General features: G+C 32.4%; 2 protein-coding genes across 9 annotated transcripts; both read right to left on the bottom strand.

Moving 5' to 3' along the window:
• Positions 1-8,833: 8,833 nt before the first annotated feature.
• LOC125049584 (homeobox protein Hox-B5b-like) lies at positions 8,834-10,222 on the bottom strand. The gene is made up of 2 exons (XM_047648961.1): positions 9,340-10,222; positions 8,834-9,228 (listed from the first exon to the last, which is right to left on the bottom strand). The coding sequence occupies exons 1-2, from the start codon at positions 10,220-10,222 to the stop codon at positions 8,834-8,836; spliced, it is 1,278 nt and encodes a 425-aa protein (XP_047504917.1).
• Positions 10,223-76,540: 66,318 nt separating this feature from the next.
• Positions 76,541-227,706, bottom strand: LOC125049434 (homeotic protein antennapedia). Of its 8 annotated transcripts, none has more exons than XM_047648726.1 (5): positions 227,217-227,706; positions 166,220-166,264; positions 129,494-129,666; positions 90,287-91,138; positions 76,541-78,718 (listed from the first exon to the last, which is right to left on the bottom strand). In XM_047648726.1, the coding sequence occupies exons 4-5, from the start codon at positions 90,945-90,947 to the stop codon at positions 78,468-78,470; spliced, it is 912 nt and encodes a 303-aa protein (XP_047504682.1). In that variant the 5' UTR covers positions 90,948-91,138; positions 129,494-129,666; positions 166,220-166,264; positions 227,217-227,706; the 3' UTR covers positions 76,541-78,467. The 8 variants fall into 8 exon arrangements, with proteins under 8 accessions (XP_047504682.1, XP_047504681.1, XP_047504680.1 ...); XM_047648725.1 differs by lacking the exon at positions 227,217-227,706 and adding an exon at positions 185,837-186,125; XM_047648724.1 differs by lacking the exon at positions 129,494-129,666.
• Positions 227,707-280,432: the final 52,726 nt, after the last annotated feature.

Below are 280,432 nucleotides of genomic sequence, written 5' to 3'. Positions count from 1 at the left end.
TATGTTATAATATGTCATCAACAGCATGATGTAATGGTTGCAGGACGTTACAAACATTTGTCCAAAAAAATCGTTGTAAGTAATTTAAAAATAATGGAGAGTTTATTGCCGGTTTTTCTCGTCCAACTAGTAAATAAATAATAAGTCTTATTTTCTCTAAAATTTACAATGGATTATTTGTTTCACTATTTATGAGTTAGTAGTACTGGAAACTGACTTAAATTAGGTAAATGTTGTTCATAGCGTTTATAATTGTTACTATCATCAATCCCCTCCTCCATTTCCTTCCAATGTTATCTGTTTTTGCTTTCATCCGCCAGATCCGTACCGTGGCCTGCACATGCTTCTTTTACCAAACTGGGTCGCCGTGTCATTCGAGGGGTCCATCATTGGTCTCTGAGCCTGCCAAATATTTTTTTATATACTACTTAACATTTTTATTTATGTATTAAAATACACAACATACTCGTACCTACCTATACTATTTTCTACAATGTAAGTTACAATCTATTTTGGTCTAAAATATGTGACAATTATGGTGAACAAAATATTTAAAAAAAAAACCCTTTAGCTGAAGTTATTACATTTAAAACATTTTGTATTATATTTACAGTAATTCATGTTATCTATACCTACGGAAGTACTTTTATTATTTATTTTACTTTAGCTTAGTGACTACTGAATATTTCGTCATGATCGTAGAACAATGTCGGATTTGAAAAAAAAAACAAAATCCACTTTTTATCATATTTGGATACTACATGGACTAAATGGTACCTATAGGCTATAATATAATATAAATATATAACGGCTATTTAGCACACAAAAGGGCTTGTTTTGAAACAAGCCCTTTTGTGCTTGTATGCCAATTTTCATAATAACAGAATATGAATTAAAATAGTTATGACAAAAACTAACATGATTATATTATTTTGAAATGGCTGCCCTGTAAAGTTTACTATTTGTCAGATTCGTCACTGTTCTACGAGTATGACGATTTATCTAACATATTTATGGTTAGTAACAGAATATAATATATTCACTGTAGAAGTCTGCCTGTGGACAGATGGCGGTGGTGCGCTCCCAGCCGTACAGTTATTATCTAATATATAAAATTCTCGTGTCGCGGTGTTTGTAGTTAAACTCCTCCGAAACGGCTTGACCGATTCTCATGAAATTTTGTGTGCCCAATGTGAATACCCAATATGGGTATGTTTGAAAATCAGACAACATCTATTTTTCATCCCCTTAAATGTTAAGGGTAGTCCACTCCAAATTTTTTTTTTAATTCTTAGATAATTTTTAATTTATTTTTTTTTATGATTCAGCATTAAAAAAATATACATACAACCCCTAATTTTCACCCCTCTACGATTAACCCCTATTTTTTATTATAAATGATACACATGGCAAAACGACGTTTGCCAGGTCAGCTAGTTATACATATTATATTATTTTAGGATGTAATTGTCTTAGCTGTAAATATTTCAATGCGGGGTTGACAAAAATAATAAATAGTAAAATTTCTTACCTCTAACCTTTAAAAATGTGTGCCAAATAGTTTGTAAGTATTGTAATAAAAGTTGAACAGAAATAATTATAGAAAGAGCTGGGATACCGAAGGCTGCGGTGCGTCGCTCAAACAACGCTAACTTACATTTAGCTGTCAGTCAAAAACAATTTGGAATTTCGCGAGGGTCGAAGGATATAGACTTGGCTGATATGTATATAGAGCTGTTTGTAAATGTTTTTAATACATCTGTCAAAATTGTATGATTACGTTTTAGTATGTATACGCGAAGGGTGTCTTCTATAGTAATGTTCGTCTCAGCAAACCTGTAAGGTTTATATAAATGTACTAAAAAAATAAAGCAGTGGCTTTACAATCTTTTTTTTTAGGTCTGGATCTCAAATTTGTGTCAATCTAAAATTTGTCAATTAATGTTAATCTAATAGGCAAGTAGGTGATCAGCCTCCAGTACCTGACACACGCAGTCAAGTTTTTGGGTTTATGGTAAGCCGATTTTTCCTTCATGGTTAGATCAAAAGTTAATTGCACACATAGAAAGAAAGACCATTGGTGCCCGGGATTGAACCTACGACTTCAGGGATGAGAGTCACACGCTGAAGCCACTAGACCAACACTGCTATAAAAGCAATAAAACATATAGGATATAATCCAGATAAATTTTAAGTAAAGTGTTTTGCATGTTTTCCGACTTATATACTTAATACTATTACACAAATGACTACAAGTTTTATCTCTTATCGGATTATTCAATAGTTTCTTTGAAATTATTATTTCTATAAGGTATTACTTATGCTTTGAATTTATATCCACAGTGTAACAGCTCTATATAACTGCCACCGGTCGATCGCATTTTAGCATCGGCCCCGTTACAGCGCAATCTATCATTTCCTCCATCTCCGCGCCGGGTTAAACACGTAAGTGACACTGACGCCAACGCCAAATAATGTTGACCCCTCTCATATCCTCCGCTCAAAGAGAATTGCACTAAAACAACTTACTACTTAATATCTTCGGGGATCCGATTATATTGGTAGTTCTAGGTCACTTCAGATTTTCTCATGCGTCATGTAAGGTTATGTTCAGGTGACTGACACATGTTTTGATGTTTTTCAAGTTTGACAGTAGACTTGATGTAAAAAATATATTTAAGAGAAGTAAGTACTTCTAATATAAAGGACACCTGGAGGGTATCGCTTTTTAGCGATAATACCGTCTTGTATTATCTACATATATATTTTTCATCAATAGAATATGCAAATTAATGAAAAATAATGGTTTAAACACTCATCGATGTGATGTGTGTGTGTCGATCGATTATTAATATTATAAATAACTGTGTATCTGCTTTCACTACTGCACCGATTTTAATTAAATTTTTTATAGTTATAATTTTTTTTTACCTATTATCACGTATAAATGTGTTGAAATAGAGGATGATGTGTATGGAAGTTCACTATCGTTATCCTTAATAAATTATTTAAAAAAAATATAAATAAGCGACTCCAAAATGCACTAAAAAGTAAAAAACAATATTTTCTATTTGTATTGGTTCACCTCATAGTATGAAATGTAAGCCGTGTTAATTAGTTTAGTTATATAAAAGGTGCCTACGTATTTGGAAGTCTAGTCTTCATTCGTTAGACAATCCTGGTTCTTCCGAATTGTCACAGAGAAATTGAATATGAGAGGTCCAAGATTGGCAGCATAATAAACGTTGATTATTACCATCACACCAAGAACTTTCATACATCAAAAAAACCTATTTAAACATACAAAAATTTCGATAAGCAATCACCCTCATCTCAGTAGCATTGATCTGCTTTCGAGCGATGCCAGTGAGGCGTTGTTGATAAATGATCCAGGACAATGCGCCCTGCAGATTCTTTTGTTGATCCCCGCTTTTTGTATGGACACTGTAAACGTCCGAAATGGACGGCCAACGGTTTGCACAATTTTCGTAAAACGTTTGTGTTAGGAGCGTACAACATATTTGGTTGTCAATTTGACATGTATTTTTGGTGTTTAAACAGAAATCTATAGGTTTATGCGGCTGTAAACTTAGGCTTAAGTAACGTATATCATTTCAAAATTTTTGACATCGAAGTTACCATTGTACAGTGACGATATAACGTTGTGATTCTTTAGAACATATTTTACTTAGATTTTGTAGCATGCTGTTTGAAGTCCCGTACCTCTCAGACGCATCTCTGCGCTTGTTTTGTATCCGTTTGTGGATTTAGATTAGCCTTCTATCACCTATCCAGTATTAGTACAAAATCCAGTATTAGACGACATAATCAATAAAAACGCTTCGGAGATATTATACACACATCAGTACACGGTTAATGGGGGCTTTATGAAATTCTATATAGGAAAGTAGGTTAGCTTCCGTTGCCAATTCGAAATAAGTAGTTGAATATTTAATCATTAGGCAATTCAGAGGTGATGTACAGATACATTATTCGTTGGTAAGTTACCTATATCAAATAACTTACAATAAAGTTATACCTAGTTGTAACCGTAAAACGGACGGATTATTAAACATAAAAACACTTACCTATAGCCGTCAGTGTTGGCCTAGTGGCTTCTGCGTGCGACTCTCATCCCTGAGGTGAGGGGGTATAGGTTCGAACCCGAGCTGTGTAGTGTGTACTAATGGAGTTTCTGTCCATTTGCGCAGTTAACACTCGGAGATTAGGAACATATCGTGTGGGAACCAACATGCTTTAGGCCCAAACTGTCGATGCAGTGTGTCAGGCAAAGAACTACATACATTTGCCTGACACACTGCATCGACAAAACAATAAAGAAATGATAAAATTAATGCATATGCAAATGCAATGCATAAAGAAATCTGGGACCAAGACCAAGGGCTGTAGCACCACTGGTTTTCCTTGCAATTGTCGGAGTCGTTTATTATATTTTTATAGTTACTTAAGCCTGGTATATTTAAATGGCTTCACCATACATTATTTACTAATCGATCATCAAATGTCGTAGCTAATTCCCCGTTGTGTTATTATTATCATCGAAATACTATAAATGATATAGTATAATGATAGATTTATTTTAATTAACAGTACTCGTGACCCCAGAGCTGCTTTCAGCTTACAGCAAGCTAGCAAATGCTGGCAGCATTTAAGGTACACTGCTACCGGGCCCAAACCTTTTAAATTCATTATAGTTTTCTATTAATCAATAAATGTTAATTTAGATCTTCCGTCCTTTAAATTTAATTCGTCTTAAGACCACTAGCTTAAGTATATAACTAAAATAAAAAACACAACGCGTTGGGAAATTATTTATTGAATATTGGTAATACAGCTTAAGCAGTAGAAACGTTATACATAAAAATACCTAATAATAGATCAATAATGGAGTTGACTAAATTAAATAAAAAATATTTTGCAGGCCCCAAATCTAAATAATATTCATAAAAATCACTTTTCAAAAGGATTCTATATCTTTATACAAACATTTAATTGACTTAAATGAATCGGCTTCTCAATCAAGTCCCTTTGAACATTTATCAACGAACACTTACGAATTCATACATCAAATAAAACGAGAGATAATTTCATATAATTAAAACATTCTCGACCGTTTGAATTCACCTTATCGTAATGAGAATACAATTTATGGTACGCGATAAGTCATCTCTTTGATCGAACGTCTGGTGCAAGCTGCATATAATGAGGTACTTTTAAAGTATTTTTACATCTACCTTTAGGGTTACATGAGTTTTTCAAACAACTCGATAACCACCAGTCGTTACTACGAATAGTACATTATAAAGAAAACAGACGCCAGTCTCGGAGATTTTAGAAAAGAGTATATTAAAACAAAATGCTTGAACAAAATCACTTGATAATTAAGTACGTAATTACATTTTTTTTAAATATAAAAAACAACAAGTAAATTCATAACAAGGCATAAATACTTTCTATGAATTAAAATTAAATCAATCGCGTGAGTCAGAGCTGATGTGCGATTGAATAGAGACTAATTAATGATAACGTCAAGCCGTTATTAAACATGTATTATCCAAAGAATTTCTTAATCGATATTTGAGCACCAAAGGGATATGGCGTAGTTTGTAACTGCATTCCTTGATCATAGGTTTGATTTCTGGCAAAACCCCGGTCATTTTAGACAATTGAAATAAAGAAAATTCCGACAAAGCCAAATCTTCGTAGAGACCTTAGGTTTACCACAAGGAATAAAGTGTCAAAAGTCCCCATCAGTCCCATGTGAGCTTAGGGACTTATTCGGGGTCCAAGGTCAAAATTTTAGGTTTTTTGGATTTTTCTCGAAAATGGTAAGTTTTATCGAAAAGTACCTCAGAGCAAAGTTGTAGATCTTAAAATTCTCTATAAAAATGGTTTCTATGATTTTTTCTCTAAGACCCACTATTTCCCAGATATTGCGCTTGTAAGAATCACGTTCTACATAATATGCACACATTTCCTCACCACCTGTGAGGTAGTGTACTCGGCGCGTTTTTTTTTAACGTGGTATCCCCGGTAGGCCTATTCCACGAACCTTTCTGACATTATTTTCAGGAACAATAATTATTTAATAGTATGAAGATGAACTGTTCGATAGGTATGTGATATCCTTTGATTTAGTAACCCAGTCTATGATTTAACGGACTATACGTACACTGTATTAGTAAAAAATACATAGCATAAGTAATTCATATTAGGAGTTAACATTATTTTCTTTAATTATATTATTAAGGTACCTACCTCTCTCATTCAATTTAATAATTATAACCTGTGGGAAAAAAGACAAAAGATAGATATAAAAATAATTTCATAGAAACATTAAAATAATTTACAGTAGAAAAAACAACATTTTAGTGTAGTGTAGTTAGATCAATTGTAAAATGAAGATTTTCATTCAAAAATAAAATTTATGTGTTATACCTAGTATATTAAACAACACGTGGATGGACTACTTAAAGGTAATTATGACATATTATGTTAGTATTAATTGCTCAAATATATTTAAAAACTCACCAACTATTTATTAATTAAGAAAACATTACATTTAATACAAAATCAAAATATTGTACCGAACAAAATTCGATGTAAACACAAGCAGCCATCTTTGTTAAATGTCGCCCGCACATGCGCATAGCCCACCCTTAAATTTGGGGATGTTCGCTCCATCTCATTTACTCCATTGTAATACTGGCATTGCTGTCTCTTTCTTTCGGGTCTATTGTATTTTGCAAGTTAATTCAATGATAACTCTCTATATCGGTTCTATAGTGAGAAGTTAGTTGCGAAAATATTTTACTAACTTCAAGTTAATTTTACGTTCACTGAACGATTAAAACATTTTTGTATAATTCTAAAACAGTCTAATAGCATCTTTATACTCCTTTTATAGAAAACCAATTAACACTTTATCCATTTATTTCTCTTACAAATACAAAGTCACTTCAAAAAGTATGTTATTTAATACTTTATAGTGCAATTTGGAATATTTTAGTTAAACAATATTTTCAGTTTATTTATTATTATTCTGACATCTAAATATTCTTTATACGAAGCTTAAACGGCTGAACAGATTTAGATGGTCAGTGACGTGTAGTGCATTGGTAGTGTCGTGCTATCGGTTGAAGAGCAACGGAAAATCGTAAATAAATGAATTTAACGCTCATCAAAAGTCATCCTTTTAAATACCCTGCTCAGTTTCCAACAATAAATAAGAACTAAATATACATACGAAATGGGGACAAATATGTCCAAAATGAAAATATTTTTTTGTTAAATTTGTTAGTAACTTTGAATTGTTTCAATTTATACTTCAAGAAATATTTTATACTTAGTTAAAATGTAAATCATGTCTTTGAACCTATTTATATCTGTATATATATTGCAAAAATTGGTTCTCTAAATAATAATAGCTAAAGACGCACAAATTTCTCCAAACATATCTATAACAAGTAACAATCAACAGGATTACTAAGCAAAATTTTCGTTGACGGGTAAAGCCTTTAAGTAGTCAAAACATGTCAAATTAAACATTTAGTCCCTTGAGAGTAATCCTATTTCGAACACCTCAAAGGGTTAAGTAATCCAGTAAGTCAAAACAAGTTAAAAAAAATCGCACGGTCCCTAGAGTAATACGGGTATAGCAGGTACGTACCGGCCTACGTTTTGTTTCAAATTTAAGCTTATTGTTAAGCATCTGCAGTGTGGAAGGTAGCTTCAATGGTATGATTTTGTGAGATAATAAAAAGTACTAACCCTAAGGCTCGTATAGGGGTCGAGTTTAAATGATTTTTTCTTCTTTCTTTATCTGTTATATTATTTAAATTCTTGTGCTTATCAAAATCGATACACGTTGATGACAAGGATATTAGTCAGACATTTTTTTTACATAATACATGCATTAAATTTTCGTTTAACCTGAACATTTTAAATTATCACTTGAAACATTTTTAATGTATAATGTGAAGAATAAGACGCGTAACAAGTAGTCTTTGAACATTTAGAACCTGGGTTCGATATCTGGTGAAACGATAATTCGTTTGGGTTGGTTGATAATAAACTATGCTCAATTAATTAGATTACATAGAAATGAGGTTCTACGATGCATCGTTAGAAGGCTATGGCACTCATAATAAATAAAAATCATATATGTATAAGTTATGTATGGCAAAGTTATGTGACTGGTTAAATATTTAATATTTAATCCGCATTTATCATTAATGATTTTATTTAATGAAGATAGAAATAAAACGAATAAAACATTGGAATCACTCCTCTTTATTTATAGCGACCATGGATATTGACTAGAGAAGTATACATCTATTTATAATTTATTTTCATATAAATAATCAACCTTAAATATACACCATTATGTTTCTTGATTATAGGAACTATCTTTGTAATTACTAAAATCATACTTAAAATAGTTACCGTACTATATACAACATATCTTACCTAATCTATATTTTATATTTTTTGTGTTTTATTATACATTAATTATTCGTTTTATATACATAATTAAAAACTAAAGGAATGAAGATTTGAATTAATAATATTAAACTAAAATAATGTAATACAAAATTACTATATAATTAATAGCACTGTGAATCGTCGGTTATAGCATATTTTATCTATCGAGTCAATTTAAATGAATTCTACAACTATTTTAGGCTTTCAGGTAGGTAGTACATGAATAAAGACTTTTTTAAACTGATAAGAACCCTTCATGTTAACGCTTATGAACCTAAAAAAATAATTAAAGGATTTGTCTATTTGTTAAAATGTTAATAAATTCGTATCACATTTTTGGAATCATACCGCCATATGAAGGTAAACAATGCTGTGGTACGTTAGCATGATTTAAAGTGCCGTTATAATTAGGAAACTCTGGAATCCCAGGCATTGATCTATTATCCATGTAGTCTGCCAAGTTTGGAAGCTTTGTGGCACCGACCTCATCCACGCTATACGGGTCAGGGGAGTTTGTAAGCTTACCATCTTTCTTCGCTTTCATTCTGCGGTTTTGGAACCAGATCTTGATCTGCCGCTCCGTAAGGCCTAGGGCATGTGATACTTCTATCCTTCGACGCCTTGAAAGATACTTGTTAAAGTGGAATTCCTTTTCTAATTCTAGTGTTTGAAACCTTGTGTATGTTTGTCTTGTACGCTTTGATCCTTCCTTTTTCTCGTCATCTGAAAATAAATATTATAAATAAGAGTTTCTTATACAGAAAATAAGGGTATGTTGAGCTTATATACTCGTAGATTAAAAATATATTTAATGCAACAAAAGGTAATACGTACTGCCACTACTCTTCATCCACGGATAATACCCTTGCGTTTCGGGTATAGTCGCCATTTTGTTCTCAATATAATCCTCATTGTTGCCGCCTGCGTCGACCCTCGTCATCTCCTGACAGCTCTCTATGGTATTCGCCGATGACTTTACACCTTTACAGTCGGCGATCGGCCTTCCCACTTCGTTGCTCCTGGCTTTAGGTTCATCAACATTGTTTTTATATGCACCGTGAAATTGCGGCAAATTGTGATCGTTTTCAATCTTGGTTTCAGTTTTTTCCCAATTCTCCACATCAGTAGAATGATACATCATTTTTTGTATCGTCTCTTGCGCATATGTGTCACTGAACTTATTAAGATATGCGTTTGACTTTGATTTTGTAAGCAAAGCTCTTAGGTTCGGAGAATCGTCGTCTTCTGATTTGATTGCGCTTGACACGCTATGCGGGGATCCATAACTTGTGTCGGGCAAACTACATTGACTGGGAGAGTTAACAGGCTTTACGGCTAGTCTTGCGTCTAGACCTGCATTATTTACTGGAGCACTGTTACCTTGATACTCGTAGTTTTCATACTGTTGTGAATAGTAACTCATTTCCCTCCACTTATTTATCATTTCAATATTCGCGTGACTATTGCCGTTTGCGTAGTTCATGGAATAATTTTGCCAATTTGCAGGTTCGGATTTTATACAGTTCTGATCGTTGGGTCCGTATTTAGCTACGTTCTGTCCACTATATTCACTGTTTTGGTTGTACGCGTTTTGGTAGTTGTAAAAATGAGGTGATATCGGGTACTGATGACCATAGTTGTAAGATTTAGCACTTTGAGAGTTCACTTCACTATTCCACATTTCATTCGCTCTGTTAGTAGTCGCAACTGATGACATCTTTTCACTAAAACAACGTTATACAAAACTATTTAAGACATGGACACTATCACTGAATTTGGTTTACTTTGCGTAGGTGCACTGTCCACTAGGTTGACTGCGAAGCGAATGCAATAAGTGCATCGCGCAAACACGACCCTAACAACTGTAATACTTTTATGTGACCTAAAAAAAGTTTGGGGAACTCTTAACAATAGCGTCACCATTGTCCCTCTGCGAAGTTGTAAAACCAGATGTTGTGTCCCTTTCATTTCTTATCTAACAAGGTCGATATAATGAGTTAGACAGAGTGAGAAATATGAGGAATATTAGGGGGAATTGTTCGCAAATATTCTGTAAATCTTTGAAATGCCAATATTTCCAATACTTTAGCGTTTGTGTGCGTGCATCAGTACGGGAAAATCATTGATTGAGAGTTGGTTGTGTGTGTGTGAGAGGGTGGTATAGATTGATTTTATTCTATTATTGGTTTAGTGTAAAGCCGCGTATGTGTGTCACTGTGTTGCAGGCATGATTGCAATATACAGCCTGATCACATAATTAACACTGTAGAATTAAACTGTTTTTCTTGAATACAATGTTTGTTTAAAAATATATAATAATATTAAGATTTGTAGCTATAGCTAGAAACTCTGAAAAATATATTATCTATGGTAAACCATAGATAATATATTATATATGGTTTACCATAGATATGATAGGTATATGATAGGTTCGGTGAATTATACTGATTGATTGAATTATTTTTCTAACAAAAAAATTTCTTTTGCTTTGTGAAAGTTTTATCGACACTAAAACATTATGTTAAGTGATAATAAAACTATAGAGTAACAATTTTGAGATTTTGTTGTCATTTTGTTTCTTAAATTAAACAGCCTGTATATATTTGCACATAACTCATGTCGAACAGTTCAATCGGGGGCCGCGACAATAGCACAGCATGCGCTGCGCGTGCGACACTACGACGGGAATGTAATTAATTATAGCCTTAAATAAATATAATTTTGATTTTCTTTAGCTTTTTATTAGCATTCTAGGTTTATTACAGACTGAGGCATTTGTTAAGTTTTTCGTCTTTTTTATACATTCTTAATTTGAATTTGTTTAAAACTTTTGTTTTATTATTTCGGCATTATTATTTCTGAATTCCAGGGTAATAAATTTTGTTAAATTTTTATATAAATATTATACGTGCCAAGAATAATGTAAAATTAAGATGAAGCATACCTATACTTAATAATTTATACCGTCCTAAGGAACAAAATTTTAGTGTTAGAATGTGTACCAATGTAAAGGCTATAGAAAGGATAAAACTTTTGACTTTAAATACAGTTAATTAAACTTAAACTGAAAACCTATTAAAAAATATGTATTATCAACCTATGTTCTTACTTCATTAACTTAAGTTAATTATTTAAGGTCAAATATGAGTTCATCTTAAATATAATAGGAAGCTATAATCACAATTGTTACTATGCGTAAATTTGTATGTGTTGTAATGTACTTTATGTAATTATTTCAATTGAAAAAGCTTGCCATTGAAAAATTATAAAAAACTAGAAGAAAATTGATTTTAAAGTGTGAGGGGAGCAACTATGCATAAACAGACCCAGGTTTTTAACCTGTGAGTTTGGGCCGAAATTCGTCAATTAAATATGGTTAGGTATTTTATATTATACAATTATTCTACCATTCGAAACTACTGGTGAAACTGTGGAACATAAATTGGTTTTAAACTGCGTATATATTTTGTATAATTATACAGAACGTAAATAAATAATACTCTAATACACTAGTTACACATTACCAAAACTTGCCTTATCATGCCACGTATGCGCTATTGAAAGCCCAATCGCAACACGACATATGGATTCTTTGTTGAATCCAACATCTGTTATACACGTCACACACCCACCAATGTATATAAATCACGTGTCTAGTTTACACACCTAGTGTATAATTCTAACTTTTAAAATGCTCTTAAACTATTCGTATAAATTAAATTGATAATAAATAATATTAATTGTAATTCAATAGGTGTTAACATGTCATTTGTCATATATATTTTTAATAATTTTAAATTGGTCTCCATGTCTATATTGAGTTCAACTACCAGCCACCGAGCAACTTCTAAACATCCAATTCCTGCTAACTCGAAGATCGTTGTCCTACCTTTTCTTTGGTCAACTAACACACATATTTCCAGTAAGGCCTGTTTAAGATGAAAGTGATGAACGCAATATGTATTCGAATGTTTAGTTTTCGTTTCATGATTTTGAAATCGCTTATGTCGGTTCCATTATGATATTTAGATTTATATATACTTTGGTTTAAATACAAAAATATTCTTTTTTTAATTTGTTTTTTGTTATAAACTTATAGACCAGTGCCGATAATTTTTGAAACCAAAAAAAATTACAGTAGGATGAAACCCATTAGAAAAGCAGGGGAATATGATCAAAATGAAAGGAAAAATAAATTACGGTCGATCTGAGGTCGGGAAGGGGTAGGGGGGGAGCTTTAAGGGTAAAAAACGGTTTATCTCGATTTCCGGCAAAACTAAAAGTCCTATCGAAGAAAACTAAATAGCAAAGTTGTAGGTCATAAAAAGATCTACAACTTTTGTATTCACACATTTTTCACATAACCTCAAAATTTATGTGAAAAATTCAAAAAACCAACTTTTTGGTTTTTTATTTCTATCTTTTACAAAAAATTATTTTTTTAAACGAAATTTGGTGAAAACTTACCTTATTATGTCCCAAATATACTGTAATTTATTTGATTAAAAATATTTATTTTTTCACCTTATTTACTGCATATGATTTTTTGCATTTTCTGAGAAGATTTACTATGGTAATATATATATATTTTTTTACCATAGGAAAGTAGAGATTTCAACGCACTGAAAGCACACCAACTTTTTTAAAAAAGCTGAAATTTTGACGTCAGAATTTTCGATTGAAAATTAGGGTGTTTTTTCGATATTAATTCAAAATAAGGTGAAAAAATAAATATTTTTAATCAAATAAATTACAGTATATTTGGGACATAATAAGGTAAGTTTTGACCAAATTTCGTTTAAAAAAAAATTTTTTTGTAAAAGATAGAAATAAAAAACCAAAAAGTTGGTTTTTTGAATTTTTCACATAAATTTTGAGTTTATGTGAAAAATGTGTGAATACAAAAGTTGTAGATCTTTTTATGACCTACAACTTTGCCACTTAGTTTTCTTCGATAGGACTTTTAGTTTTGCCGGAAATCGAGATAAACCGTTTTTTCCCCTTAAACCTCCCCCCCCTACCCCTTCCCGACCTCAGATCGACCGTAATTTATTTTTCCTTTCATTTTGATCATATTCCCCTGCTTTTCTAATGGGTTTCATCCTACTGTGATTTTTTTCACTTTTTATTTATTTTGAAGGCTATCTGCACTGGTCTATTAAGCCTTGAGAATATAAAGTTATTTAATTATAAATGTGTATTGCCCTTCAGACACCAAGGTCCAATATAATCTATCGTTGGTTTTTACTTCTCGTAATACATCGTGTTAATAGAGTTTATTTTTGATGATATATGATATAAATTTAAGTTTATTTGACTTTGTAAAAAGCATATTAAAGATATAAATCAAACCTTCAAAATATTTTCAATAATGGATGTATTAAATTAAGCAAACAAAATTGTTTTTTAAAATCAAACAAATTGAAATAATTGTTCAACCAAACATCCCAACCGCGAACCAAAAATTGCATGTCTGGCCTATTCACGTAACCGAATCGTAATGACACACGATCATTATAAACCAAATAAAATGAAGTAGTAAATTTAAATCATGCATTTAAAAACATATTTTTAATATAATGGTTTCGATTAGAATTGACTTGACTTCAATTGTACAAATATATGCTATCGTTCTTTAGTATATATTTGTACAAGTCTATATATACATATATAATATGTATATATAATGGTCAATCTGGATCATGTTGCGTGCTTTGAATAAGATGTAGATACATATTATATTTTCTCATTATGTAACTAAAGAAATGCTTTGCTATTTGTGCTCTTACTTGAAGACTATGCTAAATCTTTTCAGTGCTTAGTGATTTGCTCCAGCTCTGGTAATGTGGAATAGATCAGACAATTACTATATCTGTTTTACTGGTAATATATCTTAGTATTAGTCTTAGCTCCTTTATTAGATTATCCTTAAATTATACTAGAAAGTAGCTTTTTGAAAATAAAGTCGGAGACAGTGTAACTTGTTAAAAAATGCGAATAAGGCCACAGTTTTATTTCAATTTCACACCGAATTCCAGACTCAATTCTATAGAAACCATTAATTTTAAAAGATTATAACACTGCGCATATTAGCCATACAAATCTACACCGTAACACTATGTAATACGTCCTGAAATTCAGTGCGTTTAAGGCGATCCAGAAATGAATTTGTTAGCTCTTATACAGTAGAAAATAAAATTGATTTCGCCAAAGACTAGTCAATGTAAACCTATGGTAGTGACAATATGAACCATTAATCTTGCGAAATCAATCGTTGGCTTATTCCGAATATTGTATAGCGATATTTACTTTCGTATTTTTAAAAAGGAAAAAACATCTGTCTGAGTTTTTGGACAAAGAAATTCTAAGGATTGAGATAAAATAGGTAAAATGGTAAAGTAGCTTAGTTTTATTGCATCTCAAAGGGCCGATATTTTAAAACAGAAGGCGGCATGTTTTAATGAACAAACAGAGTTATCGGTTTTATTGCCGGTGTAAAACAAGGCCAGTAATTCTATTGATTACACGCCGCTCTACCTGAGTTTGCGAATTTTATGATTACTTATTGTTATTAAAAATAACAATTTTCGTTAGTAGATGATGCGAACATGTGTTTTTATTTCAATATTTTCAATAAAATTGTTATAATAATGAAGTTTTAACTAAACGTCTACGTTCTTTGTGAGAATGAATACTTGCTGTTTGAGCGTGAAGAGGCATGTCTAACCTCGACATTAAAAGATAGATTAGAAATCTGAGACCAAGAATTGTATTATATATATTTTTAGATTCTATTGATATACAGTAGTACACGTATTAAATTTTATTATTACGTAAAAAGGTGCATGTTACTATATCAAAGCGGCAAAACGGCATTAATCTGAGTTCGGGATTTGAAACAAATAACTCTTTCGTTTAGTATTATAGACAGCAATAGCTTAAGTAGCTTTCGAATTTGATGTTTTTTAACTAACATATGGTAATTTTATATCCTGTAAGTATATGTTTTACGAAATTAATACTTTTTCTTATGTTTTATAATATGTATGACTACGACTAGTCTATGTAAAAGTTCGCGTACTGTGAACAGACACCTAACGGGTACCGGCAAATATGTCGTATTAAAGAGAAAGTTTCATTGGCGAAAGCTTTTTGCACTTTTTGCGACGACAATATACATTGTTTAAGAAATAAAAAAGCAGACAATTTTAAAACAATAAACTATACAAATTGAAAACAATGTCGGCAAGTTTACAAGGAAATAAATATTTTGTTAAAAAATAAGACTTTTTATCTCTGTTTATGGAAGCATAATGGTAGTAATCATGAACAATTTGTTTCTCTTCATGGTTTTTTCGTAACGTTTAGACACGCGTCTATATGTAGATACTATGGGACAACATATCTACGCATGTCGCACGGTTTCTATTTTCAAATTACGGTCCGTTACTACAAATAAAATGTAAGTAGAGTAAATAAAGTCGATTTGTAGAATACGGCTCGTACCAATTACTATTAAAACATATGTCGGAGATAGGATTGTAACAAATAAATGTGTTTTGTTGGTGGGCATGGTATGTTTATTTGCTTAAAAAACCACACGAGCAATACCCGAAGGCCCTTTTGGTATTTAATTCTTCATACATCTTAATACTATACCAGAAATATATACAAAAATTTATAAGTAAATAATGGTTTGTCAAAACATACAAAACATAATTTTAGCCATACCAAATGCAAGTAGGAAAGGTACCCAAAAAAAAGATTTTGTATCAAAACCATATCTCTTGATTAATTCTAATCTATTATTTCTACTCTTCGTGTTCTCTATGTAATTTTTCGAGTCAAATAAAACACTGGTCTGACGATTTATCGATTAACCGCTGAAGTCCCTGTGTGTCGTGTTAATGATACTTTTGTACGTGTCTTCAGCCTCCGTTATGGTATAATTGATCTCGATTTTGGTAAATAAACACCGCGAGCGCCGGTCAACTGTGCACATAATCTCCTGCCACATTAGAACGCCGCTTTCATAAGGATCATCGTACACTAAATCGTTCTTAATGATTCGAGTCTTAAACAAGAAAAAAGGACACGTTTAGGCTCCTGGTTAATGCTTAATATTAGAGTGGATACGCCATGAACTACAAAAGGTTTGGTATGTTCAAAATAATGAAACTCCATTTTACTTCATTAATCGTAAATCATAAAAAGAGCAGTATTGCCATAGTGGCTTCAGCGTGCGATTCTCAGCCCCGAGGTCGAAGGCGCGATTCCCGGCTATGCTTTTATTTAAATGGAATCTCGCTGTTGGCTTTAAGTCGTCCTTGTTTTTTTTTTTTTTGTTTTTGTAGCTGCTAGTTTAGTGTCAAATTTTGCTGTCATGTTTTGTATTGTCTTACTTTGTATTGTATTTTTTATTAGTGAAACTTTTTTCGAGGATATGTCCAATATGTCTATTTATTTTATGTTTACATTTATTTTTATTTTTTCTATATAGTGATGTATCTGTTTAGTTTCCAATAAATAAATAAATAAATAAGGGTCTTTACAGCGCAATGTTTTTGTTGTATGAATATAATTTCTTGGTATAAAAATGAAACTTTTCAGGTGGGGCATACAATATTTCGGTTGCCAATAACACGTTTGCTTCACAAGTAGACAAAGTTTTATCTACATGTTACGCAATAGATGTCGGCAATCATCCCATACCCTGGTCATGTCGGACGTCCGTTCTACATGTATACTATAATAATTTTAGTATAGAGAGCACTATTGACTATAATAATTTTAGTATAGAGAGCACTATTGACTATTGTCTACACACATGGTGCACTAGGCTCTGTCTCAAACGTAGTCGCATCAGAATATTTGGAGGACTTTATTGTGAAAAAACCGGTGATATTTACAACCCTTGACGTTTTATAAATCAACTTCTAAATTCTCACCATATTAACCAATTCTAACCGCAGTGTAAGATGATCTTTACATGCCCCTCAATGCACAATCATTAATCAGAACTTCGATCGTGGACTTCTTACAATAGGGCATACTCTGAGTCGCGTACAATCCATTAGAATAATAATAATTACTTTTTTCCTAATATGAGAATTTTAACATCCGGTAGAAAAATTTAATAAAATTTTAAGATGCTCTAGCACGAAATGAATGTTTAATTTCTATAAAAAATACCTATTTGACATAACTCAGCTTAAAAGAGTTCCTATTTTACTAGACTAGATTAAATGTAAGTAAATTGTATAATAATATATATATAATAATTGTATTCTTTTGAGTTTTTGTTACATATATGGTATTATGAACGTAGAGGGGTAATGTATAAAGTTTTTAAAAGACGTTCTTTTCCTTTTCAGACATGTATTAAAGTCAGTTTAATTGATGCATTTCTTAAGTACTGGTTAAATTATTTACTAAGGTTAATATAGCATAGGTAAGATTGAAATTGTTCCATTTTATATTTGAAATAAACGTCACACAGCGAAAGCATGTAGGCGTGTGAATTGCTATGATTTACAGATTTTTGTTTCGAAAAGAACACCTGTGATACAAGCTTTTTGTGTTAATCAATTTTAAGTGTGTGAACACCTACTTGTATAATATATCAATCGTTTCGCAACATCAAATATTGTTCTAAATACTAAAATACTAAGACAATTCACGATTAATAAATCACATTAGCTGAAGTAAGACGGGGTGCGTGATTCTAAACAAAACACTCCGCGTTTGCTCCAAGAAAAACACAGAGCGACTGATTTACGAGACAATATTATTCAAGAAATGTAGCCAGAAATAAAATTAATAGTTGAAATATAAAATTAACACACATTTCGCATACTTAACATCGTATAAATCATGGAATAGATTCTCTCTATTATGTTTTAGTATTTAAATTGAGTGAGGTTCAAAGGAAATGAAAATATCTGTTGATGTACATTATTCGGTCTCTATAACATATCTAGGATTTATGGTTTAAAATGGGCAATCTAAATTTGAAAGAGGAAGTGAATAAGCTCACTAAGAGCTTTCCTACTGGTATAAAAATTATTGAATTAATGAAGGAATTTTTTTGGCTTAAAATAATGAACTAATCGCTTATCATCAAAAAATCTTAGACAATGCAGATATGTATTTTCCATAATTGTGAAAAGGAAGTTTCAAAAGTTTTGAATATTCAGTAATTGACAGCCCGTCTTTCTTCAGTGTGTTACAATCCTGAACTTCTTTATATAGCACGCAGGGGTTCCGATAACTTAGAGAAGCTTGTGGTGACCGGTAGAGTGGAAGGCACGAGATCCAGAGCCCCCCCCCCCCCCTTCCCCAGGGATCCCCTACTCACTGGACCGAAAAAGTTAAGCTCTTCACAAGCTTTAGTATTATACAGGCGCTAAAGGGGAAGATGGGGCAGTGGAGGAAGCAACACTATCACGACTATAATGAGGAACGCGACTAAAGAAGAAGAATTATTAGTAGTAATTTAATTTAAAATATTATTAATTAAATAATTACAAGAAATATTTACAGTACGTAGAAATATGTCAAAATGAAATCACTGTTTTTCTCAGCTGTCCATACTTAACATTTTCCATGGAAACTCTGAATAAGATTGATAGAATCGTCGTATTTTTTCCCGATGCCACAACGTTATCATATCACTGGCATTTCATGTATTTAGGACATGGAAGGCATAGAGCGGCCATATATGTATTAAAATAGTTGCGGAATGGGTGCAGATATAATTCTTGGGCTGTAGCCTGGCTCGTTGACATTACGGCGTCTTAGAGAGAGTTATTGATAAGTAGGGAAAAAGTAGGTTGTATTTCTCGATTTGTTTAATTTACTTTACTTACATGAACATCTGTCCGACTTAATCACGCCCAAAAGTATAGTCATAAGTAATAAATTTAGACGTAAGTTGAAGATCGGTAACCAAATTTAGACCAATTATCCAGTTATCTAATTTAAACTTAGAAGTCTCCACATTTTTCTATGTTCGATATCTATATCAAAGGCCTTGGGGGATGCAGAAAACCTTGACGAGTCAATGAAAATGATATCGCGAGACATAGGAATACACTTAATGTATCTCTATTCGCGATATCACATGTTAATCAATCATCTTTTATGTGGTGACAGTTCTTCGATACTTTTCGTAATTACTTTTGCAAATATAGGATTTCAGTGTTACTTAACATCGCAGGATTATGTATATTCCATTTACCTACACTTTGTTGTTATAGGAAACGTCGCAAATGTCTGCACCTGCCGAAATAGGACGAGGCTCAGCGCTTGTATTATTGAGCTCACGCTTAGTTGTGTGAACAGTGAATCTAATTTATATATAAGTATTTTTGTAAAGGAAACAAACAGTCTGATTCCTTGACTTGCAGAACCAGGCGTTGAATTTGCACTCAAAGATGTTTCATTTATATTAATGTACAATGTATTAGTTTAATGAGAAGAAGTGAACAAAACACACATCCGTGTTAATCATTTTTTAGAAATAAATAGTGAATGTAAAGTCTTCTTCTTCTGTTACCACTTTATTGCTAAAGGTTGGCTGTTAACAACTTGAATTGCCGGGTATCTTGCGCTAGTCTTAAAAGCTCCTCAGCGGATGTGATGCTGGTCCACTCTTCTACCAAATTTAAAGTTTTGAGGTGAATATTGCAGATATTTTATTTTATTGTTCTATATAAGTTAGTAAAAATACACGTTACTATGTTTATTTTTAACCTCTTTTCGTAAACGACCCATACCTTAGAACAACTTATAATTTTTAATGATAAGTGTAAAAAATTTGTATCCTAAATGTTTATTAAATTATAAAATGTTTGTTTATTCAAAGTAAACAATACTGTGCATACCTCATGTCTCGAAAACAAAACCGAACCGCTAATTTCCATTCAAACAGAAATTTCGGTGCCTAGGTATCACCCGTCAATACTCAGCCGAGTACATTCAGAGCACAACGTTGACTAACGACCTGCCAATCAGACCCTCACTTAATTGGAAATCCGTGTTGGTGAAAACCACCCCCGTTTGCCTTTTGTTACTAAAAAATTAACTGAAGGGATTAAGGTGTTATTTGTATTTAAAATTCATATTAATGTATTTGTTTATATTTTATCTAATATACAGAAAAGTGATACCCTAATTAACCTAAGTACTAAACTGATGCCCAAGGTACAATAAACGAAAAAGAGGAAGATAGGTGGATAGACCAAATTTTATAAACAGCAGATGGTACATGGCAGAGAGTGGCACAGCGCAGATAGGAATCACGGGATATGGAGGAGGCCTTTGCCAAAATAGGGCACACAGATACCTAAAAAGAATGAGTCCGAAATGTACATAAATGTAAATAAATCTAAAATAAAAGGCTGTTATTATTTTTATATCTTAAATAGTATTTACAATTAGAAAGTTGCGTTTTTGTCATAGCTCGGAATAAATACCCTGCTACCTAATTACTCTATCTGGTAATCCAGGCATCGCATACCTCGTAAACAATTCATAGTTTTTATAGGTATGTAAATCTGAACCAAGGGATGATCCATTCCCACTATGGGAGTTGGAGCTACAATAACAACTTTAAATCAATTATCCTTCTCTTTTAATCTATTCCGTTAAAAGACACAATCGTCACTAATGATTAAATAGATAATCAGCATTAGCCTATGCCTATGTACACTCCGAAAAAAATGCCGTGAATTTAATGCAAGACATCCTTGGTTATTCTGTAACCTCTAAAGAGATCTGGAACTTCCTTAAAACTTTAATGAAAATAAGTCCGCTTATGAGGCAGTATGTAAACGGGTTATATATTTTGTAAATGCCGACATGTTGGCGTAAAAGTGCAGGCGTCAAGTGTATGGTAATTTTGCCGACACGAATTCCTGTCAAACTCGCTCACTGTTAATGTCTTTGGGATGTATCTTAGTGGAGATATGACGATGGTTTTATTTATGTATATTATTTGTTGTAAATTGTATCTAGTCTAACTTAGGACTAATGAGAAATTTAAAATTAATCTAGTTTACTAAAAATGATGTCTAACTTAAGAAAGTGTCGAATACCAATTCTTACAGTCTCTATTAAAGGAAAGACACTTTGTTCTTGTGTACTATTTTCTTCTACTTACCACTGTTTAGCACTTAAGACTAATATGCACTCACACTTTCATTTCAATTCACTGATTTGAATGGTTTTGTCGTTTTCAATCTCCTCACTGGGCCCGTTCACTAGCTTTTATTAACATATTTCAGGATTCTCATAATCTATTTTATAAGCATTCTTCGAGTGTAGATTGTAGACGAATATTTGGACTGCAAATAAATATAAGATTTCTTTTTGAATACAGGCATAGATATCTATGTGCCAAAAGTATGGCTATATTTATAAATAAAGAAGAATAGCTGTTTTGGGCTTGTACAGGTAAGATTAATTGACAATATACTTTTCTTTTCCTTGCCATTCAAATTTGCTTATTTTAAAACATGAATCTATATACTCGCACTAGGTAATAGATACATATCTCTCTCTTCAGTCGGTATCTGATGTCTGAGCGTCGTGGTCAGTAAGGAAACGTCTGGAGTGGTTGATTGGTCCATCTGGTTGGTGAACGGCCATCTTTTGCCTTCTGTATTACCAACCATGATCAGTTTCTTCAAGTTCTCATCGCCTCTGCGCATTGTATAACTAATGCATATACGAAAGCACGATAGCTAGGATTTATTTGATATATAAATCCAAGGAAGTAAACTTTATTAAGCTTGTCCACATAAATCTATCGGGTTCACATCTCGCCTTCCTTGTTTGGGGATATTAAAAAATTGTTCCGGCCACCGTGTCTAATCTCCCACAGCCGGTGTGTGGAGAATAGAGAATATTTGTGAAAACATTTTAATATGTGCCGATTAGATAATGGTTTAGGAAAACGAAGTTAAGTTACCTAATTAAACTTCAGCCGCCATTTTTTACAGGCTGGGTACACTCAAAACTCAAAATATCTTTATTCATGTAGGTAAACAAGTACACTTATGAATTGTCAGAATTGGTCTAAGATCCCGATATACAACGACCTTCACCGAGATGCTTATTTAATGAAACGTATTTTGTATTAAATTTAATATGTCAATAAATATAATCTATATATATCGGTTGCCAAGCAAATTTCAGTCCAGAGTATGTTTAATTAATAAAAAAAAAAATTTTCTAAACATTTCACCAGTATGATTATTAGATAAATTCTATACCAATCGAAAGTATGAAGCCCATAGAATATGCAAACGTTAGGTTGTTTTTAATCAATTAATTATTTATGTGTATATTTTTTATGTGACACTAAAGTATATTTACATCTTTAGTAAAAAAGAAGGTTATAGTGATACATATATAATACTACCCTGATTAAAAATATTGATTGAAAAAATTTTTAAAAATTTACTACATGCAAATTATAAAAAAAAAATTTTTTTTTAAATATTAATTAAACATACTCTAGACTGAAATTTGCTAGGCAACCCATATGGATTATATTTATTGACATATTAAATTAAATATAAAATACGTTTCATTAAATAAGCATCTCGGTGAAGGTCGTTGTATATCGGGATCTTATACTAAATTAAGTTAAATTAAGAAAGATTTAAAATGGCGTATAACGTACCTAGATAAGAAGTGCCGGCGATATTCAGAGATATTCAAAACTATATTTGTTTCATGTTAATTGAATGCCTTCATCTATACAAATGTTAAATGTATCTTCCCCCTTGCTGTAATTCAAACTCATTTCCTCTTTAAAATATAGTATGTAATAATAGATAATAATAAAAAAAATATTGGTTGTTTGTAAAGTAGGTTTACGATCGAGATGTTTACGTGATAACGTCTTATTGGTGATATAAGTTTTTGGGAAGTAAGGAATTAATGAAGATAACAATTTTTTCAAATTTTAAATTACATCTATCGTTTTATTCACACTTTTGATGATAAATTTCGGGTGTAAAATGACAAGTTTACTTATTCGACTATGATATACATTTTTCTTCATACATTCACGGAATGACTGGCAGCGCTCGAGATGAGACGGGAGATCGGTCCGTCTCTCTCTCGTTATACCTGCGATCGCGCTCGTGAGGTTTTGGTGTGACACAAGTTTCTGAACATGTCACCCGACTAAAACGATTTTAAAGACGTTATCACGTCAAAAATATTAAATATAAAATTAAAACAAATTTAAAAGGCTTGGTCCCTGTGACAGTGTAAACCTTTAACACTGGCAGCAATAATAATGTATATAATGTATCTTTCTTTACTCAGTTTTTACGTTCGTCATAAGTGCAAAAACTACATAAGGTTAAAAAAAATACGGTTAAATTACAATGAATAAAAGCGAATACTTATTTGTTCAGTATTAATTTTTTTAATGGCAGCTAATCGTTTTTGTATCTAAGCGTGTACAAAAAAAAACGAAACTTTTTAGTAAATTGCTCAAGCCCAAAAAAATATTTAAAAACGCAGCATAATTAACATTAAAACTACGTCTTTTAATAGATATAATTAAGTTGATATAAAGTAGAGGAGAGAAGAGAAGGAAGAGAGTAATAACTGGAAAACATATTTTAACTTCATATTAAAATGTATGCTATCCCTTTATGTAGGTGCCCATACACATCTAACGCCATCTGACAACTGCACAATGATTTAGAAACTTTGCGTAAAATATTCATAACAGCGCCATCTCTGCGTGGCAAGTTGAACTAATATCATCCCTTATTTCCTAAGGGTTGCGAAATAAAAACTGCAATACAGCGCCACTGGCGAATAAATCACTTTGCACGGAAAATTTAGAATACTGAACTTTTTTTTATAGTACCTTCATATACTTCTGTATCATTTATACCCTCAAGACGTAAACATTAACACACACATTTCATTGGAATTCTTATGGTAAAAAATCTTGTTTGAAAAGCTATGTAAAGGTTTCTAAGTAAGAGCTGGTTATTTAGTTAAATTTAATTTTCCTATGTGTAACTATTAGAAATCAGACTAATAAGTATTAAAGTAGCCATTAATCAAGAACAATCTCATAATAATCTCATAAGTACCCATACTATTTTCATTGCCAATCTTAATCAATTCAGTTGACGCTTTTTTTATAGGATCAACGAGGGCAAGGGCAAACGAGCCTACGGGACGCCCAAAAAGGGCAGTCATCGCAGCCTATGGACACCCATTTTAGTGTGTGCGTTGCCGGCCTATGAGGGAGGAGCAAGCTCTTTTTTTGAACAATTGGAGGTCATATCTCCCAAAGAAGATCCCCACCAGGTGATCGTGGAGGACTTCGAGCCATCAAGGTAGTGTGGATGAAATTTTGAGTTAAAACCGCTACCGTAAAATATCAATTGAAATTGCTTTGCGAGATTTCTCGAAGTCGCCGTTGCTATCAATATAAAAGTACCACAACCAGTACCAAAAATAAACACTACCAGCAAATTGGTGAAAATATATTATAATAATTATATATAGGTAGGTAAAGGTCAGTCACTGTTACGACTGTTCAATCAAGCGTTTTTAACAAGCAGCAAGTAAATACAAATAAAAATACATACAGGTTTTAATGTATAAAAGGAATTTTAGGGTTTGTTTAAAAAAAAATATAGAATGAAAATGATTAAACCCATCTCCAAAAAAAACCAACCAACTGGCTATTTTTTGGTCTTAGTCGTGCTTTACTCACCATGATTTATAGCGCACATGGAAAAAGTTCATTATCATACATCCCATTATCAAACACACGTCCTCATGGTAGAAAGTCTCGCTCCCAGCCACTAAGTAAACCCTGCTTAGAAGAATATATATTATGTAATAGTAATATTAAAGACAATATTGTATAATGGTTGTTCCGAACAGCGATATCGCATTATTAGCTTCACATACAATTCGGCTTCAATAACGTTTCGCGTCTTGAATTTTAATCTGTGTGATGTAAGAAAGTTTTTGTTCAAGAAAATGGCAAGAAGAGTGAAGTTTTAGAGTTTTAATAGCTTGTAATGTACGAGATTTACGGCTGTAACGAGCCATCGTTAACAGAAACACGTTCGTCCTTGCCAATTGTTTGAAAACTTGGAATCATCATAAGAACATTCGATAATGTGTTTACGTCAATAAAATATTATAAATTATATTTATTTCCTAATTCCTAGGAATACTTTGTCCTATTTTATAGTAATACTAGCTGATCCGGCAAACGTCGTTTTGCTATGTATATCATTTATAATAAAAAATACGGGTTGATCATAGAGAGGTGAAAATTAGAGGTTGTATGTATTTTTTAATGCTGGTTCATAAAAATACCTATACATTAAAAAAATAATAATTTAGGGGTGGACTACCCTTAACATTTAGGGGGATGAAAAATAGATGTTGTCCGATTCTCAGACATACCCAATATGCACACAAAATTTCATGAAAATCGGTCAAGCCGTTTCGGAGGAGTTTAACTACAAACACCGCGACACGAGAATTTTATATATTAGATTAATAGGACACAGTTGTATCGTTATACCATATACTTTTGGCTCGTAACGTCTTTTATATAACCACACCAACTAAATACCGATTATTAAAACTGAAACTGAATAAGTATGTCTATATAAATATGTAAGGAGAATAAGTCTAACAAGATATAAGGAAATATGAATGTTCATATAAGAATAATCAATAAATATAAATTCCAAGAGAAGTATTTAAGGAATATATAATGAAGATATAGGTGTGAGAAATTAAAAGCTCAAGAGGCCGGTACACCACAAATCGCTTAGTGCTTTCCCTCCCGTCCTAATGGCAGGCCAATTAAAAGTTTCCTCTTGCTCCCTAGACAGGGATTGTTCAAGCTGTAAAACTGAACATCTGAGTATCCGAACATAATGTATTTGAGGTTGGCGATTAGCATTTTGATGTCGCGCCAACGAATCGCCAATCAGTGTAACATATTGAGTCTAGTTGGAACGATTTAAATCATTTTTATTAAACGTTTATTCTTTTATTCGAACCGTTGATACAGTGAAAAAACAAGTATTTTTTAAAATTTTGCCATACAATTTTATAGAAGACTTTTTATCACTTAACTATTCGTTTACTCTTTATAACTACTCAGTATTTGGAAGTAACGGCTTGCCAATGGATAAAAATGAATAAAGTAGATATTTAGTGATTCAGAGAACGCTGATGACAAAATTAAATTAATACTTGAAACCATGAACAAATTATTAAAAAACTAACCTTTCTTAATATTCTCGTTACAGCATAAATAGTCATCAGTAGGTAGTTGGTAGTTTGTCCGAGAATGCGCCCTTATGCCAAAGTTAAAGGATTTTTAAAGGATATGTTTAATTTTTACCTATCAGGGTAACCTATTTAATTATGATATATGAATAAATGACTGAATATAGTATATGATAGGCAAAGATTAAATAATGGTATAAACTAATTTGAAAAAAAAACTTATATTTATTGGTAAACTAGAAATATTACATAGACGTCAAATGGATGGCATACTCGTATAAGATTCAAAGTTCCATATGGTTAGTTGGAAAGTTTCCCATTCTTTTTAAATATATGTCTAACCAGACAGTACGAGCTTTTATTGCAACTATAATGGATGTTTTAGCCATTTTATAGCTCGACTCCAAGGTGACCTTGGAAAATTAAAATTTTGAGTCATTACAATAGTATAAAAAAAAAAGTTCAACAGAACATAAACTTCAGCGTACTTCGTACATCTCCTTCGTTGTTATATCAACAGTTAATCAACTATTCTTCATTGCGTAACCTGAAACATGGCTTGAAGAGTAGCGTCGAGCTCAGTGAAAAATTATTTTTATTCATATGTTTGTTTCATATGCGGCTGGCACTTGCTGATTGTCCTTGCATTGACATTTAACGCCTAAGCCAGGCAGGCTCCACGTGAAAAGTCTGAAAAGTTTTTTTTTCATATAAAGTATGTTATGAATTACTTAAGAAATCACGGTCTCGTATTGTCTATTTTTTCGTTGATAGAGTCGTGTTAATGAATAATATAATACTGCAATAGTATTTTGTACGTGTAAACAAAAACTATCATAATTAAAAACCTTTTTAAATTAGCTTGATTGCTTTCGCACTACGAACTTCCTTAATCAAATGTTCATATTTTTTTAAATCACTAATTTGCGTGTATCCATATATAGCGGTGAAACTTGACACTAATGACTTTTTGGTAACGACCATTGGCTACCACTAATGGTGTGTGGTTCCACCCACTGTTTCAAATCATTTCGGTAATTTTCCTTCACGGTTGCTTTTGGGTGTATATCAGTTATGAAATGAGGAAATAAATATATATTTAAAATGCGTTCCGATGAAGGTTTTTGTTCTACTTATGATTATTCACATGCAACACATGAAAAAACAAATCAGATTCCAAGAGTGGTGGTGGATTCAGTCTTGGGGTAAACCAAATATGTATCTAAGACACATTGTATATAGTCTACATGTATGATGGATACATTACTTCTATATATTGGTTATTTGATATAATTTGTTTGACTTAATATGTACATATATTTTATTTCTAATACTATGTAAGTAAGTTTGGAAATAAATTAAAGCCACGAAAGTGTTTTTGACCATATTTGACGATGTGTGCAGTGACATTTTATAAATAGCCAGTGAAACTTAGTCAACAAGAAGTAGAAAAAGCTCAAAAGAGATATTAGCGCCCAGTTGGAATACAAATGCTTTGCAGCTAGACAAATACTTTCCATTATAAACTAAATTAAAAATTATCTACGTTTTAATCGAAAGCCTTCAAACACCCAATGCTACTGAGCATGGGCATTTGCTCAAAAGTCATTTCAATTGGTCACGCATGCGCAACGATTAGTCACCGTCAACCGTTCAGCTACCTTTCTAATGTACAGTTGTGTAGACAAAAGGATATAACTACTACTACGTGGTTTTTCAAGTACGAGAGACCTGGAATAAAGGAATATCGAAATAGCTCTTCAACGCATGTTTCTAATTTGATGAATCGAATGATGTTTGGGTGTAATTTAGGTTGTTATGTTAGGTTTTATTTCGTAGTTTAATGCCAAGTTGGATATGCGTATCATATATGTATGTAATATGAAAATTATGTCAATCAATATCTTAAATGCAGAGAAGACATAGAAAATAAGATCAAAGAAGCATAAGTGATGACGTAAGAGTGAAAAAAGTAGAAAAACGAAAAATGTTATTAAAATGAAGAATGTTAAAATTTTCAAGTTATACGCACTTGCAATAGAGTTTTACTATTAATTTAAAAAAAAATGATTTATCTACAAATACCTATAACTTTTTATCGTGCTCTTGCTACTAACATGTCTGCTTGAAGTATGTAATCCTTTTAAGCTCTCATTTATTTCAATTTTCCTCTTAAACTTTCGAAAATTTGTTATGAATTTTCATCAAGCCTTTATAATGTAGATCAGAGATTTCATTCGCCAGTCATTTGTTTATTCGTGAGTCTAAGCTTAAATCGTTTTCTCTCCGCTGTGAAGCGGTATTTTATTTCTCAAAGAGTAAACATTGTGTAATGTCAAACGTCACACGTTTTACACAGTACTAGATTACAGTAATAGTAAACTTGATATTTATTGTACTTTTCGGCCAAATATAGTATTTTTTCATATGTATATGACCGAGAAATTTGCAAGTCTAGGACCTCAATCCTCGGGAACTTGTGAACTAAATGACTAGACTTAATATACCTAGTCCTTTGATATGTATACAAGTTTCTGTATTTGTTAATTTGTAGGGACAAGTTCCAATCATATTGCATTGAGAGAACCAAATAGTCTCGACAAGTTGGTAATCGTATGGAGGAATCGATCCTCCAGACTGGAGAAGTCGAGGTCGATCTCCTACCCGTTGGTCTGACCAAATAAAAACCCATAATTATGGGACTCCCATAATGCACTAAGACTGGCAGAAGATAGAGTGGCGTGGAAGCAGCAAGTCGACGTATCGCTTAGGGCTTTTCAAGACAGGCACTAATGAAGATTACGTTGAAGAAGAATCAAGTTGCAGTGGTGTAGCGATAACGTTGTAGAATTGTAAGATCATCTTACGCTGCCACAAAGCTTTATTGAGAAAAAAACGTTTCTAAGTTAGTCATAATATGTCATTAAATGCTTCTATTATAAAAATATACTTCCTTTAAGAACGATTTAGGTGAATACGCTCAATACATATTAAAACCGTTGCTAAAACCATACCCATGTTTTATATTCTTTGCCATTATACATCAACGTTTTACCCACGGCTTGATGAGAAGATGATGACAGTAATTTGCGACGCACCAAGACGCTTGCCTCGGCTTTTTTCAGGACAGGTATGATGACGAAATTATGTGTAATTTATCGTATAAGTGCAAACATATTACATTAAAATTTCAACTTAGATAATGTTAGGTACATTTTGTTCCTGGAAAATAGCGCACAGTTGTGTATGGTTTTCATATCACATACGTTTTTCTGTATTAAAATTAGCTTAGCTGAAAACATTTAAAATAATGGTGTTTTGAAGTGAAACTTCTTTAGGCGCATGAGGGTAACATTTTTCAGGAACGTCACGAAGATGTGCAGCGTTTTTGTCGAAGACAAGGGAGAGAGCCATTGAGACCGATAGGGAGAAAGTGAGAACGGTAAATTACCTTATAGAAATTCTATTTTTTAAATGAAAATTTCGTAAAGAGAATTTATGAAATATTAGTACCAACTTATTTTATATTTTATGAAGAATAATTTATTGAAATCTCAAATGACGAATTGTAAATTAAAATGCCACGTGTTTTTATAATCGAAGAAATAAATTTACACTTCTAACATGAGTAGGTACGCACGCACTTTTTTTTTTTAATTATTATCATCGTGCAGTGTAGTGTCTATTTCTTAGGTGTCTTACAAATACTAGTTAAATGTTATGTATTGGAAAAACAAGTATAAACAAGCTTTATAACATAGGTTTAAACTTTCTGTAGCAGAAAGTAGAAAGTATACGCTAATAATGCTCTTTGACACAACTATTCAGTTTTATATAAATAAAAACTGTTGTATAAACAATACAAAAGGAAAATTCCACATTAAAATAGATGTAAACTAAAGGTTGTGGATATATTTGGGCTGATATTTTTTTAATGACAGCTTTATTTCATTTTAAACGTACGCCTAGCGTACCGCGGTTTCATCCACTGTTTATTTTGCCTTTATTCTGATTCCGACACGCCGATTTCGTGGTTTTATAGTATATTACATTTACCATAATGACCATCAGAAGGCACCCGGATGTCACACGAAAATGTCGCTTATGATTGGAAACTTAAGGCTTATTTTTGAATAGTTTTCAAGCATTAACGATATTTTAATTGAGTCGATCCTGACGTAGAGTAATGATTGGACGTAACATCGATTTATTTTGAATTCTCGTTTCTGATTGGCGGTCGTGATAAGTTTGTGACTATCAGTTAATGTTGTTATAATAGCGGCATTCAGTTTTCCTCTGCTTTTCGAAAAAAAAATTTTCGTTGACCATAAATTACTGTCTGCAATCGTAATGCATGTACATACAAACGAATAAATGCTTCAACTTTGCATTTCGTTTTAAATTATATTAAAAATAAACATGATTACAACAACGAACGGTTCTTTTACATATTTTGATACTTGTTCTTATAGACATGAATAGAGGAAGAAATACTATACCATTCGCATGTACCCCTATATATTCGATGAATTTCAGCTACCGTAGTAGTTTTTTGGATCTTCACTGTCTCTCTCAAAGACTTAAAGTCTTGGATTAAGCAACCTTCAGGGACGCATGGACCCTTAATGAGTGCCTCTTTGACAAATTGCACCCAGCCCGCCCTCTATCGGTGATCAACGAACTATCAAGCGTAACCTCGGTTCTTACACTGTAATCAATGTTGGGCAAATTCCTGCACTTCTTATACAATTTGAGAGTTACATATAAATTATATATGAATATAGACGTAAATTTTGCTACGATTTGTAGTAGTCGTGTCAGGTTTTGAGCTATAGATACTGGTTTACACCAGTGAGATAAATTTCAATAGCCCTAGGTTCGATTACCAGTGAAACTTTTCGGGTTGGTAAGCATAAAAGACAGTTTAAACACAAATGAACTTTAAATGCAACTGTCGTAGAAATGTGTTGGCCCAATTCCTCATAGGTACTACGAATTAAAAGATACGTTTTTTACTTGCCTATATTTCTATTATTTAAAATCATATCCTTAAACCTACCAAAATTATATGTTGCTATTATTTAAAAATTTACTTCATGCCATAAACCTACCACGATTCATTTGAATTTCGAATCAACTCACGAAAAACTCTACGAATGTCTTAATTGAATCGTAAACTTGACGATCAAAATAATAATCTAAGTTAAATTGCAAGCATCCGTCGTAGGTGAGAGCTCGCGAAAATCTTAATTAACAGATAGGAGAAAGTCATTTATTACCGTCATGATAAGGGGCTCCAGGTAAGCGTTGATGGAGGAATGATGATTGATTGATGGAGATCATTAAAGATTCGGTAGCTCAGATTTGTTTCTTAATAAAAACGTAATTAATCTTTAAGGCTTTAATTTTCGCTAATCGGCGATGCATTTTATCATACCACCACCGCTAAGTGCTTTTAAATGGATGTTCTTGGATGCGCGAAGAAACAAGTATCGTTTCGTTTCGATCACCTATTGGGCAGATTCTTTTTTTAAACATCCAAGAGACTCATCTGATGTTAAGTGTACTGCCCATGGACAATCTCCATCTCAATACCTCAATGGAGGGAAACCAAATGACCGCAAACTGCACGTCATTCGATGTATTGCCATGTATTTCGATGCTGGCTATAAGAGTGTCTTCGAAAAGAGTAGCGACAAAGGGTGTTTTAACTGGAAAATTACGTATATACATAATTACTCATTCTATTAGATATCAATTCACAATAATGTGTTTTGTTATAAACGTCGTATTTATGTAAGAAAATAAGCGAATACAAGACAGGATAAGTTATGATGAACTTATTAATATCTACAAGGATCATTATAATTTCGTCGTTAGTTAAGTTTTCAAACACTTTTTTATATACTATTAACTAAGAGTTATTTTTAGATTTTTATATGATAAAACATGAAAAATTACAAACAAAACATTATGCTGAAAGCAACTTACCCCACGTCTATAATTAAACATCAATACCGTTACAAAAAGTAAATAAACAGGGTACGTATGGAGGGGGGTGGGGGGGTTTCGACTATGACTAATGTGCCGCGATCCGTCAGTGTCACTCGCGGCAAGGGGGCGCCACTCTGCCAGGGCCGGAGTCGTCTCATTTGGGAACAGATACGAATCTATATGTAAATTTATGTTTCGTTATAACATTCTTTCTGGATTCCCAGTACAGTTCTACATGACAGTTTAATTGCATATTAACAAGAATTTTAAATAGCGTTTCTTTTACAAGCGATACTTTATTTAATAAGTTTACAATATTTATATAAAAACAATGATTTGTTAGCTGGTGGTTATTTTTCAAGCTCTTTTTGAAGATTCTCCTATAGACTTATAATCATTACAAGTTTTACGTACTATCCATCTAAAGGCAACTAAAAACTAAAACCATACTATGTACTTATAATTGAATAGTGAGTCAATTCTGTTTTGGGTATTGATTTCGATTTCCAAGCTATCAATCATATTTCGGATGAACACATAAAGCTAATTAAATGAATCCTTCGTGCCTACAAAGACCAGGATTTAAAGTTGCAGCAAATACCTGCCCCATACCCAGTCGGACTTACACACTCAATAGCAGCTAAATCATAGATTTTTTTTATAGAACGGGGGGCAAACGGGCAGGAGACTCACCTGATGTTAAGTGATACCGCCGCCCATGGACACTCTCAATGCCAGAGGGCTCGCGAGTGCGTTGCCGGCCTTTTAAGAATTGGTAAAATTGAAAAAGAATTGATTTATTTCTAATATTGTCCTTAGGTATTATAATAACTTCGAAATTATATCTAAATATTAGGTATCCTAAGACTCGTGATACCTCTCTGTGTGGTCTGTATATTTTCTGGGTCTTTTGAAATTGGTTTTGGCGCAGTACCGCGACATATCGCCCCTCTCTGGGGAAACCGGGCACAATTAGAAAAAACTCCCAATATTATCTTTGCTACAGAGAATTGGTCATGTTCCTTTTAATTAAATTTTTTATAAGAATATTTTTCACGTAACTTAGCGAGCGTTTTAATATTACTTTTCAGCTTTTAAATCAGAAGCGCTCCTATACTATATTACTTAACAACACTTTATATTAATGTCCACTTCTGAAACCAATTTTCTTAGTAAAATGCTGAAAATTTTATGACACATAAACTACAAACATAACTAGAAAGATGTATTTATTTCTTTAAAAAACAATGTTTTACCATATTTTACCTACTCTAGGTAAATTATTATTATATTTCACTAGTTTAAGCTGTAGACCACGAATTTATAATAACCTTCTGTGATAGTCTAATAAACTATAGGTGCCAATGCCACTATCACTACAAAGTTATTTTAAACTATATATTATTATTTTTTATATTTATTAGCGAATTAAAAAAGGTTTAACTTAAAATAATTACTTTTGATCATTTAAGATAATACGTTAATTGAATAAACATACGGACAATGAGAAAGATAATTAAATTAATTAGTAACAAAATAGAAATACAGTAAGTTTTAATTCAATACGCACTCACTTTAAAGCAAAACAAAAACCAACCATAAATAGTAAAACTTATGGTTCATTTTCCATTGCAGATACATTTTCAGAACTTCACAAAATCGTTTTAAAATACATACAACCAATTTCAAACTTAATACTATAATAATAAGGCTTAAATTTACACGCACCTTTCATTCATAGATGTTTTCGGAATCTGTTTCGAAAATGTTACGGGAAAATGGGGCCAATGTTTGTGGGCGCAAGAAACAAATTTCTGAAAAATCGCTGAGAGTCGACGTACCCCACTTCGTCCCTTAGATAAATGACATAACATTTGTCCAAATGATGGCGCGGGCGGCGGAGAGAATGAATTTAAATTATCATTCAGTTCAACTAACCTGCGACCAAAACTAAGTTTGTCATAATGTATAAAAATTCTAATAGGTTTCAAACACGTAAACGCCGTTTAATGTGACGTGGACTTCAGTAGGCCTCTAAGTTCTAAGACAATTATGGCTTAGATCACAATTAATATCCTTTGTTGGTCATATATTTTACACTATACTAAGCCATAGCAGAATAGTCTGCTAATTATTTCAAAGAAGATAATATGTATAAAAGTGTATGCAATATGCATATTATGTACACTTTTATGCCTACTCATAACATAATGAGCCCTTGTCAAGGGCCTAAATATTTTATTTCACATAATATATGTGTCTAACTATACAATCTTTTACGTCTAAATAAAATTCACGATGCAAGCTTGCGCTGACTTTCTCACTTAATCTGAGGCGATTCTGCTATAAACAGCAATCAAAGAGTATATTGAGTTTTACTAGCGTAAACAAAAGACAATCGGGCTTTATTTGTATCCTTTTTAACCTGCGTTTCTAGAATACAAAACAAACAACTCTAACCTTGAAAATGATTAATACAAAATCTCATTAAACATTACCTATATCAAAGATACTGATAAATGAGCAGAAAGACAGAGAAACACGTTCGCCAGTCCTCACAAAACAATACCGTGTGTGGTGAAAAAAAAAAACAATAGTTGATGAAGATGTACCCATTGTGAATAACGAGCCAGTAATATTTCACTGCTTTGTGCCTTCAGAGCCCGATTAATTCTAGATATCTCTATACGAATGTGATGAAACCTTTTTGATAATGTGTTAATGTGGCCTACGTGTTTTGATAGTAAATATTATAATACCATATATATACTTGATTAATCACGAGCCCTCATACAATTACGTCTGGATTGGTGTGGAAAAAAAATGTTATACCTAGAAAAATCAACTTGGGTTTTTTTTATATTTAGGTACGTACAAAAATAATAATACGACGTTATCGTTAGACGTTTTTGGAAATCACAAGACATACGGGTTATATGCCTTAACATGAGGTAGCAACTAGGCCTCAGAAGTCTGTATAATATTTATGATTTAATAACCATCTAAAACAAAAGACGACACGATGGCGAATTTCGCGAGGTTGCGATTGGTGGAACGGATGTCGCGTGTTTGTTATTGGACTAGAGACGTTATCAACTATACACAATCTATTAAAACTTTTGTTTTAGATTCTAAGCCCGAGACTTCAATCCCACCGCTTGCAAATAAATAAAGATGACAACACAATTTACATATTCACCTACTTACAGGACGGCATTATGCAAATAGACTAAATTGAATTACCGGAGTTAAATGTCGTATAAGATAAAAACGACAGAGCAATCTACAAGCCAATGAGATTAACATATTCAGGATCCTATTGAATATTTATATTGCTTCGGTTCTCGAGTGTTGGTACTCACTCAGCCGTGTATGCGTAACGAGCCGACGAATAAAACAAAACCTTCAACATTTCTTAATAATGACCGTAAATAAACAACTAAATTATATAAATTTAATTCACGGTGGTAAAAGCCTATTTGAAATAGTGTAAAATTTCAAAAATTATGCATTAGGGTAGACGTTTAATAATTTTATAATTAAATTTTTAATCATGTTTTAATTTAGTTTAAGTATTTGTTTTAATTAATAAAAATAAAATTGTGCGTTTAGTTTATTCCTGATCCGCTTTTTATCAGCTTCATTTGTGCCTTTATAGACTGAAGTTTTAAGTATATTTAATAGAATTTTATACAGTTAACACGTTGTTTTATTCAATCCAAAGACTTGCCATAGTAATTTTCAAGGTATTTTTTAAACTAATACCTAGTTATATAGGCTTCTCTTACAAAGTAGTAATATCAAATTATACTTGATTTAAAATTATCATAACTAAAGTGTTCTTTTATACATAGATGTGTATTAAATGTAATTAAAACAATCAATTCACGCCGAGATCAAACACATTCATGAATAAATGAAAGCTTACAGGATGTTTGAGCGGGATTAAAATTCAAATATTCTGACAAGTCAATCTACGCCGTTCCCGGGCGGTCTTTGGACGCCCCTGCGCGGTTTCCCTGATAGTATATGGAAAATACTATGCAATCATTTTAAATCTAATGTGCTGAGAAATAATTTTTAGTGTTCATAAATGTATTTAAATAATTTTCATAGTTATGTTAAGCAACCTTATCTCTTATATACTTTGAAGATTATATGCCAAGGTATTAAATCTACATAGTCATAGTTGTATTAACGGTGAAGTCATTGTGGAAGTTGCAAGTATTTAAACAATTATTCATTTTACGTAAAACACTTATAATATGAAATTGGTATTGGCTTATGGTATCTACTATTTTGTTTAAATCCCAGAATCTTAGATCAACACAAACAATTTTGTCTGTTAATGTATCTATTTATTAATTTATAGTATTTGTCATGTAGTTTATCTACTCTATAAGTAATCAAAAATTTGTTTTTGTCTCTTTTTACTTATACTAGAAACAAAGCATGTCAATGCATTTGCATACGTTTTCGACGCGATCCGCTCTAGTTGGCTTCTTTGACCGGGCGTTGATATATAGCCCAATATTGTTCACTGTAATTAAAAATATGGTTAAAATATAAGTTAGAATTTTGACTATTTCATATACTTATATTTTTACTCATAATCTGTCATAAGCAACCCTTTTTTTTAAAGCACATACTAAAGGCAGTTGTAAAGTTCGTTTTCAACAATAACTATAACTAATATTTAACCCCTAATGTAAACGAAATAATAATAGTTCAATCAACGATGCAAATAAAAACTAATTAAGGCCACAGCTTTATCAAAAATTAAAACGTCAAAATCAAACACAAAAGACGCCATATTTGGTCGGCTGACACGGAATGGAACACGCACCGCTAACAGAAAATAAGGGACACAGAAAGACAGGAAGGGCCCGTGCGAGTGAGAGGTCAATAAAAAGAGCTCAGAAGCGAAAGGGAAGGAGATAGTGACGCGATGATTGAGCGAGCCACAAGAAAAATGATCACCCGTCAAGCGGCGACTGAGAGAAACTACCCCTAGCGATGGAGACAAGGACGGATATGGGATTTAATAACGCGTGCGAGAGGGATGGGTCATACCAAAATAGGGGTGACGTGCAGTGATGGATTATGCTTTTCTCTCTAAAGAAGGGAGGGGCTCACAGGTCGTTATGGAAAAAGCTGAGGGAAGTGGGGTCTCGACATGTGTCGGAGACGGAGACTAAAACCAATGGGCTCCTTAATTGATTTCTGCAAGAAAGCCTAGACGAAGTTCTAGACTTTATTTGTTCAGATACATTAAACACCAACACAAATTATTGTGTAATTACTCTCCTGGTAATTTATTTAAGTGTTCTTAAATATATTTGTATATTATGCGTTCAAAATATATTAACTATTGTTTCCTCTTTTGTTTGTGTACGTTCGGAAATATATATTAACTATATAACTAATATAACTTATTGTAAAAAACAATTTCTTACATTATTTTAGTTTTTTTAATTATTAGATAATTTCTTTCTGTTTTATTGTTTTTATTAAACTAGAATTTAAACGGTATTATTAAATACATATTATTATGTATCTTAATACTTGTATATTTTATCTAATGGTTTTGGATATTTTTAACTAAAAATGTTGTCTGGAGTTTCCATAAAACCAGACTGGCGTCATCTCTATATAATTTAAATATTTTGGTGAAATGTTGTAAACAGATAATTTACACGTCATTGTACATATAAACCCAGGGTTTGATATGAAATTTTGGACTCGAAGACATGTCCAAGCGTCTACCCACATTAAAAGGGTCGAGTGCCACTCACAACCCCCTTTGTCCAGCTGAACCGTTATTGTTTTATGCCTTTGTTGTGTGAAATAAATCCTTAATTATTCATAGAATTGTTTTGCTTGACAATATTTTCACAATAGGCCCGGTTTTGCGAGGGTAATCGGTTTGATTAATAAATTGTCAAGTTGAATCCACTGTTAGAATATAAATTGTTACCGCAGATATTTCATCCCATTATAAGGGAGAGGTTCTCATTGTTTTACGAAATGTCATCTCTCATTGTGTCACCTGATTGTATAAGGGTTCTGATTATAATTCGTTATAATATGTATTAATTTTGACAGTGCTAAGATAACTTACAACACAGTGCTAAGGTTATTAAATATAAATCTCTTGTATAGTGAAAAATAGTAGTAGTAAATTGTATTGGTTTAAATAGAGATTTAAATTATGATACAAATAAAGCATCCTTGAGAATTATCTATTTATATGTAATTAAACGAAAGTACATACGTCAGTAAGACACTTTGTTTTATACTATAATATAAGGTTTTCAAAATTGTAATAATTTATTAGAACAAGAAACTTTAATTTGAGATATGAATATTTATTATCTAGGCGTAATAAATATTATTTCTCTAAAATAGACTTTAATGTTTCTATAATGTAAATAAATAATAAATTACGAAATTATTCCCTGTAGCTAATTCTCACTGTGTTTAATAATTATTATTATTACTTATTATTTATTATCAGACAAAAACTTCATATACATAGATCACTAAACAAAGCAACAGTTATTTATTATTTTAAATAATTTTCTTCTATTGAAAAAAATGTTGGTTTGTGTGAGACTGATTCCTGTTAAAGGTACATGTTACAGGTCATCAAGACTATACTTCTATTTATCAGTACATTGTTTAAGCCGTAAAATAATCAGTTTTTTCCAACTATGATTTCTTACATAAAATATAAAATTCCACACACTTTGTTGTACCAGTGACATTTAACACACAGTTCATTTACATATTCAACAAAACAATTTCTTAAACCACAAGTTAAATAACCACAATTATTATACCTATAACTCGTCACAAATTGTTCGCCGTATTTCAGTTGCGTTTATAAATTAATTTAGACAAGAAGAAGATGTAAAAACTTCAAAACAGCAATTACATTTTATAGCCAACCATTATATTAATCATCGCTTTAATTAATTTAGCATTTGGACAAATAGCTGTTCATTCTTTTTGTTTGATTGATATTGTATAAAAGTTTCACTGGAGGATTTAACATCTGGTCACTTGTTATGTTTATGAACGTCATCCATGACTTGGAATGTGTGACAATGTATGAATACTTATATCATAAAAAGGCCGTTGATTAATTCGAAGAATTTAATTTGTTTTAAGATATTATATCCACTAAATGAGGACGTATAGTTAACTTACGTAGTTTAAAAGTTAAAGCGAATTATAAAGGTCGTACTATAACTATATAAAGACATACATATATATGATATATACATATATATGATAGAAGGTATTTTAATCGACTTAAAAAAGTTTTTACGGAATTGATGTTGGAATGTTTTGCTATCTTATTCTATATTATTTGCACTAATTAGAATACTTTCGCGTTCAATAATGCATAAAAATATAGTATGTTGCCTAAAATCAATAAAACTTTAGTTTACTGTGACATCTTTACCTATAAATATTATATTTATACCAAACCTAACCGACGGTTATGTAAAACCAGTGTGACCTATTATTTAACAAGAATTGAAAAGAAGTGACGAAGAATTTTAACTAGTTTACAGACCACCTCAGTTCAAGTCATGACATAATTGATTTAACAGACATTGTTCGAGCGTCCAACCTAATTAACGATGCAAGAGAGCGAATTGTGCTACCTAATTATAACTAAATGAGCAAAGACAATACACTATTTATGTTCAACGATTTATCACACAAAGAACTAGCGTTTCAGTTAGTATGGACACAACGACCACAGAAATTTGGTTTAGAAAAACCATAGCTTATTATTTTCCATGCACGTACAAGACACGTTCCCTTCTTGTATAACAAAAGATATTATGTAAAAATTACAAAGACAAAACGTTTAACTAACGAGTTCTTTTTTGGAAAGCACGCTTTGAAATTCATAACGAATCTAATTATCTGGTATTTGTGACATTGACAATGTTTTTATGTATGTAAATTGTCATTAAATTTATAATTAGCTAGTCGCGATAGCGCTTTATCGATGTTGACAACGAAATCCATTATACATGATGCGATTATTCTGATGGATTCCACGCGAGGCATCAACTCCCCCGAAATCGAACAAAAGAACTGGGATTTCGCCTCCGAGGCTAATGCTCACCCCACATCGAGAAAGGAGATGTAAAGAAAAATGCGTATTTATAGCAAATACTCGCGTACTCAAACAGACCTACATTGTGTACGAGTCAAATAAATGAGTCTCATTTTTCGTGCTGTCAAAAAAATCTGAATGGAAAAGAAAACGCGGAGTAAAAAACGGCAGGCTGCGGGGTTTATTTCGTTCTTAATGCAATACTGATTTCGGATGTTTCAGATTAATTGCATCTTACCTGAGCTGGCGGCAGAAGGGTGACGACTGAAAGAGTTCTCGCGACGCTGATCGATCGCTGAGCGCAGATTGAAAGGAGAGACGTGAAAGGTAATTATTCATTTGGCGACTAGAATAGAACACTTTTGTACCTTTATCTCGCCTCTTTTTTCTCCAGTTTTGCACGAAATTTGCAAGTAAATGGATGATGTGACACGGTGATTTGTTTTGTTTGACACGTTGGAGTTCTCACGCATTAGAATTTAGTATTTGCATATAATAATCATTTTCTGCGTTTGATTTTATACAATTTTTATTTTTACTCACTATGGAGTGCATTAGCATCTTTGTTTTGACAATAACAAAAGAAAAAGTGAAACGCAAGGCCAGTCAGGAGCGTAACAAAAAATTTGCAAACAATTTTAAATTTGGAACCCGGAAGATTGCACAAAGGCGCAAAACAAAGCCCGGGTGCACATGTGATCCTGACCTGGTTTTGCGAAATCCTATCAAAGGCGTCTAGACAATAACAGGAGCCTTCTGCACAATAGTCTTTATGATTTATATGACGTTTCTTTGACATTTTATGAAGCACGCCTCATTTGAATACACTTGCTTTGCACATTGCATTATAATTTTTTCATTTGCGCAAACTGTCGTAACATTTCAATGTACATTTGGTTACCATATTAAGTTTCTGATACAAGTAAAATATTTATAAACAAGGATTTATTTAACATTACAATGTAAGTATTAACATCACAACGCTTCTTAGCTTCCAACATAACAGGTAAATAATGAAGTAAGTTTATTTCAGTCTTACATCGAGTTAAAACAAAAATACGAAATAATCATAATAAAGCTATGTTCCGTGTAAAATAACAACTAGGCGTGGAATGGGGAATTATGGTCTTTAACATAAACGTTCGTGGATGTTGAGATCAAGATGGCGTATAAACAAAAATGCCATTCAACGAAATTATCTAAAACATTGAGAATACCTGAAAAATTACTATTGAATTTACAATACATTATACAATGAATTGATGATCTTTTCATAAAAGATACACCTATGTACCTACCTTAGTAATAAATTTGATGACACAATAAAAAATGACAATTTAAAATGCATCTAGGTCCTACATGTTTCGTCCTTGTGTGTTATCATATACCTACAATAAAAATAAAACTACACAAAGCCGGCTCAGAAACACGTAGGTATTCACTAACGAATAACTCCATATTTCAAAGGATTTGCATAATACGTTTAAATTACTTAATTCTAGAAAATAACGAAATAGCACAGTCCTTAACGACGTGTATTATGTTTAGTTTAAGTAAACAGTACTGTTGAGTGCTGAATCACGATTCTGATAATGGACTTCGGAATATCGTGGTCTATAACCTGTTATTTTAGATAAAATTCCTTCTAAAAGAAAATATGACCATAAATCTTTGACCGATACGCTTTTTAAATTATAAAATGTTGTCTTATTCCAAATGTATAATTTATGTGAATATACTTCATTATTAAAATGAGCTTATGACTTGTTGCTGTAATTGGAAAACGTAAAACCAGAACGCGTCAAGCTAAGTAGCAAATTGGCCAAAGTAGCTTATTAACTTTTTTCATACGCATGACATAATTTCGTAATTACCTTTGAACGATCATAATGATCGGAACATCTCAATACAAGTAACGAGTTGGTCATTAATTCGGGGATATATCTCAAGATAACTTCATTCTGGTAGCCGGCTGCTTTGTATGCCTTACTCAATGCGTACGTCATTACGCACTTACAAGGGATTTTTACACGTAGCTATTGGATTTTTAACTTTATGTCAATAGCCTTAGGGAGATTATGGATCATAATTTAAGTGTGTGAACGCACCTCTCTTGCTTTTATCTTATTGGTCAACCATTACTCCTAAATTTAAACTCTTCATTATAATGCCGCAGCGAGAAAAGTCATGATAAGGTGCGCGTGGATAAAATACAGGTAATGAATTTTGATAAAGGTGAGGTGTTTCCTTGTGGATAGATAATATGGTAAAACGAGAAACTTGTTTTGATGGAAACACCAATAATGAACGCGGTGACAGGGACATTGATGGAGCGTATTGATAATCGTATAATTTATGGACGGCGTTATATAAAAATAAACACAGCAATGATTGAGTGTAGTACGGGCAAAGATTATGTTTATATGATGGTATGAGTGTTTGGGGATACTTAATTATTAGGTTTAATGAAGCAGTATATACTAAAGAGGTAATATGTGATTGAATTGTCAGCAGTGACGACGGCTACTGAAGGAGACAGCAGAACTAGAGAGGAGCGCTCTAGGACGAAACCTAGAGTTAGAAGACTAGGAATAAATAGGAGAAGATATGCCCATCTCCTACGTAGTGTATACTGCAGCGGAGGTTTTGAGCATAACAGTTTTACCGTTGAGGCCTTGGTACGACCATGCGAGAGTGCCGGAGCTACTCTAACGCGGCCTGTAGGAACTATCCGAGATGGTTTTAGTGAATGGAGAGATTCTTGTGTGGGTAGAGTCCCACATACGCCTGCGTCTTTCGGGGGCAGGGGATCTCCAAATACATGCGATATTAATATTTTTGTAACAGCCTGTTTTGTTACATAGAGACTAGGTAAGGATTTTATAGGTGTGGTTCAAAGTTTAAAAGAGTATACCTACTCGTGCAGCATACATGTATAGGAAAAGCACATATATAAGTCGAGATAGTCGCTGTTATATAACAGCGGATTAGTATAGTGACTAGTATATTATATATATGTAAAAATTTTGATTAATATGAAAGCACTTGAAAATGGATAACACGCGTTCTGAGATCGACGAAGATTGGAACCTGCGACAAATATATTTAATTTTAAGTAATTAATTAAGTTTTTGTAGCATGCATTTTTATTTTGTCAAATATAAATTACTCAAGTTCACGACATACCTTTAAATTACCTATACGTACTTATAAAAATTCCAAGAATTTTAGTAATTTTCGCCATGGTATTACATGAAATTTCCTCGAAGCCGCTTGCATGAAGATAGTAATTTTAAAGTTCATCATTTTACAACGTAACATCTCGTGTACGATACAATTTAACCCATGTTCGTGTATAGGAAATTGCGAGATCTATTCAACTATGAATTACTTTATACACTTTATACAAAAATTTTTTTTATAAAGTATGCACTTGTAAGGCAAATGTTGACATTGTTTAAAGTACTACGGAAAATAATGTTAATAAAATTGATAAATACAGATTAAATTATTTGAGCTGAATAATTTGCCACTTCAACCATTGAAAATTGAAATTGTATCAGATGGACGAGCTATGTGTGACAGAGAACAAAGTAAGCGCTTACAAATATGTTTTCTACAGTACATTTCATTATAATTTCTCAAGCCATATAGTTAAATAATAAATTGTACTTATTTAATCCACGATAAACAAAAAAATCAGTGACAAAAGTGAAATAGAAATCTTTTAATTTGCTTTTATACTAATACTACACCCTTGCGTTTTAATACATGTAGGTATATGTTATGTATTACGTATGTAAACCATAGATAGCTTAAATGTTTGTTAATTATCTCACTATATAGATGTTGGCTACTTCAAGCAAGTAATTATCTTTCGAAATATAAAAGTACCAGAGTAATCTAATGACATATGTTTTGCGTTTGATTCCATGGCCTTAAGTATATTGACACTATTATATTACTCGTTGCGTAGTAAATCGAATGTTAATCGATACCTTTAGCGAAAATCGATTAGGAACAATCGATATTCACTCCCGAGAGGAGGACGGGGTGGTTGTCTCTGCAGCGGGCGTTGACTAATCGAGGCGCGTCCGCGCGGAATAAGACTGATTGCACTCTGCTATGTGGCCCTCCTACCTACACAAACCGACATTATTTAAGAAATCAGCCTGCTCGAGCGGTAACAAAGAGATTTTGCCGCCTACAAACAATATTTCCTTGTAACTTTTACTGTAGAACTATAGTTGGTCGAGGTATGGGTAGATCGAACTAATACGTTATTGTTAAAATGTTACGATAATTCTACGAAAATTATGGTACGAAGGTTCTTATTCGACTGAATGATAAAAAAATCACAGTACATATATGTACATTATAACTTGACTAACGAATATAAAATATTGGCATAAAGATATATTTAATAAATTCTATACATTAAACATTGAAATAAATAAATACATACCTATATTTATGTACATACATATGATATAGGTACAATACAATATGAAAGTTCTAATGAGTCAAGTTCTACACTTTATTTGCTATTTAGTTTAATAACAAAATACAGAAAGAAATTGACATTTCACGATTATACTCTAACATATAATTTGTGATAAGCGAAAGGAATACTAAAGACCCCAAACTACCCCATTAATTCACACACGCGATGTTTAAGTCGTATAAAACGAATTAGTATCGATAAAAACATAATAATTGTAACAATAATAAATTATAATGAGCCAATTAATCAATTTCAATGCCAGAAACGTCATTAATATCAATCAGGTAATCATGTTATTAATAAGAGGCTAGTACTGATAATTAATTTTTACTTTGGAACATGTTCCAAAGTAAAAATTAATTATCGCATGCGATGTCCACCCATTTCGCACTTACATCTGTAGCACGTAGCAAAATTATTGAGCGAAACGGTAAATTATGGTCACGATAACAAGAACTATGTTGTGGATAATCATTCTTATAAAAACTTTTAATATAAATCGTTGTTATATTATTGTATGTATATCGAGCGGATCTTATCATATCTTCTTTATATGTGAACGTACACTCAAAGTGCTTACGGTATAATATAATGTTTTTCTAAGTCTATCTTTGAAAGGTTCACTGATTTAATTCAAAAGCACTAAAGTGAAACTACTTTTAAATAATTTTAAAATAAATATTCAATGTCCAATATCACTAGTGTAAATTTTAAAATCAATAAACATAACATAACGTTATCTTACTATTAAATTCTTATAGTAGATACCTACGTATACGAAATTGTTAAATTATTAACTTCATGTACATGTATTAATATTTGAGTAAAATAATGCCTACAAAATTATATACTCTAATCTCACACACACCATTACAAGCCACACAACACAATAAGGCCTTTAATATAATTTGATCGCATTTAATGATAATAACAGTAACCATTTTAGACGTCTAATTATATTATGTGAAGTGAGTTTTATGATAGCCCTCTAATTAAACTCTGCCTTATAAAATTTATTAATTCTCACTAAGGCTAAAAGCTTCTACGTTGACATTCTTGGCCGATCAAGACAAAGAAGATTGTTGGATACTTTTAATTGCAAACTTAATCTTTCTTAAGAAAAGGAAAAGATAAATTAGTCCATGCCAAGTTTTTAAAGTAACTTTTATTTTGTATTTACGCGCTTTATAAAATATTGCTATTTGCTACCATGCAGGCAATATACAATGCGATATATTTTTATATCAATATTTCCGACTTAATTTGGTAAAACACCTATAATATATAAACAACACTATTCTGATGGTAAAACTTATCCCCAAAATAACAGACAAAGCAATATTTATCACAATTAAATATAGGTGTGGTTTATTCAAATATAGAGTTTAATATTCTATTATTTATTATTCAATTTCAAATTTAGATTAGATTAGTGTCAATATTTCAATTCCTTTTATGAAGGTGACTGAAAGCTGATATGAGAAGTCTTTAACTTAATTTTAAACTTACAAAGTTCGGAACTTTTATTTTTAATTAATACAAATTAAACTTAACTATTTTTTACGTTTATAGTGACTAGCTTAGTGGGCATATGAAACAATTAATTAACTATTACACGGCGAATGCGTGGTATGTGGACAGCGGAGTGGCGAATAGGATCGATGGTGACAAATCGGTGTCGACACAAGGGTATGCAATGTAATAGCATAGCGGAAATAGCTAGCGGTTAGTACGGTATGTAAAGCGTGCATGTATTGTTCCATATTGAATTCGTATGGGATTGCTTTGTTTATTTGATGATTACGGCAAATACCATAGTGTAGTACTGTAAATTGTAACATGTTTTTTTTAATTCAATTCAAGGCATGGCCATCTAGTTTTTAGAATATATAAATTGAATCAAATTCCTAATTAAAAAGTCACGTATAAAATTAAGAGGTATATACATTGAATAAATAATATAGCTAATAAAGAATCGTTGGAAATTAAACAGAATTTTGATTTCATATCCGATCCATTGATGTACGAATCGCTCGAGAGCGATCGGCGCTGGATATATTGCGCTCTCATCAGTTTTATGTTCTGACACTTACAGTTAATGCTTTTAGAAATACACGGCATTAATTTGTAAGGCAGCTTAGTACGAGTGCCTGTTGACACAAACATTACTGATTTTGCTTGCGAACAAATGTCGATGTTATTTTAAATGTCCTTTTTTGACGATGAAATTTTATTCAAATAAGTTTAAACAACACCTAAATTTAAACGAGTTTGAAGAATTCGTAATTGAATCCATACATTGGACCGATTATTTCTCCAATTTAAACACATACCTACGTTTATTTAGGTAAACCGAAGAAGATACTGCAAATTTTTAAAATATTTTTTGGGGCTTACCTACACTTCGTAGTCGATATCGACTATTATAAAACGTAACTAAAGGTAGCCGTGCTCATTACAATAATTATTTTTTTTTATATAGAGAAAGCACCGTAACTATGCTAACAAATAACTACAGTAATATCCTCTTCGGAAGTCCGTAAAAAATGCGCCATACGTATAGCTATTTTAAAAAACGGTTAAATTCGACACACAAGTGTTAATCTATTTATAGATACTGATTAATGATATGTGAGTGAAGAGGGGACGTTTTGGCGATGTGATAGATGATCCATCGAATATTAGATATTATAGAAAAGCTTTGTTCTTCGGTGAAAGCTTTAGGGTCAACAGTCAGAGCGGTTCATAATGACGTCATTGTATATCGGTAATGAAGGTCGGTGAACGTAGAAAAAATATGATATACTGTTAATGCAAGCCCTGCTTACACGCACGACTTATAGCCTTGAAGTCAGGCGTCGAATTCACGGCGTCGTACTAATGCATCATTCTATGTGCGTTACACTTTCAGGCATGGTGAAGAAAAACAGCGGTAAGGGAGCGGCATCTTCTAGCCTTAAAAATCATCGGCGCGCATGTAAAAAGAAAACAGATAAAGATTATTTCCTTACAGAAAATCCCAAGGGTTTTAATTTTATTTTATTGTTACGTAAAAGGTTGTACTCTTACGCATTGGATACTTTGCCTAAATCTAAAACATAAAAGAGTGAATTCTGAATACCGAAACATCATTAGTAAGTTTTTGTTAAAACAACTTTAGTTTTAAATATAAAGAAAGTAACTTGAAGTACTTTGGGACAATTCTCGAATTCAAGGCACCTTCCGAAGCGACTTTCTTTGTTACAGGTATTGCGAATAATTGTAGCGCAGCCCTTTCTAAAGAAAGTGTTTACTGATTTACAACCACCTCAAAATCCGCAAACGTAACAACAAATAGATTTTTTTATGCAAATCGAAAGTGTGAAGGTGTAACGAAACACGCAAGAATGCGAAAGTGCAAGACAATGGCTCCGTGACAATTGACCACCTGCGGACAGCCTATTTGAATATTCGCAATTCAAAAAAACACTGTGCAAGTTTCGTTTTCACTTCACCTAACTCAGTATTCAATTGAATTTAGAACGCACTAGTCCACGAATGTAAGATAAGTTAAATTATAGGACATATCAAGTGACGAAAGATATTGATAGTCGATGGAATAAATAAGATTAAACCGGTCCCTATGTAACAACTAAAGATGTCAACGAGGTACGTATATATTTTTAAAGATTTGTGGTCAGGTAGAGTCACGTAAGAAGTTTTATTTATAAGGTGGTGTTAGTAATAATGTGGAATGTTGCGCCGGTTGAGTGGACGCGAGGAGGGATTCCTTATAGGGTGTTTTTATTTATAAAGCTTAATCAGTTTTTATTTCGATAGATTTGTTTGTTAGTCGTAGTAGGTATGCATCTCTATTTTCTATCCGCGATGGAAGGCTGGTGACCTGTTACCATAGGACTTTCATAGGCACCAGCCTCTCACGAAAGCCAATACCTGTAACAAGCGATATTGTGAAAAAGGCCAATAAGCATTCTCATTATTTTTTATTAAACTACAGTCAGCTTCTTGTAAAAGATTTCAATATTTATTTCGAATAGGTACTTTATTTACAAATATTAACAAAAAATAAATGTTATGAGATGGCTATGTTATTTAGCTTTGGAATCAAATAGTAAAAGTTATATTTATTGATTGGAAAACATAGTCAATACTCAAAAAATAATTTAAAAAAAAGTGTGTGTGTACAAAGTACACATGTCAGAAGTGAAACTTCAGTGGCAAACTAATCTTGAAGTGTTGTTCATATTTATACAAATCTTAAAGTTTAGATTTCCGATACTTAGAGGGACGGAAAAAGGAAGATATGTGAGGAATTTAATGAATTTAATTGTCATTAAAATATTAAGTGTCGAATAATGAATAATAAATAATGTGACGGTAAATTTTTTTCCAACGCCGATAAAGAAGTTTGATTTCAAAAAGGAACATGGCGCGTAACCGAAAAACGTGACGCGTAACGAAAAAATGTTACACTAAATTTTTTTCCAACCCCGATAAAGAAGTGTCACTTCAAAAAATTTAACTAAAAAAAAATTGTCGTAATAATTTTTTTTACGTTTTCTAATGACTGGTTATTAAAAACATCCTATATAATGGAGAGTATGATATCAAGGTTAGACTTAGCGGAACACTCCACATGTGGTCAACTTAAAGTGAAATGCCATTACACGATCCCCATACGAGTGATAGAGAGGCACATATCTGCTTAGCCGCCATGTTGTATTATGGATGCCTATCATATTTTGGACCCGCTTCGGACCAGATTATTCTTTTTTCTTTTACGCCTCCGACTCGAAACCGGTCTGGACCACCATTTATTCTAGATTAAAGAGGTTGTTGTCTTCATTTAAACCCCTTAATTTATAATCACATATCTGCCATTTTTCGATCAGATTTGTTTACTTTTGGCGTTAATATTTTGTTCATAATGATTAGGTAATTAAATTTAATTTTCGTTGGTGTCGACTTGAATTGGCGCCGGCCATTATCGTGATACGTTCTATTTTTAAAAATTAATAGCAATAATAAAAATTTAATGTCTTGACAATTATGTTAAGCACATTTTAATTTATTAAACTTGTTCTTGGTCCTACTTAGCGGCTTACGGTAAACTGTATGTGCAATTTTAAATCCGCTTTTTACGGTATATTTTTAATTTGGAATGAATTAATCAATGTCACGATTTTTTTGCGATGTAAGCAAGATAAATATTATCAAGCACCTTCAAAAATAAGATATTATTCATATTAAATATAAACTTTGAATACTTTTTTAATATTAAAGAAATTGGATAGTCGTGCTCCTTGCGTTTTATTTGGACCCGCTAATCATTTGATTAATAATAAAACTAGATTTGGTTTCTACAAAAAAAAATTCTCTGGTATTTCTATTTTTTCCCAAGAAGTATTAAAAATGTCATTACTTAAAGATGACTCAAACATAACTATCAATCTTTTAGCTACGCAATACGCAAACCACTCTTTGACTATATTTCTACGTCACGAACAAATTAATCGTAAATTTCAAAAACAAAAGCGAAAATTGCTAAGTGCAAACTCCCGTGTCCGAAAAAAATGACATAACGCTCTAGCAAGCCGAAAGGACGCTACGGAAAAGCTCTACCGGTGAAAAAATTTTGATTTATCGCATGAAAAATGTGGAAACGCGGAAAGGGCACGGTGAAAACGCGGCTTTCCCACTAGACGTATTTATTAATCCTTTCGCACGATAGATTCTCTCTTTTATTTTTCATTTGAGCCATTTAATTAATGTGCGTTGCTATTAAACCAATAAATTTAAACTAACATTAAGAATCTTTTGCTAAACGATTGTTTATATGATAACACAATTTAATTTAAATTTAAATAGCACGGTAATATAGTCTATGCTTTATAATAAATTAAAAGAAGTATAACAACTTAATATGTCTACCCAAACAGCAAGTAGATTTATCAACATACTAATTAGTTTTACTTAAAACTTCCTACACAGCCTTATAATTTAATAAAGTTGTTATTCGAAAAGCTCCAAATTTTTTAACATTCGCACATATTACATATCTACTTTGCGATCGGCGTAATATATACATGCCCGGTGGCTATTACCAGTATGTAATTATGATACCATTCAATAATAAGCTGTTGCAATTTTAATAGAGTGCTAAGAATTGTGTCGATCTGATAGCAACGGATTTATTGAGAAAGGTCTTTTTGATTCCTTCTGTTGAGGGAGGCGTATGTTAAAATTAATTGTCCCGAAAAGTAATTGTCCTATACATTTTAATTAATGAAATCTAACATACTTTTCTTTCGCAATACCATACATAGCAATGACGCTACTGAACTTTTTAGGTCTGAGTCTCAGATTTCTCTATCTGTTCCGTTATCATTTCTAATAGGCAAGTACCTATTAACTTTCTTTGCCTGACGCACACCGTTGAGTTTTTGGGTGTAAGGAAGCCGGCATCAGTTTCCTTACCATATTTTCCTTCACCGTCCGAGATAGTGTTAGATGCGCGGATAGAAAGTCCATTGGTGCACAGCCGGGGCTCGAACCCTCGACCTCAGAGATGAGAGTCGTACGTTGCAACCACTAGGTCAACACTGCTATTTTCTTCGCAATAAAGGTAAAAATACATGTTTACAAAATATATTTTTAACTTGTTTTCTACTACTTTAAATTGTTAGAAGGGAATAGATAGAAAAATGACATATTACCCTTTTAACAGAAATTTTCTTAGTTAATAACATAAAATTAATATTATTAAAATATATTTAATCTTTAGAAACAACGGCAGAATTTACTTAAGTCACTTATATCGAAAAATAAAATCACCTTAAAGAAATTCTCTCCTAAACTAATGAGTATCTTAAGCACCGCATTTGCTAAGTATATAAAGCTCGAGTGACGAGGTTTGTTAAACTCAAGTTTCAAGTTTACCCGTGTATGTCGCCTGACAGATACTGGAACGGATCTAAGCCGGAAATTAAAACTAATAATTCAAAAAGTTTCCGCGCGACTGAGCGCCCAGCCAGATTTATGTTTTAACCAGTCGCGTGGGCTTCCTACGGTAACATCGCAATGATTAAGGCAAAATACCAAGTAATTAATATTGCAAAATATGGTTTTATGCGTGTAACTTTTAGTCGTACAACTGTTTGCTTTCTTCATATATTCTTTTCTTTGCCGTATTGTTTATATAACAGTATGGTCTTAATATTAAAAAAGTCCTATTTTCATCAGTGATCAAATAATATTTTAATATGACACATCACACAGTAAGTACGCTTTGTAATTCAAAGTTTATATTGTGTCCACACCGCTATACGCATTTTATATAAATAATAAACAAACCATTCTAACTTAAGATTAACTTATAAAAATAGTACTATAAAGTAGTAAACCTATACTTCTGTTAATGAATGATATATCAAAAGAACATATACCTAGAAGAGACAACATTCAACTGTCCATGTACTTCCATTCCCTCTTTTTAACTCGTAAAAAGAAATAAAACTCCTTCAACATTCAGACACAGATAGAGAGTAGCGTACCGTCGATTTGACATTAGGTGCATAACGATTGCAATACGTCGAGCGTCTGAAAGCATCAATCGAAGGCCCATTGGCGCACTGCACATGCATCAATGCGCTACTGAACAATTGCTTGAAATTTAACTCTGAAATTCGACGCGAGATAACCATTATTTTCCATTACACTGCAGCGTCACTACCGTATTCTTTATTCAAAATAGTTCTAAAGAAGCAATGGATAAATTCAAAGAGATTAATTCCAACTGAATACAGAAAAGTTTTCGAGTTAGATATTTGTATGTAAGGTCAACGATGTGCAGTTTCTACCTTTCTCTGATCATTTATTCTAGACTACACTACGTCCCGGGGCACAGATTCCAGGTTTTTAAAGATTTTTAAAGTGTCTTTTAAAATAAAAGTCTTATGTTTCTGTGTTAGATTCATATGTTAGAAGAATTTGTTGTATTGTGTAATTCCAAGAAATAATTTTAAACATTATTTACTTTTATATCTTAGTTTTATGCCAAAATTACAAATACTCTACATAATTACTCATCTGTAAATTGTCTTTATACGATTTCATATACATATATTTAAAATTATCATATATCTTTATCGCGAGCGAAAGGACACTCATAAATTTATTGAATCATTCCTCGTTATCAAAAACTAACTGATGATTGCAATATACATTATATACATATATCTTTTTCATTCAACCTCTTACTAAGGTTATTTTCCTAATTCTACTCAGACAAAGCCTAGCTAAGAAGGTAGAGAAGCTGTTTATTATTTAGAATGTGTAGCGATAGGGCGTCGCAAGTCGATGCTCGCGCCAAGTGGAAATCTTTTGGGATTACGGGGCCGTCATCTTGATTACGTTTTGGTACAATGGGTACAGTATTTTTAGTTATACTAGAAAAAAGGTTTTATATGTGTATAGAATCATTGTTTTTGCGCTTAATATTCATGCCGTTCCTTTCAAATGGATGTTTATGAAAAAAAAATTATAATATTATTTGTGTTTAAGTAAAGTTACCTATATTTTTTTTTTATACAAACAGGGGGCGATTGGGCAGAAGGCTCCCCTGATATTAAGTGATACCGCCGCCCATAGACACTCTTAATGCCTCTTGCAAGTGCCGGCCTTTTAGTAATTGGTACTTTTTTTTTAAGGACCCTAATTCGAATTGATTTGGAAGTACTACAATGCTGGTTCTGACTGCTTTAAAAACGCTCAGTTGTGGAACGACGGACGTCGAGGTGATACGGGATTTTCGTATTCTGCCACGACGTCCGACGATGAAACTCAATTTCTTACATACCCCTATACTATTCATAACTGACACATGCATAACGTGATAAAGACGCTCACTTTTAACGCAAAATAATGTTTAAAGAACTTTATTTCTTATTACAAAAAAGTGTATTTTATTTACATGAGAAACTTAATATGTATATATAAACAAGATACATGTCGCCATCAGCCGTCCCAATTTTAGTCTAGGTACTAGGCTCATACTAATATGTATCTTTAATGCTCTTTTGAATTGATTAAACGCGCTAATATGAATTTTAAACGGTAAGTGATTAAATAATTGCATCATTTTTATTAGACTTCTTCAAATAATACTCAAGTCGAAACCATGCTGCCATACGGTAGAGTAAAAAAGGGTGCGTGTACCTACTTATGTACGCGTGTAAGAAGTTATACTTCTTTGGCTTTCTTTATTTTTTTTAATATAATTAATTAACATTTAACGTAAACAATTTAATAATATTTAATATATTATTCAATTATTAATTAATATTAATAACAATTATTATTATTATTAATTATTTTATTATATTATTAATTCAATTTAATAATTTGGTATGTTTCATAGCTTTTTAACTAAGTAACAATAGGTCTTTGTGAAAAAACATTGCTAAATTTCTTTGAAAAAATAATTAAAACTCCTTTATTTGTTTAAAAGGTAAATGTCATTATGGTCATTTAAAATTCTTTGCTAACTTCACGCATATTCTATTTCTTTTTACTTGTAGGTTGTCTTATTCCCATCTCGCTCGCGCACGCTATAATCACACTGACAACTTGTGTCACGGTGCGCGCGCAATCGTAAAATTTCACTCTGATCAATTTTTCATAACGCGCCTAAAGAAGTATAACTTTTTTACTATAAACTTGTTTTAATATAAAATTAATACCCACTATATCTCCACCGCAATCCTCAAGCGTATCACGGTATGATGTACGAGAAGGCGACGCCTAGCGAAACCTAAAGCGGCGTAAAGCCTCCATCACATCAAATGAATACTAAATCACGGGTGTCCATTTGAATTTCAATATCAAACCGATTCTGGTCACCTAACGCTGATCATATAAATTTTTATACCCACACAAAAAGTTTTATATAAAATGCAAGTAATAAAAATCGTTCAAGGCTTTTATATAATAACTCGCTTTCGATATATTTCGCACAATTGTCTAATTGCACTATTAGACATTTGTTACGATTCTTCGATTCGCTTCTTTTTAGTTATGCTTTACTTGAGAAATATAGAATCGATCTAAATGTAAGTACCACTTTCTTTGCAAATAAACGATTTATTTATTTATCTTTATTTAGAAAAGATTGTTTCGTGTAGCAAAGGAATTATTAAGTAGGAAAAGCTCATATAATTAATGTATAGCAGAGAAGTTATATTGAGAGAAGTTATAAGTGAGATTGTTTCATGGGCCCATATTATATAGAAAGTTATTAACTCGTAACAATATTAACACATATTTCATCGTATTTTTGCAATCATTATAGTATTGCGTACTTAGCTTTAGGATAGTTTAATTCAGAATAAAATAATATGAAAATTTTGTTACGCTTTTAAACCATTTAAAAGCATATAGGGTAGACCGAGGCGAATCGGATCACAGGGCGAATCGGATCAAAATAAGAAATGTGTTGATAATTCAAATATCACATTCACATAGAACGCACTCAACCGGCGTTTTGTGTCTGTCCCTTTACTGAGCACCTCCCGACATAAGCAGTATTTCGATCGCGCTTGTAGATCAGTGGCAATGCCGCTCGTCAGCCACTCGGTTTTTTGTGTGTGTCGCAATTTGGCGCTCATCTAAGGTTACGTACTTACGATTTCTTTGTGTCATATGACGGATTTGTCTTAAAATTTAACTACATTGGTTTATATTGTTAAGCAAGGTGTTAATATTGAAGAACCAATTCGTTTTTAAGTATAATCTTAGAGGTTAACGTCTAAAATATTTATTTCAAAGGTCTTAATTACGGGGCTAATCGGATCATATCCTTAGGGGCGAATTGGATGATACTTTTAAACTGATTTATTACATGTTTGAGGTTATTGATTCATATTTATTTCATGACCACCGGAGAATGGTGTCAAGAAAAAATGAAAGAGGCTGTAAATTAAGTCCAGAACAAAGAGTTGACCTTGCGTAAAGCTGCTAAGAGTTTTTCAGTACCGTTCACGAGCTAACAGAAAAAAGGACCATAATATATATGTGAATTATGTGCCAATAATTAAAATTGATCTTATTATTATATATTTTTACTGATTCCAAAGTTATTTAACACTATACCTTAAAATTTTGTTATATTTTGTGCACGATCCGATTCACCCCGTATGTTGGGGCGAATCGGATATTTTCCTTTTTTTAGTTTTTAATAGCTAATTAAGAGATTATATGTATGATTTAAGTTTTCAAATATTTATTTCATAGGTAATTGTTACTTCTTACGATTTTATCAATAAAAATAGCATTATATAGCACTTTAGTATGATTTACTCAACCTCAAAGAAAAAGTGATCCGATTCGCCTCGGTCTACTATACCTATGTATTACTAATGTTCCGTGAAAATTATTTAGAAATAGAAACACAATTCAGAATATTTTTTTAATACCTACAATATCATAATGTATAGTCTACGGTATTAAAATAAGATAAAGCTAGAAATGGACTTAATGGGCTATACCAAAATTGGGAAATACATACCCCGACCACATTTATCACCGCCAAAAAACTTGGAGCAAAATCGGCAAATATTTTTTCTAGGCGATTAGCGGTAACTCCGAATACCTATAGCTTGACGTGTGGTGTGCGTTGGAAAATAGTCTGTATTTTGTATACGTTAAAGGTTTAATTAACACGGGTTGAGTAATAAGGTTGATTCCTAAGAAGTTCACCGTGAGAACCACCACGCTGACCCCTCCAATGCTTAGACAAATGAGTCTAAGGAAAGTGCTTCCCGCGTAATGTTTTTGCGTTTTCCGAACCTTTATTTCAAACTGCCAAAGGGCTAATAATAATGGGCTTTAAGTGTATACGTATTTTATAAATAACTAGCTGGCCTGGCGAACATCGTACCGCCTAACAGTCGATTTTTTATTTGTTTACTTATTCAGCTATTCGGGACACCGGTCTAGATAGTAAGATAAAAAAAAAAGAAAATTGATAAGATAACAAATACATTATGTTAAAAAATAAAAATTTACTTTCCCGGAACCCCTCCACTAACACTTGAACTTTATGCTATGGTATTAAAGTTCAAATTGACTTTTAAGTTAATACTTTTTAAGTTAATACAAAATATTCGTAATAATTTACGAATATTTTGTATGGGAATATAGAAAAGTGTTGTTTTTAGACTTTTTCCTCTCAATTTTTTTAATTTTTCTCTCCGTAAGAACCATCCTCGTACTTCAAGGAATATTATAAAAAAGAATTGGCCAAATCGGTCAAGCCGTTTTCATGTTATGTTGTGACAACGGAAAACGCGTTTCATTTTTATATATATAGATGAGAATAATATTATAAAAATAACGTTTCCAACAAATCCGTAATCATCATATGTTCGCCTACCTTATATTTTATTGGAACTTAAACAAAAATTAAGTAAACATACTTCCTGTACGTGCATTAATATTCCACTAACCTGACCACTCTTATATGAGAGCATTATTTATTAATATCAATACTTTTAGCACTATATAAACCTTACCATAACTTGGGGAGATTGGGGTGTAAGGGAGCATCCTAACAATTTTTCTCATAAACCGAACATGACAGATCGTACAGTGATTGATTGGCCACAGATCTGGCAAGGGGGGCGAATTATAATGCGAAGGGTGTTTTGTGACGATACCTAAACATGTAGATTCTTCTACGTGCCTTTCAAAATCTATCGAGTATAAAATTAGCTTTTGGATAGCGCGTTCGATATTCAATTGTTATTCGTTGTCTAATTAATAGTATCTGTCTAGTAGATAGTCAATGAATGTTGCAATTTCTTTACCATGTGGCATTATGTGTTTTATTGTAAAAGAAAATAATAAATTGTACAAAAATATAATACAATGTATTGAAATTAATTTCATTATTTCACATGCAAAGTGGTTATTGTAGTGGGATATGAGGCAGTTCCCATAAATTTTTAAATATACAACAATAAGACACATAATTCAAAAGAAATGCTAAAGATTAGATGAAGCCCTATTTAAAATGCATTAAAAATATAAACAAATTACATTTTTAGCTCTCAGCCTCCCCTGAGTAGAAAATCTTTTTTTCGCCAGAGGGCGAACTACCCTTGAAAAATATCAAAAGTATTAAAGAAGGAGACAGTTCGGCCGCATTTGTAACTGTCGTGGGCTGTGTGATGAAAAATTAGTTCAGTCCTTGTGACAAAGGCGCGCTAAGCTCACTTATGCCCCTACTCCCTTTAACCCACACGATATAATCAGTTAAAAAGGGACACATATAGTTGCGTTTTCAATAGCAAATGATACACACAGGGATGACCGTAGGAACGAACAGCAAGTTTTTGACAGCGGCCATTTATTGTGTATTGAATATCAATATACCTAATTTCCGAGTCGATCTTTGTTCCATAGGCGTTGTGGCCCAACTTGGGCACACAGATTACGAAGCAATAGCAAATATTTGTGGTGATTGATAGGGGCTGACGTTTCGTATCTTTTACTGTTTTTATTTGATGGATTGTTTGTATAAGTGTGCGATAGATTACATATCTAAAAATGTTATTAAGTCCCCAATATAAGTAAATATTTAGACAGTAGAAACACTGACGAGTTATGTAAGTTCTATTGTAGGAATCAGATATTTGGGAATTAAAGTTTTTAACAAATTCTAATTAACAAGCCGGTAGAATGCCGGTGGCCACAGTATGCCGCGGGCAAAGCCGGGATTACCTACACTGTAATAGCGACACCATTCCGTTAAACGTTCTCTACTTCGCATAATCAATTGTCTTGTGGACTAGACATTTAGAACTTTATTATACTTATTCCATATTTGCAATCTTACATACTTTTAATACATATATCTTGTACCTATATATAGAGTCAGTTGAAAAAAGCTGGAGGAGGCCTTTCTTTACTCGTAAAGGGGTTCCGATCGACGATACTGAAGATGGCTAGGATATAGGATACAAAATAAAAATAATGAATAAAATGTAAAAAATCTTAGCTTTATATTATAATTTTTTTGGTCATGATTGGAAATTATAAGGGCTTTATTAATATTATTACATACACACTTTTAATAACGGAAGACATAGTAATAATAACAACAATTAAAAATGGATGAATAGAAAATTAATACAAATTTTAGCACTTTGATGTTGGAAGATTTTCCTCGCTGTAATATGATTCTTGTTCATTGAGTGAGGAAAGCACCAGCTCTGGGGTCACCGGTACTATCTACCACGAGCCAACTTAAATCATTAATTAGCGCCTGTGCTTTTGAACCACACGGCCCCCGTTTCTACTCCAAAGGGAACAAAATAAATAAGAATAATCTTTTTGTTAAGTAACATAAATACTACATTACTATATGGATATTGTTACAAGAAAATACAGTTTTTTTAAACTTGTTTTTATTTAATTAATAGTAAGTCATTTAGCTAGAGACACTATATAGTAAGTTCACCCTGCTTTCTTCAAATTATATTCATTTTTCATCTGTTACTTTATAGTTGAAAAACACTCTTTTCATTCAAAACGGTACATATTTGTACTGGGAACCATTCATATAAAAATTAGCGTTTATAAAATAACCCTTCAGTATGAACCGGTCATTTTCACCTCGGCTATTACAAAATCGCAGTACGTAGCAATCTGACCATAGCCTGAAGCCGCAGGCAAATGACAAGGAATTAGTCCTTAATGGTGCGACCATTTCAGCTAACTGCTGAGGTGGTCTTACCTACCCATACATTATTGATTGTATTCAACCCTTTTGTCTTACTTTATTTATGATGAGACGATGAGTACGGTCAACGGGTTTATAAAGGTATATCAGACACTTTCACATTTTTAAGATAGTTAAGTTAATCTTAATCTATGGCACAATTTGTTCCCATGGTTATATGAATTAACATTACCGCGGTGACACAAGTTTACCTTAGACCACATTTAATAATGGGGCCGTATAGTTAAATACTTAAATCGTCTTACGTAGATGACTATCGTTCCATGTAGAACAAGCTATAAGCTGTTTAGGAAACTATTCGACTTAGCTTCCTTCAAGAAAAGAGCGTACTAATTCATAAAAGGAGCGAAAACCAACTTTTCTTCTGGCAGCGTGTGTCCATAGGAGGCAGTATCACTTAATATCAAGTGAGCCTCCAGTATGTTTTGCCCTCTTCTATAATAAATATTTTATCAGGAACATTGAGTTAATGTGTAATAGGTAGGTATACCCTTTTTGAGCAGAGTTGGCCGAATGGCTCCAGCGTACGACTTTTATCCCTGAGGTCGTAGGTTCGACCCGGCTGTGCACCAATGTCTTTCTATGTGCACATTTAACATTCGCTCGAACGGTGAAGAAAAATATCGTGGGTGAACCGGCTTGCTTTGACCCAACAAGTCGACGGCGTGTGTCAGGCACAGGAAGCTGATCACCTACTTTCCTATTAGATTGACAAATGATCTTAAAATAGATATAGAAATCTGAGGCCCAGAACTGAAAAGGATGTAGTGCCACTGATTTATTTTTATTTTATTGTATTATCGGAATAGTGACGTTATAATTTACTTGTATATTAATTATTCAATCCAAACGCATATTAATATAGTTTAAATCCTATAACCTTAACCTTTTTATTTGGCAACTGAGTCACATCGAACAATAAAAATACACATTGTGAGAATTCATATAATTAATACAAGAAACTAAACATCAAGGTTGTACCTGAATAATCTTATTTATCTGTGTCAGATGTCGGCTTTTTTACTAAGATGGATCTGTCACAGATTATCTCAAGCCATTTGTCATTGCTTTGCTGGGAGACCAATGTGACAGCTCAACCCTTTTTAACCAATGAACGTTATACATATCTACTTTAAGCATTAGGTAACGTTTTTGCCGACAGTGGTTTAATTAGAGACATGTTATTCTTAACTTGAATTTTAGTTAATTCATACAATCGAAAGAAAGGAGGTAAATTAATCTTAGAAGCATAAGGTATTAAAACAAAACATCAAATATCTACAGTGATTGCGTCATTAATATTCATTATATTTAATTATAAAGCAATATATTACCCTAATAAAGAAACAATAAAGTAATCTCAGGTATACATCGGTTGTAGTAATCAATAAGTCGGCTTTTAACATCTTAACATCTCAATTTCTCGTTTTCGATACAACAATATTTCCCGAAGGATATTTATTTTAAACAAGGCGTTGATAAAGTAATTTTCTTTTAACCTTAACCATGTCTTTATGGAATGGTCATTACTTAGCAATGGTACACAGCCCGCTCTGAGCAATGACTCCGTATTAATCAAAATGACATTATTCTGTCCCTTTCTGAATAAAGCGATCTCCTTTTCTAACAAGTCACGGATATGTGCAACACTCAAATAATATAACGCAATGGACGGTAAAGTAAATAATCTACAATAACCTCTATTCGGGTAACATTAGGCCCAATATCGCGTGAAACGTATTCGCATTTACACTCTTTAATGTGGATTTAAGGCTTTGGATCTTACTTTCCTAAGATAAAATTCGCTTTTTTCCTATCTTTTATCACGAAATGTTTTTTCGCTTAACAGAGTGATCTTACGAAGATGTTTCTACGTTTGTCCATTACTTGTATATTTTATTATGATCATTCATTTTTGTGAAACAGAATAACTCCAAAGACATCTAGTTTGATACTATGTACTTACAATATTATAATCATTTGCGTGTTGTTCCCACGAGAATGTAAGTGCGTGCTCTTTTTTCACCATGAGTGCTGATAGGGGCCAAATCTTGGTTTTTTAATTTAATTTAGTAACAATTTTTTTTATTATTCATTACTCAAAGATGTCATGTAGAACATGGTATAATAGTTGCAGCTCCTTACAAACATTTTGTATAACAAAACCTTGGTGATTAAAAAGAGTAGCGGAGAGATTATTGCCAGTTCTTCTCGTCCGTACTACGCCCTTGAGTTGAGAACTGGCAGTGAATGTAAAATTAGAAGCATTAAAGATGTATTTCTTTATTGACGTTCATTAGAGTACATTGTGTTACCCCAATAATAAATAATTTTTAATTTGAGTTTAAGGAATTAAATCATAGCTTATTTTTAATCTTATTTTTTACGAGAAAATTTAATGCTTAAAAAGTTGATTTAAATAAAGAATACTTTGTAATTCTTTGGGTAGTCATGTTTGTGTGTTTATATCAGCCACTAAAAATGTCAATAAGCAATACATAGTTAGAAGCCTTTCTACAAATAAATACACATAAAACTGCACTCCCAGATAATATGTGTAATCATATTGTGGGGATCATAAACGTGCTCCTTAAAGTGTATGTCTTCAAATGAAATTCCACGAAGCAGTTGTTGACATAACGCAGCGTAGTGTGTGAGCTGTCAAGGAATCTTCATCGCTGAAAGGTCGTGATGACACCGAGGGGGATGTAGGGAAAACAAACACATTCAAATTAATCTTGATCCTGAAATATTAATAAATGTTGTTAGATGTATCATGTAATTGAGTCATATGATTAAAATTTAAGATGGTCGGTTTTGCTCAAGGATTTATTCATTCCATCATTGGTGAAAGAAGTCTTAAAATCGGACCACTAGTTTTTGAGTTTACAACAATACAAAAATATGTAAAATTTTTCTCTTCATAATATTAGTATAGATTAAGAATAACTAAATGTTAATATTTGAATAGTAATAGTATTAATAACTTATCAGTTTAGTGATTGTTTTTGTAGACATTACAAGAATAACTCGGAATAGTATGGGCACTGACGTGTTCTTTTCTTTGTTTATTAAAATATTACTTATACATTTTGCGTATATATACAATACTTTCAAGAAATGTTGGATATTAAATAATTACAAATTACACTTTTTTACGTTTATAGAGTTAGTACTTCATATATCCATCTCTATATAATATGAATAATCAATAACAGTTAAAGAGCTACGCAGACTTAATATATAAACTTAAAATTGTAAAGAACATGACAAAATTATCTCCTGGGTAAATGATAAAAATATAAGCAAATGTAGAGTTATACAAATATACAAGGTTATTGTCGAAGTCAGGTCTGGTTCTGACGTGGATTTTTCTTGTTTCTGTTTACATAAGTAATAAGTTTATTCACTTAAAACCTACGCGTATTATAACTTGAGACGATGTATCATCATCAAATAACTACCGGTCGTATATCATGCTTAACTGGTGGTTAAGTGTCAGACAAGTGGACGTTGTTTGGATCAATCAATATTATCAAAATGTGAACATGAATATCATTTGCATACAATGGTCTTGAGCTATTCGTCAGTGTGACTGACACATTCTTCGAATGGTAAAATCTTTTATTATAACTCCTTGGAAGCATGTGTATGTTATTTAATGAAATATAATATTAGAGGCTATAAAGGGCGATGGAAATACGAGATCAAAAGAATTGCTGGCTGAAACAAGAGCCAAATAGCGCAAGACAGACGCGCAGTTTTGGAGGCCTTTATATAATATTTTCTTGGCAAAGAAGATTAGAACTAAGAACTAGAATTTGTATAATAATAACTAGCTGCCCCCGCGAACTTCGTTTCTCCTTTATACCTATTTAGTATATTGTTTTACTTAGCCTACCTTTTTAGTATATATACCAACATGGAACATTTTGCTATGCTACCCCAGAGACTATTCGGTTTTTTTTAATAAAAACTTTTTCTGTGAATTTTTCTCTATATAAACCGCCGAGTTCAAGTCATAAGATTTTAATTAACAAATAAAAGTTAAGGGTTATATGTATTTTTGTATGCTGTATCATATAAAAATAAAAACAAAATTTTTATTTAAAAAATAAAAATTTAGGGGTGGACCGGACCACTCTTAACATTAAGGGGTTTGAAAGAGATAGTAGCCGATTCTCAGAATTACTGAATATGCAAAAAAAATCATAAAAATCGGTCGAGCCGTTTCGGAGGAGTACCTATGGGAACGAACATTCTGACACGAGAATTTTATATATTAGATAATTTACATAGGTTACGATTAATTACTTTAATTTCATTACGATATAAGTAGGTACCTACACAAATAGTTCGTCTTAAGATTAACAAAACAGTGAAAAACAAGAAATTAAAGGTTTTTTTTATTTAACTATTAACTCGGCCAACTAAATCTAGATTTAATTTTTTTCAGTCTTGCTTTAACGCGATCTCAATTTATGTATTGTGAACTAGAAAACTGTATCAGCTCCCAGAGGAGGTCTTTTTTTATTTACTTGGTCCAAAACTTCAATGTTAGTTCTAAACCTAGGGTCCGACCTTAGCTTTTGCTTTATATACATAGAATGTGGCAGTTTAGTAGTCGTTATAGGCATTTTAAATTATAGGCATTGTTGTACTGTTGTATTTGCACCATAATCCCACGGGAGAGCAGGCGTGGTTATATAGGATAGGAACCAAGCATCTAACTGCATTTAATTAATAACACAAGATCAACAAACGACTCTTGAGTGTTGTGGTATTTTGGTAATAAGTGATCGTTGATACAGGGTGTTTACCGTTTTACAATGAGACAATATATACTACTACACTGACATGAGAAAGATAAACCCAAAATATGTTATGTACCTTACCAATATCACTTCATATTTTCTTTAAATATATTTCTTACGTATTTTATTCTTCTGCTGCTCTTCTATTACTGGATGTCTATTACCGCGAACTGTGTCTGGCATGGTGTTAGATGCGGAAACTTCTCTGCAGTCGAAGTACTGCCGTGCCAGCCATGCTCTTTGTTCCTGGGTAAAATATTATATTAGACTAGCTGACCCGGCAAACGTTTGTTTTACCATGTATGTTTATAGAAAAAAACAATTTAGTTCAATAAAATATGTACCTATCTTAAATAAAATATCTATCTGAAAATAAGGGATTGTATGTATATTGTCTAAAAAATAAAAAAAATAATTTTGGGGTGGACACTTACTGATGGGTTTAAAAGATAGATCGTAGCCGATTCTCAGAATTACTGAATATGCATATAAAATTTGGTAAAAATCGGTCAAGCCGTTCCGGAGGAGTATGGTAACTAACATTGTGACACGAGAATGTTATATCTAAGATTAGGAAATCAATTGCACTTTCAATCAGTAATAAATGGAACCTGAAGTTTATGTACAATATGCTTTGTTTCAGGTACATCATCATCAAATATTAAACACCATATACAAGGGTTGTATCAAGTACATTACGTTCGGGAAGACGCCATTGTTGTCATATCAGTAGATAAACTACAACATTAATCAATTGGTCATGACAATAGCGCCGCACACCTAAGGCTTAGGAACCACCCAGATTAACATGACCCTTTACGTATGAGTGCTTCGCCCTTGTACTTAAATAATGAAGGAGACGCGGAAGGTCAAATTGTACTGGACACGGTACTCTGTGAATTCATCTGCATAATAAGCCCAAACAACACTTACAAGGCGGATAACGGTTATTGTGACGATTCGATTCTACCCACGTTTATTGGGTGTAGAGATAGTAAACATTTTTTTTTTCTGTAGATTGTCTCTCTGAGTATACAATTTCCTAATATCATTATAACAATAATACTAATAAAGCCACTTTAATTCCATTCTCATAAGAATTACATACGAAATGGGTGTTAGTTTTGTTATTATACACTTAGTCTACGTTAGTTATTGTTATATATCCGTTTCTTTGTGTTCTGCAGTATGGGTAAAGGCCTCTTACGGAATTTTCCATTTGTATCTATTCTGAGCTTTTTCCATCTATTTCTCCCCAGAAACCTTAACTAAGTACATCGTCAACCCATAGATTTTGTGTTCTTCCCACGTTTCTTCGTTTATCTGTACATCTTGCAATATGATAATATCTAATAGAATTATCATACTAAATTGGATTTAAAAAAAGGAACTTTAATGTTTACGAGTACTTATTAGGAACGAAACCTTTATAATAACGCTAATAAGGTGTTTTAAATGGATAGGATATGTTGTTAATATTGGTAACTTATATATCTATATCGTAAAGATTTAATAAATGTGATAGCTCTCTATAGTTTTAGAAGATTAAATGCGAATTTACTCAATCATTTACATATTTAATTTGACGTCTCAAGTCTTTTAATCAACGAGAGGCTTATTTAACTTAAAGTTCTATGTTCCAGCTTCCATCGCCTCTGAAATGATGCTTCGTTGCTAGGTCTGTTTTGGGCGGTCACGTTTTTTTTGCCTTGAGGATTCCAGACGAGGGCTTGCTTGGGAAGGTGACTTGGATCCATCCGAAGCGTATGAACACCCATTTCCACTATAGGTGTTTTATAGGCAAGAATATATCAACTAATATTGTCTTTTATTGACATAACTTTCACACATTTGATAATAAAACAATTCTTTTACCGGATTGAAGTTATGAATTCACAAATATTATTCATAATGATTTACAGCGTGCGTGGTCACGGTGACTGAAGACAAAAGGTGTTGAATGTCAAAAAGTATCACAGCTGTAGAAAAAGTTGTACATATTATCTGTATTTGTTTCCCCGGAGTTGGTATCGACTAAAAGATGGAGGGTTTTGGCAGAAATGGCTCACTGTCCTCTATTTTTATTATGAAAAATAATTGTAAATACATAACTTCAATCCGGTAAAAAAATTGTTTTATTATCGTATATCAACTAAGTTTACGAATTATTTAGCTAACTAGTACATTTTATAAAGTTTTATTAATTAAAGTAAACCCCACACTAGTATGAAACATACAGCCTTGAATTAGTCAAAATCCCCGTAGATGAATAAAATTAAATTCCACGTCATATCAGAGCGACGCTTAATCACAACCCCGAGCCAAATAATTTCATTAGCCAAGGAAATCCTTACATCGCCTCCGTATATTAATCATACATTGGGCCCTTTGTTTTTGATGTCTACTGAATGCTGTGGGGTGATTTATATGACATCTACATACATATAGTGAACATAGCTTCAATTGAACAAGTTTGCTTAGAAATATTACCTGTACAATTATAGCAAAAATTACTAGAATCCAGACTTAACAGCAGATGGACTTTGTACTTCCAAGATATGCCTGTTTTTCTTTACAGCCCTGCGATTCTGTAACTCACTTTTCGAACTCACAAAACTGCTAAACAATAAACTACAAGCTCCCACCTTTTCAGAATGCCAAATCATAAAATGACTGCTTCACGACTGATTTGAGAGCGACCGCCGATGCGAAAACCGCTGTGTGAGTTCGAAAAGTGAGTTACAGAATCGCAGGGCAGTACGATAAAAAGGTATTGGAACACAGGCGGTGAATGAACGCGTGACCTCTGAGTTAGAAATCGCGCTACTATACAACAGATCATTCATTCTTGATAATGAAATATACTATCTATTAAATAAACGATAAACCCGATATATCAATGGACTAGTTTTACACAATAAAGACGAATTTTTAATATTTTTATAAATAAGAAATAGATTCATATCATAGGAATCTTGACTGTGACACAACATACACGGTTTTAGATTGATGGATATAATATATTATTAATATAAATAGCCGAGATGCCTCCGCTGAAATACATTTAAAAATAATTGATAGATTGGCAGAGCTAGTATGTGCAAGACAGACGGCAGACGGTTGCATTAATTTTATCGCGGCTCGTTTGATATTTGGAACCGAGAGAGTCATATAAATTGTATATTAAATTAATAGCTATATGTAATTTATTTATATTTAAATTTAATTAAGATACTCAATATATAACTGTGTTCTATCGTCGGATTAATAATTCAATATATTTGTATGTAATATAATCAACATTTTATTTTATTAGCGTTCACGTGTTGTATAATTTTTACTTTGACATTGACAGTTATATTTAGACAATTCATGGATAAAGAGGAAAGGATATATAGGTGCAAGAGAAGTATTATTAAGTATATGGAATAATTAAGGATAAATAAGCAAACACTGGAGTAACCGAAACGCCCCTAAATATATTAATTAATCAACTATATTTATGTGTAAGTTTAATTTATTGTGATAACGGTAATGCTAATTAGATAACACAATAAATTAAATTATTGACATTTGACAGAGCTTTAGAATGTACAATAAATCATAATAATACAATAGTAAAGGTGAAATGTCCCAAACCCTTTATAGAATTATATAGAAGCTTCTTTCATTAATGAATGTTTAACAATTGAAAGCCTAACCTTTAAGAGGAGTAAATGTGGTCATTTACCACCACACCAGGTTTCCTAAATCTATCTACTCCTTTGAAAAAAGGCGCATTTCCTCAACCTGAAAAAAACCCAAAGATGGGTGTGTATTTTCTCTATATTTTTTTTCCTAAGACCTCGGTCTGTGAGTTCTCATTGCATTGTTTTTTTATTGATTTTATGCCCGGCCGGAATGTAAAAGTAAATCGAAATTTAAAAGGTTTTGTCTGTGGAAATTTGAAATTCGAACACAATTCATAGTTACGTCGCGCCTAAATACGTGTGTTGTTATACATTTTAGAATGATTAGCACAGACCACATAAAACAAAAATAAACCTCTTCAAATATGTACTAGATACCTAGATGTATATAAGCTGTATCTTGGGGATTATCTATATTGGATTGACCCCATGCTGCTCTCAGCGTGCTTCCACGTTGCGAACTTAGACATTTTTCCTTAATTTATTTTATACCTACGTTATCTTTTAAAATTGAATTAAGAACGATAACTATACACATCGAATAAATCTTTCCTATTTATTTGTCTTTTATTTATGATGCCTCTAACTATAATTACTATTAATTCGTTTTACTTGACACGAGTTAAGATTATAAAGGAAATTTCAAATGTGGATAATGTTATATTGTATTTAGACTTTAGATTATGGTGATGAAACTAGTGTTACATGTAATTTTATGTTTTTTAGTTATTATACGCACTTCTTGTAAATTTCCTTCAGTAGGTTGCTTTTCCATGCTAGGGTTGTCTGGAAGAAATTGCTTGTTAGCGATAAAGCATTCCTTTGCCTGATAACTTATGTAACCTGTTTTTATATGTATGTTACAGGTAACGAAGTATAAATAAATAAATGTTAGATTGTACAATTGTTAATGAACAATTGTAAAAATAAATCAGCTGTTAAAGCCTACACTTACTTACCGCCTTCATCGACGCAGAGTTAGGTTCGATTCCTGCAAAATTTGTATGCTTGATACTTAAGTAGTAACTATGAAACGACTCTGAAACCATAATATCCACCATAGTTTTACAGGGAATGTCTATATTTGACTATAGGAATACACCAGTTCAAAAAAAAAGCATTTTAATACTCTTTTAGAATGTAGATAGATTATAGATGGACATAGAAATGTAGGCAGCTTAGAGACGGTAGACGGGCGGAGGCTGCATGCGGAATGAGATCCGGACCGGATATTAAACGGAACAACTTCGACAGCCGCCGTGGCCTGATAAACCGGATATATTGTGTATCCCTGAAGATTCTTTTTTAAACTATACGAGTGGTATAACATTTTCATTGTATATAACTTCACACGAATGTACACAAAAGGTCCAGGAGTGGCAGAAGAACAGACTGAATGACTTTTGAGAAACATATTTTATTTTCAGGGAACTTTTTTGTATAAATTGCGACGTTAATAAAATACCTATTTGGATATAGTGAAAGAGTGAAGTCTTCTGGCAGACGCAATAATAAGTACTATATATATATTAGTATTATGCTTAATGGAGGGTCTAATCAACGAATTATGTGTAATAATTTTATGAAAAATACTAAATATTCCCGTAATCTCTTTATAGTAATAATATGATTAGTGATAATATTGGATGCTACTTACCTATAATTTTTGAAGGTAGATTAAGAGTCTCGCTTGTGATACATTTATTCTAGTTCCAGTCTTTCACCCTGCCCATGGCGCATTGTATGGCTACTGTACTAAAGCGACCGTTATTTTCCTCGAATGTGCCTCGTGGATTAGTTCACTCATTGCGAGTCTTTTCCCTTGCAGGTTGATCTGCACTATTTTTATCGTTTTTACCGTTGGCTGGCCCTTAGCAATAAGCAACTCTGCTTCTGGCCAGAGTCACCTCTTCTACCCTATGTATTAATATATTTTTTAAATTATTGTTATATGTTAGGCACCCAATTTTGAGTTTATAAGGTAAAATAGGTACTCTATTCAGGTAATATAAACTTCTGCTCTAACTAAACTAACTAATTATTTAATAGCTAATCTAAAGGATTATTTCGTTATATACATCATTTTGTTAACAACAAACTAAAAACTTCTATAAATGACGTAAAAGTATTTTTCTACGAATGATTGCAAGCCACTATTATTATCATCGCAATCGTGTTTTAACTCCTTGCAACTACCTTTTAAGCGCTGAGTTCCAGGCGCTGTCCATATAGACATACCTACGTTGAATCTACAAAAACACTGCACAGACCACTATAAGCGTAAATCATTCCCAAAAGACATGCAAACTTCTTAGAAGTTTCCGGATTTAAGGACATAATAAATACTTCTTTTGAATCAAAGCTAAATTTATTTAATTATACTGGTAACTATGAACACTTATGAACGTCAATATTAAATAAGAAAGATCTCATCCCAAATTAAGGGCGTAGAGCGGGTGAGTAAAACTGGCAAAAAACCGTCCACCACTCTTTAATCGGCCAGTTTTGGTTTACAAGGAAATTGTTTCTTCTGTGTTAAGCTTGTTCATCTATGGATTAACTTATTATATAGAACTCATATTTAAGTACCTATTTATTTATAAGGAATCAGATAGCATATCGCAACAATGTACGCCTTTATAATTAATATCAACGCGTTAGAAGTTAAATTTGTATCTCATACAAAGCAGCCAAGTAATTTAACCGTAACCAGGTGACGATGTAACAATGCGGTACGTCGGTTCTATTCCCGTCGGTACTATTTTTAGATATCCGACGGCTTAAGTGCTCCGATTCGTGTCAATAAACAAAGTGTAGAGACTTAATAATATCTTTATAGAGAACGTTTGTAATATCACAATTTGTTCTTGTGTAGATGTTGGCTTTTGTTCTCACCATCTATACTAAAGTTTATTTCAATCAATTAAACTCATTTAAAATTAAGTAGTAATTGAACAGTAACGTGTATGATAAAATTCATTAATAAAAGTAAATGGGTTTAATATATCTGTGTACATTTATCGTGGATTTCGAAGGAAAGAAAGAAAAAACTTTATTATATAGGTATAAAAAAAGGCTGTTTAGGTAAAAAGAAAGTGTACTAGCCCCTACAGTATTTCGTATGTTGTGGACAGCTAGTCTCTTCCTTTTGACATTTTTTTGACAACTAAAAAACTAGAGAATCGATTTTGATTAAATTTGAATAGGATAGCATAATTCAAAACAAGCTATACGTTATTTTTAAATGCTAAAACATAGTAACAAGTAGTAGTAGTTTGCCTTCGCTATTATTATAAGGTACAGATCAGTTTGAAATTTTCAAACCATAGACAAAACAAAACACTGTCCATAACGAAAGTAAATGCCGTACTTAAACGCATAAGCATAGACTTTCCTATCAATATAAAACACAAATGAGAAATTGCAAAACTCATTTATAAGCAGTAAATATGTACGTAATTTTACTAAAGCCAACTTCATATCTTACCATCATTTTTGTATCATTATGTCATTCCTCAAGTATAATGATAATGATATAATTTTCGCTTTAAACGCCCATATAAACGCACCTATCATTAAGATGTCATTAATCGAAGCATATTATCTCACCTGATGACATTATAATTGCAATAACTATATTCATATTAATCATATACCTATACATTTATAGCTAAATTAGGTTAAATTTTACCGAGAGGTATGTATTTTGACGCATTACAGTTTTGAAGTTAATGATTTAGTTATCATAATTAAACAGATATTTATACCTACAACTAATCGAGAAGAGAAATTAATAAATAAGCTTTTTAAGTTCAAAAATAAAGTGGCAAAAAGGTATTTTTTTTATAAAGCGAACGGCAGGAGGCTTATCTGATGTTAAGTGACACCGCCGCCCATGGACGCTTTCAAAGCTAGAGGGCTCGCAAGTGCGTTGCCGGCATAAATATATATATTATTTTCAGTACAACTAGACCTAGTAAAGTGGTATATTAAAGTAAAACTTATAGAATAATATATTAAATATAAATTATATTTCATCACATCGTAATTTCAATAATAAATAAAATATAATTTTGATAATTCGATCTTTTTATTCCAATTTTAAAGTTGACTTTCATGGTTAAGGCTATAGCGTATAATTTAGGTCCTGGATGCGATTTCCGGCGAAATAATAACAGTTTGGCAAGAGACAAAATTATTAATTGCGGAATTGTGTCTACCTAACGCACAGGTTACTAGGGTACTAAAAGATATAAACAGTTTATTATAATGGTAATATAACAATCAGATTCCTATAGTTATAATGTGGAATATAAAATATTTAATTTCCGTAAGTAGTGTATTTCTCTCTGCAGAACATAGGTGTCTTTATTATATCGAATTCATACTTTCTTAAACTTCTGACGTAACATCTGCTGTTACTAGAGGAAGCTGACAAAAGGAGATAGAGATATTACTTACCATATAAGGAAAAGAGATGATCACACGCCGCTGAATGACATCTTCAAATGCATCCGCTGCTGTGTATCCCGTAGTAATAAGTTATGTCGATAAAATACAATCGATAAAAGTATTTTCGATTGTTCTAAGCATCATGGGTATTATTTAATTACAAATGAACGAATTTGGTTCAAAGTTAGAAATGATTTAAGAACCTACTGATTTTTGGTACCTTAACTTTCCCAATGTTGAAGAGTAAATTTAACAGAGGTCCTTTCAACTCTTACGACATGGAGCATTCTCTCACCAAGGAGATTACGTATTCTTTAGTTTTGCCATAAATTAATGCATTTATGCGTACATTAAAAATACGTAAAATTAAATATGTCTATACGAATGTTATTTGATTTAAACCCACTGTGTGAATTTAGGTAAGAACATAACGTCTAGATAACTTCTTTATTCAGTAAAAATTTCGCCTGTCAGATATTTATCATAGGATTTATTCAGAATAATGTTTATTTTAAATAACCTATATTTAATAAAATATTTGTAGTGTCCGATACCTGTGGCGCCTACCGTACGATATAATAAATGATTGGGCTGCGTCCGAGTGGTTGTCATTTGGGTGTGGTAGAGGCGGAGCGCAGAACACCCCGCCCACAACAAAATGGCTGACTTACGCGCCAATTTTGAATTTCGAAAGCGTTGGGTTGTATTCTCTTGGGTCATAGATTAACATTTATTTTTAAACGACGCTACGAATACCACATTCTAATTTCAAATAAAATTAATCGCAACGCTGCTTATTTAAAAGAAAATTAAAAAAATTTGAATGTGTATTTAAAAATGCTAGAATAAATATCCATTTCGATTGTTTTTATAAATATAAAACTTTCATAAACCAATTATTACTTATACAAAACATTGCAATATTACAATATCAAAATAATTGAAACCCCATTTAAACAATGGACAATTCAACTCTCACACCGAAATGATAAATGTCTCAATAATGCATCATAAATTAAGATCATACAAAGGATCGCCGGCTTAACAAACTATAAACAAATCGTTATTGCGATTTAAAGATCCATTAAAAACCTATAAATTTTATTTTACAATTAAAAGTGAACCTTATTTCCATTGAGTAAAGTTCTTTTTTTTTACAAAGTTTAATCAACTCTTCTGAACTATGTCGTTGCAGTGAGTGAGTTCCCGTCCTTATCTCATACGCGAGGGTAAGCTTAAGCGCGAGAGAGAGGTAAAATGTTTACAAGGTGTTGCTTACAGGAGCGTTGATTTAAGCATTGGTTTAGTTTATTGCAGTCAATAAAATTGAATGTTATGAGGCAAGGACGCTCAAAAGATTTATGTCTTTATTATGAGACATATTGTAAGTTTAAGGACATCTTCATATCAATTTAAATGTATTTTGATGGTAAATTAAATCATATTTTTACTAGAGATATTTTTGTATAAGAATTCACAAGAATGTGAATCACTTTAAAACCTGTCGCATGACAATGATGGACAAACGATAAAACTTGAAAGAACTTATTAAAGAAGTCATTAAAAATTAACTGTGGAGAGTGGCGCCATCTAGTGGCCATAGTACGTAGACATGTACACTGAAAGTTGATAATGTTTTTAATAGAATCGTTTTATCTCTTAAAATTTCTAGTTTAATTTTTTTACTAAATATTTTTATTCTGTATTCTAGTTTACAAAACAATGCATTTAAAGTTCAAACATGAATATAAGGTCTTTATGAAGTAATAGCGATATGGCCATGAACCTAATATGAATGAAGTGCAATGGCACGAGGGGCGTCATAAATAACACTTGGCTATCATTGTGACACATTGAGATGACTGACTGACCAATTTAATTTGAACTTTGACCCCAATGGTAGTGCGATCTATTTTAGATAAATCTATACGCAACCATACTATTAAAAATATAATACGGCTAAAATAGCTATTTACTGACATTATGTTAAGTATATAAATGTAACAAAATATTCTATGAAAGGACGTAGGTAATGTGTAATTTAAGTTAAACATATGCAAGATTTGGAAACAAAGACATCATAAAACCAAAATTATCTTAGTAAGCATAAAGCTGTCTTTGTCACTCTGTATGGAAGTAAATGAGATAAAACATTGTCTTATGAAAGAATCTTAAAGAGGTTTTTTAAACATCTAAAGAAAAAATTCCTAAAACTTATTTGTGAACACATAAGTAACGTCAAGCTATAGGAAACAAAAGCACTATCAAAACAAAATTCTCTAGCAAGCAAGTTGCTGTCTTCGTCACTCTGTAAGTAAATAAATGAGATAAAACACTGTCTTATGAAATACAATTTAAGAGGTTAAAATTCAAAGAGAAAAATTTCCTAAGAGTTGTTAACACACATAGTATTTAAAGTAATGCCTGTTCCGGCATTGCACGACTGAGGATTTTTTTAAAATATTTTGCTATATATATATATATATATATATATATATATAGCCTCATTACTCAGGGACTTTGTTAATATCTCTAATGGTGATTTTTTTTAACCGGCTCAGTACTTTTTCAGTACATACAAACAAAAAATACAAATCTTTTCCGTCTATTATCTAGATAAATATAAGTATAAAACATACTGTAATAGATTATGCATCCATCAATTCAGCGTAAAAATAGGTATGATTTTCGTTTCTACCTTAATACGAATAAATAAAAATAGTTATCGCATCGAAATCCCGCTACATTTTTCTAACTCAAGGTAATTTTTTCATACAGTTTCGTATCACATTAGGGCCGAAATAATAGCCACAATTTCGAACTTGTCAAAAACACATTATGATGAATATGCATTGGTTATTAAATAGTGATTAGGCCACACCTAGAAACAGAAAAGTATACGACCAATCGAGACCCACGCAAAATCATTAAATTGTCATTAGTGGTTGGATATATGACTTATGTATATCTGTTTAATGATTATGTTCAATATTAGATTATATTTGTTTATTGTATTTTATACGTAACCATAGAATAGTAGTAAATTTACGAACGTTCACAATACCACTCGTTATTGCTACGAGTCGTATTTTATGTATAAAGCAAATTTGACAGGCATTTTTTTTTTAATTTAGCTCACATACAAAGCTACGGTTCGTAGCGATAACGGCTGGTGTAGAAGAGAAAGAAGAAGGAGTCGTTAGAAGTCATATAAAATTCTATACACATTCCACATACCTATAAGTTTTTTCTTAAAACAACTGATTAGCTCAGTAACATTTTCCTTTAATGCAAAGAAAAATCGTAAAATTGTATGAACAATAAAAATCTGCATTACAATCATTATGCTTTATTAATTTCATGTATTTATATATTTATGACAATATCGTCTCGCCTAACCTTATTAAATTACTAATTATAGTTATATTTCATAAATTTCGAATCGATAGGACAAAGGTAAATAAAATTGCGCATACGCAGGTTTCTACGTTTACGTTACAGACTGCGTAGAACTAGTTGTGAGAACTTATTTTTAATAACCTAATTAATTTGATTATAAAATTTTACAAACCAATCGTGAACATCACATCTGGCAAGGGATTAAAAAAAAACAGAATTTTAGATATAATTGTCTTAGCTTTTATATAGTACATAGAATTTGACTGGCCAAATTAAATGTGATAGAATTTACTTAAACCAAAAACATAAGCTTAATAAAAACAACATTGAGCAAATCATCCAAATTTCATATCAAGGCGTGATTCTTTTGACACCTGTCAAAATACGTTTACGTATCGTTCTGACACTTGACAGATGACAGTCACATCTCGACAGTTAAAATCCCAGCCAGACTCCTTAAAAACATACCCAAAGTGTAAGCAAACCTAGTTAAGCGAATCAATAAATAAATATCGTGTTTAATATCGACAATATACAGTTATTTTACATTTACTTAACACAGCACAAATTAAATGTATACGGATCACTGAGACTGTACTTTTGCTAAAACCTATGAAAAATAAACATATTACCGAAATCACACTATAGTAGTGAAACTAATGTTTATAAGTAAATATTATGTACGATACTTCATTACGTATATCGGTTTTAGGCAATGATTTTATAAAAATACCATTTATCATGTCTCCAAGACTTGTATAGGAAAGGGCGACGCATCTACTATTTATAATGAACAACCAAGTTTATTCCCTAACTTTGGTATACTGTGTACACTGTACATTCCAAGCCTACTTTTCGTATAGAATGAGAAAAATAAGTTAAGTTTAAGAAATTGAAGGTAACTATCCACTTTTTAATCCTCCGGTGAATTTCTCTGTGTTCGCATTAACATTCAATAAATTACAAACATGAGTCGTACTTTACAATTAAGTATATAAATTTCCTATTAGATTTATTATTATCAGTAATCATTACGTATATGTGTCGTCAAAATCGTATACATTGCACGTGTAACTGGCCTTCCCTCAACGAAGTTAAAAATCAAAATCAGAGAAGATTCACAATAAACTCGTCAGACAAAACGAGAACTAATATCATATATTCACACTAAAACAATTGTACATAATCGTAAATTCTAAATTATAGTTTTTATATGTACAAAATAGCGTTTCGATAGCTTAATTAGAAATAAAACATCAAATATATTAAATAATAACAATATAGATACTAATTGCCGTCTTATCAATGGTTAATTATAAGAGGTCCTTACGGTTTTGTGTTTTGATAACATTAAAATAAAGATTTTCGTTGAATTATTTTAAAATGATTCACTTACGTCAAATAAAACTTCGTAAAGTTAAAATCTTATTCGATTTTTAAAAATAAATTCGTAGAGAGCGTGTAAGTGAAGCATTTTAAAATAAATATCCCGATTAAGAAGAAATAAACTCATCAGAGTTTAATAAATTTCCAACTACATAAATAATGAAATCACATAAAGTCGCAGTTCGTACACACTGCGTTTTTGGTAATTATTGGTATTGAGATTGTTCTATAAATTAATTTATACTTAACAATTGTAAAAATCTCTTCATCACACTATCATTACTCTTTATGTCAAGTCACTAAGTTACGTATTAGTATTGTAATATTATGAAAAGTCCAACATACAATTTATACAAATTAAACTGTTCTAGTAACTCCTTAACGATCGCTTCCGTGCACAATTTTTGTATGAAAATAAATGAACACTGACAGCCGTTCGAATTTGGAACGGACTCACTGATCGCGCGATGGAGGCTTACTGGGGGGAGGTGGGTGGACTCATGTTGTCCGGTTCGTCTCCCGAGCCAGGCTCTCCTTTGGTCTTATTCTCTTTCTTCCACTTCATGCGCCGGTTCTGGAACCAGATCTTGATCTGCCTCTCGGTGAGACAGAGGGCGTGGGCGATCTCGATCCGTCGTCTCCTCGTCAGGTACCGGTTGAAATGGAACTCCTTTTCCAGCTCGAGGGTCTGGTATCGCGTGTACGTCTGCCGTCCCCGCTTCCGTTCTGAAATTGGACGATAAAAAATGTTAATTTCGTAAAGAAACAAGGCAGTTAATCATCTGGCCCGAGGCAGATTAAAAACTGCATAGGTATTCCTGATAAATGGTGGTTATTTGTAAACAGCGAACACTCAGCCGGAGTTAATTGAAAATTGTTTTGAGCTTATCAATTTGTTAATTGTTTTTGCTTGTTCGATACTTCTCCGAAACAAACTTGCGCAACATATCCAATAAGATTGCTTTGTCCATTACAAATTTTGTATTAATAAAATATTTTTACAAAATAACTGAAATATTATGTATTATCTGTAAGTAACGTTATAAGTTATTTCTAATAATTGTCTGTTCAAAAAGACACTGCCTGGTCGATAAGTAAGTTTCATAAACCAGAAATAAAATTTTAATTAAAATTGAAAACAAAATTCTACCTAACACGCTCAGTTTGATTGTTTTCATTGCAGAAACACGCAAAACAGGTTGCATTACAACATCGGCACGCGAACTTCGAGGAATTTGTAAATTCTAACATGGAAACGTATAAAATGACGCAAATGTAATAGGCGTAGTTAAAAAATCATATTTACAAGAGTTTATCAACTGGTAATATAAAACAGGGTAATTAATTAGCAGTGTTGGCCTAGTGGCTTCAGCATGTGACTCTCATCCCTGAAGTCGTAAGTTCAATCCCCGGCTGTGCACCAATGGACTTTCTGTCTATGTGCGCATTTAACATTCGCTCGAACGGTGTAGGAAAACATCTTGATGAAACCGGCTTGATTTAGACCCAAAATGTCGACGGCCTGTGTCAGGCGCAGGATGCTGATCACCTACTTTACTTTACTTTACTTGCCTATTTAATTGACAACAGATAGAGAAATCTCAGACGCAGACCTGAAAGGTTGTAGCGCCACTGATATTATTATATTCACTTTGAAAAACGATTATGTAAAGCAAAATTATGCCACAAAGCGACATGAAAGAAATGATAAGGACAAGTATAGAGTCATTCTCGAAAGCGAATCAAACTAAGATCCAATTTAAAGAATATCGACCTCTTCATATACAAATCAAAGACACGTCCCAATGTCACGTCTTTTAAATAACGCATTTTAAAATGTTCTTAGATCATACTTTATATGGTTATTAAGTTAACTGCATCGCTCACAAGTAGGTGAAATACGCGATTTACCTGTATCCTCAAACTTACGGGCAATAACCAGTACGTCATACGAAATCTTGTATCCCATTATAACTTGTTACAATATGCATAAAATTACTTCAACATATCCACGGGATTTTCATTAAACGAGCAGAAGAATGTAAGAGAATGCAGTCGGGTTCAAAATTATCGGCCACTTGTTGCACAGGAAATTGATAACAGCCTCATCGCTGCCGGATTTTGGGACGCATTCAAGAATGTAAATATCGATAGGATAGCTCCACATGTCTACGTTCGGCCTGATTACGGAATTCGCAAATTAATTTTGGGGTCATCCAATAATTTACGTCCTACTGATGGGCTTCGAGTATATCCATAGATAGTGATAATTTTTTTAAAGCACTTTAATGTTAATTACATTACTGATAATACAATTGTGATCTGTTTTCATAGTTTAAAAGAGAGTATCCGTACTCAAACTAATACAGTGTAATTCATTATTATACATTTGGAAGTGTTAAGGAATTTGTCTAAAGTAACCACTCTATCTAATTTTCTGTGTTTACTTTGTGATGAAAAGAGAGCAGAAAATAAATGTAAGTTAATAATTTATGGCTCAGTCAACGTAATTGAGAAGTGTCAATGACATAAAAATGTTTATTAATAGCTCCTGTTAAACATAAGTGCGAAACAGAATAAGCAAAAACTGTTTTAAGTAGCGACGCTCTTCAAGTGCTATGCTGTATAAAATACGTCTTTTTGTTCTTGTTAATTTCAACTTAAAAGGGGTTTTAGCACAACCACAAAAACAAAATTGTCCTACACATATTTATGTACGAATTTCTTTGATTTTTATTTATTGTATATAATTCTTTGCCTGACATAGCGTGTTTCGTCACCAATAACAATTGCAAATTTACATTTTTAAATTGCATATTTGTATTTTTAATTGTATATTTTTAAAACGTTTATTGTCGTTAATTTTTATTGAATGATTTCTTTTCTCTTTATAATCTTAATGTTTTATTTAAATCATGTGCACACTTGTCGTTGCATCAATACACATGCATGTATTGTGTTTTTTTATTTGTATTCTCTGTAAGTGTCTCTGTATGTGTAAAATAAATTATTCTTGGACAAATAAAGAAATCAATTGCTGCACAGCCTTTTCTAACACACGTCTTTAGAACATACGCGCACATAGGTCTAGAAGATAGCACTACCAAAGTACACAGCGATGTACAAAAGTATTAACGCAAAATCGTGAGCAGCTATATAAATAAGTACGGATAGACGATCTTACGAGCACAGAATCGTACGTGAAAGCTCATGAAATCCCTCTCCCTTAGGGCTTTATGTTACAGTGGCCTCATCGCACTCACATGCATAAAACATGACTCCAACGTCAGATTTAAACCGATAGTAAGTATTAACCGCACGTCGAATATGAAAACTTAATTATGAAGTTGCGGTGCGTGCAGCACTTCTGTACCTACCTACCTAGGTAGGTACACTTTCTTTGCACCCTCAGTGGTAGGATACAATTTTTTCGTAAGCGAACGATGGAGCTTTAACTTTTAATATACATAATATATACATATATTGATTACAATTAATACACGTAATGTTACCAATTTTATTAGTTTATTGCCAGTTCTTCTCTTCCGTTCTACGCCCTTGATTTGAGAACTGGCAGTAAATGTAAAATTAGAAGCATTTCATGTATATTTATTTTTTGACGTTCATAAGTATACATTTTGTTATCTATATGAATAAATGATTTTGAATTTGAATTTAAATTGCAGTAATAGTTGGTACCTAGTCATCAATTAAGGTTCAGTGTGCACCATCGGGTATTAAAGAATTCAATTCATATCAAAACGAACGAAAAATATCGACATGTTCTCGTTTTTATTTTCATAAAATATTTTTTTAATCCTATTTGTAAGTTAAATATTGTATATATACATGAAAAGAAATCAATATTCTGTTCATTTTTGTTTAGTAGCATAGTTTTTTTGAATTTAAAGGTATGAAGATATTATTACAACTAACGCTTTTTATATGATTTGGTAAAAATATTTTACAAATCGCGTTCAAACATCGCCTCTGTACCGGAAACGCATCTAGGGTTGTTGCATGTGACGCCGGGCGCCCATAAATCATTTAGACCCTCTATTTTCATATAATCGTGGACAAACGTAATGTGATGAAATCGATACAGTAACAGTAAGATTCGGAACATTCCTTTTTCAAATTTAACGCTGTTCATTTCTGTGTTAGTTAAGCAGGAATTTTTAAAATACCTATGATAAATAACATCGAACTGTATTAATTAGAATATTGTATTAATTTTTCAAGAGTAGTGTTGGCCTAGTGGCTTCAGCGTGCGACTCTCATCCCTGCGATTTTAGGTTCGATTCCGAGCTGTGCACCAAAGAACTTTCTGTCTATGTGCGCATTTAACATTCACTCGATCGGTGAAGAAAAACATCGTGAGGAAATCGGGCTTGCCTTAAACCCAAAAAGTCGACGGCGTGTGGCAGGCATAGGAGACTGATCACCTACTTGCCTATTAGATTGACAAATTATGATGAAACAGATACAGAAATCTGAGTGCCAGGCCTAAAAAGGTTGTAGCGCCACTGATTTATTTATTAAAATTAGAAGCTCATGCTTTTAGGTACACGAATACGACAGCTTGTTTCTATTCAAACATACTTTTAAAGCTTTATAAGTACCTACACTTGATTTAAACGGTGCCAAAACAAAATTTTTGATATTGTTAAGAAAATATTCTATATATCTTTATTTTTAACGACTCCTTTATTTTTACACAAAAATTTCCTATGATAACGTAAATAGCAGTTTCGTTACTTATCGCTTATGAATACCTATATCCAGGCAGAAGCTTATCGACATATGAATATCATTAATATTTATTGCAGAACGCTCATAACCTCTATACAACATAGAGGTGCAACTTATCCGTATGAAGTGTTGAATTACTGACCGGATTTTACCCGGACCGCATTTGTACTGATTACTCAAAAGGATTTGTTGTTTATGGTTCCATTTGATAGTTAAAAAGAGATTTTTACCATCAGGAAAATTAAGAAATCTGAACATATTAGTGAACACCTCTGGGAAATACTAATTTTTATTTTCGTTTTTAATTAATATTTATTATGGATTAAATTAAAATTCAGATATATATACGAATACTTACAGAAACCTTACGAATTTCTAGTTAGCGTTTACACTATCATTCGTTTTATGTAAACGAAATTTATATTTATTACATTTAATTAATCGTGTATAAATTCGCGTAACATACATAAATCACTTGCGATCCTTCTTATTAATTGTCGTTGATAAATATAGCGATCTCGGCTCACTGATTAAATCCACCATTCATAATATTTAAGTCGCTAAAAATAAACAAACGCGCATCGAATGTGTAATCCTAAATACCAAATTCATCAAGGGATGACAAGTGAAAAGAGCTTTTAATTTAATTCGTTGCGGTATCGCGCCCGAGAAATACGAAAAAAATATAGCAACAGCTTGAAGCGGTATCGACAATCCATAATTCATGTCCTACAATATGAAAATATATTTCGAGCCCAACGCAAACGAGTAAGTCCGACTTTTATGACATTTCATTTACGCCCTTATCCTGTGGGTGATATAGCTTCAATTGTTTCAACATTATAACGAGTTATTACATTTTAAATCGATTCCACCACTCACTGTATTGCAACATCATACATGATATCAAACGGTTATTCAGATTAATGCAATTTCTCTTAAACGCTTACACGTCGTAAATAAAATTGCTGGTTTCCAGCGAACTCGTTGGCGAAGGTTAAACCTGCTTAATAATTTTAATTGATACAGCATCGTGCAAAAAGGATTTAACTTGAAGACTTCATTGCTTACACGAATGTAATTAAGTTGCTTTAAATTTAAATGATGCAATTTTAACGGTATGTACTTAAATACCTCTTTTATGGAGCGTATTGATAATGGGACCGAATTTAAACTTTTGTTGCAAACATTTCTCTGTAAACTTCAGAGTTTTTCTTGAATATTTAACGTTTCATTTTTGAATCCAGTTTTCTATATGAAATTTAAGTTTATATGAAAACTATGTTTGAATTTCGTAATAACATTCCCTACGGAAACACGAATCTTGATTACGAGGAAATGAAACAATTGATCGATACGGGTAAAAAAACAAAAAAATGTGGGAGTCTTTCAAGCTAGGACATTAATCATCCGTGCGCTGGGCGGGCCGTAGACATAATCTGCGTTCGCAGTTCACTATGTACGAACCTGCCTAATGACTTTTGTTATATAACCGCTATTGTTGTGTGGACTGCTAGTTTTTCGTTGGAAAATGCTATTTTCTCTGAAATGTTCCGTTGGAAAATCTTTTGAAAACTATTTGTTTATATAATAGAAGTAGTGTTTTAAATCTAAATATAAAGTAATATATTTATTATTGACAATAGTCTGTACTGCTACCGTCAATGCCGCTTTTGAAATACCAAAAATATTTCTCAGGAAACACACCAGATAATGTTTCCATTAAAATATATGTTGACGTTGAAAATGGTAAATCATACAAAAACATTTGGTCCGAGCTCGGAAAGAATTTATATCGCGAATACAAAGCCATCAGTCAGTGTTGTGTCGACGCTGATTCCCGTCGTGTTTTGCATTCGAAATGGAATGTTATTCACCGAAAATTTCGTTTTGCTGTTCGCTAAAAATTACGCCGGCCGGATTGAGCGAAATTCCGCCCGCAAAAAAGGTGTCAAATGAAATATTCAAATATATTTTAATATAATTCATGCGGCGGGTTTCATTTCTCTCCCTCGTAATGGAATGCTAAATTTTCGGCTGAACAAAAAATATATATTAATGCGCGTACCTAATAGCTTATACAAACTCGTTTGTTGGGTATTGTTGCTCACAATGGATGTCATAACTCCGCGTCGCTAGCACGGCCGGTGACGTCTTTGTTGCCGGAGCTTTGTTCTACACCCGGCTCCGCCTGTCGACGGGATTTCCTACCCAGGGCCTTCGACCTCCGACTCACTCCAACCCAGCGATCGATACAAACTCGAATTCAATTACGTCCCTCCCGTTTCATGATCAACTTTTCTATCACGTAAATTGAATACGGTTATTAACTAATCACATGTCAGCCCATAAAAATACAGCAATAGCTTTCGAAAGGGCGATCCCCAGTCTAATTACAGTTTGTTAGAACCATTAAGATAATTTGCAGCGGGCAAAACACGAATGAATATTTGAGAAGGCGATAGAATGTGAGTAATCGCTTTGAATCACGAAGCGAAAAGTTATGAAAGGTGCTGGCGAGGGTGATTTTTCAACGTCCGTCACGAACGCGAAAATCTTAATGAAAAAGAAAGTGTTCAATCGTAACGCGTAACAAAGAAACGAAATAATCTCAAGAGGGCGCGATGTGTGGGTAAAACTTCATCTATGTGTATGGAACGCATTAGGGCTCCAAGATGAGCTTCGCCGCGGGACAGCGCGTCCCCTGGGGTCTCCCCCAAAGCGAGAGGGGCGGACTTCGCTCCAGAGAATATTTGACACGGGTCTGGCAGATAGACAGGCCGGTCATGTGTGATCTAGGCAGGAAACGAGGGGTTTTTTCCGTTCCTCCGATATCGCTACGCAAGTATATATGATTTATGTGCTGTCAACTCACACATGTGTACACACCATATGATGCCGCTTTTTTATTAGCTAATGACACGTAATATCCTAATTATAGGACTATAGCGATAGAATATATCGACCGCAATTACTAAATTGTTTCGAGGTTCAGTTGTAGCAATATCCTTATTGGATAGAAGACGTAATCATAATTTAATATGGGTTATTACGTTTCTGTTTCAATTTGAAATGGTTCACGGAGCTAAATGGAATTTTAATACCATATAATAAGTTCGGCTTCATCGGCTTAGCAGCGGTCAAAGTTTGATTGGCGTTCTATCTCGACGTTTAATTAATGTAGGGTAGAGCTTACCTCACTTAGCGCAAGAGCGAGAGAGCGATATAAGAAGAAAAAGGAAGGAGGTAGTTTTAATAATGCTGCCAACGCTGTCAACAAAATTTCCTTTAAACAGCTTTAAATCTTTCAAGACACATATTACACATACATTTTAATACCATAATATTTAGGTATAATAATATTTAAGAATCAAGACATTTCTATACATTGGTTACTCAATAGAAATTTTACATTTTATTGTTTAATTATCTCTTTGAATTAACATCAGTATTTATTAGCAAACTAATTTAAGGTCCGTTTATTTGAATATCGATATAATAGAAGATAAAAGACCTATTTTCTTGGGAAATGTCGAAAGTATGGCAATAAAAAGTGACACGCACATTCACGCAATATTGTCAATATGTATATATTATACTTGTGTGGGTTAACCTTCGTCGGACGTAAATAATAATGGGATTGGCTGAGGGCTCAGATAAAGGTTTATAATTATGGGCTGTGATGGTTTTTTAATAAGCTTCAGATGATTTCATTTTTCTTGTTCCTCTTTTAGATTACAAAAAAAACTATATCTAATGTTTTATTTTACTTTTTAATATATACATATATCCGAATTGCTAAAAGCAGATTTACAATATTTAATTTAATCTTAAATCTATGGAATAAAACTTATTTTTTTTGAGAAAATTATCGACAAATCACTATAGTCACAAAATATTAAAAAAGTACTTCAGCGCCATCTTCTGTATCAACGCAGTACTACGTTCAACTTCATTGTAAAGTCCAGCTGAGGTCAGAGTATTATTAAAAATTATACGTTAAATTCATGCACGTGGATAATTAGTAAAAATAGAACATTAAAATAAACGGTGCTATTTCGAGAAATGTCTAAAATAATATTTTGTGTTCGAATAGCAATTTATCTGTTTCAAAACCGGATCTACTAAATAAAACCAGAAATGTATTTTTACTTCGAAAAAAATGCTACGCAAATATGCACGTGTAGACAGGGGAACGACGGAATACAGGGGATATATTTTCGTAGTACAAAGTAAATAAACATTCAGAATTATTTTAAAAAGCCTCTAATCACTTCATTTCTAAAAGTTCAGAAAGTATAATATTTATCACAACAGAAATATTTAAACTACCAAAAAACTCAATGAGCGATTTCACAAAAAAAAACATTTAAATTTGGAACCTAACCACTTTTAATGTAAAACTTTTTAGAGGAATTTTTAAAAATCGAATTCCTTAACGTTAAGTACGTTCATTCATGACGTGGTACAGTGAAAAGAGAAAATGAACCCTCGAAAAGAATCCCAACTTCAATCTGAGGGCACATTTATCGTCATTGTTGGTCTCGACAGTCGAGGATCTATCAAAGGTAAGTTCTTACAATGGAGTTTATCGGAAAGGAGGAAAACTGGCGCCGCAGTTACGCCATTGTACCAAGCAACGTTATGTAAGGTATAGATACCGTAGGTAGAAAAATATTCGAAAATTAGTCTAACACCAGAGTTTAATATCTAACGGGACGTAATTAATACGATTCGTAAATTTTCCTATTATCATAAAATGTGTTCCACACAAATAGGTATTATAAATTAGTTAAAAGGTTTAGGGTAGTTTGTTACATACATAATAATTTTTTGGGTTAGATCGTCTTGTACATTTAGTACATAATAGTATATTTTTATTGAATATTTATTTATTTTATTGAACATTTATTTTAACTCTAACAAAGAGTGACCGGCATTTATTTGTAATTGTTCATCGTTTACCAAACGATTCTAGCTTTCGGCAGCAGAAAGCGGAGGGCAAAACAAATTCTTCTATTCAATCATCGACCGGGCACAAAAGCCCGAGGCCTGATAACCGAACAATGAAATGTAACAAGTCGGCATTGTGCTGACAGGGGGTGATTTCCATTATATTTCCATTTCCACCTCAATTCTATGGCGGCCTACCTTGTGCTAGGAATAGAAAATTGTTCAAGTGGATTTTCCGGTCTATACGACTTCAGATGCCACCTAAGAGTGATTTATATAATTCAAATGACGTAGCCAATTATAGTTCGCTATTGAAGTACTATTTTATGAGATTAACAGCGTAAAAAAATATATATGCCAAGTTAATATCGTACGATTATATATTGGTAAGTATTGTGTTAATTGAATTTTAAATTTAAATAACATTGAACTAATCTAATAGATTCCATTATTAATATATATAATATACGTAATGTGTATATACGATATATACTCTATTGTATGAGGGAATTCTAAGAGGAAAGAGTTATTAAATACGCCTGATAAGTGCAAATAAGGACCACGCATGGAAACGTAAAGATAATGCAAATAATCTCAATACGAACTTGTCCTGAACGATATGATATTCTCAAGCAATAAATCACTCAGATTCCGTCATAATTGGTCAAACGATACTCAAATATAGTATAACACATACTCGTTACGTTGGTGCTGCATTCCAGTATTATTAACAATTTAACATCTATTTATAAAACGCTTTGGTTGGTGGGACTTTTTCTTAAAAAATGGAATAGTTTCAAGAGCTTCAAAGCGTTCTAAATGTGCTGTCAAGAGGTTGAGAATGGTATATGTCATGCGCTAAATACATTGTCAGTATGTAGAATGTTATCTTTTTATGAAGTAAGGTACCTAGTGTTTAAGTGGTCACTGTAAAGTACTACTACTACTTACTTAGCTTATATAAAATATCATCTTATAGTGACGAAACAAATATCATTATTTTGCCTAAGGTATGTATTTATGAAGCATTTAGAGCAGTGTTGGCCTAGTGGGTTCCGCGTGCGACTCTCATCCCAGCAGTCGTAGGTACGATCCCCGGCTGTGCTCCCGACTTTCTTTCTATATGCGCATTCGCTCAAATGGTGAAGGAAAACATCGTGAGGAAACCAGGCTTGCCTTAGACCCAAAAAGTCGACGGCGTGTGTCTGGCAGAGGAGGCTGATCACCTATACTTGTCTATAAGATTGGCAAACGATCATGAAATAGATACAGAAATCTGAGGCCCTAAAAAGATCAATGATTTTATGTTTTTTTTTATTTATTTACGAACGCTGTGATTACTAGTATGTTACACACCTCTTCAATATAATGTAGATGTTAAATTTGACTGACAAATGAATTACTAGAACAAAAATTACTAATTCCGATATTAAAACATTAATAACCTTGAAAAGCTGTGAAAATATTACCTATTGTTATGGATTCATTCATGATCTACGCAATTTGTATCAATAAATCACATTATCAAAGAACATTGTAAAACATAATTAATGTTGACAAACAAATTAGATATCTGCTGGCACGTAGTACAAAGGCAAAGTTAAAATCCATCTCTGCCTCATCAAACGCTCGAAATTAATTAACTTCGACAAACTTGGAGCTAGCTTCTAAGAGTATAAATTGGCAAGTTCTGCCAATGGATTCGGGTTTGGCCAGAGAAGGGTTATGACATGGGGTCGTGAGGATGTTTTGCAAATTTATATATTATTTAGTTAGCTTATGGCACTTCATGTTACTTTAATTCAGACGAATATTAAACTTACTAGTAATTTGCGTATATAATGTATCGTATTTGAACTATCTTAATAAATTCAATCATCAAAAAAATTTAAACTCAGTAGTGGGTATTTATGGTATTTATAGTAAGTATTATTATTATACATTAAAGCGTCGTTAGTAAGTTATAGTACCTATGTACTATGTACCCAGTACCCACTGCTTAAAATCCTGTCGACTTACATGAATATATACTGTTCTTTGATTGAAAATATAATAAAAATTAAATAACATACCATTTATACACTCAACATAACACTTGTTTTAACACTTTAATTTACATTTGAAGGTTAAACTCCGCGCGAATTTAAGACGCATAGTTACTATTACTGGTAAGCAATATCGAAGCTTACTTGACGATTGTAGGGTGAAAACTAAACTTTGCAATACATTTTAAAATGAGATGCAATGTGATTACAATAAAGGCCCTAAATCAAGCAACCAAGTCATAAATTAGTTCTCAGACAAATTCAGAAACAGTAGGAGTCGGTAGCGCAACTTGAGGGCGTATTGTTCGGCATTGGTGTCAGCAAAACAGAAGGTGAACGCTTTTGTGTCGGAAGTTGTAAATTTTATGAAAAGTGAAATTCCTTTTGAACGCCTGTTAAGCCCATAAATAATCCCTGCACAGAAGGAATTTCATTGTTTCTGGCACTCATTGTTTCATCAATGCGTACGAGTTGCGAAGATGTTTTTGTTAGGCAAACGTTTACTTTCAATAGATTATTTAATGTGACCAAAGGTGAAACTTACCGAATTGACTTCTCATCCAGGGATATAGCGGACTAGGTAGCGACGCGTTGGTGTTTGGAGGTGCTTGCTGAGGGGGCGCCTGTTGCCCGTGCATGGACTGCTGATGCATAGGTGGCATCTGTGTCTGATGCTGCATGTCATCCACTGGATACATGAGGTGCTGCTGGTGTGGCGGTACCCCATGCTGCACCATATGCTGCTGTGGATGCATGTGGTGGGGCATCTGCTGCGCCTGCTCCAGGGGCGGACTCCCTGGGACTCCGCCCGCCGTCGCCGCCGCCGCTTGTAGCTTACACGACGTGTAAACGGCTGGAGCCGGTGGTTGATGGCCGTTCGGTCCATATCCATCCGTTTTAGGGCCCATGTGACCCATTTGGGATGGACTATCAGGCCGGTAGCCATTCTGTTCCATCTGCTGGTAATACCCCAATCTATCGTAGGGTGGAAACCTAGGATAGGGCATTCCAGGTGCTGTCTGTGCAGAATAATGGTGCTGTGCAGGTCTGAGCTGTGGGTCGCACCCTTCCAACTCGTGTCCTTGCTGCGGGACAGCTCCATAGTGCGCGTGGGCTTGTTGGTGGTCATGGCCACCTCCGTTCCTCATGTCCGGCATGTAGGCGTTGGAGAAATATGTCATGCTGTCGCAATTGTTGGCGCTCATCGCGGGCCCGCAGCCCGCGCGGCTCGCGTCCGTATCTTCCGTCGCAGGTTCTCGGCCACTGAGGCCGACACTATCACTTTATCAGTCACACACACACTTCGGATTCCATTCACTACACAGCAATGCTCGAATCCACAAAGGCTTCACAAGGTGCGAACGGACGGTGTCTCCTCATCAGATGCTCGTCGAATCTGGAAAGAAAGTTTAATAAACTTAGTTAATCTATTATTAAATTCTTTTTCCTGGTGTCAATCAGCGTCCTGTCAATCGATTAAATATTATGATTGGCGTGCTCCCGGGAGTCGTGCAAATCATCACATTACGCCTTGGATCTGGCAATGTTAAGACTAACACGTGTCCTGAGATTAGAACACACATGACGTTAATAAACCGCATATCTTTTGAGTAAACGCCTATTAGCGACAACCTGTCTATACAGGACCCTCTGTTCTCTGCAGATATAGCATTCTCAAGAAGTGTCTGTCTTTGTCCCTCCGAAGGAAACGGTTCCTCAAAAACGAGACAGGGAGATGAAATACAACCGCGTCATATGGCTGACCTGTTGTCATAGCCTCGACGTTTCGAAGCAGTTGATGGAGCATGAGTGACAAGGAAGCCGAGGCCGACGATGTAACATTACAACGACGTTAATTTGTATTATGATATGTCGGTATCATTGAATCTACAACTTTATCGTAAGATCTCACTTAACTGGTTGTAATGTATGAAATTTATAGGGTACTTAAGGCGACAGCTACTGGAATTTACCAACAATAAAAACTAGTCATGTAATGCGAGCAGTAATAAAAGCGAATTCCTCACGTCGATCTACAGTCGTTTTTTGATGATATTGTACGATGTTGCTTCCATTCGTTAGCGACTTTAAAACTGAACTACGTAAATGGACGTCTTTGTAAAGTTATGAAGCAAAATTTTTGATATGGTTTGTTAAACATTTCCTTAAGTAAAAAATCTACATAGAGAAGTACTCAGCGCCGATACCCGCCCCTTGAACGGAGGCAAGTTATTTAAAACTCAAATGCACAAGCTTCATTAGCGACAGTTAATGATGGCGGCGTCTCTCTAGACAATATGTTTCTTGCAGATGTTATTTGTTATATAAATAATATGCTAAATCAAACAGTATTTTGAATGAAAGGTTCATTGAGATTTATAAGTTAAAAAACCAGCGTTTTATAATTTCGTAAATTCATAATTGAAGTTTATATGTATGATGTGATTTATAAATTCATAAGCCTTAATACTTCACAGTGGGTTGGAATTGAAAGGCACTCGGAAAATTTGCATGTTGAGGGATGGACAATTTAAATTTACGATTTCGCCGCTCCCCAGGCGGGAGGACCCCGAATTTTTTTAATTTTCAATTTCCATTTACATTCCAGACTAGCTTTGTTCAGTTTACACACTTATAAATATATGACGTTCATTAACTTTGGGATTAAGAATTTACATGAGGGGCAGACCAGCTGCGCTTTCGAATAATTAAAATTCAAAAATTTCATTTATATTTTCTGATTTTTCAAGGTATCATTTAAATATTTCAATTACATTATTCATTGATAGGACTACTTCATACATTGATACAGTGACTTTATTGAAGTAAATATTTCCCTACAATAGAGTATAAAAAACTAGAAATACTTCTGCATGTAAAACATTAATAAAACTAGATGCTTTCTAGAAAAATGGCTTATAATACATCTTTAAAAACCATGTCTATAAAAATGTTTAACACTCTATTTCCAAATACCCATAAGCAACAATTTTAATATCGTTGACTATTACTTCTTTATATAGAGCCTCGTTAATATATAATATTTTGCCATCAGCTACTTCCCCGTAACCGTAACATGAATTCCAAGTATCTACTTAGTTTTTATCTGTCCTAGCCCACAATTATGGGGTTAAGATAAAATCTCCGACCTGGTCCAAGAAACTTGTCTTTAAACTGACCGACGGAAATTAAATCCCACGTGCTTTTGATAATTTGATAACCTGCTTTGATTTATTAACTTGTGTGAGTCAGCGAGTTCTCATGCCCTTTTCAACTGTAATAAGTAAGTTTAATGGCAATGTGCGAACGCGGCCTCATTATAAAACGTAGACTAAAGATCTCGTAGATTTTAATTGTTTTTACGTGGAAAAATAACGTAACCCTAGTAACAAATATTTATGTTTAGTCTACGTTTTATTATAAAGCTACTAATGTAGGGTAGTAGGTGGTAGTAGGACTCCTTTCTCCGCAATTAGACTCGTGGTTGGTCCGTTGTGCGTAAAGCTACTAATGTATTCCAAGTAATTTGTCACACAGTCCAAAAGAAAATGCCGAAACCAATTTCTAAATTTGAAAATTTTGTTAATAGAATATAATACAAACACTGATAAAAAAAGATTTCCAACCAAAAACTGAAAAATAAGAGATTAATTATATTACAATTTTAATTATTTAAAAAAAATATAACCCATAAATGGCCTCGGACTTCTTAGGCTCATAAAATTTGTGAATAGCCAGGATTTGAACACCCACAGTCTAGCACTCTATTTAACATAAAAGTATAATAAATAATACTTTAATGCGGTGTTAACATCAAATACATATGTACTAAATGACAGATGACTTCAAAGGATTTTTATAAATGGCATTTTATACGCAAATATTATTTCTGCTAGAACATTGTGTGAATATTCCATTTCTTCCGTAATATTAATCATAGACAAAATATAATAGACTAAATATTAAAAGTATTAATATTGTTGCGCGGGCGACAGTCGGTAGCTGTTAATCAAATGACGATCAAAGGGTGTATTTTAGGAAAATTTCTGACGCCTGTATTTATCATTTCCACTATTTGTCAATTAACGCTATTGTTGGAATAACGTGGTCATGATTTATTTTTGTTCTAATAATATTAGGTGGATTCCTTTTAATACTAGATCATTAAAACGATATTTTTCTATACTAGTATGCCTAGTAGGTTCTCAAATAGTCACGCACAAAATACATATAAGTCACCTTATATATTTTTACATGGATAAAACATAACAAGCACTATACGGTTCTATCATTAATCAACTTTTTTGTTATGTACGCTGAACGATCCAATTCTCCTATTGAATCCCACAACAAGTTTCTATGATTCTATATTTAAAATGCCAATATAAGTCGGCGATCTGTATTATACGTTATTATATTTCACGAAGATCTGTTGAAAATCTGTTTTAAATATAGAATCCGATTATTATAGAGCATACTTAGATAATAGCTTGTTAAGACTAACGCACACATAGAAAAACGTAAAATTAATCTGCCTACACATAGGTATACCGTATATACTGGGCAACGAGTTTTCACTAGGGAAATACAGGCATAATTTTATATGAAAATATGTGTACAATTTTTCTATATCATCAAAGAGATGTCACCTAATGAGCCTCCTGTGTAAATTTGGGGTTGTGTGACGCTGAGTGAAATCCTATGTACAGTGTTAATTAACCACGCCAAGTTCGTAATTTAATCAAGCAAGTTATGCAATTTTCATACCTACTCATGTTTCGTGATTTTTCATACAGTGTGACGGGTTTTCCCGAGAGATGCCATGTAATTTTACGGTTTTGAGAGGAAAAATGTATTACGTTTTGACGTCTTTGGTAATGTAAAATTGGGTTACAAAAAAAAGGATTCTAAACTCTATTCTAAAAGTAGTAATAAGAATTCTTTTTCAGTTAATTTAGATAGTCTATAGAGACTAGATTTTTTTTAAGATTAGTTTATCTAGTTTCCATAAACTGCAAAAATTCCATATATTGTTAAATATACAAACAAAATCATCAAAATCTGTAATGGAAGTTCAAGATGGCGTAGAGATGTAGGTATAAGTTAAGTTAGTGGTATATACAATCTAAAGATAGAAGACATCTCTAAAACAGGTACCAGGAATCCAGCAATCAAACGGAGCTATCAATGAAATGCGACGCAATCAAAATGCCGGACATTCCTATGCGTTGTCTCTACGGTTTGAATTATGTCAATAAGAAAAATCTAAACGACCCTTTAATAATATCATCAGACTTCTGTACGATACCTACCTACGTAAATATATTAATCGTATTAAAAAATACAACATTTTGGTTATTTTTAATTGGCAATATCTCTAAAGTTAGTGTAACTTCTCACAGAGAAATACGTTTGACCCATAACCCAAACAGATACATATTTTATTACACACACTAAAACGCATCTCGACTGATTTTTGTAAAAATAATATTTGCAGAAATAACGAGTAATATTTAAAAATAGAACCCGTTTTTTATTATATCGAAAGGGTTCTAAACTCATGAAAATTTGGCGATGAAACAATAGCGACGTAGCCAAATTACATAAACGCAATGCAATAATCGGTTGTTCACGGTATTATTGCAGTTTAATTAACATTGCTATCATACCGGCTAATTGTTATATCACGCAGATGTGATTTACGATGTGATACAGACACCGACACCTTCGTGTAATTGCTAAGTAAACATTTGCGTGATACTGTTTAGATATTTTAATTGGTAATGCATATAAAAGACGATTAATTAATATCGATTAAACTAAAAATAAATTGGAGTGTACAAACGACATTTACAATGGTTTTAAGTAATTATATCTATTAAATAAATTGGGTTTGTATAAACTCTTGATGAAGCATGGACAGACACTCTGAGAGAGTGTACTATGTTTTAAACTCTTTCCGCGAACATATAATCCTCAGATAAATGTTTTGATTTCCTGAATATAACTTGCTATTCTGCTGAATGAAACCGATCTATGCAATTTGAAATATTATCACAGCTTTAAAATTAAATTTGAGCGCCATCTTTACAAACTATAAAAACTTAATACAGCGCCATCTATCATTTTATTAAAGAACTACGGTGACTGTTAATTCGAGAACTGGACGTGTAAAAGTCACTATTGCTATAAGGCGGCTAATGTAATTAAGAGACTATACATTTGGTTACATTTCACTTATTTTCGCCTGCGGATTCTCTTGAAATGGGCAATATTTCTATATAATTTAATTTTTGGATAATCTACGACCTACGTAATAGTCTTTAGTAGATAACTGTTGTTATGCCAATTTTGCTTAATAGCTAACCGTAAGAATAGTATATTTTATTTTTTTGTTTGCTATAGGTTCCTATAATTATAACATATTAAATTTATAAAATATAATTATAAAAACTTTATGTTTCAATATATCATATAATAATAATAGTTTATGATTCAATTTGTGTATATTGTTAAAAGCTTCTGTTACAAAACATTTATTTTTGTATACTTAAAAAAAATATACATTTTTGTATTTAAACAATAAAAAACTATAAATATATATAATGTTATTTCTCATAATTTTCAATATTTAATGATGTTTAGCACCATCTATCTAAAGTTAATTGTATTAAGATGAGGGTTTTTAAGTATAAACTTGGGCCGTATTATATTTAAAGTTTTAGTAGTGACATCTGTTGTTGAGTAGATCAATAAACGAAAGCTTTTTGGCCCTAGATGTCATTGAATTAATTAAGAGCATTAAGAGATTTTTATAAAAAACTATATAATTACAATAACTATTATTATTCTGAATTTAAAAATAATACTTATGGGTTATTTAAGATATGTTAATACATTCTGATAGAAAATCCAACTAGAATATTATAATTATGTAAGAGGGAATTTAATTCCAATTGGAACGATTTACTTATTCACACAATAGTTCTCAAAGCAATCTTACAAATAGTTAAAATTAGAACTACATATATACTGTACCAATGTACTGTCAATGACTTAATGTTCTCGGTCAGCAAGAAAGCATCTGGACCGAACTATCTGTTTCCACCGGCTTTTGTCCAGCGCCTCTCTTATGACAGTGTATAGTTTTGAGGATGATGAGTCTTTTATCCTTCCATCAGGTTGGTGAACGGCCACGTGATCTTTCCCCTTCTGTGTTACCAACCACTATCAATTTCCCCAAGTTCTCATCGCCTCTGCGCATTGTATGGCCGAAGTTAGACACAATTCGCTTCGCAGTCCCCGGTATTCTCAAAGGCATCGATAATTTGCCCTTCCCTAGCCAAGATTCACTAACACGTATCTACTCGTATCAGTTCTATTCTGGTTACAATTCCTTTTTTGTTCCAGATGTTGCCTAAACATCATGGCAAGCCTTAATGTTAACTAATATTAAAAAAAATATACAATAAATTGAATACTATTTAGTAAAACCTTTCTAATGAGACAGACATTGGTACCTACCTAAGTTAAATGGCTCATATAATATATTTGTTATATGGAAAAACCTTTATTGGCTGTTGATAAACGGTAGGCAAATGTTTTAATGTCTGGATTTCTATACCTACGCAGTTGAAAGTATTAAACCGATGAGGAGGAAAAATAAAATATATTTGCGAGATCAGGGACGGATATCATCCTTCATAATTATTTTTGGATTTCAAATGCGGGATACTTCTAACGCAAAATGGCGCTGTTTGTTACCATGTACCTAATAGGAGACCTGTATTCTTTTCTAACGCGAAATTCGTTTCACTCTTAATATAAATAAAAAAAATGTGATGGTTCTATCTAGTATACAATAATTCTTTAATTTTACCAAATACGTTGGTCTGTTTTAGGTTTTAATTATTTGTTAAATGTCGAACATTTTATTCAAATCAAAGACCAGTAAGATGGGTGAGGTAGGTAAGTACCGAAAAGGTATATATTTTATATAAAAGAACATATTTAAAAATCGAATTCCACTTTAAGCGCTAACACCTGTATGATATACAATGCTTTAGAACAAAGCAGCTATATATAATACAGCCATATTTTTATTATGGAACAGGATTTTAAAATTTGAATACCGAACATTTTATAAATCGAACACCTAACGAATAGGTCGAAAAGAAACGCTCCGATAGGGATGGGACGAAATGAGAATCAGTGAATTTTTTGTGCGATTTTTTCGACGTTATTATTATGAGAAAAAAATGCGGAGTCAGTAAAGCGAAACGTGGGGTGGGGGCATGACGAGGGTTCCCGATTTGATTGAAGCGGGAGGGGCGGGGCGGTGACGTCACGCACTCATAATAGGCCGCGCCGTGCAGTGATGGCTGCCGTTTATCAAGAACGAGTGTTAGTTCTGCACTTGGGTTTTATTAGAAGCGCTGCATTAACGCAGACTTGAGTGCATAAATTCCTTTAGCATAATTTATTTTGCGTTTATTCAAAATTCAAATTTATCTCTTGGATTATCAGTTAATCTATAACCTTCGTTGGTGTTTCTATTTAATTTAATATTGTATTTGGTAGATGCTTAGAATCGTAATTAAAGTTTTTTTGCTCGAATATTAAATCAACTTTATAAAAAATAAGAATCAAATTATAACAAAAAATTATTTGAGTGAAGAGAGTTATCTCTTAAATATTAGATTATTATTTTAGATCCTGTTAACACGTCACATCATATTAAACATTTAATACACTTGAACTTTAACAAGGACTGTTGGGTTCTATTCTCTGCCAAACAAAAATGTGTCTGCCCCTCTTACTCATACAAAACTTTAAGAACCTTTGTTTAAATTGCAAAGTGTATATTGACAGTTAAATTAAACATTTTCTGAACAGGTGTAATTATAAATAGCCAACTGTTTATAACTAGACGTTTAAGGTGTATTACTCGCTTCGAATAAAGATAACGCAGATAATACCTGTCTATATTACTGGCCAAAGTAATTCATAATACGAAAGTCATACTAAGGCTTGCGTGCGTGATGGGCGGAGCGAATCGCGTGTCTCGAAGCAGTTATCGCGGGAACACCTCGGCACGGCACATCACTAGCTACGCCTATTCTTAGTGGTTGCATTCGAAATTTGAAATTACGAAAATTTGCTTCGGGGAGTTTCTATATACCACAGCGTATGTTAAGGAACTATGCGTGTCCGTGGGTAAAACAATATTGTTCGAAATTCAAATTTATTCGTCAGCTTTTTGCTATACCTACCTGAATTTGTAGATAAATTTATCATAATATTATTCTAGCCACTCCATACCACGTATTTTAATTTTAAATTTACGTAAATCAGTAAGGGAAAAATATTAAATTTAATTAGCGAGTATTAACAAAAAGTTTATATGATAATGATGACGCCATAGATCTAAGATAATGTCAATTACCATTTTCTACTTTGAAAAAGTGTGAGGTCATTCTCTTATATACAAATTTATTCGACAATTCTATAGTCTTCCACTAACTCACCCTTTATGGTGTATAGTAGGTATATTTTTGGATAGAAGCAAGTACTTGATTTTACTGCGAGCTGTGTTGGCCTAGTTCAGTTAGCGTGCGATTCATTTCTGATGTCGTAGGTTCGAACCCGGCGATGCACCAATGTACTTTCTTTGACGAAAGTATCGTGAGGAAACCGGCTTGCCTTAGACCCAAAAAGTCAGTGTGTGTCAGGCTGATCACCTTGCATATTAGATTGACAAATGATCATGAAATATACAGAAATCTGAGGCCCAGACTAAAAAAGGTTGTAGCGCTACTGATTTAAGTATTCCTTTTTAAGAAGCGTGAACTACTGGTTGAATTAGATCTAACTGGTGAACTCTAATGACCCAATAAAAACCCTAGTTAAAGTCAATTCCCAAATCCGCATACAGACTCGCCTGTCTACCATATGCCGACAACGAATTATCTCATTATACCATACAATGCGCGGAGGCGATGAGAATTTGGAGAAGCTGATCGTACTTGGTAGCACAGAAGGCAATGGATCACGTAGCCATCCAGATATACCAAGTGAAGGACTCATCGTCCTCAAAACTGTACGTTGTAAGAGAGGCTCTGGACAGAACCCGTTGGAAACAAATACACTTCAAGACTGACCATGACGCTCAGACATGACCGTAGAGAGAGAGAGAGAATTTTAATTCATAGGATTTTTGCTACCAATTAGGTAGAGTAACAGGATATTTAAGAAGTAATAATTGTTTTTAAGGTAATTGCTAATTTATTTAAATCCGTTGATTAGACGAACACAATCGAGAACAAGACAAACAAATTAAATTACATAATGTGTACTTAGAATGTTTACACAGTTGCGACAATGTCGAGCACCTGTTTTACACTTAGCCACTGTAAAGTAAATAAGATTTAACTAATTTTGAAATACTAATTAAAAGCGGAAAATTTCTAAAAAATACATTAAAAGCTTCCTTCAGTTTTGTCTAATGTCTGCTTATGTATAACTCGATTGTCGTGAGAACCCAGAGAAACAAGCAATGTGTGGCACGGAAAAATATCTGTTGACCTATCTATTTATTTTTATAATTTGGTCTACAAAAATTTCCGCTATTATTAAAGTTTATGGATTTTTTAATACTGTGGAAACTGGAAAGGCAATACAGGCTGTCAGCAAGGCCCTGGTGGACCTAAACTATGTTGGCTGGATGAAGGTGGAATACGCTCTTGGAGTCAACTGAAAATCCAAAGCATAAAGTAGGATATTAAAGGATTTCGATTTAGGTAACAAAAGAAGAGAATTTGCGATTCATTTCAAATTCGTATTATTATCATACTTTTAAACTTATTATCATCGTAATTATTTTACTTAAAATACAGCGCTTTGCAATGATACGTTAAGATATACAATTTGTATTTAATAATTGGACCAATATTATATAAAATGTGCAAGAAATATATCTACAGGACAATAATTAGAACCTCAATTTGGCTTCGTATATAATTTAAGGCTCCAGTCTCGACTAGGGTCTCCAATTATTTGAAATATATGGCTATTGTTGGCATTACAACAAAAACTATTTTTTTATGTAAGATTTGTTGTTCAGCTGGGTTAAATAATTTAACAGAGAAGGCTGTTCACCTACTTGCCTATTAAGTAAAAAATATCACAAAACAGATACAGGAATCTAAAACCAAGACCTAATGGCCGTAACGTCAAGTTTTTTCATATAATAGTACTTGCAAGCTTGAATTGGTTGCATAATGTTTTGTCACGTTTATGCATTTGTAAAGAAACGCGAAAGATAAGGACAAAAGATGCATAGCTACTTGAGGTTTTTGGAGGTTTCTACTAATATTTAAGGCCATTTCTCATCCTCTTTAGAGCGAGGAACCATGCCGAGTAATCCATGGATCACACTAGCTAGTTAGGTCGCGAAAACTGCAGTTCGATGTTTAAATATTGACAACCAATCAAACTTAGTAGGTATTCTACGTCAATCGCAAGAATGATTTCATTGTTCGAAGTATACTGTCGATAAACCAATAAAATCAAATAACTAATGCAATTTGCATACAATAGCATAATACTAATTAAATGTTTACATTACAACCGGAGTTCTTTTCGATAATTTTCCTATAAGAATATATTTTTTATTATATTTTCTGTATTCGAATCATAGCTATCAAAAAGTTCGTCATGTCTTGTAAATATTACAAATTAAAAATAAATAAATAATAACCGATTAAAGCTTTTTCATCTATGAATAAAAGTAACTTTTAAATCTCCATATGAATAAATGCTAGCAAATACTTCATAAAACGAACGGTTCTAGAATCAAAATTGCATTTTTTTAGAATCAAATGTTAACATTAAGTCAAAGAGCTACATAAAAATATATGTATGTTATTTATCACTGTAATAGTATTGGAAATTTCAACACCTGCAGTTACTTTGTAAACAGTAAAAAGAATTAATAGGAATTCATATTGATGAGACAATGCACCTGTTTTAGTTGTATGAGGTAGAAATCAATATGAAATATATATTCATCAAAAACGGCGCGCAGTTTTATCATAGTATTAAATTTAAATTTAGAACACCATCCCTTAATGTAGGTGTAAAAAGTATTTATAAGCGCACTCTATATATTATATTACTAAAATAAAAAGTTCTCCTTATAAATGTTGGCTGGCTGTTTTAGTTTTTGTGTGAGGGTGATTTAAAACCATTCTTATTTTAAAATTACTTTTTAAAGATAAGTTCCTACTACTTCGATTGACAAGACTATTACATTACACTATATATGCTAACAAATAATCAGAATAGAATATTGTACTTAAACATAAATTTACTAGATCAAATGTCAAAATACCCAAAATTTTTAAAACCTTAATTCTTTAACAATTAGTTTTCTCTAAGGCTGTATGATTTAATAATACGTTATAAAGATTAATAATGTCGCACGACATAAATAATATGTCGGCTATTTCAAGCGACACCTACCAACTACAGCGATTAATTACAATACAGCCTGAGGGCCTTAGTAATATCTAATTAAGGAACGACATTTTTTAATTATATAACATTGAATTAGTAAATAATATATTGAAAATTTTAATGAAGCCTTCGAATTTTAAACCAGTGAAGGTTCTATTTTTAAATTTAAAAAACAATTATTATTCATAAACGCCCTTGTGTCAAAGTACAAAGTTAAATATTTTGATACCTACTTCAGTACCACATGTCTTACGATAGTTAGACACTGAAAGTAATCTCCCAATAATTTGTATAGATCCGAATAATACTTGAAGTATTTATTCTTTTATTTCCCTTACAATACTGCCTATGTATTTCATACAAATAATTACTATTATTTAACGTAATTCCATTCGTATTATTTTTGGAGCTTCGGGTAAGCTTACAGGTTTATGACCTTTGACGCTTGGTTACATTTCTTAATTAAATTGAACGCAATATATTTTATACATCATAAATTATAAGACTGTTATTATTGATTACCGTAGAATAAAAAATCCAAACCGTTTTGTGCAAAATAATTCTGATCGCTTGTAATACGGATAAAATAACATTCGATACATCAAACTCAAGATTAATATTCAAATCGGTCGATAATTTTACAAATTCGCCGTACAAACGAGCGGGTGTTCCGAGACCTATAATACACATTAATATCCCCGACTTCTCATGTCAAACCGGCAATCCTCGGCCGATTATCTTTATTTAGCGATAATTTATCAAGGCAACGTAATTCGCTCTTGTGAGTCATGTTTGAGGCTTTGATGCATACTACTTTGTCATGTTTTGACATCTCTCATTATAAGTACGTTGACAAATGCCTCTTGTTTCTAGCGTCATAAATAATCAAGGTTTTTGCTGGCTATTTCAAGTTATTTACCAATACCTAATGCAATATCCTTAGTATACTATACTTTAAATAATGAATATATTAAGATGTTGAATTACTTATAGTATCTTATTAAATATACAGTAGAAGTTTTATTTTTATTAAACTCGAGATGATTTTCTGCTAGGTATAGGTAAGGTCTGTAAGACAGCATATACCCTGTAGTACGAAAACCGTTTTCAGTATTAACTTAATAGTTAATTAAATTGTCCAATATCTATAGTAAATATCAAGAATCGAATTCGTTTAATATTCGTAGTTGACGTCGCTAACTTGAAATTACGTGGTAGATTAACTCAATATTAAGTTAATAAATGCAGGTACTTCTAGGCTCAAATATTACTAAACAATTTATCCTTATTTTTTTAATGTAATAGGAGGCAAATGGGCTGGATAGGTACCACATATTGCCTGAAGGCTCACAAGTGTACTGCCGGCCTTTTAAAAATTGGTACGCTCTTTTCTTGAAAGACCCTCAGTCGAATTGACGAATATTACTCATTTCTTGCTTATACACGCGTGATAAAACATTCTAAAACGAAATTATAGAAACCAATTAATATTTATTATCTGTGAACCCTATAGTACCTATCTATTATATTACACTACTTCAAAATTCTAATATCTATGCTTATAAAATGTTACCAAATTCGATATTTAAATTTTCCATTCTGATAAATATTAGACGTTTGTGAATGTGGAAAGTTAATTAAAATATTTAATGAGACCACCGTTCCGTTTGTGGGAGCTGTTGACATGTACAAATGATATTAAATTACCGATACGGAGGTAGGCGTTATCACTTCAAACAATACAACTCGGCTCCATTGAAACTCATTCATAATAATTAAAGATTATTTAATTCCTCGACTTCGTTTGGATAAATCGTAAAAAGTATTTACTTATCTTATATGTCTATTACGAATTTTTATTCCGTCTTTACGAAACAAATTCAAGTTCATCACTATTAATAGCTTATTTGTAAGCGTGATTAAATAATAATTATTTTGTGTTAATTTATTAATAATAGAAGCAGTAACATACCACATCAGGGACTTGAGAGAATCACGCACTGGAATGTTTTCCATTGTAGCTGTATTTCTTGGGGTTTGATAAGATAATGGTCCGAAGTCTGACGTATAAAAGGGCACTTCAATAACGTAGACATTTATCAATTATTGTGTTTCTTATGTACTTGGCTTTATTATAAACATACGCTATAATAATATGCGAGTGCTAACTTAACCTTACCTATATAAATGTATCGAATTTGAATTGCCTCAATGTGCCGAAATTCTAGTTTATGTCAATGTAATATATAGTACAGAATTAAATATGTTTAAATTTCTGTTATATATCAATCACTGTATTACTGTACCATTACTCGTATACAAGAGTATAAAATTATTAATTCTTAGCAAGTGAATATTCACTGATAGATGATGACTTGATTAATGATTATATAATCAATTTACAGATCATCAAATGAAACTTTGTAACCGTAACAGTACCTAGTAAGATATTATTTTATTCATAATGTACGACAAAATCTAATCCATCAATTTAAATTTGGAATTCCAAGGGCGTGCCGAATTCAAAAAAGCCGTCATGATTTCTCTACATAGAAAGTCGTGATCTCAGTCACGGCGCATTATCGCATCATCTCTTGCTACACATTAAAATCATGAAGTTTTATTAAGGCAGTCGAAAAGCAGACCATGTGATGGTCAGTAGATAGCGGTGAAAGGTACCGTTACAATAATAGCCCCTAGAGTACAACAAGAATATTTTGTATGTTAATTGCATGAATTTCAGATTATGTTTATTGTTTATATTTAGGGTAAAAGAACATGGTGTACAGATAGTAAAATCGTTTAGAGGAAGACATTTTGTCTCAGAATAAATATAGAAGGCTTTATAAGGTCATAGGTAGGTAAGGTACAAAAAGGATGTTTTTAAATAATCTAACTTTAAAACTTTGTATACTCCAGGTCTATATCTTGTGTTCTTTTGCAAGATTCAAGAAGCTTAATAAGTGAGAGTGAGCAGTGAGAATGTAAAAGATTAGGGAGGCTTTTAGCTTAAGGCCACATAATTTATGTTATTCTTGATTCTTTTCTTACTTGAACACTTGTAAAATATATAATAAATAATTAGGAAGGAGTAACGTTTGCTTAAAAAATCTTATGCGTTTGAAGGGGCTTCAAAAAGGACGTTAATTAATAGTTGTGTAATTTATAAACCTATTTTCCTCCCTCGTATGTATATTTTCATTTAATGGCTATACAGTTTATAAGTTCAAGCCATGAAATTAAAATAAATATAATATAAATTTCCTAAGAGTTTTGAAATATCGGTAACCTAAATAACAATTTCGAGAAGCTTCTTTTCGAAATAGAAAAATGGTTGAAAATATTATTGTTACACTTCGCTAATTATTCTATTAAATTAGCATTTTACATAATGTGTTTAGTTAAATTTAAATAATTTCTTATCAGACGTTGCCTCATGGACCTTGGATTTTCACTAAAATGGGCTTAAAATTCCTATTTAATGCGAATAAATAACACATTTGTAAAGTATACTTTTGTATAATTTAAAAGGAGAGTAAAAAACAGTGCACATTATTTTAATAAATATTTGACTAAATTTCCTTCTATTCTGCAAAAAACCTATAATTTCTAAGTTATTTATTATATTAATTTAATTATTAGATTACTACTATTATATCTACAAATGATAAAAATTGATGAAATAACCCTTATAAAGTTTAGATGAGTTTATAAGATGTATGAAGTTCTAATGGGGGATGGAAAGCACATATTTTTTTTATATAGAAACTAAATTTAAGACCTGCATAAAACGCAATACTAATCGCAATAATAATAATAAATCGGCTTTGAATAACTAAATTTTTTCTGATTAATTCATTAATATTCAACTAATATCACTAGTAATATCTAATTTAAACTGGACAATAATTTAATTTAATGTAGACAATTTATCATAGCTACTATAATTTATATAATACAAATCTAGACATTACAATATCATTAAATATTCATAATTATATATTAAATTGCAACTCATTTATTTTTGAATAATAAATGTATTAATGCTAGCTACTATATGTATGTTTAGTACCTACAAAGTTTTAATAAACGAATAAACATATAAATTCATTGGTTTACTAAAAATGTTTATCTAAAAAATATATAAGAAAATGGTTCATTATACTAGCTTTTTCAAACGTGACATTTAAACTGTTTTTTTTACCCAAATATAAATATTATTAATAGGTATATTGATTGTATTGTTATATTTTTATTGTAGTGTATGTTATATTATTGTATATATGATTATTTAACTCAATTTTGGAAAATTCCGCCAAAGTGCGCACGGAGAATCGTATATAATTTAAGGATTTTTATTACTAATATACCTAATGAAAATCCTTTAATTATTTACGATTCTCCGTGCGCACTTTGGCGGAATTTTCCAAATGGAAAATTGAGTTAAATAATCATATATACAACCTTCCGGGTAAAGTAAAAAGTTGATTGATGATCAAAGGCGGTGCTAAAACATCTACATCTCTATTTGGTCCTTCAAATGACTTTTTGATTAATGTCCCTGGTACCTGTCGGCAACTCCTAAAGGAACTGTCGACAACACAATAAGTTTTATTAATATCTGTATTTTGTGACGTCACGGGCACATTATGTGTTTATGCGGAATTCAAAGTAGGTATTTTTTGTACGTTGCCATGGCAAAAAATAAGGAAAATTTTAGATTTGTATAATCAGTTAGAATGCGAGATAGGTATATGATATTCAAATAAGATTTTTCGTTTTAATAGCGATACATTGTTAATTTGTTTAAATTTTCTATTTACCAATTTTTAATCATAATTATTACTATGTAGGTAAAGAATATTGTAAATATTTATTTAGATTAAATGTATAATCTCGATATGGACGTATAAAATCGATGCTAAGAACGCTCAGTTGGTATAGTTATTAAACAACAATTTCTTGGGCAATAAGACATAGCAGTGATAAGGATAATATTTGAGGTAAATGCATTAATTTGTATAATAAGAGGATTAATAAATCATAGTAATTATTTTTTAATTTCATTGGTATACGTTATATTTGTTTATCATACAATAAATTTTCATGTTAAATTGTATGAAAAATTTTCTTACTGTGCTCAGTATTATGTTTTGATAAGTATACTGTAATTTGAGGTAATTGTATGTAACTTACCACGAATTTAAATACGTTGCAAAGTTTCCAATTAACACTAAACAAACAAATCATGAAGTCACTATGTAAACGAAATCACAAAAAAGTTAATAGTTTAAAAATCCTACATCACATCGAACTTTATCACTGATTCTATCTAATATCATCTCTGTTTCGCCATATTTATTAAATAAATGAGGTCACAGTCCAATTTATTTTTTACACTTAAGTGATATCATTCCAACTAGTTGGGACCACCAAACCGCGGGTAATATTTTATTCATACCGTTACCCCTCAGACTGATTTCCGACGAAGCGTGCCTAATTGCCAACATGATAACTTCGAATAGCAAAAACAAACGGAAATGTCACAATTCAATCGGACATCATCAAGTTCAAGAGCGCGCGAAATCGCGCAAATTCATTAACCGCGAAGTTCGTAGCGCGCCTACGATCGTCACTTTTTTAACGTAAACTGTCAACAATTTCACGAAATTACGCTCGTTTAATGAACGTCTGAACCCGCATTGAGCTAGCTGTCAAATCTACGAGCCGTCATAGTCCGCTGCCATGAGTTGGCACGCACACACCGACAACCGCCGCGTGCGATAGACACAACTACACTGACATTTCCCGAACGCGAGCGTGCGGGCACTCTCACAAGCGAGTTTCATGAATCATACGAACTCCGCGCCTGTGTTGTACCGGGTGGGAGTGCGAACATGCAGCGTGCTTTTAGCGTGGCCAGACGAAATGATGCCTAACTGCAAAAGAGAATGTGAAGTATATCGGTTTTACAAAATGGCCGGTTATGATTGAGTGTACACGCGCCTATGTAGCTGATCCCATGAGAGATTAGCGAAATGCGTGTGAATGCAACGTTGCTACGGATGGGCGCATACTGAAGATGCGTCCTCATTCCTGCGATTGGAATCAGATGAATGATCTCTTATTTAACATTCGTGAAAGATGCGATTTAAGGAGGCGTTTTCGAGTAATTAAATGATTTAAATGTTTGCGGATTCACTTTTAGATAACATCGTACTGTTGGACGAATGTAGAGACTGGTAACTTGCAATTTTATCTGTTCCATTCGTTCATAGCTTACCTGAAACAAAACAAAGTAAATAAATAAAACAATCAATTAAAATACATAGTAAATAAATCATATCCGTTGTTTATATTTTCGAATGTCATAAAATAAAATATTATTCTTTATCTTAGAGGGAAAGACAAATCCAAGTCATCGGCTTCTTATCATTGACCTCAGTACATCTGTTCCTTAGCTTAGATAGTGCGGGTCAGCTGTGTTTTGAATAGATATGTAAGTGTAATAAGGAACCTATGTCAAGTTCATTGATATGACCTCAAATAATTCGCGAGTTTATTTCTATTAAATACACGATTAATTGTTTGTAAACACCATAAAATGATCGGGGAAATTAAGACGCAACCAAGTTTAAAATGTATGTAATCATTCAGTAAACGATTCATTTAACGACCCAAGAACTAAAGAGCTAAAGGTAATAACCGTTGAACATAAAAACAAAGTTAACGAAGAAATATCAGCAAAAACATTAATTAAAATGATAATGACGCAAATGCACCCTATAAACTAAAGTTGAATAGAATTAATAAAAATTAATTTATTGATATCATTGACAACATTAAATATTATAGCTGAGATAAAAATTGGAAAACAATAAGGTCATTGAGTTCTACGAGAAAGTATACAATGTCCAATATTGGGTAGAAACATATATAGGTATAGCGAAAGAACGTATCACATGTTCAAGAAGGTCCTATATGATAATTTAGGGGCTTAATAATAATATGTGTGCAAATTTGTGTTTCAACAGATGCAGCAGTAATAAATTGTCTTTATGAAACAACTTCAATGGCCAGCGGTCAAATTCAGACAAAATAATTGGACACTCGATTCTATTACAAAAGTCCACCATTCATAATCAAGAGCCACTCAATATAATGAAGATGTTAACAATTTTCCACGACCGAATGATCTATCCACCGTGAAATTTTAGAAAATAGGCCCCGGCAACTTTGAAATGTCCCGAGAGAGTTATTACATTAATATATTTACCAAACACGATCCTATTATTACGTTTTCATGTACTCGTTTACGCATAAATTAAAATCATGCCAGTTTTTCTTTTGTCCCAACCCTTATTTGGTATTCATGTTTGATATTTTGATAATACAAAAGGACGGCGCGTTTTGAAAACACAACGTGTTCATAACATACGAGTAAACCTGTTTTGCGAGCAATGTATGCTAAAGATACAAATTGTGAAAGAGGCAATCGTTGATAAATATTCAGACCATAGTGGGCTTTTTTTCCTTCGCTTTAAGCTTTTTATTCTAACGACGTCAAATCCATCACTTCAATTATGGTCATACCGAATGATATATGAGTTAAGTGAGGGATTTTAAAGGGCAACGGGGTTGTTTGAAACTACGAAATATGTACAGCATCAAGCTCCCTTTTTAATTTGTCCGAAACTATGAGCCGTAGCGAAATGAGGGTCTCGAAACTATACTTAATCGCACCCTAGTTTTTTCGATCGATTCTTAGGTTTCATATAATTTGGTTGAGGTTTTCATGTTTCTTATTGCTTCCGCAACGAATTTCGTGCGACCCACGGCTAGAAATGATTGAACCTATTGGGCGTTTGCCGGCAGCGACTCCAATTTAGTTTTTCGGATTAGATACGCCAAACATAATAACATAATTGCTCTAATAACAGGCCAACCTCGCCATGCCTTACAATTCACTTTCCAATTCGGTTCATTTTTTACCCCAAGACTGTCTAAAACTATTATGATTTATGACTGAAATTTTCGTGCAGGCAAATTACGGGCCGGGTTTTTGAACTAGTTGCTTCTCTTTCTGACTTATGGCAAATTTGTAGGTCTGATAAGGACGTTATATTTATGTACGATAGCATTACAAACATAGCTGAGACTTGTGGATAAAATGATTTACTGTGTTTTTTTCTAATTAGCTCGCAGGAATAATTAGTAGGATTAACATGTAATGCGAGCGTATTTTTCAATGTCTGCATATTTAATAAAAAGGCTTAGCAATTAAACACAGTAGCTTAAGAATTCGATACAACTTTTTATAAGTTAGCGTAATTATTTCAATACGGTAATTATGTTCCGTGAGTTCTTGTTGTACCAAGTTATTTTCTGGTAAAAGTAGTTTGAAATAGTGCGGTCGACAAATGTTCATGACAGTGCCTGCATTATACATGAGACCTGACACGAACCGGTAGATATTTACATACAAAACTTTTTCACATAGCTTTGCAAGAGCAGAATTATTTTCGAAAAGTAAAATCATTTAGTACTTATGCGAAACGGGTTAAAGTTTTCTGGTAAAATTAGTAATGTCCAAGCTTAGTAATACAATAGTTTTCTGGTAAAATTAGTAATGTCAAAGCTATATACGATACCTACGTTAAGTTGCCTTCAAGAATTACTATGGCTAGCGCGAGTATATTTATTTTTTTACACTTCGTTACATTTATAGAAATCAAATAACATAATACATATTTTAAGTTATAAAATATGCAACAGGCGGCCTTATCGCTAACATACGATCTCTTCCAGGCAACCCCAGTAAGGAAAAAAACTAATAAAGAAATATGATTTATAAAGTGCAAGAAGCGCATAACCAAATCTTATAAAAACCAACGTTAATCTAAAATAATACATATGTAATATAATTATTAACAGAAAGTTTAAAATAATGCTATATAGATTATTCATTATATATACCTTTCAATTTTGGATATACAGAACCCAAGACTTCTGCATTATTCATCTTAAGTTTAGGGTAATTGCCTAAGATCTTGAATTAAGTATCTACAAATCTTATTTTTACAACAATTCAAATTAAATGTACCTATACATGTTGCATGAATTGAATTAAAATGTGATTATAATTGCGAAAATAGAGCAGAATGTAATATAATCGATATAGTTATTAACTTGTATGGCACACAATAATAATATAATAAATACATATTTTACGATTGCGTTTAATAGTCTATTTTTATTCCCTTATAAAAACTGAATTAGTCTTATTGCTTATAGACATATTAAGTAGAGTAATCTTTCGTCTCATTCTGTCTTATGATACTTATGCTATGATGAAAAGAGATATGACCACAGGCTTTGCACGTTTGGACAATTTTTTGAAATATATACCTATAGGTTCAAATTTATTATATTTAAAAATATAATAATTTTGAATATTAAGTATATATATTCCCTTGTTTATAAAGTATTTCATATAAAATATTATATACTTAATGGAATATAAATGTATTAAAATGAAGCAGCCACCTCTAGAGATAGAGTGCGTGGTGAAGCGGAAGAGTCGCCTGGTAAAGGACTGTGAAAACGAACCTACTTTAGGGTTGAACAGAATTTTAATTAAATTATATATTCATTAAATAATCTTAAAGACAAAATATATCGTAATATACCAAATATAATCTGGTTGTTCACGCGAGTGTCCAAACCATAGAAGGAAACGCAAAGGGACTTTTTAAATTATAAGTTATATTGCTTTTCATTTAAATTTTTTTTTAAATTAAATTTTTTAATATAATAGTCAAGATCGTATTAGACTTATTATTTTAATATAAAATTATATTGTTTTAAATCTAGTTTACGTATTTAACCTTCAAAGCTCGTTAAACTTGATAGTTCAAACAATCTTCTAAATTCTTTATTAATTTATATGTGACATACCTATTGGGGTAGTCAAAACCTATATTAAACTGAAATTGATTTACGTAAAGATTTTCCAATTTGTATCTATAACGTGCGGACAATAAACGTACCGCAAATACAATGGTGGCAACCCTATTGTCCGACACAGCCGCCCGGACACGTTTCAGGATCATGAATTATGGCGCGAGCCGATGTGACTTTTCAATTTGAAATCATCAACCTGGAATTAATTTCATTTTTGAACCCCATTATTTCTGTTATCTATACGCGAATCGCACAATATGCGCGTTTCAGTTATTGCTATTCGAACAAAAATAGTAAAATTTTCATTTGTTTATACATAATCCCTGATATGGACTTTAGTATTCCCTATCTTCCAATAGAAACGTGGAATATCTTGGCTTGAGAAGGGCAAAGGATTGATACCTTTGAGATGTGATGATGGAGGCGAATGCTAAGAATGCCAAGCGCACCAATACATCGAACCTGACCCAACTCTGCCTACGGACTCGCCTGTCTACAATATGCCGACAGCGAATTGTGTTTTATTTCGATCATACAATCAACAGAGGCGATGAGAACTTGAAAGAACTGATCGTGGTTGGTAACACAGAAAGCAAAAGGTCACCGTCCTTAAAACTATACACTGATATAAGATAGGTGCTGATCAGATGCGGACAAGATGGCCAGATCAGATTGATCACGCTGCTTAGACATGAGCTACCGACTCAAAAGAGACAGAGATACATAGTCCTAACCATTATTTAGCCTTTGAATGTCCAAATAATAATAATAAAATCCCGTTTAATTTCCGATCATTACAAACGTAGCATATACTACTTTAGTTATATTACTTTTTCTTGTTATCCTAATATCCTAGCTTCCTTTAGTAGCATTGACCGGAACCCCTTCACGATTAGAGTCCAACTTCTTCCAAATATTTCTGTGATATTCCAATTTCATGACTTTCTTTCTGCATTCGCTTTCTGCTAACACTTCTATTACTTCTATCCACCTTTTATTGGGACCCTCTTCTCCTTCTTTCCCTTGGTTCTTTTCACATAGTTGATAACTATTTGAAGGACCTAATATATGAAGAAGCTGCAAGTGCAATTTCTTAACTAAATCTCGCTTTTATTTTGTTTCGTTTTGTTAAGCGCGTTATATGACAGTCCACATCCAATTTAAAATATCTTAAAATATATAGAACGTCTCAATAAACGTTTATTTAGTTCAGATTTATAGCACGGAAATATCCCGGTAAAGTGTCGGATACGTGTATTTCACAAATCTGTCAGCGGCAGGCCCACACAAAATCTCGAAGCGTCTATTCAAACGTTAGTTGACGAAAGTCGAAATAGAACCATAAATTTTATTCTAAATAAAACTCCGGTCCGTTAGACATTCTGTTAATCGGGGATGTATAAAAAATCTAGATGACACTGACTAGACGAGGCCAATGACCCGAGATTATTTTTTGAATTTCGAATGCGTGGTTTTATTATATAACTGCAAAATTTTTGTTAATTTTTTCACTATTTAAAGTCATTGTAAGCGTTCAAATCCCAACAGAGGAGCTTTATGACAAAGCTAATATTAGACAATCATTTCCTGTCAAAAGGGTGGTGACTCCCGGCGGGCGAGGGTGGGATACAAAACACCTCCACGTCTCAGTATTCTGCAATCCCCGTCCTTGAGTGTGAATCTGAATTCTTATTTTTTGTGAGTGATGAATGGATTTTTAATATCATCCGGCAGATGTATCGATAGCAAAAATGATGGAGGATGTATGATAAAAAAGATGCTTCTTTCGCAATGCAATTTCTTCTAAAGCTTTTCAGTGTTTGGACTTGTTAGCTACAATCACAAACAGTATTTTCTATACACATATGTAGCCATGACTAGCGAACTAATAGAAACCAGTATTCTAACAGGAAAAACGTGTAAAGGCTGATTAAGAAAAATGGAAAAATAAATGTCTGCTAGTGTCATGTCGCTTGTAGGGACAAGACAGTGCATGTTACAGAGACGTCTCAATACTGACGGCAGTTCGGCAAAAAACGTGGCGAGCGATCTCACGACTGTATCACGAGATAAATAAAACATGACGGGCCCTATACATACATATCGTTACATATCCTATCTTAATCCCGGCATCTGATTTGAGCGGTTTCCTACCGATGTACAAAATCGATCCATCCATTTTAAGATATGTTATTTAGATTGTTTTTGTTTTACCTAAATTGCATAAGTTTATATAATTCCGTGCAATTTTCTCAAACGGTAGTCAATAGTGATTTTTGTCACATACTCTTTTGGACTTATCTGAGCCAGCTTTAAGAGAATTTTGAGTTTTCGTATTTGATACTGTAACTGTTAAATAATTTTCGGTTCAAGATCTTATCAATTATAACTGTACGAAGATTAAGTCTCGTAATTTTAGAGTCTTAAGAGTCTATTATTATTTGAATTACACTCCGAATACTAATTTGAAACAAGGAAAAGTTTATAAAAAACTATATAGATTTGCTAAACCGATAGAACGACGTGTGTGATCTTAAATTTAATATTGCAAACACGTTAGTAGCAATAAAATAAAGCGAGTGAATCATGAATATCGATTTGAAGTAGCTCCAGACCATTCTTATAAATCTATTGGTTGAGTCTTGTTTGCTATTCTCATGAAGATATAATACTAAGGTAATTTACAAACCTTTAAAGCATAGCATAGATTCTCGTAGTTATTATAAAGTAGAAATTAATGCCATTACGGTAGTGGCTGTAGTAGTGGCTGATTTTGAAGAATATACCTACTGGACTGTGGTAACAATTATGTCTCATCCTTATTCTGAGCTAAATTTAAAACGGTTAATATTTATCCAACTTCAAACCCCCGAAAGATTTATAGTTTGGCTTGTCAATTTATTCTCTAACTATATATAAATTCATTTTCCATAAGAGCGGTACCTAAGATGGATAATTTACAGTGAACTGCCCAAGCACCTATCAACCTGACATGCAAATGTCAAAAGAATATATCAAAATTTAATTAAAAACAATAAAATTTTAAAGATAAGAAAACGCGCTAATTAACGATTTAAGTTGGCGCTTGGTACCGGTGACCCTGTTGATAGAGCTGTTGTTTTCCTCGCTAAGAATAATCACAATACAGCGAAATTAAATTTGTTTTAAATTTCCTATTTATCAATTTTTAATTATTATTATTACTATGTAGGTTATTAATATTGTAAATACTGTATATTTGTGCGATGGGAATAAATATTCATGTAGGTACATGCACAACTTATATCCTAAGACCACATGATAGAAGTACCTACTGTGCTTTTAAAAAGTAAGTAATGAAGGTGATTAGAACATTCCTTTTAAAAAATGCACTGCAATCGAATATTAGTCATAAAGCATTGCTGTTTACTTTATTCAAACGTTGATCAACAATAGACACAGTAAAATGCGTTCCGTTGTCAAATTATTGGCACACTTCGAAGACAAGTCTGCCATCAAATCATATCCGAACGGTAGATGCAACAATTTTAATCATTACGTACAGATTGACATGCACCGTGTGTGTCCACATAGATCAACTAATGGCTAGACTGGGTACAATAAGAGCATTTTGTGATTTGGACGCTACATTAACGCGCCCGCCATACTTGGCACCAACCGCGCTCCGCCCGTTGGCAACATTATGATATTTCAATAGATGGATTCCCTACGTCAAGTCGTATAGTTTTACATAATTGAGAATTTATTTTCAGTTATAAATACACATCTTATTTGATTAAGAAGCACTATATATCAGAATATTTTAATAACCAAACGCGTCGTGAACGTATTTATTTATCGATATCAAAAGTACATCAAAACACAGATTAATTTTTAATTAAATTATATAATGTTGTAAGACTTCTTTTTAAGAATGATTTTATATTGCCGAGTATTCAAAGTCGTTAGAATTAACGGCAATAGTTACAAATACATTAATGACCATTTGAGTAATGATAATCTTACAATACATATTTTAAGCTCGCCCTTTGTATTTGCAAGTTGATTTAACGATAAAAGCAGCTGCTACTTTCTTACATTCTAATGAACTTAAAGGTCATACTAGATTTGAGAAATATGCGCAATTTCGCTTTCATTTAAATCCTTATCTGATCTAAAACTTTATTCACAATAGGTTTTTATAAATTCACAATTGACAAGACTGCGTAACTACTATAGAGTGCGAGTGATCGTGAAAGAGTAATCTCTTACAGGATATTCTGGTGTAATAAGACAGTAGAGAATTATGGGTAAGAGAAAAAAGACAATACGTGATGCTTACTTTAATGTGACCTGTGGTTGCTTTGGGTTGACCTATTTCAATTCGTAGTAAATCAATTTTTCGCAAGAGTAGTTGAACATATTAAATAAACTACCTGTACTAACAACTGTATAAAAAATATGGACAGGAAATACTTTAAAAAAGGCGAGTGAGACAGGATTTCAAGGACATGCAATAAAATTCGTCGGATATTTAACCCGCTCGAAAGATAAACGGCAACAATGTCTAAGAATTTCTTTTAAAACCACCAAAGACCTGGCACGAGAGCAGACAACCCGGCTGTTCCGCAGCTTCAATCCATTTGGCACTCAATAACTTTTCCACCGTCGAAAGTGGCGGAATAATTTGTAGGCGCCGAAATTAATTGAGGTGAATCAAATTACATTTTTCCTACCATTGTTCACAATGACAGTTGGCCGAAAGAGAAATTGTAATTATAATCTAAATATGCCAGCACTATTCAGCAAGCGATAATATTCACTGTAGAATATCCACGATACCGCTGGTTATTCCTAAGTGCTCTCCCGAAGGATCTGTTATGACAAGACCGACAAAACAATGCCACACTTTGTCAGTAGAGGATATATTGTAGCCCAATATTTATTTATTTATAGCGGTGTGGGGCTGTAAATTAGCAGTGAATTTACAGCGAGGAGGAGAAGTGATCGCGCGCGGTTTATTTTTAGATCCCGCGTATTATCAAGTTTGATTTAAACAGCCGTCCGGACGACCCGTTAGAAATTTAAGCCGAACGTGGATTTGTGGCTAGGTTTGTAGCTTTTATCACACCGAACTAATTAAAATGATTGACGGCGGTTCAGAAGTGTTTTAGAAGTTAATTGGCCAATCAATACTGATGAAACCTTTCGAAAACAAGTAACCGTTTCAATCTGGCTCAATTGGTCAACCATACTTTATATTACGACACTAAAATTGAGTTTAGCAACGTACGAGTTATCAGGTTTATATCTAAGTCACGAAAATGGCATATCTGTGTCTCTGTTATTCAATATACGTGACCTTAATCCTTTTAGAATTTGCGCTCGAGGGTATTTCTGACACTGGTCCTTATATTTAATATAGCGACAAACACATAAATAGATCAAGTCACTCTATAATTACTGGCTGTAAAGGCACCGGCTCGTTAGAAGCCGTGTATTGTTTGGTAATTTCTTGTTTATTTGCTATAATATTATGCAGTACAGTTTTTATTCCTCAAGATATTTTAGTCATATACTTTTACGTTCGTAATAGATGATAATGTCGGAATTTATGAAGCGTGGCTAGTGCAGGTTTGAACTGAAGAAAAATTTCAATAGCACAACGTTTGTTGTTGAAAAAAAGTGGATTACCGTAATTTATGTCTTTCCGAAGAGCGTCAGACAACGGTATGTTGATGAAGTATTATTCCAAGTACGCTAATGATGACAAATGGAGAAAAAAGTACAGCAAATTGGCAAGTGAACGTGTAAATTAATAGTTGTCGATTGTGAGTACAAAACGTTTTGCGTGTACTTACTATTAACCTATACATTATTACGATTGTCAATAAACACATCTATGGAATTTTATATAAGAAAATAAATGAATATTGAAACTGCAACAATATATTTTATTCAGACTCAATTTGGGTGCGCTCAAGGCCTTATTAAAGAAATAATCAAAACTATCTTTAACATATAAACAATTTAGGGAGCGCTGATAGTCATAGACTCCGATGAGATTCCAATTACATCCCCAAGCAGGTGCTTGATAGGCACCCGCGAGGAAAGCGGAAGCGTGGAAGGAAACCTGGTGACGTATAGTTGCAGATGAGGCAAAGATAGCCGGAAAGTCTTGGAGCGCGCCGAAAACGGCGCTCAAGACCGAACACAACGGAGACTCACTGTGGACGTCCTCAGCCCCATCTAGGAGTCATGGGATATAAAGCCAAGTGACTCGTATAACCAAATATTCCTTGAATGTAAAATTATACTGTAATTAAAAGTAATATATTTATTAGTACTGACGAAATATGTACATAAATCTTTATAATGTCTTTTTAATTATATACTATGTATTATAGAGTTATTTATTTATTTATATTAGGAAAACGACTTCATTTATTATTAATCGTCCCAGTTAAAAATATTCATTGCTATTAGCAATCGTAATTCAATTGACTTCCGGTTTTAATAAAAATGTTTAATTCAGCAAAATGAATAAATGCCATCATATTTTTGCCATTGCATAAAATGGTCTATAACGAATTTGTTAAGATGCTTATCGACAAAACTTTTTGCATTAATATATGATGGAACTTTGGTATTTAATAAAACATTTTGTATTGCATTACGTTAAACTATTCGATACAATTTGAAGAATTCGTACAAGGTTTTAATGTAACTTAATTAATGATTAATGAATATGTATTTGTCCTACTTACTGTCATCTACAAATTGGGTACTTATTTTGAATTATGAAGATAACATAGACATTAAAAGCCTGTCTATATTTGAATAGATTCTTAGATAAAATGAACTTTATAGATTCATACTGGCTTTTTTTTATTAATAAATATTAGGTATGTTCTTTTAAAGTTCGAATAAATTTATCGTAACTTAAGCTATTTTAAGCATTTTTTCGTGTTTACCCACAAATTCTATTGAATAAAAATACGCATTCCAATAGTGTGACTTGATTAAAAAGATTTTTGAAGTTATACTTCTTTAGGCGAAATTTTACGATGCGCGCGCACCGTGACCCAAAATTAACAGAATGAAGTTGCCCACGGAAGATGCTACGGCATTGTCTCCTAGCATTAGTACTATTTTAAAAGCTTATAAATAAGGTATTATAGGACAAAGAACTATCTAGAAATACAGCGCGGTGCGAACTCGACGGTTGACACGGTATCGTAGGAACACGTTCGTAGGACATAAATCAACAGACGCTTGTTTTACCAATAAAATTGATTCTTTCGCTATCCATTATGGAATATCTTTTATAGTATGTCTCGTAAGGTATTATGGATAAATGATTGTGTTTAGTCTGTAAGTATACATATAAATCTGTATCTGGTAGGTTGTATAGAGTTTTGAACAGTGGGTAGGTAGAGCTTTAACGCCATAAAATTAACAGTTAAAATTAGATAAGCATTAGTATTATATAATTTCGTAAGGTATTGTTTTCTGCCAAAGTTAATACCAGACTTGCTAGTTCTTTCAAATTGAAGGATCGCTATAATTATTTTTGAAGTTATACTTCTTTAGGCGCGTTATGAAAAATTGATGAGAGTGAAATTTTACGATGCGCGCGCACCGTGACCCAAAATTAACAGAATGAAGTTGCCCACGGAAGATGCTACGGCATTGGACATAATTTAAAAACAACATTCGAAAAATATAATAGAATTTATACTTAATGTAAGAGAATAATAATAAATATTTATTTATTTAATTTTTCAAATGTAAACTGAACTTTATTCACTATAATGACTCCTTTTCCAGGCTTTGATTATTTAATTGTAATTTATTATTTGCATGCAATCAAAAACTATTTTTAATAATGCCAAAGAAGTATAACGCCCGTACATAAGTACACGCACCTTTTTTTATTTATAGTGGACATTTTAAAACTAGATTGTTGTAGTTTCAGGATGGGGCAATTAATTAAAAAATAATAAAATACAGAATGATTTATCATCTATTTTCATTTTGCGAAAAGCAAAACGAATTTTATGGTTATAAATCACTGTATTGATATCATTTAGCCCTACTAACAACATTTATCTATTTATCAGAAATACATTGTGCACGGTCGCGTGCGCAGTGAAATCTATTGACAATTTTTATAATACATTGTTAATAAATCATTTATTTAGTTTGCTACAAAAATCAAAAATATAATTTTGCATTATATCTGCATATTAAATAGTAATATCGGTTTGGTTTTTCATTGACCGGGTTGCCTTAATGGTATTAAAAAAATATATTTCATTTTAAGAATGTATAGATGCGTAATAATTAAATGGAAGTTAATATGCGTGAGATAATTTAAGGCTACTATTGGCCTCAATGTACTTAAAGCGGCATTTATCTAGGGTTTTGTACTGTTACATAGGTTTAGGTTAATAAAATGATTCGTGTTTATTTCGTAAACATTACTCATTGCCAATGCGAATAGTCAGATATTTATGACTTCTTTTGTCTAAATAAAAGCTTAACGAATATCCCGAATGTAACTAGCGTTTATTATTTATTATGAGGAAGAACAAAGCAGGAGTGGTCGAGAAACGGAAGCCACGGGAGGCGAACGAAATAAATAGAAAATAGAGCGACGCGCGACAAAAACAGTACATAACCACTTATATAGCATTCTTGGTCTTTGAATAAAGCTGTTTTTGTATCGATTGATTGGATAATGTTTTTAGCTCGATTAATGAATTCCTATGTCTTCCTTGACTAAGATGCACCCAGTGCTTAAAACCTGTGTACTTCATTTGTTAATTGCATTGTGTTACATTTTTTTTTATAGAACGGGGGGCAAACAGGCAGGAGGCTGATGTTAAGTGATACCGCCGCCCATGGACACTCTCAATGCCAGAGGGCTGGCGAGTGGGTTGCCGGCCTTTTAAGAATTGGTACGCTCTTTTCTTGAAGGACACTAAGTCAAAGCAAACAATTGGTTCGAAAATACTTCAGTGGGTAGCTGATTCCACAAAGTGGTGGTGCGCGGCAAATTCTGCCTTGAAAAACGCTCAGTTGTGGAACGGCGGACGTCGAGGTGATACAGGTGGAATTTCGTATTCTGCCTCGACGTCCGATGATGAAAGTCAGCTGCAGGTATTAATCCGAACAACTCCTCTGAACACTCTCCATGGTAAAATATTGATATAATAGTTTAAAAGTCTTGCCATTCTTTGATCTTTTTACTGTATATTTGTAAGCAAATACAGAGGTTACGTTTGCATTGCATTATTCTTTTTTGGCATGTGTATAGTTGGCAAACTTTGTGCTGTAAAATATAAATACAAAGAGGAGTTCAAAGTTGTAGAAAATCTGAGAGGGTGAAGAGGAAAACTTAGCAGGAAAATGGTGCAAAAGGTACAAACGAATTACTTGAGTGGCGGTTGCCTAAGCTTTAATCAGAATATCGAAACACTTAAGCATACAGGCGTTTTAATTGTTGCATTTTATAAGTAAAACATTTACTTTATTGTAGAAAAAGGAAAAGGTGAGACATTTTCAGTTGCATTGATGATTTTAATTATGATAAGTCTAGTGCAAATAAACTTAATAGTTATTATACCAGGTACTGAAGTATTTCCGAACCGATTCAACTCAGGGTAGGTACTTCCAGAGTGTACCAATTCTTTAAAATACGATATACTTGTGAGCCGTCTGGAACCGTGTTTATAAAAAGGAAGCAATCTGCTGTGTCTGACAACTTTAGGAAACATTTAGAAACATACTTAAAAAAAAAATGTGGTTTTTATTTAATTTTTTATTTGGTCTACTTGGTACCATGATTACCTATATACATTAATTTTATATTCAACTAAATAAAAATAGAACAATTCATTTATTTGATGGAGGTTCAGTGATTGTATTAGAAAATTAATGTGACATGTTACTTATCAACAACATATAATATTTCATTTAATCAATCATTCATCACTCTGATTAATAACATTGCTAATTATATACATGCTAATTGTTATATTTGAATTAATTAGATGATGAATTACCTACGGTAGTTGTTCAGATGATGATGAACGATAATTTAATCTTTTAGACTTATGAATTTGTACTACAATTTGTTGATTTTACTGATAATGTAAATAGAAGTGTTGGTTAATTGATCGTTGTAATTGATGTTTTCATTGACATGATGATAGAGATATTTTTAGTTCTTCTAATTAATATCTCCCTAATACAGTTACGGCAAAATATAATATTAAGTATCTTTACTTTTTATTATTCTAAAACACTGGAATTTTGCGGTTTTTAGTAAAGTTTATAAATATTATAGGTATGTGAATGCAATAATTGCTTAATAAACCTATTTGGAGCCTTAAGCATCATTTAACTAACAGAATATCCAAGCGTAATAATACTCTTAAATCGGTTTAAAATGTCTGGTTTGTCGTATGTCATAAAAATAAATTATCAACCGATTAAAATCAATAAGAAACGCTCCGATCGCACCTCAACAACCTGATTTCACTTATATACACCTCATTTACATATGTTTAAAGGAAATGATATGAATGTTAAAATGTAGTTTTTTATGCCCGTGGGTGGCTCGAGTTATAAATCGCTTTTGAGTTTTGATAAAAATAATGAGGAGTTATGATAGAGATAAGTTATGAACATGATAAGATAATGTTATCATTTTTAAAAGAAAACCACAATTAATTTAAAATAAAAGAATGAAAGCAGGGTTTTTAAAGTAGATTACGATACGAAACTATATGACATATATTGACCTCACCATTACTCACAGACTTATGGCCTAGTTTAATGAAAAGGAAATAAAACTTAGCCTTTGAAATAATATAAGCTCATTATACATCTTCATAATATGTTTAAAATCAATTAAATATTTATATTTCATAGTACTACGAGTATACAATAGGTAGATATCATTTATCTTACTTAGAATCTCTAATATATTAGAACATAGCTTCTGTTTAAGCTAGAATACTAACTAAATAAGGTAGCTACTATATGTCGGTACAGTATAGTTTTATTTTCAAAAATATAATCATAATTATTTATTTTACTTAAAATTGATACAAAACTGTTTAGCAATGAAAAACTATGCATTAGTGTTACTGAAAAGCACATGCTGCAATTTCATTTTCATCTCAGACTTTTCACAACGCATTTTCACTAATGGAAAGCAGCGAGGAGTTGTGGTGAAAAAAACAAAAGAGAAACTGGTACAGAAATTCGCTTTGTCATAAATTCTGAAATACATCCGACTCGCTGCTTTACAAAGAAACTTTTACCGGAATTACGATGTTTGGTTTTGTATACTATGAATGTTCTCAGCTTAAAAGTTTCTGCCAAATCTAAGTAATGTAGGAGAAAATTTGTAATCAAGATCTGATTAATGTGAAATAAAAGTTCTTCTTTAATTTACTTAAATTCCCGGCATGTAGGGGGTATGTGATAGACAAATTTTTGTAACACGTGAAAGGAAACCTGAAACAAAATTTTGTTTTAGCATGCCGCAGCACTTGCAGCTTAATAGCTTAGAAAAATGAGTCTGAGCATAAGTTGTTAAATTATGATTTAAGTAAGTTGTTGGCTACAGTTTCACATTTTAAAATCACTTTAAATACTAAAATAGTTTAATAAAAGGTATTAGACAATAGTCCACCAAACAGAACGAGCTTTCAAATGCGTTTGGTGTATTATTTTAATCACAGACAATGTATAGGTATAATTTAACAATTTCTATGTTAAGTTACAACTTGCGTAAGATGGAACGCATCGTTAAAATCCCTAGCGAAAAGATTCCATTAAGGAAATCAAAAAGGTCTTCTTAGCCCGGGTCGCGAGTATTTCATTTAGCAAAAACAAACCATAAATTGTCATCTTAACGAGATTTCTTTTAGCAAATTCGCAGATCGGGTGCTAAGTCATTAGTAGTGCTTCGATCGTTGGGTACATTAATCATATGATTTGATTGACTTATATCTAGAAAAATACCCCCAGATGTTGAATTATGTAAGTATAAATTCCAATATATCGAATATATCGAAATTATTTTCTTCGAATCTAAGCTGCGTTAATATTTTTTTATATAAAAGTTGTTATTATTGAAGATATCTCTATATAGCGCCATCTGTTGGAAGTTAGAATTCCTGTGAATTATTTATATATGGCAGCTTTGTTAAATACCTCATATTACATTTTCCGTGTTAATATATATATTACGAAATGCGTGCATAGATGCACGGTTTTGGCACGCAAAACCGGCGCATGCGTGTCAAGTGAGACACTGCGCGCGAGTGCGTGCACCCGGCAGTTATTTATTGCCACACCGATGAGCGCTTTGTTTATAACATCTTTCATTCGAGGTAAAAAGCTTATGAATATGTTATTATAGCTCTTCCCGTAGAGATAAAAACTTGTATGGTTTGTTAATCTTAAAGTGGATATAGATTATGAAGTACACACCATAAGATTAGGACAGGTAACAAAGAAAATTCTATTTTTAAAAATATAACGTCTTAAAACTTCTTCCTGTAATAAAGTTTAGTACACACAAACGCGTTAGTAAGTTTCACAGATACACTCAGTTGAATGCAGCACTGCGTTCCAATTCGAGATTCCAAATTCAAAATTCCCAACTAAATCGGTCACCCAAATAGTCTCGGTCGTAAGTTTATTTCTCAATTTGAAACACTCGATAGTCTCGAAGTATAAACTGTAGAATATCATAATTAAAGTGCTGTTTCAGTCCCGTCACGTGATAGCGTTGCCCAAATTATCCGGGCATCGTGTCATCTTGTCCCAATCCAATATGGCGCCATAAATCCTCGAGGGGGCAGGGTGGGGGTACGTCACTCAAACTTTCTCCGTCTTATTCTGACTGGGGTGGGTAGGGATAGTCGGTTAGGAATCGACTCTTTTGTGTTGTATTGGTAACGAGGCATAAATGATGTGGTTTGAAGTTTAATATATTAATTATATATTTTATTTAACATTCAGTATATAAAATAATTGTATGGATATGAAGATAAATAGAGTTTGAATAATTTTAAATACGGTCAGTTGAGGACACCAATAATTTCAAGAAAATTATAATATAATGGGTAATATACAGCTTGATTAAATTTTAAATATAAATGCTTGAGATTTTCACCTGTAAATGATCATAACTTGGCCATGAATATACCCTCAAAAACCCAACATTTTATGACCCAAAATTAAAAAGTAGTAATGATCAGGCATGTAATAAACGCATGCTCTAATACAATTTCGTACACAAGTTATTGGCAATATCTAGATGAATATGGTGTATTGTCGCTGCTGACGTTACTTAAGGCGCGATAGCTTCGAGGAATTCTCAGATAGAGTTCGAGCGGATGAGTAATCTCTTTTGTTTTTCTAAGAACGAACCATCGGGCAGAGTTTGATTATATACTAAACATATAAAACATACGTATTAAAGACTTACAAATATTGCTTTACATATTTTAGCTTTTAATTTTTCAGTGGGTATTAGGTAGGTACATAACTACATGTGATCGAGAATTTTTTTATAGTTAAAAAATTTAAAGGATCTTAAAATATCATTGTTCACTATCACCGACTTCACACGATCCAAAGAAGGCGGTTGAGAATTCGACCAGTAATTTGTTTTTGACTATTAGGCCCGCCAGGATTTGGTCCGATAGTAGTACCTATAGTTTATTAATTTACACTGATAAACGAATCGGTAGATTCATGATGAATATGATTTCCATACCCCGTAAATGGATTATTATTATGATATTATCCTTCAAAAAGCAGTAATATTAAATACAACAAGAATAACTCGCAAATTTTCACATTATAATAAATATTGTTATTTAATAGGTACTTTTAGAGCTTACTACGCAATAAAATTAATAACACATTAATGAAAAAAATGTATAGTAGTTATTTAATTCGATAAAAGTATTTTGATTTTGCATTAATAAATACAAACACTTTTTAACTAACTTCCGTAAGGTTATCTAAGCGTAAAGTACAATAAAAATGTTGATTGAGGCGTCATAAAACTAACTTGGCGCAACTAAGCACACCACGTTTGGACCACAATTTAAAAGCAATAAACCTGCCCTTGTAAAAACCCAATTAAACACGACCTTGTCTGATTAAAACCGGTAATTTCGATAACCAGTGTCGTAAATCTAGATTGATGTGTGAGTTTTATTAGATTAATCTTGCAACAGTGTTTATAACTTCGTTAATTAATATAAATTGTAATTTAATATTTTAAATAAAAACATAATTACGCAGTGACTTAAGAATTAAGAATTTTAGGCTGTTCGGTTCAACCTCTTACTTAAAATGAAAAGTTATTAGTAGTTGAATAATAAATATTAATACTAGCGTTAAAAGAAATCGGCTGTTAAGGATAGTTGCCTTCCTAATATTCCTAATGGAATGAGAGAGTGAAACGAAAGAAAAAGCGCGTTTCGTTTGTTTGTGATTGGCCTTTAGGTAAATCTCAAACACGCGACACGTTCACTTTGCGTTTAACCAATCACAAATGAAACACGCTTTCGTTTCGTCTACACTTCCTATAGTTTTGTAATATTGCAAGTGTTAAATAAAAAATAAAAAAAACATGCATAGTTAAAAAACCAGGTGCGTTTTAGCAACAAATTAAATTTATTGGAATATAACTTGATATAATCATATTAAGATGTTTTATTTTATCGCGTGGGTATTTTTATAGTGGAGTATATTGTTTTCAATAAAGTGACCATCAATCAAGCCGTCTTAGCGCACCAGGGGTCGGCTATATGAGACAACCTTCGTCAGGGAGCTTAAGATTGCTTATTCAGCAATACAGCGATTGTAACTGTTGCTATTTTCGACTAACTGACAACGAAACGTAAAAAATCTAACGTTAGGTTTTTTGGTAAATTAACTAGTTTAACCTTTAAAATATTAATTTATTAAGAAATATTAGGAATCAAGGTTAAATATTTTATTAATTTTATTATACTGAGGATATGACATAAACGGATGCAACAAAAAGTCGATTCAAATTAATTAAATACATGTCTTGATTAAATTATTAATTTTTATCTGTCTTGTGTTTTGCTCTTTGGTTTACGGCGTCATAAATAAGAATTTTAAATTGCATTAGAACAAAACGCAGGCAACAGTTCTGTGGTAATTACTTATAATGTATTCATTATGTGTATTGTTTTGTCTATGAGTAAAAATTTGAATTTAGAATGCGTGAAGTTTTTGACCCGAAGTTCAGTTGTTGTAAAGTAGTCTTTAGTGCGTTTTAATAAAGTTCGTGGGGCGTGAGGGCGTAAGTTTGCAAGTGTTAAGCCCCGCTGTGTTTACGAGTATAACGGCAAGATCTTCAACAATTCGGAGTTAGGAATTAATTATGTTCAGAACACAGTTATTGTCTTAGAGACAAAGCTTGAGACTGTTTGGACTATTTGCGTAATCACCAACAATGCGGACGTGACATTTGTGCGGTCAAAACCACATTTTTAGTGAAATTGTTTCTTGGAATTGACAGGTTTTCGAGCTTTTGAAAAACATCTGTGGTATAAAAGCATTTATGTTTTTTAAAGTTGTTAATTTTTTTGGTGATTTTGCTTTTATGCCCATTAAACAATTTTTGAAGTTATACTTCTTTAGGCGCGTTATGAAAAATTGATGAGAGTGAAATTTTACGATGCGCGCGCACCGTGACACAAAATTAACAGAATGAAGTTGCCCACGGAAGATGCTACGGCATTGAACATATGTAATTTAAAAACAACATTCGAATAATAATAGAATTTATGTTACACTTAATGTAAGAGAATAATAATAAATATTTATTTATTTAATTTTTCAAATGTATCTAAACTGAACTTTATTGACTATAATGACTCCTTTTCCAGTCTTTGATTATTTAATTGTAATTAATTATTTGCATTCAATCAAAAACTATTTTTAATAATGCCAAAGAAGTATAACTTCTTACGCGCGTACATAAGTACACGCACCCTTTTTTTTTAATCTTAGAAAATTTTTGCAGTTAGGTTTATATTATTAAAATATTTTATAGAATAACAACCTTGGCCTCTTGTACACTTGTATGTCCTATATTTTAAAAACATAATATTAGCTATATACCTAAGCGTAGGTACCTACTGATAATCAAAATAAAAATAAGTAGCCTATTACAGTTATATTATTGCATAAACTCGTATCGTTTTTAGGACGCGCGCCAGATCCAGTTTGTTCCGTTGTATTAGAATTTTAAAAAAGGTGAGACAATGTTAACACGGCCAAGTCGTCGTAAATTTTATTGCTCCCGTGATGAGGCGTGAGAATTCTTAATGGCCAGTCACAGTTTTAAGAAAATGAAAATAAAATATGTTGAGCAAGAAGGTTTTATTAAACAGGCCAGTTACATCTTTCGTAAATTAAAAAATTGGATTTAAAACAGACTGAAAGAGCAGAAGGTCTTATACGCCATCAACAGTTGGTCATACAGTAAAGATCACGGGGAAACTGTCATGTTTTACCTTCAATAATCCACGTATGTCAGGCACAGAAGGCTGACCAACGTAGGTACGTATAAAAATTTCAAGGAAACAGCCGCAACCCATAAAGCGTTGTAGCGCTGCTGAAATATGATTACTATTTAAACACTCTTGAAATATGTCTTCACTGTGTGATGATTTCATTCACAGTATAATATCTGTTCATCTTTTGGTGTAGAATACCAATTAATTATATTCTTATGAAATATTTACATTATACATATTTGTGATCCGAAATGTTTAACTTATACCCGAATATTTTTCCAAATTAGTACGAAACAATTTTTTTTAATACATAATATGGCTCGTAGTTTTATAAAACTTGGTAATAGAAACCGGACGTTATCCAAACCGACGACTTTCATTTGTATACTACAGCTTAAATATTTCTAAAAAAGTAGTATATTACCGTTACATGTGGATACATATAAGTACAAAGAGGTGGCGCAGTTATAGAAAAAAAGACCTAATATCTCAAATGTCAAAATGTGACATTGAGTGATTTGTAGCTAAGCTCCGCCTGTCCCGTGTTTCAAACATCACCGCTTCGAACAGACAGCTGAGCGCTAAGCTTTGCAAGGGCGCAACCCAGTTGCATACACCTGTCCCCCTCACACCTATCAAAAATAACTATTTCTATTTCACACGTCGGGAAGACCATTCTATGTCTAACTACATACCTGAGAGCTTTTGTGAGGTTCAATGCTTTTTCACTTTTGTGTCTATAAGATTTTTTAAGAGTATTGCACAAGATTTTCTTTGTTGTGGTAGCTTTCTAAAAGTTTTGTTGCAATAACGTGCGATGTTCAAGCTTAACTGATTAATAGTAGCCTGTATTAATTCAATGATTTACCTGAAACAACAAAAAATAATTACTATTTATCTCGTACAATTACTCGAAATTATTACTAACAATTTAAAAAAGTATATACGGTACTTAATTGAACACATTTACATCACTTAATAGCTGGTTTTAACATCTGTTTTTAATGAATGAGTGTGTGTTTATCCCTTTTCTAAAATAACAGACGTCTTAGTTACGAAACTCGTGGTTATAATCAAATTGATATAACCAATATTTTTAAGTACATAAGTATGTCTGTGGTAATGGGTAAGTGTTAAACTACAAAATGAAGATCAACCAATAACTTGACATATATGCGATACAAACGGATTACAATAATATAGATAAGTGAAGATTTTTTATTCCTAATGGGACCTAAAACTCATATTCGACGCCAGTTTTGTTGGTTATAGGCGAGTAGGGGAGTAAGGCAAAGGCATAACCTTTAAAAATATAAAAAAAAAACTATTATTTTGCCAATAATTGAACGCATTAAGTCATAGTTTAGTTATTAAGACAAGGACACTACACGATTAAATTTAAATTAAAAGACAAAACCCTAATTAATCTAATTCCTATCGACTACTTGGCTTATATATATACTAATGTATAGTCCATTCCTAGATGACGAAATTCAAGAAAATACGTATACAATTGGTATAAATTCCAGTTACCAAGATGTATCCAAAATTAAGATTCTTTTATCGTCCCGATCGCACGGCACAAAAAATATAATTAGCAAAACTTAATTAATACAAAAATGCAACGTTTTGTAAATTGCAAATTTTTATCTAATTAAAATTCATAGCCCGGAAAGAACTTTCTAAATAATTATGCAGATGGGAACATGGAAAAAATAAATTAACAAGTATCACGAATTTAAAGCACCTAAATCTTAATTTGATAGCTGATGAGTTATACCTACTTGTTGGCGTAAATTTAAAAATGGAAGGTCACATCACGATTTACATTCAAATATAGAACACATTCAGTAATTCTTCTTTACTTTAAAAGTATAGTTGTTACATTTTACCAACAAATAATCTATATATATAAAAGTTAAACCCGTTTTCCGTTGTCACGACATAACATGAAAACGGCTAGACCGATTTGTCTGATTTCTTTTATATAATATTCCTTGAAGTACGAGGATGGTTCTTACGGAGAGAAAAATTAAAAAAAAATGAGTGAAAAAGTCTAAAGACAACTTTTCTATATTCCCATACAAAATATTCGTAATAATACTTAAAAGTCAATTTGAACTTTAATACCATATCATAGAGTTCAAGTGTTAGTGGAGGGGTTCCGGGAAGGTAAATTTTTATTTTTGACATAATGTAATTGTTGTCTTATGAACTTTCTTTTTTTATCTTACTAGCTAGACCGGTGTCCCGAATAGCAGAATAAGTATTTAAAAAAAAAGAATAGACTGTTAGGCGGTACGATGTTCGCCAGGCCAGCTAGTTATAAATAAATGTCCAGATATAATGTCTATATTTATTAATTTACCTTAACTATGTTAAATATAATATAACGATATCAATATAGTGACAACTACGGAAGCATTTACTACAAACATGGACAGATGCCTTTGTCCATTCATTTACTGTAGAAAGTGGTTCAAAAAGTTATAAATAGGATCGATTTAAGTGGTAAAGCCGGGTCCTTTACCCCACTGATAAGATCGCATTAGGCCAACGAATGTTACCGCTTGCTACCGGTTTTTGTCGAAATTCGAGGGTTATTAGACACATGGGATATGAAATATGTCTTTTTTAAAACGTGAATTTTATAATTCTAGTACAAAGGTATAGGTCTGATAGTCTAGTCGACAAGTTGAAAATGGAACAAAATAGAGATACTGCTCTTAAAATTATGTGCGATAGCTCATTCGAACCGGAATGACGCCTAGAAAAATGTGCTAAAAGCGTGTATTAGCACATAAAAAATTGCAAAAGTTATAGACAATTAAAGATGAAAAAAAAATGGCATTTAGTTTTTTGCCAATATTTAATAAACTATTAATATTTAAGAAATTTCAAATAAAGATTCTGAAAGAAGAGAAAATTTCCAATAAAAAACTCCTAACTCTCGGAACTCTATCTCCATTATATATAACTTTAATTTAACGCTGAAAATAGGTCTGCGGGTGACATTTTTAGGATTCGCGCGTGGCGTCAAAATCGACTACGGCACATTAATTAATTTATTTAAGGTATTGAATATTTTTTTTTAAATTTGAAAAAATTATGGTGTGTTCTGAACACTATAATTAATTTATTCCCGTTGAAAATTTTACTTAAAGTTAATTTTTCAACAAGTTAAATAATTGTTAACAAACGAAATTTTCTCGACCGACCGTCTTAATTGTAAGTGAAAAAAAATGTTTAAATAATGGTCGTAAAAATATTTCGCTTCGTAGAGCCTTTTTTACATACATACTTAACAAGATCGTGCCATAAAAGTTAAAAAAATATTTATACTTTGTTTATAACATTTTTTTTACTTAAACAAAAACTTAAAAATCCATGTAATGTTGTTAAAAAAAATTTTTTTTTTCTAAATCATCATATAATCGTTTTTTTATTAATACAAGATATTTATTGATTTGCAAAAAAAAAACTTCCCGCCATTTGTTGATAATTTTTTTTTTAACAAATTGAATAAATAAATATTTTTTAAAAGAATTTTAACACAACTTTATTACATTAAAAATTTTATGATTTTTAAAAAAATTTTTTTTCCTAAATTACAATTTTTAATTGTTTATAATCGTTTTTTTTAATTTTCTATTGTTTAAATCATTAGTTAAAAACATTTTTTTTTCTAAAAGTCATAATTGACAGTCCTCTATAAAGGAATAGAAAAAAATTTTTTTTTTAATCAACAATTCTATTGTTTATTAACTTACCAAGTTGTTATAAACAAATATTCAACTTTTTTTTATTTTTTTTCTAAAACTTCTAAAATTAACAAAAACAACCATATATAACAAAGTATAGAAAAAAAAATTTTTAATTTTAAATAAAAGTAATATTCATGATAATCAAAAAATTTTCAAAAAATTTTTTTCTATACTTTGTTATATATGGTTGTTTTTGTTAATTTTAGAAGTTTTAGAAAAAAAATAAAAAAAAGTTGAATATTTGTTTATAACAACTTGGTAAGTTAATAAACAATAGAATTGTTGATTTAAAAAAATTTTTTTTCTGTTACTTTATAGAGGACTGTCAATTATGACTTTTAGAAAAAAACAAATTTTTAACTAATTATTTAAACAATAGAAAATTAAAAAAAAACGATTATAAACAATAAAAAATTGTAATTTAGGAAAAAAATTTTTTTTTAAAATCATAAAATTTTTAATGTAATAAAGTTGTGTTAAAATTTTTTTAAAAAATATTTATTTATTCAATTTGTTAAAAAAAAATTTATCAACAAATGGCGGGAAGTTTTTTTTTTGCAAATCTATAAATATCTTGTATTAATAAAAAAACGATTATATGATGATTTAGAAAAAAAAAAAATTTTTTAACAACATTACATGGATTTTTAAGTTTTTGTTTAAGTAAAAAAAATGTTATAAACAAAGTATAAATATTTTTTTAACTTTTATGGCACGATCTTGTTAAGTATGTATGTAAGAAAGGCTCTACGAAGCGAAATATTTTTACGACCATTATTCAAACATTTTTTTTCACTTACAATTAAGACGGTCGGTCGAGAAAATTTCGTTTGTTAACAATTATTTAACTTGTTGAAAAATTAACTTTAAGTAAAATTTTCAACGGGAATAAATTAATTATAGTGTTCAGAACACACCATAATTTTTTCAAATTTAAAAAAAAATATTCAATACCTTAAATAAATTAATTAATGTGCCGTAGTCGATTTTGACGCCACGCGCGAATCCTAAAAATGTCACCCGCAGACCTATTTTCAGCGTTAAATTAAAGTTATAAATAATGGAGATAGAGTTCCGAGAGTTAGGAGTATTTTATTGGAAATTTCCTCTTCTTTCAGAATCTTTATTTGAAATTTCTTAAATATTAATAGTTTATTAAATATTGGCAAAAAACTAAATGCCATTTTTTTTTCATCTTTAATTGTCTATAACTTTTGCAATTTTTTATGTGCTAATACACGCTTTTAGCACATTTTTCTAGGCGTTATTCCGGTTCCAATGAGCTATCGCACATAATTTTAAGAGCAGTATCTCTATTTTGTTCCATTTTCAACTTGTCGACTAGACTATGATAATTTACTTGCTTTTACGACTAATGCTTGTTGCTTTCCAAAAGAGTAGTGTTGGCCTAGCTTTAGTGTGCGACTTTCATATCTGAGGTCGTAGGTTCGAGCCCCGGCTGTACACCAATAGACTTTCTGTCTATGTGCGCAATTAACATTCGCTCTAACGGTGAAGGAAAACATCGCGAGTAAACCGGCTTAGATCCAAAAAGTCGACGGCGTGTGTCAGATACAGAAGCCTGATCACCTACTTGCCTATTAGATTGATAAATGATTATGAAACAGATACATAAATCTTAGGTCTATTTCAACAAGGTTGTAGTGCCACTGATTTCTTTTTTGTAAAAGTACAGATTTTGTATAAGCGTTAATCAAACATAAAATCAAGGATTCAAACTGAATGCTTCCTTGGAATAAATGAGGCATATAATAAATTCGTACCAGACCAATTAAGCAGCAAAGCCCCTTAGAGATATATGTATATATTTCATACATAGCAGCAAATAAATGCTTAATTCTTGCAAGAGTTTCAAGTTTTATAAAGCGGATACAATTAGAAAATACCTAGTTAATTTTCAGTTTGTGACTCATACTTGATTCTGATATTTTTCAAGATAAACCCACGAAACACCCACCTCAGTCTACGTTTAGACACATCACGAGTGTCTCTAGCGATAAATAAACTTTATTTCTTTTTAAATATATCGGGGCTTAATTTTATGCTCTCTATTTACGTTTGAAGAATGCGCGGAAAATATATTAACTGTATTGTTCGCGGTGGTAATAAATTAGGCCCTTAAAATTTAATCATGTTAAAAACACGCCAGCTAAGCTAAATATATATTTTTTTAATATATTTCTATCGAGAATCTTGAAATCTACGACAGTTTTTCATAAGAAGTACCTACTAATTCTAAAGAAATTTGGAATCTATTTACGTTTTTACTTTAAACGTATTTATGATTTGACAAATGAAAATGTTAATTTCTTGCATGTTCAGTATGGATACTAACATTAAGTCGCTACCTACTAACAGTGGTTTATTACAAATTTACGATTATTCAATGGCTTAAATATAAGGATAATAATAAATTTACCTTAAATGCAATCCAAGGAAAAACTGTTAAACATGCGTATAGTTAATCAGGAATCAATTGTTTTTATAATTTTTTAATTATTAATTTAAATGATTACAGAATAAGAGACTTAATCGATGACATTCCTAAACTTCTCATTCCTAATAGAACTCCTACAAATTAGGTCGTTAGGTCGAATCTCAACAGTCTAGTATTAAGAAAAAAGTAATTTATCAAGATTAGTACCAGAAAGTTATCCAATAGAGAATTCCGATCACATTCAAGGGTCTTATTCTGTAGGCGTTAAATCCACTAATACATTTCGAGCTGTGTCGACATCGAGCAAAAATCACTGGCTGATACGACCCGCATAGCAAACAGGGATTGGAAGAAAATCTTCATTCATCGGGTATTTCTTAGATAGACCTAAAATGTCTGCCACATTTTACCGTTCTTAAATCTTTGTGACCAAATATTTAAGTATTTAAATCGTAGGCACTTGGATTAATTTAGAAATTAATTTATTAAAAATGGACTTCCCAGATGTATACATCGATTTTGTGATCCTAGAGATATCGTGGTTTTCTTTAATTTCGACACTTATTAACCTGTTATTAATATCAGTTTTATACAGAAGCTGTTATAAAAGTTCCAACGATTTAATATATATAATTTATGTGCATATGTCAAATGATATTCATATAAATTCTAACAAAATAATTTAATAATATCACAGTTGGGAAAGACTAAGGTGTGATTTAAAGCGACTTTCGGATTATTGTTTAATGCAAACATGTCGTTAATCCCGATTTTTATTACGGAATAAAAATAGATAACAAATTGTAACACGGAATCGTGGTCAAATAAAATTCATAGCATTGCTTGAATAGTTTATAAAGACGTACTAAACGGGCATCATAAACATGGCGTAGGGTTGCTACATGTGTTCGCTCTGTGTTCACAATTTTTGTTCAGGTACTTCCGGTAATACCGACGTTGGGTGACTTTTTAAGGTACAAAATGTAGTTTTATTGGTAACCCTAGGTGAAGATGTGGGATCTGATACATAACAATTTAAAAGCCGGCGCACGCGGCGACAAGCAACTCTGTGTTCTCAGTCACGCAATATATCCGTGTCTATAAGATGAGCTGATACCAATGGCGTTTGCTTAATTGGCTCCTATAAATATAGACGATTCGCCTTCAGGCTTGTATTGGTCGTCCGTGATGGTCTTAGTTCAATGTGGTTCTATCAATATTGCCATATAATTTCTACAAACTACCAAAGCCACTTTCGTAAGTTAATTCCCCTTATTCATAATCGTGCTATAGGTATGTCTTAATAGCTATTCGTTGTTCTTACGTCACTTGGCTAAACAACAAAATTATAAATCATACCTTAATGCAGAATTTTTGACTGTATTTTACTTGTTACAAAACTCATAAAAATACTAAACACACTTTTAAAGTTACCTACATTGTTTTTTGTAACAAAATCTGACTTGATGACCATTTGGAAGCTCCAAAATTGTTTAACGAAATCGATGGACACCGCTTCACAAAACAGCTTAAAAGGATCTTTATATCCCGTGTATATAAATATAAATAATTAACACTTAATAGTTGACTCTCTTAGTAATAAATACAAACAAGAAATATGTTTTTTTAAGGATATAAACACACAAAAACACGCATTATCATAGATCCATATAAAATGTTATCTATATATTAAAGACACATATTAGATACTTTTAACAAACAAATAACGATATACTTTCATAGAAGCTTAACAATATTTTTATAACATGTTTGATTGATTTTAAGTAATTATGTTTACAAGTGGGTTTAATTTGATGAGTCATAGGTTGAATATATTAACTAGTATTAATTATATAATTTACATTACATTAACTGAACAATAAATCACTCTCATGGAAAAAATGTCGCATTTTAATTTGTATTGCGACACTAAATTGGGTTAGTAATATATTATTATTTATTACAATTATATGGGTTAATTCTCAATATCATGTATTTTAGATTTAAGATAGTTGACGTCCGAATGGACAGAGAAGCTTTTATAACATCTTTGTGGGCTGCCGTATCATATCACATAGTTTATTGCCGGGGCACCGTAGACCCAATAAAACTACTACAACGACGCTGAACTCGACAATTGAAACAAAATATGTTCATTAAACGATTTTAAAGTATGTAGTGTAATCTTCGTTAGTAATTGGAAACTCACTGATCACGTAAATATAATTGCAATATTATGACATAAACATAACGACAGTGAGTTGAAGGTGTCACTTCAACATTTAAAATCCTATTAAATTTAACGAGCATGAAAACACCTTATTACTAAAGGGCAACAATTTTCAAATGGTTGCGTATTTGTTTGTAGGTAGTCAGCTGAGCTATTTGAGCATTAACTGACGACGACCGTTTAGCTCGTAATACTAACCTTAATTGGTATATTGAGATTGTTGCTTTAACAGCTTGTTTTATGATTGAAGTGATAAATGTCGTCGAGCAGCTGATTTTGTGGCGTCTAGTTTTTTTTACGATCATCTTTCCGCTTTTTATTGAATTTATGCTTCCTGTGATGTTTTGAATTTAATTTGGCTAATTTATTCATGTTAATGTGGTATTAGAAATCTGGTAATAGACGATTATAAACATGAATTTAAGATAAACAAATTGAGGTGGATTCCTGTATTTAACCTACTACCGTGACCGTGGGATATCGGGTTTGATTCCGGGTCGGAATGAAAATGTATATAAATTTAAATGTCCTGCAATTGAGAGGAGACATCGGTTAATTTTTAAGTCGCAGAGGGCTATTATAAAACATACTGTAATGTATGAAAATATATACGTATGCCGAGGAAGGCAATAGCAAGATGGTGTTATAACTCTATTTTTAAAAATGTGGATGTTTAGATAACAAAAAGGATATTCAAACCAAACATATTCATACAATTATGCATATTCGCAATAACACTTTAATGTTTTTGCATCTCACTGCCACCCGTTATTTCGAATGCCTGATTCTGGCGTCCACTAGTATTTTAATTACTTGTTTCAGAAATGATTTATTTTGCAATCGTGCACAAATGGCAGACATGCTGTGTTGTGGTGATACGATGTTTTTATTGGCGTATTGTAACTTGTTTTATTTCTTTTAACCTTTTTCCTACAACTGATATGAACGCTGCATATTGCAAAGTTGCATATTTTTATACCGTCAATCATCAATTATATATTTCTTAAAACTAAATCTATGACTCTACCGAAGTGTATATAATAATATAACTGCGCAAAATCCAAACAAACGCTACATAAACTACCGTAATTTTCTTAAAGAATACGTGAGTAAATAAATATAAAAAAGCCTTATTATTAATTTAAAATAAATGCACATTTAAATGAGATACGAAAAGTTGAGGAACCATCGATTTATACAAATGAGAGGTCTCGCATATTAAAATCACAAAGCGAGCTTTCACCGGCCACCCTCGCGCCACAAACAATACAATTTCAAATGTTCACGATTTTTCGTGAACAAAATAAAATCTTGCGCAAGATCGTCATTGTTACCTTTTGAGACATTGTATTGCACCGTTAGTCGACGCAACTTTGAACAAAAATGCTTGACACACAAAGAATTTGGATATGATTTACTGTAGTCATTGTTTTTTAAATTTTTTGCTGTAACATGAATTGTATAAACGTATTTTTTGTTGTATTGTTTCAATTGACCACAGATATTTGTAGAGAATTTAACTACACTTGACATTAATTTAAAATTTAAATTCAAACCGGCATTTAAAAAGTAAGACGTTCCTTTCCGTTTTATATTTTTTCTTGTCTCTTCAACATTTCCCATGAGCATAGAGAGCGACACTAATGTAGCATTTAACTGCAAATTAGGTGATATGTATGTGTGAATTTAAATTTGTATGGTTCTTCACACTTGGAGACGCATGAATTATATGACATAGTTCGATTAACAGATAATTTTAATAAACTTTTATTCGATCGTCCACCTCTTTTATGCTCTTATTTATTACTCGAAGCGAAATGATAAAATGATTAACGATCCAAGAGAAAGCGAAAAACAAAGGCCATTCGACCGGCGATTCCTCATGTAAACTTCAGGTGCTATATCAATCTATCATGTAATTTATTTAACAAACAAAAACAATGCATCATAATGAACCGCAGATGCATGCTGGGAAATTATTAATCAAAGTTTGGGCGCGCACAGAGTTGCATACAGCGATCGACTTTGTTTTGCTGCTATGTTTCATGTCTATATTCAAAACAATCGCAGGGCATTCGATTTACGATCGGCATTTGTTTCAGTCTAAATATATATTGTTTGAGGCGGGACAAACAATTCTCGGATCGCGAAGGTACGAAATGTTGTCGGTCGACAACCGTGTGTATGTCAACTGCCGTGGTCTTCGTGTCTTAAATCATTGCGTTATCGCAGCTTAGTAACAACATAATTAAAGAGTTATCGATCATAAACGATATGTAATTCTCGAGGTTTAGGTAGTTGGCGCAGCTTGGTGTTATTTTAAGCGATTTTGCAATGATGTAGGTTAGACACATTACGTTTGAATACGTATAAATGTGTACAGTTTACGACTTTCACAAAACAAGCTTACCTGAAAACACTCCTGATTAACACAGAAAAAAATTAGAGTTCTCCTTTCAGCTTAATCTACAATCACAATGAATTCATACAAAACTGACCCTGTATTTATTTGAAGATAATCTATAAACGCTACGGCGCTGCTACATAATACTTTGTACTTTAAAAATACTAATCTCATCTCTCTACCGAAGATATACAATTTTGTACTAGAAAATGAAAAACTATCGAACTATAAGTGTTAACACGTCCGTCTATATAGTGGTCCAGGTAGGAGGAGGATTTGTCGAACTTATTCAGTTTCGTGGTGAGCGCGGGGGCTTAGATCGCGAGCGTGGCTATTCGCGCGGAATAGCGTGCGTCGGACGGCATCGCTGGGGCGGCGGCGACTGCTGGCGACGCAAGCGTCCGCGGGCGACTGCTGGGCGGGCGGCACGACAGCAGGGCGGGCGGCGCGACGGCCGCGCGCGGCGCACTGCCGCGCCGACCGACCGAGGCCGCCCCTCAGCCCGCGTCATGTCGCCTGATTAAAAATTCTTCACAAACTTCCTTTAACAGCATCTTTACGCTTGCCTAACGAGCTGTTACCTTCATCAACGTCCATACGTGGTTTGATATAGCTTCAAGCTTCTTTCAGTGAGTAAGAGATCATCGAATAATTAACAAAACTATATTTATTGCTAAATTAATAAATAAATAAAGACAAAATTCAAGTTTGGTATAAATATTTGTGTTTAAGTACAAAAGTGAAATTCATTTGGTTTAGTTTATTCATGACATCTTTTAAGAAGTAAGTGGCTCTCCTTAACACAAAACTTTGGTTTTAGGCAGAGTACATTTGAACTTCGGTGTGCGTTCACAAAGTGCCCTATTGCCCTTCGCCTTAAGTGCTTGGAGGACTTTGTATATTTATAGTAAGAGTGTTATTTCTTAAATATTTTAATAGGAAACGCAAACACCGAAGTATGAGAAAGCTGGGCTTTATAAAAAAAGATAATTAAACATATTATCTTCGCTCTTTTACAAAGCCTCCGGCAATCCATCACTATTAATATATTTATATATTAATTTAAAAAAATAATAATCATGTTACTTTGTTGCTATAGTGAAATATTTCATATTTAATTTTACACAAAAAAATATCGTTCGTCATTTTCTAAAGCGGCGTGTCTATGAATAGGGAACAAAATTCCACCTACGATGAGGCCGGAGGACCCCTCTAATCGCCCTCCCCCTCACCCCTCACCCCGGGACACCGTGACGACCCACAAATATAATTTAGGTAAAACTTTCCCCCTATTAATGCGTAGACATTGTTTTGAGTGCATTAGCTATGATCGATTTGAGTGAACTCCATTTATGAAAGGTTCATATTTTAAGGATGCGTTGCTCTTGTGTTGGTTGAAGTAGTATTTCGTTGTTTTTCATAGGTATGGTGGATGCCTACTAAAGCGGAACAATTTTATTTCCCTGGGAATTGGAACAATTGTTTGGTATAAACATTCTTACTCTTTCCTCATACTATGTAGGTATAATAGATTCGGGATTATTATGTACCTATAATCCCGAATAGCGGACGCATGCACAAACATTAAACTAAATAATTGTACACGCGATAATTCACACAAATAGAATTTAAATTGAACATCATTGAAATATTGCGCGAAAACTATTCAATATACCTACAGGGCACGTTTCAAAACTACAGTTTGCTCGCAAAATCGCGACACACTTTTTAATTTATTTCGTCCACAAAAGCATTGTGCTGTTTTATTTTCATTTCAACGGCGACTTGCGCTGTAGCGGGATATCTATTTTTATTTATTCCGCTCTCGGATTTTTTTCTCTTTTTCAATTTCGTTCCGATCGACGCGGGCCCAAGCGGAACGTAGACGGATCTCATTTTAAATTAAATTCGTCTCCGTTTTGCATATTTCTTTCGTTCTGCGATTCTAATTGGTTAAATTAACATAATATGATTTTAAGCTTTAGACTTTGCCTGCCGGTGAAGCATCTATTAAATTTTAATTAGATGAAGTAAAAAAATGTAAATAAATACTTTTATTATCCACGTGGATCGTTTTACAATACCAATAGTATTAATTACATAAATCGTGAAAGCTTCGATAAAAGTATTATTCCATTAATGATTATTTGCGTGAAACATTATGATTAATATTATTTTGATAACGTAATAATGTATTTTAATAATGTGATGATGTAGTGATAAAACAATATAAGAACTGTAACTTCTGTTCTACCTTTTAAAACAAATTTGCACGCCATTAGGTGTGTGGCAGAATATGCGAACTTTAGATTGTACCACCATGATATTTTTGTACTATATTATTGTAAATATATTATTATTAGCAAAGCTGACATTACAATAATTTTTATGGTTTGTTACAATGTTAAAATTTTTCAAGAATAAATAAATATTTTAATTTTAATTGAAACTATACCCTTCTCTACAATAATGTCAAGTTAGACTGGATTGATTTAAATTACCTACTAATAACATATTATACCTACAACAAGATTTCATTCATCCAAAGCGCATGTTTTGACCTTTCGATAAAACAGTAATTAAATAAATTTAACGTATCGTATTCATTGCAATGTCGCGAAAACATTGATAGCGAACGGTAGCCGATATCTGGTTAATGAATATGTATGTGGCAGGTGCATCGACATGATTAAATAGGTGCCACCAACGATTTTTGACAGTATCGGTAGATATCGATCGGCTTTCGATAACATTTAATTGTTCGATCCTTAATGTCAATTATATATTTTTCTTCAAATGGCGCTACAACTAAGTGTTTACATCAGACTTTTAGTATTTGCTTCACACTTCACACACGTACGTTGTTGGGACTGCCGGTTTTCCTATGATGTTTTCCGTCACTGTAGAAGCAATTAAAGAAAAAAATAAATTGATTTACGACCAAAGTTGCAGTTAACAACTAGTATTTGGGAAAGGTACCTACCTAGGTATATAGGTACCATAAACATGTAGTTATTTGAATTATATTATGAAAAATTCTCCGTGATTTTTCACTAAATAATTCATAGCATAAACAAACAAAAGACTCGCCTCTGAAGAATTGGTAAGCTTTTTCCTTCATACTGGTCCGAAAATACCTTGACGGGTAGTTATAGTGGTGATGAAAACCGCTTTAATTAATATGTCGAATATAGCCTCCATTTACAACTTTACAGATGTGCCCATCTTGATACACAATCTCAAGCCAATAAGAGGATACTCCGAATCTTTCCCCTGTCAATGTCCTTATATTACAATAAAGATGTTTTCAGTTTTATAATCCAAAAATATATAAAGTTTTTGTTTCCCATAAGATATATTTACGTAAGATTTTAATATTTTTTGTGTGTGAATATTGCTTGTGGACATGGCGGATAGGATATTCTAATTTGTTTATTTTCCGGTATTATATATATACTATGCGAAACCTTCCCTTGTATCAGTTAATTACATGACACCAATGTACAGACGACACCACGACAGGGCCGAAGCCATGTCACACATGCAATGTTATCGTTCAAATTTAATCTTTTAGAAATAATGTTGATTAACAATTTCCACAAAAAATATTAGCCATATTGCACTGAAAAATACAGTAAGTAGGAAAATATAATTTAGAAATACCTACGAAGGTATTACTTAAATGTTGCGTCAAATAGTTTATTAAAAATGAAAATGATTTGCAAGAAATTTTGACCCATAACAATTACCGAAGTTTCAGTCTAGTTATTTTACAATTAAATTATTAAAATTCAAATTACGAAAGATTAATTGTTATACGCAATTATTCTAAACGTTCCACATTTTAATGATAAAATTTTAATTTAATTAGCAAAATTAAAGCATATAAAATGCTCATATTTTAATATAATAACTTAATCAGCGGTTGTTAACACGGTGTAATAACATACATTTTTTACATATTAGTTTAAGATGGGGAATTATATTTTGATTAAGCTATATATAAAACAGCAATAAACCATCGAAGTTTTATAAGTTATTAATTTGTAAGCCATCACCACGTCTGAACAATTTTCTATTCGTCATAATTGTTAAATTTTTATGATTAACAATAATTAATATAAACGTATAGATTAGAACAATCTCGTGATGAATCAAATAAACAAATAAATCAGTGGCGCTACAACCTCTTTAGGTCTGGGCCTCAGATGTCTGAATCTGTTTCATGATTTCTAAATCTAATAGGCAAGTAGGTTATCAGCCTCCTGAGCTGACACACGCCGTCGACTTTTTGGGTCTAAGACATGTCGGTTTCCTCACGATGTTTTCCTTGAACATTCGAGCGAATGTTATGTGCACACATAGAAGGAAAGTCCATTGCATAGCCGGGAATGAAACCTACGACCTCAGGGATGAGAGTCGCACGCTGAAGCCACTAGGCCAACATTGCTTATATCTCGTGATTAACAGGCATTTTCTATGCCTAATAAGTAAATAATTTACAATAAAATTCAGAAGATTTAGCTTAAGTTTAAAGCTGTTGCTGTTACACAGGTTATGCTAATGGAAATCATTTAAATTAAATATATAAAAATAAAAAAATCGTCACTAGAAGAACAAAATTTAAATATAACTTTATCTAGAAAGTGTACCTACTTACATGAATTATACTTTGCTATTTAAAAATGAATATGCATAATGTTATCGATAAAAATGTTATCGATAAAGAATTTTAATAGTTCCAGCTAAAATTCCAGTGTACTAAAAATTTTACAACGCACTAAATTAAATCAGGATGTTTCTTAATTAATTCTACTCGTGTTTGGAGCCGGTTTTATTTCCTTTAGAAAATACAACTGGTGTCATTCACATGGTAAGTAGATCACATGAAGAAAAATTTCTAAACTAAAATATTTCGTAATGTATGTATCTATATACTAATGGTGTATAAATAGTTTTACTATATTTTTAGCGTAGATGATACATACGAGACGCGATGCGACCTAAAGTTAGTCTGCGATACTCACACTTTGGAGTGGTTAGCAACCCGAGAGTTCTCCAAGGACTTGGAATAAGATTCAGAGTCGAGGATTAGCGCTAAGTATAACTCTAAAAGTCGAGTGTGTTTGTATAATTCTCCAAAAACATTACGCTTCTATATTGTACTAAACAGTGTCGATGTTTTTTTAAGTTTGCAGATTTAGTTCACGGTAATGAAATATATCACGAGAAAAGACATGTAATTCATATTATTTTGTAAATTTTAGGAATTTTTAGGTACAATCCTCAAATATCTCTATCCTATATTTAAGATTGTTTTTAATTATAGTGTTTAAGATGCTAGGATGATTCTATATTTAAATGTAATACCAACATCGATATTTTGAATAGAGAACCGGAAATTCATTAAATTGCGATTCAAAATACATGATAGATTATTTCAAATTAAGAATTCTTAAATCTTGGCGCGCTTATAATTTAACTTAATTATATTCTTTGGCCTCTACATCTGTTTTTGGATCTATTTCATAACCAAACTCAGATATCCCCGTAACATAAGAAAAACATATTCTACTTAACCATGGCAATAAATTCCAAATTCAAAAATAAAAAGTGGACATGCATGCGGCTTATTTTTGATTTTTCGTTTGAGATTGCTTAAATAGAGCGTGATTTATGCACGGACGAGGTGCTATTTCCGACGAAGAGTTTGAAGATTTATACGAATTTGAAACACGAACCGTGACACAACTAGGAGAAAATTTTAATGAGTATTGCCTTATCAGAAGACTATTTTAAGTACGATTGAAAATCTTGTAGTATTTATTTACGAAATATGAAATATATATGACATTGCTGATACGATTTGATTTATGATTCTTTTAACAAATTCCTAATAAGCAAGACTTATTTATTTTTAATATTGTCTTTTATTTTCACAGGCATTGCACGAAGCTAACACATGTAACTGACTTAAAACGCGTTTAATTTATAAAACTAACCCGTTAGCATGCCTTGTATAAGCTACAGGTGACGTATTTGATTAATAATTCGAAACAAAAGTATAACGAACATATATTTAATCCAATTCAGTAAATAATACAGTTTATCTTTTAAGTTTTACCGAAGTAAAACAATTAGTTCGGGTGAGTGCTACAGAAAAGTGAAGCCATTAGTTTTCTGTTAGTTTTCGCTCCCTTGCACTTTTCCGGACCAAAAGGAAGAAAAGATTTACGTGGTCCACGTCTCGGCCTTATGTTCGATTCTCTATAACAGTTACGATAAATACTTCCTTGTAAAAATAGCTTTAATATGGTCGAAGAATAAGGCTAAGGATTCACTTGTTTTATTTGCTTTGTGTACCTACAAGTAGTTCTGTTCTATAGATAGAGGTACATTTTATTAATTGATTTAATTTAATTGTTTTTCATTAGCTCGGCGGTATTGCTTATAATAAATAGAATTGTTTATAAAGAACAAATACATAAAACAATATATTTCAGGGTTGTTAGTCTCCTAAACTAAACCTTTAATTAAATAAAAACATCAGTGCGTTAATAACTTGTCTCTTTTCATCACAGCGTAAATAGGTACAATCGTCAAAAAAAGACATAAGAATACTAACTTTAAAGAGTGCGTTGAATTTAGAATTCCATGAATAAAGTAGTACCTACCTATGTATAGAATAGGTAATATTGTTGACATACGATATATCACCTAATAAGCCGAACTACTGGATCATTTAAAACAAAATAAATTCGAAAGTCACAGATTCACAGTTGCAGCGTAAATCAAAAACTTAAGAAAAAAAAACCCTTAAATAAAGAGCTCACGTGAAAGTTCGAAAATATCAGCCGTGAATATAATTATGAGAGTGAACACCCGCTGGTTTCCGGCCTATGACTCCTACTACAGGAAATCACAAGTCGATCGAAATTTAAAAATTTGACTAACAGGTATCTTAGAACGAGCACGTTGAAAGTATGGCAAATAGTTCTAAATTATTGATGTACAAATCGGAAACCGGAAACTATGTAACATTATATACGGAGAACTATAAAATTTTATTACAGTATTGAATTTATTATGATGTCCAGAATTAACGACAAAACTGTTATAAGTATATTGGTTAGCCTACATTTTGTTTACCTATTATTTTGTTACTAATTAAGTAGTATGCACATACTAAAAGGATGCACTCAAAAACTAAAATAAATATGTATTATTTAGCCATGCAGTCTATGAAATTATTTACAAAAATTGAATCGATAGAAAAATATAGTACCGGCCGCATTATGTAGATTGTTCGCGAACTTATAAATAAAAGATATTCTCTAAAGTCTACCTGGATGTCTCCCCTGAGCATTGAAAATACTATAGAAATTTCAAAGAAAATTTCATTTAAAAAGATTATTAAAATAATTAGGCAGGGTTCTCTGCGAGCGAATCTAAACAATAGTGATTCTTATCAATTTCGGTAATTAAAATCGTGATTGTACGCGGGAAGCGCCTAAAATAGGTTATAAACGTAGGCGCACCTCATTGTGGTCGTAAATTTTTTACGTTCCACAGATTAACCTTATGCAGAGGCCTCGTTACAAATCAAGAATGTTTGTCTTAATATATACGTAGTAAAATTTTTGTTACTTGTTATATGACGAATCATTGTAAGATCTATTTAAAATAAGTATCTACTATTTAAAAGAAACTACTTACTATTTAAAAATACTTAAACGTCTTAAATTCAATATTTTTTAATTCAAAACGTTTTTTATTGACTTGGAACTCTTATTAATTGATCTATGGTATATTTTCTATGGAGTTTCTGTCTATGTGCGCATTTAACATTCTCTCGAACGGTGAAGGAAAACATCATCAAGAAACCGGCTTACCTTAGACGTGTGTCAGGCACAGGCGGCTGATCACCTACTGGCCTATCAGATTGACTAGTGCTTATGAAACAGATACAGAAATGTGAGGGCCAAACCTAAAAACGGTTTTAGCGGCGGATTTATTTTATTTTATATTTTCATCTATATAATTATTAACTATGCAGCATCTTCTGAATGATGTAATGACATTTATAACCGACAACAGCTATTTTATGTTAAGCTCTTACAAAATAATACTAAGTGGAATAATTTAGCTTTAATTAAACCTGTTCACATTAATTAAAGGAAACTGTAAACGGAATTGTTTTTAAAAATCCAACGACGACGTCATAAAAACATCTTTAAGGTAGATGCAACATACATTTATAATAATAATAGCAAGAATTATTCAACAAACTATTTTCTCAGTTACATATGTTTTTATGTGAACTTAATAACATGTAAGAGCTATGGATCGATTGAGCAGTGTTGGTCTAGTGGCTTTAGCGTGCGATTCTCACCCCTGAGGTCGCAGGTTCAACTCCCGGCTATGAACCAATGAACTTTCTTTCTATGTGCAGATTTAACGTTCGCTCGAACGGTGAAGGAAAATATCGTGAGGTAACCAGCTTGCCTTAGACCCAAAAAGTCGACGGCGTGTGTCAGGCACAGGAGGCTGATCATCTACCTACTTGCCAATTAGACTGACAAATGAACTTGAAACAGATACAGTATACAGTCTGAGGCCCAGACCTAAAAACGTTGTAGCAGCACTGATTTATTTTGTATGAATCGATTGAGGGATATATATCTATATATCGCCATCGAACAGTTTTAGTAATTCATATTATTCTGAGCTTAGAGCATATATCACCAATATCTCTTTGAATGTGATTAAATACTACTACATTACTAATTTTCCAATAATATCCCACTTGTTAAAGTAAATTGAATCATTATAAAACTTCGCGTTTCAATTGGCAACGCGCAGAAAAAATTAAGCAAATAGAAAAGTTTCACAAGTTTTAAAATCCAGACAATTTTAAGCCATTTGCTAAAAGCTTCTTAGTTTGTAAAAAAACCCCTCGGACTCGGAGGACGTTAAAAGCAATAGACTTTAGGTTCCTTGAGACTAAAGTTAAATATCCATTTAAATCTTCGACGCCGGGGGGACGCCGGGGAATACAGCGCTGCAGCTACGAAAAGCGCTTTCTAAATTATCCTGTTATTTGAAGCGTGAATGCTTTTTTTTTACTTTTAACTTATTTAAAGCCTTAGCGTAACTACTAGTTACCTTCCTTGAAAATGTTGAAGTTGCTAGTACTATTTTAAATATAGGTAGCACAAGGGAATAGTAGTAGTTTTTATACATGTTACAGATATGTAGGTAGGAAACTCGAAATAACGAAGTAACTAAAACAAAAGCAAGCCTTATTGATAGAAGTAAACTATTGCGGGTACAGATAGCATATCAGAAATAAATATGGTAGGTAAAAATGTGAATCTTTCAGTATTATATAATAAAATACAATTCCGTATCCAACAGGAAAATACGGTTACAATTTAACTATGAAAATTAAAGCATAGCAAACGCCACAAATATCATTGAAACATTATTCATATTGATTGCGAAAATAATAAGCGAAAGCAGCGCTATGTTCAAAGAAAGCGCATCAAGCGATCTACCTAACAGTACATAGCTTTGTCGACGACGGCACTAAATCAATACGAGCCATCCACCCCACCCCCTTCAAGCTTTCCCGCCGAAAGCAGCCACCACCCTTGAAAAGCTCGTGAGCTGAGCTCCTACTTCTGTTCGGCTTTTGTGGAGGTGTAGTTCGAGCGAAACGTCTTGGGATTTGTTCTCCACTCTCCAATTGACAGTTTGCAATTTAAGATTTGTTTCCACGAAGTTCGAATGGTAGTTAGGTTTCATGATTAAGGTATTTTAACCGCAAGTATATTGTTTGAATTAATAGGTAAAGATTGTTATATTGACACTAAAGAATTTTGTCTTATTTAATGTACGTTAAATGGAGTAGTTACTATTAATTTTGTACCTTATTGAACGCGTGTGTAATATGCAATTACGACAATTTCATGTTTTAATTCTTATTAATTTAAAAAATGCAATTAATACCTTACTAGGTATGCCATCATAGACAAATTACGTCAACTAGTAAATAGTACTCAATCTAAACAACCAACCAATCACGAGTGCGAAAACATTAAGACTACACGATCGTGGTATAATTATCCGTAATGTTTCCACTAAACGGGTGTATAAATCATGCGACGCTATTGTTCGACTCGCGCTAGATTGATAAGCTCACGGGTGTGAACGAGACAGATACTCATTCCACTAAGTGATACTGCTAATTGAAAATTTACACCTTTAGTAATTCATGAACTAAAGTTCAATGAAATGCTCTAAGCGTGATCGCAAAAGGATCAAAATCTTTACTATATATACGATGAAACTAGTTTAAGATGGCTTCACAGCGACTCAATAGAAAGCGTGTCAAAAATTTTCTTTTTCAGAGTCACATTATAACTTAGAGGTTATATAATATCTATATCGAATAATACGGTGAATAGCATATTTATTGGTTTAAAAATAAAAACTTTCTTTTAGTTCTAGTTAATAAATATTTTAGTAATAAATAATTAAGCTATGAGGTCCCCGTGATGCTCAAATCACTTTATTTAAAGACGTTTTGAAACGTTTTTTTTTCGGGAACTAAAACCAGATATATACTTTGGGATATTTGTACAGTATCCATGTGTGGAGCCGACTAAAACACATAGGCAATTTTGAAATAGAAAAAAATTGGGATAATTTTATTAAAAAACTCCTTTATAAAATTCAATACGCCCATTTTAAATACGTTGTTTGAATTGAAAAACAAAAATAGGCCTGCGACTATAATGAAATAAGCCCAGGCCAAACATAATAAATCTTCGCTAGACTCGAGGGCGACTTCCACATTCGATATTTGATTTTCATTTAGCATTCCGGATGTTCAACTTTTTTGTGCCTTTTTAAATCTCTTTTATCTATGGGCTCTATGATATATTTAATGTAAAATCCCAATATAAACAATCAGTGTACCTATAGTATTATTTCTCTTTCTATTGTGTCGAAAACGTTGTGATGAAAAGAGACAACTGTACATCTGTGATAATTAAATGTAATGTTATTCTGTGTGACGCTTTTGTTTTATGCATTGCAAATAATTATTTGACATCAACGGTAACAAAAATATTGGAAGATACATAGACATTTAGACTATTAGTATTAATATATGTATAAACGTAATAAATAAATTTAATTTCGATTTAAATTCAGTTATATGTATTGCAAAATTTGAAGAATGTTGTTATGTGATATCAAAGCCGATTTCAGACTTTTAAGTGGTAAAATATAAAAGTAGCGTGTAAAGTTGATCGTGTTTCGCATGTTTACATCCAGGACTATCGGCCCGCTTAACTCACGGCCTCGGATTAAAGTCAGTGGCACACCGGGAGCTTTTAAAGTTTTTAATTCAGTTGGTTACACTTTTCTTAATTATCAGTATTTATGTCGTCTTCTTATGTGTGATATCCTTAATATTGTAGTATCTACTTGTGTACTGTTCTGCTGTCATTTGTATTTTATAGCATACGAATACAGTGTATTTACAATATTCTTAGCTTAAATAGTAATATTAAAAAATATAATTATATATGTAGTATTAATATTTTTCTTTGAAACTGTTCTAGCATACAACAATATATTTTGTTGTGTAAATGTAAGTGAGTTATTGTAGTGTGTATCTTTTTGTTTCTTCTTTATAAATATTTTTTTTTTATAGTTACATATCTATTGGTAGCCTTAATAATACAATTAAATGACATTGAATGTTATATTAAATTTATTCATATACATAAAATACCCAACGTACCTAAAATTTGTTTGTCATTGTCAGTCAATGAATATACTTAATAGTATAGTATTTGTATAGTATATAAATTGCAATACGAATAACCTAAACAACTTGTAAATGTATATTGTTGAAAACGGAATTATTTTTTTACTAACTAATTACTAGCTACACTAATAACACTAACCCATATAAAAAGCTCAGTGTATCTCAAACCTAACTTGGCCGCGATGATAATCTGATTCTAGCCACGCTATCTATACATATTTCGAATGTACCCTAACGAGCTTAAACTTTTAAAACCAAACTAGATAGTTCGTGACTTACACCAGCAAAGGCATGTTATAATTACCTAAGATTTCTGATCGGGTCCGAAAGATTGCGTATTCCCTATTGAGGAGAAATTTATCTTTAAACATATTCAATTTATATTTCTAATAAAAAAACTTGATACATTTCAAAACTGTATGACACCACGTTTACGATAGTGTCTAAAGTAATCGTATACGACACTATTTCCAAAAACATACATATTTCTTAAGGTTTACTAGGTATATGAACGATGAAAGAGCTTAAGTATGCCATACAATTATTTGTATTTGTTATAATTAATCGATTGCTTTAACTATTCGAAGCTACGTTTAGGAAGATTTGTTTGTGCTATTAGTTACAGACCAAACTAAGACCTTAGTTATGCATCTATGTTGATTTTTTTAAGTTCGTTTTAAGTGAGTTGTTTTTATAGATAAATATTAAATACGTAAGCATTTTTAATATCTAAATAGTTTATATTATTTGAAATATATTTTATAGCGAATAATAAAGAACATGAATAAATATTGTATAGAAATGATTTAAGACCAATGAATTATCGGATTATAATTCCTAATTAAACCTAGACTAGGTTTTTGAAAATGAGCGCCTAAATGTAAAATAAACTTCTTAAATCTTTCTAAGATAAGTTAAAAATACAATTTGTTGTTTCAATTATTTGCATTTATTTTCAAATATAAATCAATTGGATTAACTAGCTACTAACTTAAACAAATCCATGGCGGATCCCAGTTGAAGGTCCTCAGGTCGATTCCCGACGAATAATAAAAAAAATCTATAAGACAGAAGCATAAATATATCTACAACGAGGTAGAAATTACAGACATTAAATAACTGGGAATATAACGATTCAGATGAATTTTAATTTTATAACCTTACCAAAGAGTAGATCAAAGTTGAGCAAAGTTCACGTGAGGAGGTGCGGCAAAATAGGACACGCCGGTGATGGGGTGACACACAGTTATTATTAGTTTCTGTCCCCACTCCCCTCACCCAAAAACGGCCGCCATTTCTCGCGTCACATTTTTTGTTCATATCACACAGATTCTAACAAACACAAAAACAGAACACATTTATTAAACTAATATTACTTAAATATCGCTATAAATTGTTCGCTTAAACGCGAGATGAATTTTAATAGACCGATATCGATCTTCGCCGTTCGACGACTGATTTGTTACTACGAAGGTACAGAGTCCTTGAATTGCACTGTTTATAAACAAAGCCTGTTATGCAAGAGAAAAAAAATCGGGGTTTACAACCGCATTATGGACGCAAGATAAAGCGATTGTTTTGGGTCGTAAATAAGACTGCAACAGGTATTGTGGCAACGGGACTGTGATCACGCGTCATACTCTCCCTTTCGTACATTTTGAGTAGTTGAGTACTGCCTAAGGATTTTTTTGATTTCATATATTAATGAGCATGTTTCGTCATTTTTATAGTTTCAAATAAATAATAAATGAGTCCTCTTACTGTATCTGTTTCTGTTTTCTTAGGTGATCAACCTCCTCTGCCTGAAACACACCGTGGACTTTTTGGGTCGGTTTCCTTCACCGTTCGAGCGAATGTTAATTGCGCACACAAAAGAAATGCCAAGCCGGGGTTTGAACCAACGACCTCAGGGATGAGAATCGCACACTGTAGCCACTAGGCCACCACTGCTCTTTAGTCAGTATCTATCGAAAATCTGTATCAGTAGATAAAGCTTTTTAAAACATGTGGGTGTTAAATGTTGACTGTCTTAGAATATTTAAGATTTCTCTATAGTGGTACAGTGAAATCACTTGTCAATAAAGCAAACAGGTATCTTCTTATCATCAATAATAAAAGCGTATATTATTTGTAAGAGTGGAAGCCTAACACGCTTAAGATGGATTTAAAATACATGAACAGAATAAACGTAAAGACGTATTCAAGTCCGCGTCTTACGCGCTGTTTTGTATATTCGATTTTTGAATGTTTTTGAAATAAGAACTAAAAGATTGACAACAGAGGTTACAGTATTAAAATAAAAAATTTAATACTCCCGTGTCTAGCTTAGAGAGCGTATAGACAATATGTAATAGACAAAATTGGAACATAGAGAATTGATTAACGACCATCGGTTATAAAATTCTACGTTAGTGTAATTTGAAAGCTGTAATTGAAGACGCATGAATAATATTTGGGCGTCGTGACAGGGCCCCCGAATCGATACGTAATTATAGAGTGAGAATGTACCCCTCATAAATTTTATATCCGTGGTAGGGCGCGGCCGGATAGCCCGTGGCGCCTATTGTATAGAGCCAAGGACCATGGAAGTGACGTCATGCTAGACAATCAAACTGATTACGCTAAGATTATATAAATCGCCATAGAATCTTATAAATAATTAAGTGAAGTTAATGAGAATAAAAACTATTTGGTTCCTAATATTTTATTTAATAAAACTGGCAACAAATTTCCTTTATAGTGAGTGTGATAGTTGAACCTGCATTCAGTTATGCGTTTTTAAATTGAAGTCAGAATATTGCAATGTATTAAAAAGTACAAAAACGCTGACACGCGAATTAATCAGAAATAGTTCAGTAAATCGCATATAAATTTTCCAAGGTCTAATTTCCCAACACTCGAAATTGTTTTCCCTCTTTATCTAATTTCAGCCCACGAAGGGTTGCATGTCAAACGACACTAAAACCAGATTGAACTAGATTAAGCCAGTACTAACCGCGATATAAAAATTGACCGTGAAACGGCACGATAATTTCAAAAGTTCGTTAAGATTTTTTATCGATATAACGCTTGATTCGTTTCGGATATTAGTAATGTTTACTACACCTTTGAAATTAATATGTTGCAAGATTATGTAGATTATGATCAAAAACAAAAGAAGACTGTAAGTGGATATAGACAGACAAAACAAAAATTTGTTATACTCTTAAGGATTATAAAATACCATCATTTAATTATTTGCCATATAAAAGCTATCACGATTATTGCTAACTTGATGAATGGTGAAATTAATTCCATATCATGACATCGCAAACTACACTTGTATAAGATAAGGCGACAATTGCAGTAAAAACTGTCGAACTAATTTATTGCCATTCACCCGCATGAAACAAATATACTGGCCATATATGGAACTCTATTGTTTAATCAGACCGGACAAAACAAAAGCACCGACTTAATCTATGAGGGAATTTAATAAACATCTGCTTATAGGAATCCAACATGTCACATCTGTTGCTTCTTCTTTTTTCAAAATTTCAAGCTAACGGCAGATGTTTTCTTCTATCAAACAGCAAAAAGGTTTAATGTAAGCTTTATTTACTGGCGATAGAGTATAAATTAAAAATAAAAATATACATTTTTTCGTATTTGATTATGACGTTCTACTTTTGAATTTGGCGGCATTTAGCCCGGTGTGGCCCTGCGATCGTCAGTGATAATCGTAAATGGTATCATTAGGTGCTACGACCCTTTTATAATTTAAGCAATTCGTAATGTGATGCATTTATCAAATACTTTATATGATTCGGGTTTACCATTTATTTTATTACTTCCTAGTTGATAACTTTATTAGGTAGATTGTGATCTTGTTACAAAAAGTAAAGAAGTTGGTGTCTTAACTTTTTATAGATAATAAACAAGGCGGTATAACCTGTGACACTAAAATGATAATATAATAAATAATTTAATAATATTAAATTTAACGGTTAAATTGTCAGTCAAATTGTCATGAATAATAGCTGAACATAACAATAATAATAAATTTAAAAAAAAGCATTCATATAATTTAAAAAGTATGGTTCCTGTGGCAGCATTTCTCGTGTCTGTGGTAACAAAATATTTTTTCTATAATTTGTGACCGTTCTGTTAGATTATTTAAGTTAGTCTGTTATGATGCTTACGACGTTCTAAATCTGAATTTGGCGGCATATAGCCCGGTGTGGCCCTGCTTAACACAGATTTGAGCTTCTTAACGTCGCCTTCGAAGTAATTGAATTTTTTCATCACATAGGGACCAATCTGTAGGGTGCGAAAAAATCGATACAATTTAATTTAAATAGTTGAACGTTTTTAAATCAATTGCTCCAATGTAGCGTGTAGTATGTCTAAAAAGACTTATTTCTTTGACCCTCAAATTCAGTAATTTAAGTTTTCCCCTCCGGATAGCATTTCATTTACCTCTTCAACCGATACGCTGCGTGGGACGGACTAATCTTGGACAGCAAAAGCTGTAGATACGTTAATTTTCCTATATTATTTTTTAATACACGATCCAGAGCGATTCGTTTTTTGTAATACCTTGATTCTTATTTCATTCGCGCTGAAGTTACTTCCAAAAATAATGCTTACTCAAATAACATGGTAGTATAATTTAGTTCCGTAACTAATACATGTTTTACGGCACAAAAATCAATATTTTTTTTTCTTTTAAAATAATTAGTGTAAGGTGTGTCTATGTAGTTTTATATTCCGATAATTCCCTCCATTGATTCGTAACGCCTCCCGCGCCACGGTACAATGGTCGCGAGTGAGCCCCGACATTTGCTATTGTGTTGTCTATGCGCCGCTTTACTATGCTCTGTTATTTATGTCAACTCCTCTATGTATGAGGAAGCCCTTGAGTTGCAGATGTTAATGAATTTGTGTCTATGAATATTATTCGAATATATTATGTAATCATTGAATTTTTAAAAGGAATTAAACAGTTTTGAAAATAGAACGCAAAAACAGGTTTTTCTATAAATCGGAGGTTACATTTTTGAAAATCGCAATTTAAATAAAGAACTGTGGCATTCGAAATTTAAATTTAGCACTTATTGTTTTACTTCTGTTAAAGAAAATTGCAAATGGTAGCAACAGCGAACCTACATTACTTAAAGTAGTTTGCCAAATAATGGATGACGTACATAAGTGTGTGGCGATCGAGAATAAACAATTATTTGCCCGCTGGGGTGCAGCTACGAACAGGGTCGCGAAGCAAAGGTGGGGTGATATTGATGGAGACGAATAAGGTTGTAACTGAAAAGTTTAACTACATATATTATGTATTATTTATATATAGAAATATATTTGTTCTGGTATAAATCAACTTTTCAGTTCGCATTGCAAATGTAGTTTCATATATTATACTCATATATCTTATAAAGTATTAGATATTTAACTCAATATATTTGCTAAAACATAACCCAAAGACAACGGGACAACTGTAAATTTCATAAGTAGGTATATTTTATAGAACAGGGGGCAAACGGGCAGGAGGCTCATCCAAAGTTAAGTGATACCGCCGCCCATGGTCACTCAATGTCAGATAGCAAGCGCAAGTGCGTTGCCGGCTTTTTAGTTATAACTCCGAATCATTTTTATCTAACTTTCATTTACGCCGCTTTTCAGAAGGCGTAGCGAACAACGGCAGCGAATCTGATCAGTGACCCATGAAGCTTCCAGAAAGGAAATTTTCTTCCAAAAGAAAATATAAATAACTCCATTGGCCCCAACATCACCCCGTGACAAAAGAGTTATCGGTGCGTTGAAAACAAAAATGGCGATGTGATTTATAGGCGAAGGCAGTACATTAATCGCTATGAATTTTAAAATTATTTAATACACCTTATTAAATATACAGTTATTTTTACGTTAATACTCTATTTTCAGTTCAAGATGTATTAGTTAAGTTATATATATAGTCATGGTAAATATTAACGTAAAATATTACACATTTAAAAATAATATTAGTATCGAGAAGTATTTGTATAAATTTAAGATAAATAAAACTAGGAATAGAATGTTAAGCCGCGTAAATTCTTTTGTATTTACGAAAATATAAAGGTCTGGCTAGGTCACCTTTGAATTAGGGCTGGATAATTTATTTGTTTGCTATGGAATTAAGAGTAAAATATATATTTACAAATGTAGAAACTCTATTAACAAGTAAGTACATCTTTTAATAAAGAAACGAAACGCTTTGTATGAATGGTATATCCATATGTATTTAAACAGATTTATCAAACGTTCTTTGCCTAGTTCAATCAAATCCTCGCTCTATTAAAAAGCAAGCAGTGTAGTCATAAATCCAGTCGCGACGAAACCAAAGATTAGAAGCTAGCAAGTGAAGCCAAAACTCGATATTGGGTGAATAATCGTCGCCACTACCGGCGCGGTAGCCAGCCGGATGTGCCAGATTTATACCCGGGAACCCGGGCAGCGGGTATACCTAGCGTTTATACCCGGACTTATCCGCACTGTCGTCGAGTCCATGCTCTTCATATACCAACCGATGTCCGCTCGCCTTGAAGGGACGCGATTTATGGCGTGGAAATGTCAACGGTACCCGTGTTTGGTTATAAATCATATGTGTTTGCTTAGTGCACGAGACGTCTAAATTTCTCGGATGTATGCTTGAATTGTCTTTGTATTTATGACTGGGGTGTATAATTGCTCGGCAGACTCAAACATTGTTTTGAAAGACCCTAAACACTGGTTAGTTAACTGAGAACTTACGAATGAAGATCGTGATCGGTATAAGGGTGAATTGAGAAATTCAGTCTTTAACAGCAAGCCGTAATTGCGTATAATATAATTTATACAAAATTAGAAACGCTACTTGTTATATAAACTCTTTGGCAAACGGGCACCTAACGAAATTTATGTGCTAAGGTCGATTTCAGTTAAATAAATGAAATTTAATAGTCTGACGTAGTCTGTATAATACGCGTGAAGTGAATTCTGGCAATTATTAATTTTTGATGAATTCTTCAAAACCGAAACAATAAGAAGTATTCGGCAAAGAGACAAGAAGATATTTACTTGTTTTAATTAAATAAAGTTATAAATTTAAAAACCTAATAACGAGTGTGATCTCTTGACAAAATCTTGAATCTTTCTGGGCATGCTTTCCACGATGTAATAACGTTCACGCTTTTCTGCAATGACTCTCTTTAGCTCCCTGATGTTTTGTGGAGCAGGTTGCACTGATCTTACTCCTCTCTTTAGAACATCCCAGACATGCTTAAATGGGTTGAAGTCAGGACTTCGAGCTATCGAATCTAATGACGGAATCCAACTATGTATGCTTCACGTCACCAGATCGGTCAGCGTTGTCGTCCATAAAAACGGAATCTTCCTTGAGAGCAGTCAACGTTCATGTGGAATTAAGAGTATTTAGCCGGTTTTACTTTTGCAAAAGAGTTTAAAACATATATCTGGCTCTTGACTTAACAATAGGTACGCCAAAATGTTGTGGCATAGTAGAATTGTAATTATAGTAATCAGATGTTCTGACCATAATAAATATACATTATATTATTAATCTATACAGTAGGTATACATGTTATGTAGTATGTTTTGAGATGATAGTACACACAAATGTAGAGTATTTACTTAACTTTTTTTAACCTACATAGTTATAATAATTAAATAGAAAACTAAAACAAATTTAAAAAGTTTGGTCCATTTAGTGTACCTTTAATGTTGGAGACATTTTCTCGCTGTATTGCGATACTTTGTTGAGCAAGAAAAGCACCAGCTCTGGGAACACCGGTAAAGATGTTTTATCTTAAGAGAAATCCTTAATCACATTGAAAGTGAATTTAAAGGCGTTGTACAAATGAACAGGTAAGTCAAAAACAATTACCAAACAATATTAGACGGTAACAAAAGTGAATTGGGTCACTTCCTACGGGAGATTACAATTTACGACTGGCATTGTCAACTTGTATTTCGATACAATGCATCAAAAGTGAGAAGCCAGGTATGTTTATGCGAAATGAAATTTGCATGAAGTTTTTAGCTTTCACTTTTATTGTTAAATTAGTATAATGGAGCGATTTAAAAGCGGCTACAGTAGCCGTTGCATTATCTACTTTGAATAGTTAAATGACTGTTTTGATGTTTTGTGAGAAAAGCTTGCGCAACTTGATTAGTTTTTTCTCATAGGGACTTTGAGACTTTTGTTGGAAATCTCGCGAGATTCATTGACTTCACCGACGTTTAATTTCTTAGTTGGATCAATTTAACACGAGAAATTCCAATTTATCTAATAAAGTTAAATAATATTTATATACATACCATATTCGTTCGTTTTTATATAAATTGTATTATTGTTTTGTTTTATTTCTTTTTATTTAATCTCAAGTATGCTATGTTTGCCTTTTAGTGCTTGTCACATTAAATTTTATTTTATTTTATTTTTCTTGTACCGATGTATCAGTGTGCTGAGCGATGACAAGCTTTTATAAAAAAAAAACAACGTGTTTGTACCTACTGTATTAAACTGAAAATATGTAACCCCTAAAACAGAGACATCTATTAATGTATTTCATCCCTTTACTGAAAAATCAACGCCATCTATTAAATTCACACCGAATCACGATAACTTGTAAACGCACCCCTTGTGTAATTTTGGGAACCACTATCAACCCCTGTTATACTCAAACAACAACCCTTAGCGTTGCCCGACACTAGCGCCATCTCTTCGACAAAGGTTGAACTAACAAAAATCGTGTTAGTTCTCAGTTTATCCGCACGGCAGCACCAACATCAAAGTTTGAATGAAACTCCAAGCGTAGTTAAAAAATAATTTTAAGTCCGACAAATAAAGTTGTTTTTAGGCTGTCGAGATTTTGGTAAATGACCAGAGTATGCAAATTAGCCCGCCATTACATGGTAATTTATTTGAATCGAATGACTATTTTGCGGTATAGTGCATCGAGCACTGAACGTTTATATGGGGACCCTGACCTTATATCGTTCCAATTTATAGCTTTAAAGCCGTTAAACGCTCTTTTACGTAACAGCTGTTGGGTCGCGTGAAGCCTAAGTGTAATAACCTTGTTTATAAAGGGCTTTCACCTGTTTCTTTGTTTTGTTTACTAGATTTTAACGAAATACTACTATAAAATATTACAATCGTAAAATATATTTTAAACATTTAATACGTAGGCTTAATTAATTTAAGTATTATAATAAATATTACCGCAGAATAATTAATATTTATTTCACAACGTATTGAGATACCTTTAGATATTTCAACATATAAAATAATAAATTAACAATTATGTTAAATCAAGTAAGTAGGTGAAGTCGCCGACTTCTGTAATTGACAAGATAAAATCTCACCAATTAGTGAATTATTCAGTTAACGCATTTAATGTCGGAAATGAACACCTTAATGTGCCTTCAAGCACAAATTGACGTTATAAATGCGTGCGCAAAACATTTTTTCGGGCTATGAAAATTAATATATTATTCCTAATTTCAGTAGGTACGGAGACTCACCAACATAAAACTACTTTTTTTTACTATTATTGCGCACTCGCAAACCTTCTGGCATTGAGAGTATCCATGGGCCGCGGTATCACTTAACAGCAGATGAGCCTCCTGCCCGTTTGCCCCCTATTCTATAAAAAAAATCGACTTAAAGTCTTTCAAGAAAAGAGCGTACTTACACGAGCTTAATGCATTCGCGATACCATGGGCGGTATTGACATCAGGTGAGCCTTTTGCCCGTTTGCCCCTTATTCAATAAAAACGACGTCATCGCAGTGATTTGCAGCAGAAGAATAAGTTAAGAGTAAATACCATTTCTATCTTTGGGTTTAAACCCTACACAGACTCCTAACATAACGACGAAACCTTTACTTTCTAGGAGCACAATAGCTAGTGTGAATGTAGCACTCGCGTCTTACAATAATGGTATCGGTTATAATTTGCGTGCGATGGCCCGCCAGATAGTGCAAGCCGGCGACACATAAACGACAGGCCTCCCCAATCGGCGACGCGATCGGCGTGCGCAGACGCCGGACAATGCTATCGCCTCAACCATCACAGACATGCTCTCGCGCAGTTCGATTGGTGGGCCCTAGTGATTAGTATTTTCTATGTGGTTGGCTAATATCCAACGCAAAGTATTAAATATGCACTTTAAACTGAAGCTTTCCCGTAAGCTCAGGATCAATCATTATATTATAAACATAAACACACTAGCAGCTTGCTAAGCTGATGGGCGCGTATTTGCGGATTTGGAGAAATGATCCAACCTATTTTTAAGAGTTCAAAGAGGGTGCACTAATTACACTTTTCGGAATCCTATTGAATTTGGCCACTACTCGATTTGGGAGAAAGTTCTTTAGATAATTTGTATGGTATAGAGTGGTCTTCCGTTATAAAGAACTACCCCTCAAATGTTTACAAAAACAATTACTTTAGGAGTTTTGAGATTTATCTACTCAGAATTGTTGGAATCCATTTCTTACTAGACTAATTTTTAACCATTCAAATCACTATGTAGGTTTTCCGACACAGAAAATTTCCTCTGATTTGGTTCTAGTTCTTAATATTTAATTACAGACATAATGAGCTAAGTGTAATTATTGAATGAATGAGTAGTGTTGTCCTAGTGGCTTTAGCGTGCGTCTCTCATCCGTGAGGTCGTAGGTTGTGCACCAATGGACTTTCTGACTATGTGTGCATTTAATATTTGCTCGTACGGTGAAGGAAAACATCGAGAAGAAATAAGTGCCTTAGACCCAAGAAATGGACGGCGAGTGTCAGGCACAGGAGGCTGATCCCCTATTTGCCTATTAGGTTGACAAATGATCATGAAACTGATACATCTGAGGCCCAGACCTAAAAAGGTTGTAGAGCCAATTGTTGAGTTGTTAGGAATAAGCAATGATCGCTTTTAACATTAAAATATTCGAACAAATTTTAACACTTTAAGGCACTTTTTGTTCTTATATTTCGACGTTTCGTACGGTAATGATAAAATTAACTAACATAATGGGATTCGTTATATATTTTTTAGCTCATCAGTATGGTATATACGCTTGGCCCACCAGCATAGTGTATAAAATTCAATATACAACTGGCACGAACGTGTCTCGCAAATAGATTCGCGAGTGTTTGGCACCTGCACCACAATAAACATTCATGTATCTAGAGTAATCTTATACAGGAAATACCGATCTTTGTGGAAATTTAACAATTCTTTAAAAGCCGGCCTCAAGCCCTCCGATTACATGGGTATCACTTAACATAAGGTGAGCCTCCTGCCCGTTTGCCCCTTGTTTTATAAAAAATCGTGGAAATATCATTTATATTTTACGTCAGTAGTTTACGAGCCCTCTGGCATTGAGAGTGTCCATGGGTATCACTTAACATTAGGTGAGCCTCTTGCCCGTTTGCCCCGTGTTTTATAAGAAACGTGGAAATATTATTTATATTTTACGTCAGTAGTTTACGAGCCCTCTGGCATTGAGAGTGTCCATGGGTATCACTTAACATTAGGTGAGCCTCTTGCCCGTTTGCCCCGTGTTTTATAAGAAACGTGGAAATATTATTTATATTTTACGTCAGTTGTTTACCAGCCCTCTTGAATTGAGAGTGTCCATGGGTATCACTTAACATTAGGTGAGCCTCTTGCCCGTTTGCCCCGTGTTTTATAAGAAACGTGGAAATATTATTTATATTTTACGTCAGTTGTTTACCAGCCCTCTTGAATTGAGAGTGTCCATGGGTATCACTTCACATTAGGTGAGCTTACTGCCCGTTTCATATAAAAACGTGGAAATATCATTAATATTTTACGTCAGTTTGTTATAATTATTTAACTATATTAATCGGATTTTAACATCAACACATTTCGTAAATAAAACGCAAAAAACATCCCATAGGCAATAACGAACAGCCTTGGCTGTAAGCTATGAAATATTAAAGAAGTCCGCAGACGGTGCATGAAAGCTTTCGAACTCTGTTGAATTAACGAAACCTTTGCGCATATCGCGTGAAATGGGTCTGGAGAATGTAGGGTGAAAGGATATAGTCATTTGTCAAAAATCCTTTAAAAAAAAATTGTGTCCCTCTGTTTTCTATACAGATAAGAAAAACACTCCTGCCCTTAGAGCCTCTAGTCTATATAGTAAAGTGTTGCTATTTAAAATTGTGACTCTAGTTTTCTTTCTATTTTTAAAATGGAATTTAAATCGCTCCAGCCTCTAAAGTCTCTAGTCATTCTACTACAGTGTTGCTATTACTTAGTCTCCGTCATTTGTCTGACGACGAAAACGTTGTTGTTTTATTTTATTTTTGCTCTCAAACATCACACATGTTTAAATGAGGGCAATCAGATACTTATGAAAATATGTTTTTAAAGGATTATATACATTATATACGTGTGAAAATGACATTAGAACTTAAGAAGGCGCAGCACTAAACAGGTCCATGCAACTTCATCACAATCCGCAGACAACTCACGAGGAGACTCTTTGTATGCAAGAAGTCGTATGAAATACATATTAAAACCCATAGAGTGGTAAAAAACACAAATTTAACTATAAATTGCGCCCAAGCAAAATTATCTGAAACATTATTAGCTATGACGGTGATTATCAAATATTCTCTTGGTATAAGCTGAACGCAATAAACGGAGCCGCGACGTCAATAAAAGTCGTATTACAACTATACACACGTCGGTCCGCGACGCTGCGCAGACGCAGCAGGCTGTCTTCGGCTGATTTTGAATAGGAATTAGATATTGCTTAATATAAGCAGTAAGGTAGGCTTTATTAGGTACAAACAGACAAACAAATCTGATACATCTTAACTATGAATGCGCAGCGAATGGATTTTGTTTTTTTTTTAGTGCAATGAACTAAAATAACAATTCAAATAAAGAGCTCATTTGACGTTTGTTGTATAGATATTAAACTTAGACTATGTATTAATAAGTGCGTTAAATATACTCGTACAAAATTGTTACAGATATTTGCTTTTTTTTAGCTGCCAGCCCTTTTTGAAAATAGAATACTTATTCCGCTCCTAAAATCGTATAAGGTTCCTGGTTTCCAAATTCGAAATATCTACTAAGGTTTAATTTCTTTTTTTTTTGGAATAGATCTTATTTAGAATATGTAGAGTAAGCAAAACGCCACGTAACTTTCAAAGTGTCAATCTGAAATCGTGCACGGACGACAGCGTCTAACACGAAAGCCTACAAGTGTCTAATGATGCAATAATTTGCATAGAGGACCTCGGAAACCTCAACCTATTCTCACGTCCATCGCTTGCCTTATACAGGTGACTCTTGTTACGCAAAATCGTCAATACCAGTGCTTCAAAACTCAGGAATAACAAACGCAAGGGCTAGAATAACAGTAGATTAACTTTACCAAAAAATACGGTTTTAGGCTAAACAAATTCATTTGCGATTATTGAAATACCATAAAGTTTTAAGTTTTGTTATTAAAAACCAATAAATTTTGTTATTAAAGGAAAAACTTCGTTGGTATTATTTTAAGATCAGTATTCGTAAATCTACCGTAATTTTACAAATCTACTGTAATCCTCTTTTAAAAACAGTCAAACTAACATCGAAAACGAAGTGCCAACCGGCTATTGCTAATTACATACAATATCCGTTTTTAAATTGAATAATGATTTCCTTCTAAAGCATAGTAAATAAGATAGTAGCTATGTCACAATTGTATGCTTATAAACATTATTATATAGTCTGTTTATGAAGTAGGGATAATATTTTGCATGTCGTAAGAAAAAATTCAAAATTCGAATGCTAAGTAATAGTCATTTTACCAAATAAAGCTGCATAGTAACTCTTTATTTATGTTTTTGAAGTGAAAACTTCTTTAGCGGCGCTGAGCACTTTTTTGTATGGGTAAAAACTTTCAAACTCGCGTCAGGGTCACGTGATGCTGATCGAAAAAGCGTAAGATCGAGGGGAAGGGAGAGGAACTAGTATCTCCCACTCTTTCTACCGTGCCTGAGTGTGCTGCTCTGTTTAGGCGGCACAGGGCGCTTGCGCGAATGATCAATCATTAATTGAATTTTTAAATAATGAATTTGGTTTAACTATGTCAAATGATCGCAATTTTAGCACAACGAAATACAAAACTACTATTGATGCGGTCTTTATTAGACACTTAAATAGGTTCGAATCAAAACTGTTTGTTTCTTACTTCAGTTATCATAAACCAATTGTATCAGTTGTAAAAATTTGCGATGATGATTCTGATAATAACGATGGTGTATAAGTCGTCGAAGTTATGGATGGAAGTTGATTTTTCTGAGAGATAAAATTTAATGTAATATATAAGTAACGATATAATATTATAAATAACAACATATAAATTGTCATATTTGTGTACGATAGCGCAATAAATAAACATTGTATTCTACCTCATAAATGATAGTACTTTTATACTTATAATTAAACACAACGTTAATATTGAAGTTTTCACTTCTGCCGGCATTCCCGGAGTGCTACGTTTTTTTTTTTAACTTTACCAATAGAGTAGTTATTTTAAGTCACACGTAAGTTGTCTGAGCCAGAAATATTTCTGGTTGTAATTACTCTCTAAGGAGATAATTGACAAAGGCGATTTTAGTAACATAGGTATATTAATTAAACAAATTAAGGACTTATAAATTCTTACCATTAAATTTTATCTTGTCCTTAACGAACCGGGAAATTGGAGTACCTGTGGAAGAATATTACAAATTAATATTGCATAGATTACCTACAAATTACAATATATTAAGCTAGTGAAAGGACGTGACGATGGCCATCGAATTTCGGCAACAAATGTCAATATTACGTCATGTAGAATTCTTCACTTCCGCCGCCGAGATCATTAAGTTAAATACCAATTTCTAATAAAATACGAAGAAAAACCAAAGAAGATGTGAGAGAAATTATTTGAAGAGGCGGGAAGACTCTGATTTTGTTAAAGCAGTAATTTGAAATATTAAGTATTATTTGTTGTTTCAAATGTTAAATTTCAGCTTTTTTTCTATAAAATATTTTTGTCTATTAATGTTTTCTGTTTAGTATATATTTTTTATCTCTTTAATCTGTTTTGGCTTAGTGTTAGCTGTAAGATTACTTATAATTAAATAAATAAATAATTTCGATTGTATCGATTTGTACTAATAAACCATTACTGGAACAAAACAGCTAATCATTGAAAGATATATGTAATTAAAAAATATAAATTATGATATGTTACATTTAAAAACCACTGTGGTTTGTATTGTAACCATATCAATCTTATTTACGCGCGACAAATGCATATAAAAACAGTAGTTCAACTTACTTTTTACGTTGCTATCTAATAACTGACCGGGTAGTCCATTTATACACTGTATTCAGTTATTATAAAATATAATATAGGTAAGCACTTTTGATATAAGATTATAAGTGAATATTAAAACATTTAAATTGAATGTGAAATCAATTACGGTGCGGCCCACGAAGCCTGCACGGGCCGCTAAACCCCGGCGAACAATCTGACATTTATGAGTGCCATAAAAACGCTCAAGTAGTGACTTTTACTACTTGTTTAGTGAACATAAATGTCTTTGCTTGCCCGCGTTGAGCGTCCTCCGTATTTAAAAGCGCATTTTCGTGCAGTTCTGCTCTTTTTATTTACTGTTACAGTACTCCTATGCAACTATAGTTTGCTTACTTTTCAGCGATTTATGGGCGCCGTCTTTTGTCTTTATTTGCGAGTCTCTTGCCGGAATATTTAAATCTTTAATTATATTTTTTGTGTCTAATTGCTTAACGCAATAACTATATATTTGATTTACTCATATGCTCAGTAATTAATGCGTTAAAAAAAATCTTAATTAGTATTAAGCATCTGTCAAAAAAAATTATCAATTCTTATCTTCACTAAAAGGCCATTAACCGTTCCTAATTTAAATAATATACAATATCTCATTAACAACGTACTTGCAGAATGAGTGTCCATAGAGTATAATTTAACATTAGGTAAGTCTCCTAACCCCGTTTCTAAAAAAGTAAAATGTCGATTATAGGCTTTTCACCGGACAAATATCTCATAGCAAATTTTATCTGCACGGCGTTTCCGTACTACTGTTAGTCATAGTACTATAAAAATAAATTTTTATATTCAGCGTTCGTAAAGGCGTAGATGTCCTAGTGTCATGACCACCCAGGTGCACAAAAACATACGACATGCACTGAAGAATAGCAATGGACTGACTTTTAATTGCTTTTTGACCAATTAAGATTACAGCAGCGTACTTCGTGTATTGTGACATGAAAACTGAAGGGCTAGTTTATGATCATAAAAACGAGCCATTAAGTTTTGAACTTGAACTAATTTTGATGTTGTTTGATAAAGCTAATCAAGTGTTATTATTATTATAATAATAATACATAGTTCCTTAACCTAAGAAGAGGCAAACAAAGATCATTTTTATTATAATACTTTTTATTTAGCCTCTTCACAATATTCCATTTTACGGGTTTACATGCTGCAGGCAATTTAACCATCTTTGTGAGAGGCCGGTGCCTATAATAGGATTATTGAAGCCTTCCATTGCGGACAGAAAATATACAAAAACATAACTACATCCTACAACTAAACTAAATTAATAAACATAATAAGCACAAGGGTTTGTGTGTGTGTGTGAATTAAACGTGTGTTAAATAATTTAATTTAAAGTTAGTTTTTGAATATGGAATTGTTGATTTAGTTGTAGAGTGAATTAAGCAGATATAAAAGAAACTGTACACTATATACCTCCGTAGCTTAAACTCATTAGGTACTGTTCGGGTACTGATAAATAATTGTTTAGAGCTGGTTGGCACAAAAACAAAACGCCACGGCCCGAACGCTTGAAAATCACTGTTATTCATGTCAGTCTAAACGATTAAATCTAGTAATATAAAGGTAATCTAGGCTTATTCAATTGTTAAAGTATTTAAAGTCAACTATAAATGAAATAGATTTGGACTTTTTGGACTATGTGTGTCATATTTCCTGTTATATGAATATTTATCATAGATACCTTAAGCCTATACAATCCACTTGCTATGCTCCACAAGTCTTATTTATATCCCGTACCAAAAGAAAGTCCTGCATACCATACCATCCGTCCGTTGTTTTCGCTACAAATTAGACAATTAAGAGTCGATGTGTGACTCAAAATCTATTCAATTAAAGCCGAGTACGCATCGGTCACCTACCGCGTTGTATTTCAATATGTATGCAACGCGCAAAATGTGTAGCCATTTCGCATACCAATTGATCGGATATATTGATGAAAATACTCGTGTCGATCACGAATTATGGAGGTGTGACCAGGGATTGTAGTAATTGATACTATAAAGATAAGATCTATTGTTCTATTGAAATATTGATACATTTTTAATGTTATTCGAATTGTTAAATGTTACTGGACTGAGTTTTATGGCGTTTTACGTTCTGGAAAGAATCGATAAACGCAAGTATAGTATTGTCCTAGAGATAGCACTAACAAATACAGGTAAACTATTTGCAAAACAGAATGAAAATACTAAAAGAAACGATAGTGAAGAAGAGAAGAAGAAGAGTAAAGAACAACAGAGATCTCTGAAGCTGTAATGCGGACCAAGTTCGAACTGGTCATAGGATTTTTACCGATAGTGTCCGATAGTAGACGGTGATATCACTTAACATCAGGTGAACCTTCTGCCCGTTTGCCTCCTATTAGGTACATAAAAAAAGAGAGAAATGAAATGTGAGAAAATCGTACAGACATCGCGATTATGAATGAGAAAACACAAAAAGCTTACTTTCTCGTTCTCTCTTATTATATGTAACCAGATTACAAAAATACCTCAACGATTAACTATAAATACACAATTGTATTAAAATTTTAGCAATAAAGTAATTTATTCAATAAAGCAATGAGATATGGTGTTATTAAACATTATTATACATAATTTCTTAACTGCAATATTTACACGATAAACAATGTAAATTTTCTATGCTTTATGAGCTGTTACACCCTTTTAATGGAAGTTGATTGATTTTAGATAACATCTTAGTTTTTTACGCCTTCATTTGCTTTTGAATGCAGCCGCAACTCTAATTGTCGCAAAGTTTTCTAGTTATTTAGTTACTGGTTTTTAAATATTAAAAAAACAAATGAAAAATAGAATGCGTCGTTGATGACACTTGCACAGTGACATCTGCACATCACCGACAGAGTGTAATAATGTATTATTTATTATATAAATAATGTATAAGTTATGTTTTAAGAAGGTACTTTTATTTGCCCATACTATAATCAGAAACAGTGGCGCTACAACTTTTGTTTTCAGATTTCTGTATCTGTCTCAAGAGCCTTTTCATAATAGGCAAATAGGTGAACAGCCTTCTGACATAAACGTCAACTAATACTCACAAAGTTTTCTAGTTATATAATTACTGGTTTTTAAATAAAAAAAAACAAATGAAAATTTGAAAAAAGAATGCATCTTTGATGACACTTGCACAGTGTCATCTGCACATCACTGACACAGTGTATTAAAGAAACTGCCCCACCTAACACATCACTTCGTTGTTCTATAAAGAACAACTGGTAATCTTCTTATCAGAGATCTCTGAAGCTGTAATGCGGAGGCGGACTGAGTTCGAACTGGCCATAGGATTTTTACCGATAGGAGAAATTCTTAAATTGTGTGCTTATTGGAACGCATACAGCAGAACTGATAGTTTTTAGTACGTATAGTTTTTATAGCTATTTTTATTAGCTAATATTTCCTTGCCCCATAGTAAATTGTTTCTTTCATGGCACATCAACCACATTAAACATGCCACCATCATTCAAGGAGCGACGTAAAGTTAATAAATTTCTTTTTGTATCACTTAAAGGTCTCATTAAAAATGACTAATAATGGCAAAAACAATGACGCCCCAGGATCGGTTAAAGTAGACATAACCAGGTCGTTTAACCCGCATTACAATATAACAGGTGATTATCTTTATCAATGATTACTGTAGGGACCATAATTTTACTAAACGACTGGCTACTTACTTATTATTTACTACACTAAGCAAAAACTAGCATTTTAAAACTATTTAGAATAAGTATTTTTAATTATTTTCATACCTTATGATATTTAAATCCTTAATAACACGATATTGTTATAGGTAATTTCTCTTTTATTTATTTATTTATATTGATTTTTAAGTTTATTATTTCTTACAGGGTCAAAGGGGCGGGAGGCTAATCTAATTTTTAGGAATACAGCCGCCCATAGACATTACATTGCAAGAGGCCTCGCAAGTGCGTTGCATTGTAAAAATTGGTAGGTACGCTCTTTTGAAGGACTCTAAGTCGAATTGGTTCGGAAATACTTCAGGGGGCAGTTTTAGTGTTAGTTAGTGTGTAGTAAGTTTTTAGAAAGTACTGTTATTTGCATATACTATAAAAAAAAAACAGTGGCGCTATAGCTGTTGTTCTTGGTCAGATTTCTGTATCGGGATCGAGTGCCTTTTTTATAATAACAACACATTGTACATTTATGATTGTCAAAAAAAAGGTAAATGAAATGCTAGAAGCATTTAGTGCCACTTCTCAAATCAAGGGCGTAGAACGGAAGAGAAGAACTGGCAATAAACTCTCCGCCACTGTTTTTAATCGCCATTTTTTTTACACAATGTTTGTAAAGAGCTGCAACCATTACACCATGTTTCACATGACATCTTAAGTAATTAATAATAATAACAATAGGCAAGTAGGTGATCAGCCTTCTGACATAGACGTCCATTGATGCACAGACGGAGTTCGAATCGAAGACCAGGATTGAGAAACATGCTCGGGTCACTGGGCTAGCTATTGGTTTTGCTCAGTTAGTTGTTTTCCAAAAATAACTACTTTTATATTCTGTATTTAATATTTAAGAACAGAATCCCGTCCTTATTCAAAAACAACCAAGTTCCAAATTCAAAACCAGATCGAACCGGCGCAAACACAATCTGTCAATCAACTGTCAAGATTGATTTAAACGTTAATCAGCGAGTGTCGAAATTATTAATTACAGTGAGAGATGCGCGGATGCTCGTATATGCAGATTGTCGAGCTAACGAATGATTAACTATGTATGCACGAATTACAACGCTGATTTCAGCTGGAATTACACATGTTGCCGTTTATGTATATGAAAATATTGCTTTATGCGTAAGGCTTTAGGACTAACCAACATTATAAAATCTCTAGCCTCTGTTAAATGATTATTGATATTATAGTTATTTAGTGGTACAACTAAATGTAAAATAATAGTTTTATAACTTTAAAATTAATAACAAAAATTATGTTTATTTTAAAGGCTGCGTCAATAAAGTACAGAAGAAAATCTTGACATCTCAACTCTGAACGTCGTGGATTGGTTATATGTGAGCAATTATTACTTGTATAAAGTTGAATTAACTTATATAGAAAGAAAGAAAGGCACGAAACAAAAAACTTTGTAATACACAAATTCGTTCCACAACTGAGCGTTTCTTAAAGTAATTTTTGCCGCGCGCCACCACTATGTGGAAGTGGCTGCCCACTGAAGTATTTCTGAACCAATTCGATTTAGGGTCCTTCAAGAAAAGTGCGTGCCATTTCAGTTGAGCTTCCTGCAAGTTTGCCTCCTGTTACATAAAAAAATGGGTAGGTATTAAGTTAGAAAGTGCACTAGCTAGCATTCCCTGTGTCGTGGGTAGCTAGTCTCTTCCTTTTGACATGTTATCCCTGACAATAATTTCTACACGACACTTACATTTTATAATTAAACTATTATTACGCAATAAGAATATTTCCTGTTTCAGCATAGGACAGGTCGGAGAATAATATCTTAAAATATTGGATAGCGGCATTTCCTTAACATCAAAGGCATGTTTCAGAGACAAATACATCATAGTCTGACCTTTCAGTTTTTTTAAAAGAACAATGATCAATATATGATGTAATTATATAGGGCTGTAGTGCCACTGGACTTATTTATTCGTATAAGAATGGGGTTCGTTTTATCCTGTTCATAGATAAGTCAAATTACTAGAAAAACAATTGATAGACGAATGTTATGGTAGTCAAGAATTGATTGGAATTTAAATTCGAACACCTCCTATTATGGCAGACAAGGGATCGTAAAAGTATTATGGCTCTATTCTAACTTCATACCTACGTGATCTTGGATCAGTTGGTGAATTCTAATGTTGGTCTAGTCGGTGTGACACCGATATGCTTCCCGGAAGTTTTACGTTTAGAGGGTTTTTCCTTAATTGTTTATATTTTTATTGCCAATTACACTTTTCAAGCTACACTTCGATAGTCAATTATTATTAACGGGCAAATGACTTTTTTTATGTAACAGGAGGCTCACCTGATGTTAAGTGATAAGGACGCCCATGGACACACACATTGTCAGAAGACTCGCAAGTGAGATGCCTTTTAAGAATTGGTACGCTCTTTTCATGAAGGACCCTAAGTCGATTTGGGTCGGTAATACTTCAGTAAGCAGCTGGTGCCACATAGTGGTAGTGCGCGGCAAAAATTTCCTTAAAACGCTCAGTTGTGGAACGACGGACGTCGAGGTGATAGGTACGGATAGTATTTTATATCTGCCTTGACGTTCGATGATGAAACAACAGGTATTAGGCCGAACAACTCCTCTGACCAGCCTAGCTTTTAATACAAACAAATTAGGTATCCAACAGAAATAATCTTGTAGGCTATATTGTATAGTTGATACTGTATAATATTATAAAATACGCAACATAAAAGTTATTTTAGGTAATGTAGTAACAATCTTAGATCAATTCATTTTCAATCATTTGTAATCAAATATGATACACGAAGGAAGTTAAATAAAAATCCGGTAATCAATTTCTATGCATTTGAATTTTTACGAGCGATTGCATTTTAAGTTAGGACATAATTAAGTTAAAGATAGCCTATCAGCCTATTTCCATTCCTCCTCAAATCTTTACTGAACTTTTGATGAGGTCCTTGTTGTTGGCATTACGAATTAATTGATATGATTAAATAAAAAGTAATATAATTGATACCTGGGCAATGGTTACAGCTAGATAAGCACCTCGTAAAACAAAATCAAAAATAACGACGGACAGTTTCTTGCTCTCTATTCTAAGCCCTTGATTTCATTTGTATTTATGTATATGTAAATTTAGATTACAGCGTTCAGAAGTGTACATTATGTTATCAATATGATGAAATTATATTTAGATTTTATTTTTAACCAATGGGTACATACATCTAACAAATACTTCAAACCAAAACACAAACCAAGGCCGTACATCACGTTATATCCTGAAGGGCAAATGGTTCAGAAATGTTATGTGACACACTGACTTGTTGAGATGTTATTTATGTGCACCAAAAATAATATATTGATGACTTTCTGATTTGTTTTTTGTATTTTTCAGTATGGTATTGTCTGTACTGGGAAATATTGCTATAACAATTTTAAACTAATTAATTTTTATTGTAAATAATATTATAATAATTAGCTGTATAATAATGTAAAATAATTATACTATTGTATAATGGTAGATATAATCACTTTTAGGTTTTGTGTTTTATTTGCAAACGGGTAGGAGATGACTGATGATGTTAAGTGATACGGACGCCCATGGACACTCACATTGCCAGAAGGCTCGCAGGAGCGTTGTCGGCCTTTAAAGAACTAGTACGCTCTTTTCTTGACCTTAAGTCGTTCGAAAATACTTCAGTTCAATTTTAGATACCCAAATCCCGATCTTAATGGACTTTGCAGACTTATTAGACCAAACTAGGCCACATTTTATTCTGCGTTATTAAATATATATTGATGAAAATATGGAGGATAACTTAATACAGGAATGCACAAGAACATTATTACTATCGTTTCTAGATAATATTTTAGAATATCCGTGTTCTCTAGTACCTTTTCTGAATAACAGATGAGAACGTTTGAACTTCACGTTATAAAGGTCGAACAACTGTATTTATTAAAACCATGGAAAATATTTAGTTATAGCGGAAAATCACTTTTTGGTCCACAATTATACGAAGGCAGTATAATTCTAAGGCTTATTAGGAAAAAATATTCTAATTTACCACTGCAATCCTATTAGAATTTTTAATATGATTTTTTCAATATACTTATTTCTAAACTAACTGACTGAAGGTTTTGTGGTACGAATAAATACTTATGTAAGTCTACAGGACACCGTAACCTCCCATTGTGTTTAAGAGCATTTTCAAGTTAACAAACTAACAATTAGTAGTCCAAAATTGCAATCACAATTCCTTCATAGATTAGAACGTCGAGGGCGGCATATGTACAAGTGATTTTTCACGGCTACGGAACCCGTGTACAAAGGGCACGCAGCGGTGTTGCAATCACGATCGACAATCACGACCGTACCTCTGCTATTTATTTGCACCATCACCTTCAATTAATCCATTTAAAAATCGTTTTTACGCAATTAATCTTAAGGACGACTACGCCCGCAATAACATCTTTGTTAAGTTAGCAGTGCACGCGTATGAATTATTGCTTTAAAATCAACTCTATGCGCATAGAAATAGAGGTGAGAAGTGTTGCATTTATTAGTTGGTGTGCATTAAAATGTCTCTAGAGCGTGTCGCTACCCGTAAATGCATTAAGTTTGTTTTAGAGATAATAATCGTTGCGAATGCTTTGTTGTTTCAAAGATAGAGTTGTCGTCGGTGATTTATTTTTGGTCAACTCTTGTTGGACTTAATAGAGGTTAACGCAACGCGAATTATGCATAGGAATAATAGCTTTTGTATTGTTATTTCTTATAAGCACAAAGATTTGTTTGGTATTAAACTTTGATGTATTTTTCTAGCTATACCTACTAAATCATCAATGTATAAACGAGCCTCTTGTGCGTGAAGTTTAGTATTATTATGCACCCTTTGACAATTTTTCTCTTACATCCTATTTCTATAAAAGCTAAGCTTTGATCAGTATTTTAGAGATTGGCGTGTGCATACAGATATGCAAAAAAATATTTTAATACTTTTTCGCTTATAATACTTTTGAATACTTACCTACTAAGATATTTTTAAAGTTTGTACTTATTCATTTAAAATGCGTCATAGAGTCTTTACTCTAAAAAGCGCTGTATGAAGCGTAGGTATATTATATGCACAGTTGCAATGTACAATGTATGTTATTAAATTAACATCACTAGATTGTCAACAATATTTCTAAGAATATAAAGGTCTCTCACATTTCCTAGTAACATACCAAAACTAGTTATTTTAAATTCTTTATGTAAATACTGAAAACAGGTTTGGTTAGCAACAGAACCTTAAAATGTAAGATTTAAATAAAAAGATTTAGATCTGGTTTACCTTCGTTGTGTTTTCTGCAACAGTTATTAAAATAGCCTAACAATTTTTCCATATTTAAATAAAATATTTTTATCCATGTGTTGGCGGAGGAGCTGAAAATTAATTTATGAAATTATTTTTGAGTATTTCAATATGTAATTCAGTAAATTTTACCGTCAAATAAATTTCAAAAATATTCAACGGACTTAACGTTATTAAAATATGATTAACTTAGTTCACAACAATGATTTCTAATTCATAATTATCATCAGATAAAACACTTATAGTCTTTGCAGATGTTACATTATTTTTTCTTTAATCGCAAGGTGATACCTAAGGTACCGGTCTCTTCATGATGTTTTTCTTCACCGTACGAGTAATTGACAACCTATTTGTTTCCCAGAGGAGAAATCGCGCTCGTGACTGTTAAGTTATTCTCACTTCATACCTGTTACGTTTAGTAGAAATACTTTTAACCTGAATTTTTCTTATAAAACTTGTAATCACTGCGGGCAATAAGAGAAAAATTTCAACATAATCTGGTTTATTAAAATAATTTCGGTGAAGTGCGTGCGGTGCGTTCGGATACTGCCTTCAAACACGCAACGCTTCTATTTTTTCCTATTAACGCTTAAATGCTTGTTCTTTAATATATTAAGGATAAGATCTAAATTCGTCTAACACCTTTTAATAAATCTAATCAACATTTATACTTGTCCCATAACTAGTATATAACTTTGGTTAGGAAAGATTTAAATTATGTGTGTTGACATGCTTTATCCAATTACATATTTTGTAGAAGAACGTATCTGTATGTATTTGTATTTAATTGGATTCTTAATCATTAAGGTTACCTTTATTTAAATAATACACATTCTATTAAAGGACAAAAATAAATGTTAAAAAAGGATATTTTTAACCATTTTAAAGTTCTTAGGTTGATTTTTGTGATATTTCCTATCAATCTAATATTAAAATAACAAGACAAATATAATATGTATTTTTTAAATTAAAAACTTTTGGAATTTCGTACAAGGATCAAAATTAAATATTCTAATATCTATAAAGTATCTATTGTACAGCTGTACCCTACATCTTGTCGAGTCTCGGAGAGGAGGGGTTTGACATAGACAAATGACATTCTGCCAGCGCCCCTGGTGGCGGCGGGATGAGTTATTGCCACCAATCGAGAACGCTGTACAGGCGGCCATTTTTAATTTTTAGGGGTACGTACGTTACCCCTACAAGTATTGTTATTAGTTCCTTTATTCAACTTCGAGATAAAAGTAGCAATTTTTTTTAAAAGAATTAGGTTAAAGAAACTTTAGTCGTAGAGTTTAAAAGATATTGTGATTTTAATTACCTGCCCTTTTTAGCTAGTAAATTGTTTAATGCTTAAAATATTTCATTTAAATATAATTTTAATAATAAATAAATGTTAATGATTGTAAAATTGTAAATAAAAATCAGGTTATAAAAAATATTTTTATAACTTCATTTTTATTTATGATTTATTTATTAATGTAACTTATAAATAATAGTTTAAAACTTTGTAATATATGATCATAATAAATTCATTAAAATTTGATATTTATAAATTCTTAACTACAATAACTTATTACTTCAATGTAATATGTAAAAACTTAAAGTAATTTAAATAAGCGCCATCTAGCGTGGCAGAAACGAACTGCGTATAAACAAATGCTTAGTTAGTTAGTTAGCTTAGTAGAAGCGTGCGTCTATAATCGAAAAACTCGGACTGTTACAGTCAATAAAAATTTATCATTTCGAAGATCAATAATTCACATTTATACAAAAGCGTGGCAGTAATAAGTGCAATTATGAAACCTCACAGGAAGCGCATTGGGAAGTTATTTGAGTAAATGAAGAATCGATATGTTTCTAAATATATAATTTCAAAGGAATGATGATTAGATTTTTCATGCGTAATTTTTTGATCAATGCAATGGTACATATGTTATGTATTCTTGCAACATTGGAGCCCTGGGCGAAAGACTGGGAGTGAGAGTGGTGCAGTGCCAGAATCCTTCGGCTGTTAAAGTGCCTTTATCACTTTACCAGCCGATGGTGTTACCCAATACCCCGTTTTAACAACAACTAATATAGTGCCTATCAAACTGAAGACCACGGAACACACTGTCGTTGTACTGATCTCTTACTACAAGGAACCAAACCCAGCAGATATAGAACCATATCTAAAGCACGTAGGTTAATATGTAGTTGACACCATAATCTGTAATTGAGCAAATATTTTTTATCTGAATCTGCAAAAATATTGAACAGACTAGCCAAACTCCAGTAAAATCTTTACGCTAATATTCGAGTTGCCCATACGTCCGTTAAAAACAATTAATTAGCTAGCAGAAGCCACAATTTGTCTCTATCTACAGTATCATAAATATTTCTTGTGGCTTAGTGTTTATCTACACGAGTTATTGTACATTATGTGGGAACAATTACGCGACCATTTATCACCGAAGTCCTGTGGCAACCCTTTTGAATTACACCCTTTAAACGCCCCCCGCTGAACCCACTTCACACTTGATTAGCTGCCTTTACAAATTTTAAGTAACTTTATAAGGTAGCGTAATTTTACAATATAGTGTAAATTTAATATAAATGAGCATGTGTTGATTCAAAGTTGAAAAATAGGGCTCATTAATTTTGTAGGAAGCTACTATTGCATTTTTAAAGTCTTTAATAGCATACTTTGTATGTCTTGTGGGATAAATTACATTTAAATGAACATGTTTTATGTGTTGTTGCAATTATTTAAGTTTTTTTGTATTCCAATGTCTTGTAGTGTAAATTACATTTTTATTAATCACATTTATCTAGGCATGTTGACATTTTCTGTAAACAGTTCACTATTTGAATGCAAAAGGTATTCGTTTAAAATTGGGGATAGTATTTTTCGTAATGAATAGGGCGTTTATTACTTTATATAATATCAAAGGCCTAAAAAATTTACGAAGAACTATTAGCCTTGCTTGGTTTTCTTTTTTTTAATTATTTTGAAACGGGGGAAAAGAATTCGTATGAAAATAAAAATGTACCTTACTAATATCAATATTTGATAAAAATTATAGAGTGTAGAGTGAAATTTAAAAACCTTATATCTATATATTGTGTACACACTCACAAATTGAAGTCTGTTCTTTTCATTTCTACTCAAAAACTGAACTAATCGTATTGTTGAGCAGTCATTAATTAAAATAAATGAAACAGTATATTAAAGCAATTTTAAATGTACACACAATGTCATTAAAAATTGTTGGTTTAGGCGAACCTAATCAACTAGAATGTAAGCATTAAATTACTAAGCATCTTGGCAAGCGCGCCATTCACGGTGTAGCCAACATAAATAATTTTGGCAGGAACAAATGAGCTCATTAATGATTAACTGCTCTAATTCTCTGCGAGAATTTTGTCGCTTCATTTTTAAACGTTCACTATAAATCTAAACCATATTAATATTAAAATCATGATTTCCACGCCATCTAGTGAAAAATCTTGATGATTTTATCAACTACGTTTTATAATGCTCTCAAAGAATTGGAGTTCTATATTCGAACGAAACTATATGAAACTATATGAAAACGTTGACAAAATTTACCTACACAATGCCTATTTGCGTAGAAGCGTGTGTTAAGCGTACTTGATTAAAAACAAGTTTATAGATAAGACTTACCTACAGGAATATAATGTTGTAGAATATTCTATTCTGTTTTATACAAAAGATAAATTTATAGTATGGTTTAATTTTATTTTGATACAGCCTATGAAAAAGGTTACGCTAGGTTTAGGTTATCGATAGGTAGATAATATGATTAGGTCGGTATATTTAAAAAAAGACAAAGTTTGTTCTTACTATGTGCACCGACGTAAAGCCATATTCAACCATATATTATATTTGAGTTATCTAAGCCATATAATATATAATATCATGGTCAGGTGTTTCATAAGGGTGTCCACTCCAAAGGGTCGTTCGCAGTCAGAGGTTTTAGTGATTTATAGCACCCTTATTGATATCCTTTAATCTCGCAGTCAAGTGAGAAGGGATACTTTTTCAATCGATTTTTATAAACGACATAGAAAACGATCGTATTGCATTCGATTATTAATATTCTATTTATCCAGTGTGATTTATAATCTGTGAAACTATTTTGTCTACATGAAAAGTCAAATTTGAAATTTATGACCAATGACATTTACGCCTTTTATCTGTTGTTCCGAGCTTAAATCGTACTAGCTAGGAATGGATAAAATCGGTCCCTATTTAGCATCAGCACCGATATCACAATACCGGCTGCCAGCCGATTTAAATTTATTTCGGACGTCGGTAACTTCCAATTTAAACCTCTTAATCCTCTATGATGTATGTCGGTATTCGGCAGGATTAAAAGTTCCACGGAAAATAACCGGGAAAACCTTTTCCGGGGTCGAATTGACCCGGGCAAGAGCGGGATTAGGAGACCGGGATTGGATATACATAAATCTCATATAAGGCTTTAGGGAGGACGCAATTAAGCCTCTCCCGCATATGTCATTCTGTGACGAGCTCGGGTTCGGCGTTACTAATCGCACAATCCCGCGTGTATAAATACATAATTTCAATATTAAAATTCAGCGGCGGCTGCGAAGCGTTCACAATGGACGCTCACCGTGCATTGCGTCATAAATTATTCAATTTCATAGTAATAAAATACGCGTGACCGGGACTACGGCGTGAAAACTTTTCAGCAATTACGGGTTGAATATAACAAAAAGCTGTATCGATCGGACACGGCGCGGCGGGGTCTATGAGGCCCGTCCGACACTCGTAATTCATGCATCAGCTTGCGCGGAAGGGTTGGCCACGAGTGCAGCTCCGATGACTTATAGTTTGTATTAATACGCTCCAGCACACGAATCCGATCCGAGTGGGGTTAATTAATTTAGTCTGAAAAGGTACCAGATTTAATGGCACTCTTATCTGAGTAATTTAAGTGCACTTCATGCCATGCCCTCTGATGTTACATGAAATTAAGATAATTGTAACGTCGTAATTGAGCGACCGGAGTATATTACCCACCTACTATTGATTTATTGCGACTTGATTAATTTATCCGTATTAAACTTCATTTTTAATCTCATACTTGATTACTTAGTAGGTATAGAAGTTATGCGGTTGTAAACATTCCTCGCAATTTAAAACGTTAATACTGTATTATGATAAGAAATATGTGTATCGAGAGATAAATTAATTCTTTAACAACACATTAAGTATTTTTCTAATTACAAACGTCATATTTTATTAAAATACCATCAAGAACCGAAAGGTTAGTAGGGCTAAACAAATACGGCAAAGGCACTTTTTCCGTAAAACAAATTCACTTACAGTAATTACCTATTGTGAGTCCATCCCCACTTATGTAAAAGAGTAAAAACTATAGATGCGGCTACTCTACATAACCAACCCATAAATGACTGATTTATTGCAGTTTAATTACAGCAATTAGTTACGCCTCCGGTGTTATAATTCCCATTGACATGTTTTGAAGCAGCTGAGAGCATAGAGAAAAAACGTCTGCCCGCGTTACGTTGCATGCTGATTGATCATAATAAATATGGCGGAAAAAATGATCGATTAACACTTTATTCTAGTTGGATTACCGAGGTCTATTTATTCTTTAGATTATCTTAATAACAATAGTAATTTTTAATAATTGAATATGTTTACATTTTTCAATTAGGGCATAGTATTTTCGGGGTTTCCGTTTTAACTATAATATCTATTAACAAAAAGCTCACTCTACACTTCGTCATCCGGATGTGGAGATAGCAGCCATTAAAATTAGGGTTGGGCAAAGCTCGAGACTAGGGCAGGGCCCGGCGCGCCGCGGGACACAAAAAATAAAAAGAAAGCGATCCGAAGATATCTTTCATATCACAGAACGTTCATAAGAGAATAAAACTGCATATCTTCATAAATGTAAATTAAGTCTAAATTAAAAAGCAATTTGGTTATTAATTAGATTCGTGGTGGGCGTGGTCTAAGTAACGCAAGGGGCGATAGCTGTCAGTTCGAAGAGCAGCTGCACTAGTGATAAGTTCAGGTAGAATCGCTTGTATATTATCTGTGAATCTGTAGATACATATAGCAATAGACAATTTTTTTTAGTTAGTTCAACTAATGCTTAGCTTACCTGTTGCCTAACCCTAAATATTTTAGGAGATAATTATTGTCAATTAATAAAAATCAATGAAATCAATTAATAAGTACCTAATAAGACCTATAGAAACTATTATTATTTTTTATATTATTATCACAATATTAACGATTTTTTATTATAAAGTATTTTTGCATTTCTAGAAAGAGTTACAACAGCTTAACTCTCTTCAGCGACTACTCCGTTAATTGACATTAATTAGCTCCTAAATTCTACCTAATTAAATACCCAGAGTACTGTCAGTTTGATTTAGACATTGATTTCTAAATTTAACGGTTTCCCGAGGCCTCATTAGTAGATAAAGTCGTCGGGAAAAGCAAAATTTATATTAGATAAAACCATATATCACATCCTGCCTACTCAAACGTGCGACTGATTTTAATCTTTTTAAACACCACCTAATTCTTGTGCGCCTACGCACCTCTAAATTTGAATTTCGAAGCAAGAGGAACATGCTGGTGTATAAAAAACTATTGGCTTACGTAATTAGCATACGAAGCTCAGGTGTATTTGGTTTTTCCATTTGCGGTGACAAGGTGCGTTCTTTATGACAGTATTTGTGTTTTTCTATGCTTGCTCCGTCCACTATTTGGCAATATTTCCGTACACTTTATTGCTTGACTGGCTCATAAACTTGTCATAGAATCGCCGACCACGTAATCAGATGCTGTAATAGAGGTTAGAAGCCACAGTCGAGACGTATTATTCAAAGTTTTATCTCAATATATTAGAAATTCCTCAAACTATAGGTAGACAATGAATAACAGATATTTAATATCTTTATAGTGTAAAATTTGTATTCGAATAATAAAAACAACTAATAAATTGCATTGAATGAATATAAATGTCACCCGAGACATTATTACGGAGATGTCAACACTTTGGGAAATTATTCATTTTCTCATTCTTTCCATTACACGAAATGAAATACTTAAATTGTAATTTTATTGCCATTATTGAAATATGTGATATGAAAAATTACCTGCTATAAAATTATTATTATTACTTGTTTTTCATTCAAAAAAAGATTTTTTAATATAAAAAAGGAAATATTTACTGCGTAAGCTATTATAATATTTACCTAATACATATAGGTTTTAAACAAAACACTACCTCGTTTTAAAATACCTTCTTTTAAAACGAAGGCGGAAAACTAAATGATTATGAATTCTGCGACCGCTCCCAAGTCTCAACAAGGGGCATTTATCAATTTTAAATAAACCGATTATGCAAAATACGTTTTGTGCATTCTGATAAATAGTATCGGCGAATTTAGATGAGAATTAGAATATTATCGCGACCAAACGGCCCGTTTTATTATACTTATTTAAAGACTTATGATTTTTATATGAATGAATTTAAATTTAAATCACTAGAATGAATATTATAATAACATAAAAACATTTCGGTTTAGGTTCTTTAAATACGTTTTAGAAGTGTTAGTTATACGTCTTTTTCTGTTTTTTTTTAAATATTCTTTTAATTAAAATTATAAATATGTTATCGTGTTTATTATTATTAAGATAATATTTTCTATTTGATATCATTAGTAATTAAATTTTATATGTTTTTACCTCATAGGATGAGGGAGAGGATAGCCTGTCCTGGCTTCAACTAATAAATATAGCTCTCTTTGATAATAGGTATAGTATTCTAACGGCGAGAATTTTTGACAAATAATTTATAAAAGTGTAAAGAACACAAAGAAACAATAACGAAAGAGTACGTTACGTTTTTTGTTATTGATACTTTCTAAAAAATATAAAACTCAAAACGACTTGGGTGCTACAAAAGCCTGTTAAAACATTCTGTTGTTTTGATGTTGAACTATAGAATCTATAGATATCTAAAAAAATTAACAATAGAAAAATATCACAAGGCTTTATTGGAAGGCCAAATGAAAGAACTTTGTAAAAAAGTTGACACATTTTTAGAAACGTCAGGCACGCAATGCTCGGTCAGAGCGATCGTAAATTTTGTGTAGCGTCAGGATAAAAAACATTGTTGTTGAAAGTTTTAACTCTGATCCGGCATATTAAAAATATTAGCTTTTTTATTTGTGCTTGTGCTTTGTGCTTAGGGATAAACCTACTAAATGGTTTATTTATTCTACTCTTTAGGTAAATTATTAAATTTTCCAAAGCATTTAATGTATATTTCTTTTTTGTCGTGCATAAGTGTACATTGTGTTACCTATATGAATAAATGATTTTGATTTTAATTATACTAAACTGCAGCTTTAGGAGAGAAGAAAGAGAGAGAAGAGCAAAGAACGTAACATTTAGGTATTTTGGTTGATAATAATAATTTATCCATTAATATTATCAGTTTCATTCTTACTTACAAGACCACACTCAGCGGTATATTTATCTCTATCGCTAATACTATGGCCAAAACTACTCAAAACCCAGTTATGTAAATATTGCGATAAATTAGTCTTCCAAGTTCCATTCATATAGATGCTTCTAGAAGAACCGGTGTGTTCAAATAACAATACAATTTTCTCCATACACCCATACTGCATTTTTATTCAAAACTAAACGCTTCACTACGATACATTTTTAGATTGAACGAGAGATTTTCTTGATTCCTTTTACCAATCAGATGGGAGTTATTGCCTGCGGTTCCCCCTCTGTATATTTTTTCTACGGATAAATGTGAAGTAAGCTTTTCCTCCATAGCACGATAAGAATTTCATTTCCTCGCGACAAAAAGCTTTCCCTATCTCAGGATGTTCGACAAAAATAAGCTTAAAGCTACCCTGGTCTGTTCTAAGATATTTAGTTAAACAGGGTATATACAAATTCTCGGGTTAAGAAATTTGTCGTGTCATAGGCACTGGGTCCAGCAGAAAAAGCTGATTTCTGTTTATATTTCGCATTTCCACTGTAAAACCGAACCATCTTATATAAATTAAAGTTTGATAGTGTAATTTATCCACATTGATACTTAAACTTTCCAACCGGTATAATCAGGAATGGAGCAAATTAAAACATAAAAATAATTTTAGTTCGCAAAAAAACTTTTTCGAAGAATAACGCATGGGATGCGACTCGATATTATTATGAATTCTCAACGCTAGGTCAAGAGTTTTATCTCAAACAGTTCAAAAAAAGCAAAAATAATTCTCACTTTTACTTAGCTAATTTGAATCCTGTTGTTATAACCTTAGAGTCCTTGTTTAAATATCTGTTCGGTTGAAAACCTTTGGCTGTGTCGTTTTAAGGTCCATATTCTGGATGACATCTTTTATCTCGATACATTCCAACTTGATCTTAAAGGGTTTGACTTGAGCCGAAATTTATAATTTATTTATACAACTATAATCGTTGTCCGCATTATTTTATTGTCGTTTTAATCAATTGGACAAATATGGTAGATTGAAAAACCTTAAATTTTATTAACAAACGAAATTTAACATATATATTGTAATGTAGTATTTAAACTAAATCTCAATGTATCGATTTCAATATACCTAATATAGCCAAACCTTAAAACATATACCTAATTATTATAATGCTATCTATATTATGTATATAAAAACCAGTTTCAAACAACTTTATAGATTTATAGGTAGAGGTTACGTCAATTTAATAAGACCTCATATGTAATATATAATTAATACATTTTAATCAAAAACCTATCTATTAGCAATAAATTACTTACAATAGACATAAATCCTTATAAGTCAATGCCACTTAATTTAGCGAAAACACAGCACACATATTATCTCACAGCACTGTGTCTATTATCTTATTGGATCATTAATTAAATTGTTATCAATATCACCATTAGACACGTATGATCTATACAAAACCTTATTTACAACTGACACTGTTGTTCATGGTATAACAGTAGGTGTTTAAGATGGCATTCGCGTACATAATCCGAGATAACGCGATAGGATAATTCCCTAACACAACTCTACGACCCTAACGGACAAACTCGACTGTAGAAAAAAGTCACGAGGTAGGGGAAAATTTCGTAAGCCATTATACAAAAGTTTTGACACGGCGCGTTGCGCTTGGGCAGTCTATTTTAGTGGGGCGCGAGATAGCGCTAGCAACGCCGCTAAACTGTGATAGGTAGGAGCGAGATAGCGATATGTGTGTCGTATTAGATTTAAGTTTGGGGAGCGAGAAACCGCGGGATGCCGAGTAGGTGGTGATAAAGTTCTATAGCCCGAATGCGATGAGTAATTATAAAAAAATAACATTTGTTACCTGTCCGAGGCGGGATAATACAACTTTTTTTGGAATAGAATTAGGTTGTGGTAAGGTGGATCGTAAATCATCCCACCTGACAAATGAAAAGGTCAGAAATTTAGTTAGAAACGAAATGGCCGTAGTTTAAACAGTTTACATAAGATACTTTTTACGAAATTGCATTTAATACATAATATAAGCTAAAAATAAATCATATTCAATAAGAAACCACTGTCAATGGCTTAATATGCGGATAAGCAAAACTCTCTTAAGTTGAATTGCATTACAATAAGAAGTAAACATTCAAAGCGAGCAATTTTAAAATTACGAGCTGCCCGAAGCCTCAATTACAACGTGGAGTCTGAGCACCTTGAGAGCGCCAATCGGCAATCGAAAATTACACAACGAATAGTCTAAGAAATTGTCGAGCATTCAGAAACAGCCAGACCAACAAACCGGGACCCTTACAACGCAAATTACCGATACTCGATTCGAGTCCAACAATCGAGAGGTCGTGCGATCTCTAATGAAGATGTTAACTTAAATCGTGGCAGCCTTTTCATGGTGTTTATATTGAATTTTATGAGAATATAATTTTATTACGCTCAACAGCGTAGGCGTTACAACGCCATTTATGTTCTGTTATTGCTCGATGGCTGAATCGATTTTTATTCCGCAACGACGGGCATGTAAATAACGAGCAAAACAACTAAACAAACGATCGCACGGTAAATAAAAGACGCGAGCGATGTGTTATTGTACAAAACAAAAGACTGTTCGTTTCGAATGATATAAATTTCGCGAGTGTATAAAAATACTGTCACGATAATCAACGCGGTCGATTTAATTCGAGCGACTTAAACACGGGAATCTGGCAGCTCCATCGATAAGGGTGCTAAATGACAAACTGCGCCAGAGAAAAATGCTTTAAACAGAGTAATTTTTACCGTTTATCTCGCGATCTTTGAGGAGATTGTGCTGTTAAACACCAGTTCTTAATGTGATTTAGTTATGCGCGTTTAAATTCATTTACAGATACATCTAAGGGGTTTTTACCACTGGTTTGGATGTGATTTAGATATATTATTAAAAAGAATAAGAACAAGATATTGGATTATAACATTTCTATATATGCGTACCTTTAAGAATTTGTCAGTCATTAAGGCTACGTACTTTTAGGTTCTGGGTTTTTGACAGCAAACAACTGCTGGCCTGTGGAAGATGACTTATAACGATAAGCTAAAACAGCTCATATTTATTATCCGAAGAATATTTTCAATAACACTTCATGTAAAGACAAAATTACACTTAACAACCCCATTCAATAATTTCTATTAATGGCCACTTAACATTTATAACAGCTACAAACTGGGAGTGAATCCCACCCAATATTTCAAATACCAATAAGCCCAAGAACGTCTAATCTTAACTGCCTTTTTTAAAACTAATAAAAGAGATTTAAAATAGCTACCGACTCGAGTGCTTTCGTAAACAAGGACGTTGGCTAATGATAGGCATCCATCCAGCTGTAAATATATCAGTATACATCTGTTTTACAGCCTCGTTGAATGGTTTGGATGTTATTATTTGTATTTATTAACCCTTTGGATGACGTTAATGCTCTATAGACACTTTATTATTCTTTATTGTATTGTTTTATTATCTCCATACACACGGGACTCAATTGATCTGTTTATAAGGATTGTCACTAAAAAATTATGTGATAAAACATTATTATATATTAGAAGCTTTTTATGAATAGGTTTGACACTTTAAAAATTAAACTTAACTTTAAAAAACTTACGCTTTTTATTTATAAGTGCTTAAATACTAAAATACCACAAAATATGACTTTACAAAATAAATGAAGACAGGGAAATCACATAAAACAAGGAACATAAATATAGGTAAAATAGCAAATAACGTAATATCAAAACTAAATCTGAATAGAAAACTATACCTTTAAGAGTATAATAAACAAGATTGTAGTGATGCTGTTTGCGTTTTAGTTTAGATAATACATAGGCATACATATTTGTATTTAAGACGAATTAAATCAAGATGTAACATTTAGTATAAGTATCTAAAATTTAATTATCATGATTCATGTGCACTTTTTATTTTGCATGTATTCTTTATTAGTTTAGTTTGTTTGTTCCTGTTTAGTTTTTTTTCATAATAACTAGGTATATGTAATATGTATTTTTGCACTTCTTGCCTACCTTATCTAAATTAATACTTTTTTATTTCCTCACAGTGGTTGCCTGGAAGAAATCGCTTGAAAGCGATAAGGCCGCCAGCAACGAAGTGTTAATAAATAAAATAAATAAATGTAAGGATACAATATTACTGTATAAACGCATTTGTTCTTTTTAAGAATGTTATACGTCCAGAACAAGTCATTATTACATTAGTCAAAAGGCTATTGTCATAGGCTTTGAGATAACTTTCTCAGCAAATACAGCCTGCGGTGTTGCAATGGCTTTATAATTCTACACTGATTACACAGGGGTGCCGCCGGCTGCAATTTTGTCTTGAACTGATCGTGCTGAACATAAATCAGTTATCGATGAAGACATTATACCGTGTATCGTTTTATTTTTAATAATCAAAATGATCATGCCAAATGTTATTTCAGGTATGAATGCAATCAATTTCATTTAAAAAAGAAATTGCATTGTAATGTAAATTACATACATTTCATACATTTAAATCATAAATCAGTGGAGCTAGTTCTGGGCTGCAGATTTCTGTATACGTTTCATGATCACTTGTCAATCTAAGAGGCAAGTAGGTGAGTAGCCTCCTGTGCCTGACACACACCGAGTACTTTTTGGGTCTAAGGCAAGCCGGTTTCCTTACAATGTTTTCCTTCACCATTCCATTTTCATTGGTGCAAAGCCGGGGTCGAACTTAAGACCTCAGGGATGAGAGTCGCACGCTGAATCCACTAGGATGACACTGCTCATTTTATACATTTCATGTATAACGTATAATTAAAAGCGCTTAATTGAACCAAAAGCTCAAGGCTTTGAATTTTTCATTTTCCATAGCAAGCGATTTGACAACAGTTCTTTCTACTTATACCAGATATTTTCTTTATTATTTTCGTTCTATAAAATTACTATAGTTACAGCAGCATAACACTTTTTCTAATGTAATAAGGCTGTTAAAGTTTTAATAAGCGGTCGTCACCGCGTCAACTTTTGCACTTCGCTGAATCGGAGAATCCACTTCTTGCTCGTGGACCAGTTTCTCCTAATTCCGATGTTAATAACAGCGACATAACAAATGAGATTAATTGCATTTTAAAATTCGAAAATACCGTATCATCGTAATTACGATGGTATTCTGTTAAATTGCATTAATTTTTTTACATTCAAAATTTTTATTGCGATATGCTTTGATGTGTTCTTGTATCAAGATATCTATTCAAGTGCGTGGCATGTAATTCGGTATATGGGAATACATCTGTCTGTAGATAGAACGCTCTCATTCATATGTGAGGACAAGTCGGGAGTTTTAAACTAAACAGGACGGCTGTGACTTGCTTCTAGATTACGGTGTGTTTGGAATACATTGATCGAAGATAACTGTTATTTGGTAAGGCCCTTTTTGTCGGAAGTATACGTTTATTATATTATGCATTCAACACATTTTTCTTGGAATTGGAGGGAAGAATTTTTATTAGGCAATCCGGAAATGAATTTAATAAATTATAAAATCTTAATAAATACAGCCTACAGGTTACGTAAAAATGTGTAAGAAGCGAAAAATATGTAGATGTTCCCAATAACATGTAGTAAAGAACTTTTGCTTGCTATAGAAAAATATTAATAAAGAGTTTCGTAATAATACTTTTATTTATTAAAATATACTAGGAAATATATATATAGATACATACAATGTCTAAATGGATTGACCATGATCATATACAGATGACTAAATTATATGTTCTATTTAAATTTTACTTAGAGAAATTCTAGTATAGATTCTAGACTATTGTTAACTGAATACTACGAAGCTATTATTTAAATATACATCTAAATAATAAAGAGCAATTATAAAACTCCATATTTTTTATTCGTACTATAATTTTGCGTAAAATAGAAACATCTTTAACATTAACTGTTTTAATAAGAATTCCCCACATTGGGTATTCGTAAGCGCGCGTTGTCAACGTTAAGACAGTGAATAACAATCGTTGATCGTTGGCACCAAGTCACTCTTGGCTCAATGTTACCATTGAAAGTCGATTTGATTGAAATTAAAATTCATATAAAAAAGAATAAAAGCTTGCCCTAATGCATACAGTAGATTAATACTTCGTTGCAAAAATAAGTACAATTAAAATAATTAAAAATAAGGCGCGTGGAAGAACTCAGAACTACACAAGATATAATATATACAATCCCTTTTTTTCATATAACAGAGGGCAAACTGGTTCATCTGATGTTATGTGATACCGCCGCCCATAGATCATTACCAGAATGTTTGCAAGTGTGTGGCCGGCCTTTATTTATCTTTAGTTTTTTACAAATATAAAAAAGGAAAAACATCTACCAAAATTAGTTTAAAATAAGATACCTAGAGTTTATTTATTATTATTTCCAAATAGATACGTTATTCCAGACCCATACTAGATAATGTAAAATTTCTATATAATATGTATGGAAGGTCCATTATCATATATATTTTTTATGATTGCTTCTAAGAACTTTCAATAACAAAAACCAACGTGATATTTCATCAATAAAATCATGCGAATTAAAGCGTTATAAATTCAGTAGTAAGGGCAGTTGTATTAATCTTGGCAGTTACCGAAGCAATGATGTTGACAATGAGTGGGTTGATACACTGGCACTTTGAAAAGCATGTCCGGTAAACTCGACATGGGAAAACGCGAAAATATATATAAAAATTCTTTGAAGTTTTGCTTCTATTCTATTGTAGTAAATAACATATAGAAAGCTTTCGCAAATGTTTGAGTAACATCACTAAGCTGTTGAGTGTACACATCTTCGTAGTATTGTATCCTTATTATTGGCTTTTATTTCTAAAATAATTTGAAAATAAATACATCCTATGTTACTCAGGAATAAGTAGCAATTCAATGTTAGTTCTAAAAATATATTTTTTTCGAAGAAATTTCTATTAATTTACTGGAAATATCTCTATATATATCGAAATCAATTTGACAGAACTAATGATAACTGGAAAGTTTTTATGAATTAAAGGAATCACAGAAGTCGAAGTATATTATTTTATTAGAATCTTTATTGAACCATATTTCAGTTAAATAAAAAATATTTTGTTACGATGTCATACTTATAAAATTCTTATGTACACGCTATTGAATTGATAAGCTATATTTAGTACCACTTAGATTATAGTTAAATAGTAAAATAGGAAAATTACCTAGTTACATTAAAAAAATCTAGTTATAAAACATTATCTGCAACGCATCTAATTGAGGAGGCTGGACCGATCGCCCGCTTAGAATACATAAACCTCACATACATTTCCTATAATTGAAATTGATAAAATCTCGTCATGTAGCTAGAATTAATTTTTATACCGTTTCAAGTGTGATTGGAATGCTGTTAATTAAAGATGTGAATATTTTCGATACGTAAACGTCGTAATTTTATTGTATAATTAAGAAATTTGTATGCATCCAAGCTTAAAAACCAGATATCAAATAATTTATTGAATAAACAGTAAACGAGTTGATAAAATGTTACGGACGTAAAATAAACAAAATATTTGGTATTTCAACATTTTCGATAGATAAAAATAATCTAAGTTCCATCGGACAAGCACAAAAGCTGTCGCGGATGCAGAGCAGGCCGAATAAAGGGCTCAAATATAAGAGTATTTCCTACAACTTTGATTTTGTTCCTCTCTTCTCCTAGTAGAGGGGCCGTGGGGTTCGACTGCACAGACTATCAAAGATAGGCGCCTGGTAGTACCGGTGACAGAGCTGGTGCTTTCCTCGCTCAACGAATAAGTATCGCAAGGCAGTGAGGAAATGCTGCCGGCATTAAAGGAACTTCTTCTTAATTTGTTTTGTTGTAGGTTAATAAGTATAGTATATTTGTGTGTTATAAAAAGATTTAAATATTTATCAGCCAAAACTCTAAGGTTTATAACTTCTTTTGTAGGAAGCAATATGTGTATTGACTGACTTAAACAGCCGAGATCGACATTAAATCTAAGTGTTAAAAGAACTCGAAGGGATCGTTTAGCCAAGAATGGATTGATAAAACTACTCAGTACATGAATTACATATTCATTGAAATAATATTTGACATTTAGGATATTAGATTTCAAAGGACTTGCGCTGTTTATTCCTACTTTATATGCGTCAAAGACATCTCCAATGCGACCTTAATATACATTTATTCGCCGCAATTTGTCACGTAACCAACAAGCGGTTTAAACGCTCGTAAATTTCGCTTATTTTTCATTCGAGACAGGTAATTTTAATGCATATTTAATGGACAATTTTTGGCTTCAAATTCACTAAGATAAGGTGAGGCTATAATGCATGCAGCTTGCCCCTCTATTATTTATCGTGTGATTTTTGGCAACGAGCTGTAGCCCGTTACTTGGCTTGGCTAGATCCACAATCTTCATAATACAATGCACTTTTACTGGACACAGCCTGAAGCTATTTTTTCTATACTTTCATGACTATTTCACAAATTGTCATAAGCTTTATTAATATACAATACAAACTGTAGTCATTCAGTTATTAGTATTGATTGATTTTGGTATTTCATTGAATTCAATTTATATGTAAACGACTTTATAACTTTACGGATCAAAGAAAATTCGTGGGATATTTTCCTTGCACAATTCCCACTCAATTAAAAGCAGTAATGTCGAGTAGCCTTTTGACATCATTAAGTTTTACACGTAAAATAACAGTATAAAATTTTAAAGTCACTTAATTAACACGTAAGTTATGACGAATACAGTTGTAACATCAAAAATGTATGACAATTAAATAAAACTAGTTACTCACTGCTTTCACTGCAAATTAACTTGAGAATCTGGACATACCTGCGGACAAAATACGGTCTTAATTAAGTCGAAAAAGTGATGTGTTAAATAATAAATCATTCGATATGTCGCATCGTCATGTAATGAATAATGAATTATGGTGCGTCCGGTCGGTAAAGAGTCCTAATTGATCGAATATAAAGATAGTTATCGGCAATCGTGTGAAAAAATATACGCACCTATTACTCATTGCTCCAACGTAATACGAGCGATGGTTTTTTGATTATCTTTTGTTTATTTTTAGAATGACTTTTACTATACAATCGGCGTACGAGTCGCGTTTTGTTAGTTGTCCATTTATTTACACATCAGAATGAGCCCATTAGACTAAAATTGGACTAGCTGATGGCGACGTGTATCTCGTTCGTATATACTTAATATTAAATTTCTCATGTAAATAAAAAATAATTTTTGTAATGAGAAATAAAGTTCTTTATTTGTATTAGTAGTAATTTTTAGTTTACTTTATTATGTAACGGGTGGGCATTGGACAGCTTTTGTGCAATTTTAAGCAAGCAACCAACGCTACGTACATTTCAAGAAAAACAATAGTTGTTTCACTGGAAGTTGAAACGAAAAACTGAAGATCATAACATTTATTAGCTGAACTACATACGTTCGTCATGTTTAAAATATATATTTTATTTTCACGGATAAATGGATTCTGTTTATAAATAACATTATTTTCAGAAGACTGTCTAGTCTACTAAGCTACATATAACAAATTACACGTTTACATAGGATTAGTCGATTAGTCTTGCCCTCATTTTGAAGTCGGTTAAAATATGCCCTCTTCGCTTTACTTTTGGAAATACGAATCAACAATATGACATTGAACCTTTGGTATATAAATTGAAAATACATATCACTTTGCTTCTGTATCCATTTAGCTTAATGTATGACCTCAATTTTAATCCCAGCGACATTTCAAGGCGAAGTTAAAATAACTTCCATCAGAGTTATTAAGGTTTATTTTAATTTCTTAAAATCATATACGATGAATAAATTCCAAATGCGTGATTATATAAGGCTTATTTAGTGATTTATTTGACCCAAAATTCCGATCGCACCGCCTACGCTAAGAAATAAATCATAAGGGACAACTCAAAAATGCCAACATCATGCTTGCCCGGCGAGTACACGCACGGAAAGACAAGAAAAACAAACCTTAAAAAATAAATTACTTTTGTATACCTTCCTTCTTTCCCGTTGGACGCCGAACAGGTCATAAATCACAGTAAGATAAGCACAAAAAGATTGTATGAGCTACACGGTAGAACTTTCGTATTGCGCTATCAAGTTGTGAAATAACGAATTCTGCACCCATTCTATGAAATCTTTGAATATTTTAACTTATATAACGTCTCAGTTATAATCATATTTAACAAATTTAGCCTCAAGTACGTCCAATTGAAATGGTTTACTTCATACATCAGTACCTATCCTTTTTGTTGTAGTAATTTGTAACACAAACCTTCATATTAGGCGAAGCTAGAAAAATCCTAAATCAACAGCAGTGACCTGTGCGTTTAACAAATAGCCGGCGTGTACCGCGACCACATGAGGGGCCATTTGTCAGCCACTACTATACACGAGCGCCTACTGAGCAATTAGATTTGTTAGCTTGTACCCGAGCAGTTTCATCACGCCCCCGCTCAACAACAGATGCTTGGACTAATAACCTCTCGAAGTTTCCCTTCGACCCCTCGCCGCCTCCCCAGAGCTACCCCAGCCTCCCTCAGCCAACCCAACTAAGATAGATTGCGCCACCATTCTTGCAATTTTCTTGTCGTATCTTGCCTCGTAAATTCCTTGTGATATATTGGTACGGATCTCTCGCGATGCGACCAGGAGCATACTCGAAATATGATAAGAGATATTTATTATTGTTCTTATTGGTTTTCTTCCCTATGTAAAAATATCCCATTGTGGGGTGCGATGTATGTACCCGATAAACGTAGCGTTAATACATCGTACGCGTCGCCTAAAGCTAAGTTATAAATCAAATGATTCAGCCGACCGTTCAAAACAAACACTTGATTTATATTCACGTATGCGAAACGAAAACGAATTAAACTTAATAATAACAAAACGAGATTGCAGAGTAAACAGAATTCGCCCTGAATACCACGATCCACAAAACAAAATAAGGGAATCTTCATTAATTTTGCGCCAAATTAAAAACACTCGAGGCACTTTCTCTGCAGCAGGCGCCTCCATTTCCATATTCTAATAGCAATAAGTTTTATCGTCGCCATCAGTTGGCAATCGTAATTAGGATGGAATTGTTTGGTGACTTTTCTATATACAAACAATCAATTTTTGAAATGAATTTTACGATATAATATTTTCAAGTTGAACATTGATATTTTTAGATTTTATCGCTGTTTGCCAAAACGATAAAGCATCGTGAAAAAGTTGAAAATCGGAAATGTCTCTAGTTTACAGGAAACATTATTGTCGGGAACTGCTTCCGCTTGAACTGACATTTACTCCGGAAAATACATAGATAACATTCTCAAAGTAAAGAATTATCTTTCATAATATACAGTCAAACATTTATGTTTTTTTTATATTGAGTATTTTTACAAGTGTAATATTTTTCGGATTATAACGCATCAGTAATAAAAAACAGACAAGTAGGTAAACCGCGCCTTTTAAATTATGTACCTACTATGAAACGCTACGCTAATTATATTTTCAAAATCAATCAAAGTTATATGGTAATTAATTCGAGTGAGTTCGAAAAGTGAGTTACAGAATCGCAGGGCTGTTAGCGAGCATCAAGTCGTTGCGTAAACGATACACGTAGCACAATCTATTAAATTCTCTAGGACTTTCCCAGTTTCAATGCTGAGTACTTTCGCTTTTACTTCAACTTTGTCATTTAGGAACTTTGCCACTGTTACAATCACTTTGCATAATTAACACGGAATTAACTGTGTGTATTATGTATCAATGCTACAATTATATATGTCTTAGCTCTGAAAATCACCGTGTTTGATAAAGAACAATTAGCTTTACTCGTTTTTTTGTTTTTTTTTATATAATAGGGGGGCAAACAAGCTTGCGGGACGACCAAAAAGGGCAGTCTTCGCAGCCCATAGACACCCATTCTTAGTGGGTGCGTTGCCGGCCTTTGAGGGAGGAGTACACTCGATTTTTAAACATTTGGAGGCCGTATCTCTGAGGGAAGACCCCCACCGGGATTCAATTCCACAGTTCGCTAGTTTACATTAAAAACTATCGGAACTAATTTTACAATCAATTAAAAATTATAAAACTCAAGTTTTACGTAAATAAATTAGCTTAAAGTATTTTAGAAATACAACATATTTTAGTGATAATAAAAATAATGTTCATAAAAATAAATAACCACGTATCAAATCATTCGTATCTATTATATTCGAAGGGATCTCGCAAACGAAGTCGACGGTATATAAATCTATTTGCAATGGCGTCGACCGCAACTTATAACCTTAAGAATGCAAAGGACGCGAAACGATTTTTAATACACCCCACAGCCATTATGAATGTTTTCGCACCCTACGTGACATTTGAAATTCGAAGCTCTATGAAAAAACAAAGCGCGAAACATTATGCAAATGGGGGTATGTTCCTATTTTTGTACGTTTCAACAATTTTATGAGCCGAATAGAAAGGGTTGAGTATCTAGTGAATAAGTTTTTGATTGTCTATTGCGGTTTATGTGGTGAAAATTATTGTTTTGTTTTATTAGTTGACGGCATGTTCATAATTAATTTTGTTAGGTTTTATGGGGTGTCAGTAGACACTAGGTTGGGGAGTTTTGGTATAACTCTATTTTACACCATGTAATATTACGAATTCGAAATCGTTGTTGCAGTTTCTTATTTATTTATTTTGTATATTAGATGATAATCATTTTTAATTTTATCTTGAAGACAAGAAGAATTCATGAAAAAAAAATGATATCTACATTACAGGTTAAAATTTTTATATTTATGTATATATATACCTAGGTATACTAGAATTTTTGGAATACCAGAACACTTAATAATTTTAAAGCAATTTCTTCGCTTTATCTTTATTAGTAGATCAATTTAACTAGGCTATCGTCCGCAATGAGATTCCATCAGAGATTTGTCAACCAGGTTGATAAGTGGTTTCCTCAATTTAGCAGTTCTGAAGATACCGTAGCGATTGACGATTAGTTTACCTACTTTTAGGTCAACCAACTGAGAGTATTACTTTATTTATAAGGGGTTAATCCAAACGGTAATATGTGTAAATAAAAAAAAAGCAATAAGTTTACCATAAGTTTTGACAACAATTACTCGTATAAGTAACTTAACAGTTCTTATTATTATGGTATTATGATAATTAATATAACACTTGCATGCCTATTGTTATATGGCTGATTGTGCGGTTTTTTTATAATGAATCAATCTGAATTTACCACTTACTTTCTAAATAAATAATCTATTATAATAAATAAATAATATAATGTTTTCTTCCTACTTCATTGTTCACTGACTTGTCTTTTGTTAACGAAAAATTTTAATTTTATCAGTAAAACACTTTTTATAATATTTGTGATGAATAAGCTCAAAAACTGATCGGGACGTATTTCAATAATTCTTAAAAATAAGTATTTACATCATCCAGCCGTGGGAAGCCAAGATAAGCCGCTAGTAATGTTATAAATTCGTGTTTATATTCGTTAAAAAGATTTATCTAAATCCTTATTATCACTTTGAGTTATTTATTGTAAGAGATTTTTTATTATTTAATTTTACAATTGCTTATTTTGTTAAAATGCGTGGAAACCTCATGATAACCTGCAAAACCTAAATAATGATCGGATTAATAAAAGAAAAGAGACCAAGGACCCAAGCCCAATACCATGTAATGACCAATCACAAATCCTAGGTACTAGTCTCTTTCACTCTATACCATACCAGCTGGAGATCGTCAGAGATGGAAGAACTGCAGTAATTTGCCACAACGGGATTGAGAGCATTACGATGCGATCGATGGAGGAGAAGGATTTTGTTAATATAATTTACGTTATTTTAAGGGTCTGTTTCACAATGTATGGGATAAAGTACCAAATAGCTGTGCAACACATAAATTATTTGGAAGGTAAATTGTGCTATTTGACATTTCATCGGACTCATAACTTATGATGGACTTTATGTGACGAATAGCGCTATCTGACAGTGGTGAAACGCAACAATAGTGCTTATCCTACCAATAAGTAATAAATAGCTAATTTGGAACTTATGTAGAACTTATCCGTACATTGTGAAACAGACCCTAAAAATAATATACGTTTTCATTGTATTGAAGAGTTGTGTGTAAATACTGAGAAGTAGAAAGAATAAGAAGTTTGATGCTACGTAAATTTTAGGCTATGCCCGATGCCATTATAATTTTGTTAAGTTTTTGTATCAATTTACTCTTGTAATACAAACCTTTGCCTTGGTTTATATAAAATAGTGCATTGAATTAAAAATGTATGGTATTCAAAGCACACGCGTAGCGTTGTTTCGCATCATTTATCAGCTGGTCGATTCTAATCAAATTTGTCATGCAATTTCTGTTACGTGTTCAACAATAAATCTCAACATAAAAATTATTATTAGCGTATTTAACAGAAAAAAGTAACGAGTTTATCTTAAAAATGAAAGATAATTTTTGATGTAATAATAATATAATTTTTATTCTTATTACAGTTAGATTTCCCCCTGTAGTTTCATCATCGAACGTCAAGGCAAAATACGAAATTCCACCCGTATCACTCGACGTCCGTCTTTCTACAACTGAGCGTTTAAAGGCAGTTACTGCCGGCCACCACCACTATGTGGAACCAACTGAGCACCGAACCAATTCGGGGTCCAATGGAATCCGGAATCCGGGGAACCAAACCTAGGGTCCTTCAATAAAAAAGGGCCCAATTCTCAAAAGGTCGGCAACGCACTTGCGAGCCTGGCAATATGAGTAGACACTCATATTGCTAGCGCCCATAGACATGGGCGGTGGTATCACTTAACATCAGGTGAGCCTCATGTCCGTTTGGCAGGCCGTTTAAAAAAAAAACATACCCCAAGGTTCTAGAAACAGGGTTCCACTGTTAGATTACCTCTAAGTGGAATCACAATCTGATACAATTCCAGCCAAATATTGAGACAATTTATTGTATATAAATAAAATGAATAAAAACAAAGCCGTTGAATTAGATAGGCATTTGTTAATGTTATATTCATGTAATCTTTGGAATCTTAAGTGGTCCGGATTTGGTTTTGTGTCATTCTAACAGACAAATTGTTAACTTCAGAATTGTTTTCCTTGTTTGAGTCATTAAAAATACTTTGCCTTATAACTGTATTATAAATAAGTATAACATTCATATATATTCCCAAAAGAATGTAAAAAATACATTTTTTTATTTGTATTGCGTATCCATTTATTGTATAATCACTATTTTACTCTCTTTGTTTTAGATTTAAGTTACCAAGGTCACGTCTTTTGCCTTTTACCGGTATTGACTTTTGCCTTTCAGACATCTTTTTCCCCAGCCGTACTCACCTAGAGCAACAAAGTTCATAATAATCCTTAATAAGGCTCTGCTACGGTTCTCAAGCATTTAAAAAATCCTTCTATACGTTCAACAAGAAAGTATATTCAATTAAATTATACAACTTAACATACATAATATAAAACCACTATTTTAATCAAAAAGGTATGAAGTCCGAAATCCGATACATCATTTGCATATCCCAAGCACATGTGGTCATAGACAAAGGGTGGAATGGACCCCGTATTTAATTTTCATGAAACGAGTCCCATTTTAATATGTCTGCAAGAGAATAATAAATTACCACCGTATGAATGATGTGGTTATATGATTAATTTATTGTAATATAATGAAAAAAAAGTATATTTGAAGTCCCGTTATTTTTTTAAATTCGGACGGCAATTACGTTTTTCAGCGGAAACTGAACCCAGAATCTTCTGAACAAGTATCATGTTTATTAAACCACGGAAGCAAGAAATTATTATCTGATTGACTTTGTAAGTCGTGCGGAGTATGGGTAAAAACATTTTATGGTAATACTGTTTTCATATTAATAGACGCCGGAAATGTCTAGAAACATATCTGTAAATATGTTCTGTAAACATTTACATTTAATCTTAATCTCCAATAATGTACCTATAACTATCTGCACAAGACGCTTTAGTTTTTCTAAATATCAAAATTCAAAAATCATTTATTCATATAGGTAACACATTGTACACTTATGACTTGTCAGTAAATAAATACATATGAATGCTTCTAATTTTACATTTAGTGCCAGTTCTCAAATCAAGAGCGTAGAGCGGAAAAGAAGAACTGGCAATAAACTCTCCGCCACTCTTGTTAATCGCCATATTTTTTTTTATCAAAAAGTTTTAACGAATAAGATTACCGTTTTTATATTAACTAATCAACTAACACTTTAATATTACGTAATTTCATCTAACACTTGATATAACTGGTCCACAAAAAGTTCAATGTTAAAAACTAAATAATTAATTTAATTTTTTTCAAACGCAACACTGCGTAACATCACAATTTTAATTTACTTATATTCACAGTCATTGCATACTTTTACAAAACACTTTTGCGTTGATAAAAGGCTTTATTGCAAGAACATAAGGTTTATATTGGCTTGCAGAGTGTTCAGGGAGTTCTTTATGTTTATCAGAAGTCCATAGGCAGCGGGCATCCAATGCGCTGAGGAAATTTATTAACTGTGATACGCACTCAGTGTTGCGAAGTAAAGGTGATTTAAATTAATATTAATTACCGACAAGCCTCTAATTAATGTAATTCGCAAGATAACGATATCAAGTCCGATGTTTTGATGGCTGGGTGGCTCCGATATCTATTTATTGGACATTTAGCATGCCACCTGACTGGTTGGCGAAGATTGATAGCGTCTAAGATTTTGTTATAACCGTTAGCTTGTGGTAACCGTATATATTTTGTCTTACTTAATTTGGACAAAAATCACTAAAACAGATTGAATCTTAATTCAAAGTTACAATTATTGTTAAGATTTGAGTTCTGCATCCTGTTCAAAAGTAAAATGTTTGTTTTAAGTATATATATGAGTTTTATTGTGTTAACCGAAAAGTAGATATGCATATTTATGATACACACGAATTGTATTTAGAAATCAGATTAAGATTATACCTATGTGTGCGTGTCTAATAGGTATATTAGATACACACGCATACATAGATAGTTTTTGAATAACAATAGAGTGTGGTCGTAGAAATCGAGGTGATTTTGAAGCCGCAACTATATTTCATAGATATATTGCAGGTTATATTACGACGCATACTTGCGAGTATCGGTAATTACCCATAGGATATAGTTAGCAGTTCTAAAGAATCACAGGTGACAGAGCACCTGTAGGTACTTTAAGACAACAGCTATTAAAACGAACCATTTGCCATAAGATTTGAATTTGTTTTTATACAATTAACATTACATTCATCTTAGTGTCTAAATTGGTTATAAACATATTGGTTCAAAGGTTTATTTTAAGTCAAATATTTCTTGTATAAAACATATTTACAGTTATTTACCCGCAACACTGCTATTGATTTTTAAAATAAATGTATTAATATTAAAAAGAGTTAATTAGAGATTTTAATTTAATATACGAAAAAACTTGAGGGACTTTTTGTTTCTGATCAAATGAAAAAAAAAATGAACTAGAGTGTTTGAACAAAATTGTATAACTAGAGTGTTTTATATAATACATATTAAAAAGGTTAGACACCGTTAGACAAATTATACTATGTGTTAAATTAGTCGTCATTTAAGCTAAATATACTACACAAAAATAGCAATAGAAAGATAGCAATGTTAGCAACAAACTAATCAACGGAAAACACGAAACATGGGTTGAATTAATCAAAGTTTTAAACAAAGCCGTGTAAAGTGTAGAGAGGCGGGCTGGTGGTTACACTAACTATATTACCTTCGCGTACAGCCTATACTTAATACAAAACGTGCTTCTATTAAAATATATTTGTATCATTCAACTTTTTTAACATTACAAAATATTTCATCGCATAAGTGAACTATTTGGTTAGGCGCCGATCGAAGTATTTTCAATTCGACTTAGAGTCCTTCAAGAAAAGGGCGTACCTACCAATTTTTAAAAGGCTGTCAACGCAATTACGGGCCTTCTATTATTGTGTGCATGGGCGGTGGTAGGTATAACTAAACGTCAGCTGAGATTGCTGCCTATTTTCGTGTTCTAAACAATAATGGTAACCAATTAATAATAATCGTACTGAATTTTGGTCCATTACACCAATGACTCTTCTTTTAAATATTGTAAGAACATATATATGGTATAGATGGAATAATCTTATGACTTAAAAAGAATGGATGATATCATTCATTGATACCCCCAAAAAATTACAGTATAAAAGCCTTATACAATAAATATCTATATAACATTACGCCCTTTCGCCACCGTGTGCTTCATATTGATATATTGTATTGTTTATGGCGCGGCCGAATCAAAACGTGATATATTGTGTAGCGCGTGTGCTGTTCACGAGTAACTTTCATATTTGGTAGAGTTATGGGCTTGTTGGGGAATAGAAGGGCATATGTGCTTGCATAATACATACAGAATCGGCTAATGAATTTGAATTTAGAACATTCTAGTAACAAATCAAAACTATATATATACTTATTGCAGGTAGCACATATAAAAATTCTAATCTCCCAGCTCGGGCTTACAATACACTGAGGCTACCCTATATTATAAGTAACATATATTATGTAGTTGTTGAAAACTATATATGTATGTATATATGAAAATGACAAATTAACGGGAAATCATCGGTGTAGTAATTCATGTTTTTTTAATTAGTTCAAAATAATAGTTTACGAAATATTTTACAACACGCATGAGTTGTTATGAAGCAAATGTATAAATTGATTTATTAAAGCGAAGAAAACTCGCAAATTTTAATGACTTTGAAGTACCTTAGAGTTCTGAAGTTAGCTTTATTTTGCTATAATTCACTTTAGTAGGACCAAGTAAGTGATATTTAGCTAACTTCAGACTTCTTATGAACTAAATCTCTTAATATCTATACAAACCAGTTATACGCAGATCGTGTATGCGTGGTAGATGTATGGGGCCAAGGGAATAGACGGGATGAGGAGGGATAAATTATTGCTTTCTACAACTATGTGTCTGCGCCATGTGTTATGTTAGACACTGTTTTAAGTTCCCGCTTGATATATGCGTGGGGATCGTATTTGGATCAATATTTTAAGGATACCGCGAATAAATAGCTCTTGCAAGAATCCCCACAGACTTCATTTGTATATTTTTTACAAGGTAAACTATAGGTTATTTTGATAGCTAAAGTAGATTATTATTCATAGACTGTTTAAACAATTGGGAATTTGTGCTTAAATATTTTAGTTAATAAAAAAAGTTGTTGACGTAATATAGTGTGATTATTATTTTTTAATAGAAATAGAAGCTGCTTTGAGTGCTAAGTTAATGTGAAAGTAATAAGTACCTTCTTACAACAATGATTTAGAAAATTAGAGTCGTAATGTACTTGACAAGGAGCCAAAATCCCATCGTGCTCCGAAGTCCATGCGTGCCAGATTTTATTAGAATACTCATTGTTACGTTATATGTATTGCGTTTTAAGTGATGTTAAAAATATATTTTAAAAGCAGTACTATTAAAAATTGTGCAATGGTATATCCATTATCTTCTTCATAGGATTCGAATAGATTTATAAACTTAATAAAATGTGTTTAATTATAAAAATATGACGCATTAAAAAAGCATAGAATTTACTATTCCAGATTTTCTCCTACGCTTTATTTTATCTAAAACAGCAAATATATTTTAATTCTGAGTAATTTAAAAAAAAATGACGTGAAAATAACTTTAACATGAAAACTATACATTTAAATTCGAGAGTATAAACAAATAAAATATTTTTTTAATGCAGAGATAAGAAGCTTTAATAATTAATTGATGATTTATAAAGGCGAAAAAAATATAAAAAAAGGTTTAGGGTTATAGGGTTCGTTATTTCTTCTTACATAGATAAAAATATACCTATAAACTTCTCTAAAACTTAAAACCTTTTGATTATATAAATATTACAATATGAACCGAATCTATTTAAACTAGTTAATGCACTACGAGTGGTTTAATGCGTTTTTCGTGTCTATGGCAGCGGAAAACTTCCCACTTGCCTACCTCAAAAAAGTTTTAATACACAAGTGCCCTTAAATGAACTTCTACAAAGTTATGCGAACGGAAAATTATGCAGCTTTTAGATTAAAATATGTTTGTAAACAAACTCATACTTCTGGGACATACTAAGTACATTTCCTACTTTAGTTGGGTAATGAATTAAGCCCCAATACGGGTAGGTACATTCCTCTCTTATTGATAACTTTTACAACAAGACCTGTAGTAACAGTTTAAGATTTGTGTGTCTAAGACATATGCTGATTTCTCCACGATTTCCTTAAATCATTCGTGTATAGGTATTAAGTTTGTTCAGTATTTTTTCAAATTTGTTATCAAACCTAAGATTCAAACATCCGCGTTAACACGGTAATTGTTAAATGATATGAAACAAAAATACTTGAATAAAAATAGCAATCATCGAGTGAAAGACGTTGAAATCTAAAATAAATCGAGCATTACAAATCCCTTGATATATTTAAAGATTTCATCACAAATCTAATTACAGAAAAGCAATTTAGTGAAACAATGCACTCAGAGAAAAATGTGTAATAGAAAATGCGTCGAAAATAAAACAATAAATTAGCGGGGCGTTGATTCACTGGCGAATAAACGTCTGGCAAGGCGATAAAATTATTTCATATAATGTTCATGAAGTACCTACTGTGACTCAGTTACTCTTGGTTATTAAATATTATGAAAACCTGAATGTCTCGGGCTTGATTCCTGGTACAAGAGTTAACACTCTCGCATTTAAATGTATAATTTTCATGTGAAGGTCTTTTTTTTAAATGTCTCTAAATTTGCATTTACTGCCGGTTCTCAAATCGATTTCGTTGAACTGGTATGTTTTTCACTACAATTTACAATCTACACCTGCTGTTTTAGATAAAATAGAGCGTAGCGGAAATCTGGAATAATCTTTAGATATAAACGATTAAATATATATTTTATGAAAAGGTGATATAAAATCATCACACTATAAAGTAACCCTATATTTCATAAAAATTATAGCTTGTCGTGTATCTTTTAACAAAACACTCTTCTTTCTCTTTTCATCACAGCGAAACTACAATGTGACAAAGAGACAATAAGTATCCAACATAATGCTTAAAAAGCTGGTAAGATACACGACTTCAAGTCCTATTTCGCTCGTACTTCAACAGCGACTCAACCGATTCTTCTAAATAAATTCTACTAGGGACGAGTAATACTCAAAACGGTAATTAAATGCCTTTAAATAAGCGATTTAATCTTTATATCGACTAACCACATACAACTACATTTGAACCTTCTTACTTAATCAGTCAGGTTTTCAAAAATTACTATTATTTATTTTGGAAGAAAAAAATTAAATACTCTGAAACTAACCGCCATTTTCATCCCCTTTTAAGTCGCACATTTCTCAAGATTGGGGCTCGAATCGTTCTCGATATACACCCCTGTCCAAAACACGCGGAACGAATACGATAACGTCAAAAAAAGATAGAAAATAAAATAAATAGACTTGCTCCCCGTTTATATAATAATATAAGTAACAGTTTTTCTGAAAGAACACTTGATATTGTTCACAAATGGTATTGATGTGAATTATAAAATCGTTTTAATGTGTACTATTGTAAAAAAATGAGCATTTCAAATACAAGATTCGCGGCAATAGATGGCGCCAATATAGGAACATTACATTAGACTCTATTTTTAAAACGATATCATAATATAAATTCCTGTTTATCCGTTGAAGAAAATTTATTTAATTGTGTACAGGGACAATCTATGGCACGTCTTATCTAAAATATATTTTTTGTTATCATTTTATAAGCAACAGTAGGTAGATACATATGTGAATTAAAACTTTTTTTTAAACAACGCTTTCAAGAACAAGACAAAATCTATAGAAACCAAAAGTTAATATTTAGTAGGTACCTAACGTGAAAAGTTGTCTGATCACAATCATAATTACAAAGTAGTAACAATAATAAATAATTAATCAAACTTCATACGAATACCTACAGTGTAATGTAAGTTATAATGCGTATGATATGAGTACTATTTATAAACAGTTTAGTTAATCTCGTATCCCAAATAAAATAATACCTGTAAGAATATTGCATAAATAGATTTCACGAAAACAGACTACAGAACAGGACATTTCAAGTGGGAACATTAAAATCACATTAGTACCTCTGAGGGGTCCACAAATTTATCTCGTTTAAAAAAAATTAAACATAAAAAACATTTATTTATTATCTCATTTGGTTGATGGTGCAAAAGAAATTACATGGAAGAGATAATGAAGTACCTTCTTAATTGACTGAACTTTCTTTCTAGTGATATGACTTGAAATTAGGGCTTTTATGAATATTTTGAAGTACAGCTACAATTTTATAAGAAATGATAATCTAAGGTACTTTATGCCAATATAATTATACGATATTTACAATTATCTAATAATAATATAATTAAAAATTATTGAATAAAAATTAACACAAATTTTAAAAGTTTGGACCCTGTGGCTGTGTACTTTTAACGCTGGCAGTATTTTCTCGTTGTATTGCGACTTATTCGTTGAGCGAGGAAAGCACCAGCTTGGGTCACCGGTACCATCTACCAGACGCCAACTTAAATCTTTAATTAACCCACAGTCCAAGACCAACTCCAAAAAAATATATTATTGTAAATATAATGCAGTTTTCAAACCCATTCATCAAATTGAATGAATAAATTAAATTTTTATTTTAAACAAAATTAATATTTAATTCACACATTTTTAGTGTCCATAAATATATTAGCACTTCATCGGTTTGGCAAAAGCTGGTCGTAGACAGGTTCGCAATTTGCCTCACGAAGGCATGTTTAATATTAGAAGTCCTGATTTATGTCCTGCCCCCATAATGAAGTGTCTCCACTACAAATGTGCGAGCACTAATTCACTACCGACTATTAGACGCGAGGTATGGATATATTGGAATACCGCATCGGCGAAAAGTATTTGAAAACCAACTTGTACAGATACTATACAGTTTATTAAAACTAAATTCTATTAAATATGCCCGAACTATATTTACTTATACATCCTTGGTTTTGACGATTTTGATAGTTGAACTAATAAAACTAGGAAACATTTCGGTTATAATACCGTAACTTGTTGCTTACTTCACACATAAACAATACTTTTACCGATTAGGACCGAATTTTGTTAGATATAACTAATTTTTCAAAATAAATTATTTAAAATTAAAATAATTTAAATCCTGAATATTATTTTTTAGGCTACAGCTTTACGCAGGTATGTTAGAGCTGTAACTGAAAAGCTTTAAAAGGTTCTAAATTGCGAGAACAAACTTATGACCGACAATGACAAAATAACTGGCTTAAACTCCTTAGACACAATTAGATCGTGTATTTATTATTGATGGCTTCACTCCAAATTTTATTTGTTTTATCTCCCAGTTGAGCTAAGGAGCTTGTTTATATAAAGTTAATTTACGGCAGTGTATCTCACACCCCAGTAACCTTGGACGTAATTTATTTTATACACCTCAAATGTTTTGTTCTTAATAAAATGGAATTTAGTTATAGTAGTAAATTTAGTAAATTTATATTTCATCTAATCTTTAAAAAAAAATATGTATGACATTACTAGGGTGGCATAAATAAAAAGTATTATGTAGACCTCGAAAGATGACGACGAATACGATTTGGAAGTATGCTTTTACAAACCTAACAAAAACAACTATAATACTAATACACGCTATATACATACCTAATTGTTTTTTTTGGTCCCAATGTTTGCGGTCTGAAATTATAAATAATTCCAGAATTCATCTGCACCGCTTTGAATCACAAGAAATCTTCTACACGCTACACTAGGCATTTCCTTTTGCAAACTATCGAACTATGTGCTTCCCTAAGAGATAGGTACGACTTCCAGGTGTTTAAAACAGGATAGGATAGTGATATACTTATCTACCAATCTTACATAATTACGTAAAAAAGGGACTAATTACAAACAACTTTGTGTTAATCTATCTAAAAATATGCTTAACGTTGCCAGCATCCAATACAAAGGCCGCTGGCCGTTGAAGGAGTAATAAATTAGCGGGAAAGCTGCGCTAGGATTTCCCTCGGGTTTATTCTCACTCAAGAGCGCTACACCTAATCCAAAAAGCCTTATTATGGTACCCTTAATACAGCGCTCAAGACTACTTGAAAATTTTCTCGGGAATAAACGCTTTATAGTTGCTTTTTGAAAGTTTTATCATTGTTTCGACCTATACCTTATAATAATTTGAGCTTTATTTTATTACGTAACTTTAGTAGCGTAGTGACCAGTAGCATGGACAAAGTTTGATTGAATAATCAATTAAGGCAAGCAGGTGTTACTGTCTGAAACAAGTATTGTTTGCCTGGGAGTTACACACCGGATATCCAAGCATTACGCCATATCGATTAACCGCTAAGCCACGGGTGCAATGAAATGGTACTTAATTATAGGGAGAGATAGCTAAAATCAAACGACATTAGGGGTACATTCTCATCGAATTAAAATACAATTTTATATTTATTATACTCACCAATCATGTACCTACAATCTAATCTTGCGAGATAATGAATTTTCCCATAAAATTAAGCGCAGTGATGTACCAAACGGTTTAGATATTTTATGCATGAGTTCAATAAATATTAATGTCTACGTATCGACAGTGCTACAGCTAATACATTATCAAGCCAATGCGTTATCTACATACGTCGACATTTGTCCGTTATTACCAGTTCTTCGAAGTACCCGGTTACCAATTTCTCTAATTTAAATTGTCTATGAGTACCGCTCGACTGAAGTCAGCCGGCGCATTCCGGGGCTATCGGCACCGCGGGCGCAGCCTAGACAGGGACAGATACATTGACAAAATCACGCGAGAAAAGGACATAGCACTAACGCGTCAGGCGTTTGTTTTTTAAATAATCGAGCCAGGAATGAAGATAGGCAGCGGACAATTCGAGGCATTTTATCGCGCTGCCAACCCTAGCGGACACAGTGGCCATTTAATTTGTTTCCTTATGAGTCACGTTAAAATGAATTTCGACTAAATGTCGTGATAATTGCTTTGCTCGATTGTTAAATTCCTATCAATTTAACTCCTTGTCAGTATTGTATTTAACTGTTGCGAGATAAAAATAAGTCACAACACACGTCGAAACAACTTGCTTTTACAGTAAAATATGCAGTGATTAATTGCGACGAAAAACCTCGTCGTTTCGCAACGTATAATAATGTGGTAGTAGAGATATATTTTGCTTAACGCCTAATTGACCCAAAACGTATGATTATTGCAAACTAAGACTTGCATGCATAGATACATAAGCTATACAAGTCTAAGATAACTGTCACGATGTAAAACATCAGTTCTTATCAAGCCTGGAGGATAATAGACAAAGGTTAACGCAATTGTTTCTTTACCGACCTTTTCGCATTCTGAAGAGTGTATTAAGTTCACACATCACCAGTTATGATGTATTGAAAATTAAGACATCCATGCATAACCTGAACATAAGTCTAAGAAAACTGTCACGATATAAAGCATCAGCTCTTATCAAGTCTGGAGGATATAGACAAAGGTTAACGCAACTGTTAGCCGATCTTTTCACTTTCTGAAGAGGTCTGTGTATTAAGATCACAGATCACCAGTTGTATAATGTATTGAATAGTAAGACATCCATGGATAACCTGTACATAAGTTTAAGAAAACTGTCCCGATATAAATCATCAGCTCTTATCAAGTCTGGAGGATATAGACAAAGGTTAACGCAACTGTTAGCCGATCTTTTCACTTTCTGAAGAGGTCTGTGTATTAAGATCACAGATCACCAGTTGTATAATGTATTGAAAACTAAGACATCCATGGATAACCTGTACATAAGTTTAAGAAAACTGTCCCGATATAAATCATCAGCTCTTATCAAGTCTGGAGGATATAGACAAAGGTTAACGCAACTGTTAGCCGATCTTTCACTTTCTGAAGAGGTCTGTGTATTAAGATCACAGATCACCAGTTGTATAATGTATTGAATAGTAAGACATCCATGGATAACCTGTACATAAGTTTAAGAAAACTGTCCCGATATAAATCATCAGCTCTTATCAAGTCTGGAGGATATAGACAAAGGTTAACGCAACTGTTAGCCGATCTTTTCACTTTCTGAAGAGGTCTGTGTATTAAGATCACAGATCACCAGTTGTATAATGTATTGAAAACTAAGACATCCATGGATAACCTGTACATAAGTTTAAGAAAACTGTCCCGATATAAATCATCAGCTCTTATCAAGTCTGGATGATATAGACAAACGTTAACGCAACTGTTTCTTAGCCATTCTTTTCGCATTCTGAAGAAGTATGTGTATTAAGATCACACACCGCCAGTTGTATGATGTATTGAAAACAAAGACATTGAAAAATTAATCTACAACCCTTTATAAACAAGTGTAGGAAGGCACCCACCATTATTTCTATCACAAGTCTATCTTAAGCCTGTGGCGACATCTTTTATCGCGCGGTTATTTTCGTTGTGTTTGTCTGTTTTGCTTGAATATTGCGCTCGTAAATTATATTGTAGAGAGATTTGTTTCCATAGTTCTGCGGCTGCTATACATCACCGTTTGCCGGATGTTAGTTTATGTTGACGACCGCTTTGTATTCGGCGATTTTGTGCCTGTCACAGTGGACAGACGGGACAATTGTCGCTTATATATTATTATGGATTTATTTTGCGTAGTTTTATAAACTCGCAGTATTGAGTAGTTAAAATAAAATAGCTAAGCCTCCTGGTTACGATATCGTCTGTACTATGAAATAAATATAATACGAACAAATATTCTCTCTCGTTTGCACATTCAATCACGTAACAAGGACAAAACATTGAAAATATCAAAATAAGATCTACAACTTTATTTAAATATAGTCTTAATAAGGTTTTTTCACTATTAAAATTAATTTTAAGTTTTAATGCTACGGTTCTTATATTATGTCTTAAAAGTAATTAAATACAATATTAAGTAGAAAATGGCCGTAATTTTGTATGAAATTATTAAGATATTTCCTTTATTATTATTTTAAAGATGAATTGCGAATAAAATTTTATGAGGAATCAATCTTAGAAACTTATTGATAGCACTTTATAGGCCAAAGAATCAGTTTGTGCGGTAAGCATATTCGATCACAAATATATAGAGCTGTTAATGCGTTTACAGCTAAATAAAAGGAAATTTCGACGGCCGTCACGTTTATTTATAACAACACTTTGTTCGCTCTTAATATATAAATTGAATCAATTTATCTATTTCAACTTTGAAGTTTGAGGATTTATTAACTTAATTTGAATATTTATAGCATTAACTAAAGTGTTTAATATTCTGTTAGTACTTTAAACGGGTTTAAATGTAAAACAAAAGGATTAAATAGTAAAACGGAAGATTTTACTATGTTTTTGTACTGGATAGTGATTGGTCAAACGTATTGATTGATCGTGTTGCATATATGTGATTGGTCGAGATATTTTTTACATACTAAACACTTGCATATTTATTTATGAATTTTCTTTACTTAATTGAAATATTGCGTTAATAAGCATCTTTAAGGCGCCCTGATTTAAGAAGATCAGCCAAGAAAGTTAGCAACACTTTCATAAAATATATACATTTTGGCAGCTCCATGTTTATCCATTGAGTTTATACGACTGCGTAATGTTTTACGGTATGGGCCGAGACAATAATGGCTTGCTCATAACATTACTCGTCCTCGGTCTCTGTACCACGATACGATTTCGCTTCAAACGGTTCGGTTCGCCTCGAGGGAACTCTTGGATTTTCCGACTGTTTACGAGTGTTGCACATGTTAAGTGATAACTTGGTACGGGGATTTCATGAGTGAAGTTTGCAGTAAACATCATACTTATTTGAATGCAATAGTGGCGTAAATTAATAAACGTCTTAATTTTATTAACAATGTTTCTCTTTCAACTGCTTTTTATCAGTTTTTAAGCTTTTACATTAAATATTTTAGATTACAGATCAAATCTATCAATATCTTAATTAATTTATTAATTTATTCCTACTTTACCTAAAACTATTGATTAGACACTGTTTGGGTATTTCACAAACGACTGAATTCAGTATTGTGTGCGTGATATTTACAATTTTTTTTATTTTTTTTGGATGTTAAAGTGATTTAAATCAATGTCTTCAAAGATCTCAAAATTTCCTTTCCGTTTTTCCCGTTAAATTGGATAATAACATATTTTATGTAATTAACTACCATCAAAAGTCAAAAGATCTCAAACGAACATTGACCATTTTTAATTATATATGGAAATTATAATAGATTATAACTAAGCGAAATATCTGTCATCATTCATTCAGTTGCCGCTTCAAATTTACATAGAATAAGGCTGCGCACGCGTCTAATTAAATGTAAATGCATAAATCATAGTCGACTTTATGTCATTCTGATGTGACTGCGAACGAAGACGGACGCTCTGATCTAACTCTTTTATTGCTATAAATCTTAATCACTTCAAAAATACCTCATAAAACATATAGCAACGTGGACGATATATATACGCATCATTATTATTTTAAAACCTTCTTACGAATGCATTAAATAGGGAAAAATATTTTCTACAATATATTAATAATATAAAAACAAACTAAACAATCACATTAGCAGTTTAATAATATTAATTAAGATAAGAGGTTGACTTGTACCTAAGAAGTGAGTATTATAATTACTGCAAGCCCTCGCGAATTTCGCTTTGCCTTAATAAGATTTTTATATAGATTACCTTTTTAGTACCTACATACCAAATTATGGACATTCTACTATGCTAGATAGATAGACTGTTCACTTTTCCGGAACAAATACCCAAGTAATTAATAAAATAAAATTTTCATTGTTTTTTTATATATTTTATTTAATTTTTTTTCCATAAATACCTACCTCAAGGAATAATTAAAAAAAATATACTCGAATTACTCTTCGAGTTTTGCCCTTAGCAACATATGGGATTTATTTTTATTTATATAGATTTCCGATTAACAGTTTTGGGTTAAAGTTATATTACTTTTTATAATAATTGTTGAATTTTATTTGATGTAAAAACACGCAGTGTTTATTACAAGTGTACCTATAAAATAACTAATTACTATTTTAAACTAAACTTTTTTAATATTATTACTACAAAATAAATGCTCTACATAAATATTCAATACAGTTTAGAAATCTAAAAAGTTTAAACCTGTTACTGACGGAGAATGGGCGCGTGCAATGAAACGGCTACACGCTTGATTGATGGGTTAAAGGCAACCCAGCACAAATTAAAAAACAATTCAACGACACGTCACGGCATTGTGAAATCTTCAATTATACCATAATGAATAAATACTTCAAGTATTAACGGTTTAAATTAAAAACGAAATTTGTATTCTCAGGTATATTGATCAATGAGGTCTAGACGGTAGTTAGGTATTATTTCATTTATTATACTTTAACTTATCGTGATATAGTATAGGTACTTGAAGTTTTGAGGATATAAATGATAAAAGCGGTCTTTGCTATAAACGTGACAGTTTTCATAAGTCGAACCTGAGTCTAATCTCAGTTTATACTTTATTATAAATTTATCCTGGTCTTGTTTGATTAGACTATTTCAACAATGTAATGTTTGTTCTAAGAATTTTATTTATACAAATGTATGAGAATGAAAAATGTTATTATCATAGAAGCTCGTTAACGCGTCTAGTCATATAATATATGTTGAATCATTGTTTATGAGATGAATCATGATAAAACTAGCTTGGTCAGTTACCATTAAAATTCCTAACAAAATGTCACGTAGGACGTTCCCAAATTTGGTATTGTTCTTTTTTAAAGAAATCTCTGCGTGGATTAACATATTTCGTTGTATATTTTTCACAAAATTTATTCTAAGTTTCAAAAGTGTGAATCGTGATACGAACGAACGTAGGTTTTCTATTTGAATTTAAAAATCGAACAATTTAACTCAACAATATATGCAAAAATTTGAAGACAATTTCATACTATTATTTTTTAATTAGAAGCTAAGTTCATTACTGTTTGTACAGTATCGAAATTCGAATGTTCATCTTTCACATTTAAAGTATGGAAATTACGTATAATAATTGAATAAAAAATACAGATACAATCTCATTAGGAGTTCATGAGCCATTAATATACTACATACCAGGAGGTACTTAAGTGTAGTCAGAACGGCGTGAACAATTTTAGCTGCCGGAGTAATTAATTAGGTGGTCCTATGTGATGGGGAGATTTATAGAGGCGAAGATCGCTCGCAATCTTGAGCTATTTTGTTGCTAACTTCACACACCAAGAGAGCTTATATATAATCCCTAGTATTATATTGACGAAATGTTTAGTTCCTAACTTCAGTGTAACCATTACGAAAGTGATGACATTATCGTTATAATAACGATGGAAATATTGGTTTATTTCATTACTAAAATCAGTTTAATACAGGAGCCTACAATTTAATAGATGGTTTTATGATTTCATGGTACCTACCTATTACAATTTTATAGTTGGTAGTGATTGTATTTAATAAAAATTTAAAGACATTGTATTAAATGTATTTAATAAAAATTTAGACACATTAGAAATGTGTAAAATAATTACCTATGTAAATAAAATATTTTAAAATATAACTAATTGTAAACAAAACAACATCAGAATTCAAAAAAGAGCTGCAGTACATTTCAAATAAATATTTAATTACATTGGAATTTTAGTCATAATTAATTAAAATTAATTGGGAGTTGATGAATATAAGTTTTTGTTTGACAATTCTGATATTACAATTTATTCTTATTTAATTAATTTGTGTTTACAATATGTATTACGTGAAGTCTAACTTTTCCTGATATATCATACCGGTTTTTTTCGGCGGTTAATCTCTATATTAACATCAGAAAAGAAAGTAAGCCGCTTTAAGAGGCCTATAATATGTCACAGGATACGCTGGTTACCAAAAACGGGACATATGATGTATTAGATTAAGTTTTATTATGTAACTTAAATATGTCCTAATATTCTTAAATACTGGGTGTCAGCAATAAAGGCTTAATAATAATAATCTCTATTGATATTCTCTAAAAATTTTATATGAGGCAAATGAGCCTATGCAGAGGCCACGTAAGGCAGCAGCCCATGGACACCAATGATAGTATTGGCCATGTTAATTGGTAATATTCCATATTTTCAGTCTAACCGGGTTTTGAAAACGTGACCTCATGATCTGCATGCTAACAACAAAATCTAATATATAAAATTCTCGTGTCACGGCGTTTGTAATTAAACTCCTCCGATTTTCGTAAAATTTTGTGCATATCGGTTAGGTCTACGAATCGGACAACATCTATTTTTCATCCCCATTTTTTATTTTTTAGACAAAATTTTTTGTTTAAATTTTTTATGATCCAACATACAAAATACATACAATCCTTATTTTTCACCCCCTACGTTCAATCCCTATTTTTTATATTAGTAGATTTAGTGCAATAAAAATAAACTATCTAATATGGCATACATGGCAAAATAACGTTTGCCGGAGCAGCTAGTTTAAAATATAAATATAGGTAAATAGCTCATAGTTTGACTCCAATTATAACCTGCATGCAATATGTTTATTCGCAAAGAGCGAGGTCAAAGGCTTGTTCTAGGTTCAATGGTTGTCTGATGCCTACATAGATAGCGAGCGCGGAGATACTTCAATTTGTGCCAATTTAACATTTTAGTCCAAGACATTTACTACGTATTAAGTTTTTTTATACATAATCATGGATCGCGTAAGCCTGACTAGTAGAATTTTTGGATACCGGACAGAAATGTGGATCTGTAAAACGATAGAACCATTTACTTGTATCGTAAATGATTATTTCTTAATTATACAGATCAAGGTCCTCATAGATTCAAGTTCCAGACCACCTATATTAATAAATCAGCATGAGCCGTTTATTACGTGCCCGTACTATCCGCACCTTGCTATAACAAAAACTTGAAACAATTAAGGAAACAAGGTATTAGCGTAAGCGCAATTTGTCAGTTATTGAAAAGGAGACATTAATACTATAGGCGGAGAGATTAATTTCATTCGTAATAGAATGTTATCGATAGCGATATGAGACGGCATGTGGCATTCCGAGTCGGGTTTCTTCGTTGTACTCAATTTTCATAGAATTACTGGCGTTTTTCCGACACCTTTCAATTGCGTGTTGCAAATTCTAGAAAGTGATGTACTTATAGTTTTTTTAATTGGCTATGGTATTTTAAACGGTACCTTTTTACTTCTAAGATGATAACAATAATTAAAATACTTGATAGTGTTGACATTCAAGTGGGATTCGTTAAGATGTTTTATAATACAAAGGTGTTTGTTAAAGGGATATATACTTGAGTTAAACTAAGAAATTGTTACTGCTTCGTTCTTATATGTGTAGGTAGATAGCAGAAAAAAAACAAAAAGCAGTCAAATTTTAGTTCAGTATATAACGTTGAACGTTACATAAATAAATTCTAAATTTAAAATTATTTTTACTTATAAAATACACATCCGTATATTTACCAGTTAAATGCAAAGAATATATAGTACCTAATTTATTATCTAAAAGGTAAGATACTGGGTAGAAGGTTTTCTTACATTTAATAACTCCTGTATAAACAATTTTTAACTTAATTTATACAAAACGTCGAAGTTAAAATCCCAAGAACAAATTTAATAATATTCCTTCAAAGCCTCAACGGTAAATAGTCCGCAAATGTTACAAAGTAAAGGCATAAATATAAGAGGTTTTGCGCAGACGACGCTCTAACAATTCGAAGCGAGATTCTTCAAGTTAAGACGTACTCACAAGTTTTGCAGGTGCGGTCTCTGCGAGTAGATTTCAATTAAACTCATAAGCTTATACTAATTAAACGGATCAAATTAAGTCTGAAATATCTTTTGAGTGGAAACATGATAGATGTAAAAAAACTGGTTTATTTTAAGCAAACATTTCTAACATAGCAACTAAATTAACATACAATTATGTATCAGCACAGTACTGTTTTATTTTAGGCCTATTTTAAGCAAAAAATTTGTAACTTAGCAACTAAATTAGCTTATATACTTCAAAAAAACGGAATTAGCATACATTTATGTATCAGCACAGTACCTATTTATTATTAGCAAAAACCATTAAGCCTAGTTTTCAAAAAGAGGTAGGTATTTTACGGGAATAATGAATTAGAATTTTTAAAATACCTACGAAAATAACCTGCCGTGGTTTCCTCGAATTAATGCAATTATAACTTGATGTAACCTATGTAAATAGACTATCTAACACAAACATAATGAGTTGAGTTCACAAGAGCTGCTTGTTATGTTATTAGTTATAAGATCTAGATATATATATATATTATGTTTTAAATGTTTTTTTAGTTGTAGAATTATCGGTGTAGGTTGTAGGTGTACTGTTAAGATAGAATAATTATGTGGGAAATACATACATATTCGAGACTTCCAGATATTCTAACAACTCTATATTAATTGTTGATCTGTATATTTAACGTTTTCTTCTCATAGTCCTATAATTTAATATTATAAGGCGTATACATGATTATGTCATTGCCATAAAATCGCCTAAATTGAAACGACTTAATAAATTTTCCTCTAACAATACTGTAATAATTCAACTTTGATACCTACACAAATTCCTTGTCTACTGGTATTATAACTGGACAGAACGAAATGCTTGTAACATCTTTGCATACATCAACTACTTACGTCATTGTTAATTAGTGGAACAAATCATACAATTATTGTTAGGTTTGATTCTAAAAGGCAAAAATTAAAGTACACATTACCAAACGCATTAACAAACTGTCTGAATTTCTATGTGCGCTTTTAAGACGCGAACACATCGTGCAAAAATTTGCTTTAAAGTCAAAAACATGACGGCGTGTGTCAGGCACAGGAGGCTGACCTAATTGCCTATTGATTGACAAGTGATCATGAAATAGATACAGAAATTGCAGGCCAGACCTGAAAAGGTTTTAGCACCACTCGTTTGTATTTTTATACAAAAATTAAGGGCAGTACAAATTGTTAATAATAATCCCATCGTATCGAACCTTGTCAACGTCAACGTTGCCCTTAAGCAATAGCTAGCCCAGAAATTAATTATAAAGCCATTTAAGTTTTATCAAATGCTTATATAAGCATAGATAACACAACGCATCTAGGTCATTAACACTTTCACAAGTGTTTCACACGATTTTCATATTCCCACGCGTTACGTAGGGAGGCTTAAAAGTGAATTGAGGAATCCTTAACTCACGTAAGTCGTTTAGAGGTTACTAGGCTTGCTCAAGACCGGTTTGTCACATGGCCCTGTCCACGTGCGGCCTCCACAATATAATATATATACGAAAGGACCGGAGCTTATACCATTGAAAACGAAAACGCTAACGGTCTCTGGAAAGGTAATATTTAATTAATTCTGTATTCTTAGGATATTGTAGGTGAAACTACAATTTTATAGGAGATGCGAAAAATACTAAATAATTATTTATATAAGGTTGCTACTTTTATTAAACAATTCCGTAACATTCTTTAAAGGAAAAAATTGATCATTCTCAGCTAAAAGCTTCATTGTGTTGTATACAGTATAATTCAAATTAATTATCTGATTAGGATCAGGTTAAATACTAAGCGTTATTAATATCCCGGGGTAACATAAAACATATTGTAGATTTATTTGTCTAAAATTGTTTTAAATTGTAAAAAATATAATTCTATTGTTAAAACAAAGGTAAATAAACCCATTAGCCACCAATTTCACATCATATTAAAGTATTTAGAAACATAAGTTAAGGTTTAAGAAAGATGGAGGCACGCACGCGGGCTTCTACTCCCAAACCTCCCCAAAAGTTTTGCCATTACTCAAGTGAACGCGACTCTTCAGTAATTTTGAAATATTACAATTTTCAAGTCATACCACAGCTTCGACGGACTAAAACTTCTTTATTACATAAAAATACGAAATTTTATACTAAAATTCACTGTAAATAATTTCAAGATTTCTGTATGATACTACATTGTTTATAAAGCAAGTATAGTATAATAAATAAATAATACATATAAGAATTAAAACTGTATAAGAATAGAATTAAGTATAATAAAGCGCCCTCTCAATACATTGCTGTGCCTTATTTTAACAAAATTATAACATGTCATCTGTAAAGTATGAACATAAGGAATGCAATAACGATTTGACTTTGACTTTTACATTGAAATTTTAAAGCATGGTAGATGGTAGAATACCTAGTCCAAATTTTTTTTAGTATCGATGAATGAGAAACTACATTAATACCTACTACTAAATAATGGAAATTACATTTAGAACTTCAAGTTGTACAAAAAGTTTTTCAAATCATTTCTGTTTAAAAAATCAAGTTACATAGTTATTTTTTACACGTATTGTTTTATTGCTATTGAGAATGTAATAGACATGCACAAATGGAATATAAAAATAAAAATGTTGTCCCGTTGCAAAGACTTATAAAACGCATCAGCTTACAATAGAAACGGGAGCTATTAAATTATTTTTAAAACAAAAGAACATCTTCACACTTTATAAAGAATACTCAAATAACAAAAGCGTGTTTTAAAATATTAGCATATGTTCATTTGTGATGTAACTGTTACGCAAAACAAAACCATACTGTAAATCAACAAAAAACGCCAAAAAATTTCATTCTTTAGCCTATTGTGATGTTAAATAGCAAAAATGCAAATCAACAAGACCCGTTATGTTTACGAATTTCTTTGAAGGCACGCTTAAAAAATAACACTCATATCCAACAATAGAAACAAATCGTTAGGGGTCGTGAGAGAGAATTGCACAAGATCGCACAAAGCGGAATTAGACAATACCAATTCACCTGACTAAATGAGCAGGTAACCAATTATTATGCTAATGGATTTGACAATGTATTAATATTTTGAAGAAATGCGGTCAAAAGACGAACAACACCTTGTCGTAATTTATTGCTCTCTTTGGGCGGTTTCAAACAAAAGTTCGTTTCCGTGTTCTTTATCAAAGACGCTATCGGTTGACAAGCAAAATTTACAGCTTTTTCGAATCATGATGAATAAAAAACCTAAAACCAACATTGTACTTATGTTAATCACATTACAGTACGCAAAACCAGCTATTGGACAGATGCGGTGAGGTTTATAACAGCTAATAGAGTTTATGGCTTTTTGATTGACATTAATGTTCTCTTGATTCAGCCGTTTACGACCACCTCATTCATTACCGAAGTGTGAGGTCAAAACATCTTTAAATCAAACGAAATGATTAAGTGACTGATCATTTATTTGCCCTAATTTATATATAACATATATATCATTGTTTACATAAATCAACAATACTCGTCATTCTTATCATAATTATGATGTCAGTTCATTTAAATAAGTTTTAAATATAAATGCATATACACGAGAAGTGTAATCGAAATAAATAAATTATTCCGAATGGCAATTCCGATTAATTAAGTGCAGTTCTTTTTTAAATTAACTCCTCAATGAATTTATTTAAAATGATTGGTATTTAAGAATTGAATGTTTAAACAATTTATATGTATTAGGTATTAATAAAATATGGTAAACTGTAATTATGGCTGACCTTTACAAATGAAGTAATAAGATTAATATTAAAAATAAAAACGTTGAATTGGACGTTATGAGATTATAATACGAAAAACGTATGCAGAACATCAAACAACGGAATCTTGCGTACCTGGGCCACGTGTTGCGCCTGCTACCACCTCCTCCATCCTTTAATTAATTATAATGGGATGAAGTTCAGGGTAAACAGCGTGATAGAAGGAAAATATCATGACTTCGTAACGTCAGGGAGTGGACGGGTATTGCAAATGCGGAAGAGTTGCTGCATCTGGCACAGGATAAGACACGCTTCACGGGACTGACGGCCTACCTTCAGTAATGGAAGAAGAAAAAGCTCTAGAAGAAGAAGAAGCTTGTAATAATGTTACGAAAGGTATGTAGCGGAGCTAGCCAGAATAATTTATAACGTACGATAATTATGCGGATTTCAAGCTAAAGTGTACTTTACGATCCGGTTTACGGTTCTTCGGGATATCTAGCGATAAGCCAATTTGCGTTTTGTTACCGAACCGGTGAGATGGATTCACAGCAACCAGTTATACAAATACATGTCTTTGGAAAGATTGAACTGCAATTTGTCTCCAACGACGTGTTTTAAGATTATGATCGTACTTATTTTTCAGCAACAGATGTCTTTTGTTATGCGGGAGGTAATATTCACCTGGTACTTGAGAATTCGCTTCGAATTAACTTTTTGTTCCGATTAAACACTGTGCCATGTAAATAGCTGGGTGATTATGAGTGATGACATGAAATTATTTAGCGACTAATTTATGGAGCTTCGAATACTTTAGAGCTCTCCAATTAAAAAACGGATATATAATCGAAAATATAGATTATTGTAGGATATTAAATTATGTGAATATATATAATGTTCATATATTCGGTAGTAGGCTGGTCAGTTTAAAACAGTCTATCTACTACCTAATCCACATCCAAATAACAATTTTTAAATAAAGAATTACTGGTAGAAACTAAAATTGGAAGTGTAATATTTTAATTAATTTTTGTAAAATTTATATAGAAAATGCATTATCGTAAATATATGGTACTTTAATTAATAAATATTATTCTTATGTGCCAAATTAGAGATGACATTTAGTCAAGAACAAAATCGTAAATAATCGAGGACGTTGATTCAAAACAAGTTTTAATCGAGTCTATAAAATTTCGTTAACTTTCTTCATCGTGTGCGAATAAAGAAAATAAATAGGCGATAAATAAACATGAATTATAATAAAATTCGCCCGGCAGATGTGTTGTTTCCAATACGGCAATAACGGGTGTACACCGCAAAAACTCTGGTATTGCTGAGACCACTCATTAACTTATTAAGATGATAATTTATTACTCGAAGGGAGACAATTTCACGATCGATACAGAGTCTTTTTAACACTACGGGTTTTTGTTGTGAAAAAACGTGCAATGATCCTTTTCCTCCTATCAAAGACAATTAATGTCAAACGTTCTTCGCTGTGTTTATTTTTGTCATACGTGAAAAATCATAAATTAATTATCAACGGTATTCAATGCTAGATAGAACGGCTACGATAAAATAAAAATTATAATACAGGCTTTGGTGTTAGTTTTAGATTTCTGTATCGGGAATATCTAAACAAGTAATATGTCTTACGGCCGCTTTCTATACTAAATTCCAATCCAATTTTGACTAGATGTTTTAATCCATTTCTCATAAAATACATTTCAATAACGGATCGATGGATCGTTTTTGTAAACTATCTTTGAATTTGACAGTTCGAATTTTGATTTTTATCAATCTAAATTTTCGTAAATCTGTATTTAAAATAATTTTAGATTATAGATTGAGTATAGAAAGCGGGCGTAAGGCACGGTGTATTCTGTACTCTACCGTACGAGCGAGTATTAAACGCGTATATAGAAATTTAAGTCCATTGGGGCACCCGTGTTTCGACTACAGGACTTCAGTGATCAGTACTGCTCAAAAACGCTAAGCACTACCAAGGAAAACTCTAAAATCATTAAATAAACGTAAGGCAGAGTTACTAACAAAGCCTACAGTGTAATATTTCTCATAAAAAACTTAAGTAAATGCAGTGGCATTTCATTTCCGGTAGCCATAAACTACAAGGTGATGAGTTCGCAGCTTTATTACCACAAAAAGGCATAATTTAATTCAAATATGATTCCACAACATTGTGTTTAGCTGTATTGGCGATAGGATCCGAGTACAAAATGGAATGAATCTATGAATGGCTTGAAGAGGTGAATATATTCAAGGCTTTTTGCCCTGAATACCTATTCGCTATTTAGATCTTTGAAACATTGTAGGAACCTGTTATTCAATTCTCAAGTTAACCAATGACAAAAAATATTTCTACAGTTATGCTCTAGATACAATTAAATACTTGAAATACTTTGTAGAATAAATAGTTGTTTGATAATAATAAAAAAATAATATGACCTGCATTATTGTATGGAATTTGATTGACAATATTTTTACGTATTTGAAATATGCTTGACACGAGATGAAGCATATAATAAGAACAGATTGAGATCTGACCAGTTATGTGAAATAAGACAAATATGGCGGCGCATGCGCTGAATATAAAATTTATTTATAATCAACGTATTATGTTTTATGCGATAAGTGAATATGGAAAATTGTGTTGCATTTTATTTTCTTTATCATTCTCCTGACGTCATTTCATACGAAGACTGATAGTAATTTATACAACAGTTTAAAGACTTGTGTGATTCTCTCTACTCTATTAGCAAGACCGGCGTATGTTATTTGTAAATAAAGAAACATAAAGTAAATAAAACAATATATTTGAACTGAACCGGAAAGCAAAATAAGCCTACTTAAATTTAAATTTCGAACGTGCCAATTTAGAAAACTAATCCCAAAATAATGACATTTGGCGCAGAGTTGTAAGTTAGGGGAGCGTCTTATCAATTCAATATGGCGACTAAAGCATGATGGCCGCCATTTTAAATTAGAATATTTGTCATTAATTTATCATTATTATAACGTAAGCAATTTTTATTGTATGACATTTACCATTATATATTTTATTTTATTAATTTTTGGATTAAAATAATAGTTATATAAGTTTAAAAAAGTCGTGGGCTGTCACACTGAAAGTTTACTATAGTTATGTATTATTTTTATGTAGAATGTGTTTTGGTGGTAAAAGGTAAATTTTATTCAAACTATTAGATAAATAAGATTTTTATAAAGGAACTTTAATGCGTTGCGCTAAATCATCATTTTAAAAACAGTCGTTACGCGGGTAGGTAGGTAGGTACTTTGTAAATTTAAGCGCGCGCCAAGTAAGATTTTTATATTGGATGCAGGAATTATTTTACATAAGCCATTTAAAAAAACACTACTATCGCTTATAATATAATATATAATTATGACCTACCTTCCCTGAAAATCTTGAAGTTTATATAATATTATAATGACAATTATATGTATTAGCGGACAAAAGGTCTACCGAGCTATTTTAACAAGGAATATTTTTTCTTTGAAAAACGTTACGTGAGTATTTGTATCACCTTGAAACCCATTAAAATTCTCATAATAACTTGCTTATATGGAATCTAATCATAATAATATTAGCTATACTTTGTTGTTTTCTTATGAAAACTAAGTGCGCGCGCATAATACTAATACATTTCTTTAATCGCATTATATTGTTGAAGAGAACCTTTTTAGTCAAACTTCACATTTTTTTTTATGTCATTTGATAGGGTACCGATACAGTCCTTATTTTTTTTTCATTAACAGAAACGCTGTCTAGTTTAACAAAAGGTTACTAAAAGTTCTAATAATATATGACATGAGCGATGATAAATGGCAATAAAATAAATGAGACAAGGTATCAACTTTCCCATTATACCCTACATAGCACTTGGGCAAGTTTTTACAGATCCGACTCTGCTACAAGATTTTCCATAAGAAGAACCTTAATTAGGTATCCATCACTTCAATAAACTACAGGAATTAAATAAACACCTGCATTGTTTTTGGTTATTATATTTCTAAATGACTAGTTATTGAATTTTGTAGATATATTACCGTAATATTATATTACCTCAAAGTCTGTTCAATATGATTGACACTAAATTTATGGATTGCAATGATCAATTAAAGAACTCTTTATATTATTATTTTTTAAATATCATAAATATTGGGATAATAAATTCGATAGATTTTACAAGAAACAGTTTTTCAGTATAATGTAGAGTCAAAATACGGGTAGTTAAAGTAATTTTGGTTCTTTAACAAAACATTAACGTATCGAAATAAATTAACTCTTAATGAAAGACTCTAAACACATTAATCCTTATCATAGAGGTACAATTTAAATATAAATTAGATTTGTACAGAAAAGTAATTCTTTCTTATCTTTCAATTTTAGTTAATGGGTACTAACATGGTGCAAACAGATACAAGGTAATTAATTTTTAAAACCCGATGCGATGTCACCTGACAATTTCTATTGGTTTATTTCCTACTTTATATTTATTACCAGGAACCCGTTTTGTAATTGGCTATCTTAAATACGATAATTTTGGCTAGTAACAGTATTATCTTGAGAACATAAATAAAATTCAAAGGATAAAAATGAGGCACAATTTTTAGTGTGGTGTAATTTTTTATATTTTAAGTCTCTTATCTTTAGAATAGATTACTTTGGTATAGTTATCTATTAGGTACAGTCGAATTAGTAACTTATATAACTCAAAATAGCTTTAAAAGAAAATTATTAGTATTTAGAAATGTACTGAATCTAGCTTGTAGCCATGGTGAATGAATAAAAAAATACCTTTTTGTAATACGACCACATACATCAAAAAAAGTTTAAAATAACCACTATGAATGAAAAAATAATTTATAGAGTACCTATCATTAATTTAACATTTAATATTTATTTTATGTGTTGCATATACCTATGTGTTTGGTTATATAGTTATTATATTATAAAAAATAATTTATTTAATAAAGTATCGTATCATTCAATTAATTTCTCACCACAATAATTTTAGTACAATTCCTTCGAACTCCCGCCAGTTCACAATTAACTTGAACTTGAGCCAAAGTCGACTCTATTATAAAATATTAAGGGTGATTCTTGTTTGGCTCTATACCTCTTTAAGTTTCATCCAAATTGAAATCATACAATTCAATATTAAGATGTTTAATGCGGCTACAATTTAATTTTTCTCTATATAACTCTAGTATTATTAGCTAAAAATATTAAATATCAAGCATTTCATGTCTCTATCAACCAATTTAGATAATTTATAGTAGTTTTCGATTTTTATAGGCGTATTTGAAATAATTACACATTTACTCAACAGATAATTTTATTGATATTTATGAGTTTGGACTTTTGATGGAACATTTCGAATCACTTTAAATAACTCTCCCCAGCTGTTAGGAAATTAGATTGATATATTTACAATTATTGGCTGGCATACAAATCGAATAGTTGTTTTAAAATCTGAACACTTTGTTTTCGCTAAAACATCTCATTCATCCGTGACTCATACAATTCTCTCAACGTAGGGCTATTTATTGCCCGCGCTCCGAAACTATTGCGCCGTTAAAATCATTTAGAACAGTGCTAAACGTAACGGCGACCCCGCGCAAAAGTTTGTTTTGCAAACAAAAGTCGAATGCGACCCTTTGCTCCACGCTAAACCAAGTTGGGAGCAATAAATCGGCAATAAAGCTTACCTTAAGCGGAGCGGCCGCCGTCCGCCGTCGGCAAACGGGCCAGCGGCATCCCGCTCGCTAATAACTTCTTCACAAACTCACAGTTCTAAAGAGTTCTAAGTTCTGGGTTTCACTCTGTCAAGTCACGTGTCAGCGTTTTATCGAAGGCATGAGCGCAATACGTAATGCGTGAGGCGCACGTGGTTGAGCGGCCGTCAGGTGCGAGAAGTGGTTGTTTATGGCGCGTCGAGTTACGCAACGCGTAGTCGCCGAGGCGCGCGTCAGTTGAGTGTGCCGACCGATGCTTTACGAGCGACGGCGCACCCCCGCCTAGCGACGCGGCGCCGCACTAAATCTGCGACCAACAGAAAAGGACACACCACCCTCCGTTAATCCAGCACCATTGATGTCCGAGAGACAACGTTAATCGGCCCGATTAATTGAACGGTCCGTCCGCGATAGAATTGTACCGGCAGTGGCCGTAGCACGGGCGATCCCAGTGCGGCGTCGCGTCGTAAAGTTTCTTCGTGTATCGTTCGATGCACCAGACGTTGATAACTAATATGCTCGATATGAAAAGGGCTCTACTTTCTATTCGTACAAATAATAAAGAGTCACCTCAAAGTTCTTGTTTTTGGTTTCTGATAAGACTCAAGTATCGCATCAATGTTTACATACATTATGACAACAACTCAGTCCTCTCACAGATCCACACCATTTGTATCTTAGTTTAATTGAATATAGAGAGTGGCATAAACCAAGTCAAAAAACAACGAGCAATAATTTCGAACGAGCAAAGCCCTATTGCTTTTATTCGCCAATCTTAGGTCACTGTATGTCTATCTATATACATTATACACAATGTATTAGGTAGGATATTTGCATATAGGAATAATTACGTAATTCATACATACCTAGATATACTTATAGCTTCTATATATTCTAGTATCTATAGTAATATTGGGATTGTAATCGACAAAACGAATCTATAAGGAACGGTACGTCCTGAAGTAAATACCTATCTAATATCGAAAATATTATTAGAGTATTTTAGATAAAGGAGAAAGGTCACTTCTACGACATTTGTATAAAAACGTAGGAGGATTTTTATAAACAAGTTCAAATTGTATTCCTCTGTGAATGCACTTGCTTTTTGGCATTTAAGACAGTAACATAAACAACCAATGCTAAATTTTAATAACTTTTAGTTTACATAACGGCTTTGGCTACCAGAGCTTAGAGTCTAAGAAAATTTTCTTTAGAAGAAATTAGGAACATTGTCGATTATTTCACAGCCAGTTTGAAACAACCTTATAACAAAGCAAATCAACTCGACATTGAAATTTAGTTCTCAACTGATATATTTTACATTTATAAAAAGCGTAAGTTTCTAACAACCCAGATTCTTCGGTATCCTTCAGTGAATGGTTGAAGTGTCTGATGTGGATTTACGATTTGAAGTAAAACGTTAAATAGCTACTACTGAAGTTTTGTTAATATAATAGCTCAAGGGTCATACATTGATGACCTTAGAATGAGGATGAGACTTAATTTTATTTAAATGAGCGAATAAAGGGACAACTCTGACATTTAGAGCGCACAATATCAATGAAGGTGAATATTCTGCCAATTAACTAAATATTAAAGGATCGACTACTAGATTACAAATTGGAGAGGAAATATTTTTCGACTTAATTATTTAAGTTTTACCTAAAATGTGCAAAGTAGTCCATTCTCAAAATAGGTGGAAAACGAGCCTGTGGCTATAGAAGGAAACTATACTGGAAACAAGTTTATTAAGGTTGCTTAGATCCTGAAATTCTTTATAAAATTTAAAAAAACGCAACAGACTCGAAACGTTACAAAGCCAATAATAAAATTGTCACAGTAAGAAATATATTACGATTTACAATTTTAATAATACATACAAAAATCTGCAGATGAAAATCATCGATGATTTGGCTAGCAAAAGAGATTTTTTTGTACTGATTCTTTCAAAGTAAGAATTGTTTCAATGGCGCTGTTAGGTTAAGTAACGAAATACATAGTACAAAACATATATTTTTCATATAAAAACACTAAAATTATTCCTTTTTTAAAGACCAAAGCGCGTTACTTGCTCAATATACTTACAATAAGCTTACTAGATTTATAAATATAAGGACTACGAGTAGACTTTCCTTGCGAGGAGAGGCTCCGGAATGATGCCTGCTGGCCAGTATCCGCTCCTTTCCTTGCCCTTCTAGAAAGTGCGAACCTGGATTCGCCAAAGATCTACAGAACTCCAACATCCACGATGGTCGCGAAACGTGGACGGCAGACACTCCAAAATGGCTCTGCCAGCAGTTAACCAGCTAATGACAAAGCGACTTCTAATCCTCAACAGAACTAAGCTCAAACAATTACGGGCCATCGTCTCCTTAATAATGATCTTTTTTTCCTAGGCGCGACCGACAGCCCCATGTGCAGAGGCTGTTTCTGCGCAGAGGAATCAGTCACCCATAGTGCTGGAATGCGAGGCTGTGGCTAATCAAAGTACAGAAATCCTCGGAGCAGTGAGGTCGCTCCGTGAAGCCTGCGAAGTCCCCAGGAGACGTCTGTGCTTCTGGAAGGAGCTAGGCTGGCTTAGTTAGCCAGGACTTTATGCTCAACGGACCTACTGAGAGTCTAAGTACGGAAACTGAGTCTACCAATCTTTAAACTTTACTCTCCAAGAGAGCATGGGACTGAAAATCAGCGTGACAGCAAGTTAAAGCAAAAAACTAAAAGTTGTAATAATTATAGGGATTATTATAAATTCATTAAAGGGATTTAGACGATAAATTATTTTTTCTTTTTCTATTCAATTTTGAATCAGTTATTTAAAATTATTACAACAAATATTTAGATTAAAGTGATGATGAGTACCTATGCTAATTTAATCTTAAACGTTGATTGATTTTTGGGCAACAGTTTGATGGATTGTCTTCAATAGATTAGATACCAGGAACTTTATGATCCTACAATAGCTTTTTACCTTTTCTTGACAGACCTTTTAAAAATTTACGGGCTTAATAACAGTTGCAAACTAAAAAGTATTGCATATACAACCACAGAGATACTTAATGGACATTATGGTTTGTTATGTTTAATGTTTGTCTGGGGATAACATTTAATTTTTATTAAAATCTTTTCTAGTAAAATACCAAACCGAAGAGAGTTGTTAGTTGGGTACTACGACGAACACTCAAAAATTATATTTTAACAACAATTATTAAGGAAGTAGAAACATCAAACATAGGTACTTAGTTATAAATTCCTTTATATCACATCTCAACAATGAGAGAAAAAAACTTGACATATTTTTAACGGCTTGGTAGGTTACAATAGAGTAAATTTGAGAGTGAACCATACCTAAAGGAGACAAAACTAAGGCTAAGCTAACTTGAATGTTGACGAATACAGATTTATAATACATGAGATACCATAATCTAATTTTCTAGTTTAAATACAAATAATTTCGCCTTTATTCTGTATGATATATAAACAATGTAACTTACAAATCATTAATAAAAAAAAAAATATATTCTTAGCTTTATTATTTATTTCTGACAAACACAAACATAAAAATACAGGATCCTGAAAATATATTGTATAGTTTTTGTACATTAGTAGGACGATTATTTTATTATACATATTTGTTATATACCTACTTAAAAATGCACACAAAACTGATTTATAAACGTAAATTAATAAACCTTTAACAAAATAATAAAACACCTATTTCACACAACACTAAGACTTTTATTACAATATAACAACGCAGCACAATTCAATACCTGTATTGTCAAAAATACGTAACGGAATGGGCGCCCATCAACCAATCGACGTCACGCATATAGCGGCCATTATTATCCCCACCAGCGCGAGATAAGTGTTCCGGACATCATTCGCCACAGCATCGTATTTGGCAGCGCCCGCCATTTGTCAGTTCTGACACTTATATTTTGATAAGATATTATTAATCGATTATAAGATTTCAATGGATTTCTATGAAATGTATTTTTCTTTATAAATAAATGATAAAAATTGATGGTAGGTTAAAATATTTGTGTGTATACAATTGCATAGTATAATTAATTTTTTTTTTGTCTCAAGTATTATGTTGCATACCTATTTAAATAATAATTTTAATGTATACATATGTGTGTATATAATATGTGTCACATTATAAATATTATAATAAATATTTTTCATTATAGATGTAAAATTTTATCCTACACAACAAATAGGTAGATTTAAACATTAAGTGGTGTTACTTACACTTGATATCGATTTATTTTAATATGTATATTTAAATCGATAAAATTAATACCGTGGTGGTATGGCATACGGATACTATAGAATAATTTGAAATAAAAAATATATTTACCTTACGTAGCATTAATAGAAAAAATTTCAACATATTTTATTCATTCGAAGTAGAGTAACATTCACATAGTCATGCAGCACATTTCATCCGCCACATTCCTGAGCGCGTTTAAAGCATGCTCCAAACAGCTGATTTCCCGCTATATTCTCATCTCCTTTATCGCTCACTAAAACACGCAATAAAACAGAGAAAACCATACTTTATGCGCTCCCGCCGGAATAGCGCGGGCAGTGTGCGTAACCTACATGCGGCCATTTCACGATTTACGACCTGGGAATTATGAGTTGGAAAGAGATGAAAATATTATCCACGTTGCACTGCTGACGATAAACTTCGTTGTTGTTAGATTGCGGTTTTCAGTGAACAATATATTTTTAGCATCTTCAGATTACTATAATATCAATAGATAATGAATTTTTCTGAGAGAATGAGAAAAAAAAGGATTTTTTATAACTGTTTGTGTTTAAAAAGAAAGTAAGTTAAAGAACCTAGAGAAAATTTAAGACGGCTAGTAACTCAATGCACGTGTGTGTGTAAATTAAACTATTCGCTAGGGAGCGATGATAGTATAGCTTTCCCTTTTGTTTGGCTGAATTATGGGTGTGTTAGAGTGAGAGCTCGTAAATCGCGGCATGCGGCCTGAAGTGACATGTTTATGGGCGGCGCGCGTGCTTGCAACAGTGCGGAGTGGGAATCCAGCAGTCGAGAGAATGGCGCCGAACTAGAAGCTTACTACGAACACACATTTCCATGTATTATACGGCGCTTGATACAAAATATTTTTAAATTATAAAAAAAATCGTAAGAAGTTCTTAAAATTTTAATTGACCAATTTATTCATAAAACCAAATTATCGAATATTTTAAAGACGTAAATTTAACAAAATAACATTTTATAAGTACATATATTACAAAAATTTATAAGATAATAATTGAATGTGCAAACACTAATCAAAAATTGCTACACATCGTAAAATACGATATTTAATTTTTTGAATATTTATTATTCATAGACACATTTACTTATAGGTAGGTAGGTATGGCAAAAAAACCACAAGCATGCAATTTACTACGCAAATCAAAAAGTAATAATGTATTGAAATTCAATGTCACTCATGACCATCACAATTGTTTCTTCTTCTTTCCTTCCTTCTAGGTCTAATACGTACCTACTACGTATTATTAATAAATTTAATTTAGAACCGGCGCTATTTAAATAAATGAGATATGTACCTACCTATTGAATTTTCAAGTAGCTTATATACATATTTAATTTATTTAATTTTATTATATTGTAGAAAAATAAAATATATAGTAGCACATTTTAGAATGAAGCCTAAACTCCCATATTTTTTTTATCTCCGGTATATCTTATGTTGCGATGGTCATAATTTTTATGTTTGACGTTGTGATGTTCGCTGCTCACTTAACGATGACAGATTTTGATATGAGGATTGTTTTTGAAGATGCTGATTATTGCATATTTTAAAAAAATAATTTAAAATAAATCCAAAAGTATATATGTATTAAAATGTAATTTACTAGTGTATGATTAACTTACCTTCAAAGAGTACGTACACACGCATACATTACTTCACAACGCTGACAAAAGTTAGTTCGCCATACATTGGTTTCCATGGTAACCATTTTATGTTAACCATGTTCAATACGGCCATTGCGTTTAATTTGCTCTGCTAAAAATTTAAATTAGTTTCATTTATTCATAGCGTAACATCTGGCTTCTTTAGTCGTCACAATAAACACTTGAAGAATCCGCCTAGCCAAAACAGGAGCAACTTTTACCAAGACGGACTAGACACAAATTCTCAATAACGGTATGGGTTAATATGCAGATTAGTATACAGTGTGTCGTGCGGCCCTGGAAGTAATCGACAATTACACTGCAAGTCACGACTGTCCCTTGATGGACGCACCAAATCAACGCGGGCCATTGTGACCGCATTATACATGGGCTAGTTCTATGCATTGTTATTCATATTTTTCCTTTCGCGAATGTTCGAGAAGTTCTAAAAACCTCTTATCTCGAAGGTCTTCTTATCCTTTAATTCAATGACTGTCCAATAAGAGTGAAGGCAAAGAACGCAAAACTTTGTTTTTAGTTTGAAGTTGTTTTTTGCAAAGTTTTTTACTAGACCGGTGAGAGAAAATATAATTTATAATATTTTCATTTTAGAAAACAAAAATATATTGTTGTTATAACAGAGGGTATCCCAAAACTAGGAATATTTCTGTATTGTATAGTCTTTCGTAGTAGGTACATTTGATATTGAGTTTAATTTAAAGAAAATTTAAAATTTCTTTATTCAAAATTCAAATTCAAAAATCATTTATTCACGTAGGTAACACAATGTACACTTGTGATTCGTCATTAAAGAAATAAATATTAATGCTTCTAATTTTACATTTACTGCCAGTTCTCAAATCAAGGGCGTAGAACGGAAGAGAAGAACTGGCAATAAACTCTCCGCCACTCTTTTTTTCTTTTCATTTAGAGGTCAAAAGGAATAGTAGGAGTTACAAGTTATATTGAGTTATTTTTAAAGAACTGGGGGCTAACGGGCAAAGTGTAATTGTTTTTGTTCCAACCGGCAGGAAACTATTGTTAAGTGATACCCGCCGCCGATGGATTCACACACTGCCAGAACGCTCGTAAATGCGTTGCCGGCCTTTAGGAATTGGGTTTGTGTTGTCGGATTGTTAGAGTTTTAAGATACGTTTTTAAATAACCTAAGTAAAATAGGAAATAATTAGATAAGCTACATTGTGGTGGTTTGCGGGAAAACTGCTTTATTTCTTAATTTCCGCATGAAAATACAGTTAAAACGATACAGTCATTCATCTAAAGATGCTACTAATTAACACTAGCATCTAGAATTTTAGTTTTTAGAAGTGCATAATAGTCTTGCCTATTCAACAGTAAACTTTAAAAATGTTTTAAGAATTCGACAAAAAATGTGTAACAATAAATGAAGACATCGAACAAATACATAAAATTTTATGAACCATTCCATCTTCATATTAGCTTTTAAAGGTTAAGTTAGTTATTAGGTACTACTTTTATATAAATTATCAATTGATTGATCTTTCCTATAGGTTGAAGTTTACACATCCTGTGCAACAAACGCTTCATTAAATATTAAGTCATTAACAATTTTTTCCTACACTATACCCGCTTCCGTTATTCTTAACGATTTATTTAAATCCAGAAGAGTTCTTGTCTCGGATGAGGCGCAAGAAAATGATGTAGGTTTATGTATCTTCTTTCCATTTCTGGTAATGTAAGATAATGCTATCATTAAGAGGTGTAATTTTTATGTAAAAAGGTGTGAGGAGGACCATTATTGATTAGATGGTCCGTAAGAAATGTAATAGTGTAACATTCTAGCGGACTTTGCGAGTAACTGAGCTATAGGTTTTTGTGAACAAACCGCTTTTAGAATTGATATTGTCATTTTGAGACGGTTTTTGCTAATCGTTTATGGTAGATTGTGCGTGCCTTTAAACTTTGGCTGTGGACAAAGAAGTTTTTCGTACTTAATAAAGAAAATATTCAACACCCAAAAGTCGTTAGTCAGGCACAGAAAGTATATAGGTATAGAAACTTGTAACACCTTACAAAGATATTATGTAGAAGGGTTCCTATGTATCAATATGACGACACGCGTATGACACGCCACTTCTACGGGCACAAAAATCGTTACGAAATCTCAAGTGACGATGTAGACACATTAAATCTCTCAATGATAAATTTAACATTATCTAACAACATTTATTAGATTTCTTCTCAACCACAAAAGAGGTTAATAGAAACATAAATATTATTAATAACGTCGCAAAGTTCGTATCATGCTGAAGTTTCATTTGTACACAAAAGAAAAACTCGCTCAATGTAACCTATGCATCGCAATTTATCTTTTTCCACAAAAGCCGGACATTATTGTTCGGTCCAAACACTCCTAAATCTTCGGTAAAGTAATATATTTTCGTTTTGCCGAGTGCGGTGTACGCTACATAGACGCTACTCGCTACTTTTCTATGTTTACTAATGTTTTATACATTGCTTGTCTCTTTTGAAATTCTTCTTGGATATTTTGTACACAACTTTGTATTCGTTAACCTAAAATTGGAGTCTATTCTGGCAACTTTGTATTTTTAAATGTCTAAAGAATCCGAAGGAATTATTCAGTGCGTAAATATTTAACCAATTTTAAATATTGTTTATTGTATAGAAAATAAATTTCAACAGTGGCAGCTTCATTTATTTATTTATAAAAGCTTGCCAGCACTCGGCACACTGATACATTGATAAAAGAAAAATAAAATACAATTTTTAATGTGTCAAGCACTTACAGGCAAACATAGCATATAAGAAATAATAAAAACAAATTAAGCAAAACAATAATATAACTTAAATAAACATTATTGCGTTGAATAAACTTGACAATTACTGTATTTTTGTTTAAAACTGTTATAGTTAAAACTGCTACTAATACCTACTGTTCATTGTTTAAAAGATAGAATAGATAGAAATAAAATTTCTTAAAAAATACTTTAAGATTATATATTTCAGAGAATATATATTTTTTAATATGGACATTTATTGATTCTAATGAAATCTTCGCTTACACACATGGGATTCAAGTAACATATCAAATTTCTTATTATAAGTCTTAATGCAAGCAGCTTAAGAGTGAATTTTGATTAATATTGGAAAAATCCATGGGGATGTTCATGTTGTCAACTATTTGTGTGCGATTGACAAACTTTGCAAAGATAAATGTTGGCAATAGCATTTTTGTATTGTATTGAGAATCTGTTATGCCGTTCTTTAAATCTAATAATAATTATAATGTTACCATTACTTATAAAATAGTATTACACGGTTTTCAATGCTTGTAGACAATAAAATAAAATCGTTTCATTCTCTGTCCATGATTTTGTAAAAGAGGCTTTATTACATCGTGATAAGATTTTTTTTTAAATAAGGGTTTGACCTGCGTTATATCGGTGTTAGCCTGATGTTAATATAGTCTATAGGCTTCCTTAATAATTGGACTATTCAGCCTAAAAAAAATCGATCCCAACCTGTAATTCCAGAGAATTTTGAGAAGAACTCTTTGAAGTGGTCGAAAGAAAATATTTTATACCGCTTTTGGCAAATATACCTTATGCACTTCCTAATAATGTAGCTTTGTATTGGAGAAATAATTGTGTAATATAAGTGTAGATAGTATATATGAAAGAGCAGTGTGGCTTCAACGTGCGACTCTCATCCGTGAGGTCGTAGGTTCAACCCCCGACTGTGCACCAATGGACTTTCTTTCTATGTGCGCATTTAGCATTTGCTCGAACGGTGAAGTAAAACATCGTAACGATACCGTCATGTCTAAGCACCAAAAAGTCGACGGCGTGTGTCAGGCACTGGAGGCTGATCCCCTACTTGCCTATTAGATTTAAAAATTAAACAGATTCAGAAATCTGAGGTCAAGACTTAAAGAGGTTGTAGCGCCACTGATTTTTTTTAGTATATATGAAAGCACTTCTTAGTGACTGCGTCAATTGGATATCAATTAACAATGTCGCAATCATTTGTGATCTTAAAATGGACCTTAATAGATTAATACGTTTCATCGTCGGACGTCAAGGCAGATTACAAAATACCATACCATCACCTCGATGTCCAGCGGCCCACTGAAGTGTTTCCGAACCAATTCGACTTAGGGTCCTTCAAGAAAAGAGCGTACCAAATCTTTAAAGGCCGGCAACGCACTTGCGAACCTTCTGGCAATGTACTTGCGAGCCTTCTGGCAATGTACTTGTGAGCCTTCTGGCAATGTACTTGCGTGCAATGTGAGTGTCTATGGGTGGCATCACTTAACATCAGGTGCTCGTTTGCCTCCTGTTACATTAAACTGATAGTCTTAGTACAGTTAAACTTTCTCACTCATTACTCTCGATTAAATCTTTACTAGCAAGAATTAAAGTGAAAAATGCTACTGTCACCTACGGTACTATTCTGCTGACATTCAAGTTTCGTGTTACTAAATATTTATTCCGGGTATTAGGTAATGGACGCGTGTAATTTGAGAATAAGGCCAGTAAAGCAGCGTCAAAATATGTAAAGATTTTTATCTTTTCCGTAAAATGGCTTGGGAAAAAACATAAAGAAGTTGGTGTCACCTGATCCCGACAGCAAGATTTATGCCTGTCCGTGTGGCCGCGGCCTTAGACCGATATAATTTACGTATATAGGTACAAGGGTTTTAGGCGATTTGAAATTAAAAAATCATGAAAACCTATTAATCATCAGTTGTTACACTCAGTGGGGTTTTTGGTGGCCGTTGCTGAAGAGTTTCTTTAGCTTTTACATAGGTAAGTAATCTATTTCATAGTGGCATCGTGAAGACACATTTTTTTTCACTAGATAGGCTAACTACTGAGCTATGGAGACCATTTCTTTTAAACTGTAGGTGTATAACATATATAGTATTTGAAATATATTTGAGCTAAATAGATATCTTGCTATTTGTTCAACACAAATTATAAGAATGATATAAATACTCTTTAACATCCTGTTAGTTCATCGAAAAGTAATTATAAGTGAAAGACATTATTGTGTCTATTAAGTAGTATTGAAAAGAAAAATTAAGCCGAAACTAACTTTGCAATAATGTTATAAAGATTATAATAGGATTTTACTTTGTTGAAGAAAAAGTAACTTTATGAATCGCCATGTAGGCTGTATTTTCTTTAAAACGATGTAGACTTACGACGTTTTGATTTAAAAAGTAGGGCCCAAGTAAAGTGGAAGAAGTCCCTGAGAAAATTGGCACAAGTGGTTTTAGCAGCGTCGGGTGGGTGAGGAACGAAGGGGGTGAAAAGGGACAAAGATTAATTATATAGATGCGCTTTTATTAAAATAGTTTTTAGTAAAATTAATTTAACCTAATTAAAATTAGCACCGGGCTTAGTTGTTTTAGTTTACTCTGTTCGTTTTAATAGATAAATAACAAGATTTACGTAGCTACTGGCTTGTAAAGATGATGAAATATATTTGCCCTATACTAGATGCGTTAATTTTCCTTAATTTTATTTAGGCACAGAGGTACATAAGTATAAACAAGTGAGATCCATAGCAGTCTGTATCTCACTTTCCTCATATTGTACTTTTGTTGAGAAGAAAGTTTTTGTTTCCTTTCAATCCAAAAAAAAAACTTCTTATTTTAAGGCTAATATTTATTTTAATTTTGTTTATATTTATGCTGTTACCTATTAAAATTATAACATCATGTTAATTAGGTATATTAAAGAGATTGTAGAAATTATTACTACATAGTTTGTTGGAGATAATGGGGCGTTCGTAAATTTGTAATATATGTCAAAACTGAAATAAAATGGCTAAGGCTTAACTAATGTTAATTAAAAAAGCTCACAACACGTCATGTGTGAGAATTATAAAATTGGTACCTACGCACGCCTAACCAGCGCATCTGATCTTAAATAATCTATGAGTGCAACCGTGGGGCGGCCGAATGTTCGCCCAAAGATAGGACTCGCGACAAGATGTATTGCTGCTTACGAAAAATTTTCAACAGTCGCTCCTATCCGATTGGCCTCGAACGGAAAATAAGAGGGGACACCGACAAATAAATGAGCGCTGTAAATATCCCTATGACAATAATACAGGTCAGCATAGATAGAAGATAGATGTTATTAATGTGGAAGAAAAAAGATTAGAAAACGCGTCTACGATTTCCGCAGTTATGAATTGTTCATGGCTCTGATGTACTGTAGGATCATCACTCAGCTTTATTGCTTCTCTACACATAAATCACAAGAATAACGATACCTAAACGTCAAACTATTTAAGATTCTGTAATTGAATTGACGTCTTCAATAGCAGTCAAACAATTGCGTATTATTATAATTATAGAAGTTACCTTCTGAAAAGGGCTCATATGATTTGTACTAGGGTAAAAGCCGGATAGTTGCCGCGGTGGGATACATGCCCCGGTGTTTAAAAAACTATGTTAAGATTATAATTTGTATTGGCGCTTTACTACAATAAGTAGTGACTGCCCTTCAGGCCTAAATGCCACATAAGCCATCGGAATAGGCCCAAGTGTTTTGTACGTATAAGCAAAAATCTTCCGCGCCGAAACTTTGACGGGCGTTATATTTATATTGGTAAGTAATTTCTATTGAATATTTTTATTACTGATCGTGGTTTCAGTCAACTTTTTGTTTCTTTGCATGCATTAGAGTTTAAATTACACTGTTTATCATGTTTTATTGCTAAACAATTTTTATTTATTTCGCAAATAAAAAGGGCAAGTATCCGCATCAAAAAGGATAGTCGCCCTGCTTACTGTCGCGGATAGTTGCCCCTAGAGTGACTAAACATTTCTTAACAAGCAAAGACGGATTTTATTTTTTTGCTGTTTTTTTGGTGTTTATTCGAATTTACTTTGTCTCTAACTTGTTGTAAATTAAATATATATCTACTTCACAGTTTTATATATTTACTATAGATAAGCAAAATGCCTCATCAACATCAACTGGACAGAAGATAGCTTAACACTTGCCTTCGAAAAATTGAGACAAAGTTGGGATTAAAGCACAACTTTATTAATGAGAGTAAAATGGCTGGACCTCAATGGCTAAAATCCTGATATAACTTTGAGACAAGCTGAGGGTTTATCAATTGAAAGAGCGAAGGGTCTCAACAGAACAGAAGTTGCAAATTTTTTTCAAACTCTTGACAACTATTTCAACTGAGAATAATTTTCTGGATAAGCCAGATAAAATATTTAACATGGATGAAAGCGGTGTCCAACTCAATAATAAAATTGGTAAAGTATTAGCTAAGAAAGGTGCTAAAGCAGTTAAATCAGTTACTTCCGGTGAAAAAGGAGAAAAATTACTGTTGTTTCTTAATATTTCAAATTGTACTTAATAAAATATCTCAGTAAATTATAAAGACTGTTAAATAAATAATAAAGATTACTCTAATTGATATAAATTTATTTCTATCCAAAATAAAAACGCACGAGGCAAGTATCCCCCGAAGCATTTTCTACGCTAGGCTACTATCCGCCATAGTAGGCAACTATCCCTTTTCTGAGAGGTGAAATAAAACAGTATTTATTCAAAACCATTGTTAATTATGTATACAAAAATAGGCTTTTATAGAAGATAAAAGACCAATGTAGCGAGATACATACTAAATAATTTTCAGCAAGTTCATATTTAAAAAATATAAAGCTTTTTCGAAAAGTGGGGCAACTATCCGGCTTTTCCCCTATATGACTTTAGCTAACGCACTACATAAGTTATCGGACCTTTTTTGACTGTCATTTGAGTGAACTGACAAAAGTTCTATTGTTTGTTTGTAGTAGGTCTGTTATATTGTCATTGCCTAACTAATTTCTAATAATTGTTCTTTCTTTCGTGTGAAAAATATTTCATTGGATTCTAGTCGATTTAGTGTCACATTTTTGATTTTAGAATTTTTTTATAAATAAATATAATTAAATAAAATTTGTTAAGTTGGGTTACAATTGGTTTAATCATTACATTAGCTTTTAGTTTATTATTGTTATTTGAAATTTTGTTTTTGTTAATTTGGTTATGCATTTCTTGCACTTTATCCTACATAGGTATTTCTTTTTTAGTTTTTCCTGGGTTGCCTGGAAGAGATCGGTTGTTAGCGATAAAGCCACCCGTTGCATCCCTTATAATTTGTATGTTATTTGTTTTGCTTTTAATGTAACGAAGCATTAATAAATTAAATTATTATCGATAATGCAGTTGTTTGCATTTATTAAATGACTTCGTACTGGCTTCGATTCTTAGAAGACAGAACAGAAACGTGTCTACTTAGGGATACCATTTGCTGGAGCCGTACATTCAATTAATAATCCAAATCACACGTAGCGAAACTGGGATTTTTCTTGGAAATTTATACGCGGGTGGGGGGAGGGGGGTTTGAGGGGTGGTACCCGCGACTTCATTTCGCCCACGTCGTTTATCTTGAGTCACATAACTCAGCCACAAGTCCCTGTCAACTTATTCTCTTGCAAAGCGTAAAATTACTTGTTTTAGATTCAAATTGTAGTCGATTAGGAACGTTTGGTCTACCGCTATTTTCTATAGCTTAGGTTAGACCTAATCGAGTTACATTCGTGTTATATATTACATAATGCTCCCTTGAATGTATATGTAAGATAGATATTATGTCTTGTTTTAATTCAACTGGTGACTGAGTTAATTATTAAGTTGTATTTTTAAAAACGTCATTGTTATCTGTTTATGGTAATGTTTTCGTTTCGTTTTTTGCATTAATTGTATTTTGACTATCTAGTGCATAAAGAATTAAATATTTGTACTGTGGTGTAGTCCGTCAGGCATCAAGGTTAAACCCCTTAGATATTAATACGAATGTAGTTCTTTGTATAACAAACACCTGCCAATGGTATAGTATAGTGTTTCCAACAATTCAAATGATACTTTGAAAATAGAATACGCCGAAAATAACAATTTAAATTCGGAACAATCTTAACCCATCTTCATACTTTAAAAATCACCATAGATACAATAAGTCATTCAATAGTAGCGTAATGGCGATATGATATTGGTAGGGACGTTATCGCTCGTCTGCCAGTCTGCGGCTCGTAAATAACCGTTATTGATCACCCCGTGCATTTAGGAAAGTATTTAATACACAACTATTATGATCGTAAGTGGAAAAAGTCATTAAGGAAGCTCCCTGAATAAGGAAGTCCTTTAATTTCATTTACAAGGTCTATTAAGTAGCCTCTGTATACGGGGTATTACTTTTGATTAACACTAGTACACTAGTCTATGGCATGTTGTTCGGTAAATCTCTTTTCTTGTAATTCGAAATTTGAAATAAAGGTAAATGTTTCTTGTAATTCCAAATTTGAAATAATCAGCTTCATTGATAATTAATGTGTCCTTTCAAATTCGAATTTAATATTACATACTATTAGTTTTAGTACGCTTTTCATAAGGTCTTTTACGATTTCATACCAAGATCTTATAGCGTCATACGTCACGAGTAAGCCATCCTTAACCTATCCGTGCGAACAATACGTCATTTGACGCAATAACGGTCAAACAATAAATATCGCTTTGCGCAGACAACATGCGTAAAGTAATATATGAAGTTAAGAATAAATAGGCAATTTAGTACGGGGCTCACGTCCGCCCGAATATTGCCGAATATTGCCGACGGGCGAATTTCCATACGGTATCGCGATTCGTGGGGGGCGTTTATGGGGTAAAAATTAAGTCACGGCGGCAGTTTAGTGTTGACTTTCAATTGGCTGCAAATAGTTTTCCGCTAATATTTGAAATGATCCATCATTGTGGTTTAAAGATGCAATTCGTTACGTTGAAAAATAACTTTATAATTAGATAGGGACCTTAATCGCTCTTTATGTGATACATTAGGTATTTTTTTGTATGTGTTTAGTAATATTTTATTTATGTTAAATTAAATTTAATATATATACGTATTTGAATATCATTAAGTTATAAGGAATTAATAAAATTTCTAACGAGGAATCTAAAAAAAGACGAGGCGGTTTTTTATCTGTATCTACACAACCAGAAAACAATTATGGTCTTGTCGTGAATTAAACATATTACCCCAAAGTTCTAATCCATGTGCTATGCAGACACCACTATGGTGGTGAAAATTTTATGTATTTATTAAAATTACAATACATTATGAAATACAAAATAGTGATAACAAAGATGGGACACATTTAAATGTTGTATATCGTTGTCTAGAGCAGTGTTGGCCTAGTGGCTTCAGCGTGCGACCCTCATCCCCGAGGTCGTAGTTCCGATCCTTGGCTATGCATTAATAGAATTTCTTTATATGTGCCCATTTAACATACGCTCGAACGGTGAAAGAAAACATCGGGAGTCGACGGAGTGTGTCGGGCATAGGAGGCTGATCACCTACTTGCCTATTAGAATCACAAATAATCATAAACATACAAAGAAATCTGAGGCACCTAGAAAGGTTGTAGCGCCCCTTATATATTTTATGTATAGGGGAAAAGCCGGATAGTTGCCCCACTTTTCGAAAAAGCTTTATATTTTTTAAATATGAACTTGCTGAAAATTATTTAGTATGTATCTCGCAACATTGGTCTTTTATCTTCTATAAAAGCCTATTTTTGTATACATAATTAATAATGGTTTTGAATAAATACTGTTTTATTTCACCTCTCAGAAAAGGGATAGTTGCCTACTATGGCGGATAGTAGCCTAGCGTAGAAAATGCTTCGGGGGATACTTGCCTCGTGCGTTTTTATTTTGGATAGAAATAAATTTATATCAATTAGAGTAATCTTTATTATTTATTTAACAGTCTTTATAATTTACTGAGATATTTTATTAAGTAAAATTTGAAATATTAAGAAACAACAGTAATTTTTCTCCTTTTTCACCGGAAGTAACTGATTTAACTGCTTTAGCACCTTTCTTAGCTAATACTTTACCAATTTTATTACATATTGAGTTGGACACCGCTTTCATCCATGTTAAATATTTTATCTGGCTTATCCAGAAAATTATTCTCAGTTAAAATAGTTGTCAAGAGTTTGAAAAAAAATTGCAACTTCTGTTCTGTTGAGACCCTTCGCTCTTTCAATTGATAAACCCTCAGTTTGTCTCAAAGTTATATCAGGATTTTAGCCATTGAGGTCCAGCCATTTTACTCTCATTAATAAAGTTGTGCTTTAATCCCAACTTTGTCTCAATTTTTCGAAGGCAAGTGTTAAGCTATCTTCTGTTGATGAGGCATTTTGCTTATCTATAATAAATATATAAAACTGTGAAGTAGATATATATTTAATTTACAACAAGTTAGAGACAAAGTAAATTCGAATAAACACCAAAAAAACAGCAAAAAAATAAAATCCGTCTTTGCTTGTTAAGAAATGTTGAGTCACTCTAGGGGCAACTATCCGCGACAGTAAGCAGGGCGACTATCCTTTTTGATGCGGATACTTGCCCTTTTTATTTGCGAAATAAATAAAAATTATTTAGCAATAAAACATGATAAACAGTGTAATTTAAACTCTAATGCATGCAAAGAAACAAAAAGTTGACTGAAACCACGATCAGTAATAAAAATATTCAATAGAAATTACTTACCAATATAAATATAACGCCCGTCAAAGTTTCGGCGCGGAAGATTTTTGCTTATACGTACAAAACACTTGGGCCTATTCCGATGGCTTACGTGGCATTTAGGCCTGAAGGGCAGTCACTACTTATTGTAGTAAAGCGCCAATACAAATTATAATCTTAACATAGTTTTTTAAACACCGGGGCATGTATCCCACCGAGGCAACTATCCGGCTTTTACCCTAACGTTATCTAATTAGATATACATTTTTATATAAACAACAGTATCATATAGCTTTGCGGTCGGTCACTATAACTTTAATCAGTCACGTTAAGCCTAAGCTCGAAGTCAATTTAAACTCAGTAAAGTACGTATTAGGGGGTGCGAGAGCGCGCGAAACGAAATGTGGCTTTAAAAATTTGGAACACAATCCGGCTATTTGTCTCTCGAACGTCTCAAATAAATCAAGGAATAAAGCAGCCAACAATGCTTTATGGCGGAAAAAAAGAAGCTCCGTAAGACGGAAAATAGCATACAGATCTTTGCACATACATTATGAATGTTAGTGTTGCGTAAGATGCGGAAGGGGGTTGAAACTATGGGATTTCTAAATCAATATTTTTGTTACTAAAAACCAAAACTATTATGAATGTTAGTGTTGTGTTAGATGTAGTTAGGGATGGACTACTACTTGCTAGGACTGGACATTAGGGGTACTAGTGGAAGGAAAGTATGGGATTTCTAATACAATGTTTTTGTAACGAAAAACCTAACCTATTTATTATGAATGTTAGTGTTGCGTAAAACACGGAAGGGGGTTGAAACTATGGGATTTCTAAATCAATATGTTTGTAACTAAAAACCTAAACTATTATGAATGTTAGTGTTGTGTTAGATGTAGGTAGGGATGGTCTACTGCTTGCTAGGACTGGACATTAGGGGTACTAGTGGTAGGAAACTATGGGATTTCTAAATCAATGTACCTACATATAAACATACTACAAAACTACTTTAACTAAAAATCTACATCCAAAAACAAAGGAAGTTTCTAACTAGTTTAACTAATTTATACTTCTCATAAAAAATACTTCGCTAAACACTTCATAATCGAAGTAGAAAAAAACAATTCATGGTAAATAATTAATTTCTATCCAATATACAGGTATAAAAATTCTATATTGTTACATCTTGTCAATTCTTTCTATACACAATGCTAACACCGCACTTTTGGCAGAGCGCAAAAAAGTTCTACAGCCATTTTAATATCGACAGCCGTTATTTAACACGCGTCGCAACCGTCCGCACTATGCGTATGCTAAGTTATAACCATGTAAAGCACTATATCACTCCAAATTTACGACCCACTGAATATGATAGATTTTCAATCCGAAAAACGCTGTCAAAATAGAGAAATAAATAAACTTGTGACAACCAATTAATAACTCGTAAAGTACAATAAAAAACTTAAACGCATAAAGGACCAGAAAAAGGCGATCACAATGCCGGAATGAGGAGAAAAACGCTTGTAAAAAGGTCTGATATCCCCATAAATCTGAGCAGATCCAAAACAAATCACCCTTATTCATTACACATATGACTTATAGCCCGACTAAAATATCGCACAAAAGCGACTATTCAAAATTTACAGAAACAATCTACAAAGCGAAAATTCGCTTCATTAGTCACGTATCAGTCGGAATGAATTGGAAAATTAAAGGTTTAAAATATTATTCAACGGAACCTATTTGTATACATTCAATTCTTTTTTAATTTACACTTCATTTAATGTTCAGCTATGTTTATTTTTCATACATAATGTTATAATCACATCTATTATAAGTTCGTTATATAAGTAGATTGCTAAAGTTATGGTAAGGTTCTTTGTGTATGGTAAGTCGTTTTCAAATGTCTCATAACAATCCAATACACATTTCATTGTCTTAAATTTAAAAGCAATACCTTAATCAAATCGTGAACGTTATCGAGAATTAATGGCGTTTAAAGCGTGATCCGAGTTGTACAAAGGTGGGTGGAGGAAAAAAGTCAACTGAAATGATAAATTTCTTGTCTCATGTGAAAAAGTGAGCTTTTATTTATGACACAACGATTGCGAAGGCTTCATGTGATTTTATCTGATCTTCTTGGGTCCTGGACATTAATATATGCCTTGATAACACATAATTTTAATGTGTTAAATGACGAACATAGTTTTAATTTATTGAGGACTCTTTAAATTGTATGAAATCGTCACGTTTCATTTATCTGTAATGAGTTACTCGACTTTTAGATATTTTTCGCAATATATGAGAAATAACAAAATATATTTAATGAAACAGTTAAATTACTGCCGACAAGACTGACTATTATGATATTTGTATTTGAAAATATTTACTGTCGAGTTCTTAACAATATTTCAAAGCTATCCAGATTATTCGTATATCGCCGATATTAAGTAATTAACATTTAATATGTAAGTTATGCAAACATCTTGTGATGTACCACCAAAGATAAGTTTATATTCTAACATTACCTGGATTTAATTTTCACTAGGATAAGAAAATGGAATGCAATAAAATCAATTTAAGTAACCGAAAAGTCTATTTAACGAGAGTTGGAACTCTAAATTAGGTAAAGAAAGAATTTATTCTCCTCCAATCTCCTTTAGTCAAACCACAAATCACGCTGCTACTTTGAATGTAATTGAAAATACATTACGCAACCAAATTAAAGTGAGAAAGTGGTACAAGTTAGTGGGGGCAGGTGCCGCCCCACCCGCAGAATGTTTTGGCATAAAATATCGTTTCAATTATTTACGGGAAAGATTTATGGCACTTAGAAAACTGGCGGAGAAAAAAATTGCGAGCGACGGAGACGTGTGTAAGAAAAGCGCTTCTTTGGTGAAACTTATAATGGCTACGAGTGTAGGAAAGTTTTGAATCTCTTTTCTATGGTAATTTGTTTGTATATTTGAACTTATGATGAAATGTGGTTGGACATGATAATGTTTTTAGCAACTACAGGGAAGTTGGTTTGGTAATGATTGATTTTAATCTTTTCTTAGTTTTTTAATAGGAAAATAGGAACAATATTATCATTGAATTATAAGAATATAATAATAATAAATAATAGCATAATGCTGAGCCGGGGCTAATTACAACTACAGTACACACACTTTGCACCCTTGAAGCGAACCGAATGGCAAAAGGGAATTTTTAATTTTTATTGTTTTTGATATGTCTTATTTTATTTTTTCTTTGAGTATTGTTATTTTGTGTGTTTATGTGTGTGTGTTTTCGTATGTAATAAGTGTTATGTCTATGTCTATGAATATCTGTATCTCGAATATACGTCTATTAATAATTATATTATTTTTGCCATTTTTGTAAGCATGTAGTAGTAAATAAGAAACTACTAAAGCCCTAAATACCTATATTCTGCCCAAGTTGACAAAGTACAAAAAAAATACTTAAAATATAGATAAAACGCCGTACATGTTTTGCGGATGGTTTTTAATAGCTACTATGTCTACCAACTATTATTATTGCGCTAAAATCAAACCTAGAACTTTTGAAAATAATTATTATAATACTCGAGTTGTAAATCAGTGAGAACATATGAAGCAAACAATGATAATATGTGACATAGCGACACGCATTAAGCTTGCTCTGTTTATTTTTCATTTACGAGCTACCCCTATACAGGTGGGAATATCTATCCTAATAGTAACTCGTGAATAAATAAATAAAGAATTAGGTAGATTAATTTGAACGTAAACTACTCTTATATAATTTTTGAAAGGTATAAACCAGCCGGTGTAACGTCAGTGCCTCATCTTGAGGCCCTCAAGAAAGGCACTTACGTCCCCATTTATCATTGACTAGATGAACTCGTGAACTTCGTATCACCTACATATATTTTTGTGTCAAAACGTACTTAATACAAAATTTTTAAAACAGACCTAACGCAACCTCAAACTACAGCCATGACACACATTTCTGAAGACACCAATATATGACAACCAAGTGACACTTCATTATTTCTAAAAATACAGAGGAACACACAATAGGAATAGATTTTATTAGAAAATTTAATTGTCGTTTTTAGAATTTTTCTTTACTTATTATTTTCCACTACTACTGTTTTCCACTGTTCAAACCTTCTCTGGACTTCCACAAATACTTCAAGACCAAAATTAGCCAAATCGGTCCAGCCGTTTTCGAGTTTTAGTGAGACTAACAAACCGCAATTCATTTTTATATATATACATGTATATACCTAGATATCTATATCTATTGGTCGTGTCCTGTGGTGTAGTGGTTCGGTGTAGGGCAACTACAGAACAACTACAGAAACGCAAAACGGTTGGACACATTAAATTTTAACCTAATTCATATTTTGTGTCATAATATTCCTTTAATAATCAAAGCATCAAACTGACTGACATTACTCACATACGTATATGTACAGCAATAATTCAAACAAATACCAAAAAACGACAAAGGAAAAAGGCCCGTGCGCTTTAATAATAATTTGTTAATGATAAATAAACTCATAAATCGGGGAGAGAGCGCGAATTTGTTTACAACAGATCCACATTTAAGATATGGCCGGCGCTTTGTTGCTAATCTCCAAACGACTTTCAGGCGAAAATTTTAAGTGCATGAAACGCTGTGCGGATTTAAATTTAGTATAATAAATAATTTATTTTCGTACAGTGTTAATATTTATTGAAATTTAGGTTTGATTTATTGAAATGTTCCTTTCAACACAGTTTAAAATTGCAATCTAATTCATCAAAATAAAATTTAATTTGCGTAAATTATAACATTGTTATAAAAATCACTTCTAAGAGTAAACCAGATAGTACAAACCAAAACAAAAAATACCACAATGCTAAATACGAAACGGCCAAATGCGATATTAATAAAATACAGTTTACTTTTCAAAGGAAAGCATAAATTAATAGAAGAAATTAAGCCCCATTAAAATCTACATACAATATAATGTTGGATATTAGGTTCATTACAATGTGACCAAGATCGCTTTAATTTAACTTACGGTATTTCGGAACTCGTCCACATTTCAAATTAGGGATTCCTGAAAGACGAATTAGGGAGCTTAGCATCCTCAGCGCCCTTTCGAAGGCATTATGCTACGGCACGTAGCCGCATGTTTTCACGCACCCACCCATCTTGGTGCCGACCCCAAATATAATATATCTGGCAAACTTTACATATATTTGTACCGTAAATCCTTTTAATATATCGCTCTATTTTTGTCTGTTGACTGTAAATTTAAACCCGGGAACGGTATTTAATGAATGTTAATGTCAACTTGGTTTCGCGTTTCGGAATTGCTCTAAATTCGTTGAGAATTTTTGTTCTACTTGGTAAAAATGGAGGAATTACTTTTGTTATAAATGACCCTCGCTGTTCACGAGTTAAGCTTTATTAGGCGAAATTGTAGTTTGATTTTCTCAAAGACTATTTAATATTTTTTCGTTGTCTCTTTTGCATTTACTATAGGTAGATACATCTTTGACATAAAAGCTATGACCATTTTTATTAACATTAATTTATGTAACATATTGTGTATAGTAGGTATATACTGACAGAGGAGAAACTACTACCAGAAGTATATTATATTATTAAAATTGATTTCCTTTATATTCGGGTAAGCGTAAAGATAGGAATACGTCTGTTTTATGTAAAAGATTTAACGAAAAAAATTAAGATAAAGTGAACGTTTTGGGGATATATGGCAGTCGATTTATGTCTCAAAAATGGTCAGGCTTTTCTCGTATTTGACGTGGCGTATAAATTGATATTTATAAGTGAGGGACAGAATTCGTAGCACGTTACCGGGATTCCGTTTATTGCTTGGTGCTTTGAGGGCAATTTTTACGGGTCTTAATTCTCATAGACTATAGACGCTTTCGGGGGTTTGAATATCCAAAGTAACAGACGCTACAAATCTAGAAAAAACGTGTTGCATTTTTTTGTATTTTGAATATAGAACGTATATTCTCCAGAGACAATAGAATAATATATCTTATTATTTGTAATCTATATGTGTTTGTCGATTTAATATCTGAGACAGTGAGCGACCTATACCTATAATGTAAAGAACCACTGGTATTAGTGATTATAATATAATGATATTTTTATAATAGAAACTGAATTAATTTAATTACCAATGCTAAATAGAGGTTATTAAAATGCATGTTATTGACATTTATCGTACTATATATCACTTAATCGAGAATAAGGCCCTGTTTAGTCCCGTGTTATTATAAAATATACGTAGGTTTAACTTGAAAAAGTCGAAGGTATATTTATTGGGTAGCGAAGGAATTATTATCGACAAGACCGGATGGGGGAAGCCATCATCGTCCCCTTTATTGGTATAATATTTAATTTTAGCCCGTTATCCTCTTAATGTGCACCGAGGCTTTAGTAAGAAATAATACATTTTTGTTATGTCAGCCTTGTTATTAAAAAAAAGTCTATGCGTATTTATCCGGGTAAAACACAAAATAATTCATAATTAAAAAAAAAAATTGCCTTGTCTTCTGCCTCGTTTCAACACCGTAGGAGCCGTATTAAACACATCATCAGCTTCACCTTGATGGCTGGACGTCTTCCACGGTCCGCTTCTGTCCGGTCCGCTCATTTTCTATTACAAACTAACGAACTGTAGAATCTACTCCCGGTGGAGGTCTACCCTGGGATGAACTTCAATTTTTTTAAAGAAAGAGATATTCCTACCTCAAAGGCCGGCAACGCACACACTTAAATGGGTGACCGTGGGCTGCGATGACTTCCCTTTTTGGGCGTCCCGTAGCCTCCTTATAATTAAAAAAACTATGAAATATTAGAATTAATAAAAAAGCAATACATGAAACCAATCGTAAATTTTGATTTCGATGAATTTATACCCACCGCTTTTTTAATACAACCTAATTCAATACAACTTCATTAAGGTTACAAATTCGAATAAATTACATAATTTATAACGCGATGATTCAAACAATCGAGATCATCGAGAAACTGTTATTTCAAGTTGACGTAACAGTTTTACTTCAAGTTTAGAGTTTAATTGAAATGTTTCCGTATCAGCGCCATCTATTGCCGTGAAGTGGGCTTTTCTAAGTTTTATTTAAAGCAGTCTTTCCCAACTCAACGGGCAATTAGATTGTTAAGGGGCTATTCGAAATTTTTTTGAATTTCGAATATAAGTTTTTCATTGTTTTTAAATTTCGTGCTTACTATATTTCGCTAACAATTTGCTAGTATTTTCTTCCTAAAACCTATCATGTCTTTAGTCAATTTTTTATTATAAATTATATATGTTACATAAAAGTTTTAGAAAGGCTAAGACACGCCCCCAAACCACTGATTTAAAGAATCGTATGACTTTATGAACGACGTCTCTTATCAACTGTAAAATAAAAAAAAACGTTTAATAACATTTATAGCATAATAGTCGGCCATAACTCAAGCCACAGACTATATTGAAATTTTTAATCTATGAATAGCGTTTATCTATGGCATAAGCGATAGCACGTTAATAAATTATAGTGATCGGCTGCAAGTTTCAGGACGGGTCAGAGGTGTACGTTCAGAGGCGAAGGGGGGGAGAGTCCAATTATCGGACAGAGACTCAGATGTACTAGAAACGAATTTAGACCTAGAGTTTAATATACGGTGATTAGTAATTGAAAATATGGATTCTTGCCATCATTTAGGCGTGGAATTTTATTTCTTCGCGAGATGCATAGGTAGTATTTTTTCTCTATAGTTAATTACGTCACTGTAATTTGGGTCTAAGAACTTTCACTTTCTGCAACGTTTTTGTTCACCGTTTGATGTTGATTGCTGAAGAAGAATATCTATCAATATTCACACCCGTGGTCAACACAGCCTTAAGGTAACACGCTTACTAGTTAGTCTAGCTAATAATCTTAGTAACACTTCATAATTTTTGTTACATGGCACTATTACTGTGACGTTAAGGTAAAGATTATAGCTATTTCCTATAAAACAAATAACAGCTCTTTATAAATAAAATACGCTTTGACACTTTGAATTATTAAGAAGCCTAAAGTCGTGTAAAGTCTTTAAAATAATTGTATTACTATAGAGAATATTAATATGACTTAAAAAAATGTCTCTTACTAAAATAAAAAATAAAAATCGTTGTCGTATATTGCATTGTTCCGTTTGTGTGACTTTCCACGTTTGTTATTCATCAGATACATGTCAATATGTGACCATAATGCTTCCTAAATTTTCAATAATAAAATGTAATAAGCCATTTAATCTACCAATGCATATATTAACAGTTAACACATCTAGCTCCTTTGATAATGGCGATCTACAGTCACCCGCACACAGTAGATAAAGTAAAGGCCCCAGGCGTCACCCGCTCTGATTTATGCGGCAGCCCTTATCCAAGATTACGATGACCGCGATCCACTTGCTTAATACGAGTATGTACTGGCTTAACAATAAACATATAGCTATTATGTACTGATTTATTGACTGGTAGCCAATGGCTTGTAACAGATGTGTATTACTGATGTCCAAGATCAGGTATCGTACTAATTTACTTTTAAAGCTTATAAAGTATAACTGTTTAAATAAACGTGACGATATAAATATATAATCAGTATTGACTAAAAATGTTATATAGTAAAATAATAATAGTATTAATAAAGTAAAACTGAATGTGTAAAATATGTTGTTATTAAAAGAAAGTAACTACAATGAGTAGGTATAGTTATTATGTATAGAAAGTATTATACACTTAAATGCAATGCAAAACAGGCAAGAAGAAAGCAGTGCAAAGAAGCAACGTGGCAGCCAGCGCGAAAATCATTGTAGGTGTAGTAACCATCTACATGGCTGCGTCATACTTGCACCCGAGCTGGAATAATTAATGATTATTTTAACAAATGATTCGTTTGCTGTAATACATATCAATCATATATGTAATATTATCAAATAAAGAACAAAGATTGCAGAAATATGTATACAAATGAAGCCTAAATTATACGTAACTAAACTAATCTTTAAGGCAAAGATCGTGAAATAAATTGGTAAAGTTATTAAGTATTTTAAGTTACTAAGTATTTTATACTTAAATGCAGCGCAGAACAGGCAAGAAGAAAGTAGCCATAAGAAGCAACGTAGCAGCCAACGCGCAAGACAATTTAGGTATGAAACCTTCGTGGCTGCATCATACTTGCTCCCGAGCTGGAATAATTAATTATTTTTTAAACAAATGATTCGTTCCCTGTAAATGATGTCGCCTCAATAAAACGCTGTAAAGAACAAAGAGTGCAAACATATGTACACATAGGTATAACGCCTAAGTATTAAGCAAATAACAAAGGTGTTAATCTTCAAGGCTTAGATGGTAAAATAAATTGGTAATATGTGCAAAATTATGTAAACATAAAATATAATTTGTAGTAAATTAGCATTAAACAAGTACATACAAAATAAGAGTAATGTGTTTGAATTTGATTATAAAGATCCGCACAAATTTATGGACGGTTTGTTCCATAGGGTGTGTATTTATTAAAATGCTAATTTTCCTTCTCTTCGCCGGCACTGGATGCCTCGCTATCGGGCTCCCGCACGCTTTGTGTACAGCCTCTAGATTTATTTCATACAGGCTTTAATACGGGTTCTCGAATGGATCTCGAAATAGAAATGAACGTTAGAATTTTTTTCTTGTACAAAATAAAAAATATTAATGGAAGTTAACAACATTCTTAAACAAATAGACATGTACCATGTCTCTATCTTATAATCTTCTCTTATAGGACATTTAATATAACGAAAGTGTTCTTCTGGGTAGAAATTAACAAGTATTAAGTATTTAAAATTGATACTGTTACCATATAACATTTTTTTAATGATAGGAGGTCAAATGGATATTTGACGTTGAAACTGGGCAGTCATAGCAGTCCATGGACGTTTTAGTGGGTGCGTTGCCGGCCTTTGAGGGAGAAATATTTATATATATATATATATTATTTTTAAAACAACTCTGGGTCGTATCTCCCAGGGCAGACCCCCACCGGTTACCTCAGTTCGCTAGTTCGCAAAAGAAAATGTCTGGTGAATTGTGTTTTCATCCGTTTCATTTCGCTATATCAGGCTGTTGATTGCAATATTTTTTCTTAATCCATAATAGTAATTTTAATATAATATGTTCAGAATATGGCTGTAAAAAAATAAAGATTTTATATAGCCCATAAATGGTGGTCAAATAAGTTATGTAATAAATTTGAGCTAGTATCCGTTAAAGCAGTTTTTTTTTCAATATCATATTCGAAACGCAACTTTATTATGTAAGTAGGTACCTCTTCCATGAAACATTCATCCAAAAAAAAAGTAATTATGACAATCGCCACGCTTTGAAAGTTTGTCAAACACAACTTATTTTGAATCAGATATTATTAGACTTGGTGTTTTAAACATCAAAGAACCGACATAAAAGAGTTACGGTCCAATCAAACTCAAATTCAATCATGGCAGATTAGCGTACCCCAAATATTTAATGCTTGGCCAGCGTCCGCTAACGTGCAATCGATTCGCTGCCCCCTTAAAGTATATACAATATATCACATTTCAGCTAATTGGGGTCGCTTAATATGGCTTACCGACGTAAGTACGTAATTTATTTTCTACCCCGAAACACAAGGTACGCGCAGCAACCAATTCTCAGGAAATTATAAATTCCTATAGTAATAAGCAGTTTTACACCTCTTGAGAAAGATACCTACAATAGGAACGAAATCAAAACTTATTATTTAGTAATAAAATATAGAATTACAGAACAATAACACAAGTAAGTCACAGTACTAGAATATATTTTGAGGGCGTAACAATCGAATTAAATTTCGCAATTATCGAAACAATTACAAGTGCGTCTAACCAAACCATACAACAACGCAAAAGAGAATAATGTGAAATCAAACATGGCGATCGGCCGAGTCACACATTTTGGACTACCCGCATTTCGTCTTTGTAGTTTTAATCCCACACAGATATATTAGTAGGTATTTATATTAATTGTCCTTACATGAAATGTCCCAGTAGTAAGAAAAAGAGAGGACGCCCACCAGAAAAAAAAAACCTGCGAAAATAGAATAAGCGGGGAAGGATTGGAAAATTGTGGCGAAGATGAGAGACAAGTGGAATTTGAAGGAGGCCTTCACTACGTCGGAGGTTGAATAGACACTATGTCAATGACGTAGACTTAATATAATCTAAAGTAGTACTATAATAAATGCTATTTTTCTTAATTTGGCATATTAATTAAATACTAACAAAAAAAAGTAAGTATAAAGAATGCGACTGCATAAAATCAATGCATGTGATCTCTACGCTTCTGACGTTAACAATATAATTTAAAATCTTTTGACTTGTGAATCTTATTCCATTGGAATAAGATCTACTAATTCCTTATCCCCAAGAGTAAACGGGAACTAAGCATCTCAATACTGGTTGCAATACAAGAACAAAAACCAAACTTCGTTTAACATGCAAATTTGAAAGTCGCCACGACAAGCGTTGATACTTAATTACTCTTTCATTCGCTCAATCTTTGTAGGCTTATTTCAAATCAATGTTTTGTTATCTAAAGTTGACGCCGTAATTCAGTGGATATGGTTGAAAGTTATTTTATCTGACACAGAATAGCAACGATAAAATATAGATGAATTTGTTATAATCAGAAGTCTATAAAGAATCTAGTCTCTATCTAGTCCTGTGTTTTTATATTCCAATTTTGATGAGAGTGCAGTATTTCCTCCAAGTTTGATATTGTTCCCTTTGGAGTACCTACATACTATTGGGCCGTGGGGTTCAAGTGTACAGGTGCGAATTAAATATATAAGTTGGCGCCTGGTAAGAGTACCGGTGACCCTAGAGCTGTTGCTTTCCTTGCTCACAAAGTATCGCAATACAGCGAAGAAATGCTTCCAGCATTAAAGGTACACTGCCACATGGATCAAACATTTTTAATATGTTCTAATTATTACTATGTAGGTTAAGAATATGTAAATAATGTATATTTGTGTGTTGCGAATACATATATTAATTGAGTATGGACTGTAATATCAGAATTGTTATATACAAAATGATTTCAGGCGAAACTATTCGTCATTAAGACAAACATACATACAACAATCTGTGAAACCCGAATTAAGTCGACACTATATTTACGTAAGAGGACAAATTATGGCGAAATGATAAATGCTCAGATGAATATATTGCTCACTTATTTGTAGTTTTTATTGCGCACCTTCTCTATAACGACTGATTTATTATTACTAATAGCTAGACTATTGTTTTTTCTGCTTAAAAATACAATAAAATAGAGAATATTGAACAAAGTTATGATATTAAAAACGAAAACAATATTTTTGTAATATTTTCGTAAATGGAATAAGAACTACTTCGATTATTATTGATAGAAATATTTATTTTAAATTGAACTTTGAGTAATTTAAATGTAATAAAATGCATAAAATTATAGAATTGTTCTATACATGTCACTAAGATCAAAATCAAAATATATTTTATTCAAGGAGGTTATTTACAGTACAAATTTCATTATAAACTAAACTAAGTGTATGTGTAGGTTAATGAACGCTTATGACCGTCAGTTAATAAAAATAATACTTCTAAATTTACATTTACTGCCAGTTCTCAATCAGGAAGAACTGGCAATAAACTCTCTGTCTTTTAAATTACCAATTTTCTTTACAATACATTTGCACCTGCAATCATTACACCGGGCTCATAATCATGTGTTAAAGTAGTTAATAAATAAATAAGAAAACTAAGCGTTTCACCTTTATCACCCGATATCATCTCACTATAATTATAGTTATAGATTAAAATTTCAGTTCCTTTATCGTATTATAGAACGGATTTTACAATTATTTATAAAAAACCTATTCAATTTTATGATAATATTTCATTTGTATAAGCAATAAAGAGACGAAATAGTAAGTACTTTAGATAAAATAGTTTAGTTCACCTAAAATATTTAATAAATACCATACAAAAATTTAATTTTCTATTTTTAGTTACTTTGAAGTTCGTTCGCCATTACATAATTGTACTTATCAAAATTAATGCAAATCGAATATAGGTCGCACATTAATTTCACGTATCTAACATAAATAAATCAAATATAATGGACCACAAATATCTTTCCCACTTCAAAATTATTGCAAAGCAATCCAATCCTACCTTTGAAACGGGAGTTTTGCCAATTATTTGCGCATCGAAGAGTCCCTACCTCTGATCTATACTTTTGTTGAACTGAAAATAATCAAAACTTTCCTCATAAAAATCCAAAACAAAAATGCATTATTCATATTCGCCTCTCGGCGTACGTTTACCAGGATAGGATGACCCTCGAAGTTGTATATCCTGAACAATAAAATATAGGAAATGATACGCATTAAACACTTTCACGGATCACTTTATGCTGGTCATAAAAGGACATTCGGGTAAAGTATGAAATTGTCTGAAAATAATAAATATTGTATTTAGGAAACCTATTAGTTGCGTATACTCGTATATTTTGAGATAAATAACATAGAAGTGGATTGCGTGATTACAAAGTTTGTTTATAAATCAATTTATCATATTATACGTGGCTTTAAATAACTTTTGTACTACCTTCAAGCGTCTATTCTGCAGTTCAGAAAGCTCTCTTTCAGCTGAAAGAGCTACCATCTAAATGTACAGATTATTTATATTTTAGTAATTTAGTTTTTGTTATACACTTATGCAGTAATTTTATAAGGGAGCTCTTTTATAGTCTTATTCCATTTTAAAAGTCCAATACAGTCAAAACATGTTATAACGACATCGAAGGGCCTACTCATATTTGGTCGTAAAAACCAATAGTCGTAACAGCCGATGACGTTGTTATTAAGATCTTAATATAATAGAATTCGTCCGGAACCTTTGAATTTGGTCAATACAACCGGTATTATAAACGATGTCGTCGTAAACGGTTTTGACTGTATATATCAGACAGTTTTTTATTTGTCATTAAATAAATATCAAATGAAAACATGCGAAGAAATTATATATTCTCTTAACATGCAGCAATGCATAACGTCGATTGAAAGCGCATTAAACAAAATTTCTCTATTTAAATCACAAAGTAATCAATTACGGTGCTTTCCCACACGTTCAAGATTAAGTTGGTATTTTCCCGTAGATATATTTGAAAATGCAACGTTTTCGAATCTAAATTCAGTCAGCGAGTCTGCGGCGCCTGCATTGCGCAGATTTATTTGAACTCTATCAAAGAAAAACTTGTATCTCGCAGGCACCCACTAGGCGCCGTCACACACTTGCTGACTTTGTAAAGAGTCGTTTACACTATACGTATTGAAATTAATTTCAGACCTTGCTAGATGTTTGAAGATTATAATTATAAAATTCCTTGTAAATTAAGATTTGTTGTCTGATACATAACAACGAATTCAAAATCTAAGTCACTCTTATAAAGAACTTCAAACGCCAAAGATTTTTATGTAGTTTTATTAATATTAAATTGTTAAAATATAACGAATACAAATTTATGGTTTCTTGTAAGAATTTATTTCTTTTTTTTAAATTAAATAATCTTCTTGACTTTGGGAAGTATCACACAAAGTTTAATGTGTAGGATAACGTATTGCAGATTTTGTTTAAATCACAACGAGTTCAGTGTATCACTCCCTTTAAAAACAAATACAATGCGATTCTGGCATGCAGGCAGCTGTTTAATACTGTCAATTGCAACTTGGCCATTTGTCGCCTTAAGTACTCTAACTCTTTTTCTTCCAATAAACTCAACAAAGATGATTTAAAAGTTTTATTTTACTCAAATACAGATATACATATATAAATTAATAATATCTACGTCACTGACAATTATTAACACTATCAAGGAATAAATGCTAAAAAATATTAGTAAATTACCATAACTAAAATAAAATAAAACTAAATCTTGGTCGCATCTTTTATGAGATATATTGTTCCTAATATTATATCCGTGAAGCCTGTGAAGTGCCCAGGAGACTTCTGTGCTTCTGGAAGGAGCTAGGCTTGCTAAATTAGTTAGGACTTTTCGCACAACGGACCAATTATGAGTCTAAGTGTGGAAACTGAGTCCACCAACCTATAACCTGTATGGTGCACAGCCGGAATTGGAAATAGCTGGAGGAGACCTATACCCGTGAAGGGGTTCCGATCGACGGTACTGAAGGAAGCTAGGATATAGGAAAACAAGCAAAACAAAAAAAATGTTTAACAATGTATAATAATCTAAGCTGTGTATTAAAATTGTTTTTTTTGTCATGATTGGAAATAAAACGGGCTTTATTATTATTATTATTTACATCTAGTTACCACATACTCACTACAGAGGCTGTCCTTCAATACGTCCTCGTTTGAAGTTTAGAATTACGCCTAACGGCTTAGAAAAACGTTTCTAGTAGGTATTATTATTACTAAGTACATTATACAATTCAAAGTAAGTATATACCTTTTCAACCTCTTAATCAACAAAACAACTGCATCACAATAGTCTGGCAGAGATACAAAATCTAGAAACATCGCAGTACAAAGCATTGTACAATGTAATGTTTTGAAGTTGAAAATCATCGCGTGAAGAATGGAGATAAACGCTAATGTTATTATACTTGAATGTGATTTAAATTCTCTGCGATTGTATTTTCTTTATTAAGTTATTGGATAATAAATCTTGTCTGAAAGATAACTTAAAATGTGTAGTAGGGGAGCGTGGGGCTTGTTGTAACAGGGGTAAATAGTAACAGACCTTTTTCAATAGGAATTTGAATTTTATTCACGTTTTTTTTTTACCTAATCTTAAACTTATAACGTGCCACGCCACTTTACCACAGCCAGGGTCCCGCCAGGCGGCTCAGTGAGTGGGTGTGTGCAAACGCTTTATTGTTGACAGGTAACCTATAATTTTACTAACGTAAGTTTTTGGTTAGTTTCATTATTTTCGTAGCTTTGAAGTTTTATGTATTTTATTTTATGCTAAAATATAACTATTTATGATGTTGTATAACAGTTTTCAAGATTACTAAGTTGATTTAATAGTTATCGTAATAAATATTAAGAACTATATCAAGGGGCTAGTTGTAACAAAACCTCGGGGTTTGTTGTAACATGTTACAATTTGCCCCCAGATTGCTGTAAGTTACTGACGGCCGATGTTCATTTTTCCCCGGCTTAAATACTCAGAAATGTTCATTCGTGGTGGACCTCAAGATTGTATTGGAGCTGGTAATTCTTCAGGGTGGATGACTGATAAAGAATGTTTGATTTTTGTAGATCATGTTATCAAAGACGTGAAACCTACCAAGAAAGAGCCAGTTCTGTTACTGCTTGATAACCATGACTCACATGTGAATATTGCAGTTGTCGAAAAAGCCAAAGAAAACAATGTTATCATGTTATAGTTTCCCTCCCATTGCTCCCACAATTTGCAACCTGTAGGAGATGTAGGAGTCTACGGCCCTTTTAAAAACTACGTGAACAGAGCACAGACTGCATGGATGTATAATAAGTGCCATGTTGACATGATATAAGTACCTTATATACTTCATGACATGATATAAGTACCTTATATATATTATACTTCAGTACAGAATAAGAAAGATAGTTAAAATCTTAAATCTTTAATTTGTTGATTATATTTTTTTTCCAGATAACCATTTCATAAAAAACACAATACATAGTTAGTTTCTGTTATATACAAAGCAAAATGATCCAAGATGTGAAAAAATTAAACAATTGAAGGTGTCATTTTTGTTGTTACTACTTGCTCCAGCAGATGTTACAACTAGCCCCAACCACGGGGTAAGTTGTAACACTTCCCTTTTTTCAAAAAAATATTAATTGTGAGATAGTTGCCTGTAGATTTGATAATATTTCGATTAGACTTCATAGATAAATAGTTAGAGTATCGATCAAAGTTTATTTAGTAGTAATTTAGCCAATACACTTCATGATTATTATTATATTTCAATTATTTGTTAAAATTGTTACAACTAGCCCCACGCTCCCCTACGGCAACACAGTTTTAGTATTCACATGTCATTGTTTAAATTATTATCGAAAATTAAATAAATGTTTTTTTTATTATTGTAAGGATGAAGCGAGAATTGCATAAACTAATTTTTATCTTAAAATACATGTAATAAAATAAAATATTTCAATGTGGTAAATCAAGAAACAATGTATCTAGGAATATATTCTTAATTTATTATAAAACGTTTAATTACTGTTGCTTACAATAATGTATTCTTCATCGATCCATTTAAGAATAAAATATTAGAGGAGATTTATTTACACATTTATCTTTGGAATATATCAGTCGATAGTTAACGGCCAGCCGATATTTTTGTCTTTGAAAGCGTTAGCTCTTTTCACTATTTCTGAAAAGGGGTCTATTCATTTGGATCTGTCACGATGCTTTCATGTATGAAAATATATCTTTAGAAGAGATATATAGCAAAAAGTCAAACATCGAAATTGTAACCATCAGATAACTACATTTTTTTAATGTTTTCTTTTAGTTTCATTTCTTATTTTTTTAATATTAACCAAAAACTTTCCAAACACTTTCTTTGCATACTGGACACATAATTCCTACCTAAATATATTTTTGTATTAGGTTGCGAATTACTTAATTATTTTTATTCCTTTCGTCCAACTTTGATTTTGTTCGCTTTGAAGTAGACACTCTTGAGCCGTGGGGTTCAAATACACAGGCGCTTATTAAAGATTTAAGTTTGCGCCTGGTAGATATTTCCTGTGACCCCAGAGCTAGTGCTTTTCATCGCTTAACGAATAAGTATCGCAATACATCGAGACAATGCTGCCAGCGCGTTCGGTGCCACAAGGACCAAACTTTTTAAATTTGTTTTAATTTTAAATTTATCAATTTTAAATTATTATTATGTAACTTAAGAATATAGTAAATACTGTATTATTGTATGTATATTTGTGTGATTTCCATGTTAATATTATCGTATTATTATGCAGTTTTTCGTTGATAAAAATTAATTTGCGAAGATTTTACTTTCATAAGCGACTTATAGGTGGTCGCTTTGCAAAGCTGATAAAATTGAATTTTTGAGTGTACATTTCAATCGCGTGCCAATAAGTAACTAAAACACATGCATATGTGTATGTGTGCCTAGAAAAGCCTGCGTCAATGTACAAACTTGGTTTACTACTATATAGACAGATTGAACTAGTCATATATAAGTTGCATTAACTTAAAACGTATAGGTTACAGCGGTCTGCTTACGACACTTTAACGAGCTCGGTTAAGGAAATAACTATTGTGCAGTAAGTATATGAATTCTGCACTGACCAAATGACTAAGACCGTTAACTTAAACTGTTCTTATTTAACTGCAATGCATCTTCTTAAAACCTAATGTCCAAATGACTTAAGGATATACTGAAATTAACTTAGGTAAATTGTGTTGACTTTTGATGTTATTGCTTAATAATGCAACTCACTCAACGTCTCAGGTGGGTTTTGACCTCAGATTACACCTGTTTCTTTCATAAGTTATCTTTTATAGGTAAATAGGTAATCAACCTTAATCTTTGGTCTAGTGGCTTCAGTGTGCGTTTCTCATCCCTGAGATCGTAGATTCAATCCCCCAGCCAAAGGACTTTCTGAGTATATGTGTTAGTTAGTAGTAGATGTGTTAGATACGGTGAAGGAAAACATCATCAGAGAAACGACATGTCTCAAATCCAAAAATCGATGACACGTGTTGGACAGAAGGCTGGCTATCTTGTCTATTAAGTAAAAATGATCAAATAAAGTTTTATAACATTTGTCGTCGTTTGAGTCTAAGAAATGCTTGTTCACGATGTTATACTGTACCTACGAGTAAGCGTTAATTACCTATATGGAAATCAAAATCAATGAATAGTCAGCCCATCGATTCTATAAACAATAAACTACAAGCTCCCACCTTTTCAGAATGCCAAATCATAAAATGACTGCTTCATGACTGATTTGAGAGCGACCGCCGATGCGAAAACCGCTCTGTGTGTTCGAAAAGTGAGTTACAGAATCGCAGGGCAGGATTGAGAGTTGCACGCTTAAGTAACAAGGCCAACTACCACCACCCATGTCAATCAAAAGGACGCTAATTTATTATAAATGACCAGTAACGACTTCTTCAGCAGTCGCACTCTTCATTTTTGAAGGTCTTGTTAGTGAAGCCGCACAACTTCCTCCACTCTCACCTGTCTTCGGCAAGCCTTTGCACCTGGGTAATGGTAGGACATGTAAGGGATTTGATCGGTCCAGCGAGTAGGGGTAGCAGTAGTAACAGTTTTGTCATTACGTCTTTGATCCTCTGGGTTCCTCCTTGACTGCTTATCAGGGAACTGAAGTATATAAACTCACCTACCATTTCTAGATCATTCAGTTCACCAGTGCGTTTTCCTGATCTATCTCTAAAGACAGCTAGTCGTAATTTATCTATGTACTCATCATGATAGTTGTAAAAAAGTTTAAAAATAGAACACTTATAGAAACAAAGTACCTATTCGTTTAAATTATTATATTTATGATTCGCTTATCTAGTTATAGTACTCAGTTTCAACAATTTCTAAGTAAGAAAATCTCCAGGTAATATACACAATTGCAATTACCTCGACAGCTTTACATCAGTATTCCGTCCTTATTTTTGTTTCGTCATTTATTACAAAAGGCTCAGCCGCTTTATTAAGATTCTTAGTTGGTACATAATAATTTATGGAACGCTCCGCCTGGCTTGACTCAGATTAAATTGTGGGATCTTAGATAATTCGGATGTTTGAGTGTACTTAAAGTAATAACATGAAAAGTTTGTGACTTTGTTTTATAAAATCAATATATTATTTCATCTTTACACTTATGAACGTCAAATATTGAATGTGTCTAAAAAGTTTCAATAGATTTACTGGTATTTCTTAAATCAAGGGTGTAGAACGGAAGAGAAAGAACACTCTGCCACTCCTATTGTTTGATTAAATCGATGATACAACTCAGGTTTATGGGTTATTTACCATGGAGAGTGTTTGGAAGAGATAGATTAACACTTGCAGTTGAGCTTCATCACCGGTCGTCAAGGATTTAGGTGGGAGAAATTACAACCATATCAACTTGACGTCCGTCGTTTTATTAGTCAGTTTTTTCCATGTATCACTTAACATGGGGTAAGCCCGTTTGCTCGATCTATTAAAAAAAATGTCGAAGCAATGGCGTTTCTCTCAGCTTTAGTTACTATGGTCTAAGAATGGAGAATAATAATAAATCAAAGGAAAGTTGATTTTGTAAATATACGATAGCGGTATGTTGCAATTATTAAAACAATAGGTTATTTATACATGCACTTACTGTTGTTATGAAATCATTTCAATACAATGAAATATAATCTTGTTGATTTTGTACAATTATTTACTATTGACACGTCTTTGAATACGTCAACAGACAATGTAAGTAGCTAAAAGACGGAATATTCAAATTTTCCAAAAACAAGTTAATCTTCAGTCACTTATCCAATCCGTGCAGTGGAAAATTCCACAGTTTTTTCCATGGAGGTCGTTAGTGTAAAAGTTTTACGTGACCGTATTTATCTATTCCGAATTCGTGCGATGTTTGCTTGTCTATTAAACAGTAATAGTCTAGTCGACAAGTTGAAAATGGAACAAAATAGAGATACTACTCCTAAAATTATGTGCGATAGCTCATTGGATCCGGAATGACGTCTAGAAAAATGTGCTAAAAGCGTGTATTAGCACATAAAAAATTGCAAAAGTTATAGACCATTAAAGATGAAAAAATAATGGCATTTAGTTTTTTGCCAATATTTAATAAACTATTAATATTTAAGAAATTTCAAATAAAGATTCTGAAAGAAGAGGAAATTTCTAATAAAAAACTCCTGACTCCCAGAACTCTATCTCCATTATTTATAATGTTAATTTAACGCTGAAAATAGGTCTGCGGGTGACATTTTTAGGATTCGCGCGTGGCGTCAAAAGCGACTACGGCACATTAATTAATTTATTTAAGGTATTGAATATTTTTTTTTAAATTTGAAAAAATTATGGTGTGTTCTGAACACTATAATTAATTTATTCCCGTTGAAAATTTTACTTAAAGTTAATTTTTCAACAAGTTAAATAATTGTTAACTAACGAAATTTTCTCGAACGACCGTCTTAATTGTAAGTGAAAAAAAATGTTTAAATAATGGTCGTAAAAATATTTCGCTTCGTAGAGCCTTTCTTACATACATACTTAACAAGATCGTGCCATAAAAGTAAAAAAAATATTTATACTTTGTTTATAACAATTTTTTTACTTAAACAAAAACTTAAAAATCCATGTAATGATGTTAAAAAAAAATTTTTTTTTCTCAATCATCATATAATCGTTTTTTTATTAATACAAGATATTTATTAATTTGCAAAAAAAAAAATTCCCGCCATTTGTTGATAATTTTTTTTTTAAACAAGTTGATTAAATCAATATTTTTTAAAAAAATTTTAACACAACTTTATTACATTAAAATTTTTATGATTTTTAAAAAAAAAATTTTTCCTTAATAACAATTTTTAATTGTTTATAATCGTTTTTTTTAATTTTCTATTGTTTAAATAATTAGTTAAGAAATTTTTTTTTTCTTAAAAATCATAATTGACAGTCTTCTATATATCTTCTTTTTGAAATTTCTTAAATATTAATAGTTTATTAAATATTGGCAAAAAACTAAATGCCATTATTTTTTCATCTTTAATGGTCTATAACTTTTGCAATTTTTTATGTGCTAATACACGCTTTTAGCACATTTTTCTAGACGTCATTCCGGATCCAATGAGCTATCGCACATAATTTTAGGAGTAGTATCTCTATTTTGTTCCATTTTCAACTTGTCGACTAGACTATAATAAAAACACTTTTATATTCAAGCATAGCAACTATGGGATAATATATCTTGTTTAATTTTAATGCCTTTTTTACTATCTTACGCTTAAGGCATTGATAAGTTCTGTAACAACGACCGTGATTGAATTACATTTAAAACCTCATTTCTTGCCCCAAGTAAGAACCATTTCTTCAGAATATTCCCAAGAATGGTCTAAAGGGATAATATTTATCTTAAATGTAATACTAAGCTGAAATGTCTTCTACGCCCATTGGCGGAGAATGTTACTTGATTCTAAGAGTCCTGTCCTGTCCCTTAAAAAAGTATAAGCCATTAATGAGTTCATTTTTGAGCGAGGTAATATTGGTTAGTATGAACTGCTGATGTTAACTATTACAAGCAAATCATTTATTCCGTACATACCAATAGGTACCGACTATTTTGGAATTTTATAAATAAATAATGTCTTAGTGTGGCCATAGACGGACCGCATGTTGCTGTCGATAGCGACTGCTCTAAGCGGTCGCCGTACGGCGAACTGCAGTTTCCATACTAAATTCATATCCGCCATACACGGACCGCACGTTCAATTTCTGTGTGGTCGGAGCAGTCACTCTTCGGTCAAGTTTCGCCGTGCGGTCGACTGCTTAGAGCTGCCGGACCCACCATACACGGACCGCTACAAGCGGTTGCTGCCGACCGCGCGCCACTCCCTCAAATTAAAATAAAATACTAACTAATTCATCAAATGAAACCACGGACGTTCTTAAGTAGTTGAAAAACTTTTTAGTGTCGAACACAACTGCTCCAAGCAGTTGTAGCCGACTGCATTATACGGTCGTGTTGCAGTCGTGAACGACTTCAACGCGACCGCTCTAGAGCAGTCGGTCTCGACTGCAACATGCGGTCCGTCTATGGCCCGCTTAAAACACTTAAATAATTACATAATACGAACTTTCGCGCTTGTGATCTATATAATAAAATTGTTACATGGTAAGGACAGTAATTCGGCAGTACTACAGTGCCTTACCTAGCTGCAATGATGGGTACCTCAGAAGGCGACGTTGTCCGCCGTTACTTCATGTTCCCAAATCTAGGACTAACCTTCTGAAGTTGAACATATGATTTGATGTACTACTTTAGTTATTAGACCTTTTTTTATTGTACGTTGAGTGACAAAACTATTTAGTTTTTATGCTATTCAATTCACCAGCTTGTTTTACCATATTAATTTTTTTAATGTTTGTTTTTTGTTTCGTATGTGATTTTTTTAAAAGTTTCGGACTGTGTTTTTTGTAAATAAATGAATAATTTTATGATTTATATTCACGATTTTGTAATCAGTATAAGCCATATCTGAATCAAATAGAGTAAGAAAATAATATGTCGTAATATCTTTTAGAAGCAAATAAAATGTCTAAATTAATTTAATATTTTTTGATGAACTGAAATGACTGCTTATATTTTTCACATCATTCACGGTATTTTTCCTCAATTTAAGTTCCACAGAGACAGCACAGACTTCTAAAAGTATATGAACTTAGTACTGTTTTCATATTATAGGCACAATATTTAAACAAAATGTATTTCAACACATGATTTACGTATTTAACCCTTCGTCGCTTGTAATTGTCTCTTACATTAAGCACAGAGAGCACAATGCAACGTTATTATAAACCGTGAGCTGAGTTATTTATTAGTTAAATGATTTATGTGATTTCCACGCAGCTTTAAACTGGTTCAAACTGCATTTCACATGCTATTGTTTCATTTGATAACGGTTAGGTATGCATTTAGGGGTGTGATAAAGCCAAAAAACGCGCTGCGGCTGCAATGTATAATATAGGTATATGGCATAAGAAGAATTTGACGTAGCTAGACTAATAAAGATTATTTAAATCGGTGATACAATTAAGTTTTTGAGTTTTAAATGATTTAAATACATTTTATATACGGGTAGTACCTATAGAAAATTATTTTACGAATAGCGTTTAATTCCGCGGTAATTTGCAAGGAAAGGTCATTCGGGTAAAAGCTCCCCAGCACCAGCTCCTTCCACTTGACCATAATCAATAAAGTCGGTTCGAATCGTCGACAGCCAGACACATTCTATACAGCTCCTGCATCTTCTACCGTATTCACAATGGAGTATTCTTCGACGAAGCTATACTAATGATACAGTAATAAACGTGGTAAAAATATAGGTATAAGGTGTGTTGATATGTATTCTTTCTTTCCTTATCATTTGGCTTCCTCAAATCAGTGTATATGTTCTCTCTTATAATTCATCAGTGTGAATATAAATGAATATGTCGGGTATACAAAATTGATTTAATAATGATTAAACAGGTTTTTACTTTAGTTATATGGTTTAAGCTTTGTTATATGGAACATCAGTTTAATATTTCTATTAAAAATATTTCAAAACCATTTTTATTTATGATTTTGGACATATTCGGCAGCATTCAAGTACTAGAGAAACATGATTGCTGACTACTACATCAACAATCCTCAAATTAGTCCTTACTTAATCAAACCTTAACCTTTTTAATGAATAATTTTATACCAAAAAAAACCTTATTTAAATGTAGGAAGTTAAAAAAGAATATGAACACTCGAAACGGTGAAGGATACGAAAATTTGCGACAAATGACAGAGGAGGATGACAGCAAATGATGTGTTAAATATGTAGGTTTGTGAGGCTTTTATATTAAGGGCTGCTACTCACCGGAAAAGCTATAGGGTTAGCTAAAGTTTTAGTGTAAAAAAAATGTTTAATTTACCCATGAAAATACAAAGTGTTGTCTTTAGTTTGCGCGTGAAGAAATTTAATTTCTTTAAATAAGTTTATCACAAATAAACGTCAATTTCATTCAGAAATTAATATACATAAAACAAACTAAATCGAAAGATGTTTAATAAACACAAAAACTATTTCTGTAGCACTATTTAAGTTCCTTCTTGGGGATGGAGTCGTAACTCTTCAATGGCTAACGATTTTGCAGTTCTACAGAACTTACTTATAGCAAGGTACTTTACTATTATAACTAAAATACCGACGATTTTAAAAAGAAATAGTGTTAGTTCTTAGACCAATAATTCACAGTTACGACCGACTGAATTACGCATTGATTTGCAGCTAATGAGAAAAATGGGCTATCAATTCTTGGTCTTGGTAAAAAATTTACGTCCTCAGTAAGTCCACAAGACGCATAGCCCTGGACGTGTCTGCCGGGGTAATTAGTGGAGATACTAATTTACATTTGTATTCAAAATTCGGGCTCTCTCGCCATTCGCCGTCGTCTGTTTATTCTCATCTACTTTTTTGTAAAGTGTACCGCATTGCTGTGTTTCGCGTAAAAAATTACATGGTCCCCTAACAAATGTTTCTGGGACGTTGTCTAGTAAACTCTCTAAGCTTATTTGTTACTTTTATTGCCTATGTTTTGGATTGTCGAACGGACTTATGGGCTAGTTAGTGCATTTATCTCAAGAGTCGCTTGTTTTGTTGGTTTTAATATTATATTTAAAGATTTTAATTGTTTGTCTGAAATTGAGAACCAAAATAGACTTATTTAAATTTAAATTTGAAATTTCGCATGCATTGATTTTTTTTTCAACTTGTAACTAACTAACGTTAATGTGTCAAATAATAATATTATCTATGTCTAATTAACGTTAAATTTATCGTGTTTTTAAAATATATTATCTAAATCAGTACGCACTTTACCAGGCAATTACCATTTCGTAACGCCAACGTCGGGGTGTCTTTCTATATATTAGACCAGAGTTCCCCAATCTTTTTTGTGTCGTAGACCCCTTGCCATGTTTTTCAGAGTTGGGTAGACCCCCTACTTACCTGATATTGATTTCCTGTAAATTTCTAACTGTAGTGAAGTTTAGTGTTAAAAACTTAAAGTAAAAACACGTGTTAATTTATACATTTATTAATTGAATTTAAATTAAAACTACTCAAAATAAAATTTTGTGTCTGTTTGTTTGAAATGTAATATGTTTTGATATTATAAGATAGTATGATGTAAGTAAATAGGTACTATCAGTGTATGTGTAGAGATCCACTATCGTGAACCCCCATTTTCATTTCATGGACCCCCAAATTTTTTTTCGCTGACGTAGACCCCTTATAGGTTGTCATAGACCCCTAGGGGTCAATATAGACCACTTTGGGAATCACTGTATTAGACAGATATTTCATCTAGTAATTATATTTTCTTCTACTCCCTTATATTAACAAATCTATTATTTTGCTATTTAGTTATTATAAGCAGCAACCTTAAAGCTTACACATTACCTAAGATGTTCGTTCATTTATCAACTAGACCGTACTGAATTTAAATAGATTCTACTTCGTTAAAAATTCCACACATTGCTTTTTTTAGTTTTGTTTCCTACGCGCCTAGACTGCGCGTTAATTTAAAACACTTGTTTTGTCAGTGGCCGGTTGCATTTCAAAACAAGTCGTAAAAATTTCCACTTAACTTAGAGTTTATGTCAAATTAAGTGGTTAAGAGACAACTGTTTTTTGTGTGATAATAAAACAAAGAGAAAGAAAGAAAAGTTTATGACTTTAATATATTAAAAGATACCTTTCTGGATTAAGACGCGGTTCTTTATGAGATATTCACAATTATTTAAAGTTTTATCGGTATTTAAAGCTACAAAATGTTCTGTTTCGTGTGGTTTACGGAAAACATGATTACGGGACTCTGATAAAGAAAAAAAAAACGCACTACTACTCTCGGCCTTGGCAACAGATTGCTCTATCGGTTACGTGATATTTCTTTTTCTAATAGACGAATTGGCGATCAGCTTTCTGTGTCTGACTCACGCCGTTTCTTTGGAAGTCGTGACGGTTTCCTCAGTATTTGTTCCTTCATCGTACGAGCGAGTATTAAACTGCGCACATAAAAAAGTCGGGGTCGAACCTACGGCTTCAGGGATAGTGTCGACCATTCTACCCGTACACTGTTGTTAACTTTGTTGAATACAGTTTGAAATAGCAGACAAACTCTAAGTAGCGTGACTGAAGAGACTACTTCTTTCATGGTTGTATAGGAAATGATACAGTTTATAGACAACAAGCAAAAATAATCAATTATGATAATTAAATTTTTAAATAATTTGTAACATTTTTCCATACATTTATCAATTATTCGTTTTATGTTTTACAATTATCTATTATTCGTTTTATGTAGACTTAGATATTGAGATTCTTAACACTCTCGCACATGAAGTTTATTTTAAATTCTATTAAGAACACTTTAATTTCTTAACAAACCCCCAGCAAATAACATTCCAGCATAAAAACTTAATAAATAATCAAACGCTAACCAAACATATTTAAATACTACGCACGCTACCTCGCTACCGTTTAATTCGCACATTCACATATGATAAAACCTTCCATGAATAGTTTAAATTTTCATAATTTAATTTCACATATTTTAGGCGGGGAAGCCTTAATGAAAACATGTTGTTTTTAAAGGAGAATTAACGAAATATGAATAACGATCGAAACATTTGGCACAGAGTAATAAATGTTCGAAAATATACGAAACGGACATTAATGAAAGCACGTAAAATCCATTTAGCATTCTCATTTCAATTTTATTTAATTAAGGCTCGTGTTGACATTTAGCTCATTATAATAACATAATATTATGGGTTAGTGTTGTTTATTGGCTTTTCATTTTCGTTATTCTTGGATGGTGTTTAATTTAAATAGTTTTATTATCTGTTTTTATAATAAAATATAGAGAACAGGAGGCACAACTTGGACAATAACAGCTAATAATAGAAAATAATGGAAGGAGCTGGAAGAGGTCTATGTGTCACAGGACACGCTGATTACCAAAACCGACACATCTGATTAGATGAGTCGGTTTGTAACTAAAACAAATGTTTATATATTATACTGGGTGTCTGCAATAAAGGCTTAATAATAATAATAAATAAAAAATAAGCTGATATGTACCTGCCCCATTGCAATATACGATAAATATAGTTAAGGTTGTTTAGACACAGTTTTTTGCCATATAAGCTTATTCTTTAGATCATAGTAATTCTTTTCTTGCGTTAATTTAAAACACAAAAGTTTACTCAGGTTTATACAATACTTTAATATTTACGATGTTTTCCGAGCAAAGTCAGTTGTGACCAAGTGATTGTCTAATTTGAACATACTCAAACTAAGTCACAACCTGGAAATGAGTAATGGGTGAAATGAGTTTGCAAGTCAAATCGATAATCAAGATTTATAGTAGGGTATACCCCTTAAAATTATCTTGTACATTTAATAATAAAACTATTTTCACCTATTTCATACATTTATTTTAACATTATCGACTTTACTTGCACGATTTAAATATACTTTGACTAAGCAATACATTCGACCGCCACGAAGTTGTCTCAACAAGTTAATTAAACCTATTAAAGCTTAAAACAAGGCTGTACGTGCTATACTGTGAAATTGTGGAGAGTGGACAACGAACGCGATGTTATTTCAATACTGTGCGGACAATTCACAACGGTGGCGTCATTGCGGGCGCCATGACCAAATATGTCACGGAAGCATTACCAATATTTATAAGTGTGTCTACGAATAGAATGTATTTGTTTTGCGTGTGATGCATTCCTACATACAGTTATTTAAAAGTACAATGTAGGGCATTGACATGCTGGGTCATGTCTCAAGTGGAGCATATACCAAACATCGGGATTATATAACTTTTAAAATTATAATCAACGGCTCAAATATAAGTCTATCTTCCAACTTTGATTTTGATTTTGTTCCCTTGGGTGTAGAGACCCTGGCCGTAGGGTTAAGTTGGCGCCTGGTGGATAGTACCGGTGATCCCAGAGCTGGTACTTTCTTTCTCAACGAATAATACAACGAGGAAATGCTACCAGCATTTAAGGTACACTGCTACAAGCACCTTACTTTTTAATTCCTATTAATCTTTAATTATTATTGTTACTATGGTTTAGTTTTGGTTATTGGCTTATCATTTTCGTTATTCTTGGATAGTTTAATTTTAATAGTTGTATTATTTATTTTTATAATACAATAAAAAGAAGGGGATAATGGAAGCAGCTAAAAGAGGCATATGTGTCACAGGATACGCTTATCACCAAACCCGACACATCTGATGTATTAGAATAAGTTAGGTTAGGGAACATGTAGGTTAATACAAATATTAATAAAATCTAAAATATGTACAAAGCAATGACGAAGCTCTTCGAAAAAACGAAGGTAGTGTATAGGGGTCATCTTGGTAGTGGCACTACCTTCTTCTGTCATGTCTTTAAAACATGATAATACACAAATACATATTATGTTATGGCCTACGTCGTCGTAAAAATCGATTTGATAAGATTATTATTAGATATTCCTAATAACATTAATAGTCAACCTGTGTAATATATAAGACGTGAGCGACCGACTATCTTCATCAATTGATTATGTACCTACCGCAGAGTTTTACGATTTTTTTACGATGCTGGTATTACTATAGCCGATGAATAATTTAATAGGCGGGTGACTAATTGTATTATGTCATTTAAGGGACATTTGTGAAATGAAAATATATTGTTTTGTTAATTTCAATTAAAATAATACGATACGTTATATAATCTATTTTATTAATATTTATTTAAATTATTTTTCTCAGACGTTATTAATATTTTTTAAAATGTTTCAGTAGTATTCATGCTAGTAATGTCGACTCAACCTGCGCACCTAGGCGCTCATTTGGTCACTTGTGCGTAAAGTCCTGGCTAATTACGCCAGCCTAGCTTCTTCCAGAAGCTCAGAAGTTTCCTGGGCACTTCGCAGGTATCACGGTGCGACCTTACTACTCCGAATATGTCTGTTATTTACGTATAATACTGTAATTATAAGTTAATTAGTCTTTAGATTTTTTCCTTTATCACAGATAAACTTCAGTTCTGCCTATAGACCCAAGTGCTTGTTTCGTCCATTCATGTAAAACACATTAATATAGGAAGCTTATAAAATAGTAAACAAACTGAAACATCCAGTACAAGTATCGCGTACACGAGCATAAATCCTCAGGGCGCTATATCAAACGACGCTTGCGCAGGACATGCGCGGATCGTGCTCTACCAGATAAGATAAACGTCAACGTTACGTGCCTGGGGATCACTAATTAAGTCTTTAAATTCAATTTATATTTCTATACTTTGTTAATGTGGAGAGGACTAAATCCCTCGTTATATAGTAAGTATCAAATTTTCAGTTGCCTTGGTTTAGTTGGTAAAACAAATGACGTCAAAAAATAAAAAAGACGTATCTGTGCCATTGCAAGGTACAATAGTGTACAACGTCATTCCTTATAATGAAAAAGTATCTATAACGTAAAAATTTGTTACATTTGTTTGGTTTAACACAAAACCCATACATTAATTCAGTCTTTATAATGCAACAGTCATTGTCTATAACGAAGAAATATTTTCATATTTAGATATCAACAACATACTTAATTACAATTGTAATTGTGTAAGCTGATTTTATAATTTTAAAACTAACCTTTTGAGGTGCCGAAATTTCTAAGAAAGACACCTGAGGTACTAAACAGCCGTCTCGCCGTTGTTATTGTTAGGTAATTGCATTTATACGTTTGTCATTATTCTTAAATTACATTGCCTGTAGGAAATTTTGGTCTCAGTTACTAAATGCACCACCTTCACATATCGTTTAGGTACCTAGGTAGGTATTATCAGTCGTAAACAAACTTTGAAACTGTCAAGATGGTCAGTAAAAGAAAGCGTTATGTATTATATGTGTTTAGAATAATTTACCAATTGATAGTAATAAAATTAGAAATTATTGTAATTGGTTAAATTTGGTTGTTTTTATCATACCTCCCTATAACGAAAACGAGTAAAACTGCTCCGTCCCTTGAAATTCGTTATAAAAAATGTTCACTGCATATATACTAATAATACTAATAATTATTTAAAATAAAACAAACCTACAGTATAGATGTTTAGACACAGGATTTGCAATACAAATACATTCCTCTAGAATATAGTAATTCTTTTCTGGCAGGAAATTAAAACACAAAAGTTTCCTCAGGTATTGCTTTATACAATACTTGAATATTTACGATGTTTTCCATAGTCATAACGAGCGAAACCGCGGTATATCGGAGACAAAGCTGACTGTGACCAAGTGTCATAAATGCATGATTTACGCAATTACAATGTAAAAGAGGTGATAAATTACAGCCCACTTCTCTATAGACGCTTCAAATGTAACCTTTTTAGCTATAATATAACGCAGATACCACTATAGGACGTATTTCTATAAGCTTAACGGCTATTTTCGTATATGCTCGGAGTCGGTGCATTCACAGATATTGCACCTTACCACCCGCTAACAGAGGTAAAGCTGGTATTAAAAAATTAACAATACTCGGTACCAATATTTCATGGTCGAATTTGCATTTACAGGTGATTTTTGTGTTATTTATTGCGCAAATATAATGACACAGTTTGGTATTTTTTACGTTTTTTTATCTTTTTGGATTATGCAACCTTGAAGTAGGTGATTTATTAAAGTATTTTAGGCGTATTGTGCGTTGCATGTCGTCTTCTCTGCTGCCCAGGTTGGTAAAATTGACGCAACTTTATCAGATGCTCCACATGAGGTGATATTTTATTTTGCCTTTTTTTTATAGAACGCAAACGGGCAGTGGGCTCACCTGAAGTTAAGTGATACCGCCGCCCATGGACACTTTCAATGCCATTGGGCCCGCGAAAGCGTTGCCGGCCTTTAAAGAATTGGTACGCTCTTTTCTTGAAGGACCCTAAGTCGAATTGGTTCGGAAATACTTCAGTGGACAGCTGGTGCGTGGCAAAAACTTTCTTAAGAGAAGGTACCTATTAAAAAGGAAAAAAATACTTTTTAAATTAGTGCTAGACTTAATTTACTAATATAAGCTATTTTGTAATGTTAAATGATTTCGTCGTTAAGAGAACAATTCATTAAAATATTTTTAAAAACTAATAACAACGTGTTCTTTACCACTACGTTAGCACACCCATAAAATCTGACGGATCTTTAGATAAAACACTGTTATTAATAATGTTTAATTTGATAAATAAAATTCAAAAGTATACTAATTTGGCGTTATAATAAATAATAATAATGATAAAGCCAAACACGAGCTACACAAGTCCAAATGTTAGATTACAGTTTAGATTTGTTATAACCATTTTCTTTTTTCGTTATCCTAATTTCCTTCAGTACTATTGATACCCCTTCACGGGCCTTCCAAATTTTTCCAAATATCTTTACCCATCTGATTTGCTTGACACATAGTTAATATGAGTTAGCACTGAAAAACATCCGCAAAGGTAATAAAATAATTAAAGCAATTTCATTAAGATTCAGCGAACGATAATATCAACATGACATGTTTAAACGACTGGCATGAACAATTGTACAAGATTCCATCCAACCTAATGTTTTGTCAATCATCAGTGCCAAACGCATAGTGCGGAATAATAATAAGTTTTTTGTTTATGTTCTATAGTTGAATACTAATATACTGATGTGTCATGTCCTTCCTCTATAGTTCTAGTGATTCGCACAAAAAAACTTTGTAGCAGACAAACGCTTTTCTAAGGGTCAACTGCGGTCAGTCCAGCACACTTAAAGGTGGCCCAGGTATATGGCTGACCAGGGAATGTTGGAGCATACTCTTCCTTCTGCGAATTGAAAACCCGATATCCAAGGCATCACAGATTTTACTCAAAGTCAAAAATCATTTATTCAATGTACACTTATGAACGTCAAAAAAAGAAACATACATTCAATTCTCCTAATTTTACATTTAGTGCCAGTTCTCAAATCAAGGGCGTAGAACGGAAGAAACTGGCAATAAACTCTCCACCTCTCTTTTTAATCGCCAAGTTTTTGTTTCACACTCATCCGCTTAGTTATTTCCACCTAATAATATCTAATTTAGCAAAAATTATAAAAATATCAATTTTGTGCGTTCTATGGCTCGGTGTACCTATAGTGTTCTCTTTAATGCTTGAATCGAAATATAATTAAAAATATTTTATTTAAGACTTTACTACGCTATATTTAAAAATTAATTAAAAACCTGTTGTTTTTCATTAATTTTATTGGTTTTATATTACCTATAACAACTTAATAGCTCATGTTGAGAAATATTAATTGTTTGCTGTGGGCGTAAAGACAGTCGCGATGCTTGATAGCGTGTCTTAATCGTATTGAAAATTAATTTATTGAACGATAACCTACACCGCCTTAGCAACATTATTATCAGTATATTGAGAAATATATAGCTAGCAGTATTAAGTATGATTTTAAATTTACACTTGTTCCACTTTAAAATTGATTTTAGACTCAAACATCGGAATGTTAGGTTATGGAATATGCAACTGCTATATTTTTAGTCAGTTCTTTTATAGAGCAATGCCCTAGTGGTTTCAGCGTGCGACTCTCATCGCCATAGGTTGGATCCCTGGCTATGTACTGATGGACTTTCTTTCCATGTGCGCATTTTACATACGCTCGTACGTTGAAGGAAAACAACGAGAGGAATTCGGCATATCTTAGACCCAAAGATTCGACAGGGTGTGTCAACCACAGAAAGCTGACTTGCCTCTTAGATTGACGATTGATTAGGAAACAGAAGGAGTCTAAGGCCCAAACCAAAAAAAAAGAAAAGCGCCACTAATTTATGTTTTTATTTATTTTATATTTCAGTAGGTACATGATACAAAATCATTTATTTTATTGCTTTGTCTGTAATTAAGTTTATGAACTATTGCTTAAGTAACATCTAAACAAGAATTATAAAGACTCACTAAGATTACTTTTTTAAATATATTGAAATAGGTTTAATGCCGTAGTACTAAATTAATGATCTTTAAACAAGGAATAGTTGGTAAGCTCCAGTCGGAACTCAATTCCTTGGGTGGTTTTCGCTAATTAAGATAACTCAATATGTCCATCGACAGCAAAATATGGATGCGCACACGCAAGACAGATAGCTTTATATGTACAGTGGCTTATGCAATAGCTAATTATTGTATGACGTATCGTTTAATTTATTGCTGATATAAAAGCTTGACATTCTTGCACGCTGTGTTAGAACTCTGTTCTTATACTAAGTATATTAGTTTTATTTACAGTCTTATTGTGAGAAGCTACAGATTGTATTATATGTATTTAAATATATAATTCTACTGTACGTGTGTTTGCCACTGAACTCTTCTTAAACGGCTGGACCGATTTGAATGATTTTTTTGTATGCGTTTGGGTGACGCCCTGGATGGTTTAGATTCACAATGGCGCTGCAGTCGGTAGGTACTTTCATACTTTGTTTAATATCCTAATCGCTTGAAATATCATAAGACAACGTCTGTCGGGTCCGCTAGTCTTTATATATATAATTCTTTTGTGAGTGTGTATGTCACTGAACTTCTCTCAAACGACTGGACCGATTTTGATGAAATTTTTTGTGCGTGTTCAAGGGGATCTGGGAATGGTTTAGATTCACAAATCAGCCCGCCAGATGGCGCTGCAGTCGGTACTTTCATACTTTGCTTTACTAATTGCTTGAAATATCATGCAGGACAACGTCTGTCGGGTCCACTAGTGGAGTATAATTTTTGTGTGTTTAGTGATTTTGTTGTCTAAATTATTAGAACAAAAAAGGGTTTGTTTTTAATAAAATAATATTGTCCCATAAAAAAACTCGTAGCGATTACAATTGGATTTTGGTTTAATGATGTTCTTCTGTGAATTGAATGTAACATAATATATATAAAACTAATTATTATTATCTTATTTAAAATACACGTGTAGCAAACTAAAGGGTTGCTGTAACATGAAGTACCTAATTAAACAAGTACCAAAATCCGATATCAGGACATCGTAGCGTCACGAGCCCCAACCACCTAATAAAGTAAGCAGTCTCACGTTCCTAATTAGACCGTTAATTATAAGCCTTTCATGGGAGCCTTAATTTCAACATAGAACACTATCTCGGGCTTTTATTTTCAACTTGTTATAAGAAATTTCGTACGTATTTAAGCGATTGTTACAATTTTTGAATTTAGAACACCACAACAAAAATTATAAGAGTTTTCAAAAATGATACAAGCAGATAAAATGTATTATTATTTTGAATGTAAAAGCTTGTTAGAAGACCAATTTGACTTACGGTTTTTCAGAGCTTACCGATTTTTAATAGCACTCGCAAATTCTCTGGCAGTGCGAATGTCCATTGCCATGCTCAACATTAATCTAACACTAAAAACATACAGAAATATCAATACTACAGAATGTTCTATTTTCAAATATGGCGAGGTACCGCAAACTAAGCACATAGTCCCCAAAAGTGGTTACTGGGCGTACGGTCGAGCAAATCGCTAAATAATAGCAGTCCCTCACCAGGTGGACTTGAATCATTACTCCAACTGTAATCCTGGAATACAGGCTGATTTATTGCGGGCCCAGACGGACGAATTTACGGTTTCCATAAAAAATGCAGCTTAGTTCCTCTCAAGTAAATCATACTTTAGACGTGCTTAAGCTTTTCTTG

This window comes from Pieris napi, chromosome 5, assembly GCF_905475465.1.
Source record: "Pieris napi chromosome 5, ilPieNapi1.2, whole genome shotgun sequence".
NCBI classification, from domain to species: domain Eukaryota; kingdom Metazoa; phylum Arthropoda; class Insecta; order Lepidoptera; family Pieridae; genus Pieris; species Pieris napi.
This window is presented reverse-complemented; position numbering and strand designations above follow the sequence as displayed.

Excerpts from the sequence above, each read along its gene's own strand:
- LOC125049434 (XM_047648726.1), bottom strand. The coding sequence starts at position 90,947 with ATGAGCGCCAACAATTGCGACAGCATGACATATTTCTCCAACGCCTAC. Across the intron at positions 78,719-90,286 it reads CTGGATGAGAAGTCAATTCG|AACGGAAGCGGGGACGGCAG; the intron begins GTAAGTTTCACC and ends GTCCAATTTCAG.
- LOC125049584 (XM_047648961.1), bottom strand. The coding sequence starts at position 10,222 with ATGTCATCAGTTGCGACTACTAACAGAGCGAATGAAATGTGGAATAGT. Across the intron at positions 9,229-9,339 it reads GTGGATGAAGAGTAGTGGCA|ATGACGAGAAAAAGGAAGGA; the intron begins GTACGTATTACC and ends ATTTATTTTCAG.